Source organism: Macrotis lagotis, chromosome 1, assembly GCF_037893015.1.
Source record: "Macrotis lagotis isolate mMagLag1 chromosome 1, bilby.v1.9.chrom.fasta, whole genome shotgun sequence".
Lineage (NCBI taxonomy): Eukaryota > Metazoa > Chordata > Mammalia > Peramelemorphia > Peramelidae > Macrotis > Macrotis lagotis.
In genome coordinates, this window is record NC_133658.1 from 543,574,303 (window position 1) to 543,862,660 (window position 288,358).

At 36.0% G+C, this 288,358-nt stretch overlaps 3 protein-coding genes across 7 annotated transcripts; 1 reads left to right on the top strand and 2 right to left on the bottom strand.

The window, feature by feature from the left end:
- Positions 1-31,703: 31,703 nt before the first annotated feature.
- LOC141521170 (transcription elongation factor SPT4-A) lies at positions 31,704-32,690 on the bottom strand. Its single transcript, XM_074233425.1, has one exon. It carries the CDS (start codon positions 32,635-32,637, stop codon positions 32,284-32,286), a length of 354 nt encoding a protein of 117 aa, XP_074089526.1. The 5' UTR covers positions 32,638-32,690; the 3' UTR covers positions 31,704-32,283.
- A 31,458-nt stretch (positions 32,691-64,148) lies between these two features.
- On the top strand, positions 64,149-202,728 carry ST3GAL6 (ST3 beta-galactoside alpha-2,3-sialyltransferase 6). 5 transcript variants are annotated; one of them, XM_074214307.1, is made up of 11 exons: positions 64,152-64,347; positions 86,239-86,333; positions 93,619-93,718; positions 101,193-101,267; positions 103,843-103,946; positions 112,121-112,184; positions 125,436-125,531; positions 127,688-127,874; positions 127,997-128,134; positions 132,334-132,486; positions 134,693-152,737. In XM_074214307.1, the coding sequence occupies exons 2-11, from the start codon at positions 86,246-86,248 to the stop codon at positions 134,777-134,779; spliced, it is 1,092 nt and encodes a 363-aa protein (XP_074070408.1). In that variant the 5' UTR covers positions 64,152-64,347; positions 86,239-86,245; the 3' UTR covers positions 134,780-152,737. The 5 variants fall into 5 exon arrangements, with proteins under 5 accessions (XP_074070411.1, XP_074070412.1, XP_074070408.1 ...); XM_074214308.1 differs by lacking the exon at positions 64,152-64,347 and adding an exon at positions 65,128-65,231; XM_074214309.1 differs by lacking the exon at positions 64,152-64,347 and adding an exon at positions 92,706-92,763 and having other exon boundaries at positions 86,315-86,333.
- On the bottom strand, positions 138,306-237,284 carry DCBLD2 (discoidin, CUB and LCCL domain containing 2). Its single transcript, XM_074214306.1, has 16 exons — positions 237,028-237,284; positions 207,708-207,935; positions 188,112-188,249; positions 178,446-178,497; positions 176,194-176,266; positions 174,991-175,124; positions 172,054-172,094; positions 170,641-170,850; positions 167,035-167,159; positions 162,126-162,276; positions 160,711-160,797; positions 160,245-160,370; positions 147,054-147,147; positions 145,911-145,960; positions 143,963-144,100; positions 138,306-142,520 (listed from the first exon to the last, which is right to left on the bottom strand). Exons 1-16 carry the CDS (start codon positions 237,203-237,205, stop codon positions 142,048-142,050), a joined length of 2,298 nt encoding a protein of 765 aa, XP_074070407.1. The 5' UTR covers positions 237,206-237,284; the 3' UTR covers positions 138,306-142,047.
- Positions 237,285-288,358: the final 51,074 nt, after the last annotated feature.

Consider the following 288,358-nt stretch of genomic DNA (forward strand, 5'->3'; position numbering starts at 1 on the left):
CACAGAGACAGAGAGAACTACAAAGTGTCCATTATTGTGTAAAGCACTGGAAATACAATGATACAAAGTTCTCCTTGCCCCCCCCCCAAAAGAGGGAAATGACATGTATATACACAAAAGTCAATGTCATTTTCTGTAAATAATAGTTTATTCAGACTTTTGGAACACACTGCATATTTAACTATACAAAAGAGATACATAGTCACCTTAGAAGAAATGGTATTAGAAGCTAGGGGGAAATCAGGGAAGGTCTCATGTAGAAGCTGAGTTTTTAAGAAAAAAACAAGGATTCTAAGAGGCAGAACTAGAACAGAATTCACTTTAGACATAAGAGATAGTTAATTCAAAAAGCATGAGAAAAGAGACCAAACATTATTTGTGAAAAAAAGGAGAAAAGAGACCAAACATTATTTGTGAAAAAGAGCAAAAAAGGTCAGTTTGCATGGACTAGAATAGTAAATGGAAATCAATAATGCATCATAAGGTAGGAAGAATGGAGTCACTTTAGTGAAAGCTTTAAATACCAAACTGAGGAATTTATAGGTTTCATTAATGGGCAGATCTGTGCATTCTCTCTAGGTCAGTTATAGAAACAGTCTCTCCTTCACACTTTACATCTTGCCTCCTTTGTTCTCCTCATCCTGACCTTAACCATGTCACCTCTCCCTTGGCCACTTCCACTTGAATACTTCTTCCTTGCTTCCCATCAGGAAGCCAAAACCCAGCCACTCCACATCAAGGAGTGAAATCTATTTTTTTTCTATTTCCTTAGCCCTTGACACAGTGTCTGGAACATCCTGGGCACTTAATACATGTCTATAGATTGATTCACTAATTTTACCCATTCCTTCTAATTCTGTTCTCTGGGATCATGCAGAAGTATTTGAATTCTACTCCCTTTCTCATGAAAACCCTTATGATAATTTGAAAACAGTGATCGAATTTTTTTTCTCTAGTATAATGTCCCTATTTTTTTTTTTTTGCAAGGCAATGGGATTAAGTGTCTGAAGTCACATTTGAACTCAGGTACTCCTGACTCCAGGGCTGGTGCTCTATCCACTGTACCACCTAGCTGCCCCATTCCATGGCTCTATCCACTGCATCCCCTAGCCACTCCAAATGACCCTATTTTTAAAATTTATCCTTATTTCTTATTTATAGTCTCCTTTCTATTCTTGTTACCAAGCTCTAAACAGTTTGTCAACAAACTTCCTAAAATGTACCTAAAACTAAACACATTATAGTTTCCTTGTCCTGGGCACTATCTTTCCATTAATACCTGAAATGCTATTAACTCACTAGCTCAGAGGTCAATATCATTGACCTGTTTTGATTTGTAATCCACTAAAATCTTCAAGTCTTTTTGATACAAAATATTGTCTAGGCATGTCTCTCCAACCTATACTTCTCCAGTTTATTTTGTAATCCTAAATATGAGATTTTGCATTTTTCCTACTAAAAATCATTTTATTAGATTTGCCCCATTGTGCCAAGCTCCAGACCAACAACAGGAGTAACCTAATCCCCATTCATCCAACTTCTTGATCAGAGACCACCTGCCATACCATTACTCCTTGAGATCCTCACAACCTTGCTCTCTGTATTTGCTTTAACCTGGCATTTTAACATCTACCATGAAACTGAACTCTCCTTTAGATTCTTTTTTTTTGAGAAAGATTTTATTTATTTTGAATTTTACAATTTTTCCCCAATCTTGCTTCCCTCCCCCTACCCCCATTGAAGGCAGTCTGTTAGTCTTTACATTGTTTCCATGGTATACACTGATCTAAGTTGAATGTGATGAGAGAGAAATCATATCCTTAAGGAAGAAACATAAAGTATAAGAGATAGCAAAATTACATAATAAGAAAAGTTTTTTTTAAATTAAAGATAATAGTCTTTGGTCTTTTTTCAAACTCCACAATTCTTTCTGTGGATACACATGGTATTCTCCATCACAGATACCCCAAAATTGTGCCTGATTGTTGAACTGATGGAATGAGCAAGTCCATTGAGGTTGACCATCACCCCCATGTTGCTGTTAGGGTGTTCAATGTTCTTTTGGTTCTTCTAGTCTCACTCAGCATCAGTTCATGTAAGTCCTTCCAGGCTTCCCTGAATTCAATAGTGTTCTATTACATACATATACCGCAGTTTGTTAATCCATTCCCCAACTGAAGGACATTCACTTAATTTCCAGTTCTTTGCCACCACAAAGTGTTGCTATGAATATCTTTGTACAAGTGGTATTTTTATCCTTTTTCATAATCTCTTCAGTGTATATACCCAGTAGTAGTATTGCTGGATCAAAGGGTATGCATGTTTTTGTTGCCCTTTGGGCATAATTCCAAGTTGCTTTCCAGAAAGGCTGGATGACTTCACAGCTCCACCAGCAATATATTAGTGTCCCAGATTTCCCATATCCCTTCCAACACTGATCATTGTCCTTTCTGGTCATCAGTCTGAGAGGTGTGAGGTAGTACCTCAGAGATGCTTTAATTTGCATTTCTCTAAGAAGTAGTGATTTAGAGTAATCTTTCATGTGACTATGGATCACTTTGATTTCCTCATCTGTAAATTACCTTTGCATATCCTTTGACCATTTGTCAATTGGGAAATTCTCCTTTACATTCTGACTCACACAACTGGAAAGTGAAAGAAGGACTGCCTTTAATCTGGTACAAGGTCAGCACTTAATTGCTGTTTTTCTATCCATTAAAGAACATTCCATTCTAGTGATTATTCTTCTAGTCACTTGAATGTACAACCTTGGAGTTACTCTTCTGGTCCCCATTCACATATTCAATTGGGAAAGCTACTTTAATTGCTCTTTTATACATCTTTTTCCTCTCCTGACTTCTCTGGTTTCCTTTGAGCCCCAATTAAAACCTCATCTTCTTTCAGAAAGCCTTTCCCAGTTCTTAATTCTAGCACCTTCCCTCTGTTAGTTGTTTTCTATTTGTTCTGTATAATGGGCATTTATGTCCATTGACATAAGTGCAAAGTCTGGAGTCTGGAATCAGGAAGTCCCATCTTTTTAATCCCTCATCTTCCTGAATTCAAATCTGCCCTTAGACACTATAGTAGATAAATAAATCCCTTAATCCTATTTGCCTCAGTCTTCTCATCTGTAAAAATGAACTAGAGAAGGGAAATGGCATATCACTTCAGTATCTTTGCCCCCCCCCAAAATCCTAAATAAGATGAAGAAGACTCTGAAATACTCAAAAATGACTGAAAAATTATCCTGTATAAAGTTTGTTTGTACAAACTTGTTTATTTATGCTTACTCTTTTAGCTTGTGAAGTCCTTGAGAGCAGGGACTGTCTTTTGCTTCTTTTTATATCCCAAGCACTTAATACAATGACCAGGACATAGTTGGTGCTGAATAAATGTATATCTGACACAACATGGATCAAGTCCCTCCTCACCTTTTACTTCAACTATTGTTGTGGCCCTCTAATTGATCTCTCAATTTCTAGCCTTTCTCAACATCCTACATATAGTCGAACAAAATGAAATTTAAAAAACCCCATAAAACTGCAGGCCTGAATAAGTCATTCCCTTGCTTAGTGAGTTCCTATTGATCCTCAGGAGAAATTAAAATTTTCTCAATTTGGCATTCAGAGCTCACTTTTTCAAAGTGTCACATCACTTACTTTCATGTGCTCTATGTCCAAGGTTATGTTATTCCTTAAATTCAGCTTTTTAATCTCCCATTTTCATGTCTTTACATAGCCTACTCTGGAATGCACTTCTTCCTCATCTCTGCCAGTTAGAATTGTGAGCATACTTTATTGTTCCTCTCAAGGGTTAACTCTTAAATAAGTGGCTTTCCAATTCATTCCCCAGTAGTGTTCTCTCTCTCTCTCTCTCTCTCTCTCTCTCTCTCTCTCTCTCTCTCTCTCTCTCCTAATTATTTTATAGTTCTTTATTTGTATAAAACTTTAGTAAAATGGAAGCTGCTTATACGCAGAAATTATCTTTCATTTTATCTTTGTATCTTCAAGACCTAGCACAATTCCTTGAGGGGAAAAAAAAGGTGTCCGCTGAATGGTTGTTGAATATAACGGCATTGAATTATAATAGAAAGCTTCAATGATCTGTCTGGCTCTAGAGCTCTGGTGTTATCTGTACCCCAAGCAGAGCAACTAATAATTTCTTGCCTTAATGCTAACATCATCCTTCACAAGGTATAGAAAACAACTAGGAAAAAACTTTTTTTCTAAATTTTGGAAAATAGTGGGAAGATACTAAATTAAGAGAGGCAAATATTAGATGGGATTTTTAGTTACGGACTTAAAAGAAGTCAGGGAAGTCAAGGAGAAAGAACATTCTAAGCACTGAGGACAGTCAGAGGAAATACCTGGAACCTGGAGAAGGCAATATCACTTGATCAAAGAATATGTACAGGTGAGTAAGAGATAAATTGAATGAAAAGCTAGGTGGGGACTAGATTATGAAAGACTTAGAGGCATTTTGTATCAGATCCTCAAAGCAATAGTAAGCTACTGGAGTTTAGTAAATGAGGATGGGAGTGCAGGATGACTTGATCAGATCTACACTTTAGGAAAAGCATTCTAGTAGTTGAAAGGAGGACAGATTGGATTAGGGAAATACTTGAAGCAAGTAGTCTGACCAGCAGGCTATTGCAATAATCCATTCATAAGCTAATCAGAGCCTACACTAGAGTGGAAGTAGTTTTAGAGGAGAGAAGGGGGTATATTGGACAGATGTTCCAAAGATAAAATTGATAGTTCTTGGCAACAGATTCAATTAGGGAAGATTAGCAATAGTGAGAAATTCAGAATGATTCCTAGCCTAAGGGACTGAAAGGATGACCTCAAAATCTTTAGTTATAGGGAAGGTAAAAGGATAAAAAGATTTAGGAGTGGTGGGGGGAGGGAAGTAAGGTTGGGGGGGAATTGTAAAACTCAAATAAAAATTAATTTTAATTAATTAATTAATTAAAAATTAATAAAAATTAATTTAAAAAAGATTTAGGAGGAAAGATAATGAGCTGGATTTTGGATATATTGAATTTAAGATGTGTCAGGATTCAAGACCACTCCTCTCTTTTTTATTCCTTTCTTTTTAAACTATTATGAGACACCTTGTTTTCCAGAGCTAAGGCCCTCTAGATGAATACTGCTGCAACCCATTCACAGTAATAGTCCCTGAGCTCAGACAAGCACCAGCAGGGCCAGACATAAAGCCCTGCTATGAATGAACTTTTTGTCCCTAGGTAACCTCGATTCACTGTTGCCGTTATGTCTCACTACTATTGATACACTATTCTGTTTGATTCTTTGTCTAGCCACAAATATATAAACCAAGGTTTTAGTTAGGGACTTAAGTCAGGGAAGTCAAGGAGAAAGAACATTCTAAGCACTGGGGACAGAGGAAATACCTGGAACCAGGTGAAGGTAATATCACTTGATTGAGGAAATCTTGACACGTTTAATTTCCCTCATTCAATTGTGTAAAGAAAACATTTTGCTTTTGTTTCTGTTCTTTGGAGTTAACAATGATTGCAAACCTCTGTCACTCTTTGATCATTTATTACAGAGTTGACAAATGTCAACTGGACATCTGATTCAAGATGTTTGAAAGGCAATTGGAAATATGAGGCAGGATAGATAGGTTTGAAAAAATCAATATAGAGATGGCAAATGATGAGATCATCAAGTAAAGTGGTATACAGGAAGAAGAAAAGGGAGCCCAAGACAGAATCCATAATTAGAGGGGTGTCATCTGTAAAAGAATTCAGCACTGGAGATAGAGAAAAGTAGTCAGATAAGTAGGAATAAAACCAAGAGACTATAGTGTCCCATAAAATCTTGAGTGAAGAAAGTGTCAATGAGAAGAGAGTGATCAACAACGTTAAAAATAGGAGCAGCTAGGTGGCACAGTGAATAGAGCACTGGCCCTGGAGTCAGGGAGTACCTGAGCTCAAATCCGACCTCAGACACTTAATAATTACCTAGCTGTGTGGCCTTGGGCAAGCCACTTAAACTTCGTTTGCCTTGCAAAAACCTATAAAAAAATGTTAAAAATCACAGAGAGGTCAAGGAGAATGAGGATTGTGAGTCAATGAATTTGACAACCAAGAGACCATTACTAACCTTGCAGAGGCCAGTTTCAGTGGAATAAAGCCAGAAGACCTTGCAGCTGAAACCTCCTATTAATATTGTCTTCCATTAGAAGGTGAGCTCCTTGAGAATAGAGACTGACTTGTTTCCTAGCCCTTAGTACAGTGCTTTGCACATAGCAAACACATTATTTTTTTATTGATTCATTCCCTAAATCTCAACATTCTTTGAATACTAAGGATAGCAAAAGGAAGAGGATTGATTTATAAAGATGAAAAGAGAAATGTATAGATCCTATTGACTAGATTTTTCAAGGTAAGATTTGAAGCTGCATAGACTTTTTCTTTTATAAAATATTGCTAGAAGGGACTTCAGAAATGACCTAATCTAACTCCCTCTCTTTATAGTCTGGGAAGCTGATGCTCAGAGAGGTTAAACAATTGTCAGCTAATTGGTTAATAAATTAGTTGAATAATTGTTAAGTTAGCGGCAGAATAAAAACTAGAACCCAATTCTCATAACATAGGCCTTTATGGAAATGACCCCATTTATCTGCTCCAGCTAAACTGGGTTACTCATTATCATCAGATAATGTTTTGTGATTTTTCTATCCTGATTTTTCCTATACCATTCTGCCGCTCTGTTTATTATTCTCCCATCTTCTTTCAGCTATTTTTAAACATAATTTACCTTCAAGGCTTAGGCCAAATCTGACTTTCTGGTGAAGACTCTTCCAATTAAACTGTAAGGGACATGACTTACTTAATTCCTATTGTGTTAAAGTCTAGTCATTCACACATGCTTTATATACTTTTGTCTTTTTAGTTATAATTTCATATGTCTATTTCTTCCCTTGAAGGAGATTGGAATCTCCTTCAAGACAGAGGTCTATATTACATTCTCCCTCTCAGAGTCTCTCTCTCTCTCTCTCTGTCTCTCTCTCTCTCTCTCTCTCTCTCTCTGTCTCTCTATAGCTTAGACATAAGAAATGTTCAATAAACACTTATTCATAGATGTATTCAGTTCTTTTAGACTTTGCTCTGAAAACAAAGAGAAGAGAAAGGTGGATGGAAATAAAAAAAAAGAATTCAGACAGTTGCTAGACAGCTTTTTGTTAGAAAAAAAGACAGTGGTTGTTTTGGGTTGAAACTCCCAATTAGGGGAGACTAGGTGGTACAGTGGATAGAGCACCGGCCCTGGAGTCAGGAGTACCTGAGTTCAAATCCGGCCTCAGACACTTAATAATTACCTAGTTGTGTGGCCTTGGGCAAGCCACTTAACCTCATTGCCTTGTAAAAAAAAAAACTTAAAAAAAAGAAGCTAGCAATTATAATTAGTGACTAGGATCAAGTTAATATTAATGATTGCTTCTATTTCTCTGTGAGCTTCTGACTTTCTCGAAAAAAAAGAAAAAGAATTTTTTTTCTTGTGACTCATCCACACATCCCAAATAAATCAATCTTTATTTATTTGGGAATTTATATTATATTAATCAGATCATGTTCATACATGGCAGCATTCCTTTGAAATCTAGGGTTCTGGGGTACAGCTCTGCCTGGCTTTGCTCTGCTGACAACAGGAGCTATGGGATAGGGAATTGTCAAATCTTGAGAATACATTTAAGAAAATAGCAAGTAGATTCTTTTAACATCAGGTCAATTCATTAGACATTTATATTGAGTGGGTTGTTTGTTCAGAGAATCCCATATCAACTGAGTTCCCCAGTCTACTAAATGAAGTTAAAATATCAGACCTTAAATGGTTCATTTGTATGTGAAACTCAGTTGAAGATTGGCAGAGACTTCCATCTTGTTCAACATCCCATTCTTGACTTCATGCCTTTTTTTTCCTATTCCATCATTTACATAGACAAGTGAAAGAGACTGAGTTTTTAAATGGGGAAGAGAGGGAACAGACTAATTTTTTTTTAGGTTTTTGCAAGGCAATGGGGTTAAGTGGCTTGCCCAAGGCCACACAACTAGGTAATTATTAAGTGTCTGAGGTCGGATTTGAACTCAGGTACTCCTGACTCCAGGGCTGGTGCTTTATCCACTGTACCACCTAGCCACCCCCAGAACAGACTAATTCTTAACTGTCAGTTGGGTTGAAAACTAGTTTTGGAGGAAGATGAATTCCTGAGGATACTAGCATATTTTGAAGGCTTAATGGTACCTCTGGCAGAGGATAACAAGGGGGAAAATGGACGTTAGTAATAGAATCTTAAAATAGAAGCATAGGAGACATGCACAATCCTACATAAATTCCAAGAATCTGCTTCATGAACTACAACCTTCTGTAAAGAGTCAACAAAAGGGGAGAGAACTTTTATGGAGTGGGCTGGAATTCTGTTATTGGGAGGTGGGCTGGAATTCTGTTATTGGGAGATAGACGACTATGGTAGAGCAGCACTGGAAAGTGTTTCTATGGTTCCAGGTTAAGAATTCTGGCCCCTCCTGAAAGAGACTGGTAGGGTCCTAGCTAAGGATTTAAGCTGTCAGAAGATAGAGGTGGCAGAAATTCTAACCAGCTTTTGAAATATGTGTACTTCAGAGAGTAAGCCCAGTGAACCAAAGTGGCCTGCACTGCTCAGTCTGTCCAGAAGAGTAGCATGATAAGTTAAAAAGCAACCAACCACTCAGGGACATTCCATCAGGGAACTTGAACATTATAGGGTATACGTTTCCCCTTTCTGTGCATTTATGCTTTCTGGCCGAGTATATTCCCTATAATGTGTGCTTCTCTGCACATTACCTCTATGTTCATTCTTTTTTCTGGTTCCAGGTATACTGGTGGAAAAATGAATGGATTTGCAGGTATATTTGCAAGATTTGTTTTGTAGTTTCTTTGCTTACTGTCATTTCAGGAAAGTGTCTTTGCCTTAAGACTACATAAAAGCAAACATTTGGTGGGGATTCAAAGGCTTTAGTTGTAAGAAAGTACACACAGAAAACCTTGAATCTTTGTTGACCATCTTCTTTGAAGCATAATCTGTAAGTACAAGTAGGCAGGGGGTAGTCTAGAGGGTCTCTATAGATGCCTTCTTTGTACAGACTATTGTTCCAGGAACTGATGTGGGTTTGGGGTACTTGAATGATACTCATAAAGTTCAGTTAGCACATGTTTCCTCACCTGATAAAGTTTAGAGTCTATCTGAGAACCATGATCAATACAGAAAAAGCTTAGTAGAGAAATAACAAGGTTTTTCAAACTATCAAAAATATAACACTGTGAAGCAACTATGTAGCATCATGGATAGAGAGCAATGCCTGGAGTCAGGAAGACCTAATTCTAAATTCAATCTCAAACACTTAATAGCTGTATGACCCTGGGCAAGTAACTTAATCCTGTTTAACCTCAGTTTCCATCTGTAAAATGAGCTCAAGTAGAAAATGGCAAGTGTCTCCAGTACCTTTGCCAAGAAAACCTAAAATAGGATCATTGAATAGAGTCAGACACACTTGAAATGACTAAACAACAGCAACAGTATATGGATAGTAAATCAAACAATCAACAATAATTTATTCAAGATACTATGTTCATGATACTACTTTAGATCTTAAGAATATAAGAATAAAAATGAAAAGGAGAGGCAGAAATATGAGCAAGGTGGACAAAGAATGAGGGCCTTACCTCCTTAATTTACCTTTGTTCTGGCTTAATTTCATTTTTGTAGAAGACCTAAGATGAAAATATAAATGCTTTTCATAAGTTAGATAAATGTCTGAAACAGAGATTTATCAGATATGCAAGTCAGAAAAAAAAACAGTGGGGGAGGGTTGGCCTGGAGAGGAATTCATTCTGTCAACATGCTACCTGGATTTTGTCGGTTAGGTAAAATGACTCTGATTAAAAATCTTGTCAGTCATTAATCATTATGCTGTAAAAAACTGGGGCTAATGTGGCCAATGTGTGGTCTTAAAGGGAAAAAAATGAAGTTGATTAAAAGGAGAAACTTCTAGCAAGACTATGGTTCCACAAGTCCCCTGTAAGAACAGAAGAGATGAATGAGTACAAAGAAAACAGAACAGCAATACTCTTCTTAATTAAAGTATATGCCAATAGTCACTATGAAGCCAAGAGCAACCAGCAGAGAATTGAACTACCAAAGCTAGGAGGCAGCAGGTCCCATGAGAACATCTATGATCCAAAGATGTCTATGTTTCCTTTATGCAAATGTCTTGGTTACACATCTTTCCTCATGTGTACGCCCACTTTCCGCATTGATGATATTTGTATTTATGGAAATGCTTCCCAGATTAATGGATAGAATGTTCTATTGTGATTTTTTCCATGTTAAACATCTTTGTGCTCTCTGACTGACTTAAGAAAAAAGTAAACATACTGGTGGGAAAGAAAAATAATTTAGTTTTCAAAGGATATGTTCATTAGAGGACACAGATTTCAAATATGGATAGAGAGAGACAGATAGACAGAAAGACAGAGATGATTTATAAATATATATATATGTGTGTATATTTGTATGTATGTATGTTGATTTGGAACACTATATTCCTTTATATAAATTACCTAAATATAGGGTTTTTTCCCTTAAATTTACATGACTATTTATAGACTTTAATGAGTTGTTTCAAACATAAGAAGATCTAAAAGTCTGAGTTTCAATATTGATAAATAAACCTCTCCTCCTCCATGATTGCATTCCTGTACCATCAACAAGAGCAAAGCCCTTTGAGAGGGCTTTCTTTTTTTTCTGTCTTATTCATGTTTCCCAACTAAGTGTTTTATTGATCTGAAATATTTTGTTCTTTGATGCTTTCTTTCATCCATGATATCATGATACCATGATATCTCTTCACCTAGGTGATGGCAACCCCTTTTGTGTCTTCTCATCCTATGGAATTTTACTCCAAGTTTTCCCCATAAATCTTTCACAAAAGATTTGCTCAATGTGTCAATCTTTCATGTTGTGTTGGGTATCTTGTGGGTACCAGCACAGCATTTGAACTATTTGATATCTCTCCTTGTGACTGTACTACTTCCTTTTCTTGTCATATGTAGTAATAATAATATTAACAATAATAATAATTGCTAGAATTTATATCATGTTTTTTATAAGAGCATATATATGCTCTTTATACAAATTATCTTACTGATACCCACAATAACCCTTTCAGATAGCTGCTCTTATCCATATTTGCAAAGTAATCAGAGACTGAGAGGTTAAATGATTTGATCAAACAACTACACAGCCAAATAAAGTGCTTGTAGCATTGATGATAATTTTCATCCTTCTTTTTGTCTACCATGTGCTTTTCCATTGCAGTTTGGATTATTTGTAATGTTAATTCTTCTTATATTATTCTCCTCATCAGAAGCACACAAGTATTGAAGAGTTGGATTTTTAACAGTATTGAATAATTTGTTATCATTGAAAGCAATTATGAAATTTCTCAAATTTTATCCATCCTGATGTTCTCCTCCTGGGGAGTAGTTTATGTGACTTTACCTAAGAGTACAAACCTCAGTATTCCCAGCTTGTCATGACACCAAATTGTGAGTAGTTAATTTATGAGCAAAAGAATATTTTATTTTGTTTTAGTTATGATTTCAAAAGTCCAAGTTTTTGTATTTTAAAAAATTGGTCTCAGAGTGACTTACCTCACCCTGTAAGTCTTAAGATGGGGCTATTATCTACTGGGTTTATTCCCTGAAGAGATCATGAAAAAGGGTAAAAACATTACTTGTACAAAAATATTCATAGCAGCTCTGTGGTGGCAAAGAATTGGAAACTGAGTGAATGTCCATCAATGGGGAATGGCTAAACAAATTGTGGTATATGTATGTTATGTGATGGAGCACTATTGTTTTATAAGAAATAGTGAGGGATGGGATTTCAGAGAAGCCTGAAAAGACTTGCATGAATTGACGCTGAGGGAGATGAGCAGAGGCAGAAGAACATTATATACCCTTAACAGTAACATGGGGATGATGATCAACCTTAATGGACTTGTTCACTCCATCAGTGCAATAATCAGGGACAATTTTAGGGGATTTGTGTTAGAGAACACCATCTGTATCTAGAGAGAGTATTGTGGAGTTTAAACAAAGACCAAAAATTATTATCTTCAATTTTTAAAAGCTGTCTTATGCACTATATAATTTTGATATCTCTAATATTTTATTTCTTCCTCAAGGATATGCTTTGTCTCTCAATACATTCAGTTTTGATCAATGCTTAGCACAGAAACAATGTAAAGATTATTAGATTGCCTTCTATGTGGGGGCAGGGGGAGGGAAGGAAGGGGGAGAATTGGAAAATTCAAAACCTTACAAAAAAGATAGGTAGAAACTATGATTGTATATAATTGGAAAATAAAATATTTCTTTAATAAAAAATAAAGTTCAAAGGTAAACTCACAAAAAATAAGATTAGGGGCTAATATATTGTAATGGAGATCAATTAGTATAGTCACCATTGTGTATGCTTTGGTACTAGAAGCAATGAAGAACCCAGGATAAAAGGAATATGTAAAAAACAATTTATTGAATTTTTCTGACCTGATCGTCAAAATTGGGACACTATATAGTGTTCACACAAGCAAAACTAGCAGTATTAGAACTCAGGGAAATCTGAGAGACACTTGTGCAAGTGGGAAAGAAGGCATGTAGAACCAGGGATTCTTATAGGGTGAGGTAATCAGGAAGTCTGGGAGCAAGGCAAACCACCTTGACTTACTGTCCAGGATTGAAATGGCAAAGTCAGAGAACATCAGGGTCCATCCAATAAGCCAGAATCAGGTATAAATAAAGGTGAATATTTCAAAGAATATTTAAATTAGCATCCTTGCTGATTCAAATCTAGGAGGAAGTGAGAGAAGGCTGGGCAAATCCTGCCCATACATGGCACTATTGTGAAAGGTAAAAGGAAGTAATCTAAGTAGGCTTCCATAAGACTCTGTCCTTTGATTATATGTAAATATGGATAATGTTAACTAAGCCTGAATCTCTGAGAGTAAATTTTACCTAGCATATAGTTAATACTTAAATACTTTTTCCATTCATTCAAAAATATACTCATATGTGGTCAGATGCTAGGGATGAAATTATGAAGTAGATAGAAAGGAAATATGCATTTAAGTACCCACTTATGAGCCAGGTACTAAGGGAATAGCTTTATAAATATTAACCCACTGGGTCTTTACAACAATCTTATGAGATAGGTGCTGTTATTTCCATTTTACAGATGAGGAAACTGAAAGTTATAGGACTTACCCAGGGTCACACAGCTAATAAGTGTGGATTTGAATTCAAGTCTACCTGACTCCAGGCCCAGAGCTCCATTTACTGCATTATCTAACTGCCAAAGTCAGAATTTGTTTCTGATTTGGAGGTTCCATTTTTAAATTTTTAAAATTTTTAATTTAAATTTTAAATGAAATTTAAAATGATCATTTCCATAAAATGGTATAACATAAAAGATGATTATGTGAAACTACAAATTTAATATGCACAGCTTGCTATTTCTTTAAAATATATAACAAAATTTTCATGTAAATTTCTTTTTTTCTCCCCCACCTAGAGATGAATACTATTAGGCATAAATAGATATATGTATGTATGTATACATATATATGCAAAATTATTGCACAGTACTTTTATTTATAAATTATTTCTCTGGATATAGATAGCATCTTTCTTCATATGTCCTTTATAGCTCATTTAGATATTATTGGTCTTAAAACAATACTACTATTATTGAATAAAATGTTCTCTTGGTTCTACTCATTTTGATCTTTATTATTTCATGCACATCTTTCCATATTTTGCTAAAATCATTAATCTCATAATTTCTTATAGGAGAATAATATTCCATCACAATTGTATACCACAACTTGTTGTTACTTCTCAATTGATAGGCATCTTTGCCATTTCTAGTTCTTTGCCACCACAAAGACAACTGTTATAAACATTTTAGAACATATAGGTTCTTTTCCTTTTTCCTTAATAATCTTTGGAAATAGAACAAGTAGTGATATTGTTGGGTCAGAGGGCATATATAATTTAATAACTCTTTGAGCATAATTCCAGATTGCTCTCCAGGATGGTTAGATTATTTTACAATTCCACCAACAATGAATTAGTGACTTAATTTTTCCACATTCTTTCTAATTGTCCCCCCCCCTTTGACTAATCTCTCTGCTTTTTTTTTTGCTCCCACTCCTTTGGCATAATATTATCTCTAAGAAGCTAACAATGTAAATCCTAGAGACCTTTCGTATATTAAAGTTTAATATTTTATTATTCATTTCCTCCTGACTGACAAGATTAACTAATTTGTGCTAAAGTGTTAATACTATTAGGGGCAGGTGGCACAGTGAATAATAGGTAGGTGGCACAGTGAATAGAGTGCCTGGTCAAGAGTCAGGAAGACTGATCTTCATGAATTCAATTGCAGTCTCAGACACCTATTGACTATATGACCCTGGGCAAGTTACTTAACCTTAGCTGCCTAAGTTTCCTCATGAACTGTAAAATAAACCACTGCAATATCTTTGCCAAGAAAACCTCAAATAGGGTCACAAAGAGTCAGGAATGACTTAAAAAAATAACAACTGAACAACAAAAAATTGTGGGAATATCAAGCACCATTTTCAGATACCAGTTTCAGTGGGGGAGAGAAATTAATGTGGGAAAGGAAGGAACAAGTAGTTCTGTCAGAACCTCTCAAATCTTATAACTGCAGAAAGAGATCCTCTAATGGAAATTCCATATCCTCCTTCCTACATTCTTTTAAATCTCTACCTTCTAGTCCAGTGACTAAGAGGATGGGAGGGTGATGGACTGGAGCTCATGTCTACTTGTTTCCACTACTTCAAGGCTTCATCATGGTATAGAAGTCAATCTGTATAAAAGTCTGAAATTCTGTGATTCTTGAAAGCTATGTCAACAGAGTACAACCTCTGGAAAGCCGTACTAGGATAGAAAGGCATTGCTTATAGGCCAGTGATTTGCTGTATTAGGAAAAATCCAGATAAGTTATGATAGATAAGTCACCAGACTGACCTTAAAGTGATGCTTTGTCACAGCAACTCTCAAAATACGTGTAATGTAATGGACAGATCACTAGTCTGAGTTTGGAAGATGTGGGTCCATGGTCTGTCTCTGAAAGATCTTAGCTGTCTTTTCCTGGGCAAGTCAGTCAATTTCTCAGTGCCTCAGGTAATTTTCTAAAACTATACAGGGGTAAGGGCGGCCAGGTTGCACAGTGGCTAGAGCACTGGCCATGGAGTCAGGAGTACCTGAGTTCAAATCCAACCTCAGACACTTAATAATTACCTAGCTGTGTAGCCTTGGGCAAGTCACTTAACCCCACTGCCTTGCAAAAAAAAAAATTTAAAAAAACACTATACAGGAGCAGACCGATTCCTAATTCCACTAACAAAGGTAGCTTTTCATTAAGAGTTCTGTATATATGTACATTACTTAGACAATACCATAGACATACAGAGAGAGTGAGACAGGCAGTCAGGCAGACAGATAGATGAGATATTTGTAAAGTGCTTAGCACATTTCCTGCACAAAGTAGGCTCTCTATAAAAGCTTACTCCCTTTCCCATGCTACTAAAATTATATATCTGATCTAAAGAATTAAAAAATGTAAAGAATAAAGGAAGTTCTACTACATTACAGGGCCTGGATGAAAGTAAAGTAGAAAAGATCCCCACAAGAATAAAATACAGATACTCTTTTAAAATAAAAATTCTTTTCAATTAACAAATATCTATGTTCTCTCCCTCCCCCTTACAATTGAAAAAGAAAAAGAAAACCTTTTCATCAAATATGCATAGCTATATAAAACAAATTCCTATATTGACCATATCCATAAAGATACTTACTTCATTCTGCATCCTGAGTCCATCACCTCCCTGTTAAGAAGTGGGTAGTATGGGTAGTATATTTCAAGATCAGATTTCTAGAGTCATATTTTGTCATGGCACTGATCAGAGTTGCTATGTCTTTCAAAGTTGTTTATGTCTTTTAATTTAATTTCTTCATGGAATACTTCAACCATAATAGATAACAATATGGAACTATGCCCCAGAAGTTTGAAATGTGCTTATTCTCTGAACCAAAAATAATATTACCAGGTCTATACCCTAAAGAGATCAAAGGAAAAATAAAATGACTATATGTGTAAAAACATTTATAATGGGTCTTTATATCAGTTGGCAAAAAAGAATTTAATGTGAATATTACTAGGTGGGTATGATGATGATGATGATGATGCCTATCCCTTAATCTCAAAGAAGACCATGACATCAGGGAGGTGATACCATGCCACACATATGAACTGCATTTGGGGGGGAGGGGGGGAAACAGGGTTGTGCTAATTCACCAGTTTCTTTTTTTTTTTTAGGTTTCTTTTTTTGCAAGGTAAATGGGGTTAAGTGGCTTGCCCAAGGCCCCACGGCTAGGTAATTATTAAGTGTCCACCTAGCTGCCCCAATTCACCAGTTTCAATTTTTCTTCTAAAACCATCTGGGGGGGCGTGGCTAGGTGGCACAGTGAATAGAGCACCAGCCTTAGAGTCAGGAGGACCTGGGTTCAAATCCGACCTCAGACACTTAATAATTACTTAGCTGTGTGGCCTTGGGCAAGCCACTTAACCCCATTGCCTTGAAAAAAAAAAAGGAAAAATAAATAAAACCATCTGGGTCCAGTGGTCAGATATGAATCAGAACTACTGGAGATAACCCTGGATCCAAGGCAAACAGGGTTAAGTGACTTGCCCAAGGTCACACAACTAGTAAGTTTGCAAGGTCTTCCTGATTTCAGGGCCAGCTTTCTACCTATTGTGACATCCTAGATGACCTTAGGTGATAATAGCATCAATTAATAGTCATGCATTGATCAAAAGTATGTGTAAATTAGTTTTTTTATTTTATAAATTGAGATACTAAGATTCCTTTGTAAAGTAGCAATTCTTTCCAATGATGATTTGAGTTTCACTACTGTTCTACAAGTAGCAGAACATGTTTTTGAGATACTTGATCAGCTGTCATCTACTCAAACCTCTTCCCCTGGTTTCTCTTATGACTAGTGCCATATCCTTACATAACTACCAGAAGAGCTTGAACTGACCACTGACTAGATACTTCCCTATTGGGAAAATAAATTCAACAAAATCATAATTACCTTTGATGTTATTTGCAACTATGAACAAAAAACAGTAATATCTTACAAATTTATATTGTACTTGACAGTTTACAAATTGCTTTAAGGTCTATGTTCATAACTTCTCTGTGAGGAAGATGGGGTAGATATGTTTCTTTTATAGAGTTTTACAGTTGAGACAATAGTATGGTTTCTTCAATTCTCAATTTTTTCTGATTGTATTTGTTGTTTATAGTCAAGATGTACATGTTTTCTTTCTCTGTGAAGCAATAAGGTAGAGCAATGAATAGAAGAGTAGATCTGGAATCAAGAGTTAAGTTTAAATTCAGTCTGAGAAATTAGCTGTGTAACCCTGTACAGTAATTTAATGTCTATCTCAGTTTCTCTAAATATAAAATGGAGATTATAGTAGCACTTACATCCTAGAGTCATTGGGAGGATTAAATAAGATTATATTTCTAGGATATTCCTTCCCTAATAATTTATCTGATTAAATATCAGCCCCTTTAGAAAAGGGATTGTTTCTTTTTTTTTGTCTAGTACATAGTAAGCAATTAATGCTTGACAACTGAACATTTGTTGAAGGGATTACTTTGTCTTTGGGTCACCAGGGTCTAGCAGAGTATGTGGCACATTATATGGGTATAATAAGTATTGATTAATTGATATACTATATTATCATATTCACCCTCTTCTTCCCTGTGCTCTCCTGATCTTTTCTCATACTTTGCTCAGTCTTCTCCTTCTTCAGAGAATAGGAAAAAAAAGGTAACATTTAAAATAGATTCACTTAATATATTCCTAAAACTTGAATCTCTTGTATTCAAGTTTTATCAATAGAAGAGGTAATTTATGAAGGTTCATAATGGCTTTATTAACTTCCCAACTTTGTATGGTTGTTGTGAAGTTCAAATAGCTATGTCTATAAAATGCTTTTGCAACCTGTAAGGCAGGTTATAATTACTACTATATTGCTGACAATTATGATTAACAAATCATAGGGATTTGTTAAACCATGGTAAAATGACCTAGGTTCACATTTCTGGCAAATATTTGTCACCTTGGCAAATCAAGTTTCCTCTTACTTTATTTAAACTGTATTCATTCAAAACTTGGCTCAAATCCCTGTTTCTGGAGCCTCAAAGGACAATTTCTTCATTTGTACAATGAAGGGCAATTAATGCTAGTTGATTGAATGGCTGAAGTAAGGGACTGCATGTAACTGGAGGAAAAATACTTCATATATATATATATATATATACACATATATATGTATATATACATATATATTTTTAAACTGTTTATATTGTTTGACTTCCTAGCCGCGTTGATCTTACTTATGAAGCCTCTCTCTCTTCTCCGTTCTGCATCCCTTCCCTCCTCCTCGCCCCCCTCCCCAGGTACCCAAGTGCCTGAAATTCTACCATTAGAAATTCATTCTTTTGAGTTAAGCACTACCCTCTCCCAGAGTTTCTTTTAAAAATGTATATTGCTAGGAGGAACAGGTGATTTGTTTATGCACTTTTTTTTGATGGAAGAGATATGGGAAAATGTGAGGATATTAGAGATATTGCTAAGGGAGAAAAAAAAGAACCTTGGGCTTTTGTTTCTCATTTTTGTCTCAACTTCTTACTATGCTGTCAGGAACAAAGAGAACAGGAACATGTTTCTAACTGACCAAGAGGCAAGGGTAAATATAACTTGATGCTTTGATCCAAATCTAAAGCACTTTGATCAAATGTTGACTTTGGAGTAAAACAATGAGAAAAGTCCTGTATCCCTGGATGATCTCAAAAGTTGCTTTCTTTGATCCTCTTTTGAAATGCAAATAGCTCTAGAAAGAATAATAGCTTTACTCCCCCTTAATTCTAGTGCTTCTCTTCTGTTGATTATCTCCAATTTATCATATATACATACATGTGTGTGTGTATATACATATACATTTACATATACCCATACATACACACACACACACACACACACACACACACACACACACACACACATATATATATATATACAAGCTCTGGTTTGTTGCCTCCATGACACTATCCATCTCATCCTCTGCCATTCCCTTTCCCTTTCAATCCTTTCCAATGTCAAGGTCTTTTCCAGTGAATATGTAGCCAAAGTATTAAACTTCAGCTTCAGTATTTATCCTTCCAATGAGCAATTTCTTTAATATCAATGATTTGATCTTACTGTCCCAGGGCTCTTGAAATTTGATTCTAAGGGCCTCAAGTTTTCTGTATAGCCCAACTCTTACAACCAAACACAGCTATTGGAAAAACTATCACTCTGATTATATGGACCTTGAACAACACAATGATGTCTCTGCTTTTCATATGCTTCATATTTGCCATAGCTTCTTCCAAGGAGAAAGTGTCCTTTTATTTCATGGTTGCCATCACCATTTGCAGTGATCTTTGAACCCAAGAATATAACATCAGACACTGCTTCCATTGCTTCTCCTTTTTTGCTAAGAACTGATGGGCTTGGTTGCCATAATTTTAGTTGCCGATTTTTTTAATGTTAAGCTTCAAATCAGTTTTTATACTCTCTTCTCTCAATCTCATTAAGAGGTTTCTTAATTCTTCACTTTCTGCCATTAGCTGCCATAAATAATCTGAGATTATTTATATTCCTCCCAGCAACCTTAATTCCAATTTTGGATTCATTCAGATTGGCATTTTGTTTTATTACTCTGCATATAAATAAATAAGGTGAAAATATGCAGCCTGGTTGTACAGCTTTTCCAATACAAAGCAGTCTCTGTGTCCATGTTCAGTTCTAGCTATTGCTCTTTGGCTCACATACAGGTTCCCTGGGAGACAAGTAAACTGATGTTACTTCATAGGATTTTACTCTTATAAAAGTAGACTTGTCTTCTTTCCCAAATTTCACATTTGTAAATACATTAGAGAATATCTCTGAAATTGCATCTTGCTAACTATACAGATTATACAAAATTTTCATAGAATTCTTTGAAGAAATCTAAGCAAGTATAATCAGCACAGTCTCTTTGATTTGATGTCTCTGTTGATCTCCACCTGCCAAGAGCTGCCAAAACTACAGAGAGAATCCTTATGCCTAATGAACTGTTGCTTTAGAGCCCACTGCCTTCTCTTTGCTGGAATGCCTATTGCCATTAAAGTGGGAAAAAAACATATTATGGTTGAAAAGACACCAGACTGGTAATCAAGAGGCTAGAGTTCACCTTTCAGCTCTACCCATTAATTGGGCAACTCTCTCAGACATGCTGGTCCTTGGTTTCTTGTCTGAGGTTATTCTAGATGATTTATAGTGTTTCTTCCTCTTGACATTCTGTAATGGAATCTTGCCAGAGTCAAAAGTGAGCCAAGCAAAGTCCTGTGAGGCTGACTAGAACCCAAGGAGGACACCAGCGGGAGCAGCCATACCAGCATCAATCTCTCCTGCCCTCTTCCTTTCAATCTCCCTTCATATACTCTAGCAACAAATTTCAGACACTTTAGAACCTTTCACTTCAAGGGGCTTAAAATCCGAGATCATTTGAGAGTGAGAAACCCATGGTGCAATTCCTGCCTTCATTGCTTCCCTAGATATATTCCTGGCAATTAACTGCTTTCTAGGTATTAATTTTTTTTTTCAGTCCTTACCCTCCTTTACCACTTTGTTTATTTGCTCTGAATTCTTGTCTATCCCCTCCTTCCTAGGTTTTTGACTGATAAACTGACCAAATTGTTCCATATTTCTTGGAATAATATTTTTAAATATTCTGTCCTATTTACAATTTTAAAAGAATTCTTTGTAAGATTCTGTATCTCAATTTTGTTTTTAAAAATGTTACCATGTCCTATGGGCTTCCTTGAAAGTTAGAAGGGCAGGGTGGCTAGGTGGCATACTGGATAAAGCACTGGCCCTGGAGTCAGTAATACCTGGGTTCAAATTCGGTCTCAGACACTTAATAATTAACCTAGCTGTGTGGCCTTGGGAAAGCCACTTAACCCCATTTGCCTTGCAAAAACCTAAAAAAAAAGAATGTTCTTTAAAAAAAAAAGAAAGTTAGAAGGGCAATCAGGAAGGAATTCTTTTCGACTTAAACATCAGCTTCTATGACTCTTCTGTCATATATCCTTTAAGGAACATAATTGACCACTCCCCCTTTCATTTTCACACTAACTTGGGTGAACTGTCATATCCAGTTATCACTATCTTTTCCTATCTTTTCCCATAGAAAAGGTTGGTTGAGAAAAAAAATCACAATTATTTAAAAGTCCTGCTTCTCTGAACTTGTTTTATATTTTAAAAAAATCAGAGAAGAGAGGTGATAAGGTTTAAATTACTGGAATTAAAAAACAATTGAGCAGGCTGAAGGAGCTCCAACATTAGTGTATGAGTGTGTGTATTTATTATGAGTGTATGTATTTAATCAGTCACATAAATTAGCACCACTAGTAGTAAATATTTTCAATAATCATTATAAAACATTTTATTGTTCATGTTTTTCAAATTTTTCTTTAAAATGAAAAGTTCCATTCCTGCAAAAAAGTTTGAAAATTCAAGTCAAGAAACATTTTTCAAGCAAGACATTGTACTAGGCATTACAAAATTCTAATCTATTATATTTGACCTTATATAGTATAAGGTTGAGAAAGTGTATTTGACATGTACAGAAACAATTGTAAAGAACACAAACAAGTATTATTTGGAATGTGAAAAGAGGAAATAATTATCTTCTGAGGGATCAGAGAAAGGTGAGAAAATATGGGTTTAAATACTGCCATGGTCTTCCTGAGAACTATAAACAGGACTAGAAAAATCTACATATTTCTCAGCTGAGTATGACATTTTCACAAAAGTTGACCCTGCATTAGGGCATTAAAACTTTCACAAAAAAAATGCAGAAGAGTACAAATATTAAATGTAGCATTTACCAGTCATAATGCAATAAAAATTTACATTCTATAAAAGCATTTGGAAAAAAGATTAAAAATTAACTGGGTGCTAAATCCTCAAGAATGGATAGATCAAAAAATAAATTACAGAAACAATGAACAATTTCATTAGAAATAATGACAACAGTGAGAGAATATTTCAAAAATTTGAAGAATGCACACAAAGCAGTACTTAGAGAAAAATTTACTTCTATAAATGATTTTATTAACAAAAAAAAAAGAGAGAGAGGATAATGAATTGGGCATGCAACAAAAAGAAAACATCCTCTAGAAAACTAATAAATTTAAAAACCTAATTAGACTCAAATAAAAATCCTGAAAATCAAAGGAAAGTTTAACAAAATTGAAAACAAAAATCAAAAAATAAGTTTTCTAAAAAAACATTAAGTCATTAACTAACTTGAGTTTTAAAAAGAAAAAAGAAAATCAAGTTATCAGTAGGAAAAAAGGAAAAGGTGAATGCATAGCCAATAAAAAATAAGTGATTAAAAGCTATTTTGCCTATTTGTCAATAAAACTAACATTATCAATGAATAAATGAAAATATACAAAAATATAAATTTCCCAGATTAACAGAACAGGAAATAGAATACCTAAATAATCCTATATTGAGGGAAAAAAACTGAACAAGTCATAAATGAAAACCTACCCCCCAAATCTCTAGGATCAAATTGATTTACAAGTGAATTCTACCAAACAATTAAAGCACAATTAAGTCCAAAACCACAGAAATATTTTAAACAATAGGAAAAGAAGGGGTCCTACAAATTCCTTCTATGATACAAATGTTTTCTTAATACCAAATTCAGGGAGGGTCAAAAGAGGTGGGGGGAATACACAGAACACTATTTCTAATGAATACTGCTGCAAAAAGTTTAAATAAAAAATTATGAAGAAACTACAGCAACATATTATAAAAATTATACATTATGACCAGGCTAGATTTATACTCTGAACGGAGGACTGGGTCAATATTAGGAAGACTATAAACCATAATAAACCACATTAATAACAAAACAAAAATCATGATATCAATAGATGCAGAAAAATCTTTTGACAAGATTCAACATCCATGCCTATTAAACTACACTAGAAGCATAGCAATAAAAAGAGGTTTTCTTCAAATATAAACATTATGTTTCTAAAACCAAGAGATATAATTATCTGTATATTGTATATACTAGAAGCCTTTCTAAAACAATCAAGGATAAAGCAAGGATATCTATTATCATCATTTTATTCAATATAATGATAGAAATGTTAGCTACAGCAATAAGACATAACAGTTCACCAAAAAACTAATTTAAATATTTAACAGTTAAACAAAAATTGTAAGATTATAAAATAAACCTACACAAATTACCAGTATTTCTATATATTACTAACAAAACCTAGCAAAGAGAAATTTCATTAAAAAACTGTAGAGTATAAAATACTTGTCAAGACCCACATAAGATCTATATAAATACAATTACAAGGTATTTTTTTACACAAATAAAAACAGATGTAAATGGGAAAAACAATTGCTCATTAGTAAATTGTGTCTTGAAAATCAAAATTTCAAGAATTCCAAGAGAATTAACGAAAGAAAATTTTGGAAGGAAGGGGACCTGGCAGTACTAGACCTCAAACTATACCACAAAGCCTTATTCATTAAAACAATTTGTTATTGGATAAAGAATAAAGATAGTGGTCTCTATTCAACAGTGGAACAGAGTAGAAACACAAATATACAGAAGCAAAGTAGCACAATACACCAATTTTAGAGAAACCTAAAGATGCCAGCTCTGGAAGCAAAAGTTCACTAATTAAAAAATGTAGGGAAAATTGGAAAGTAGTCTCTTCAGAGATTTTCTCCCTAGTTTCTTGCTTCTCTTCTAATTATAGCTACATCTGTGTTCTTTGTGCAGAACCATTTTATGTTTATACCATCAAAATTGTCCATTTGATCCCCTAGGAAGTACTTTGTTTCTTCATCAAAATGATGCCTCTACCCAAAGATCTAACTGGCAATTTCTTCTATGATCTTCCAATTTATGATGTTACCCATTATGACTAAATCATGTGTCCATATAGAGCTGATGTTTACCAGGTGCAAACATTTGAGAAATGGTCTATATGTAGTTTCTTCCAGACTGCTTTCCAATTTCTGATATAGATCTCATTTCTAAAATATATAGAGAATTGATTTGAATTTTTAATAAGATCCATTCCCCAGTTAATAGATGGTGAAAGGATGTGAATAATCTGCTTCAGAGAAAGAAATCATGTTATCAAAAGCAATGTGGAAAAAATACTCTATCTCACTAACAATGAAATGTAAATTAAAACAACTTTAAGTTACCACTCCATATGCATCTGACTGGCAAAGTTGACAAAAAAAGAAAACGACAAGTGCTGAAGGAGCTTAAGAAAGACAAGTAGCATAATGCATTATTGGTAGAGTCATGAATTCATCAAGTCATTCTAAAAAGCAATTACAAACTCTGGCCAAAAACTATTTATTTGTGTATACCCTTTAATGTAGTAATATCAGTACTATGTCTAATATCCCAAATAGATCCTCCTCCTCCAAGCTAGTAGTGCTGTCTCTCTCCTCAATTTTTCTTAAGAGTCCTTTGTCTCATCTCTCTCTCTTGCAGTCTTCAACCTAAATTTTGAATGATAGAGGTATTTAGAAGCAAAGTAATAGACTCAGAAAAGGCAAATGATGTAGGTGATCTAGAATCAACAGGATATCAATGACTCAGGGTACACCTCAAGTGTGCTGAGTGTTAGCTGCAAGGAAATAGTCTAGATGTTGGGATCTGAAGCAAGAGAGTATACCGATTCTTCTTCCTAGAAAAGTGTCAGAGGCTATGAGGAAAGAAGTACCTAGTATTGGAGAGGGTGGCTAGGACAGTAGTGTGTCTTATCTGGAAGGGCCAGGCTTTGTGAATACCAGATGAAATAATGTGAGATGAATAGAACTTGATTGTTTGTTAACAATAGAATGAAAATTCTAGAGGGCACAATGGAATAGGAGGGAAGAGGAGAATCTAACTGAGGAGGAGTAGGACTGAGGTGGATGGGGATGAAATAATGGGGAATGGTAATGGGGAAAAAGAACTTTGCCTCAGCAAAGACTCTGAATCACAGAGATAAGGGGAACCAAATTGGGAGTTGGCCAGACATAGGTTGGGGGACCCTCTCTAAGATCCTCTGATAACTGGGCATGGTATTGATATGGAGTAAGGTAACTTCTGTGGCTGTTACTCCAAATACTGGGGAACTGATAAGATTTGAGGGAAGTAGGAGGTAATGGATGGACATTTGGCTTACTAAATACCTACCTATCAGGTCCCCCAGGTTGGACTGGCTACACATACAATGTCAACTCTGTAACTTTAGCCCAAGTATCTGAGGCAGGATTTGAACTTAGATCTTCATGATTCCATTCATGATGAATGGCACGTGGTAGGAAACTACAACAGGTAGTTGTAACTAGAGTGATTAGGTATATACAGTGAATGGATGAATTAATGAAAGAACTGCCAGATGTCAATTGTTAAGACACTATGGAGGTAGTTTTGAAATATCTGGGAGAACAAGGGCCATACAAGGATTGAAAAAGGGCAGATGTTTCAATTTCTAAAAAAGAAGAAGAAGGAGGAGAAGGAGGAGGAGGAGGAGGAGGAATAGGAGGAGGAGGAGGAGAAGAAGGAGAAGGAGGAGAAGGAGAAGGACAAGGAGAAAGAGAAGGAGAAGGAGAAGGAGGAGACAAAGGAGATGAAGATGATGAAGACAAAGATGAAGAAGAAAGAAGTTTGAAAACTGAAAACTAAAGAAGGAACTTAACTTTTGCTTCTGGTTAAATTTTAGAAAGGATAATTTGTGAGTATTTAGAAAAGCCAGCACTCAGTTATTGTGACTTCATCCCAAACAAATCATGCAAAACTGACCTCATTTCCTTTTCTCCAAAGGTATTTAGACTATTAAATCAGGGGAAACACTAAAGACATAGTATTACTAGGTTTCAGCAAAGTGTTTCAAAATTTTTCCTTCTATACTCAAGGACAAGATGAAGAAATACAAGCAAGGAGGGTAATGTTATAATAAGTAGGAAGTCCCTACTGGACTTGTGCTGCTCAACATTTTTGTTGTGTTTTGTTGTGTTTTGGAAGAAGACATAGAAGATATGTTTTTCAAGGTGGCAAATGAGACAAAACCAGAAGAGATAACACATTATGTGACTGGATCCAAAAAGATCTTGGCAACCTAAAATAACAAATTGAAAGAAGACAAAATTGAATAGTAACAACATGAAGTTTCACTGAGTTTAATAAACTTGGGTTTATTAAACTGACATCATAAGAACAAGATTAAGCTTGTTCTGAAAAAAAAAAGATCTGATAGTTTAAGTGGACTGCAAGCCCAAGGTGAGGTGGTAGTTCAAATACCTAATGCAAAGATAGTCTGTAGTCAAAATGTTCTTGAGTCTAGACAAAGGAAATGATAACTTTTGCTGTTCTCTGCTCTGGTCAGGTCACGTCTGGAACAATAAGTTTAGTACCAGAAGCACATGGGGGGGGGCGGGGTGGATAAGTTAAAATATGTTCAGAGATAAGTGACCACTTTGGGGAGAACACTGGATGTCATACCATACTAGGGGTCTGACAAAGAGACTGAGTGGAAACCTCAGATGGCTTAAGGGCACTATGAAAGCAAATTTTGAAGCCATTGTTGCCATTTGGAAAAGAGAGCAAACTTGTTTGTATTTGACTCAGAGGGTATAACTGGAATCACTGGGTTGGAATGACTTAAAAACAGATTTTAGGTCTGATGCAATTTTAAAAAGTTTCCTATATTTTTCAGGAGTGGAGAATGTTAAATGTGAAAAACACGGTCAATTATGTGCTAGTTTTATTTTGTGAAACTCTTTTGTTTGATTTTTTTTTATAAGGAGATAAAGCTCTCACTGGGTAGGGGAGATATATATTCATGAATGAAGGTGATGACAAAACTACATTAATTTTTTCCATTTTCCATTTTTTCCATTTTCCATTTTGTTCCATTGTTTAATGTAAAATTTGTAGGTCTCCTCATTCCCAACTCCTAGCTTTTGACCTTTTTACCTAGTCTCAATCACAAGGGTGGAGGGATTTTCCATTTTCCCCCTCCCAGTATCCAGATAATGGGCAAGATTATAAAAACCTGACCTAAATTGCCCTTGTGGCCACCACTGGTCCAGTCAGCTCTCCCTGGGTGTCTCTTTCTCTGTCTCTGTCTCCCAAACCTTTTGTCCCAAACCTCTGTCTCCTAACCTTTTGTTATTCGCTTCTGTCCTCAAAGTGCTTGCTGTTTTTTCTAGGTTTTAAACTGTATACTTTGTAAACCTTCTATAATAAATCCTGAGCAATTTTAAAGCTCAGAGATTACATGAATTCACTCACTTTTCACTAACTCTCAGTCTTCATTTGGAGACCTCATTCTCTCTCAGGCAAGAAAGACTTGTAGGAACTGAAGCTGAGTGAAGTGAGCAGAACCAAGACAACATCTAACACATTAATAGCAACATTGTATGTTGCTCAGCTATGATGGATTTAGCTCCTCTTAGCAGTTCAATGATAAGGACAATTCTAAAAGACTTGTTATAGAAAATGCTATGCACATTCAGTGGAAAAAATTAAGGGAGCCTGAATGTAGACCAAAGCATACTACTTTCACTTTTTAAAATTTCTTATTTTTTTCTTTCCCCTTTAGTTCTGATTCTTCTTTTACAACATGACTAATATGAAACTATGTTTAATGTAGTTATACAAGTATAACATATCAGATTACTCACTGTCATGGGAAGGGGGAGGGGAAGGGAGGGTAGTAGAAAGATGTAGAATTCAAAAGCTTACAAAAAGATGAATGTGGAAAATTAACTTTGCCATGTAATTGGAAAAAAAATAAGATAATAAAAAAACAATTAGAAAGTTCCCAAAGAAAAAGTTTCCTTAGAAGATGGTGAGTTTGAGGAGGCTAGGTGGTGCAGTGGATAGAGCACTGGCCCTGGAGTCAGGAGTACCTGAGTTCATATGTGACCTCAGACACAATAATTACCTAGCTATGTGGCCTTGGGCAAGTCACTTAATCCCATTGCCTTGCAAATGAATGAATGAATAAACAAGCAAACAAATAAACAAATGAATGAATGAATAAGTAAATAAATAAACAAATAAATAGATAAATGAAAAGATAAGATAGTGAGTTCCTTCTCCCAGGAGGTCTTCAGGTAATGGCTGAAAACTGCCTCATGATGACTATCTCATATCTTATGAGTCAGTCAACAAGCATTTATTAAGGACTACTTGCACTTGGTATACAGTGAACATAGGGTATACAAAGAGAAGAAAAGCAGAAAAATATCAAAAACTCAACCACTCATTTCCCTAGGAGCTCACAATCTAATAGAGGAGATAAAATTCAGTTATGGAAATATAAAATACATACATATATATATATATATATTTGCTATATGTAGCAAATATATATTACTTCCAGTTATGACAGAAATACAAAGACACAAAGACAAGGGGAAAAGAGAGGGAAAGTGATAGGGAAGAGAGGTGAAAAGTGTAAATGAGAAATAAACTCAGAGGGAAGGCACTTAGCCCTAAGGTTTACAGGAGAGCAAAAATATTTTGCAGAGATAGTATTTGATCTGATTCTTGAAGAAACCATGGATCCTTGTAAATTGGTACCAGTTGGACTTCAATATTCTCTAAGTTTCCTTTCAACTCCAAGATTCTGTGATTCTGAACAGAACCAAGATTAAGTTGAATATTACATTTGGACCCAACCACAGAAGACTGTAAATGCCTGGAGAAAAGATCCTGGGAGTTTGAATAATGACATGACATAAGAATTGTGGCTAGGAAGATTAATCCAGAAGCAATATGTAGGTTGTATTGGAAGGGGAAAGGATGAAGGTGGGGATAAAGTATGGAAATATTTGACAGAGAGCAAATGGTTAAATTTGATGCTTTTCTATATAGTTTGCTGACATCACTGAGATATCCTCCCTACCAGATCTTGGATTGATAACTATCTTGGTTAGCCTATATCTTGCCAACTAGATAGGACACTTGGCTCTGCCCCTGGGAGGATCTTATAAGAAGTGAGTAAAGGTTAGATACCACAAAGAATATAAAGATAATAGGCTATTACCCAAAATGAATTTTTGTTTACCAAAAATGAGCTAATTATCCTTGAACAGCCTGACACAATCCATTAAACTGTAATTGCACCCCCCCCCCCAATCCTTCCAGCATGTTCACCATGCCCTATTTCCCCATAAAACTCACAGCACATCCTCCATTGGTCGCCTGTCCCTTAACGATTAGCCTAGTTGCAGTATCCCTATAACTATATAATGAAACTTAAATGTCCCTCTGAGTCTTGAGTCTTTCTTGTAAATTCATTTATTATTTGAACCTTAAACCTCATAAGGGAGACAAGTATGAATTGGTTGCAATGGTATGACTAAATAGGATTATATATGTACAACCTTTATAAAATTGCTCTCTACCATGGGAGGGGGAGGGAAGGGAGGGTGGCAGAAAAATGTGGAACTCAAAAGCTTGCCAAAGAATGAATGTTGAATATTATCCTTGCATATAATTGGAAAAAAATTTTAAAATGATTGTAGTGGTTCAGAAATGAGAAAATAAGGAAGCTAAATAATGAATGTGAAATAGGCTGAGTAAGACAGAACCAAAGAGCCTGCTGCTAATTTTTCCTGAGGAAAAAACAGGGTAGAGTTAGTGGTAAGGAAATAGGTAGTAACAGGGCTAGATTTTTGCTTCTCAAGTATGAATCTAATGAAAGCAGACTAAAGACAGGTAATTTACAAACTGAGATAGATAAGCTTAAGATTCAAAGTCAGTCATTAAATATCGGGAGGTTTGCAATGGAAATGGGTATAGATAAGGCATCTTTGGTCCAAGTCATCTCCACCCCCTGATTTTGCAGATGAAGGAAATTAGGCTGCACAAGGTCATATAACTACTAGGTGTCCAAGGCAGTATTTGATTTCAGATCTTCTTGATGCCAAGTTTAGAATCTTTCTCCTGTGCCAAGAGAACTCAGAGAGGCACAGAATCTCAGAATTTGAAAAGGAGTTAAATGGTCATCTAATTCAACCTCATAAATGAAAATATGGGACAACATATTTGACATATTAGACAAATGATTATCTCACTTCCAGTGAAGTGAACTTACTTATTTCCTAAAGTATCATTTTAGATGGTTTAGTGTATGTGCATATATCTATAGACATATATATGAACTATATAACTATATATGTGTACATATACATATATTTCTATATGGAGATATATATATATATATATATATATATATATATATATATATATATATATATATATATATATGTTATAGTGAGCTTAAATCTTCCTAAGAGAGAAAATAAGAGGAGAGTCCATAGTTGGTCAAGTCAGAAAACAATAAAGTAGTACTATGCTCAACATTGGGAGATAATGGTTTAAGACTGTGAGGCAGGTGATCACTTGTCTGATAGTCCTGAGATGTGTGAATATTTAACAAGGTGACAGGATAAAAATGAGTCTTCCCTAATATGGACAAAAATGTCTCTTGTCAGATGATCTCATTTTGCTGGAACTAGGGAGGGTGAGGATGATGCTAATTCCCCTACCTCTCCTGACTTCTTTGTAGGAAGATAGGGCAGATGGGAACAGGAGCAAAAGAGGCTTTCCAGATCTTCACATCATAATCCTTTCTTTATCCTCAGAATTTTTGTTTTCTTATTTGTTGCCTGAAGGACTCCTGGAGGTCCTTGGCACCATTTCTCCCACAAGTGGCTTCTATCAAGCCATGAAAAATTCTGAGTTCCTGGAACACTATCAGTAAAAGATATGCCCTAGTTCAGAAGATGGAGATAAATAGATGGACAGTCTTGGTTCTATAGTCTTTCCTCTCACATCTGGAGATTTTTCCTTCTGTATGCAAATCAGAATGGTCTATACCGCAAATGTTTCTGTCCTTTGAAAATTTCAGGGAGTGTCTGTGGCTATGGTGAGAATTCCAGAGGAAGAGATCTGTTTTGGTGGGAAAGAGAAGGGAATGGTGTAAAAGATATCTAAGGGAGCTGTGATTGGTAAGTCACTTGGATTAGTCATTTTATTTATGGGGAAGAATCTCAAGGAGTTAGTATTCATGTTGAGTAACCTGTAAAAACTGGGTAGATTGTCATAACTTTGTTATTCAAGAGCAATGCTCATTTATTTTACTTGTATAGTACTTTTTAGTTAATTTGAGGTAACTCTTCTAAGTTGGATATGATTTTGACCTCTGTCATAGACAGCAGTCTAAGCCAAGGCTTTTAACCTGGAATCTATGACATTATTTTAAAAAAAAAGTTTGATAACTGTCTTTCTTTTTTTTCAATTAATTTATTCTTTCAGTCTTTTCTTTTTGATCAGTTTCTTTTTCCACAATTAAGACTAATATGGAAATATGTTTTACACATGTACAAACCATAGCAAACTGCCAACTATTTTTCAAAAAATAGGGAGGGGAAAAGAGGAGTAAGAAAAATTGCAAACTCAAAATCTTGTAAAAATTAATTAGTAATTGGGAAGAAAATAAAATATTACTAATTTTAAAAAGCTTGTAATGAGGTAAAACCCAAAATACATTGCAATATGAAGTTTCAAATGGTCAGCAACCATTTAGAGGGCCTTGACAAAAAGAATGTGACCCCTCTTCATAGCTGGGTAAGAGGTGGTCTGAACCAAAGAACTTGAGAAAGAGTGCTTCTGACTAAAACAGTTCACATTTATTATCCTCTTTTCCACACACACACAATCCAACAGCCTCGCTAAAAAATAGAAAGTTCCACAGAACTCTACCTCAACATTTCTATAATCTTATGAATCCAACCCTCTTTCAACAATCCAGAATCCAATGCCCTTGCAGTCGGTCATTATTGCTTCTTTACATCCCTCAAAAGATTGGAGAATGGAGGGTAAGTGGGAAAATGAATAGTATTCTTTCAGTTCAGCAGTGATAGAAGTTCAAGAGGAGAGGCGTTTGGATGTCCTCATGTCTCACTAAGTCTTGATTGCTGTGTCTCTGGATTTGTAGACCACACCTCGGCTCTTCAGCTCCCGAACAATTCCTTGAGGCAGACGGCCAGTGACTGACACTGCATAAACTCCAGGCTTGAAAGTACTAACTCGCTGCCATTTAGAGACCCAGCTGTCCTCCGGACTCATCATTGCAATGATCCCATCAAAAGAAGAACTTGTACAGTCATATACCATCTCTCGGTTACCTTTCATCTGTAGGTATGAGTCGCAGTTATCACAGCCATCATACTCAAATTGGTCAATAGTCTTAACCAAGGAACAGAGAAGACAAGCTCGCAAGTGCCGCAGGTCCTTGGGAACCGTCTCCAACGCCATCGCGGCCGCCGGGCCTCCGCCCCGCGCCGGGCTCCACCAAGAACGTTACACCGCCAAACTCTTCACATACCGCTCCGGAAGTCGATAACTGTCTTTCAAAATGATTGATTTCTTTTGCAATCCTGTCTATTATATACATTTTAAAAATCTTGAAAAATCCATAGTCATCTTCACCATATTACCAAAAGAATCCATGACACAAAAATTGGTTTAAAACCCCTAAAAGAAAACAGACTGTTTCAGACAAATATCAATAGCTAAATCTAAGGCATCACTTCATCATTATCAACTAATTCCATATTGGTGTTCTATGTGCTTCAGGAAATTCATCAGCACAGAGAGAGACAAGTTTGAAAAATCTCAGAGAAACAAACACATAATAGGTCTTTCTGGTAATATTTCCTGAGGGGAAATGTCCTGAGTACAGAAACAAAAGGGAAAGTGCTAGGGCCCCCTAGATTTTTGCAACCCTTCTATCTCATTCAGCAGTGATCCCAGCCCTGTTTCTAATCATTCTCACTTCACATTCACTCTGCATTTGAAAATTATGAGACTGGTTTAAGGCAAACTGCAGCAATATTTTATTGCTCCTCATCTCAAAAACTGGCTAATGTTAGCACTTCCTTCACTAGTGCCTACACCTGCTTCCTTTCTTAGCTAAAGTGGGTCAGCTATACAGCTTGCTTTGTTGTGTTTACAATATTCTCTTCTCCTAAGTGCCCAACTCTTGCTTCCCTTTTCACCCACCTCTGAGAAAAGCACAGGGAGCTTTTTTGGGGAACTAGTGACAAGACAGAGCTGTGAATGTCATTCAATCCCCTGTCCACTTTTGCAGATCATATCCTTCTCTGTTCTTTCAGATTCAACCACTGTCCCATTCTTTTTTTTCAAAATAGAACATCCTATATTTTCTATTCATCTTATGAACACATTCAGAAAGAGCTAGATTTTTTGTTTTAGTTATAAAAATATCAGTGATCTTATATCAGTTCACCCTGATGTAAAGTGAAACATTGGATTCATCTTATGGATTTCCCTGCTCCCTATATCCATCCTCCCTTCCCTCCATCCCCCCCCCCCCCAGGTATCCAGGTTATAAATCTTATTGTAAATGAGTATCAGTCTGGAAAGGCAAAAGCAATTCATCTAGATAAAAGGATCTATAGATCTAGTCTCAAGGCTCAAAAGAGTCATGGGTTCAACTCACTCCTTATATCTCCATCAACTACTCCATTACTGTGACTAAAATTAGACTGGTGTGATTGTCTCCCAGGTGGTAGATGTTTCCTCCTACAACTTATGGTGAGGATTTCTTGCTTATTTCCTGTCCAGCTAAGATATAGGACCAGAAATGGTGACTTCCTAGAGAAGAATGGATGGCTGTGTTTTTGGGTGAGTTACTTTGATTAATTTGCTAGCCCAGTTTGTTGACATATGGGAACCAATTGGTTTGTTCCTTGTTTTTATTGCCCTGTGGAGTGATAGGTGCTTGTGAATAAGAATTGTACACCTAACTCCTTTGTAGTTCTTTCCAAAACTTGACTGTAAACTGTGATCCCAAGTTTGAAACTTTCCCCTCTGAGGACTCAAAGGAGCAAACTGCTTTCTTAAGAAAATGCCAAGATATTCATTGAAGAAACAAATAACCCTCTGGGCAGAAGATGAAAAATCCTGGGGAAAAAATAATCAACTGCCACAGTAAATTATGGTGACATATGAGAATATGAAATCTGTGCCCTTGTGCCCAATGGAGCTATGGTGGAGTAGTGACTGATGTTCTTGTGGTTTTTGTCAGAGTTTCTTAGCCTCCTGATATCTATCAGTCACAGTGTCATATGTGATATGACACACCCACTCTGGACACTAGATGAGCGTCAGTGCTGATTTTCCCATGGCAATACAATGGTATGCCCTTGAATCTGCATTGACTGAATCTTACCACATTTCTCCACCATGCCTACATGTCTTTCTGATGTCAGCATTAGATTTTACTTTCTCCTTTCTTAGGTCTCTTCTGGCTTTAAGCTTTTGGAAAGGACATCCAAAACTGTGTCTTCCAACCCTGGGAAAACACACCATACAGGAAGAAAACAGGGAGAATAGGAGGACCTATTTGTATAGCACCCTAACAGTATGTGAGCATCTTTTAAATAAATTCTTATGCTCTATAATGACTTTTCCCAGATGCTATGCCCTTTCAAGTTACAACCACCAGAATTCCTGCTAGAAACTCCTATTTTTTATAGTTTTATTTCTTTTTATTCACAAGTATATCTGTAGCTAGTATAAGTTAAATAGGTTTCTTTCCTCCACCAAGTACACATTGATAGGGATCTTCATGCTTCCTTTTAGGGTATAAGAAAGAAGTGGTCATCTGCTTACTTTCTGTGTTGAATTCATATCTCACCTTAAAGTCTTCTGCCAAACCAGCTATAGTCCAATACAACTGCTCCAACAGTCAATCAAGCTACAAGTATTTATTAAACACTTATGTGCTGGCTAGCCCCTACTAGGTTTGGAGGAAAAGATGTACAAAGAATGAAACCATCCCCATTTCCAAGGAGCTGACAATAAAATGGGAAAGACAGGTATATATCAAATTATATATAATATATATAATATATATATATATATATATGAAACATCTGTTCAAATTAGTTAAATGTAAGATATTTCAAAGGTAGTTGTAGGGATTAGGACAGCCTACATGCCAAAGATAAGTGCCTAAGCTACATCTTTAGGGAAGAGAGAGAATCTATGAGGCAGAGGCACTTCTTTCCCTAGCCTGGACCATCTTTCTTACCCCTCCTTTCCCCAATTCCCTGAAGGGCAGGGAACTATACTTTCTCGAGGATGGGCCTCTGCTTTCCTGGGATGACCTATACCTACCTTAGTTGAAAGAACTCCTCCTCTGGCTCAATTGGCTCAACTCTAAAGTGTTTCAACTAATGTGAATGATATGTTGTTGTCAGGCAAATAGTCTTTGAAGCTGATTTTTTTCAGCTGATTGTTTTTGCTGCCTCTCACTCCTATTGTAAAAGCCTTAATTTTCATGAGTCACTTGGGTCAGAAACTAAAACAACAGTTACTACACATTATCTTTTCAGACTTAAAAACATCCCACTCTCAACTTTGCATTGATAAATGCCTCCTCCTTTACAAAGGAGAAGAATTCTATTCCATATAAACATCCTGGATCTATCACTCAGAGCCACAATACCTGGTGATGATCAAATTTTGAACTGTCTTCCCTTAAGTTGGGTCCATTACCCTATTTTGGGTTAAGATAAATACCCAAAATAGTACCTGGTATGTGGTTTTAATGTAGGATAGGGTAAAGAAGCAATATCTTTTGTGTTTATAATATGATTTGGCTCCCAACATGAAAAGATGAGAATATTTCTAAACATGTCAGGGTATTGCTAGCAGATAGATGCTAGAACTTTTCATCTGGGCTTTGATCATCTGAATATTTTATTTGTCATTCAATATGCCCATGGTACATACAAGAAGTCATTTCCTACTATCTTCAGCTCTGATTTGAACATTAGACCCACAGAATTCTAACTTGCTTGTCTCCCCAGAGTTCAAGTATATCTACTGCTAGGTGAAATCACCTACAAACACTAGAGGCAGTAGGGACCTGTCAACATCTGAAGGTTGGGCAGCAGACTGAAGAAATCATAGGATCATAGATCAAAGCTGGAAATGACCTTGGAAGTCATTAAGTTCAATGCCTCCATTTTGCAGATAAGGAAACAGTTAAATGACTTTTCCCAGGGGCAAACAGCTAGTAAATGTATGAGGCAGGATATGAATCCAGGTCTTCCCAACTTCAGGTTCAGTCCTCTATCTGCTATACCATGTAGCCTCCAATGCTGGTTTTTTTTTAATGTAGTTGCACAGTTATTGAGCCAACTGAGCAAAATTGAGATTTAAAATCTTTGCATGAACTTAAGCCCATTTGAATTCCTGATTCTTATGTTTACCTGACCCTTGACCATCCTGCTTATTTTGTGCTTTCTATGCCAACATTCTCACACTGTTAATTTGTAATTCTGGACCTTGGATTTATCTTCTGCCATGAGAGCTAAAATCTGAAGTAACTGAGGAAACAAAGGTTGTAGCTTCCAAGTATATTGATATATTAAGCAGTTCATGACAGATGGATAACAAATTGGGACCAGATCTTCTTGACTTGGTGTTAAAATACAGATTCTTATACATTAAAAAAAAAATAGGGGCTGCTAGGTGGTGAAGTGGATAGAGCACTGGCCATGGAGTCAGAAGGACTTGAGTTCAAATTCAGCCTCAAACACTTAATAATTACCCTAGCTGTGGGACCTTAGGCAAATCACTTAACCCTATTGCCTTGCAAAAGCAAAAAAAGAAAACAATTAACAGGATACAAACCAGGATACAAAATTAAGTAATGGGAGTTTTCCAAGTTGGGAGGAAGAGAATAAACAGGTGCAATTTCCTGAAATCAGAAAAAAAAAAAGGTTGTTCTATTCACTCCAATTATCTGTATTCAATCAAAGGAACAAGGAAAACAGAAACTAATTGACTAATGTGACTTGGTTAAGTCTCTCTGTCTCTGTCTGACTTGGTTAAGTCTCTCTGTCTTTGTCTGTCTATGCTTCTATCTCTCTGTGTCTCTGTCTCTGTCTGTGTGTCTGTCTCTCCCTCTCTAGCAATTGGGGTTAAGTGACTTGCCCAGGGTCACACAACTAGTAAGTATATCAAACCAGATTGAGTTCAGGTCCTCCTGGCTTGGAGTCCAGTGCTCTAGCTACTGTGCCACTCAGTTGTCTCCTGTTAAAGGTCTTTAGGCAACAAGTAAAGAGAATGCAGGGCTAGCAAGTAATGCAATGAAGTTTTCTCATGATTCCCTTAACTAGATAAAGTTTTCTTTATCTAGTCCAGAAATTGGACTAGACACATAAACAAATAAAAAAGGAACTGAATAGATCTAGAATTGAACCAAAGGATGGAGTCAGTGGGTTTACTCAATTCCCATAATTCCCTCAATTCCTCCAACCCTTGCTTTCCCTTAAAAAAATACATCTGACCTCATGGTCTTCTATAATACTCTACTTACTTCTAGCCCTTTATCATAAAACTTATTATTATCACTAGAATTCTCAGGGTCCTTTAACAAGTCAGCAAGTCAAAAAACATTTCTTACCTTTTTGCCAATCATTGTGCTAAGGATTCCTGCAGTGGGACTAGAGAGATTCATACATTTGGAAGGGGCTAACAGTTATAGATATTTCATTAAAACCATACAGGTCAGAATAGGGGTATATGTTTCTCCATTTCCTTTCTTAGAAGAGTAGTGTTCCTGTGTTTGCTCAAGGGATAGAATAAGTGGCCAGCCTAATAGCACCCAGATCACCCCCATAAATGGTGAACCCTATCTCATCCCAGAAGAACTCACATGACTCCAGAGTAACTGTCCTAAATGGACTCTAGAATAACAAGGTCAGTGCATCTTAGATGGAGCATGTTTATATGTTGGTCTTCTAGGGTTGGTTGGTTCTTGTCTTGACCTTCATTATCAAAGAAGACCAAAATGGCATCACTATCTTTGAGACAACTGTGGCTGATGAGACCAATATGAGCTCAGAATGCTCTACCACAGGTCAGACACAAATAATCTGTGTGAACACCTGGGGTGCTTACTCTAAATTTATGTATGTCACATTTCTTTTGAACTGCTTCATTTCATCCTTCCTCAAAGAGTACAGCACCCTCTCTGATGAGAGCATGGTATGCTGGGCAGTCTTGTGCCAGTGTCTCCCATGCCACATAATCAATTCTAAAGTTCTTAAGAGAGACCTTCTGGGTGTGCCAGTAGCACTTCTTATGACTTCCTTGTGAGTGCTTGCCCTATGTGAGTAGGGTATTATGAAGTTAAGTGTCATACTTCACAATGGGGAGGAATCTCCATTGATACCAAACATTATACCTATCCTTTCTTCCTCTAGAACACTGATTAAACAACATCTATCCCTTGATATGGAACTATTAAATCTACTACTTATCCCTCTTCCACCTGTTCTTCAGCCAGTGTCCATTTAGAAATAAATTCATTATAAAAGGAACTAATGCCACTATAACCTTGGATGAAGGCACTGACAGTAGAGATTTGCTCTTTTATTGGTTTTTATAGGGAATGTGAAAAGTATCTCATGCTCAACACCACTCATTCTCCTATATTTCCATTTATCCTAAAGATTCCATGATGAATATTACCCAGACATTAGTTGATGATTTTATTGCTCTAAGCCAAGACCTTAGTGTTACATATTTGCAGTTGCTATAATAATTTCATCATTCCCATCATTCAACTCAGAGTGACAAGGAGAAGAGAGCTACCTCCATACTGTTCTGGATCAGTTGTTTTTCAGTTGTGTCTGACTCTCCTTTCTCTTAGCAAAGTTACTAGAGTGTTTTACCATTTCTTTTTACAGCTTATTTTGCAAGTGAGAAATTGAGGAAAACAGAGTTGAATCACTTGCCCAAGTTCACACAGCAATAAATGTTTGAGGCTGGATTTGAATTCAGTTCTCCCTGACTCCAGGACCAACACTTTATCCATTGTGCCATTTAACTGATTTATTGTCAAAAAAAAATTGCCACTGTACATACCCAGACACAGAAATGAATAGACACAGACACACATATTTTATGCCCTTGGTCACTTGGTCCCAATTTGCCCCTTCCTTCCTATATTCTGCACATACTCTTCTCTCTCTCTCTCTCTCTCTCTCTCTCTCTCTCTCACTCTCTCTGTGTGTGTGTGTGTGTGTCTGATTCTGTCTTTGTCTCTGTCTCTGTTACTCTTCGTCTCTGTTTCTGTCTTGCTCTCTCCCCCTTTTCTGTGCCCTCCCCCCATTTGTCTGTCTGTCTGTCTGTCTGTCTCTCTGTTCTCACTGCCTCTCTCTCTCTCTCTCTCTCTCTCTCTCTCTCTCTCTCTCTCTCTCTCTCTCTCTCTCTCTCCTCTCTCTCCCCCCTCTCTCTTCTCTCTCTTCTCTCCCCTCTCTGGTGCCCTCCCCCCCATCTGTCTGCCTATCTGTCTCTGTCTCTCTCTCTCTGGCAATTTAGTGGGCTGTTTTAGGGACATTTAATTAACATAATGGACCAAGAAAGAACAATATGATAATAGAGAATTCAATTTAAAAGATATGATACAGACTATAAGTACTGTAAGAATTCAGACAAATGTGAGCTAGAGGAGCCAGAGAAGGCTTCTGAAAGAAGATTGGGGATGGGGGGAGGAGACATACTGACTTTTTTGACTGGTTAGGATCTGAATTTTCAGTTCAGAGAAGAGGGTGTTCCCTGAGGGATGTTTCTGATTTTTCCAATTAAGTGATCATTATTTGACCATAATATTAATGTATCACTTGATCACTTGCCCCCTCAGTTCTCTCCCAGGCCATCACCCTTGCACTAGCCACTCCCTCCTCTTTTCTCCATCTTGACCCTGTCCTCCTCTCTTGAATTCCTAGTCTCCTTATCATTTTGCTGATTATACCCTCCCAAGCCCCAATCTTGGATCACTCCCATCATTCACCACCTTCTTTTCTACTCATGTGCTGCTAAACAAAGGCAGAGAAAATCATGTAACTGTTCTGAACTAGGTCCTCTACAAATTTATTTTTCACAATTTCAATTGGACCCTCACTGCTGCTGGGAGATCCTATCTATACCTTACTCTCCACAGCATATTTTCCAAATCTTTTCATCCCTCTTCAAATCTCCCATAGTTTTCCCACCACCACTCTCTCAGCTGAGAACTTTGTCTCATATTTTAAAAGCCATTCTTGCTATGAACTTCCTCTTCCCTTCTTTTCCTCATCTTACATCATTAAGATGTCTTCTGCTACTACCTCTTCCTTCACTCCTGTTTCATAAAATGAAGAAGCCTTACTATTTAACAAGGCTAATCTCTCTAACCTGCTCAAGTGAGTCTATTTCTTTCTCCTCCTCTCTACCATCCCACTCTATCCCTTATTTTTAGTCTCTCCCTTTCTATTGACTCATTCCCTACCAGGTTTTCAGGACACCACTTTTCCTGGCACTCTTCCCTACAAGGTTTTCAGGACACCACTTTTCCTGGCACTCTTCCTATATATATATCTGGTTTCTTTTCTAGTCTCCTTTTCTGAATCCTCATCCAGATCATACCCCTCCAGCCATAGGTAACCCTCAAGGTTCTGTCCTGGGCCCTCTTCTATTCTCTCTTCTCCCTTCTTCACTGTCTTGTTTTGTTTTGTTTTTGCAAGGCAAATGGGGTTAAGTGGCTTGCCCAAGGCCACACAGCTAGGTAATTATTAAGTGTCTGAGACTGGATTTGAACCTAGGTACTCCTGACTCCAGGGCTGGTGCTTTATCCACTGCACCACCTAGCTGCCCCTCCCTTCTTCACTTTGTGATCTAATTAGCTACTATGAATTTAATCACCATCCCTATGTTGATGATCCACAAATCTACCTATCCAATTCTGAATTCTATTCTGAACTTTAATCTGTCATCTCCAATGTCTTTCTGATATCTCAATCTGAATATCTAATAAACATCTTAAACTCAGAATGTCTGATAATGAACTTTCCCCTTAAACTTCCCCCCCTCACTCATCCATACCTTCTTTATCACTGTAAAAGAGTATCAACACTCTTCCCATCCATCAAGCATCAAAAATAGGAGTCATTCTAGATTCCCCTTATCCCCCACTTCCCACATTTAATCTATTAGCAAGGACTATCAATTTCACCTTTATCACATCTCTCAAATATGCCCCTTTCTCTTCTCTGACATTGCCATCACTCACTCTCCACAGAATATTTTCCAAATCTTTTCAGGTCAATACCCTCCAATGGTTCCCTGTCACTTCCAGAAAACAATAAAACAATTCTCCATTGGATGTTCAAGAAACCCCTCCTACTTTTCCAGCTTTCTTATATTTTGTTAAATGTCTGAAGGCAGATTTGAACTCAGATCCTTCTGACTCCAACTCTGGTATTCTATCCACTAGCCCCCAACTAGGTTTCCTTTTAAGTACCAACTAAAATTCTATTTTCTACAGGAAGTCTTTACCAGTTCCTTTTAGTTCTAGCACTTTCCCTCTGTTAATTATTTCCTATTCATCCTGTATAAAGCTAGTTTTTGTAAAATGTTTGTTTCCTCTATTAGCTTCTTGAGGGTAGAGAGTGTCTTTACCTCTTTTTGTTTTAAATCTCCACTGTTAGCACAGTGTCTGATACATGGAAGGTGCTCAATAAATGTTTATTAATTAATTTAGGTTCACAAATAAATGAAAGAAGCATTTTTTAGCACTTAGTATTTTTCGCATTTTTATTTCTTAATTATTTTTTAAATTAATGAAAATCCTTTCTTTTTCCTTTTCCCCAATTATCTTTCTTTCTTCCTTTCTCTCACCTCCACCCTATCCTCCATGCCACTGAGAAAGCAAAAAAATTAATAGAAACATGTTCTAATGTTTCATTATGAGATCCATCTTCCCTTCTTTTCCTCATCTCAAATCATTAAGATGTCTTCTGCTAGCACCTCTTCCTTCACTGCTGTTTCATAAGATGAAGAGTCCTTACTATATACCAAAGCTAAAGTCTGAATCTGCGCTCTAAGTCCATCCTAAGTCCTCTGCAATTGTGGTTGGTTCTTACATTGATCAGATTTTGTTTTTCAAAATTATTTGTCTTTGTGGTATTGTTGAATTCTAATCCATCCATAAATCTGGCTGGTATTTTTTTCATCATTCCTCTAATTATTTATGATGTCACATACCTATTTGGAATGTTTTGATTCCAAAGCTGAAAATTAATATTTCTCCAATATTACTTAATATAAAATTTGTTGTTGTATCATATAGTTCCTTTGTGTCTTGGAAAGTACAATCGCAAGTATTTTATATATCTTATATTTTAAATATAATTTCTCTATTTCTTCCTATTGGTAATATCTATAAATTCTATATATTATTTTTTGGAAAATATTCAAAAATACTGATTAATGATGTTTCATTTCAACAACTTTGTTGAAGTTGTTAATTGCTTAAATTAATTTTTAATTCATTCTCTAGGGTTCTCTACTAAGTAGCATATCATCTATAAAAAGTAATCATTGCTTCCTTTTAAACTTATGCTTATTTGCTCAATTTCTTTTCCTTGTTTTATTTCTTTAGTTAGCAATTTTAGTATTTCATTAAATGACAGTGGGAATAATGGAAATTCTTGCTTTAATTCTGATCTTATTAGAAAAGCCTCTTACTATCTCCATTGCAGATAATTCTGGTTCCTGGCTACTACTTATCATAGTATGAAAGGAGCTATTTATTTCTGTTTTCTAGTGTTATAACTTTTTTTAAACTAGAATAAGCAATGTTTCTTGGATAAAAGCTTTTTCTGCATTTATTGATATAATCATATGATTTTTGTTGGTTCTGCTGAAGTTGAAGATCATGCTGTGAAGTCACAGGTTCTGGTGATTTTTGTCTTATTTTACTCCATCTTCTTTTTTCTCTCCCCAAAAGCTGTTATCCTTCCTGTAACTTGATCTTGATTTATAATTTTTACTCTGTATTCTTCCTCAGGGGAATTCTTTTTATAGCCTTCAAACTACCTCCAGGGCTTATTTCAAGTTTTATAATTAGGACCCTTCCTTTTGCCTTTCCTGAAGTTACTTTAAAAGCCTTAGGGCTTACAAAACTTTCTCTTTCCTCCATAGCTAGCCACAAGACTTTCTAACTTATAATCAAGTGAGGGAGATAAGACATAAACACATGAAGAATGAACTAGCAATAGTATATTACAGAGTGTATTTTTGGATGGATAGTTGGGTAGTCCTTATAAAGGGTAGTCATTACAATAATCTGGCATGACCTCACTAAGAACAAATCACATTTCACTAACCTTATTCCTTTTTATCACAAGGTCATTAGAATGACCAAGGACATGAATTACCTATAGTAATCCAGTATTTCAGTAACATTTTTTTAACAATCAATTGTTCAACAAGAATTTATTCAATGCCTGCCAGGACTTGTGCCAGTCCCTGAGGATACAAATAAGGGTGAGACAAACCCTGCCCTCCCACTTAGTGATCATATAGGGGCTACAATACAAAAAGGAAGTTTTGGTCTATGCAAGAACAGAGATTGGGATTAGGACAAGAGATTGCCAAATCCTTTCCAATAACAGTGGAATTTCATTTTTGTTCATAGAGCAAGAGGTAGAAATACACTTGGTACAAGGGCACATGGCAAGATGCTCATGAAAGGTAGGTCCTAGTATCATGAATACTGGGTGGATGGAATATTTGTCAACATTATCAACCCTCAGACCTGAAGACCAGTCTAGAATACGTGCAGTCAGTACTGTAGCTCATCAGGAACATTCTATAGAGATCACACATTCCTAGTGTCTCCTCTATTCTCCATAGCAGCCTGTGATTGTAATAAAGTAGCCCTTAGTGAGAAGATCTCATCTCAACATTCCTTGGACACAATCTCACACTTTTTTTTCCATCAGATCAAGCACAGGTGCCCTCAACATCTAACATTTTTTCCTGCATTCTATATAACAACTCTAGGAGACAGGCTGCCCAAGTATCATGATTCCCAATTTACAAAATGAGAAAATGAAATCTTGAAGCAAGAGAGACTTACTCAACTAATAAATGACAATACAAGGACTCCATTGGGCAAGGCGACAAGGTCTCCTACCAAATTATTCTTAACTGGAAACCTTTTGTAGGGGAAGCATCAGCGCTGTAGGAAAACATTGCCTAGGCTTTAGTGTTAGATATAAGGCAAAAGATCAAAATCAAAGCTCACATATTTTCATTAAGAATTCTTAATATGGGATCCATGTTAATCTACCAATCCTTAAATGAAACTTAGCATTTTCTTTAATTATGAATGTAGACAACATACATTGTTCTGAGAGGGATCCTATCAGCTTCACCAGATTGCCAAAGAGACCCATGACACAGAAAAATTAAGAACTCTTGCATTAATGAATTCCACTAATTAAGATGCATTTGGGTCTGAAGGGAGGTGCTTTTGATAGAAGAAGAAGAATATTCCACCAAAACACTTGATGGAGCTACTTGCTTCAGATAATTCTGTTTTTTTTTACCCTTGTAAAAGAGTAGTTTCTAGGGTAAATCAGTATAAAGTCTGCTTCCCAGGACAATTACTGAGAGCAATAAGCTAAAAACACTGCCAGTGCCAGGGTTGTTGAGTTCAGGATACTGGGTTGTCTCCCACAAGGTTGGAGCAAAGATGATGGTCAAGGAGGTGGTGATGGTTTGACTTGCCTGGCACTTGCTGTCTCCTTTCCCTCCTTCAAGATTCTCCACTGCTTCAACTAGACTGGCTAAAAGCCCGGCGTATGACTAGACCCTTCTCCAAAGTTTCTGCCTCCCTGGATGATGGCTATATGGACTGAATTATAAGCAAGACCAGTGGTCTGAGAAGTGTGGCAACTCCCCAGACTATATGCTAGCTTGTGACAATTGATTCTCTTGATGGATAGGCAAGTCACTTCTGATCCCATGCTACTTCTTGGGGGAGGGTTCTCAAGTGGTAATAACTAGCTTGAAGAGATAACCCTGATAATCTTGTCCTGCTGTCCTGGTAGCCCCTGGGATTGATGCAACAGAAGCCAAAAACAAGAAAACTGGAGAGACTTGGCAGTAGGCTACAGTCTCTCAAGGTTCAGAAAGGCTTTTGTTATTGTTCAGAAACACTGAACTTCTGATCCAGAAGTCCAGGCATCATGACAATCATCTTGTCTAAAGAACAAATTGAGGCACCATTTCCTGTGAATTAGGCTTGCAAGAGATCATTCTTCATTCTCTCTCTCATAACAAAAGACCAAATCTAAGGTCAGCAACTAGACAAAGTCTTAAAATGGGACAAATTTGATCTGTATTTCTATTATCTGACCTGTATGACTATTCTTAACAAAGTCACCAGCTTCTCTCACTTTTGAAGCTTCTTAGAATTAGCAGTGGGAAGCAGAGAGTTCCAGGACATCTGGGTTGACAATCAGGATGGGTTGTTAAGTTGTAGCTAGTTTAGAAATTGGGAATACCCAGGGATCACTCTCCATCTCTGAAATATATTTGCTCATGTGACCCTGGACAAATCACCTAACCACTCCATGCCCCTAAACCATTCTCCAGGGTTAAAAATGCAGAAGAATTACAAATGTTCATTGGGAGAGGGAGTTTTCTCACTGGGAATCCTCTAATTACAGATTCAGTTCAAAGTATGTGTAGATAACTAAATTATAGTGTGTTGATTAAGGGACAAGAAGAAAGGTAAGTGAATCATCATGGAAAAGCAGTATCCCCCAGGGCAAGGGGAGAAGGAAGTCTATCTGCTTTTTTGGGTGACCAACTATTTGAACCTTTTTATCTAACTTACAACCAAAGTCTTCCATGTGTATTATATCCCTCATCAGAATGTGAGCATCTTGAGAAAAGAGACTTCCTTACATTTCTGTTCATATCCTTAGCATAAACACAATGCTTTATGCATAACAAGTCCTCATGTATTTAATGCATTAAAAAATATATCCTGGGAAGGGGTCCAAAAGTGTGCCAGCAGGTTCATAATATAAAACATGTTAATAGCTACTGATCTAAAGGCTCTAGGATCTTTTGAACTCCTCCCTCAGATAGTTTAGTCTATTATCCAATGAGATGAATACAGGTGTCCATTGGCTCCATCAGGTTGATGATTTACTAGACCCTCTTGGAGATTTTCATTCCATATTTCCTTCAATATCCTTATTAGATTGACATCTCTCAGTCTAGAATGGTTCTAAGATATCTGACCTTTATTAAATATTCCAGCAGGGGCTTCATCCCTTGCCTGACACTTAGCTTCAAATCAGTGATATTTCTGTCCTATGAGAGTATCCAAACTTTGCCAAAAATTCTCCTTAAAAATGTAGCAAATTCTGAAAAAATAACTTAATTGTCCTCCATGAAAGGGGTACTCATCACTCAAGTGCAGACCAAGATAGGGTACTTATCTGATAGTCCTCCTTGGATCTATTCAGTTACAAATGTGAATTCCGGTCTTTCCCACTAGGTGACATTGTTCAAAAAATGCTAGGATCTTCCTGTCCCTTTGATAATTAAGTAGCAGAAATGCCAATTGGCTCTTGCAGAAGTGTTGAGACAGGGTGCTTTTGTTGTTACAAGAGTTTAGTAATAAACTTTTGCAGCTGCAGGAGCTGTTTACTCAGGTTCTACACCATTCCCAACACTATATTCAAAAGAAATGGAAGTAATCACTCGCTGTCTTATATACTTCATGACCCCAGATATAAGCTCTATTCAATCCCCATTCCCTCTCCTTACCCATTCCACAAAATAGAATTTAGTAGACTCTCAGAAAACATGATCCAGAATTGTCAAAATCTAATTGAGCAGCCTGTCATTGCTGTTCCCTTCTCTTGCTGGCATCTTTTTAGAATGGTGTGAAGGTGTAGAGGACATTTGAATCCCAGGTCATTACTCATGTCTGCATGAATTCTCTACCAGGTCAGGGCTTCCTTAGAACATAAGCAGAGCTGGAATTATATGGGAGCATATCAAAGGTTTTAAAACTGAGTACAGTCTTAACATTTTTACATTCAATATTGTACTCCAGTAGCCTTCACACTCAAGCTATTTTTGTCCTGTTGTCTATTCTCTTACCTGATAGATAACCCTCACTGCTATTCTATCCAAGAATCCAAGTCAATTCCTTTTTTTGTTTAATTTTTTTGCTACATTTTAAATTACAAATTGTCTTCCTCTGTCCCTCTCCCATCTTCACTAGAGAAGACCATTTGACAAAAAAAAAAAAATGTGTGTGTGTGTGAAACCATACTATGCATACTCTTATTTATCAGTTGTTTCTTGGAGTTGGATAGTATCTTCCTTTGTGGTTGATTTGAGTCTTTATAATGCTCAAAGTAACTTAGTCATTCACAGCTATTCTTTGAACAATATTGCTGTTACTATTTACCTTGTTCTCTTGGGTTCTCTCATTTCACTCTGAATTATTTCCCATGTTTCTCTAAAATAATTGAGTTCATCATTTCTTATAGTTACAGCAGGATTCCCATCACAATCATAGACCACAACTTGTTTGGTCATTTTCAAAATGATCATACTCAATTCAGTTCTCTAGATTTCTCTACTTGTTAGCAGTTTTGTCTTTGTATGGGTAGACTCTAACTCACACCTTTCCTTACCTTTCCAGCTCCCCTTTTCTGTTGTCTTCCCTATTACAAAGCAAGGGATCATTTTATTTGCTTGTGTTTGTCTCCCTATCACTCAACAGTGTCTAAGCCATAAATAGATGCTTTCTTTATCTAACTTCCTCCCTACTTCCTCTCCTAGTCATTTAGTCACTCATCATTTCCATCTATCCAGATTGTTCTTTCACTATATAGGCACTCTCTTCTGCTCTTTCACTCTTTCTCAACTTCCTCATAAAACTTTCCTCTACACTCTCTTGATCAAATCAGATCATCCTCTCAGCAGGTGTGGTCCATCCACATTCATTAATTCATCATTTCAGAGATGTCTCTCTCTACCTTCAGTGAACAATAGCAGTCTGAAATTCCTTCCTTATTTCCTTAAATAAGCTCAATTACTAATTAATAGCTGCTTCCCTCCAAAGCCTAGAGGGATAGGGCGTATACAGGTGTGCCTAAGGTATAGATAGAGATTTTCCTATCACTGCTCAGCTCTTTAGCATCCTGGCTTCTGGCCAAAAAAATAAATAAATAAAATGAAATAAGGGAGGCCATGATGTCACTGTTCTCCAGATCTGATTGTAATTTCCTTAAGGAAAGGGAATGCTTTTCACATAATATTTCTTCAGCTAAGGTCTGGAGGAGTAATTGAATTCCCCTAAGGTTCTTCCAGAGGAGCACATTCTCTGTCAAACTGAACTGTCTTTATTGTGGTCCCAGTAATAGATGTATGTTTGGTATCTGAGGAACAAGTTAGGTTAACTTGTGAAACAAAAGGTCAGCTGCAGCATAATGAATTTTTTCAGGTTCAGCTACTCTGAGAGATTACTAAATCATAGAAGGTATGATATACATCAATCAAGAGAATGGTTATACACAATGGTGTGAACACAGATCCTGGAAGTACTGAAATGAGTGAAATCTCTTCTCTAGTGGCTATCATAATATTAGGCATATAGCAGGTTCCTTTTTTTTAGAAAACTGAAATTTATTTAGCCCTGGTCAGAGCACATCTGGAGTGTTCTGTTCCATTCTAGGTGCTACATTTCAGGGGACCTTTGACAGACTGTGGTAAGAAAAATCAACTAGAGCATTCTAAGGTTGAGAAGGCCTGCCGCCAGGGTCTTCTCTCACCTTCCTGGCTGGCTTGCCAATTATTGTCAAAAATTGCCAATAAAGCAATTTTACAATAACTGAAGAAACAAAATCCAAACTATATAATTTATAAGCAAGGTGTACGGTTGCAGGACAAATTTGGTCCAAGTTTCCTCAGCAGGTATAAGGACTCTGAAGAAAGATTTACAAGGGCTTTTATAGTAAAATAGTTACTATTTTTAGCATTACTATGTTAAAATTTAAGCATTTTCCTCAGTTTAACTGGGGACACTGATTGGTTACATCTCCCAGCTAGTGACACTGTAATAAATAATTCCCATGAATTTATGTGACTTATAGGAAAACCAAACTCAGGAAAATGAGATTTAACTCTAGCTACTGTGCAGTGATGACACAAAATGGAATTGATTTGGTTCCTTCAATTGAAATGCTACTAAACTGGAAGGCACAGGTGCTAATTGTTTTTATAGGCATATCAATCTCCACAAATCTTGCCAAACAAAGCAGTGGTAGCTGCAGAAGGGAGCAATGGATTGAAAATTTGTAGGAATTATTTAAGAGCTTCAGGTAATAGGCACATAATGAATATAAGTGGCAGCAGATGGTAGCTGTGAAGTTGACTGGGCTCCGGGGAGTTTCAGGATATTGGGAATAGAGAACATTTGGAGTAAACTATGCAGTTTGGTTTTTGAAAACGGGGGAAGTTCTGGGAAGGTGAGGAGGTTCCAAAATACTAAGGCCATACTGCTTCCTGCAGATCTTCTCTGTAGTATGTGTGTGTGTGGTTGCTGGTAAACCTTGCTCAGGATTTAGTAGCTTGGTCAGAGTTGAGCATATGAAGAGTTCTGCCCTCAGGATCAGTTAAGCTAAACCTTAGTTTAAATTCAGAGCACATAAAGGTTTTCTATCTGCCTCCTGCAGTAGAGAAAAATGGTTTTACTGTGTTTGCCTGTAAAGGCCTCCAGCAGAGAAAAACTTGACCTCCAGTCCTCAAGGTGTAAGAATGGGATCCAGATCTCTGGAGGGCCTTTAGGGGGTACCTTTTCCAAGCCTCCATAAGTCTGGCCCATGAGTACATGGCTTCTTGGTCAAGGCAACACAGTGTGCCTATGTCCTCTTTCCTTTGCTACAGCGATGGCTTAAAAGGTCAGGAGAGCCACCATGAATCCCAGAACTAGAAACCAGAGAAAAATTTGTTGGCAGCCAAGCTTTGTGTACTGGAAACATAGGAAGAATATTTATTCCAGGAGCCTGTAGCAAGGAAGTAAATCATCCAATATTATTTAAAACTAAACTTGGTGAAGTGAGGGCTAAAAGTAGTTACTTTAAATTTAAGTTCATTGTCCCCAGAAACCAGGATGGTTCAGCAAAGAGTATATCCCAGTTTGGGGGGAAAAGATTTTTTTGTCCTTTGTTTCTCAATATGTCTTCTCAGTAAATATGCTCTTGAAAAATCTAATTGATAGCAATTGGCTAGAAGATATTACAAAATGGGTGGCTAGGAGGTACAGGGAATACAGCAAGGGTGCTGGAGTAAGGAGGGCCTAAGTTCAAATCCAGCCTCAGACACATTTACTAACTGTGCAACCCTGAAGAAGTCACTTAAGCCCATTGCCTCTCAAAAAAAAAAGATAACTGAAATTAAAATGACTACATGATATTTGGGGCACTGATTAATAACATTGGGGAGAACACAATAGGATGGAGACTTGAGCCATAGCAATAGAAAAATCTCTACAGCCCCTCAAGGTTAGCCTTTAAACTCTAAGAAATGTAATTTGCTATGCATTGATGAAATAAGGAGCCCCTTCCTCCCCCCACAGTAAATATGGATTATTAATATATGCAGGGATTACAGATCCCAAATAGAATGTTCCTCCAGGATACAAGGACAATTCGAGGTCAACCTCGGAAACTAGAACTAATAAAAGTTGACATTAACTGAATGAGGTCAGCTATTGGCAGTATTCACTCTAGGAAGTGGCTTATAAATATGTTACTGATTAGATGAGAGTGATTTACAGGTTTAAACAAGGAATAAGGATGTTTCCCCAACTCCAAGAAGATGAAGATAAATTAAACTGTGACCTAATTAATTTGAATATATTTAAGACACTATCCTAATAAAATCTAGAATGAGTAGCAATGTACATGAGAAAGGTTGCCCTGATTATCACTGATTTGAATTCTCTGCCATTTCATTAAAGTGGGGTAGCTTAGGGTCTTTTGAGAGGAATGTGAGACTCAAATGGGTTAAATAGCTTGTCTGGGAGCCATAGAAGAATTATCTATCCTAGAATTAAAATCCAGAACCTGATTCCAAATCCCCTAGTCTTTTCACCATACTAATGGCTTTCAACTCACATCTATTTTTCTTTTCCTCTAATTATATGCTAATTAAACAATATTCTGTTTTGAAATTAGAGCTCCTCTATTGTATTGCTTTGCTTGGAGGTGGGGATGAAAAACTCAAAACCTTGTAAAATAATGATTGGTGGAAACTATCATTGTACGTGGTTGGAAAGACAAGTAAACAAATAATGAAATAAAAGTAAAGTATCAGTAGAAGTTGACCCAACCTAACAATTCTAACTATGGGTTGGGGAGGTAGTTCACACAGGACTACTTATACACACATACACAGGCTCACACAAAGATAGCTAGATATATTCATTATTATATATGTGTATATATATATATATATTTATTCACAATACAACATGTGTGCCCATACACACATATACATATAAATATATGTGTATATATGCCTATATATATATGGCTGCAAATGCACATAGAAAGAAGATTAAGGCCCACCCTCACGTCAGAACAACCTGAGTTCAGGACATAGACAATTGTGTTAACCATATTTTCCTCAGGCTAAAAATGAAATAACAAAAGTTAGTTTTATCCATGAAGTTTTATTCTCTAAGATCTTAACCAAACCCATGGGTGGATGATCTCATTAAAGAGACCAACCCCAATACAAAATTTTTGGAGGCATTTTATACAGAAAGGGCAAAGAATGATAAAACTGAACTAGACAACAATGATATTTCATATAGATGACATAGTCCTACATTACGATCCTCTCATAAATTATAATATTTGCTTCATATTCCTAATGGTGAGAATTTCCTCTTTGGCAGGAGAGGGAATGTTTACAAATAACCAGGATTGCTCCCTCATCATTCATTATCTTGTGATTTGTTAGCTAAGTAAAGGAAGTTATTGATGCTATTACAAAGCTGACCAGGTAGTATTGACACAGGTTAGGTCAACATTTAGATATAGGAGACAGGTCTTGACATGGTAGATTGACATTTTTACACATAGAGACAACATTTATAACTATTAGTTGGAGGCTGAGAAACCAAATTTTTCATTAGAAATATAGAATAAGACTTAGGCAGTTGAACCTTGTATTTGGTCTGTCAATATTGTATTAATTATGTCAATATTTCTTTCAAACATGCTTCTTTATGTACATAATATCTTCTCCAATAGGATGAAAGCCCCTTTAGAATAAGGAACTTTTCATTTTTTGTGCTCAGCTTCAGTACCTCCAAGGGTACCACATACCTACTAGATAATTAATAAATGCTTGTTTTTATTTCTTTGTTTTTTCCAACTACATGTAGTGGTGGTTTTCAACAATCATTTTTTTTTTTTGCATTTTTCTCCCTGACACCCTTCCCTTCCCCATGCCCCTGACAGAAAGCAATGTAGTAAGGGCTCTGCATCTATATCCATGAATAAATGCTTCTTGACTCTGAAGGAGAAAAAAAAAGAAATTAGAGTCTTGTGTGAACACAGAAGTTGGAAATATTTATATTAATTACTTTATAGGTTATTGTCTAGGTCAGTATTTTTTTAAGAAAGATTTTATTTTGAATTTTACAATTTTTCCCCTAATCTTGCTTCCCTCCCCCCCACCCACCAAAGAAGACAGTCTGTTAGTCTTTACATTATTTCCATAGTTTGCACTGATTTAAGTTGAATGTGATGAGAGAGAAGTCATATCCTTAAGGAAGAAACATAAAGTATAAGAGATAGCAAAATCACATAATAAGATAATGAGTTTTTTTTTAATTAAAGGTAATAAGTCTTTGGTCTTTGTTCAAGCTCCACAATTCTTTCTTTGGATACAGATGGTATTCTCCATTGCAGATACCCCAAAATTGTGCCTGATTGTTGCACTGATGGAATGAGCAAGTCCATTGAGGTTGTAGGTCAGTAGTTCTTAATCTTTTTTTGTACCTGGGACACTTCTGATAGGTAAAGCCTTTTGCCTCCAACTACATTACTCTTTCCCTCTGTACTGCCCATACATACCCAAGTAAATGCAACTATGTTTTTGCAAGTATATTTTAGTTTGTTTTGGATCCAAGTAACATTTAGGGAACTTCTGGCATGGAAATTCCAGATAGCAATACAATTATGCATCTGTCATAGAAAGTTGTCTGGGCCACTAAAGGGATAAATGACTCATCTATCCATGGTCACACAGCTATTATGAGGACTTGAACTAGGGCCTTGCTGATTTTGAAGTTGGCTTAAGGTCCATTGGACTATACTGACTACTTCTGTCAGCTCAAATAGAGCAACTCCCCCTGCCCCATCTTTTGTCTCCATGCTTTTTCCTCTCTTGCTGCTATCTTGAATGCTGATTCTTAAAGGGCAGCCTCCTAATTCTCAGTATAAAGTCATAATTCTCCAAATTTCTCCCATCAGATCAATAGTCCTTTGTAATTATATTTGAGTCTATAAATATTTATATGTTTCTCAACATGGTCTTATTTCTATGGTACCCTTGAAATTATTTCTTTTCACTCCCATTTATATTGTATTTTATAGGACATCCCCAAAATTTTGGTTGAGTTTTAAGCTATAAAAATTTTATACAGGGTGTCCCAAAGTGTTACTGCAGTTTCAATCTATCTTTGACCTTAGATTCTTAGGGGGTTTTTTTTAGGTTTTTTTTTTGCAAGGCAAATGGGGTTAAGTGGCTTGCTCAAGGTCACACAACTAGGTAATTATTAACTGTCTGAGACTGGATTTGAACCCAGGTACTCCTGACTCCAGGGCCAGTGCTTTATCCACTGAGCCACCTAGCTGCCCCATGACCTTAGATCTTATCAGTGATTTGATTTTTTAGATTTTTTCACAGTTAACCCTTTCTCTTTTAAATTAGTTTGCGTTAATTTTGTTCATGCAAAAGCTTTTAAATTTCTTATCAAAATTATATAGTTTGTTTTTTATATTTACTTCTATAATTTGTTTGGTTAAGATTTGCTCATTACCCACAACTGTGAAATATTAATTCTTTGTAATATAAGCACATATATGTAAATAATGATACTAATATTCTGCTTTTTAAAAGAAATTTTAATGGCAAGATACTTAATATTCAAATCTAGTATCATTTGAATTTGTGATAAAAGAATAAGATGTTACACTAAACCTGAATGGGATAGTATGTATATATGAATGTATATATACTTGTATTTTTAAAAAATATTTAACTATATTTCAATAGTTTCCTTTATATTCATTTATATTTTGTGTATTTTATCCATTTAAAAACATTATTATAAGAAGGATTCAAAGACTTCATCAGATTGCCAGAATGGTCCATGACACAAAAATGAACCTAATGACTATCCAGTCATTTTTCAGTCTTCCCAACAGTTCTAACCAAATATATAGTTCTCTCCTAGGTAATTTATATTTTCAGGTTTATCAAATACTAGGATATTGAGTTCAGTTATTTATGATTCTTCCTTGTCTATTCTGACCCACTGACTTTCTTTGATATTTTAAAATTAGTACCAAAATGATTTTGCTGATTGCAATACTATAATGTAGTTTGTAATGCAGAAGTGTGATTTCCTCTAAGGACTGCTTTAGTTATATCCCAGAAAATTTGGACATGTTTTCATTATCATCATGGTCAAGATAGTTGTTAATTTTCTGTGATTTAATTCTTTAACCCTATTCTTTCCTGGTTCTGCTCCTTTCCTTCTTTAGTTGTAATGAATCACCTTTTCATAAGATCAGGGAAGAAGAATGCTGTAATAAGTCTGGACAATGTTCCTGAGGTCTTATGGATCTCTAACCGAGATGAAAAGGCCCATCTCAGCTATGTCAGCTTAATTCCCCTTCTCTTTTCAGTTGACCGAGGAAAATCAGTGTAAGGGTAGGAGAGTGGATGGAAGGTATATATGAAATTTTTGCAGGAGTGGAATCCTCATATAGGTTTCATGTCAGTTTGCATGTTCTTGCCAGAAATCTGGAGACTGGTGAGACTGCTTCTTTATGAAAGAAGGAGGTTGAGTTAGGATTTCCCTTTTCCTCTGTCACCCCCCCCCCCCCCCGCCCAAACACACACACTCCAAGTATGAACTATGATCTTATAAATCCTCAGTTTGCTTAAAAAGTTTATGGCTCGGGGGCAGCTAGGTGGCACAGTGAATAGAGCACCAGGCCTGGAGTCAGGAGGACCTAAGTTCAAATCCGGCCTCAGCCATTTAATAATTACCTAGCTGTGTGACCTTGGGCAAGTCACTTAACCCAATTGCCTTGCAAAAATAAAAAAACAAATGAACAAACAAAAAAATTTATGGCTAAAGTTCCACATTTCTACCTACAACCTGAATGATCACCAGCAAGTCCTTAACTGCTTTGGGCATTGTTTCCTATAAAATGAGTGGGTTGGATTAAATTACCCCTAAACAGAAATGTGCTTATAAATGGGAGAGGGGAGGGGGCATTACACTAGACATACTTGTGAGTTTAATCTGCATTATTAACATTTTTCTCTATTACTTTCTTAGATGAGAGCATAAGAAAATAATATTAATAATAAATAATAAGCATAATAATAAATCAAGTCCTGTGGTATAAATGAACAAAATGAAAATTTAACCCTTGGTTCTTACCACCTAAGCCACGGGTGCTGGCTCTGGCAAACTCCTGTATAGGTCCCCCTTTAGCCCTAAAGTCCTATCCAGCTCTTCATTCTAATGTTTGCTTGAATTAGTTGATTGCTATTGTTACTATTTTAAATGCTTTACCTTTGTCATACAAATGTAATTTATAACAGTTTTTAATAATTATAACGTTCTATATTCTCTTTAGTCACTAATGTTTCTTGTTCTTGTATACTTTTGATTAGTTATTTTTATTATATATTCTAATAGAAAGCAATATATGCATAAATTGTGGCCCAGGTTGCATATCCACTGTGTCCTCAGGTCCTCCCAAACTAGTCATTCATCCTGAAAGAAGAGAGGAAAGGGCCAATGGGGGGGCAGCATATGTGACCTACCTCTAAATATTTATGTGACCAAATTGACTTGCCCACTCAATTCACATTGATATTGTGTGTGTGTGTGTGTGTGTGTGTGTGTGTGTGTGTATATATATATATGTATGTATACATGCCACATTTTAGGAAGGACAATGAGTAAAGTAGGTCTAGAGAGAAGTTAACAAGATAAAGATAGAGATAGCATGCCATTAAAAAAACTAGTGATATATAACGAAGAACAGATTTTCTAGTGACTCAGTTTTACAAGATTGGAGTTATTGTTGACTCTTCATTCTCCTTCCCTCAAGCCCCAGTTGTGGTAGGAATAGCCCTCATTTTATGTAGGCATTGATGATTAAGATAAATGTCCATTTGACTCAACCAACAATAGTTGGCAGAGCAGTTATTCTTGTTAACATACTGACTCCTAAGAACTCAATCATTCATAATACATTGACTTAGATTAACTATCATAACTATGAGTTTCTTCCCATCTCCATATGTTTTTTGTCTATGCTTTCCTTCTTGGTGGAGGTGGGAGAAGGCTCTAAGGACCCACTGAGGTGTATAAAAATGACCCTGACTGATGATATTCAGTCTTATCTGTGTGATGCCCCGTCTACCTTCCCAATCTACAGGTCTAGGCATATGTCCTCCAGTCCCATCGTGGTCCTGTAGTTAGAATAGCCCAAGCCTTCAGGTGAAACCCTGACCTTAGGGGACTCATTCCAAGTTCCCCAAGTCTGGATCCAAAGATCTGAGCAATTCCAAATGACTTAAGTAGATGGGGGTTTTCAAGGAAGGACACCCTAAAGTTTGGGTGGAACAAAAGGAACATTACCACCCCAATTTCAGATACCAAGATATAGTTTCATTTAATGCTAAGAGACACACCCCTAACTCTTAGAGAAAAGGATAGCATCATCCTCCACCTACACAACCAGCCCAGTACCTCTTCCTATTACACAGAGATAATCTACTTGTGTGGGCAGCCATGTTCTCCAAGAGAGCTCAATCACCCACACAAATTTCACAGGTTCATCTTCTTAGACCTGTAATGGTGATACAACAGGGGAGACACATTGTTAAAGCTTGATACTACTCAGATGGGTCTTTTAGAAGGCAGGTTCTAATTGCTCCTGATAAATGTTCATAAGTGGAAGCAGGAGGGGCAGCACAAATCCAATTTGCCAAAACCACGTTTTAAGAATTTTATCCCCTCCCCCCAACTTTTTTAAAAACTATATTCCATAGGGAAACCAACTTAAGAGGGAATTCTTTTTGAGGCTAAGGTTATACTGAATTCCACATCTTTGCATATAAAGGAAAGTCTTCATCCAGGGTCTTATTTAACTGATTTTGCAAAAGTAAATCTTCTCCGAGCATCTTAAGAACATGGAACCATGAAGTGCCAGCAGCTGTCATCAGAGCACACTATCATTAACCACTATTGTATTGACTTAGAGGTTGCATTTTAAGTTTCTGCAACCTCCCATGTGAAGTCTTGCCCACTTCTCTGTGATGCAAAAAATATGTGACGAGTCAGGTGGAGTGAGTTGGTAGAGATAATAGCAGAGTAAGTCTGGGAATCTCATAGCCCAAGATATCAGTGGAATTTTAACACATTCTTTAACCCTAAACCTCTGGGCCAAAGGCCATGCTTGATACCTGCCCATTTTTAACCTCCAATCCCAATAGCATTCCCTTTCATTTGTGTGGTTCTTAAATTCATCTAATATCTCTGTCTTCAAGGCAAAATCTTTAATTAAAAAAAAAACTCATTCATACCTCTATCCAATTACTAAAAACACAATTTGTTTTTATTTTTCTTACACTAGCAATCCAGTTTTTCTAAAAAAAAAAAACTTTCATAAAGGCCAGAGGTATTTGCAAAATATTTATTCCTTGTTAAGTTCCTTAACCACCTAATTGTCTAATCTTACCAAGTTAGGAAAGACTTCAGAGGGTTTTTCCAATAAACCTGAAAAGTGCTTTAGCCTCAGGTTACTCCTAATTCTGGTCATTCAATCATCTGAAACTTTTTTCCTTCCCAAATTATTCTTCCCCCAGTTCAATCACAAAATTAACCTTGAATTTACAGAAATTTAATCATAAAACCAAATATTCTAGCCAGGTCCAATTTAAGTCAATCCATTGATTCAGGTTCAGTTTTGGGAAACAAATGATTAAATCTACCCAAAACAGATGCTGTTTCCTTCTGCCTCTGAATTAAAGTTACTCAGAATATCAGTGCTATACCAAAAAGAACTACAGGGTAGTGAGAGCTCTATCAAAGATTAGGAATACCAATTTCCCATGGGTTAAGGTTTTTTTATACTGGAGACCTCCAGATATATCAAATCTCAAAAATAATTTCAGCTTTGGTGTAGGGTTTTAGTTAAGGGAAGGCAAGAAGGAGGAGATAGAAGGGAGGAAAGGGGGAAGGGAAAGGAATACAGGGAAGGATGAAGGATGGATGAAAGGAAGGATGAAGCATGGAGGGAAGAACAAAGGATGAAAGAAAGGATGAAGAATTAAGGGAAGGGAAGAGAAGGGTATAAAATGTACCAAGAAAAAAGTCATTACATAAAATTACTAAAAGGAAACTCAGTATATAGTATGAAGTCTCTCTCTGAAGTCTATTTGACTCCCTTTTGTGGCTTGTTGTTCTGCTACTAATTGTTTCACATAATCTCACCTGGGCCCTCATACTGTATCAAAGCAATTATTTTACATCTCCCTAATTGCATTAGGATCCCACTCATCCCAGCAACTTTTTTTTTAATTTAATATTTTATTTTCCCCCAATTACTTGTAAAAACAGTTTTCAACATTTGTTCTTTAAAATTTGAGTTTCAAATTCTCTCCCTCCCTTACCACCCCCTCATTAAAAAGGCAAGTAAATTGATATAGGTTTTACATGTATTACCATGCAAAACATTTCCATCTTAGGATGTAAAAACAAAACAAAGCATGGATCAAAATAAAGTAAAAAGAGTTTGCTTTGATCTTTATTCAATTCTTTCTCTAGGGATAAATTGCATTTTTTTTCAAAAGTCCTTCAGAATTGTCTTGAATCATATTGCTAGGTCATTCACAGTTGATCATCTTACAATATTGCTGTTTCTGTATATAATGTTCTCTTGATTCTACTTATTTCATTTTGCATCAGTGTATTAACAGGTTTTTCTGAGAGCATCTAGCTCATCATTTCTTATAGCACTATAGTATTGCATCATGGTTTACCACATATAACACAAATTGTTTAGTCTTCCCTTTTGTTTCCACTTTTTTTTAAAGGTTTTTGCAAGGCAATGGGATTAAGTGGCTTGCCCAAGGCCACACAGCTAGATAATTAGTAAGTGTCTGAGTCTGGATTTGAATCCAGGTACTCCTGACTCCAGGGCCAGTGCTCTATCCACTGCACCACCTAGCTGTCCCTCGTTTCCACTTCTTTTCACCAGAAAATATCTGTTATAAATATTTGGTCATATTTTCAAATTGATCTACATTATGGTTGAATCAGTTCACAACTCCAACAATATATTCAGGTCTCAGTTTTCCCAAAACCTTTCCAACCATTTGTCATTCTCTTTTTCCTGTCCTATTAATTAATCTAATAGGTATGAGGTAGTAGCTCAGTATTGTTTCAATTTGCATTTCTTCATTCAATTATAATTTATAGAGTATTTTTCAAATGGTTATTGATAGCTTTACTATTTCATCTGAAAACTGACTGTTCATATTTTTGATCATTTATCAATTGGGGAATAATTCATTTAAATAAATTTGACTCATTTCTCTTAACATTTGAGAAACTTGCTTCAAATTTTTTTTCAGTTTTTTTATTGCTAACTGTATTTTCCTCCATCCTATTTCCTCCATTTATTCTATTCTCTCTCTCTCTCTCCTTTTACCGTATCCCTCCTCAAAAGTGTTTTGCTTCTGATTGTTATCTCCCCCAATACACCTTCCCTTCTATGAGCACCATCTTGTCTTCTCTCATCCCCTTCCCCTCCTACTTTCCTGGTGGGTAAGATAGATTTCTATACTCAGTTGAGTTTTTTTTCCATTTCTGAGACAATTCGAAAGAAAGGCTTCAGCATTCCTCACCACCCTTCTTCCTCTAAACTGTAAATGGAATGCTGGAAAGCTCCCTATTTTATTGATTATCCATTCCCTCCCTCATCTCCCTTTATACTCCCCTAATCTCCCTTATACTCACCTTTGCTGAGTAGGTGATTCTTAGTTGTAATCCTAGCTCCTTTGCCCTCTGGAATATCATGCTCTAAGTCTCCAATCCTTTAATGTGGAACTGCTAAATCTTGTATTATATACTGATTGTGATTCTATGATATTTGAATTCTTTTTTTGATGCTTGCAATATTTTTTCTTTCACCAGTGAGCTCTGGAATTTGACCATAATGTTCTTGGGAGTTTTTAATTTGGGAATCTCTTTAAGGAGGTGATTGGTAGATTCTTTCAATTTCTATTTTACCCTCTGGTTGTAGAATATCAGGGCAGCTCTCCTTGATAATTTCTTCAAATATGATATCTATTTTGATCATGGCTTTCAGGAAGTTCAATAATTTTTTAATTCTTTCCTAAATCTATTTTCCAAGTCAGTTGTTGTTCCCATAAGATATTTGACATTGCTGTCTATTTTTTTCTTTTCTTTTAATTTTGTTTGTTTCTTTTTTTTTTTTTTGACAAGACAATAGGGTTAAAGTGGTTTGCCCAAGGTCACACAGCTAGGTAATTATTAAGTGTCTGAGGCCGAATTTGAACTCAGGTACTCCTGACTCCAGGGCCAGTGCTCTATCAACTGCGCCACCCAGCTGCCCCCCGTCACCCTACTTTTAGAGGATGGTACCACAGTTTTGTGTTTGAGGATCTGGGACGAATTCCAGGTAGTGAGGTGATACTGAAAATCTTTTCTAGGTCGTCCTCGCCCTTGGCCAACACAAACTCAGTCAAGTGGAGTAACTATTACTGGGAAAAATCAACACTCTTAAGTCCATTTCAATCTGATTTAGAATTTTTCCATTTGGCCAATTGTGTTTTTCAAGGCATTCTTCTCACTGGATTTTTTACCATATGACCTGTTCCTGGTTTGTTGGGGCCCAGTCTGTTCTGGAGTGGCCTAGACTGTGCTCTACTTCCATTCTGACGAGGAAGACCTTTCTTGCCAAACTTCTAATTTGTCTAGGGCTTTACTTAGAGGGCTTTGGAGGAATCTGAGGGAAAGCTCAGGTGAGTCCCAGCCTTCTCTCTGCCATTTTGGCTCTGCCTCCCCCAGCCTCCAGTACTTTTTCTAAATTGGTTCATTCTTCAAATTTCCCATATTTGTCCTCTTCCCTTCCCCTCAGAACTTTGCTTCATATTTTGATGAAAAAATTGAGGTCATTCCCTGAGAGATCCCTCTTCTCTCATATCATTCAGATGTATTTTGCAACCATCTCCCCGACTCCATCTCACATGAATGAACAGCCCTTCTCTTTACTAAGACAAACCCACTCGGCATGCACAAGTTCTCCTCTCCCACCTCATTTTCTCTAGTAGTTGCCAGTTTGTCATCCCAGATCCTGTACTGATCTTCAGTATATCTACTAGAAATTTCCTTACTGCTTTCAAAATAACCATGTGTCTCTCATTCACAAAGGGGAATGGAGATATGGGATAAGTACCTGTTAAAATTGACTCATTTCTCTATATATTTGAGAAACTTGCTTCAACATTTTTTTTTCACGGTTTTTGATTGCTAACTGTATTTCCCTCCATCCTATTTTCCCCATTTTAAATCCTCACATATAAATCTAAACCCATTATCTTTTTCATAGAGAAGTGTTTGAGGTCAAGTTTGAACCTGGGTCTTCTTGACTCCAGGCCCAGTATAGTCTGTCTATGTACCATCTCGCTGGTATTCCAACTGTATATTCCTCTAGATTTGAGGTCTCTGCTTTCACTTTAGAGAAAGATTAAAGAAATCTCATCTATTACCAGTCAGGTATTAGAAGAGTAAATGTTTACTTCTAGTGTGTAATTTAAGATTATAAGATAACTATGAAAGGAAGTTAAGTTTTGTATGTAGTAACTACTTGTGAACTTTCTAATTTTAGATTTAGAGTTCCTCACATGAAAAGGGCGGGGGGGGGGGGGGGGGGGGGGGCGCGGCAGGGGGAACCAAGAATTCTTCCTCAAGATGTCACAGCCATGTTTTGGATTTCTAAATCATTAAATGATGCTTAATAAATTTAATTTTTATAATAATAATTATATATGTATGTGTATATAAACACACATATATGGTACTGTAGAGACATGTGTGTGTGTATGTGTGTATACATATGTGGGTGGTGCAGTGGAGAGAGCACTGGGTATAGAGTTAGGAACATTTGAGTTGAAATCTGCTCTCAGACACTTACTGTGTGACCCCAGGCAAATCATTTAAATGTTTGTTTCAGTTTCTTCATTTGTAAATGAGCTGGAGAAGCAAATGGCAAACCACTCCTGTGTTTGCCAAGAGAACACCAAATGTCCATGAGTCAGACATGATTGAACTACTAGCTATTTATACATATATTATACATATATAACATATATTATGTGTGCAAATATATCTAAGATAAACACACACACAACTAAAAGTAAGAAAGAAAATACATTGTTTTCATCAAGCCTTTAACAGTCAGGACCATTGTTTTCCTTTGTTAACTTCTCTTTACTATCAATCAAAATGCTGTATCTGAGATCTTATTATCTCTTCTAAGTAGTGCTCTCTTACTACTCTTGAAATAATAGAATTGTGCAAAATTTGACAAGACAATAGGGTTAAAGTGGTTTGCCCAAGGTCACACAGCTAGGTAATTATTAAGTGTCTGAAAACAATCAAAACCTCTTATCAATAGTAATATTAGCTCATAATGAATGAGTTGTTAGGAACCACAAAAAAGTTTGCTTACACAGTAATAAATGTGTTGTTTTATATCCTTTACCTAAAATATAATAATCAACAGGATACAAGTGGGGGAATCATAAACTGTACATTGCAACAAAATCATACAAGGTTGAGATAAACTATTTCCCAATCAGTATTTCAACATTTGAAGGAGACCTTGGCATGCCACTGTTTAGGGTTTCTAGGCTGTTCTTTACTGGTTTTAAAATAAATCACATAGAGAATGGAATAATGGGTGTGTGCATGTGTGTATGAATAAAATGCATATTTAGGAGGAAAAACGTGGAGATTGACTGAAGAGAGTTGGTTGATATGGAAGTAAAAGAAGTAAGGAGACTCTTGCCTCACTGAAATTGTATCCCTTAACAAATTCATCAGTATAAACATACAAATGTAGACAAAATACACATCATTTTCTAAAGATATTGGCTAAAGTACTGGGTCTAGACTCAAGAAGACCCAAATTCAAATCCAGCTTCAGAGAATGACTGCAACCCTGGTCAAATTACTTAAATTTCTTTATGCCTCGGTTTCCTCACCTGGGATAAATAATATCACCTGCTTTGTCAGGAGGATGACAAACTTGATTTATGATGATTACTTGCCTGCACTTTGTTTCTGAGGCAGCAGGCCTAAGTTCAATTTCCACCTTCTTAATAGGTGTTTGAATTGGGTGGTTCTTTTAAATCTCTGAGTCTAAGCTTTCTCTTGGGTTAAAAGAGAAAATAATAATAGCCTTATCTATTTCATAAGGTTGTGAAATCTTTGGAAATGTAAATGTGGTATACTCACACACAAGTGCGAATTGTGGATTAACACTAAAGGGTAGGGGCCAGTGAGGAAGTGGCTTTGGTCTTCCGGGCAAACGCATACAGTGGGGAAAAGCACTGGCTCTGAGGTCCAGAGGAGTCTGAGGGGGCAGAGTCCGAAAGACTGGTTTTCCCAGCGCCTCCGGGGACCCCGGCGAGTCACTCAGCCCAGTTCCCTCATCTCTAAAACGACCTGCAGCGGGGAAATGGCAAACCACCACCAAGGTAGCCCAGAAGGATGGGATAAAACAGCGTTTACTCTCCGAGAGAGGCGAGCTCCCCTAGCCTCCGGGGTGCACCCCGGGTGCGGGGCATGGCAGCTGGGCATGACTGACCCTGAGTTCCCATTCTGACTGGCCGCCCTAAGCGAGCCTCACAGACACTGCCATCCTACTTTTTCCCTTTTTTTGCGGTTTTTGCAAGGCAATGGGGTTAAGTGGCGCGCTCGGCCCTTGTGCAGTGTCCGAGGCCGGATCTGACCCCGGGTCCCCCCGCCTCCAGGCCCACCCGGCCGCCCCGGTCAGCCCGCTTTTGGAGGGCGCTGCCGTGTCTGAGGCTCCGGGGCGCCTTCCGAGCAGCGAGGTGACCCTGGAGATCTTTTCTGGGTCGGCACGAGCCCCGCCGCGAGTTGCGGCTGCTCCCGGGAGACCCAGCCTCCCAGTCCGCTTCGGCCCGGTTTCGAGCCCGTGCTCCCTCGCCGGGCCTGCGGTGCCCCCGCGCCCTCCTCGCAGGTTGGCCGCCCCCGGCCGGCGGGGCCTGCCCCCTCCAGCTGGTGCAGCTGCGGGCGGGCGGTGCCCACTCCGGCCCAACACGCGCGCACACACGCGCGCTCACACTCACTCACACACCCCTTCTCCCTCCAGGACTGCGAGGAATAACTGGAGCACTGGGCTGCCTCGCGGGGGGCGCGGCCGGACGTGGTCACCCCGGGGCGGGGGGCAGGACTCCGGCCTGCGAGCCCTGGGCCCGGGGCGGGGATGGAATGACTGCCCTGGACGCCGGCCTGGGGCCTCCGCCCGCGGCGGCTGCGCTCTGGGTGCCCTCTGCGGCACGAGCCCCGACAGAGCCCGGCGCGGAGCGCAGGACGGCGGCGGCCCGGGTCAGCCCAGGTAATGGCCGGGCCGGGGCGGGAAGGCTGCCAGGCCCCTCCGGGCGGGGGTCGTCCCCCCCTCCCGGGGTGACTTTTTAGGGGGGGGTGGAGGTGAGATTTCCGAGCTGCGCCCCAGCTTGGAGGGAGAGGTGAGCGGGGTTCCCTCCCCCAGGCCGAGTCCCGGGTTAAACCTGGGAACGGACTGGGGGGCCGCACCGGGGCCCCCGTGCAGAGCGGAGACCTAACGGGCCGGGTGCCCCCCGCCTCGCCCCTGGCCCGGGCGCGCGCGGGCCCCGGGCCTCAGCCTCGGCGCCCGGCGGGGCCGCCTTCGGACAGAGAACTTGTGTTCGTGGGGGTTTCGTTCAGAATCGTCCCCGGGCGCCTGGTCCAGGGCGGGGGCAGCGCGCAGGCCGGCTCCGCACCGGGCAGCTTGGCGGCGGAGGCGGGCCCGGGGACCGCAGGAGAGGGGCACCCCGCAGTGGACGCTCAGAAAACGGACTTGGGGGACTTCAAGCTGTGGGCTAGTTTTGTTTTTTTAATGGGAAATAGACGTTAGAAATCAAAGCCTCGGGCCCCTCATTGAGACATAATTCTTCAGAAAAACTGAACCTAAGCCCAGGATGTTAGACTCCGGAGCCCCCTTTTGTCCTTCTGTCACACGTGCTCGGCCCAAGTTGACCTTTTTAGCAGGATCAGCAGTTTCAAATGATCGCATTGAAAAACCGAGACCCGGGCAGTTAGGTGGCACGCCTCATAGAGCACGGGCCCTGGGTTCAAGTTTGCCTCAGACGCTTAATAATTACCCCACCCGTGTGTCCTTGGGCAAGCCACTTTAACCCCATTACCCTGCCAAAGACCCAAATAAATGAATGAATGAAAGAATGAAAAAAACCAAGACCGACATTTTCTTCTTGTACCTTTTCACCATGAAATGGCTTTTTGGAATTGCACTTAATTCTGAAAGGCCCGCACTAGTTGGAAAAGCTCATATTTTATTTTCAGGAGACTTTGGCTTTCAGTTTGTGCAGCTCTTTCCTTGACTTCACACCAAGGCCAGTAAAAAAAATCAATAGGTACCCCCAGGATAACCCAGTCGAGGGGTTCTTTAGATAATTAAAACTTTCATTTTGTAAATGAATTTTTTGGTAAATGAAATTTTTTGTAAGTGAATCTTTTTTGTAAATGAAATTTTAGAAAAATGTATTGGTGAGGTTCTGAACTCCATGTTTTCTATAAAAATTCTTCTGTAAAACCTTAGATGGAAAAAAAAAATCACTGTCCCTAAATTCTATTGTCTTATTAAAATGAGACTATCACAGAGACAGTCTAATAAGCTTTGTTGACGAGAATAATGCTTGTGCATTAACTGCCCATTAGGAACAAAATTCTGAAGACTCAGGAAAATAGTGAAACATTGACAGAAGAATGCATTTGGAAGTTTAGAAAAATGCACAAGAAAATCAATGATTTGACTGCATAAATTTCCCACCTGTTAATCCTGTTCTTGCATAGCCCTGTCTTTCAGATGTCCATGTTTTGTGTCTCATCCTCAATCTGAGATTTTTAACTACTTTTTCTTTACCATCTTTTAAATGCTTAGTCATCCCTTACTTAGAATATGGCAGTGACTTGGTTCTAAGTAACTTTTCCAGTACCATTTCATTTCTCTTCTTTCTTTTAGCTAAATTGCTAAAACAGATGAGTTTTCTTTATTTTTCTTAACGCTTTTAACCTCTTTAAATCCAAAATGTTAATAATGAAGAATTTAGACTTTTAATGTGTTTAAAAAGTTACATATTTTGTTTATAGATATAGTAACATTTTGGTATTGGGAATTTAATGGTAATCTGCAGAACTGAGATAGTTTTCCTTTGCAATAAAAAAAATTTCATACAAAACAGTATCAAGATTGCCAGAAGAAAACTTTTTACATTTTTAAAAGTACAAACTATTTTTGAGTGCTTTAGAAACTCAAGTATTTATTAAGTAGAGGCTACTCCTGCTTAGACTTTGGGTCTGTTAACAAGTTTCAGTGGTGACCCCTTAGTTTGTGCCACATCTAGAAATTATGTCTCTGTGAATACATTTTTTTTTCCCTAAAGACAAACTCAACTTAGAGTTAGGAAAAGAGCCCAATTTTCCATTTTTGATTGGAGTCACAGGTGATCAAAGAGATTCAAATTCCTCAAAAGACAGATCAAAGACTAGATGTAGTTAAATAGAGGATCCCACCCCTGATACTTTTGCCTGGGAACTGGGAAGCTAAGTCTCAAATCTGGGCTATGAACTATCAAAATCTTTCAGTCTTTAATTCTATATTTCTGATCGAACATTTTCTATCAGCCTCTAATTGAGGTTTGTAAGTCTGAATGTTAGCCTCTGCCCTCCACGAAGCCTGTGTCTCTCCAGGTATAAATCTGAAGGCAAGCTCTGGGAAAACTAGTCTAGAATCTCCTCTAATTGTTTCACAGTTATGTAAACAATGAGTGAGACTATCCTGAGAAGGCAGGAAACTGATCTGATTGTCTCTATAAGAGACTGAATAAATTCTTATACTTAAGACTTTGGAAAGGGAGAAATTCCAATTATTGATATGTCTGTATTATATCTGATAAAAACAAAATGTCAAGTCAGAAGAGGAGATAGTAGTCCTGTTGCTAATTGGTTCTTTGTTAGTTCTGACATAGAACAGACCTTATGAATAGGTTAGAGAATCATAAAGCAATCAATGACACCTTTATGTATTAATGTGTAACCCGATTGGTTAGCTACCAAAATTTTATGATCCTTTGTGAGATTTTGATAAATATTATTTCTTCATTAAACTCTTGCTTGGTATCTTTGATGATATCATCCACCCATGAATTCAGTAAGATCCTAGAAAGTAAAACTTCATGGACATGACTAACTTTGTGTTATTTCATTTAAAATTTTTTGTTGTTTTTGCAAGGCATTGTGGTTATCTTCCCCTTTCAGTCGGGATGAACTGGTTCTAATTTTATCTGCAACACAGACATATACTAACTTTGTGACCATGGACAAGTCACTTCATTTCTCTTACCTATGAAATTCCAGAATGGCTTCAAAGGTCCTTAACTATTTATTAATGTTTAAGATTTTTACTTGGTCTGGTTTAGTGAGGCTGTACTCTGTATGCATGAATAATCTCTGAACTCATCTCTTTGGACTTGGTCTGGATTCAGTCTTCAAAGAATGCATAAGAGCACTGAGCATGTGAATGGTTTTTCCATTTTTTAAAAGCTATTTTCTTAATATCATTTTTAGATGTCATGTTTACTATCATGGCTTGGTTAGTTCCATAGATAGCAATAGCTATTTGAGTTTTGAGTTTTGGGTTTGCTAAATTGGGCAAGTGTGGAAGCCATGCTCAGTTATACTTGATTATAGCAACTAAGAATGAAAATTTAGCATGAATTTTCCTGTTTTTTTTAAATTTTCCCTAGTTTGTTCTTATAGTTGTTTTAAGATTTTTTGAAATTAAAAGTAAATTATCCAGAAACACTCAGTTGAGAGCAAATAGATTTAGACATTTATTTGACATTTTGAATGGGAAGACAAGAATATAATTGCTTTTTACATTACAAAAAAAGATGAATCCTTTAATTTATAATTTGATTTTCACTGGCAGATTACCTAATGCTAGACAGGCTTCTTGTCTCCTTACTTTGAGGATGCAGTTTGTCTTACACTCAGTTCTTATTGCATTTAAGAACCCCAAATGTTTAGTTTATTCCCACATAGCTGCTTTGACTCTTATCATAAGAAATATAATATAATATCATAAAGTTTTCAATTGATAATTTTATTGTTAATATTTTACTATATTCAGTATACTTTGCAATTTCCTAGTCTTACCCCCTCCACATATACTCACACTTTTCTTTTGTTCCAAAATTATTTTGTATCTTCTAACCTGGAACATTTTTTTTAGATTCATAAATATTAATAGCTACCATTGACATAGTTCTTTAAGATTTACAAGTCTTTGCAAATATGTTATTTTTATGCTCACAGCAACTCTAAGAGATAGGTACTCTTACTATTCCAGTTTTACATATGAAGAAATTGAGGTGACCAGATTCCTTCCTATGTCCATTAAAAATCAAATCTGATATCTTAATAGAAGTCTTAGCTGCTTTTAATTTGCTTAATTGGAAGCACTTTTCAATTCCCATAGCACAGAAAAAGAAATGTTTAAAGCATGGCAATCTCCTATTCTTTACTTCTAAGTCTTATATCATAATTTAATTGATTTTTGTAGGAGCAGAGAGTTAAAGTTGAAAGGGATCTTAAAGGGAGTTGACTCCAACTGTTTGAAGCCAGAACTTTATGAGTGTAAGTCTGGCACCTGATCTGCTATCACATGCTGCAATATTATGTTCCCCTCATGTTTCATGTGTAATTTATTTTTAAAAACTCTAATTAGTGTATAGGATAGATTCTCTCTCTCTCTAACTCTATCACTGTCTCTTCCCTCTTCTCCTGTCTTTTCAGCTATTATTCCTTGAAATCCTTTGCACCTAGCAGTTTTGAGAACACAGTAGCTAGCTAGTGGCTGACTGAGACTCTGAGGAAGGAATGAGATCTCTTTCTCTGGGTCAGTGTTATGTATCGTTTTGTAACTTACCTAGAAGCAGCCAGAATTGTATTTGTTTTACTACTTTATGAAACATTTTTTTTCCTCCCTACAAAGCATAATTTTCAGAAAGAGAGAGGCAGGTTGTAAGGCCAAATATCTTCTTTCTTTCTCCTTTTTCTCCAGTCTTTGGGTTTTTTTTCCCAGTAATATCTATATTAATGTCATCTTTCCTAATAATTCTTTGTTGGAGCTAGGAAACTAGACTTACATTTTAGAAACAACATAATAATTCTAATTTAAAACTGAAATTTAAACTTTGATTTTAAAAATCTATGATTTATACACATGTATTGCAATGAGTTGTTTGCTGGTGCTGTTGTTGTTTGTTTTATATTAAGTAATGGTGATTAGAAAGTTGTTGTGAAATTTGAAGCTGTCATCTAATTGTCTCCAAGGCTCAATATGTATTTCTATGGATCCTGAGGATTGGAACCAATCTGTGCCCACTCATCTGTTAGTCTTGTGCTCACCCATAAATATACCATAGAACAAGGTTTCTTAAACTAGGATCTGTGCATATATCTCGGAGGGTCTGTAAACTTGAACGGAAAAAATGCACATCTTTATTTTCGTTGATCTCTAACCAAAATTTTGTATTTCCTTCAATTAATTAAAATCAATATTCTGGAGACAGCTAGGTGTCATAGTGGATAGAGCACTGGCCCTGGAGTCAGGAGGACTGAGTTCAAATCTAGCCTCAGACACTTAATAATTTTCTAGCTGTGTGACTTTGGGCAAGTCATTTAAAATCCCATTGCCTTGCAAAAAATAAAAATTTAAAAATTTAAAAAAAATTATTTTGAAAAAGTTCATATACTTTACTAACTTGCCAAAGGAGTCCCTGACTCAAAAAAAGTTTTAGAACCCCTGGTCTAGAGGATCTACTCAATGATGTACTAGATGTATTTTCTTTAGATCGTTGAATGTTCCACAGTTACCAGCGAGCTCTCCATTTTCCACTTCATGGAGTGTCTTCTTGTTTTCTAATCTGACATTTCCTAGATGCTTGTGTTTTTATGCTCAAGTTGTTATAATATCCAGTAACTTAAATTATGGGCAATTAGATGACTCAGTGGATAGAATACTGGTCCTGGTCTCAGATACTTACTAGCTGTGTGTGACCCTGGGCAAGTCTCTTAACCCTGCTTACCTCAGTTGTTCATCTGTAAAATAAAGTGGAGAAAAAATGGCAAATCACTCCAGTGCTTTTGCTAAGAAAACAACAATTGGAATCACAGAATGTCAGATACAATTGAAAACCACAGAACAGCAACAGCTTAGGTTATAGTGTGTCTCTTTGTTATCCTTTATCTTATTTAAAATATTTATTCTTTGGAACTTGTTGTCAAATAACATTACTGAAAGAAAATACTGATGTTAAAAAGATGGACTCATGTATCAGAAAGAAGTTTGGGATTGTTTATAAGTGCACTGGAGTTTCCCTAAAGAAAGACAGCCTACTTCCTCATATTTAACTCTGGGCTGAATCCATTGTTCATCTGCACATCCAAGATAAATATATGAATGGGCAGCAGTAACAATATGCTTTTTTTTTTTATCTTTTGTGTATTACTGGATTCATCTCTTTTGAATTGTAGTGGATCTTATTAAAAAGGTCCTGTGAATTCTAGGTCTTGATGCAGTCAACACAGTGTTGTCCACAAACAGAAATATTGGAAAATATTGGAAAACATTTCTTTGTATTGAAAATCCCTTTTCCATTTGAACTTTGAACAGGCATGACAGTGGTAAATACTTTGCATTCATAGCTCCTTACTTATGCATTGCTTGAATCATGATAACCAGTTGGTTGCTGAACAAAATTCTTTTTAATCAAGCAATGATAAAAAAGAAATAGGAACATTAGAGAACATGAACCTTCCCAGTATCAAAATAGTTTAGAGCCATTCAAAATAAACTGATATGTCAGCATATTTTTTGAGTGGGAAAGTTGTTAATGTGCATTAATTGTTGGTAATGTGCATAGTTGTAGGTAATTCACATGTGAAGTTCTTCTGACTTTGCTTTAGAGAGAGACAGAGAGAGAGAGAGATCCTCTTATTTCTAGGAGTTTATATATCCAGAGAGGCACTGTTGTATAATAGATATATTCTCAATATTGTGTCATTTTAAACCTGAAAGTTGTAGAACACTTGGCTTGTCTACATTGGTGAAGGGAGCTTCCACATTGGGAATTTAGCATCCTGATTGAAATCACAGGTCCAGAATTAAAAACTAATGATAGAATCTCAGATTTTGGGTAGGGCCAACATAAAAGCAATAGCTTTATGCCTATATTTTTAGTAACTATTATATAGAAGAAGAAGAAGAAGAAGAAGAAAAGAGATCCAAGTTCTGCAGACTTTAGGCATTTAGGAAATAATCCTTTTAACATGTAGGAATATTTATTGTTTAGTACGTCCATGGTATGGGAAATGCCCTTTTGTTGTCTGGTTTTTACCAAGCCTCGTAAGCTTTGCAAAAAGACTTTAAGCTTTATTCATCAAGAATGACTTCACAGGCTGTGGAGGAAGCTTCTTTACTCATGGAATAAATATCTAGTTTCCACGATGAAATTTAATTGAGAAAAATAAGATTTACTTTACAGCCAGCTTTTCTGGGTCTCTTCCACAAGATGGACTATAATCTATACATGATTCTTATATTGTGTGAACTCCCATTTATCTAGAATCCAGATGGACTTTTTATTTTAGCATTATTCCTTAAATAATGACATCCAAATTAAGATGCCTCCTAAATCCTCAGAAAAAGAATAAATTATGTTCATTGTAGGGTTGGTGGTATCAAGAGCATTTTGTGTTATAATTCTTTAAAAATTGATATTCCACGTATGAAATGTAAGCTACTATGATGTGTCATACAGGAACATGATATCATAATTCAGATCATTAGAGATATTACCCCACTAAACTTTTGATAGAGGATCTAGATAATCCAAAAACCATGGGTCACATTATTCCTAGGTGCGTACTTCTTTTCTATGATAATATTTTACACTGGAAAAGAATGAATTTGATGACTCTGTACAACTCATGATATCATTTATCCTCTTTGAAAAGTAAGGATAAAGAACAATAGTTAGGGAAAGAGGACATAGATGATTATGATATGTGTATGTTAGAACACAATGGAAATAGATCTCAGAAGTTACTTAATCCAATGTATAAACAGAAATCTTTTCTATGACATCCCTGACAAGTTATAGTAACTGTATGATTACTACTTTTAGTCTGTCACTTAAAAGGAGAGCAACTGGATATGTAGTTTCCAGTACCAGAATCCCTTAACCAAGGCACCTTTGTAATAATTTTTAATGTTATAAACTTGCCTAAAGGACTGAGTGTTTAAATATATTAAACCAATTCAATAAGCATTTATTAAATGCATATGGCATGCCAAACTTTGTGCTAAGAGCCAGGGATACAATTAATAAAAGGAACGAGGGAGCACCTAGGTGGTGTGGTGGATAGAGCACTGGGTTAGGAGGACCTGAGTTCAAATCAATTCACTTTAACCCCACTGTCTTAAGTAATAAAAATTTTTAAAAATTGGAAGGGAATATAGAATAAATCCACTATCTAGCATTTATTAAACTCCTTCTGTGTGCTTGTCTTTATACAAGGTACTGGAGATAGAAAGAAAGATGTCAAACCCAGACTACCCTCAAAGAGCTTTTTTCACTCTCACACCTTTATAAAGGATATGTTGGGAGTAGTCTCAGAGGGAAGTCATTCACATTAAGGAGGACTGGGAAAGGCTTATTGAACATAGTAGGAGTTGGACTGAGATTTGAAGAAAACCAGGAAGTAGACATGGTGTTCTTGATGACTTTTGCTGCCTACATTAATGAGTACTAATACTATATAATTATTCGAGGACAAGAATCCCTAGAAGAGTAAAGAACTTTTATTTTAACCTGTTGTTAAATTATTTTAACTCTGTTCCAAGTAATTGGATGCCTTTATAATCCTATGTATTATATTTTATTTTATGCATTTAAAGACAGTTTTCTGAGAATAGGGTCATAGGTTTCACCAGCCTACCAAAAAGGGTCTATGACAAAAAAAAAAAGGTTAAGAAGTGCCACATAAGATAGCTTCTGGGTGGTAAAACTGTCATGAACTCTTAGTCACTTAATCTCTCCTAGGTCACAGTTTTATTGTCTATAAAATAAGAGTTAGATTAAATAACTTTTGAATTCCCTTCCACTTTTGAGATTCCACTCTTGTCTCTGGGGAATCTTCTAAGTCTACTGGGCTACGTACTATTCTAGAAAGAGAACAGGAGGAATTCTGATATGTAATATATTCTAGAGCTAGGAAAAGAGCCTGCTTATGGATCAGGAAAGGATAATGGACTTGGATAAAAAATAGCCTTGGTATTTTTATTTGTGAAGTGAGGTAGTTGGGCCAGATGAGTCTTAAGGTCTAGTCCTCATATTCTGTGATTACTTTCCTCCCAGGGAGCATTTTGACATGATTTGTAGTCCCTTCAATACTTGAATCAAAAGTTTCCCTTCATCTTATGCTCCACAGCATGCCAATATAGGTTAAATTTAAGACTTAAGAAAATTTCCCCACAAGTCATAAAGAAATTTTGGAAACTTTTAAAATATGAATTTAGAAAAAATTCATATCTAGTGTCTCAAAACCAGGAGTAGATGACTAGATTGTCTAGTCATCCCTATATCATCCTTGGGGTGGGGTTGGGGGGTAAGGGGGTAGGGGAATGGAACAAGAATTTATCAATTTGCTGTATGCTTTGAAAATATTTTTTCATTTGATACATTTCAAAGAAGTTTATGTTAAAGTGATTTTCTTATTTGTATTTCTTTTTGAATTTCATTTAAAAATTGAAGATGTGGCCCACTAAATAATGACCTAATATCTAGACAGAGAACTAGAGCAAAGCAGCTTTTCCCAGGGTACCATATTTACAGGACATTGATAACCTTGTGTTCTTCAGCAACAGAAAAACAATAGAACTCCTTATTATTAATAATCAAAATAAAAGAGAAAGTGAAGAGCAGTGTGGAAGAAGCTGGTCTCAAGAGTCCCACCTCTGATACACGCACACTCTGTGTAGTAATCCTGGGCAAGTTAACCTCTTAGGGCTGCCTGGCATCTCACTGTACAAACATTTGCAGAGAAGTTGTTGATTTGCATCAAGAGAGGGAGTTCCCTCATGAGGAATTCTGAGCACCAATGAAATCTCATATTTCTATCCAAGAGTACACCTGTGGGTGGTGAACTGGATTAACCCAGATTTCTCTACTCTTCCCCCTCCACCCCTGCTTGTTTGGTGTTTTTTTTTTTTATTTTGCTTTAACAAAGGGCTTTGGATTTTAAGCAGTTTTAAAGTATATGGAAGAAATATATAGAAAGCCTATGCTTGCTCCTAGCATAGCTCCCACTTTTGCCTCAGATAAACTTATCCAGACCACCCAACCCTTCGCTCAGCCTGTCTCCACCTCCTTCCTATTGATTCTCACCCTTTTTTTCCAGCTTTTTGATTCCTTGCACTTTGTCAAGCTTTCTCCTCATACCTCACATTTACACGAGTTCTGTCCTTGCTTCCTCTTGCCCATGGGGTGAATAAAGCTGGGTATTCTTCTTTCTTCTCCCTTTCTCATCTATCTCTCTCTCCCATCCATGCAGCCCCCCTCATCTAGAACTTCAGTCGATCTTCCCCTTGTTCATTCTTTCCTCCTCCTCTTCTCATGACTACTGCTTCTTCAGACCTTCTTGTTTTTACTGCCAAGTTCTTCATGTTTCTATTTATCCTTTTCTATTTTCCTTTAATCATCTTTTTCCTTTTCTACATCTTTCCTCTCCCCACCCCTTATCTGGTCTCCATTTATCTTTCCTTACATTCTCTTTCCAAAATATTGAATTTCTATGTTTATTGTTAGAACACCATTCCTTTTATTTTTATTGAACAGCAGAGGGGGCATTGTAAGTATCAGCTCAGCTCCTCCCCCCAACTGGGCCTTTTGGGATGGAATATAAAAAAAAAACCCTTTTAATTTGGTTTGGTCAGTTTGAGTAAGCTAATTATCTGGTTGAAGATAAGGATGGAGAAAGTGTCTTCCAATATATTTGGTTGTCACTACAGCAAAAAAAAATATCATTTCTTAGAAATTATTTTTAAAATTTTTAGTTGTAAATTTTAAGAAAATAAGTTTAACTTCATTAACTTGATTAATAAAATAATGGCCCTTATGATTTAATAATTAGTAAATATCCAGTATAAAAATGAATTATCTTCATACAAACCCTAACAAAATATGATACATGCTCACATGTCTAGAACAAGAGAAGCCTGCTTTAAGATGTCCTGGCCAGTAGCCTGTGGCCAATGTCCTGGCAACTCTTTCTCTTTTCTAAAACTTTTTTCTCCAATTGCCTACTATTGAATATATCTTTTGTGGGATCTACCCCTAGGTTCTTTTTGGTGCTTGCTCTAGGTGTAAAGACTTCTAGTTATGGTTTGGAAGGAAAGAAGGGACCCCCTCCCATCTTGAAAAATAAAGGGAAAAATATTTCAGTCTGACCTCAGTGCTCATCCTTTCTCTCTGGAGGTGTATAGCTATGTGTCACCATGGGTCTTTTGAAATTGCCTTGGATCGTTGTCTTGATCAGAGCCTCTAAATTTTTCAGAATTGATCGTTGTTACAATATTACTGTTAGTGTGTGTAGTGTTCTTCTGGTCATTTCACTTTGCATCAGTTAGCATATGTCTTCCCAGATTTCTGAAACCATACTGCTCATAATTTTAGAGTACAATAGTATTTCATTAAAATCATGTCTCAACTGGCTGGATCATTCCTCAGTTAATGAGCATTCTTTCCATGTCAAGTTCTCAGATAAGTTCCTTTCCCCTTTTCTTTGTTGTCTTTTGAGATAAAGACTTCTTAGTGATGACTGATGAATTGAAGGATGTGTGTAATCCTAATATCCTTTTGAGTGAATGTTTTCCAAATGTTTTTTGGAATATTGGACCAATTTACAACTCTACCATATATGCATTAATGACCCTATTTTTCCAGCATATCTTTCCCTAATTTACCTGATATTATCCTTTATGTCTAAATCATATGCCCATTTTGCCCTTATCTTGAAATACAGTGTGAGATATTATTCTGTATCTTATTTTCTGCTAAACTTCTTTCTAGTTTTTTCAGCCATTTTTGTCATATGGTAAGTGATCACCAAGGCTTAGATCTTTGGGGTTATCAAACACTATCATTTTCTACTGGGTAGTGTGAACTTAATTTATTCCATTTATCCATCATTCTCTTGCTTAGTACCAGATTGTTTTGGTGATTATTGCTTTATAATATAGTTTGAAATCAGATATTTCTAGGCTGTCATCTTTTTTTTTCCTTTTTTTGATTCTTGATATTCCTGACCTACTTTCTTGCAGATAAACTTTATAATCATTTTTTCTAACTCTATAACGTACTCCTTTGGTAATTTAATTGTGACGCTAAAGAAGTCAATTAATTTAGACAGAATTTTCATTTTTATTGTATTGATTTAAACTACCCATGATCAATTAATATTTTTCATTTGTTTAGATCTTTATTTGCATGAAAAGTGAATTATAATTGTATTTATATAGTGCTGGGGTTTCTCTTGGCAACTAAACTCTGCCCCCCACGCAGTTTTTTTTTGTCTGCAATTATTTTAAATACATTTTCTCTTTTTTATCTCTTTTTGTTAAGTTTTCTTTCTAATACATGGAAATACTAATAATTTACTTGGATTTCTTTTTTATTCTGCAACTTTGCTGAAGTTGTTTATTGTTTCAACTAACTTTTTAGTTGATTCTCTAGGGTTCTCTAATTATACCATTGTTTTGTAATTGTTTTGTTTCCTCATTGCCTATTTTTATTCTTCCAATTTCTTTTTTCTTGTTTTATTTCTATAGCTAGCATTTTTAACATGGGATCTAGCATTTTTAACATGTGATCAATAATAGTGGTAATAATAGATATCTTTGGTTCACTGATCTTACTGGGAAGGCCTCTATCTAATTCCCGCTATCGATAATGCTTTCTCTTGGTTTTAGATAAATACTTTTTATCACTTTGAGAAAGGCTTCTTTTTATTATATTTTCTAGTGATTTTTTTAAATAAGAATGAGTATTATATTCTGTCAAAAACCTTTTCTGTAACTTTTAATGGCATGATTTTTATTGGTTTTGCTATTGATATGGCCAATTATGACTATAGATTCTCTAATATTGAACTAGCCCTGCATTTCTGGTCATATTGTATGATCCTTGTGATTTCTTGCTGTACTCTCCTGCTAATGTTTTATTTAAATTTTTTGCATCAATATTTATTAGAAAAATTGGTCTATAACTTTCTTTATCTTTACTCTCCCTGGTTTAAGCATCAGAACCATATTTTTTGTTATAGATGTTATGGGAGTCAGAAGGAGATTACAGGATCTCTTTGCTATCAGTGCGTCAGGACTCTGTTGCTTTGCCCATACTCTGATCTGGTTCACAGTCCCTGGACAGATCAGAAAGAAGAGGAACAGTAGCATCAGAGAGTTTACTGTCTCAGGGGATAGGGGCAGGGAGAGATAGGACCTGCCCCCCCCCCCCCCCCACGGTTTCAGGGAGAAAGGAGTGATTGTACTCACTCACAGACCACAGCACAAGCCAGGAGCGTAGTTAAAATCTCTCCTTATATCATACCAACTTCAAAGAACTAAAAACTTTCAGGTCCCTAAAAATTTTTCTGAAAACAGCTGCAAAAAATCCCCCAAAACTTGGGACAGTGCACCCTCCAACCCAGAAGCAGGGTCCTACCTTAACAAAGAATTCAAATCAAGTCACAGACTGGGGAAATGAGTAAACAACAGAAGAAAAAAATCCGACCATAGACAGCTGCAATGGGGATAAGGAAGATCAAAATACACAATCAGAAGAAGATAACAGTCAAGACTTCTACATCCAAAGCCTCCAAGAAAAATATTAGTCTCAGACCTTGGAAGAAGAAGATCAAGTAAGGGAGGAAGAGGAAAAGAGAGTGATTTGGGAAAATAATGAAAATTGTCAGCAGCTTAGTGAAGGAGACACAAAAAAAATTCAAGAAAATAACATCTTAAAAATCAGACCGGTCTGAATCTAAAATGTCAATGAGGAGGAGAATGCCTTAAAAAGTGGAATTGGTCAAATGGGAAAGGAGATATAAAAGCTCACTGAAGAAAATAATTCCGTAAAATAGAGAATTGAGCAAAAGGAAGCTGATGACTTTGTGAGATATCAAGAAACAAACAAAAAAATGAGAAACAAGAAGAAAAGATGAAATATCTCATTGGAAAACTACTGACCTGGAAAATAGATCCAGGAGAGATCATTTAGAAATTATTGGATTATCAGAAAACCATAATCAAAAAAAAAAAAAGAGCCTAGACATGATCTCTCAAGAAATTTTCAAGGGAAACTGCCCTGATATTCTAGAAGCAGAGGATAAGGTAGAAATGAAAAGGACACCGATCACTTCACTTTCAGTGAAAACTGCAAGAATATTATAGTCTAATTTCAGAGTTCCCAGATCAAGGATAAAATAGTGCAAGCAATCAGAAAGAAACAATTCAATTATTTTGGAGCCACAGTCAGGATAACACAAGATTTAGCAGCTTCCACATTAAAAGAATGTAGGGCTGGGGCAGCTAGGTGGCACAGTGGATAGAGCACTGGCCCTGTAGTCAGAGCACTGGCCCGGTAGTCAGGAGGACCTGAGTTCAAACTTGGCCTCAGACACTTAAGAATTACCTTGTTGTGTGACCATGGGCACTGCCTTGTAAAAACAAAACACAAATAAATAAAAATAAAAGATAGTAGAGCTTGGAAGACGATATTCTGAAAGGCAAAAGAGCTTGAATTTTACCACCAAGAATCAGCTACTAGCAAAACTGAACATGTTCTTTCAGGAGAAAAGATGAACATTCAGTGAAATAGGGGATTTTCAAACTTTTCTGAATTAAAAAAACCCAGAGCTGAACAGAAAATCTGATCTTCAAATATGAGACTCAATGAAGCATAAAAAGGTAAACAAGAAAGACATATCTTAAGAGATTTGATGATGTTGAGATATTTATATTCCTCCATGGAAAGATGAAACTGATGACTCATATAACTTTCCCATTTATTAGGGCAGTTAGAAGGAGCATGCCTAGAGCAAAAGTGGGAGCTGAATAAAAAGGGATAATATATTTAAAAGATGAAATTAATGGATGAGAGGAATGTACTGAGGGAAGGGGAAAGGGAAAGCAGAATGGGATAAGTGATTTCATTTAAAAGAGCCAAGAAAAAGCTTTAACAGAGGAATGGAAGAGGAAGAAGTTGAGGGGGAGTGAGTAAGCAGAGGAGTGAGTAATTAGAATTAGCTCAGAGAAAGAATAACTTACACATTCCTTCAGATCTGTTTTTGGTCACAGAAATCTATCTTCCTAGAGGAAAGTAGAAGGTCAAGGGGATGGTAGAAAGGGAAAGAGTAATGGAAGGAAGGACAGATTGTGGGAGGGGGTAATCAGAAGCAATTTTTGAGGAGGAACAGGGTGAAAGGAGAGAGAAAATAGAATAAATGGGGGGTAGGAAGAATAGGATGTAAGGAAATGCAGTTAGAGTAGCAACTATGGGGGAAAAGTATTGAAATAAGTTTCCCTAATAAAGACCTCATTTCTCAAATATAGAGAACTGAGTCAAATTTATGAAAAATAAGAGCCATTCCCCAACTGATAAATGATCAAAAGCTATGAATTGTCAGATGAGATTATCAATGCTATCTATGACCTTATTTTTAAAAATGTGTGCCAACTCACTATTGTTTGGAGAAATGCAAATTAGAACAATTCTGAGTTACTACCCTATTCCTATTGGATTGGCTAATAGGAAAGAAAAGGGAAGTGAATGTGTTGAAGGGGGTATTGGAAAAATGAGATATTAATGCACTGTTGGAAGAATTGTGAAATGATGCCCAAAGGGCTAAAAAAAAGTGTATACCACTACAATGCCACTGCTAGTCTATATTCCAGAGGACATGAAAAACAGAAAGGGAAAAAAAAATCTTATGTATAAGGATATTTATAACAATGTTTTTCTGGTGCCAAGGAGTTGTAAACTGAGGTGATGTCCATCAGTTGGGGAATGAAAGAAACTGTGGAATGTGATGGAATGCTAGTCTGCTATTAAAAATTGGTGAACAGGATACTTTCAGTAAATCCTGGACTTATTTGAGCAGATGCAATGGGAAATGAACTGAATAAAATATTGTAGCAATATTGTAGGATGATCAACTCTGAGTGACTTAGCTTTTCTTGGCAGTGCTGTGACCCAAAACAAATCTGAAGAATTTAAAATAAAGAATACTATCCATCCCCAAAGACAGAGCAGTTGGGTGTCTGAATACAGACTGAAGCATACTTTTTTCTTTATATTTCTTGAGGTGTCTTTTTGTGGGGTTTATTTTCACAAGATAACTATTATGGAAATATTTTGCATGACCACACATTTTTAACCTATATCAAATAACTTGCTTTCTCAGTGATGAGAAGGGAGAGAATTTAGCACTTAAAACTTTAAAAATGATTATTAAAGCTTGTTTTTACATATAACTGGGAAAAAATAAAATAAAAAGATGCTTTGGTACAAGTTCCTTCTTCAGGAAGAGTAATGTGGCATTTTCCCCCGTATTATAGCCGAAGCAATGAGATACCCCAAGAGTTTGTGTGATTTGTCTACATTTTGCATTTAGTTAAGTGACAAAAAGGTGTTGAGAAGATAGTTTTAGCATGTATTGTTTCCCTTTTTCAAGATGATCATCCTTTTCTATTCACTTTTGTTACAATGCAAAATATGGACAAATCACACAAACTCTTGGTATCTGTCATTGCTTTGTCTATAACTTGTTTGCAAATCCTGTACATCTTGCAAGAAACATTTTCATCCTGATGTCCCCAACCACTCTCTTATATACTGGCTTTAGACAGGCTTCTAAGTCCAAACACTCCCCTAATAACATCCTCACCCCTGTAAAAAATGGGCTTTTTTTTTTTTTACCTACCCCAATTCCTCCATTTTAGAATCCTTCCCAGCGCTAAGCCACTGTGCTTCAGTATTCAGCCTACTTCTAATCTTCTGGGCTAGAGTCCCTGCCCAGATAGTTTCACCTCAACTTCCTGCATTAAAGCTTCTTTGAGAGAGTCTGAGTTCATGAAATTCTTTCACAAGACGCCTCTTCGGCAGACTCCTATCAGAACCACATCAAATATTAAAAAGAGAAGTTGAATGGTATATTATCATGGAAACTAAGAAAAAAAGAAAATTTTAAAGGGGGGGGGTAATCAGTTAAGGTTATTTTCCCAATGTCCCACACTGAAGTTACTCATCCCCTCTTCCACTATCCTAGATTTCTTTCTTTCTGACTTGGTCTTTTCTTCCTTCCTTTCTTTGTAAGGCAGTGAGGTTATGTGACCTGTCCAAGGTCACACAGCTAGATAATTATTAAGAAGTGTCTGAGGTTGGATTTGAACCCAGGTACTCCTGACTTCAGGGCCGGTGCTTTATCCACTGCGCCACCTAGCCACCCCTCAACTCTTACTCTCTTTTCCTCTTGATTATCTTGAGTCTTTTCCCTGCCAGTGATCAGTCCTAGATTACTCCCACTTTCTGTTGCTTTAACTTCTAAGCACATGCTACAAAGTAAAATTGAAGAAAAGCAAGGAATCATGCTGCCTGGATCCACTACAAATTTATATTATATAATCTTGCAAGTGGGGGTTCAATAAAGCAAGCCAATCTTTTAATCCCTCCCTAATTAACTCATACCACAGCTGCTCTTCTAAACCTTTTTATCCCTTCTCAAATTTCCTATACTCCTCCCTGTCCTGCTCTTTCTTCACCCTCCCTTTATAATCTATTTCATTGAAAAATTGAAGCTATTTCCCCACAATTCACAGATCCCTCTACCTCTGACTCTGCTGCCACCCATCTAACATAGTAAAATGATTTGAATTCTTCATGGAAGTGCAGTGTCTCTTCCTATCTCCCTCTTCCTCTTGGGCATCAGGTCCCTATTAACCATTTCTGTGCTGGAGACACATTGTTTTATTTTTGCAGCTTAAGCACTTAGCACAGCATATTATAGAGCAGTAACAATAATAATCTGTTCAACTAAATTGAAATTTATTTTTCAAATGCTAAAGGGTATTCTCTGTGGCTAAGAAAATGGAAATAAAATATTTGGGCAGCTCTGTCTCATTTTCTGTTACAATGATCCCATTCACCCCATGCAATAGCTCTAGCCCTTCTCTTGATCATCTTCTTCCTTTCAATATTGTTAAATCAACAAACAAAAGTAGTCCTTTCTATCCTCTCAGGCAGTCTCCATTCATTCTGAGCTCCACACCCTTAGCACTCTTCTCACAGAAATGTGCTAAACTTTCTACTCATCTTCTTTGACCTTCCTTTTCTTCTGTTGTCTGGACTCATTTACTTGAGCTCCCATGTTGGTTTCTTTAACAACTCTCCCATTCTCCCTGTCAGGATTATTTCTATGTCTTCAGAATTTCATTCTGGAGAACTTCCCATTTTGACTGACCTGAATTGTTATCAGTCCATCACTTCATAATACCCTTTGAAAATTGCTCTCTGAAAATTCCTGAAAACTATTATCAGATTCCCTCTTTATCACAAATTCTAAGCTGTTAATTCTCACTCACATGCTCACTCTCTCTTTCTTGCACTGTCTCTCTTTCTCTCTCCATAAATTATCCTTCTATACTTAGCACAAGTACTTAATTAGCATGTTACATTTATTTGGGTTGTATTTTTTATTTGTCTTAAAGCACTTTATTAAACTAGATGTACAATTATCAATGGTTAATTTTAAAAGCAAAATTATAAAAAGTCAGTAAAAATGATAGTTAACAAAATCACATTTTCCTCTATAATTTAGTTTCTGATATATTGTCTGAAAAATTAAATAGGTTCTCCAGTGAATTGATCTTAATAACCTTAGTTGCAGTATTTATAGGAAGCTCATTACTTGACAGAGAATCCAAAGCTCATGTTTAGAAGAATAAAAACAAAAATTGACATCCAAATTGAAGGCATTAAAAAGGTTTCTAGCTATTGAAAGGAGTCTGCCGCAGAGGTGTCCTGTGAAAGAATTTCACGAACTCAGACTCTCTCTCAAAGAAGCTTTAATGCAGGAAGTTGAGGTGAAGCTGTCTGGGCAGGGACTCTAGCCCAGGAGATTAGAAGTAGGCTGGATACTGAAGCACAGTGGGTTAGCGCTGGGAAGGATTCTAGAATGGAGGAATTGGGGTAGGTAAAAAAAAAGCCCATATTTTTACAGTGGTGAGGATGTTATTAGGGGAGTGTTTGGACTTAGGAGCCTGTCTAAAGCCAGGATATAAGGGAGTGGTTGGAGACACCTGGACTCTGGACTTTAGAGGGGACATCAGGATGAAAATGTTTGTAAAAAGATGTTTTTCCAAAACATAATGTTAGGGTTCAATGAACTCAGAGTAGAGAGGGTTGTAGTTTCATAGGTTCTAATCTGGTTCTTAGGCTCTAGTCTTGTTCTTTATTAATTCTGTGTTAATACTTTGTGGCATGAATTACATTTAAAGGATACATAAGGACCAGTTACATAAGCTATAAAGTCTCTTATTAGATTTTTTTTTTGCAAGGCAAATGGGGTTAAGTGACTTGCCCAAGGTCACACGGCTGGGTAATTATTAAGTGTCTGAGGCCAGATTTGAACTCAGGTACTCCTGACTCCAGGGCCAGTGCTCTATCCACTGCACCACCTGGCTGCCCCCTTATTAGAGCTTTTAATGATATTTTGTACCATACAAATATTTAGTTCTGCTTTTTTCATTATGTCAATAAAGATGAACAAAAATTAAGCCCATTATACAATGGTTATTAAATGTCACCCCTGTTAAAAAGCAAAATAGATGTGTTAATGCAAAAGAACCGTATCCAATGAAAATCACACAGGAAATAGCATACCCTGTTTTTCTGGTGAATTTTATAAATTTAGGTCATGAAGAACATTGTCAGAGCAGTTTTCTGAATTTCAAAAGTTTCCAGGTTCTACCACCTCAAAAATTTGCTACCTTCACTCTGGAGGTGTGCTTTGGCAACCATAGGAAAGATCTGAATTCAAAGAATATCATAAAGAAACAGCTTCTGTGATACACTCACTTCTATAATTTATACAACTATTTTTAAAAGAAATTACGGCTCCATTAGTCTGAACAATGAACCTAATTTCGAGGGAAAGCTTTAAAAACAACTGCTACATTGGCAAACATGTAATGGTGAAAAAGTATTTATGCTATCTTTTTTCATTTGGGGGTAAAAAGCAAAATAAATACTCTAAAATATGCTGTCAGTTCTTTCTATTTAAAAAAATTTCTTGATAAATGGGTTGCACTTTATTAGAGAAAAGTCTTTCAAAGTTGCATTTTTCTCCACCAAATCAAACACTGCTTTAGAGTAAAAAAAGAAAAAAGCATGTATTCTGTGCACCTTTCCTTTAGTTGTGTGATTTAAAGATGTGGTCTATTGAGGCAGCTAGGTGGCGCAGTGAATAGAGCACCGGCCCTGGAGGATCTCAGTTCAAATTTGACTTCAGATACTTAATAATTACCTAGCTGTGTGACCCCTTAACCTCACCTTAATAATTTACCTAGCTGTGTGATCACTTAACCCCGCCTAGCTAAAAAAAAAAGATGTGGTCTGTTAAAATAAGGTCTGTTATGGATTATCATTTCAAATGCTTGTTTCTTCACTGGGGCAGCTAGAGTGCCAGGCCCAGAGTCAGGAAGACTCATCCTCATGGGTTCAAATTTGGTCTCAGACATTTAGTAGCTGTGTGACCTTAGGTAAGTCACTTAACCCTGTTTGCCTCAGTTTCTTCATTGCAGAATGATCTGGAAAAGAAAATGGCAAACCACTTCTGTTAGTATCCTTTAGGAAATCTTCAATGGGGGGCGGCTAGGTGGCCCAGTGGATAGAGCACCGGCCTTTGAGTCAGGAGTACCTGGGTTCAAATCCGGCCTCAGACATTTAATAATTACCTAGCCGTGTGGCCTTGGGAAAGCCACTTAACCTCATTGCCTTGAAAAAGAAAATGTAAAAAAAAAATCAATGGTTAAAAAAAGAAAGAAAATCTCCAATGGATTCAAAATAGAGTAGAACATTATCTTTTTTTATCCCAAGTACCCTTAATATGGGTATAGATTATCCTGATGAAGATTTTTGTGAAGGTGACCAATTTTTCCCATAATTTATATTTTCTCTACTTTTCAGATATCTTATGACTCCATCTTTCAACACCTTCAAGAGAATATTTTCTTTGAAAGCTGGACTAAGCGAAGTATATGCAGAGGAGGTTCATGCAGGAGGTAACATGTTGAACAAGTTGTCTTCAGTTTTTTCTTTCCAGTCTTGTCTCCTTCCACAAACCCTTTGCTTATGACTATCTAGATTATTCTTCATCTCCTAAACACATCTCCCCCCCACCCCCCCCACCCCCGCCCTGCTTTCAGAGTACAAGGGAAGGAGTAGTTCTGGACAGGAAAAATCATTTTAGAAAGCCAAAACTGGGTTAGCCAGCGTTCAGAATTATATATTATTATATAAGGTCACTCTCAATTCTACAATTTCAAGAACTAATCCCAGGATTCCATGTCTTTAAATTAATTCAACTTTAAAGTTATAAGTGTTCAAACACCCATTTTATAATAGGTATACTGACTTCTGTAAAAAATGATGACTGTTTTTGTGTTGCCATGTACTTTTAAGTGGTCAACCCTACTCTCTGTACAATTTAATTTGGAGCCATGACTGAGAAGATCATGGCTAGCTTTCATTTTTTTTAAAGGCATTTAGCCCTTCTTCTGGGAGCTATCATTTTGGGAACTAGCTGTGATACCAAACATATAGTGTAACTGGGTAGATATATACATTTAGAAATGCATGAATCATAATATGGCCACTCTACAGACAATTTTAATTTATCGATGTATCCTAGAATAGAAGCCATGGCAATATAGCAAAAAATAGCCCTAGATTTAGGTAGAAGACCTGGAATTCCAGAGCTGCTGCTTAGTATCAGTGTGACCTTGGGTAAATCTTTTATTTATCTGGGACTAATTGTCCTCAGTTGTAAAACTAGGAGTTTATACTTGAAGAGAATCTGCTCAAACTACTATGAACTTCCAATTTTCAGATTCAAAAATCATTTATTACAATTCTAAATTTCCTTGAGACTTTACTCTCTGATTCTCTTCCATTCCCTTTTCCTCTCCTTACTGCCACAGGTCATATACACAGTATTCCTAACTTTCCATATATCTGTTATTTTTGTGTAGCATATCAGTAGCTAATTCAGTAATGATGGTATTTATACTCTTGGGAGAAGCAACTAATGAAAGGTCCTTAAGTATTTCCAAAAAAAAGTGTTCCCTTTGTACCTCAGAGAAACCTCTGAGATAGGTGATTGACACTAGCTGAGAAATTCAGTGACTGCCCTGGTTGTTGTTTTTTTTTATTTTTTATTTTTGGCTAGGCAATGGGGTTAAGTGACTTGCCCAAGGCCACATAGCTAGGTAATTATTAGGTGTCTGAGGCTGGATTTGAAGTCAGGTACTCATGACTCCAGGGCTGGTGCTCCACTGCACCACCTACCCGCCCCTTGCCCTGGTTGTTTTTTACTTTGTTTGCAGCACTGTAGAAACAACTTTATTCTTCAAGTCCGGGTGCTAGACTTAAAAGAATAAACTTAAAAGAATTTGGAATCTCATTGATATGGGTGAGTACTTCCCTCTTAAAGGGTCATAGATCTACACCTTATTGATCTAAGGCAGTTAAATGGTACAGAGGTTAGACTTCTGAGCCTGGAGTAGGAAGACCTCAGTTCAGATCTGACCTTGCATATGTGGTACCCTGGGCAAGTTACTGTTTGCCTTAGTTTCCTGAACTGCAAAATGGAGATAATAATGGCTCCTATGTCACAGGATTGCAGTGAGTATAAAGCTGATGATATGGAAATGCCAAGCCAATAGTAGCTGCTATATAAATACTTATTGTTGCTGTTATCATCATCATCAGTATCATGCTTTTCTCTAGGCCCTCTGTGGTGGGTCTTCTTAGTGCCCTAGGGAACCTTCTTCTGTTGTCTTTTGACAGAGGTAGCATATCAGCTCTCCATCGATTATCCCTCACTCTGAACATGACCAGCCCATCTCTTTTTCTAATATATTTTAATTTTTTTGGGATGGGGCTAACCTTGAAATTGCATTAGTGTAGGCAGTCTGCCATGGCAGATTAACAAATATCTTACAACCTTTAGTTGTACAGTAGTTGCCTGGAACAACGAGGAGTTGAGACTTGCCCGGATTCGCAGAGTTAATCTGTGATAGAGGCACTTCTTAAAGTTGGATGTTTCTAACTCTGAGGCTGGTCTTCTCTCCACTCCTTATATAAGCATGTATCTCACCTCCAAAGGTACTATTGATTTCACTGTTTATAGTTATCTTTGGAATGTATCATATGATATTTTGGCAGCACCTTACTATTCTCATTATTTTGTTTGGCAGATGTGAGAGTTAATTTGAATTCTCTGAGCACACACAACCAGATGGTTAGGAAAAGTATTTTGAAGTGTGTTGGGTGATAGAGTAGGAAAGTCAATTTGAATAAAAGCTTAATCCTTGCATCTATTAAAAACAGTTTTTAATGAAAGGAAAATGCAAGGTAGTTCAGGTAAGGTATCTTCTAACTGTATATTCTATTGATTTGTTAATTCTTAGACATATTTTGCATCTTTTAATAGATGTTGCTTATTTGTCTATTATATAATCATTCAATTTTAGAGGCTTTCATCTTTTTTGCTGGTGAACTTTTAACACTGACTCAGAAAAATGAAGTTTTATATATATATATAATGTCACAAATTTAACATAAATTTTACTGAATACCACAAAATGTGCAAATAATAATAAAATACACAAAATTATATAGTATGAATTCCATATAGACCATTGATTCTCACAGAATGTTTTGTTGATTTTTTTTGCCAAACTCTTACTATGCTTGTAACTCAACCTTGCTAAAACAAATGGAATTGTATCCCAGTTGATTAACTTTTCCCCTTATTTATTACCATTAAATCTTAGATGAGATCATTAAAAGGTTTATTACCGGGGGCAGCTAGGTGGCGCAGTTGGATAGAGCACCGGCCCTGGAGTCAGGAGTACCTGAGTTCAAATCCAGCCTCAGACACTTAATAATTACCTAGCTGGGTGGCCTTGGGCAAGCCACTTAACCCCACTGCCTTGTAAAAACCTAAAAAAAAAAATTTATTACCTTGATGTAGAAACTTCTTTCAGACTCATCAATATTAATTGCAGTAGAACTAATTTTTATTGTTTTTTATAGTTGTAGGGATTGAACATTGATTATTATCTATAAAATCTTAAAAATTCATATTAATTTCATGATTTAAAATTTCACTTAAATGATGCAATTTTTTAAAACCAGCTATACATGGTGAAATTAGTTTTTCACAAGGCTAAGAAGATAGTTGTAAACAAAATAATTTTAATTGCTTTATAATAATTTTTATCTGATAAAAGACATAAGTCCATGTTCTTAATTCTCTTTTCTAGAAATATTCTTAGGAAGAACATTGGATTTATTATTTTTATTCAATGGAATATCTTTAAAATTTTTAAATTTAATCAGCTCTTAATCAGATTCATGCTTTGCAGTACCAATATTTAAATTCTCCCAAACTCGCTTGGTGGATTGGATTTTTATTCTTTCTGAATGTTAGCTGATTTTGATTGTAATGCTTCTGACTTCTTTAGGAATGTCAATCATTTAAGGAAAGTATTGCAAGGACTTAATGTTAGCTAATATCTTTTGCCAAACCAGAATAAGAAGATTGAGAAAAATGCATACAGAGTGTGGAACATGCACAAGTTTGCAGGAGTAGCAATCCATAAAGGGCACATCTCGGTACCAGTATTCAACCAATATTAATAATTTCAAGTTCTTTAGATACTGTTTCTCATTTGGCTTGAATTTTTATTAGATTGGCAGAAAAGGGGAAAAAAATTAGCCCAAAGATATTTTTAAATGATGTCAATGTTTATGTCAAATACTGAATTGTTATAATTGATCCTCAACTTTATTTCAAAAAAAAGATAAAAAAATAAAAACAAACCCAAACACATTAATGGAAAGGCTCTTTGAAAAATTGTGTAACAATATAAGGGAAGAGCATAATAACATAGGAGTGCCCAGTGCTCTTTTTTTTCCTATTATTGCGGCACATGCTGACTTTTATTTTCCTAAAATACTTTAAAGGGTATTTGTCCCAACAGAAATTCCTTTGGGATAATTTTTGGGCCCCTAGCATTTTCAAGGACTTACTAGAGGGTTTCTCTATCTAGTACTCTCAATCTTAAATACCCTGGTTTGCAGGGTTCCACTGGAAAAAAAATTAATATTTTTCTCTTATGTTAGATTATAATATATATATCTTTTAAGTGTATTAATTAATTAATATATATTAATATATATATCTTTTAAGTGTATAGGTTCTTTTCCAGTATGTGTCATTATAATTCAGATAAATTCTGAGATAATTTTTTCTTGTTTCAATATTCACATGCTGAAATCTATTGTGTCCATTTGTGAGATTCGCAATTATGGGGCATCATGGAGTCAGGAGACTTGAGTTCAAATATGGCCTCAGACACTGGCTACTTACTACTGTATGACCTTGGGCAAGTCACTTAACCCCATTGCCTTGCAATCCCCCCCAAAAAAAACAGAAAAAAAAAAGAAAGGTCTTACAGTTACTTCATGTCTGAGTTTGTTTTCCTTTTAAGTTAATGTGCTTGTTCTAGTTAAGGGTAAACTTGAAACTCTATTTGTCCTGTTCACTGTTAGGGATTATTTTAGGGACATTTGGGGTGCTTCATGGTGAAGAGGTCCAAATGGACTTTTCCTCTGATTCTGTAAAGATTACTTTATCTTATTAAAAGGATCCTTGGAGAGATTTTGGTGTGCCTTCTATGGAAAAACACATCTGTGTTTTCTCCAGACCTTGAAATTGGCTTACCCTATGTGTTAAAGCTAATTATGAATGAATTTTTATCCGAGATAGTTTGTTTTCTCATTTAAAGGTGAATTAGTGACTTCCAACAGAACTCCAGGCCTCTGATCATTGTGAAGAGTGCTTCAGGTGCTTGGGGATCATGTTTTTCTTAGGAGATAGGAATTTTAATTTTAATTTTTCCTTACCTTTTTTCTTTTTTTTTTCTGTTACTGTTGATTTGGAAGATTTATAAATATAGTCCCTCATAAATATAGTTTTACTTTCGAAAAAAGTTCAAGCTGTAGATCATAACTTTTCAAAATAATGTTATATGGTTTCCGATTTAAAAAGCTCTTCCCTGAAAAAGATAAGGAGGAAATAATAACTTTCTTATTAATTCCTAGTCTGATCTACAGAAGCAGTTATTTTATTTTCAAGAATTGAATATTTTAAATGTGAACAGAGTTAGATCGTATTTGTTGTATATACACATGATACACATGATCTTATGCCTTATGAACCTGAACATTGTATAGATTTAGCTTGTGATAGTGCACTGAAACAAGCATTTGAATATGTGAATCTTTTTTTTCAACTTTTTAATTTTTATTTATTTTAAGATAATGGGGTTAAGTGACTTGCCAAGGTCACAGAGTTAGCAATTATTAAGTGTCTGAGGCTGGATTTGAACTTGGGTCCTCCTGACTTTAGGACCAGTGCTCTATGCACTGTACCACTTAGCTGCCTCTGAACATGTAAATCTTTTTTTTTTTGTAGGAGACACATTTATCAGGATCACTTTATAAAACTCAAATGTAATTCAATTAAAAGTCATTCCACAAAAACAAAACAAAAAATTTTTGATGAGCATGAACATGTAAATCTTAACACAATTTTTTGTGTCCATGTGAATAGAGAGTGGTCTGGTTTATCAAAGTCATATGATTCTTACTACCATTCATGACATCTAGTTTTTGTGAATTGAATTTTTTTTGCTATATCTATTATAAAAGACAAACTATCACTTTCAATTGATTTGTAGTTGAAAAATAACTCTTAAATAGCAATGTCCTGTTTTGAGACACTTTGTTCAACCATCACATTTATTTTATGGTTATCTGTGTGTATATCTTATTGGCATCTGAGCTGAACCTTTTTCTTAGGAAGCAACACTGATTTTACAAATAAGGAAACAGGCTTAGAGTACTGAAATGACTTGATCAAGATTCCTTTAAATATAATAAGAACTGAGAATAGTACCTGAGACCAGATCTTCTTACTCTAAGTCCAGGGCTCTCAGAGTAGATTCTCTTGACCTTTTATTAGAATTTAAGAGCTATACTAACTATATTGTATTTGCCAAACTAAATGTCAACTAATTAATTCACAGTAATTTAATTAGATAGAAAATTAGAGCTTCTAAAATTTCTTGGTTATTTAATAAAATTGAAATCTTAATGGACTGTTTAGTTTTTATTTTTCTATTTTTGTGGAAAAAATTATGGTAATAGGTATATCTGTTGACTAAATGAGATATTTATAAAGTGCTTTGCAAACTTAAAAATAGTATATGAATGTCAGATATTGTCAAGTGTTCCTGCATTTATTGCTTTTACCGTGTTTCATGACAGAAGGAAACAAATATTTATACTTGTTTCTATACTAGACACTGGGCTAAGCTTTTAACAGATATCTCATTTGAACCTTCCAACAACCCTGAGAAGGTAGGTGTTTTTTTTTTTAATACCATCTTAACATTTGTGGAAATAGAAGTAGGCAGAAATTAAATGATTTGCCTAAGATCACACAGTGAAGAGGATTCCAGTCTTCTTGATTCAGGCCCAGCTTTCTAGTTGCCAACATGCCATTATCATCTAAGTAATAGAGACATTTAAAATTATATAGATTTAACTCTAGAAATTAGAAATATTTTCAGTAGTCTCTTTCCTATTGTATTTTAAATTCTTTTAATGATATTTAAGTAGAAATTTATAAAGAAAAATTATAAAATTGGTTTTTTAAAAGAATCATATCAAGCTTATAAATAAGAAAATGCTTTTTTCATTGAAGACTCACTTATTTCCCATTCTGAGAAAGAAAAAGATTTTCTTTTAATTCTTCATGGAAAGGGTTTTTGAATATGAACCACACACTCCCTTAACAATAGATTTGAGGATATTTAGAATGTATCTAATCCAACCCCTCATTTTATAGATGAGAAAGCTGAGATCTAGAGAGGGCCACTCATTTGTCCAAGGTCACACAGCAGAGTCATAACTTTGCTTTCCTCTAGGCTAGAGTTCCCCCTATTATGACCCAATGTTGATTACTTTGAAGGCTTCATTCCAGGAGTTTAGGAAACTATAGGAAGTTTCTATCACAGAATGAAAAATCCATTGATCAGTTTCCTTGACATTTCTGATATGGTTACATCTCTTCCCTGCTATTTTTTCCCTGAACTTTCTCTGTGTTCATCAAAAATGTGTACCTATATTTTTGTAATAATCATGATTCTCTTTTTTTCTTCTTCTCCAACCAATATCCTTAACAAAAATATAATTCCATGTGTTATATTTCAGGTGTTCTAGCAATGAGAGGATACCTGGTGTTCATAATTCTGAGTTGTGTCTTTCTCTATTATGTCCTTCATTGCATTTTGTGGAGAGAAAGTACCAGTTGGTAAGTTTTATTTTTCTGTTGAAAGAAAACACCTTGATTGATTGATTTATTGTAAATATGTGTTGAAATTAAGTTTTTTGTAGAAGTAAATGTTACCAGGTACTTCCTGTATCTCTCCTCATGCTCATGTATATTTTAATTGTAATAAAAATTAACCTGTTTACCTCAGTTTCTTCTCTCTAAAAAATGAACCATAGAAGGAAATAGCAAATCCCTCTAGCATCTTTGACAAGAAAACCCCAAATGATCATAAAGAGTTGGACATGACTGAATATAATCTGTATCATAAAGAGTTGAGGCTACACCCTATTTTATAAACAATAATATATTGTGATAAATATTTACAAAGCATTTTCATAGATATTATGAATTATTACACCATTTGTGATAGTCATTGCAATTAGTATTAAATATCCATTTCACAGAAAAAAAAGTTGAAATTCAGAGATTATCTGCTTATAAGCTACACAAGAAGGCATGCTAAGAAGTGAATCTTGGTCTCCTGATTCTAAATCCTATGCTTTGTCCATGATACTATTACTATTGTGCTATCTATGTGCTATTCATGATACCACACTGATCCTTGCTTTAGAAAAAAAAAAGAAAAAAAAGAAAAGTCTGTTGAAATACAGGACTCTATTGAGTAAATATCTTCAGGTCTCAGTAGTTCTGTTGAGAAATCATCCTTGATTCTTCTTCACTCACATTGACTCAATTGCCTGCCCTTGTCCACTTTATTATCACAAAATTGGTCCCATTTGCTCTACTCATATGACCAGCAGCCTGGTTAAGTAATTCATTTCCTTTTTTCTGGACCACTGTAAAGACTTCTAATTGTTTTTCCACCTTTCAGTCTCTCTTTTCTTTAATATGTTCTTATGTAACTCCCAAAATAATCCTTCTGAGGCTTGAATCCAACCATATTAATCCCTTACTCAGAATCCTTCAGTAACTCTTCATTGCTTGGATAGGATGAAATCCATATTCTTTAGTTTTTGCTAGGCCTTGTCTTCCACAAATCCTCTATCCAGATTTTTCACTGACTGCTCACTCCCATGACCTTACATTCCAGCCAAACTGGGTGACTAGTTTCTGACAGATCCTGAGGTTCTTTCTCCTACCTTTGCATAGATTTCTCCCCAGTCCTACTTATAATGGACTTCCTCCCCATCTTTGCTTCTAAGAATTCCAATCTCTCTTCATGTTGAGCTCAGCTGCCCCCTTCCTCCATGTAGCTCTTTTTTTCCTGGACAAAATTCTTGCCTTATGCTTATTATTTTTTATTATTTTATTTTCCCTATTAAACAAATTTTAACATTTATTTTTAGAACTGTGAGTTCCAAATTCTCTCCCTTCCCATCCCATTCCCTGCATTGAAAAAGCTAGTTATTTGATATCGATTAAAAATATGCAATCATGCAAAACATTTCCATAATAGGCATGCTATGGAAATAAACATAGACCTGCCCCCCCCCAAAGTAGCCTCAAGAAAAATAAAGTTTAAAAAAAAAAGTGTGCTTCAATCTGTATTCAGATACCATCAGCTCTGTCTTTAGGGATAGATAGTATTATTTATTATAAGTCTTTCAGAATTGTCTTGGTTCACAGCATTGCTGAGAAAAGGTAAGTCATTCATAACTGATCATCCATACTATTAGTTTGTATTTAGTACATTTCCCATTGCATTTGCTCATGTAAATCTTTCCAAGTTTTACTGAGAGCATCCTGCTCATCATTTCCATCATAATCATCCACAATTTGATCAACTATTCTCCAACTAATGAGCATCCCCTCAATTTCTAGTTCCTTGCCACTAGAAAAGAATTGCTATAAAAATTTATATATATATATATATATATATATATATGTATATACATGTTTATATATATACATACATGTATGTATGTATATAGGTCCTTTCCCTTCTTGTCTTTCATCTCTTCTGGAATATAAACCTAGTAGTGTTTGCTAGATTAAAAGTTAGGTATGGAGGCAAGCTAGGTGGCGCAGTAGATAGAGCACCAGCTCTGGAGCCAGGAGGACCTGAGTTCAAAATGGACCTTAGACACTTAATAATTCCTTAGCTGTGTGACCTTCGGCAAGTCACTTAACCCCACTGCCTTGCAAAAAAAAAACAACTTAAAAAAGTTAGGCATGTTTATTGGTAGTCCTTTGGGAATAGTTCCAGATTACTCAGCAGAATTGTTGAGTCATTTCAAACTTCCAACCGTGTAATGATGTTTAATTTTCTCTACCTCCCTTCCAGTGTTTGACATTTTCTTTTTGGTTCTTTATTAACCAATCTAATAGGTAAATGTAGTACTTCAGAATTGTTCTAATTTGCTTTTCTCCAATCAATAGTGAATCAGGACAGTTTTTTTTTAATATGGCCATAGATAGTATTAATAACATCATCTGAAAGCTGTTTATATCTTTTGATCAAATGATCAATTGAGAATGGCTCTTATTTTTTATAAATTTGACTCAGTTCTCTGTGTTTGAGAAATGAGGTCTTTAACAGAGAAATTGTCTTCTTACAGTTACTGTTGCCAACTACATTTCTCTCCATTTTATTCCCCTCATCCCCATTTGTACTATTCTTTCTTTCCTTTCACTCTGTCCCTCCTCAAAATTGTTTTGCTTCTGACTAGCCTCTCTCACAATCTTCCTTCCTTTCTATCACCACCTTTCTCTTCTCCCATCTCCTTCCACTCCTACTTTCCTCTAGGGTGAGATAGATTTCTATATCCAATTGATTGTGTATGTTATTTCCTTTCTGAGCCAATTTAGATTAAGGCTCTCTCATTCCACTACAAAATTTTTTTCTTGCCTCTTTTATGTGAAATAAATTACCCCATTCTACCTGCCCTTTTCCTTTTCTCCTAGTATATTCCCCTCTCAAGTCAACTCCATCTTTTTAAATATGTTATCCCTTCATATTCAACTCCCTCCTTTTCTCTGTCTAGGTAATTTTCTTCTAACTGCCTTGATAAATGAGAATGTTCTTTTGAGTTGTCAGTATCATCTTTCATGAAGGAATATAAGCAGTTCAACAACATTTAAGTCCCTTACAATTTGCCTTTCCTGTTTACCTTTTTATACTTTAGTCTCATATTTGATCAGTTCTGATCTTTTAATCAGGAAAGTTTGAAAGTTCCCTATTTCATTGAATGTCCATCTTCTGAAAGAGCATGTTTAATTTTGCTGAGTAATTGATTCATAGTTGTAATCCAAGCTCTTTTACTTTTTAGAATATTATGTTCCAAGCCCTACAATCCCTTAATAAAGAAACTGCTAAATCTTGTTATCCTGACTGTGTTATCCTCACCATGGCTCCACAATTTTCTTCTGGCTGCTTGCAGTATTTTTTCCTTGACCTTGGAACTCTATAATTTGGCTATAATATTCCAGCAGTTTTCATTTGGGGATCTTTTAGGAGGTGATCATTGTATTCTTTCAATTTCTCTTTTATCTTCTTCTTCTAGAATATCAAGGCAGTTTTCCTTGACAATTTTTTGAAAGATGATGTTGGGGTGGCTAGGTAGCACAGTGGCTAAAGCACTCGCCTTGGAATCAGGAGTACCTGGGTTCAAATCCAGTCTCAGACACTTAATAATTACCTAGCTGTGTGGCCTTGGGCAAGCCACTTAACCCAATTGCCTTGCAAAAAAAAAAAAAACTAAAAAAAAAGAAAGATGATGCTGAGGCTCTTTTTTTTTAAAATTATGACTGTCATGCATGTATTCCAGTAATTTTTAAATGATCTCTCCGAGATATATTTTCCAGGTCAGTTGTTTTTACAATAAGATATTTCATATTTTCTTCTAGTTTTTTCATTCTTTTGATTTGTTTGATTGTTCTTGGTTTCTTATAGTCATCAGTTTCCCTTTGCTCAATTTTATATTTTAAGGAATTATTTTCTTCAGTGAGTTTTTGCATCTCCTTTTCCATTTGACCAATTCTGCTTTTTTAAGGCATTCTTCTCTTCATGGGCTTTTTGTACTTCTTTTTTCCATTTGACTTAGTCTGGTTTTTAAGATCTTACTTTCTTCAGTAATTTTTTTTTGTGTCTCCTTCACTAAGCTGACAGTTTCCATGATTTTCCCATATCCCTCTCTTTTCTCTTCCTAATTTTCCCCTTTCTCCCTTACTTGATTTTCTTCATCCATGACCTGAGGCGATTTCATATTTTTTTTGGAAGCTTTGGATGTAGAAGTCTTGATTGTTATCTTCTTCTAAGTTTGTATTTTGATTTTCCTTATCTCCATAGTAGTTGTCTATGGTTAGATTTGTTTTCTTCTGTTGTTTACTCATCCCCCCCCCCCCACATGATTTGAATTCTTTGTTAAGGTAGGACCCTGCTTCTAGGTTGGAGGGTGCACTGTCCCAAGTTTCTGGGGTTTTTTACAGCTGTTTTCAGAGAAACTTTTAGGGACCTGCAAGTTTTTAGTTCTTTGAAGTTGATATGATATTAAGGAGAGATTTGTGCTGTGGTCTGTGGTCTGTGGGTGAGCACAAGCACTCCTTTCTCCCTGGAACTGTGTGTGTATGTGTGGGGGTGGGGAGTGGGGTCCTGTCTCTCCCTGCCCCCATCCCCTGAGACAGTAAACTCTCTGGTGCTACTGTTGCTCCTCATCCTGATGTGTCCAGGGACTGTGAACCAGATCAGAGTATGGTCAAAGCAAAAGAGTCCTGACTCACTGATAGCAAAGAGATCCTGTAATCTCCTTCTGACTCCCATACCATCCTGAGAGTTCTGGAAGCAGCAGATTCATGACACACAAGCCCTGCTTCCAGTCTGCTGTGGCCAGGTCCGCACTGCTGAGGCCTATGCTCCACTCTTACCCTGGTGCGGCACACTTTTCCTGCTGACCTTCCAAGTTGTCCTTGGTAGTCTAGGCTGAAAGGTCTAGAAACCACCACCATTGCCACTGACCCAGTTGCCCAGATGTCTGTTTCTGGATGGTTGGAACCAGTTTTTTCAGCCTGGACCCTGTTGCTCTGAACCTCTGCCACCCTAGTGTAACAGACACTTCCCACTGATATTCTAAGTTGTTTTGGGCTGGAAAATTGTGTCTCTCAGCCTTTTTGTGGGTTCTGCTACTCTAGAATTTGTTTAGGGTCATTATTCATAAATATTTTGACTAGTTTAGGAAAGAGCTCAAGCGAACCCTTGCCTTTATTTTGCCATTTTAGTTCCCTCCTGTCCTCTACTTGCTTTATGCTTATTTTCACGTGTTATGTTCCCTCAGTAGAATGTCAAGTCCTTTGAGGAATGAAACTATTTAATTTTTGTCATCATTGTCTTATATTACTTAACAAAGTACATGGCCCATAGAAAGTCTAATAAATATTAAATGAATAGAACTTACTATGGCATGGTCTCTAAACCTTTCATCATCCTGTGCACTTTAGAACCTAAACAAAGGGCAGCTAGATGGTGCAGTAGATAGAGTGCTGGCCTTGGAGTCAGGAGGATGGGAGTTCAACTCTGGCCTCAGACACAACACTTACTAGCTGTGTGACCCTGGGCGAGTCACCTAACACTGATTGCCTCACATCCAGGCCCATCTCCAGTTGACCTGATTGATATCTGACCACTGGACCCAGATGGCTCTGGCGACATAGAACAACATCCCCTCACTGAAATCCAGTTCACATGCTTGTCATGACATCACCTCCCTGATGTTGTGGTCTTCTTCAAGAACCAAAACAAGTAATTAAAAACCAGTCTTGAGGATTCCAGAAGATAGTCTTCAATACCTTCTTTTTTCTTGTTTCACTCTTCTTGGATCACTTTTTGTTCTTTTTTTTCTGTTTGAAATATACCTCTAAGGATCCAGAGGTACTTCTCAGGAAGTCATGACAGAATCTTTTAATTTTCTTCCTCAGTTTCTATCACAAACAACAACTATTAATTCATTTATGAATTAGACTTTGCAAGACAAATTTTAGTTGAAATGAGTAAAAGGAAAAGATTCCTAGCAAGGAATACTTTCTCAAACTGGACGTTGTAAGATAATGAGTTCCTTACCACAGGATGTCAGTGTGCAGATACTAGATGACCACTCCCCAGGGAATTCATGCTTCTAGTAGGGATGAATGAAGAAAAAACCCCAATAAATATTAAGTACCTCCTGTGTCCCAAGCACTGTGCTAAGAGTCCAAATAAAGAAGACAGTCCCTGTGTCAGTGCTCATGTCTCATTGGGAAAGACAACACATTAAAGTGGGCACACCATGATGGTGGGTGGCAAGACCTGGGAGTCCTTGTGGTACATTAGAGTATCTGCCCTATAAAGCAGAGAGTGGGTGCATGTGGCCCCTCCTATTGGGAGGTTGAAGTGAAATGGAGATCTAGGAGGCCCTCCAGCAGGGACTCGGACAGGAGGTCATTGAATTGGCTAATGAAATCCTTTCCACCTTAAAGACTTGATTAATCTTAAAAAAAATTTCAGTCAAGTTCATGGCACATTTTTGCTTTGAAGGTAGAAACCTCAATTCTGTTCTTAAATGTTAGGTTAGGCAACATGATTTGAGACCAAATGAATGAGATTTATTTTGGATCTCTATACTCCAATTTCCATTATATTGTTGACTTGTCAGCGCCAGGTCTTCAAGTCACTCTTTCTCTGAACTAAAATCCTACCTTCTGCAGGAAGCCTTCCCTAATCCTTCTTAATTCCAGTACTTGCCCTCTTTTAATTATTTCCCATTTTTCTCTTCTATAGCTTGCCTTGTATATTTTCATATGCCTGTTGTCTTCCTCCATTTGATTGTAAGCTCCCGGAAGGCTGCCCTCTGCCCCTTTTAGTGTCCTCCAGTGTACTTAAATCAGTTCCTTCAACAAGATAGACACTTAATAAATGCTTATTGATTTAAATTAAATCACTTTCTACTTGTCCTTAGTTTAGACCATATCTAGGGTAATTCCCTGAGGTGATTAGCTAACCAACTCTCTTTCCTTCTGCTTATGGTAATAAAATGATACATACTACAAATTTTAGATAAGACCCAGAGGATATGTGATATATAATGGGCAGTTTTCATAGAAAAAGAGCTACCAAAAGAGGGCATAGTAGATAGAGTTGACCTCAGATTCAGGAAATGTGTTCAAATCTTGCTTTTTACGTAGAAAGGCCAGTGGTTTCAAACTCAAACAGGGGCTACTAAACTTTACATAATAATCCCTGCTATCTATATATTCATTTAGTCTGAAGTTAACATTATCTTTGTTCAACTGTATTTTTATAGATTTTGTTAAATAATTTCCAATTACATTTTCATCATGTCCCCCAGATGTTTAGAATTACAGTCATCTACACTGATAAGAAACATAATTATTACAACAATGAAATCGAAGGTCTGGGATGAGGGAAATAATTAATTCTAGAAGTTAATGAGATTACAGAAGGATTTGTTTTCTTTTTAGCAGGCCCGCCAATCAATTAATTATTTGCTTTTTTGTCTCATAGGCTACGAGTTATAGAAATGAAAAGGTCACCAATGCTGACTTGTTCATTGAAGCCTGCTTTTGACTCGCTACTGAGGTAAAAATCAAAATGGAAATTTGGGATGTTATTGTTTTGTCTCAAAGCCATGTTTTTCTTGTTTCTCTGTTTTAAGGCAACTGCAAATAATAGTCACATTGTAACACTCTCAATCAGACATATACAAGGAAGAGCCTGAATATCCTGTTGCTTCTTGGCTTTAGAAAGAGAGTTCTATAAATATATTCAGATCCTAAAGAACTTTGAAATTTATGCCTGTTTGGCTGAGTGACATTAGACAGGATTTGTTGATGAAAAGGTCAACTATTTGACAGCTTTTCTTTTTTAAAAAATCAGATTGCCAATTGGTTATTTTTTACTCTTGCTATAGGACTAGTCTTCCTTCTTTTCTGATTCATATCTCCTGAATTAATCTTCTTTTTCTTTGGGATGTTTTTTGTTACTTCCCCCCCGTACAATATTGTAAATCTTTAGCCATAATTTTCAAGCACTCTACTAGATATAATCCCTTAAATCTATTCATCACTTCCACTAAATATTTATAAGGGTTATTTAAGTCATACCTATATGGTCTGATGGGTTTCCCTACTTTTTAAAATTTAAGTCTGAATTTTGTAACATAAAGATCATGATCTGAGTCACTAATGAGCTCTGGGTCTTGTTTTTTTATGTTATTATATTTTATTTTTTCCAATTACATACAAACATAGTTTTCAGCATTCATCTTTTTGTAAGATTTTTGAGTTTTACATTTTTCTATCACTCTTCCTTCCCTCCCACCTCCCCAAGATATCAAGTAATCTGATATAGTTGAGTGTTTAACATATTTCCATATTGCCATGTTGTAAAAAAAAGAATCAGAAATAAAGGAGGGGACAATCATAAGAGAAAGAAAGAAAGAAAGAAAGAAAGAAAGAAAGAAAGAAAGAAAGAAAGAAAATTTTTAAAAAGTGGACATAATATGTTTTACTCTGCATTCAAATGCCTTAGTTTTTTCTTTGGAATGTGAATGATATTTTCCATCACAAGTCTTTCAGAATTGTCCTTGATCACTGAGCTGCTGAGAGGAGCTGAGTCCATCATAGTTGATCATCTCTCAGTGTAATCATTAGTGTGTACATTGTTCTTCTGGGTCTGCTCACTTCATTCAGCTTCAGCTCATGCAAGTCTTCCTAGGCTTTTCTGAAGTTCATCTGCATTTGATTTGTTATAGAACAATAACACTTCATCACATTCATATACCATAATTTGTTGAGTCATTCCCCAATTGATGGATATTTCTTAAATTTCTAATTCCTTGCCACTACAAGAAGAGCTGCTATAAATATTTTTGCCCATTTGGGTCTTTTTCCCCTTTTTTATGATTTTTTTTTTGGGTACAGACCTAGTAGTGATATTACTGGATCAAAGGGTGTGCAAAATTTTATTGCCCTTTTGGCATAGTTTCAGGTCTTGCTTTAACTGACTGTAGAATTCTCCACCTTTGGCTGCACAGTATATAATCAATCTGATTTTTATATTGACCCTTTGTGATATTCATGTATGGAGTTGTAGTCCAGTTCCAATTGGATTAAGGCCAGTAGATTGTTTGAAAAATTATATCAAAATTGTTCTGTTGTTTTGTTTGTTGTCTTTCTCATTCCACCTCTAATATTCTTGATAAGATATCTTTAATTTGATCTCACATCAGATTTTCTTTGAATGATTTACCTTTCAGTTTTTCTTACTTTTTTGAGGCAATGCTGCTTCTAATCTTTCTCATCTATAACATTTTGCAGATGAGTTTTTCATCCACATCTATTACACTTGGCTGTCATGGTTTTTCTGTTTTGTTAGAGTACAATTACTGTACTCTTTTGGTCTCCTTATTGTGCTAGTTGCTTTAAATCCATTAAATCTCCTTAGAAAAATTTGATAATCCTCATCAGTATATTTTTATATCCATTTCCCTAAATTTCACTGACAATGGTTTCTGAGAATAGGCTATGTTGGATATGTCAATGTCTTTATCTTTTCTTTTGATATTTTTTGTTTTTACTATAACACTATCATGGTTTGAATGCATTCTATGTGAATCAGAATTTTTTTTGATTGATTGCATGTTATTCCTAGCATTATTCTCATACTCCCTTTTTGGTAGGAATATTCTAACTTCTTAGCTTAAATGTGTGTGGGTCTCTATATCTATATGTGTATGTATTTGCATAAATATGCAGAAATTTGTACAAAGTATGTGATAAAGTTATTATGTAAGTTGTTCCAAAAGTCTTAATGCTGTTTAGAAATCTTAAGTCTTTATAAAAAATTAAAACTTTTATTATTTCAGTATTTTTAATACTTCAGCATTATATATAATATATATGTTATATATTATATATATTTTATTATTGGTGTTATTTTATAGTATTCATTTTCACTGCCTTGATAACTTAATACCTAAATTATATTTTAATATTAGATTTAAAAATCCAAGCACAGTGCCTAACCCATGGTAAGAACTTCAGAAATGACTTGACTTGTTGACTCAGAAAGTAATACAGTGCTGATATTTTGAGTTGATTAGACTAAGCTATTATGGCATTTTAATAAAATAAAACTTTTTTCACTTCCTTAGTTTTCGTGGAATATATCCTTTCTTGTGTACAAGTGCTTTAAAAACGATAGCTACTCTTCATGAAAATGATAACATTGCACTACCCTACGGGCTAAAGAAATCAGGTTAGTAATTTTCCTTTTATTCGATGTTGTTAGAGTAGAATGGTTTACAAAAACTGAATTTTAATGACATTGACTTATAAATTATTTATCTTCTCTGGTAAGTAAATTTTTATTTTCATGATGGCACAGTACATAGCTTGATAGCCTTGGAGCCAAGAAGACTCATCTTCCTGAGTTCTAATCTGGCCTCAGACACTTGCTAGTTGTGTGACTCTGAGCAAGCTACTTTACCCTATTTGCCTAAGTTTCCTCATCTATAAAATTAGCTGGAGAAGGAAATACTGTAGCATCTCTGCCAATTAAGCCCCAAATTGTGTCAGAAAGCATCAGATACAACTGAAACAACTGACAATAACAATCTTCTAATGTTTCAGAGAAGTTTGAGGTATTAGCATTATTGGAAAGAACACTGTACATGAAATCCAGGAAGTCCTAGATTCAAATCCTAACTCTTGTGATTGGTCATGTTACCCATGACAACTCTTACTAAGCCTTAGTTTCCTCAGCGGAAGAATGGGGATAATAGTTTTGCTTATTCATAAGGCTATTGTGAAAATCATGAGATGATATACACAAAGTTTTTGTTAAATCTTAAAGTTCTATAGAAAAATCAGTTAATAGTTGCTACCACCACCAGCAGCATTAATATTACTGCTACTGCTTTAGGTTAATAATGAACAAAGTTACATATGAAATATTGCTACTACTATAGCAGGACGGTATGAAATAAGAGATTAAAAAGGTCAATTTTAGAGTAGAAGTTTTTGTATTTTTAATATCCTAGTTTGGCCACTCTGTCACTTATCAGTTTAGGTTATTTAATTTTATTCAGCTACAAAATTATAATGATAATTCTTGTTCAAATTATGTATAATATGAACATTTTGACATTTGTTAAATATACTTCTGATGATTCAGTTTGTTGTTGTTGAGTTGTTTCAGTTGTGTCCAGCTCTTCAATGACCCCATTTTGGAGTTTTCTTGGCAAAGATACTAGTGCTTTTCCATTTCCTTCTCCCGCTCATTTTACAGATGAGAAACGGAGGCAAACAGGGTTAAATGATTTGCCTGAGGTCACACAGCTAGTCCAAGAGGTCAGCTAGCTATGTGTTATGATTCAGTAGCTCCTGGGAAACTTTAAGAATGAATTTGGAACTTTCTGGACATGTGTCCTTAAAGTTTATTATTCTATCATTTGTGAAAAAAAATTGTTTACTAAGCAAATCAGTAGTAAAATATATGAAACATATATTTTAGCCAATTGGATCCCTGAAAAAAAATCTGCTTTTAAGTTTAATCTATGTTATTAAAAATTTTTCTATCACTTTAAGTTTAGACAGTCATTACAATAATAAATCAAACCTAAATTTGTGGTACTCACCTATTTCTAATATATAAATATTCTCACTGAAGATTTAACATTCAACTTTCACTAAGCTGGCTCCAGCCTACTCCTAATTTAAGCTACAACTACTTTGGAAATAGGATTTGATCATATACAATGAATATACTAATCACATCATAATTCTTTATTTAATAAAATAATTACAAGGCTAAAGTTTTTGATTCTAGTCAGAAAAAATTACCAAGTTTTCTGAAAAATCAAGTTTTTAAAGTTTAATTGCTTTAAAAAATTTATAATTCCAAATTTTCACTGTCATGTTATCCTAAAATTGCAAAAATGGAAATATTCTTAAAGATGATCTGTTTGGATCCTCTCCTTTTGCAAATGAAGGAAAAAGACCAGAAAAATTAAACAGTTAACCAGAGTTCATTTAGTTGATGGTAGAGCTGTGATTGGAATTTCAATTTCTTTTTTTCCACTCCTCTGCAAATGCTATAAATTTCAACTGGTCCACTGATTTTTAATGTGGGAAGTACAAATTTTTTTTTTAACATGACAACAGGAAAGGTCCTAGAAAAGTCTAGCAAAATTCTAAAAGAAATACCAGAAGTAATAATGATAAGAAAATCATAACTCTGAAGCCCGTTTCAATCTCTAAACCTAAAATCTCATGATCCTATCCAATCGAGAACTTCCCAAGATGACTGCCAGAAATGTGAAGACACAAACTGAAGATAAGCAAAAGGAGAAGTATGCCACAATGCCCTCATAGTTAGCAGGGCAGTAAGAGGAGAGGGTCAGTGCAGTGCTTGAGCAGCACAGACAGTCGGAATCTTAATTCTTGTCAGGGTCATAGCAAAGTCAGAGCCAACTAAATGTTGGAGCTATTTTTCAAGAAGAAAAAGACAAAGTACAGATGGAGGTCACAACCTTCATTGGGATGCCAAGAGACAGAACCCACACCCAGGGCTTCTGGCAGAGGATAAGACCCAGTCCTATGCTCCTTCGAGAATGCCAGGAATATTCTAGAGAAGGGATGGGATCAGAGTCTGCCACCCCGGTATACAAGAGAATGAGAGCATAATCTGGTCCTAGCACAAAAACTTCATCTAGAAATGGAAGCTTAAAGTTATAGATAAACTGAAGAAAATGATGAACACTGGACAGCAATAGGTTGGGGTGAGCAGAAAAAAAAAAACTGCAAGCAGAGCCTCAGATAAAGAAATGGTTTTGTCACAAGGACTCCAGAAGGCTAGAAGAAATGAAACAAGAAAGAAAAATAGGAAATCAGAGCTCCTGAGGAAAAGTGTGGGAAGGAGAATAAATAGGTTAGATTGGAAAGTGGAAAACTGGGGCAGCTAGGTGGTGCAGTGGATAGAGGACCAGCTCTGTAGTCAGGAAGACCTGAGTTCAGATCTGGCCTCAGATACTTGCCTAGCTGTGTGACCTTGGGCAAGCCACTTAATCACATTGCCTTAAATAAATTTTTTAAAAAAGTAGAAAGCATTATCCTCTGAGAAATAGCATTGAGATGTCATGAGAGCACAAGAAATTTTAGCCATATATTAAGTATCTTCCTGGTTAATAAGGGATAAAGGTAATCATGAGGATCAAATGGACAGTTTTGATAATATAAAATTAAAAATGCTTGCACAGAAAAAAAGATTATTATAGTTAGAAAGGAAACCAGTGAACTGGAAAAAAAATCTTTGAAGCAAATTTAATAATAGTTAGCATTTATATAGCACTTTCAGGTTTGCAAATAACTTTACTAATATTCTCATTTTTTCCTCACACTAATAACTCTGAGAGGTAGGTGCTCTCATTATCCCCATTTTATAGATGAGGAAACTAAGGCAGGCAAGTCATATGCCTGGTTTTCGGTTGCACAATCTGAAGCAGGATTTGAACCTTTGTCTTCCTGACCAACTTTCTATAGCTGTACCACTTACCTACCTCTGATGAAGATCTGATAGTAGGGAATCCAATAAGAATCATTTCCCCAATAGATAATAGATATCAACAGGCAATTCTCAAAAGAAAAAAGCCAAGCTATCATTGATCATATAAAAATGTTCCAAATTAATAATCAAATGCAAATGAAAACAAGCTCTTCGATTTTTTCTCATTACCCATAAGTTAGCAAAGATGACAAAAATAAAATACTATAACATTTGTGATAAGAGTCATGAAAGGACAAACACACTGATTGGTTGAACTGAGTTGGCCCAATCATACATTAAAAAAAAAAATTTGCAACTGAGCTTCAAAAGTTGCCACTGAGTTAGTGATAAAACTATTAGGCATATCCCCAAAGAATCACACAGAGAGGAAGGTATCCATGTGTAGAGAAATTTTTATAGCAGTACTTTTTGTGGTAGCAAAAAACTGGAAACAGGGTCCTTATCAATTAGATATAGTTGAAGACAATATGGTCTATGATTGCAATTGATTAGTAATTGCTAAATGAAATGATGAAAAGGACAGATCTAGTGAAATCTGTAAAAACTTGGATGATGCAGAAGAAAGTGAATAGAACCAAATGAAAAATGTATAGTGATTATAATGTATAAGAAAATATGTTTAAAAGAACTAAGAATTCTGATCAAGGCAATGTTGCATTAGGTTTAGAAAAGTATTATGAATAAGAATGATTCCTCTCTCTTTACAGGGAGATGTTGGTGCTTGTGAGACATATTTTTAGGTGGGAACAATATAACACAAATTTATCTTACTTATTTATACTTATTTTGTAGAAGTGAGGGTCTCTCTGGGAATGGTGGCATTTTGGGAGAAAGTAGATATAGTCATGACGTAAAACAAATAGAAAAGAAAGAAAAAGGGATCAACGAAACCATTAAAAACCCAAAAGAAGAGAGCAAAGGAAGTTTAGAAGGGAACAGAGAGAAGTAGGGTAATGGTGATTCCACCAATTTAGATTCAATAAAGAAGAGAGACTATTAATACTATTAATAATGTTTTTAGGTAAAAATTAAAGCTGTTTACAACAAATCCTGGGGATGTCTATATTCATAAGGAAAAATCAAAATGGTTATGCCTCCTTGATTTTAAGGTCATTCAAATAGATAAATATGTGTCTGAGGTCAGATTTGAACCCAGGTCTCCCTGACTCCAGGGCCAGTATTCTATCCTTTGTACCACCTAGCTGCCCCTGGTTATGCCTCTCTGACTCTCTCTTCTCCGCCCTAAAAAAAAGTTAGTTCATTGTGACTCAGGAATTTGGAAAACATAGAAATTGCATTTTCACAATTATTTACATTCTATATTGTGTGTATATATATCTCTTGATTGTAGCATACATTTAAATAAAATTTATTCCTAATCTTATGGGAAGATAACAGGTATCATTAGATATGTGTGTATATGCATAGAAGGGATGTAATATGCTTTTAAAAAAATGAAGTTCATATTTATTTACAATGAAACACATTGTATTTTTCTATTTGATTTATTTTTTTAATATAATTTCATTTTTTTCAATTAACATGAACAAAATTGTCTCTTTCTTCTTCCCTATCCCCTTCCTGCTCCAGTTGGGGAAAAAAGAAAAAGAAAAGCGAAATCTTTGTGACATATACACAGTCAAGTAAAACAAATTCTTGTATAACCTATGTCCAAAAAAAAAAAATTCTCATTCAGAGACTATATCTACTCTTTCAGGAGATGGGTATTATGCTTCATCACTGGCCTCCTAGAATCATGATTGGTCATTGCATTAATTGGCCTTTTCAAGTCTTTTTTTTTTTAGTTTTTTTTTTTTTAGTTTTTGCAAGGTAATGGGGTTAAGTGGCTTGCCCAAGGCCACACAGCTAGGTAATTATTAAGTGTCTGAGGCTGGATTTGAACCCAGATAACTCCTGACTCCAGGGCCAGTGCTCTATCCACTGTGCCACCTAGCTGCCCCTTTTTCAAGTCTTTCAAAGTTAACTATATGTAAAAAGTGAACTTAGTACCTTTTTCCCCTAAATCTTCTATACATCTAATTTCCCTATTACTTCTTAAAGCAACACTATCCTCCAGTTCCTCAGGCTGGCAACCAAGTTATAATCCTTAATTCCTCATCCTTATCCAATCTATTGACAAAGTCTGAAGACTACACTGTTTGTAATATCTGTTTGATACGCCCCCCCTTCTCTCCTCCAAGTACCGCTTGTATTCTGGTACAGACCTTCAACAATTTATGCTTGGACTATTGCAGTAAGCTGCTGCTGGGTTTTCCTACCTCAGGTCTCTCCCCACTCCAATCCATCCTCCATTTAGCCACCAAAGTGCTTTTCCTAAAGCACAAATTGGGTCAATGTTACTCTTCCCTCACAACTCAATAAACTCCAGGGGTTCTTATTCCTTCTTTTCAGAATTAAAAGCAAAATTCTCTGGTATTCAAGTTTCTTCATAAGTCCTTCCCCACCTTTTGAGGTACACCTTACTCCTCACCACATCTTCAGTCTAAGGACACTATACACTGGCCTTCTTGCTATTCCTAGCACAAGACGCCACCCCACCTCTCCTCTTCTGGTATTCTCTCTGGCTATCCTTCCTCCTTAGAATGCTCTCCTTCACATCCCTACCTCTTGCTTTCCTGGTTTCCTTTAAGTTCCAAATAAAACCTCATCTTCTCAACTTCCAGCCCTTGGTCTGGTACTGCCACAGTAACTGTAGGTGGGACTCAAAATTCAATAAATTTAGGAGTGAATTAATAAGCATATTAATTTTTTAATTTAGGAGTCAATTAATTAAATTAAATTAATGAATTATTAAATTAAATTAAAAATTAAATATTGACAAAATATAGCAGGTGAATGATATTATAAATATCTAAATGACCCTTAGCAGAGAAAAGATTCCCCACTCCTATTCTACAGGAAACTTCTCAAAATCCTTCTAAATTCTACTGCTTTCCTTCTGTTATTTCCTATTTGCCAAATACATAATTTTTCTTTACATTTTTGTTTGCTGAGTGCCCCATTAAATTGTGAGCTCCCTGAGGACAAGTGTTGTATTTTGTAGCACAGTGCTTAATAGTAGATGCTTAATAGATGTTTATTGACTGAATGATTGATAGTGTTATGACTTATATTTTTGTTTTGTTTTGTTTTTAGGTTTTTTGCAAGGCAAATGGGGTTAAGTGGCTTGCCCAAGGCCACACAGCTAGGTAATTGTTAAGTGTCTGAGACTGGATTTGAACTCAGGTACTCCTGACTCCAGGGCCAGTGCTTTATCTACTGAGCCACCTAGTTGCCCCCAATGTTATGACTTATGATATAAATTGTTTTTCCTGGTTCTGCTCACTATATTTTGTCTTCAGTTCATATAAGGTCTTCCCAGGTTTCTCTGAATCCATTCCTTTCATTATTTCTCACATCAGTCTTATTCAGCTACATTCATGTATATTCATATACCTGATTTTGTTCAGCCATTCCTCAATTGATGATCACTCCCTTGGTTTCCAATAGTTTGCCATTACAACAATAGCTGTTCTAAATATTTTTGTACATTTGAATACTTTTTTCCTTCTTTGGATTTTTTTAGTTTATAGATCTAATGGTATTGCTAAATCAAAGAGTATGAAATTTTAATTCCAAATTCTTTTACAACTCTACCTGTTTTCTCACATCCTTTTCAGAATTTGTCATTTTCTGCACTTGACAACTTTGTGGCCAATATGATGGGAGTGGATTAGAACATCAGAGTTGCTTTGATTTGCATTTTTCTAATTATTAGAAATTTGGAACTTTTAAAAGAAATGCAACTATCTCCTAGATTAGATTTCATCCTGTGAACTTCCCATTGGTCAATAATATAAGGGAATCACTGAAAAAAATGTGGAGGAATGTGGCTTAGCAGTTTTTGATTTTAAACTATATTATAAAGCAGTAATTTTAAAAAACCATCTGGTGTTAAGAACTAGAGTGCTGATCAGTAGAATAGATTAGGTACACAATTCACAGTAGTAAATGAACACAGAAATTTAATGTTTGATAAACCCAAAGATCCAAGCCTTTGGGCAAGAACTTGCCATTTGACAATTGCTAGGAAAAATGAAAGCAGTTTGGCAGAAACTAGGCATAGACCTACATCTTTTAACTTCAGATTGAAAATGGGTGCATAATTTAGACATAAAGGATATCATAAGCAAATTAGAGGAGCATGGAAAAATTTACCTCAAATTTATGGAAAAGGGAAGAGTTTATGACTAAATCAGAGATAGAGACATTTAGGGGAAGTAAAAAGAATACAAAGAAAGGCAATAAGACCTTAAAGGGCCATTTCTTTTCTGAGTTTAATTTTATTGTATCCTATTACTATGAGTAGACATCTTATCTAAGTTTAACATCTATAGAACACTGGTTAGTATACCAAGAGGTGATAGCTAAACTCCTTGAATATTGAGTGCTATTTTTGGACAGGTTCTTCATCAGAATTACTAGATTGTTATCAAACTGTCACTTGCATTATTGCTCAAGATAAAAATTAGGGGGGAAGCTAGTGTCCTGGGGTCAGGAGGACCTGAGTTCAAATCTGGCCCTACACACTTAATATTTACTAAGCAGTGTGACATTGAGCAAGTCACTTAACCCCACTGCCTTGTGAAAAAAAAAATTAGAAAGGTTGAATTTATTGGATATTTCAAATGGTAAAGTTAACATGTGAGATTAATTCTTCCTATGAACTGGCTCATTGCCTTTTCATATAGATAAAGCATATGAAAACTATAAATAGGTAAAAATACTAAGGGAGGAGGAAGTATCTTGATTCAATATTTTAATTTGTAATCTATTCATTCTTTCCCATTTTTTCTTTTTTAAAGCACATCATTTCTACCTTGCTCTTTCAAGACTTCAGAGTTGTGACCTGTTCCCCGAGTCTGACAAGTGAGTTTGTTTTCTGTTGTTTCTGTCTGACTTAGCTAAGACATAATATAACATTTTAGTTGTACTTAGAGATATCTGATAGTGCTCATGCCTAGAAGTTTCAAATGAGTTTGCACTAAACAAGTGCAATTTTAAGATTTTATGAATTTTAAACTGCACTAAGACTTTTGGGACATGCTATAGATAAGTACTTTACCTAGGTATGCACTTGGAATTAGGAAAACCTGATGAGTCTGAATCCTGCCTCAGATATTTATTAATTGTATGACCCTGAAGTAAGTTGGTTAATCTCCTTCAGATTCAGTTTCTCACATAAATAATGAGGCTAAGAATATGTCACTTACTTCCTAGGGTTGTTGTGAGCTTCAAATAAAAAATGTAAAACACCAAATGGCAACTGCTTAGCAATAGTTAAATAGTTATGGTAGTAGTGGTGGCAGTGGTAATAGTAGTAATAGGGTAGTGGTAATAGTAAGAGTGGCTGTAGTTGTTGTGATGGTGGTTGTGGTAGTAGTGGTAAAAGTAACAGTACTAGTAGTAGTAGTAGTAGTTGTCACTGTTGTCATAATAGTAGACACCACCACTTACGGAACACTCAGCAGGACTGTTTTTCTTACTCCTGGCCCTCTATAATACATAGGACAAAGGATAAATGGGAAAATCTGTGTTATGTTTTTTATATATATATATTACACACACACACACACACACACACACACACTTGTGTGTATATTACACACACTCACACACTTGTGTGTACACATACCCCCTCACACATATGTATGAATGTATGTATATCTGTCCTATCTTTATTCCTCCCATGTTTAGATTCATGCTACTATTGATAATTTCTTCTGGGATATCTATATCATCACACCTAGGATTTTGTCCTAGGTTGACCTATTTTTCTTTACAGTGTTTCACCAGCACCTTTTCTAGAGTTGAAGTTACCCCTTCTAACACTTAAGGAGAAGGTTTAGAGAGCATTTTCTTAGACATTTTTGAGGATATCTCCCCAGTCTCTTTCAAAGAAGCTACTGATTTGAAGGAATTCAAGAAAATATTTCTCTTCCTCAAAATGGCAAAGTGTTTTCCTTAAAGATTTGAGTACAGATCTTTCATAAAATTTAATCCTCATTGATGTACTGTTTTGTTTTGAATGAATTTTCCCCATTATTTTTCTTCTGTTAGTGTTATATCTTTTGTAACTTTTAGTATAACTAAAAGCTCAGTTCTATAATCAGATGCATTGTAATATATTCAACAAACAAGTTACCCATAACATTTGGTTGCTTTTAATATAGCTTCAAGAACTTGTACTCTGAAGAAAGGGATTTTTTGTAAATCATTTTGAAGCATTACAACATGAACATATATATGAAACTTGACCCTAGGGTTTGATTGCCAGTATATTTTCCCCACTCAGTAGTTTTTTTCCCCCCAATTGCATGTAAAGCTAATTTTATTGAAAACTATTCATTTTTGTAAGATTTTGAGTTCCAAATTTTTCTACCTTCTTCCCTTATCATCTCTCCAAAACAGCAAGCAGTCTGATGTAGGTTATACAACTACAATCATGTTAAGCATATTTCTACATTAGTCTCATTATGAAAGAAGAATCAGAACAGAAAGGAAAAAAAAATGAAAATAGTATACTAAAGTGTTCATCCATTTTCCCTAGTTCATTCTTTGGATATGGATAGCATTTTCTATCACAAGTCTTTTGGAATTTTCTTGAATCATTGTAGTGCCGAGAAGAACTAAGTCTTTCATAGTTGATCATTTGTGTAATGTTATAGTGTACAATGTACTCCTAGTTCTGTTTACTGCACTCCAGATTTGTTCCCATAACTCCAGATTTTTCTGAAATCTACCTGTTCATGATTTCTTATAGGACAATAGTACTCTGTTATACTCATATACCACAAATTGTACAGCCATTTCTTAATTGATGTACATCTCCACAATTTTCAATTCTTTGCCACAACAAAAAGAACTGCTATATAAGTATTTTTGTACCTATTATTCCTTTTCCATTTTCTTTGATATTTTTGGGATACAGACCTAGTAGTGGTATTGCTGGATCAAAGGGTATGCCCAGTTTTATAGCTTTTTGGGCATAGTACCAAATTGCTCTCTAGAATGGTTGGATCAATTCACAACCCACATTAGTGTTACACTATATCCCGAAGAGATCATAAAAAAAGGAAAAAGACACACATGTACAAAAATATTTGTAGGAGCTCTTTTGGTACTGGCAAAAAATTGGAAATTGAGGGGATGCCAATCAATTGAAGAATGGCTGAACAAGTTATGGTATCTGAATGTTATGGAATATGATTGTTCTATAAGAAACCATGAGTAATTGCACTTTAGAGAAGTATGGAAAGACCTACATGAACTGATACTGAACGAAGTGGGCAGAACCAAGAAATATATTACACAATAACAACATTGTGAGATGATCAACTGTGATAGATGCTACTCCTCTCAGCAATTCAGAAATCAAGGAAACCCAGAGAGACATGCTATGGACAATGCCATCCACATCAAGAGGAAAAAACTCTGGAATGCATACTATGTTCACTTTTTAAAAATTTTTTAAAAGTTTTTCCTTTCCCATTTTTTCTTTCCTCTTAGTTCTAATTCTTATTACTTTTTTTATTATGTTTTTTTTTTTTTGCAAGGCAATGGGGTCAAGTGGCTTGCCCAAGGCCACACAGCTAGGTAATTATTAAGTGTCTGAGGCCAGATTTGAACTCAGGTACTCCTGACTCCAGGGCCGGTACTCTATCCACTGCACCACCCAGCTGCCCCTAATTCTTCTTTCACAACATGACTAATAGGTAAATACATTAAACACAAATGTACATGTGCAACTTTTACCATAATGTTTGCCACCATGGGATGGGGGGGGGAGGGAGGAGAGAAGGGAGGGTGGTAGAAAAATGTAGAACTGAAATGCTAGCAAAAAAATGAATGTTGAAAACTACCTTTGCATGCAATTGGGGGAAAAAAATATAAAAAAGCAATAACATTGCATTACTGTTCCAATTCTATCACATCTTCTCCAACATTTATCATTTTCTTTTTCTGTCATATTAATCATTGTGATAAGTGTAAGATCACAGAAAATATGTCCTTTAAACCTGAAACAAACAAATTTGTCAAAAAATTAATACCAAATCATTAGCCTTGGAAGGGGCCTTCAAAATTACCCAATTCATTTTTCAGATGAGAAAACTAAACTTGCCTAATATCATATACCTAGTAGTAGTAGAGTTACCCTTGGGGTTTTCTCACACCCAGATATTGTTATTTTCATTGTATTACAGCTATCTCCCTTTTATATTTGAACAAAAATGTATTTGAAAGCAGGAAAGTCATCTTGATGATCTAGAAGATGTTCAATCTTATTTTAGCACCTAAGGTTCTAAGAATGAGGGAATTTTAAAGTTTTGAATTCTTCTACAAGTATTACATGCAATTTTCCTTCATTCACGGGCATACGAACTACCTAGAAAGAGGTTGAAAATTCTCCTTTAATTGATAATCTAGGGGCGGCTAGGTGGCACAGTGGATAAAGCACCAGCCTTGGAGTCAGGAGTACCTGAGTTCAAATCTGGTCTCAGACACTCAGACACACTAGCTGTGTGGCCTTGGGCAAGCCACTTAACCCCATTTGCCTTGCAAAAACAAACAAAAAAATTGATAATCTAATCTGATTTTTAAAATTTTATCTTGCTAATTTCAAATTATGTTCAAACTATAGTTATTGTCATTGTTTGTTGTGACTCAATATGTTTTCCCCTGATTTCTCTTTTCAAAGTTTCCTTTATAAATTCTATGTTTTTTACTAGAAATGTGTGGCAGGCGTTAAAAAGATCAGGATGCTTGGTAAAGGTAGTGAAGAATGACAAATTAGCACATGGCCTTTTCCTCTGGTTAAGCTACTCAAATATTTACAACTCAAATATGTGGTCCTTTGGAGAATACTAGTCTTGATAGCCCAAATAACTTTGTCCCTTTTGAAGTTACCTCATTTAGTGATTGAGTAGTAATCTCAGTAGTATGTCCTAAAGAATAAATATAGATTTGGACCTGATCTTATTGGTCACTTAGCATTCAAAACTTCTTAGGGCCGGGATTATGCTTAGCTGGACTTTCTTAGGCAAGTCTTATAGCCTGACATACCTAAGCTTAGCTAGTTTTGAACATACTAAGTATTTAATAAGTGGTTCTGTTATCTTTCCATAAGAAAATGTACTTTACTCCCTTTTCAGTATCAGCATCAATAGATCTCCTCTTCTCCTTCCCTAACATAGTTTCCTGCTATACTTCATGTCCTTGATTTTAGGGTGTGCCTATAGAAGACAATATAAAGGTATAATAGGTGCTTTTGGGGATTTTTCAGTAAAAGATATCTTTTACAAGAAGAGAGAACTCACTTTGAATACTACTCATTGAGTCAAAAAATATTGATTAAGATTTAGTACATATAATGTTCCATGTTATATACTGGAGAGTTTAAAAATAAATAGAATATAGTCCCAACCTTCAAGGGACTTCTAGCAACTTGACTAGTTGACTGTATCATTGATCCATTGAGGAAGTCAAAACTGGAGAGAAGGGCTTATTGCAAAGGGGGGGGATCTTCTTAGTGATAGGCTAATGTAATGAGGTGTTCCCCTATGGTTAAAAAAAAAGTAGGAGTGGCTAGGCGGTGCAGTGGATAGAGCACTGGCCCTGGAGTCAGGAGTACCTGAGTTCAAATCCGGCCTCAGAACTTAATAATTACCTAGCTGTGTGGCCTTGGGCAAGCCATTTAACCCCATTGCCTTGCAAAAACTTAAAAAAAAAAAAAGTAAAATGTGAAATATTCCATTGACACATGAACATAAATGGATTTTCATTGGGGTCTAGATTTTGTAATAGCAGACATACACAAGTTGTTTCAGAGCCCATAGTCACTCAAAGACATCATGGTGTTGATGAAGTTCCTGGATACTAGGTGTTTTCTTTAAATGATTGAAAGAAGAGGGGAAGAAAAACTAATTCTTACTCTGATAGCATAGGAATCTTTTGGGGGACCTTTTGACTGGGACTAGAAATTTTTCAAGTGGGCTTTTGAAAAAGATTTGAAGATATTTTCTATTATTTCTCTCAATTTGTTTTGCAGGAGGTTAAAACTTCCAGGGACAATAGGCAGGGATCATAACAGGAAGAGGGAATGGAAAGTCTGGGAATGACCTTCCTTGCAAGGAAGGTTCTCCTCCTTTGTAACTGATCTTCTGGATTGAGTAGATTAGATGCATTTCCAACACTCAGTCCCTATACTGTATGTTGCTCATAAGAGTATATTAGAGATATGTAAAAAAAAATGCAAAAATTTCAAAAAAGGATGAAAACACAGAATCTTAGCCTCTCAGGGTTGTTTGTACATCTTTCTGGCTATTTTGTTTTAAAAGATTTTAATATATTGGGGCAGTTAGGTGGTACAGTGGATAGAGTACCAGGCTTGTTGTCAGGAGGACCTGAGTTCAAATGTGACCTCAAACAAACACTTCATAATTGCCTAGCTATGTGACCTTAGGCAAGTCACTTAGCCCCATTGCCTTAAATAAATAAAAAAAAATTTAAATTAAAAAAAGATTTAATATTTTATTTTTACCACTATTGCCATTTAAACAATGAAGAAATGTGTTTTCCTGTCCTTTAGAACTCAGTTTATAGTGAAAAAACTAGATTTAGGACTTTATTGTAAGATACTTCTATTTTGAAAGTGAATTGTTTTCATTAAGACTTTGCTTTACTTTCATTCAGTAAACATTTATGTAGGGTCTGCTGTATGCAAGGCAATGATGATACAGATGAAAATCAATAATTTAAGCTGTGAGATGGTAATCAGGGAAGGCAGCATTATTATTATAGTCCTCTAAGTAAACCTTGACAAGAGAGAGGAGGATTAGTTCAAGTAGAAATGAAGATAAGAGTGTATTCCAGTAGAGAACCAGAACAAAATGCACAGAATTGGGAGGAATTGTCAGTGGATATGAAGAGAAATAATGTGAAATAAATTGGAAAATATGGGTTGGAACTGAATTATGTAAAGTTGTAATTTCTAGGATAGTGAGTCTGTATTTTTATTCTATAGATATTATAGAAGCATTGAAAGGGTTTTTTTTATTAAAGATTTTATTTATTTTGAGTTTTACAATTTTTCCCCCTCATCTTACTTCTCTCCCCCCCCAACAGAAGGCAATTTGACAGTCTTTACATTGTTTCCATGGTATACATTGATCTAAATTGCATGTGATGAGAGAAAAATCATATCCTTAAGGAAGAAACATAAAGTATAAGAGATAACAAGATCAGACAAATAAGATAAGTTTTTTTTCCCCTAAATTAAAGGAAGTAGTCCTTGGACTTTGTTTAAACTCCACAGTTCTTTAATCTGGATACAGATGGTATTCTCCATTGCAGACAGCCCAAAATTGTCCCTGATTGTTGCACTGATGAAATGAGTGAGTCCATCAAGGTTGATCATTGATCACTCCCATGTTGCTGTTAGGGTGTACAGTATTTTTCTGGTTCTGCTCATCTCACTCAGCATCAGTTCATGCAAATCCTTCCAGACTTCCCTAAATTCCTATCCCTCCTGGTTTCTAATAGAACAATTGTATCCCATGACATAAATATACCACAGTTTGCTAAGCCATTCCCCAATTTAAGGACATTTACCTGATTTCCAATTCTTTGCCACCACAAACAGGGCTGCTATGAACATTTTTGTACAAGTGATGTTTTTACCCTTTTTCATCATCTCTTCAGGGTATAGACCCGGTATTGCTGGATCAAAGGGTATGCACATTTTTGTTGCGCTTTGAGCATAGTTCCAAATTTCTCTCCAGAAAGGTTGGATGAGTTCACAGTTCCACCAACAATATGTCCCAGATTTCCCACAACCAAAAGGGTATTTTTTCTAAAATAAAAAATGTATGCATTACAGGGACTAGTCTGGTAGTTTTGTAAAAGAATTGAGGAGAGAGGAATGATAAATTAGGGAGGTCAATTAGAAAACTATTCTGATTGTCTGAGCAAGAGGTGATAAGAGCATAAATTAGGAGATGCTAGAGGAGTAGAAAGAAGGGGATTCCAGGTTTGGAATCAGGAGTACCTGAGTTTAAAATCTAACCTCAGATATTTATTAATTGGGTGATTCTGGGCAAGTCACTCAACCTTTTTTTTTTATCTCTTTTTTATTTTGACTATCAAATAGGAATAAAAATATTACTACCCAGGGCTGCCATGAGAATCAAATGAAATAATAAGCATAAAGCTCTTAGCCTCATGTAGTATGTAAATGTTAGCTGCTGTTATTGTTGTTGCTGTTATGGAGATTAAACCAATAGGACTTGGCAACAAATTGGAAGTGACAGGTAAAGGAAGAGAATAGAGTAAAATATGATTACAGTTTTAAGATGGTGGGTAGGGATCCAATACAAAAGTAGTATTTTTAAATTGCCTGTGACTGGTGATAATAGTTTTTTAATAATATCTATAGTTATAACTCTCTCTATATATCTATACATATAAATCTGTGATATATAGTTGTCATACATGATATAAAGACCAAGTCTCCTGGAAAGAGAAAATGACTGTGCACAGCTTTTATTCATTCATTCATTCATTCATTCAGTTGGAGGCAACTGGGATTAAATTTGTCCAGGATCACACATCTAGTAAGTGGGTGAGATCATATATGAGCTCAGGTCCTCTATCCACTGTACCACCAGCTGCCCTGTTGTGTATTGTTTTGGTTTTTTAATGAAGTCTGATCTTAACAGGGATTGTATTTCAGAGAGCCTGTGATATTTGCATAGGTCTTTGGAATTACCCATAACATAGTTCTCATGTTAGCTAAAGTTCCACTGAACCTTAATATAGAGAAAGAACTGATTAGTATTTTAAATTTCAGTGTTAATAAAACTTTCCTTAATAATACAGAAAAAGTTATTTTGCTCAGTGTCTATCTCCTTCACCACCCATTCCTCCTCACCTGGTAATCTAAATCTATTGCTATATTTAATAGGTATATTTATATTTTATACATTAGGATTTTATTGCCAGTTGGAATGTTTAAGACTCCTATAATATTTCACATGGTAGAAAGTTTTGGTAGGAAGAGAGATCATTTGCACAAGAAAATAATAAGTTCATAGGATGGAGGCTAATAGTGTTCGAGAATGGATAGTGGAACCAGAGGCATAAGATTACAGTGGGATTAATTTCCAGAACTGATTCTAATTTCTCATGTAGGGATCAGCAAGTTTCTTTGGATTAAACAAAAGATGACAGTTCAAGTTACAGACTTTAATTCTAAGACTGGAAAGGGTAGATTTTACCAGGTGAAGATGATTTGAAAGTTTCTTAACAAGGAGAAGCATCTGAGGATGGGGACACAAACATTCAGACAGACTCACATAATAAGACTGCTAAAACTGGAGCCTAGTGATCTTATCCAACCCCCTTCCTCCTACAGAGAGGGAGGGAGGGAGGGAGGGAGGGAGAGAGAGAGAGAGAGAGAGAGAGAGAGAGAGAGAGAGAGAGAGAGAGAGAGAGAGAATGAGAGAGAATATCCCCATTTGTAATTTCTAAACTCTTAGAAGCTGCTGTGAGTTAAAGATTGCAACACATACACCTTTTAAACTGCCTGAAATTCAGAGAAGTTTCTCAGCTCTGTGGGGTCATCAAAGCTCAGGTCCTTCTGCCCTGACCCAACCTTCTTATGTGATGATTAGGAGGACCCAAAGGCACACTTTCACTACTTTACACTTTTATCTCAAGCCAGACATTCTTTTTGCATGGCTCTTCAGATTCTATAGGACAAACTCCCAGGTATAATGGGGCTCACTCAGAGTATGGATTGTCAGTGATGATGCCAACAGGTCTCAGTCTTGGCAACATCTGGGTCAGTATTCCTGGTTCATCCATTGAATAAATGCCCAACTCTTAGGAGAGGAGGATAAGAGTTAGGTCTGCCAAAAGTGCCCAAAATTTGCAGACTTTAGATTAGAAACTATTTCTCAGCTCAGTTTTGTGGAATGGAGGGTGGGAAGGGAGAAAGAGAAAGCTGATTCTAGACCCCTAGACCCCCTGGAAAGATTCTTAACCTAGAGGAAACCAAATGGCTGGACCTCCCTGCTTTTGGGGCAGGACTGCTCAGAACTTGGATTTTCTGGCTAAAAGGTGTTACTTTATTATAGGAGTCAAAGCAAAGTGTATGCTAAGAATCCCTTTGTTTTATGACCCTGAAGCCCTCTTGGATATGAAATATTAGACTGGAATAAGACTTTCCCCTCTCCCTGTCCTACCCCATTGGTCTTATCTATTGGCAGAGTAGAGACCTAATGGGAAGCTATCCTACCAAAAAGGCTTCCCTCACATTGTCTGACATTCTAACAAATAGAGGTGCAGTCAGATTAGCAAACAGGGTTCAGAGAACAGGAGATAGTGATCTTGTCAGTCATACATAGCAAGAATGCAGTGGGGGTAAAGAAGATATTTTTGGAGCATGGACCTCTCTGGGAGATGGTTGGGTGGAGGAAGTTGATAATGAGTGCCCTCATTACCTGAGGGGATGGAGATACATGGGAAGGAGGGTTAAGGAGGTGTCTGCTTTGTAATTTTTCCTAGGGGAAGCCATGATCCCCTTCTCCTAAAGTCAAATGGGAGGAGTATGCTTTCAGCGTAACCCATGGTCTCCCTTCCTGGAAGAATGAGGCAAGGGGGTGGAAGTGGTTAGTTAGCTTCTACATTCCTACTTTTACCTTTCTCCTGGAATAATCATCTTTCTTCTTTCTCCTCCTCTTTCTTCTCCTTCTCTGTTCCTCTTCTTTTCTCTTTCCTCTCTTTCACCCCTTCTCTAAAGATTAACTATGCTAACAAACATAAAGGGTGAGCAAAAGCTTATTCCTAGAGAGAAACAAGGTGTGTGTATGTTTGTACACACACATATATATGCATTTAAAACTGAACACATTACTTTTTCTTGTCTTTTAGAGAAAGAAGTTTTATGCTCAACTGTTTTACCCCACAAAACAGAAGTGAGAATGAAACCAAAAAATAAAGTTGTCAGATCAGTACCTTCTGTATTAATAGAAATGTAACTTTTGGTCATTATTGGGATCAAGACTATGAAGCCAAGTGAAAAGAAAGGAAGAAGGAAAGAAAAAGAAATAGAAAGGAAGAAGAAATAGAGACAGAGAAAAGTATTAAGCACCTGTTATAAGATAGGCCAGTGATGCAAATATAAGCAAAAGACAATTCAAGTAGCTTAACATTATATTGCTTAGATACGAATGTTTCAGTTTCCCAAGGAAAAATAACTTTTTCATAATTCAAATTATTTCAGAAAGGCAAGAGCAGCTTTGTAAATCGCCATTATTAGTTTTAGGAGGGAACTCTGAGATCATAAGCCTAATTCTGTGTCTTTTTTTTTTTCCATTTGACACTTCTGCCCTATGGGTTTAGGCAAACAAGTTGAAGCCTAATTCTGTGTCTTTTTTTTTTCCATTTGACACTTCTGCCCTATGGGTTTAAGCAAACAAATCGAAGCCTCCTTTCTATAACCCTGTGGTAAGAAAGGAAGGGTGCTGCTATGGGGGAAGGGTCTGGATTTGGAGTTTAAAAAAACCTGGGTTCAAATTCTGATTCCTTTCATTCCTGAAGGACCTTGGGCAAATCACTTCATCTCTCTTGGCCTGTTTTCTCACACTGGAAAAAGGAAGGAGTTAGATTGGATGGTCTCTTAAATTCTCAAAGCTCTTAATCTGTGATCTTGGTTAACACTTGAAAATATTTATCATATTTTCAATTTTCTTTGACCAACCCTTTCCCTGGATAAATGTGAGAAGGGACTTGGAAATTTTCAAGGAAGGACTAGGGAGCTACTGGTTAGGGATGTTGTAGAATTTGATAGGAAGTGGTACTACATATAGTAGTATTTTAGTGTCTACAGAATTTTAACATTAGATTATAAGTTAACTAAACTAGGTGGTACAGTGGGTAGAATGCCAAGCCTGGACTCCTCTTCCTGAGTTCAAATCTGGTCTCAGACACTTACTAGCTATGTGATCCTGGGTAAGTCACTTCACCCTGTTGCCTCAGTTTTCTCATCTATAAAATGAGCTAGAGAAGGGAATGGCATTTTGGTTTTTGCTAGGAAAACCTCAAATTGGGTCATGACTAAAAATGACTGAACAACAACAAAAAATCATTAAATTGTATGCTCCTTTTAGACAGGGATTGACTTTGACCTCCTCTTATCTCCCTGGTACTAGAATACATTTTGGTACTTAATAAATATTTACTGGCAGGTTTAGATGCCACCTCAAAGGATCAGGATCAGAGATGACTGAGTGAAGGAGAAAGGGGGAGAACCTTTGGGTGGCAATAGGGAATAAGGAGTATTTCAACCCACTTGCCTCAGCCAGGGAACCCAGCCAAGCCTGTCTTGTATGATTCATCACCTTTGTACCTACACACATGTCCTGCTGGACAAAGGTGGAAACAATCATCAATTATTCTGATTGTCCATTGCAGTTTTGTGATTCCTGGCCTGTATCCTACTCATATATCCACTAGCAACTCTCTATCCCACTCTCCGCAGCAGCTCTTCCAAACCTTCTCATCTCTCTTCAAAATTCCCACAGTTTCTCACTCTCAACTGAGAACCTTGCCCTTTATTTTATAGAAAGAATCTGAAGCCATTTGCAGGGAGCACCTTCTCTCCCCTCATACTCATTTCCTATCACTCAGGTATCCTCTGCTATTTTCTTCCTTCATCTCTGTCTCATAGGGCTAATCCTTCTATTTGTCAAAGTGATCCTATTCCATCTCATATCCACCAAGAGATTTTTCCTCTGTCATCTCTGTTCTTTTCTCCTTTTTTTTTTAATCTCACGGGCTCATTACCTATTGTATACAAACCTGCCAATGTCTCCCCATCCTGTAAAAAAAAAAAATCTCACTCAGTCCTTTTATTCCTATTATCATCCAATCTCTCTTCTGCCCCTTTGTACTAAAGTCCTTGAAAAGGTTGTCTATAGTAAGTGCTGCCACTGTCTTTCCTTTCAGTTTTTCTTAACCCCTTAGCTTATCATTCCTCCCAAACCACTCTCTCCAAAATTACCAATGATTATCTTGGTTGGCAAATCCAGTGCCAGTTTCTTAATCTTCATTCTCCTTGACTGCCTTTATGATCAATCTTTTCCATAGATACTGTCTGGTAACTAAAATACTCCATAACAACAACAGCTGACCTTTAGATGATTCCAAAGCTCCCTCATATAACAGTGATCCACACAGCACTGTGAGCCCTCCTACCTCTGAGGAAGGGAGAGTGAATGTAATTTCAGCCTGAAGGGAGAGTGAATGTAATTTCAGCCTGCTGATGATTCCCTAGGTGAGGACTGAAAGGATAGTCAATGAATTGACTCGATTTCATCCTGAGTATCACATAGCACCTATTTAGACTGTTGTGAAAAGAGATCCCATTTAGTGTCACATTTGAAAGGCCTAACTTAGACTGAGGGCAGCTAGGTGGCAAAGTGCAAAGAATGCTGGGTTTGGAGGCAGGAGACTCATCTTCTTGAGTTCAGATCTGGCCTTGGACCATAATAGCTGTGTCCCCTGAGTAAGTCACTTAACCCTGTTTGCCTCAGTTTCCCCATCTGCCAAGTGAACTTGAGAAAGAAATAGCAATCCAAGAAAACACCAAAGAAGGTCACAGAGATTTGGACATGACTCAAAGGACAGCAACAAACCCAGATTGAAGAATGCTCTAAGTCAATACTTCTGCAGCCAGATCCACATCTCTGCTTGGGCCTGTATTCATTATATTATCATTAAATGCTCAGAATAATGGATACAGTTTGTTTATATATGTGTGTGTATGTGTGGATTTTATTCACATGATTTCTAAAACAAATATATCTTTGTCTCCTCCATCAACACAGAATATATTTATTCTCTGGATAATCTCTTTGTGCCAACATCTTCTTTCTTGCTGGCATACCTGATATACTATTGGTTTCCTGTTTCCGTATATATTATTATTGAAATAGTCTATTGGACTGTTATTTGCTTTGGGTCTTTTAAAAAAAATAATCCCATGCCTGGGTTATGAGTAATTCAATAAAGTAATCTCTAGTATCTAATTCTGTGCTGTCTGTTATGTCTATTTTCAAGAGAGCCCTGTAAAAAATGTGTTGTTGTTGGTAATGGAGCAGTTTTAAAGAATAAGACACTGGGAGAAAAAATCGACTCCTATGATGTGATAATAAGGTAAATACATTTCTTCCTTTCTGTTTTATAACAGCTTAAGAAAAGTAGTTCTTGGGGGCGGCTAGGTGGTGTAGTGGATAAAGCACCGGCCTTGGAGTCAGGAGTACCTGGGTTCAAATCCGGTCTCAGACACTTAATAATTACCTAGCTGTGTGGCCTTGGGCAAGCCACTTAACCCCATTTGCCTTGCAAAAACCTAAAAAAAAAAAAAAAGAAAGAAAAGTAGTTCTTTACTTGTGTATTCTCATAAAAAGTTATCTTTACATTTTAAATACTAACCAGTTCCCATTTATTGTCCCCAAAATTTGCTGTAATTCTTACAGTTTTGCAATTTCTAGAGTGTAAGTCACTTAATCATTTTTGTGGTGAGACTCTTTCCATAGATATCACAAATCATGTGGAAAAGAAATCTTATATAACAGATGATTCAATTACCCCTTTTTCCATTTAGTGGTTAAGGTATTTAGTTAAAACCTGCATCATGCAATCTGTATTTCTTTGACTTTAAAATGTCAGATTTCTTTTAAAATATTAATTTACCCTAAGTGTTATAATGTATAATTTGGGGATTGATGAAATTCCAGGGTTTTTATTGTTGTTCATTTAAGCAGACTTTTTTTTGGTATTTGGCATTTCAGATTTAAGGCTATATAAAGATTTTCAATCACAAAGAAAGAAAAAGCCCTTATCAGATTAACTGGAAATACTAATTTACTAAGCATTTGGGTCAATCAAGATTTATCCTATCTAAATACATTTCATAAGTAAACTCTACCCATTTAAGCATAGTCAATTTACATGTGATATTGGGAGCATTGGCTAAAATAATTGAATCAGTGACTGTAGATTTATCAAAACTAAATTTATCCCTAAATTAAACATACCTCTTACATAAAATGAGGTTGAAATCTAACCTCAAAGATTATCATTGTTACACATGAAAATATATTCATTAAATATTACAAAAACCTGAGTATTTCATTTGTTTTTTTCTAAGTTAAATGATTTTTAACAAAAGAAAAATGGTTTTTGCTTTTCAGTTACAGAGCAGTACTGATACAGAGCAATATCTTTACTAGTTTATACAGTGCCCCTCTGTTTGAATTTGTTTTTAGAGGATGTGAAACTAACTATGACAATCACACTTTATAAAGCCTGAAACAATCCAATCCTCAAGTGCTCACATGTGCCTCATGCATTCTTCCAGGTGAATTATGCATGTTTCAGAGCACAACGATGGAAAGGGAAGAAAACTGAATCAGAAAAGATAAGGGCTCTTTTAGCAAGTCATTTCACCATTCTATTAAATAGGGAGTGTTAGGGAACTGAACTGGATTTAAAGCCCCTTCCTATTAACTATTTTTTGATTATAAAGACAATTCATAAATCATAAAGAAATGGAACATACGGATCTAGAGCCCAACAGCAATTCATTGGTGATCTAACTCATTTTAAAGCCATCTTATCTCTACATCCTAGCTTCCCAGGTTTCCTTCACGTCTCAATTAAAATATCTTCTACAAGAAGCTTTTTCTGATTCTCCTTAATACTAACATCTTCCCACAGTTATTTCCAATATATCTTGTATGTAGGTTTTTCTTTTTGGTAGGGGGAGAATGGGGAGTAAACAACCAGGTGGAATAGTAGATAGAGTGATTGATATGAAGTCAGGAAGACCTGAATCCAAATCCAACCTTAGTCAAGTCACTTAACCCTGTTTACATTGGTTTCCTGATCAGTGAAATGAACTGGAGAAAGAAATAAAGCACCTCAGTATCTCTACCTAGAAACCCAGAGTCGGGCCAAAAAGAGTGTAGCATGATTGAAAAACAACTGAACAACAAATTTGTTTTTATCCAATTGTTTGTCTTTCAGATTCGACTGTGCTTCTTGGGAAACAGGACTGTCTTACCTTTCTTTGTATCCTCAGAACTTAGTATAGTCCTTGTCACATAGTGGTGTTTAATTAATATTCATTAACTCACTGACCAAGGACCTAGGGAGGCCTAGGGAGGTTGCTAATGGCTTAGCCCAGAAGTGGGATGACCTAGGGTGATTTGCCTATGGTTTTTTAAAAATTCTGTCACTAGGAAATTTCTTCACACTGTGGTAATAGACAAAAGTAGATTTACAGTGACATTAAATTTCCTTTACAGAATAAATGATGGACCTGTCAGAGGACATGAAGAGGATGTTGGGACAAGAACAACTTTCCGAATTTTTTATCCAGAATCTGTCTTTACAAACCCAGAGGACAATGACCCTAACTCTGTTGCTGTCCTTACAGTCTTCAAATCCTATGACTTGAAATGGCTATGGGAACTGCTGGCTGGCATCACACCAGTGAGTTGATCTAAAGGGTTTGAGTTTTTTTGGTTTTAGGTTTTTTAAAATTTTTTTAAACATTTGATTTTTTTAAAAAAGTTTTTAAAGGCCAATTTTAACCAATTTGTTCTTTGTTTTAGGAGATTAATCATTTTTGGAAGAAGCCAGCTTTAAATCTGATCTATAAACCTGAACAAATCAGAATCCTAGATCCTATTATTACAAGGATAGCTGCTTTCAACATGCTTCAGTTTCCTACAACTTTTCCCAAAAAAGAGGTTTGTGCTTTTTCATCAATTATTTATCAATTAAAAAAAAAGGCATTTTTTAAGAGACAAAAAAGAAGGGCTTTGGGCAAAAGAGTTTATAAACCAGAGAGGAAGTGGTGTCTCAACTGGGATTATTCTGAGATGTATGTAAGGAGTAAGAACACTCACATTGAATATATTTGCATGTTTTTAATGTGTATATATAGGTAGATATGTACATGTCTATATGTACATATATGTATGCATGTACACAGAAATACAGATTTCTGTGAATATAAAAATACATGTGCACAGATCAATTAAGTCCCACTTTGATGCTGAATCACTTCACAGTGTGAAAATCACCTTGCATTCTCAAAGACAGACTTTGGACCTATTGTTTAAAATTGAAGATGTTTTGATTATGTCCTGGGGATGGGTTGTGTACTTCTTGGCTGAGGATGAGCTAAGCTGAGCCCAGCTAAGCAGGGTGAAGTCCATGACTGAAGGTTGGCCACTAAGAAGTGAATTTTGAGGGGTTATAGTAATTTATAAAAACTAAGCCTTGGGCAGGGGCAGGGGGCATAAACAACCCCCATAAATGGAAGGAATGCTTACACTGATAAAAGTGATAGAGTTTTTGTAGTTTTGAAATGTTTGGTATAATCTATTCTCACACAATTGACAGGTTTGGTTTTTTTTTTGTAAATTTTTTTGTAATTTTTCTTCCTGTTTGTTTTGGTTTTTGTTGCCTGTCATAGAGTAAGCTAAATTAGAAGAACGGACAGCCAGAATTTTTAGGGTTATCCAGAACCACATTCATGGATCACCAAACTAGAGCTGGAAGGGAATTCAGAAATGTCTGCCCCAGACCCCTCATTTTGCAGATGGGGAAACTGAGGAAGGGACATTAAGATATGCTAGGGGAAGGGGTATGATATCAATCCAGGTCTTTAGGAATTAAGATCTAGTGCCCTATACAACCCACCACTCTGCTGCTCATATTCTATAGGCAGCTAAGTGACTCATTAAATAGAGAGCTGTCAGATGTGACCTCAGATACTTACTAGTTCTATGATCCTGGGAAAGTCACTTGATTCCTATTTGCTTCAGTTTCATGAACCGTAAAAATGAGGGTAGCACCTACATCCTAGAATTCTTGTGAGGATCAAATGAGGTAATATTTGTAAAGTATCGGTGCTAAAGCAATGCTCTCATTATTACTAACATTATTATCATATTATTATTGTTTTGAGTTGTGCTACAGAAAACTGTTTTAGTAGCCAGAGTAACATTAGCTCTTTAAAGACTGGGGTATTATTTTAAAACATATCTTGGTGACTATGTACTATTCAGATCTATTTGTTAAGAGTATAAATATCCATATGGTTTGATTTTTTTTTTTATTGGTTGAAATTTAAAAGCAGAAAAAAAGGAAGTGGATTTGACTCTTAATTATTAAGAATAAGGAATCTATCAAATGGGTTTCCCCCATTGTTCAGTTTGTCTTCCTCATTGCCAGTATACCTTCTTTCCTCCTATCCCTTGAGCCTCTCCAGGAAAAGCTTTTAAGTGACTGGGAAATTGTCTTTGGGTTTCTTTCCCTTTAGGGTCTCATGTCTTGAGGTCCAAAGTCTCTCCTTATGATTCTACATACTTGCTGGACATATATTTCCTCATCTGTAAAATGAGGATGCTGGATTGCATGGCTTCATATTTCTTCTAAAACTTATGGATGGAGAAATAATACATAAAAATAATAATATAAATATATTAACAATGTTATGTTTGATACATTTTACATATACATAATATTAAATATAACATTTTATATTACATATATTATGTTTATGTGTATGCAAATATACCCATGGAATATTGGGGAGAAGGCAAAGAAAGGGCACCTAATATTGAACTTAATTGGCATTGAATTACTCTAGATCATTAATCTTCAAAAGTGGGGCCTGTGGTCTGACCCTAAGAGATATGTGATCATTCAGTGGAGAGTAGGAAAATGGATCATGTCATACTATCTTAATACAACATGTCATATTATCTTAATACAACCACATTTAGCTTTATCTTCTAACAGTATCCTACTCCACCATACACACACCTCCACACACTCTGTAGTTACCTGTCTCTCCTGGGTAAGTAAGTTTTGACTCTGGGGCAGTGATAAAGTCTTGGAAAAGCCTTTTTCATTTTGTATGGGATAGGATGAGCAGGCAGTGGATGATTTAAAATATTGATCCATCACACCTCCATATTGTTCACTTTTTTTATCTGCATTCTAGTAAAGGGAAAAAACTTTACATTTGAAACTTAGTTATTTACAATTAAAGTAACATTTCCACTCTGTAATTTGGGTAAGCAGTTTAAAAATTGGATGCCTATTTATAAGTAACATTGAGGGCAAAGAACAATTACTAAAGGTGTGCCTCCTCTCAGCTTCCCTAAATCTCTTTATCATCTTCACAAGTTGGCCTCCTTGGTGATGTCTTTGACTCACATACCCCAGCCCTCACATATCTAACAAGTGACCACTCCTTGTCATTTCTCTCCACAACATTTCTTTTGTCACTCCTGTTCTACCCACTAACACAGTCACCACATCTTAGTCCACACCTTCATCACCTGCATGGTATAATAATTTAGCTGTCATGGTGATTTTCCCAAAGTGCAGGTCTAACTACATTATTCTCCTATTCAATAAACTTACTAGGATCACATAATGCATCTTTATTTCATTCTTTTTAAATTTATATCCTTGTGTAGGTTGTCTATATAATTTATAAAGGATGTGTATATGACTTATAAATAGGTAAATATATTAGCATATATTTAAATACATATACGTATATATATGAATAGTGATCAGTTTTTTCCCCTACTGATTAGAATGAATCATCAGGGGCAGCTAGGTGGCACAGTGGATAGAGCACTGGCTCTGGAGTTAGGAGGACCTGAGTTCTGGCTTCAGACACTTAATAACTACCTAGCTGTGTGGCCTTGGGCAAGTCACTTAACCCCATTGCCTTGTAAAAACAAAAAATAAAATTTTTAAAAAAGAATGAATTATCAAAAAAAGTTTGAGTGTGCTAATAATTGTTAATTAATAAGATTCAGTAATAGTGTCTAGGTTAAATTCTTTCTGTCATATATAATTAAACTTCCTTAAATGTTACAACTACATCAGAGGATCTTCTAAAATAACAACCAGGTTCCCTTAGGTTATTATGATGGCATGCTAGCAGAAAGGAAACTCCTTAGTTCATTATAAAAGAAGCATATAATACTTAACAAAAACATATTCATGTACTATATTCCACCTTGGAATGCCATGACAGAGAAGTTAATACATTGAAATATAAAAATCACTTGGTAAAATAAACTTTGAAAGGCAAGACTATATCCCTTCAAACAGGATCTATTGGAGAAATTCTCTGAAATTTAATTTAAAAGAGTATTTTCTTAAAATATTAGCTTATTGTTTTTGTGATATTGGTAACTTTATATAATTTTCTGCCTTTCAAATTGTTTTGACTGCAGAGACTCCTAGAAACCATGTATGTTTGTAGAACTGGTATAGAATTTTTAATTCCCCTTAATGAGTGCCATCAAGGCAGAAATATTTGCATATTTTAAATATTTAATTTTCAAAAAAGTGTGGTTTTAAATTTCACAAGTTTTTGAAAACAAAATGAAAAATAGCTTCACAAACTAGATAAACAATTTACCATGGGAACACAGATACACTTGCTAGCTACCCATTCATCACTACCAGGATATGGTGGCACAAATTCATGCTGATATCTCTAACCCAAGAAAGTATCTTAATAATTTTTTTAAAATAAATTCTGTGGGGGCAGCTAGGTGGCACAGTGGATAGAGCACCAGTCCTGGAGTCAGGAGTACAATCTGGTCTCAGACATTTAATAATTACTTAGCTGTGCGGCCTTGGGCAAGCCACTTCACCCCATTGCCTTGCAAAAAACCTAAAAAAAAAAAACCCATATAAATTCTTTGGGATTTGAATTATTCTAGTTAAGTATAGTAATTGTATGTAGTGCTCTTCACTGTTTGGGATGAATTGAGCTCCTTTGGGTAAACAACTGTTGTTGTCATTGAAGATAAGAGTCTTCAATTCCAATATGCCTTTAGAACTATATGCTGTTGTTTTAGACTTTCCATCTAAGTTACAAGCCTTTGTGTCTCATTGCTTCTAGAAACCCAAACACCCAACAACAGGGATCATCGCCATCACATTAGCATTTTATATATGCCATGAAGTTCACTTAGCAGGTTTTAAGTACAATTTTACAGATAAAAATGGACTGTTGCACTATTATGGGAACTCAACCATGTCTATGATGAGTAAGGTAAGGAAGGCATGCCTACTTGTAGATCTCTTGGGGGATGGTTTAGGAGAGAGGGATGTGCTCAGTGAGAGCAGGTCTTTTGCCTAACATTTGGATGAATTTTCTGAAGCTTTTTAAGTTTGGATTCTGGGTTGCCCCATTGTCTTAGTTCTGGAATTTCCCTTACACAGCATTCTCAGGGTTATGTTTACAGATTTGTGCCAGTTGTGTAGATGAGGACAGCCTCATTATTTACAACTACTCTTAAATCCAGGGGTTATTTTGCCACATTCTAAAGTTGAAATTTGTCTAGATTTAATTCCCTTATTGCTAGTTTTATTTGTTCTTCTGAAGAATGAGGTAACACAAACTGTCATGATCATCAGAGAGTCTCAGAGGCTCAACAAAAAGTCATACTTTAATTGAGCCCACTATAAACCTCTTATTTTCCTATATTTAAAAATATCATTAACCAGGGAATATTTCGAAGTGACTTACAACTGTTAGGTCCAATGTAACCCACTAACAACATGGATTGTTTACAAATGAAATGAAGTTCCTCAAATCATTCTAAATTAATCTAAACCCAAGAGGCTGGAACCTTATTTTGATTAAATCTGACTACTTAGTTTTAGGACAGTGAATAGAGGACTGGGCCTAGAGTCAAGAAGACTCATCTTCTGAGTTTAAATTTGACCTCAGAAACTTATTAGCTATGTGACCCTGGGTAAGTCATTTAACCCTGTTTGCCTCAGTTTCCTTATCTTTAAAGTGAACTGGAGAAGGAAATGGCAAACCATTCTAGTATCTTAGTAAAAAAACCACAAGTAGGGTCATGAAGAATTGGACACAACTGAAACAATAATAAAAAGATTTAGAACATACTACCTTCTGGTGACTTCCTATGAAATAAATTAACCTTTAATGCTGGCTGAGGTTATATGTAGTATTATTTTAATAAAACAAAAACACGGGATTTAGAATCAAAAGACCTGTCTATCAGCAGCTACTTGAACTTGGACAAGTTATTAAACTTTAATTTCCTCATTAGTGAAATGAAAAGAATGGAATGCCCTCCAAGGCCCTCTTCTCAATCTAAATCCTGTGAACTTAGGTCACCTAACTACAAAGCCAAAATTCTTTCTGCTGTACTATAGCTATACCTTCATCCCACAGAACCCTTCCATCTTCCTTCCTTCCTTCCTTCCTCCCTCCCTCCTCTTCTGAGTTCAAATTTGACCTTAGACACTCAATAGTTGTGTGACCCTGAGCAAATCACTTAAATTTTAACAAAAACATATCTAAATGGGAAGTCATCTCAGAAAGGATGCTTCTTTTTATCTTGTTTGTCCATAATTACTTGCATGTAAGTTCCTTGAAGATAGAATTCTTGTATGTCTTATATCCCAGTGCTTAGCATAATGACTGGTACATAGAAACTGCCTTCAACTTTGCTCAGGAAGCAGCACAGCACAGTAAATATGTAGACAAAGGACCTGGGTTCAAATCCTGACTAATTGTCACCCATGTGACCCAGAGGAAGTTAATTACTTTGGGTCTAAGGTCTTCATCTATAAAATGATATGGGGATGGATTGGACTAGATGGCTTTAAAGTCTCTTCTAGCTCTTTTGAGTATATAATTTTTTTTTCCATTTTAATTAAAAACCTACACTATTTTCCCAGCCTGGCCAATTTTTTTCTCCAGGGAAAATAGGAGCAAGTCATTTGGCAATGCAGTAGTTTTTCAGTCATCTGACTCTTCATTTTGGAAATTTTCTTGGCAAAGATACTGAATCAGTTTGCCATTTCCTTCTCTAGTTTACTTTACAAATGAGGAAACTGAGGCAAACGGTTTTGTCTTGACCGGGATCAGTACATTGTCTTGAGCTCTGATTTGAACTCAGGAAGATGAAGCTTTCTGATTTCAGGCCCAGTGCTTTATCCACTCTGCCACCCAGGTGCCTTCAGATGGGCTGAATTAAGTCCTATCAAATTAAATAAGTGATTTTTTTTCATGGGATGAATGGAAATGATTAAGTTTGAGAAATGCCAAAATGAAAAGATATAGTAAATATATTGTTTTAGAAAAACTGAGGGTTTTTTAAATTATTTTTTGATACATATATATATAAATTTATTTAAAGACTTTTCCCATATTCTTAGACATCTAAGTTTTGTTTTTTAATGACATTTTATAATTTTGCTTTTTTGTTCTTTGTCTTTAGAATGAATACCACAACATAACTGCAGAACAGAATTTCTTAAAGAACTTAATAGAAAAAAACTTCATTATTAATTTGACGAAAGATTGACCCTAAAGACTCTCAAGATATTGATAGTTCATCAGTGTTTTATTTTTTTATAAAATTTGAGTTTATTTTTTAAAATATCAAGTTAACTTCTATATAGCATGTTCTTCAATTTTTGTATAATGTTAGGAAGTGTTCAAGGACTGAGTCTGTTATTTTCTCCTGGTCTAGATTTAACAGAAGTTAATAACATATTTAATTATGAAAACAAATTAATTAAGATATCAGGGCAGATAGATGTTAAGAGTATTCTGAAAATTCAGTTTTTTAAAAGATGCTTAATTTCTCATTTAAAAGTCTAAATTTCTAAGAATGAAGAAAAGTGGGTGGCTTGACAGTTGACACTCCAGTCAAATAATAATTATGTTTTGAAAGTTAGAATATCTACATAGAGTTGATCCAGAATGAGATAGGCCTATAAAGGTCAGAGCAAAAAAATGGTAATGTTGTCTCTATGGAATTATCAGTTTTTATCTGAATCAACAGTTTGAAATCTTTGGATCTCTGACTTTGCAAGCTGTGTTTTGGCCAAAATTAACTGAATAGCCTTAATTTTCTTTCTGTTTAAATGCTTGTTTTTCTCCTCTAAGCCAACCTTGATAATAGAAGGCCATGGGAGTGTATTTCTGCCTCTGGTGAAATTCATTTCAGTTTACAGTGGTAATGGCTTTAGAATTCTTTCTGAGTTTTCAAAATTTGCCAAATTAAATTATAAAAATACTTGAATGAAAACTGAGTATAGATCTTTTTGTTCTTGAAAATGTTACAAAAGCCATCCTATAGCTCTGTAGTCATATAGATGTTTTTTGGGGGGACTACCTTTTTTGCAGCAGGTTGTCCGATCTAGATGTTTTTCCTGCCCTTTCTTACCTCCTAATCGATGTTCTTGAGTCTTCAATGCCTGAAAATTTCTGAGCTGTCAATGTCCAGGCCAATGTTGTCTTCGGCTAGACTTGAAAAAAATCTTTGATTTCTCACTACCTGTGATATCATTGATAGAAAGTCAGGTAAATGCACTCGAAAAAAACCTCTATACCTTCCCATATAACCCCTGGTTTTTATTTGTATCACTGAGCTGCTCTGATCTATAGACAAACTAGTCATATCCATTTGACTTTGGCATAACGGGATGGGTTAGTTTTGGACCTTCCGTCCCCTTCTTTCTCTGACTGTAAGCTTGAAAAATCATCTTGTCAGTGATTTTCTGTACTTTTTCCAGTTGTATACTTAACGGTCCCCAATTTTATTTCTTAAGCTTTCCCTTGTAGCAATTAAAAATGCATCTGTAATAAAGACCCACTGCTTTCAGCACCCTAGTTGGTCTATCTCAGTGTCCCCCCCCTCCCAAAATGCTACAACACATGAAGACAATCTAATTATTCACATAATTTACCTACCTTGAAGTTCCTGAATCTCTCACATAATTTTTTACCCTTATTCTTTCTCTAACCCACAGCCTACTCATTTTCAAAATCCTGCCCACTTCCTTACCACAATTACCTCTTGTACCCTACTTTTTAAACAACTACCTCTTAATTGCTTTTGGTCACTGTAGTCCATTATAATTACTCTTCCTAAAGCACTGTTATTCATTTGTTATTCTCTACTCCAAAACCCTTCAGTGATTTTTCCATTGGGTTTCAGAATGAATTTGTAATTTATATCAAGGCATTTCCCCATAATATTTCTTTACTATGTTCTGCCCTAAAATGTCCTTCCCATGACATCAGTTCTACATACTTAAATTTTCATGCTTTTTCTCCATGATTGCTCCCAAAGCTTCCACCCTAAAATTTCCTCTATTTACACAGCACCCCAACAAATCTTTTTGTAACCTTGTATTTCTATTTTATGTAAATGTCATTCCTTTTATTAGATTGTAAACATTTTGAGGCAGGACCAAGTCCTTTTAATGTTTCCTCAGAGTGATTTGCACATAGTAGCTGCTTAATAAAAGCTTATTTAAATAAATAATAGTGTTAAATACATTTTACCTCATATAAGATTTAACTATTCTCTAGGGTATCAATGTGTTCAATTTCTTTTAACATCAATTCACATTTCTACAAAACAGGTCTGCAGTTAAGAAATTTTACCAGATTAGATCATAAATCTCTAGAGGAAACATTTATATACCATCCTTCTTTTAGGTCACTAAGGATGAGGATGGAAAATACAAAAGAAAAATTAAGCTACAATTCTCCATTTTATCAGCATTACATGGAGTTTCCTGTAGTCCTCTCTTCTAACTTTCTTAAATATTTTGGTAGTGAGAAACTAATGCTTGTGTTATCTTGACAAGCTGTTTATAGTTTAAACCTCTAGGTTCTACTTTAGGCTGTTTTGAGAAAAGGAGAGTAAAATCAAGAATTATATAATAAATAATGGGGTTTGAAGGAGGAGAGTTGTAGAATAAAGAAGTTTGGAAAAATCACATGACAGTTTGATATATAAAAAAGGATTCTAGAACTAAATTATGATACCCAGAAGTCCCATGAGGAAAAAAAAGTATTTCATCTACTTAAAACAAGTTTAATAGCAGCAATGTATATAATGTAAATATATTTCATATCCACACATATCACTTCAATAGTCAATACTCGGCAACCTTGTCAGCATCTCAGGAGTGCACACCAGTAGAATTCATGAAAAAAATTTAAAGGTAATTCATCGATTAAAAGAATGGGGATAACAAAGAAGAGTACAGAATACCCTTATCATGACTCTCATTGCTCACCCAATCCCAATATTACTTACAGAAAAGAGAGAAGTTTTAAATTAAAAAACAAATGTATGGGGGCAGCTAGGTGGTGTAGTGGATAAAGCACTGGCCTTGGAGTCAGGAGTACCTGGGTTCAAATCTGGTCTCAGACACTTAATAATTACCTAGCTGTGTGGCCTTGGGCAAGCCACTTAACCCTATTTGCCTTGCAAAAAACCTAAAAACACAAAAAAAACCCCAAATGTATGATGAATGCAGTACCAGCTTCTCCCAGTACTTCAACAAATATGAAATCTCTTTGATTTGAAATAATACATCAATTCATAGGTGGTTGGGTTTTTGTTGCAAGTCTAAATCCAGCTTTGGTGAGATGTACCAATTACTTGGGAAAATTTTGTTTTAAGTGTCGAAGTGCAACATTAGCTAAGCATCTTTTTTTCCTGTGAAATCCTTTAATTCATGGAAAAACAGTTATCGCTACACATACACAAAAACCCTTCCTGACTTTTAGAGTTTGAACAACTAGGTAACATAATAGAGTACTGGGCCTTGGAGTCAGGAAAACTTAACTTCCTGAATGCAAATCCTATTTCAGACACTTCCTGTGTGACCTTGGGCAAGCCTTCCTCAGTTTCCTCATCAGTAAAATGAGCTGCAGAAGGAAATGGCAAACTGCTCCAGGTTCTTTGCCAAGAAAACCCAAATGGGGGTCCCACAGAGTCAGGCACAACTGAAATAACTGAACAGCAGATTTTTGATGCGTCAGGATACAGTTTCTCAACATTACCTTAACAAATGACTAGGGTATAGTATGTAACATAATTTATTAAAAACAACATGAACACATAGAATTCTATTTATACAATCTAAATTCTAGCAACATATACAAATACAAAGTGACTACAAGTCCATGCTGAGGTAAGAAAAGTACATTCTGGGAGAATTTTCATCACTGAAACTCAAACCATTCTCATTCCCCCAAAAATATTTCAATGACTATTTTGCTTCTACTTTTTCCCAGTGTCAAAAGAGAAAACATAATTTGGCACAAATGAAAAATAATAAAAAATGGTGCCAAAGCTGGCCTAAAAATTATGCCACCTAAACAGTGATATATAATTCTTAGGCTGTTGCAGTTTAAGACTTCATATTAAATCCAGAATAAAAACAAGAGCAGAACAATCTAGCTTGGTGTGTTTTTATGTATTGCTTCAGTGAATTAATTCATTGTCTCACAAATTTTCTCAATTTAGTCCAATGGTGACCATTTATAGAATACCCCATCTCCCTTCTAAACAACTGTTTAGAACTGGATGTTCAGGCAAGGCAATGGAGTTTAATTTTTAATCAAATGAGTTCTTTCATCTCCATCAGAAAAACCAAAGCATTAACACATCCTGATCTTGAACTTTTTGCTTCTGTCACAAATCCTTACTGGAAGATTTTCTTCACCAATTAATTAACTCATTTTTAAATGAAAAGTGCAAATAATGAAATGAGGACTTAACTGGATTAAACCCTGCATAAAGAATAAGATCCATGTGGATTTATAATATAAATAACAATTAACAAAATTTTGACTTTTGCTATGCTGGTTCTCAAAAGATCAAATAATAGATGTCAACATGGTTAAGTCAAAGATGAACATTTACTATTCTAGTAGTTGCTAGACTCTAGGCCTATAATCAAATTCACACAGTCTTGGTCTCCTATGGAAATGAAACATTCAAACAAAACAACATTAGGTATTTAAAACTTAAAAATAAACGTACTGGGGGTGGCTAGGTGGCCCAGTGGATAGAGCACCAGCCCTTGAGTCAGGAATACCTGAGTTCAAATCATCTAGCTGTGTGGCCTTGGGCAAGCCACTTAACCCCATTGCTTTGCAAAAAAACTTCCAAAAGGTATCTGGCTAAAAAATAGTTGCCATTTGATTGTCTCAAAGCCATATATAGATGTAGATATAACACACGCTATAAGGTTGGGAAAATCCCATCATGAAATTACCTAAATGGATTATCTAAAAGAAAATTTATACCCTCCCCTTTCTCCCCACCCACACCGCCACTGAAGTTTTAGATCATTCCAACTCAGTTCTTGAAATAACAACCCAAACACAATGTTAAAAGTGTTTCTCCACAAATTAAGGAGACAGATAATAATATTAGTTATTTTGAGGATAGCAAACTGGCAAATAGGAATCAAATCATTAAAAAATCTTCAGTATAAAAGTCCAGTCTTAAAATTTATATAAAAAACAGTTCATTTCCCTGTAACCTTTTAAAGAAAATAAAACAATATTTTTAAAAATGAGGTGAGTATCCCATTACAATGAGGAAAAAAATAACCCACAAAAATCAATGACAAATTTTACAGTTCAAAATGTCTCCCTAAAAGGTTTTATTATGTGCAGTTCCAGAACTGAATCTCTCCTCCTTATCCATGACAGAAAGGACTAAGTAGTGATACATTCATCATTTCTTATTGAAAAGAGTTGACAATTCAGTTATTTTTAGCCACATTCATATTTATATTTACCAAGATCTGTACTTTCTATTCTAAATAATGTCCAAGCTGTATTTTGGTACCTCAAAATAAAAATAAATAAATTTTGTCTCATGTTTTTTATTATAATAACTTAAAAAATGAAAATAATACTAACACAGGAAAGTAAACTTAATTATAAGACAAGTGAAATTATATTTGGTCTGGGCCTATGATTTCACCTGTAGAAGCAGGGAATATGTGTGGTAAGGAAAATCTCAGGGCCAATGAGACAGAAACTCTTTTGTACCTTAGTAATGTCATAGCACTGGCTGCAGTCAGGGAGTTGTAACTTAACAAAAATGTTAAGTGAGTTAGGGTCACACAGCTAATGTCAGAGACAGAACTGAAAACTGATCCTTCCCGATTTCAAGGAATCACTAGTCACTGTCCACTATGCCATACTCCCTTAAAAACAAAATCTGTGGTAACCATAATACTGCTGCTTAAATATTTGGAAGCATACCAAAAAATACTGTGCAACTTCATTAGTCAGCTAGTGTTAGAAGTATATGAGGACTCAGATGAGGTGAAACCAACATCTTTTAAATTCAAAAGCTTAATCACAGAAATGGGTTCAGAAGACGGAGAGAGATGGTGCTTTTTTTTTCCACTTCTACCAAGTCATTCAGCTGGTCAAAAGAATAAAAACTTTGGAAAGTTTCTCTTCATCTAGTCTAGAACAAAATGTAAAGATGACTTCTGTTTTTCCCCAGTGTAAGCCTTGGTTTCAAGGAAAGTAAATGTACTACAATGGGAGAAATACTGTCAGTAAATATCAATTTATATAAAATTTCATTTGATTAGATGTGACAAGCATATCAACTGATATACAGAGTGTCCTAAAGATCTGAGTTGTAGATAAGCACAGCACTCAAACTTTGGGACACCCCATCTTCCTTTCAACATTGCAGCAGGACAAAGAGACTGGGAAAAAAATGTTGCATTTGTTCTCTACTACAGAATGTCATATTCTACCATTTAAAAAATGAAGTTCAGAATATTGATCAAACTGGGAAAAAATGCTATTAGAGAACTGACTGACATGCCAAAGCCTAAAGAATTCATATATTTATACAACTTAAAATATATTATTTCGGAGTTGTGGTCTGTATTGAAGTATTTCATTCTGTTGACGGACATCAATTGCGGTCCCATTAACTTTCTCTTCACAACCTTTTACTCTTTTCCCAACAAATCTCACAGGTTCATTTACAAACAATATTGCAAATATAAGTGGGGGAAACACCCTGCTGTGTAACTTTCCTCAGCTGTAAAGTGGTTGTTGAGTCAGAGAGGATCTATATTCATTAGGCTGCCCAAGCAGAACTCACTAAGAACCAAACCCAGAAGCATGGACAGCAATGGCTTTTGGTCAAATGAAGAGACTGTGTGTGTGCTTTGGAAGAAGTCAGCAAGAGTGATAACATCATCTGCCATCGAAAGCTTTTAAAGCCGTAGATTTCTTATCTCACTAAAGATTGAGATCTACAGGACAATTACTAAGATTACAGTATTATAAACTTAGAAAAAAAATAAACACATGTGATAACATGGGAATCAAAGGGGATAATCATGACAGTTTCCACCTTTGCGTGTAGATCTTAAGAACTTCAAGCCATTCACTATAACAGTACCATTAGCAATTATTGCTAGTAAGGCTTACTGAGCCATTACTTTTAAGTTCATTAATATACCTGCAGCATCAGTAATAAATATCTCATCTCAGTGATTTTAAAAATTCTTTGAAGTGCATCTGAGGAGCTCTCTTATGACTTAAAGAATATCGAATTTTACAGTAGTAACAAAACAGGATATTACATCATGAACAGGGAAGCAAAACGGCCAGATAAGAAGTTTCCTGTACCTCAGAAAATTTCACCTCAATCATTTCAGTAATAGATATTGAGAGACTTTTTCGTATATCGCCATGTCTAGTACAAAAAATTCAATGTGCTTTAAAAATGATGCTTGGAAAAAGTGGCATCACCTTCAAAGGATTTCTTTAAAAAACATCATCTTCTTCTCTCCCTAGTCCGGATACTTCTCCTTTACTTCCGGTTGTGTGGACTGTGCCCTGGGGTACCTGGTACATCATTTCATCTGGGGCACTTGGTCCTGGTTTTGCTCCTTTTGGAGTATCATACTCTGCACATGGTGGAGGGCAGCTGTCAGTCCGAGAGAGTTTATTGTAAGTTCCCACCAAAGGAGGGGCTTTATTCCCTGCTGCCTTGAAGGTGGATGTCGAAGGTGCTCCGCCTGAGGCCGAGGGATGTCCTGACATATCCATGATTATTGGGGTTGCATATTCTGGCCCAGTAATAGGCAGTGGTTCAGCATATGCATGATAAACTTCTTGCACTGGAGAATTATAAGGGTCAAGGTCAGCATAGCCTGCTTCTTTTCCTTCTTCTGGTTTAAAGGTTGATCTCTGATGCAGCGTACCAACAATTCCTCCCACCAAAGGCTGAGCATACTCTGTGTGATAACAAACAGAAAGGAAGACTTATACAGCTATTATTCAGAAAGCAAATGATTTGTGCTGTCAAAGAGCTGCCACTGAAAACAACTAATGCTCTAAACCTTTTCTGCTTGTCATCTCCAAAGCAGTGAAACCTTTCCAAAAAAAGCATCATATGTTTTGTGAGAGGAATTCTTGGAAGTACATGATGATGCAGTGGAAATATAATGTCCTTTAAAAATATAGTACATAAAAATGTTTGTATTGAGCATTCTTAAAACTAGCTTTGGCAATAATGCAGTTTTCTGACCCATACAATGAACAGATTGATCTAGTAGACCTCTAAAAGTTGTAGCAGTATAGCAGTGTAAAGTTTATAGACATGATAACTAGCATTTCTTGGGTCATGTTACTTCTCTTTAATTTCAGTTTCCTAATCTGTAATATGAAGCTGCTTTGGTCCCTCCCAATTCTACATTTCTATACTTCTATGATGCTTAACTATAACAAGATTAACTTCCATCAAGAAGTCATAATTTGTTTTTCTTTACTTTTTGGAATACTTAACATTTCAAATGATGTAGGTCTGATATTTTAAAAACCATAAAAACTCTGGAAGAAAAAAAGAGAAATCCTAGGTCATATAGCCCAACCCCTCTTTTTACATATGAATAAAGTGAGGCACAGAAATATTAAGTAAATTATCCAAGGTCACAGGGGAACACAAGGTATCAATCACAGTTTGAAACTAAGTCCTCTGACTTCAAATTCAGTGTTCTTTCAACTGAGTCTAAGCTATCTCCACTATCTTAAGGGGATCCTTCTTTCATGGATGAAGTAATTTAAGTCACAAAAGTAACTTAAGATCATTTATGTCAAAGACAAAGGTAGGATTCCAAATGAAGACCCCTTTGTCTTCTTCAACTCAAGTCCCCTGAATAAAAGGAACACAAAAAAATTCAGATGTACTTATGTAAGATTAAAAATTTATTATAGGGGCAGCTAGGTGGTGCAGTGGATAGAGCACTGGCCCTGGAGTCAGGAGAATCTGAGTTCAATCCCGGCCTTAGACACTTAATAATTACCTAGCTGTGTGGCCTTGGGCAAGCCCCTTAACCCCATTGCCTTGCAAAATATAAAAAAATCTTATTATGCTCTAAATTTGATCTGTTAAACAAAAATGGCCTAATTCCCATTATTATACAATTAATGATATACTATGTAGTGTGCTCCAAAACTACAGCAATACTCCAATAAACACTAGTTCCTGGAAAATATGATCTTGGGTAAAACTGGAGGAGAAAAGTTGGTATCACAATGCTAAATGTGGGCAATTAAGTTGCCAGATAACACTATAGCAAAGACTTCCAGTATTACAGTTAGATCTTGTTTAAAGTATCAATTATTTTATTGTGAAATGTTACACAGTGTATTCCTGTACATTGTTCCAAATGGTTACCTGCAGTTTCAGTCTGTAACACAGATGTAACTTCTCTTGGTCTCAAGTGACTAACTTCACTGCTGCTGTAACGAACTGGAGTTTCCTCATGTTCCAGTGATTTGGCTGGGAAAAACTGCTTCATTCCTTTCCACCAACCTTCATTAGGGTTTCAAGCAAGAAGGCACATTATGCAAAAATGTCTCCAATATAAATGGCTTAAATATTATTAGGAAACTCTTCACATTAGTTCCATGATAATGCTTTTCAAGGCCTAGCTGATGGCTTACTAAGAGTAATACTATAAAATTAAAGCAACAATTCAGACAGGCACTACAATTTCATGGTTACCACGGTTGCCATGATTATACTTGAAACTTTCTTTTAAAGTACTCCAAATTGAGGATGGGCATTTTTCTTAGTAACTAAAGCACATTAAAATACAAAGTTTTAAGTCAGGAGAGTCTACACAAGTATTCTAAAAACTTAAGGTAGGAAATACACACCCACATGCATGTGTGTCTAGGGAGAGGGATAAAAATATCTGAAGGTAAGTTTTATCTTCATGAAATTTTTCGCCAGACTAAAATGACCTAACATCTGACAACTAAGCAGTGAAAAATGACATGGGAATGGTTTGAAAAAAATAACACATACAGTGGAAAGATCCTTAGATGGAGTTGTGGGGACTCCCTAAAAGAGCACTGGATTAGAGCTCAGGGCAAGGACTGGAATCCTGGTCCTTCCATTGATAACACAATCCTGAGCTTCTAAGGAGTGACCATTCCAGACCTCAGTTTGCATATCAGTAAAATGAGGGGGGGTGGACCACATGGGGCCTGAAAAACTCACCAACACTACCACAATAAAATATATTTGGGATTGCTTAACAAAAAAAATAAAAATACAACTTAAATAGGAGTAACTTGGGAGTTTTCTAAGTAAATACATAATGACAAAGACCCATCTCTCTGAGTCTGATACCACTGGACCAGAAAATCCCAAGGTTACTTTCAACTCTAAACCCAATGAAGATGATTCTAACTTAAGCAAGGATTTGGTCATAGCTCTACTTTTTACTTTTTTTCCCCTTATTTAAGGAAATGGGGTTATGTGACTTTCCCAAGGTCACCCCAGCTAGCCAATAATTAAGTGTCTGAGGCCAGATTTGAACTCAGGTCCTCCTGACTCCAGAGTTGGTACTCTATCCACTGTGCCACATGGCTGCTCCTCTACCTCTTACTCTTAATATATATTCAACTATGGGAAAGTCACTTATTCTCTCTTACTGTTTATTAATAAAATATTTAACTGGATTATTCCATTTATTAAATGCTAGGAACTCTGCATATAAATATAATTTGGGGAGAGAAACTAAAGACTGAGGTATCAGGAAAGACCTCATGTAGGAGACACTGCAGATGAGTACCAAAAGGTTTATAGAAGGGAAAGCATTCCAGACATTAATAGCAGCCTATGCAAATACATGGAGGTGAAAGATGGGATAGTGGATAAAAGGAACAAGTGGAACAACTTGGATGGAACTTGTGTATGAAAGGGAAGTAGAATAAATCTGGAAAGTTAAGTTGAATTCAGATTTTGAAGAGCATTAATAAAAGGTAAATGGAGAAATTTGTATTTGTACTAGAAAGAGCTTCAGAGCAGGGAAATGATATAGTCAGACCTTTGTTTTAGGAATATCATTTTCAAACCTTGTAGAACAGACTGAAGAAGATAAAATAAATACTTGTATTTATAAATATAATTATTTATACATAAAGTAGGCAGACCAAATAAGAGACTATTGTGACAATCTAGGTGAAAGATGATAAACACTGAACTAGGTATCAGCTAAAGGAAAACATGGGAGAGAACTGAAATCAAAGGTTTGTCCTTAGGCAAAGATCAGAGGATATGTATATTTTATGCTAATTATCTGAGAACTGCAAGTAAAGCCTTTATTATTTACCTGCACGGTCCCAATAAGGTAAGTCATATGTTCCTTCTGTTTTTTTCTTTCTGGAAAGACAACACACACACACACACACACACACACACACACGCACAGAAAACCCAGAAATTAACACGATTAAATTTATTCCTAAGACACTTCTGAAACTGCAGCACAAATACAAAAAAGTTAATTATTAAGCCTATAAAATTCCACTTGGAATATTGCCTAGGTGAGCTTCATGCTATGATGTTAGCTAAACTGAATTTTGGAATCTCAAGAAAAATTAAAGCCTTCAAAGAAAGATGCAGTGTGCCTCCTATTGGTCTCCTCTCTCTAAATCCTACTTTTCTTTCCTAGAACTACTGACCTAAAAAGGATAAAGGAATGAAAATTAGCAAATAAGAGGCAAAGAAAATTAGGAAGAAAATAAAAACAGCTCTTTCCCTCGTTATCTTTTAATAGCTTAGAAAGGTTAGAGAAAAGTGTTTGCATTTGTTTTTTTTTCTTAGAAAATGGGGAAAGCAAGTATTTATTAAGTCATAAAATTGTGTCACAAAAATAGTATTAGTCTATTTCTTTTGCTTCTGATTTTTCTTTGCCTGGTTCAATTTGACAAATGCTTTTTAACTGCCTAATGCTCTAGAAAATAGTGTCAATCAGTCTAATATGTTTTAATTAGGAATTACATGGTCTTAATTTCTAATTTTACATGTGGTCCCCTCTCTTTGTAAGAGTAGGAAGAAAGATTATATTTTATTTTTACAAACAAAGTAACAGAAATGGTGTTACTTTTTCAAAATCCAGGTGTGATAGTTCCTCTAATATATAATCTAGGAAGATGTAAACTTCCTATTTCTAATATTACCATCCTTACTAAGTCTGTATTTATTTAAAGTTGGTTTCAAACCAAGACTATCATAAATAATACACTAGACTAAGTGGTAGATGATGTGACTAACCAATAATTTAGTGAAGGTATAACAAAATGTCACAAGCTGTCATCTACCACTGAATAAACTTGTTTTTCCCATAGCATTTATGACTAGAACAAATCTTGGCAATATAATGGGAGGAGTGCTAGACTTGTAGTGAGAAGTTCTGCGTTAAATGATCAGTGTCTATACTTATATCTGTGAAACAAATACATAATTATATTACCTGTTTCTCCAATGCCAACCACAAACTAAGATCAGAATAAAGGTAGTCAGAACCATGACCAGAACAGGAACTAGGACAGCAGCCAATGCTACATCTGATTTAAAAAGACAGAGTGAGAGAGTGAGAGAATACTAGTAACAATTTACACAGAAACCAAACATTATATTTGTTAACATTTCTCCATACAAGCCACTGTATTTTTGTATTTTTTTATACAAGATCATTGTTTAATCTAATATTTATTCTAGTACTTGTTCTAATCAGGTAAATTTTATTTCATCCTCAGCACATGGTTGTATTTGATTCTATAGAATTTTCTGCCCACAAAACCCAATTTAAATAATATAAAAAATAGTACTAGATTTCACTTCCTTACATGGAAAATGGGGGTCTACTCCAAAGGTGATTGTAAGAATCATGTCAGATAATCAATATAAAGCATTTTGTAAACCCCAACATTCTATTTACAGTGTGAGCTGCTATCACTATGGAGTGACTTAAAAATTTTTACTCCTATTGAAAGCAACTACACCAAAAAGTGAGGTAAAAGTTTTGAGTATTTCCTTCTCAATTTTTATCAAAAGTTGTTTTTTAACTTCTTAACATTACTAACCTATGTATATGGCCTGAACAATCATTTGGTTCCTCAGTTTCCTCATTCATTCTATGCCAACTACTGTTCAGGGTTGCTTTGATAAGCAAATAAAAATTAATTATGGAAAATTTTATATATACATAAACATATACATGTATGTGTTTGAATGTCTGTGTGTATAAATAAATGTTCACTATTATCAGCTATTCCTGAGGCCCTTTGTAGCTAGTAATTCTTTTACAAAGAACGAATGCTAACATTTCCTTTAAAAAAATTAATTTCTACAAACATCAGAAATGTGGAATATAGCTTTCATATTATGTTAAGAAAATAAATGAAGAGCAATATGACAGAAAATAAAAAATGAGATCTAGAGAGAGAGACCTTAGAACCTGCTTCTTTTTTTCAGGGTAAGATATGGGTTATTTTTCTTTAATAAATTTTTTTTAATATATTTCCCCTATTTTTCTCAATGTATCCTTCCTTCCATCCTCATCCATGGAGTCATTCCTTATAACAAAGAATAAAAGAGAAGGTAAAACACATCAACAAAACTAACCAATACATCAAAAATTCTGAGATTATGAAGTGTGCCACCATTTCATAGTTTTTTCTCCTATTTTCACCATATTAGCAAAGAGGGTGGGTTGGTACCTGCTCATATCTCATCTTTGAGGCCAAGATTGGCTATTATAATTTCAAAGCATTGGTTTATTTGCTCTTGTTTCTCTTTCCATTCACATGGAAGGCTGGCCAGTCAACAAGCATTCTGGAGGCACCAAGCAATGTGCAAGATGATGAGGATACAAGTTCAAATGATGAAATAGCCTAGACTTGCAAAGATCTGTAGTTTTTGGCTATTGTTTTCCTGTGTCTGCTGACTTTGCTTTACATCAACTCATATAAGCCTCCCCAGACCAGGGTTATTTTAAGGGGAATTAAGGATCATCATTATTTCTACTAGTACAAACTAAGAAAGCCGCAGTATCCTAAGCAGAGAATGAAGATCTGAACTAGTTATGTCAATGGGAGAGAGAGGAAGAAGGAACTTTACCTTATAAAGTCTTTTTTTTAAATTAAGTTGTGAATAAAATGTTTAAGATACTTTATAGTAAGAGCTCAATATAATTTAAGAGTACAATGAAGTAGCCAAAAAAAATCTAATGTATTTTAGGAGGTTATCAATGAAAGAACACTGTATAGATTGAATTAGTTTTAATAATCACATGACTACTGATCTCACAAAAGAATGATAAGGTACCTAACAAATGTATGCTTATATTTTCAGTTGGGCTCTAAATGTTGCAAAACAATGCTGCAAAACAATGCTGCAACATCTCCCTGAATAGGCTCTATGCTGTTGACCATGATGGTGATCCCCAATCTTCGTGCCCCTCTTCAAATCTCCCAAAGAAGACCTTTTCCACTTCTGCCATTTTACCTACTTCACCTCATACTCCACCTTTCCTTTAAAATTAAGTTCATTTGCTGAAAGCTCTTTCTTCTACCCTTGGCCCTTCTCATCTTAAAATCTCTCTAAAATCATATGCCCCCCCATCCATCATCACCTTCTTTACTTCAGTCTCCAGTGAAGAGGTGGCCCTTCTTACCAGGTTGACTCCTCTCCATGAACTCTTAAATTCCATCCTTTCTTTTATTTTTTTAAGGTTTTTTTTTTGTAAGGCAAACAGGGTTAAGTGGCTTGCCCAAGGCCACACAGCTAGGTAATTATTAAGTGTCTGAGACCGGATTTGAACCCAGGTACTCCTGACTCCAGGGCTGGTGCTTTATCCACTACAACACCTAGCTGCCCAATTCCATCCTTTCTAAGTATTTTTAGAAGGCTGGCTCCACTTTTTATCTAGTACATCATCCTTACTTGCCTATAAAACTACACAAACAATTTAAAGCCCCTAATAGATACATCATGCTTCTCTACAACCTGTGGTCCTATCCCCCCCCCTTTGTGGCTCCCTAAATTTACTTCCTTTTTAGTTCCTCTCCCATCACTCTCTAATGAATAACTCTCTGCAGTAGGACTTTCAACCTCATCATTCAAAGGAAATTGCTTTCTACAAATTTATCAATTACTTCTTAATTGCCAAATCTAATGCTCCTTTCTTAATCTTTCTACTTCTTGTCCTCTCAGTGACCACATTCTCCTCTTGGATATTCTTTTCTCTTCATTTTGGTGACACTGCTATCTTAGTTCCCTTTCTACTTGTCTGGCTATTCCTTGTCTGTCCCTTTGGTTGGATCCACATACAGGTCAGACCCACTAAATGTGGTAGGGCTTCAAGGCTCTATTCTGAGCCTTCTTCTCTACAGTATCCCATTGATGCAAGTTCCCATAGAGGTGTTCTTATTTTTCTGAAGATCATGGTATCCAAATTGATACATATCCACATACTTCTGGTATCTCTTATGAGCTCAAGTCCTTCATCAAAAATTGTCTTTTGAATATTTTGAACTGAATGTTCAAAACTCAACATATTGGGGGTAGCTAGGTGGCATGGTGGATAGAGTAAGGGTCCTGGAGTCAGGAGGACCTGAGTTCAAATCCAGCCTCAAGACAGTTAATAATTGCTTAGCTGTGTGACCTTGGGCAAGTCACTTAATCCCCCTGCCTTAAATAAAACTTTAAAAATTCAATATGTCATAAAATAGCTCATTATTATTATTGCCACTAAACACAATTTTAAAAATTCTCTCTTTCTCTCTGAAATTGATCAGTAGAAAGATTAGATGCACAATACATAGAAGCAAATGAGCATAGTACAAAAATTTCTAGGCAAAGTGGAAAGAAGACTGGCGGAAACCATGCACAGACCAACATAGTAAGTTAAGTTCAAAATGGGTACTTGATTTAAATATAAAGAGTGATAACATAAGAAAATTAATGAAACAAGGAAGTTAACTGTCAGATCCCCGGACAGAGGGAAAGTTTATGATCAAACAAGAGATAGTGAAGTTTGCAGGAACTAAAATGAATCATATTGATTACATAAAATTAAAAAGATTTTGTACAAATAAAATCAATGTGCATAAAATCAGAAGAAAAATAGGAACCTGGAGAAAAAAACTTTGCAGCACATTTGATATTGGTCTCATTTCTAAAATGTATGGGAAATATGAGTCAAATTTATGAGAATGAGATATATACTCCAAATGGTAAATGATGAAAGAATTTTGGTAGTTTTCAGAGGAATAAATCAAAACTATCAAGAGTCATGAAAAAATAATTTAAATAATTAATATAGTATAGCAAATTAAAACAACTGAGATATGCTAAGAAGATAAAAGAGAAAATAACAAAATGGAAGATAATAGGTAAAATAATGCACTGTTGGTTGAACTGTGAATTAATCCAGCAATCCTGAAAAAGCAATTTAGGATTATGCCCCCAGAGTTATTAAATTGTACACAGCCTTTGACACAAAGATATTACATCTGTACCTCAAAGAGAACAACAAAAAGTAAAAAATATTTATAGACACTCTTTTTAGGGTAGCAAAGAATTGGAAAGTGAAGGGATGTCCATCAACTGGGGAATGACTGAACAAGTTTTGATACATGAATTCAATGGAATACTATTGTGGTATAATCATCAAAACAATCTGGTACTGGATAAGAGAAAGATGTTGATCAGTGGAATAGGTTAGGAATACAATATACAGCAGCAAAGAAACAAAGATGCTCACTTGTTTAATGAACTGAAAGAACCCAGCTATTGGGGCAAGAACTAATCATTAAACAAAAACTGTTGGGAAAACTGGAAAGCAGTCTAATTGAAATTAGCCAGAGATCAACATCCCATATTATTTATCAAGAGGAGTTCTACGTGAGTATCTGACCTGGATAAAGTTTGATACCACAAATGATAGATGCAGAAAAAGAAATTACTTGTCAGACCTATGGAAAGGGGGAACAATTTATGACCTAATAAGAGATAGAAAGGTTCCCAGAAGGAAAATAGACAATTTTGATTACGTAAATCTAAAAAATGTATACTCAAGCAAAATCAATTCAGTTAAAATTAGAAAAGCAACAGGAATCTGTGAAAAATCTTTGCAGGAAGTTTCACTGATAAAGGTTTCATTTCTAAGTCATTTAGACCTATTAATTATTTTTTGGTTAGATTTGAGGCTAAGAGTGGTAAATTGAGGACCCCACTAGTATAGTCTTACTGTCTATTTCCTCCTTTGATTCATTTAACTTTTCTTTAAGAATTTGGATACTATACCATTGGTGCATATATTGCATTACTGATGTTAATTCACTATGTTGTAAAATGTAGTTCCCCTGATTAACTTTTTTAAATAGTTTATTTTTGCTTTGGTTTTGTCTGAAATCATGATCACTACCCTAAGCTTTTTACTTTGGCTAAAGCATAACGGATTTTGCTTCAGGTTCTTACTTTAATTGTGCATCCTGTTCTAAAGTGTTTCTTGTAAACAATATATTGCTGAATTCTGGTTTCTAAGCCATTTGTCTATCATATTCCACATACAGTATGACTGGCAACTGTACTGCCTTCTACTCTGTTCTTTATATTTATATCACACTACTCCTTCCAAGAGTTTGCTTTGCTTTTGAACACTACCTCCTTTAATCTATTCTCTCTTATTCACATTTTTCCCCCTCACTTTTCCCTTCATCCCTTTCCCTCCTTCCTCCCTGTTGGGTAAAATGAATATGTGTACCCAACAATGTGTGTGTGTGTATATGTATGTATATGTATATTCTTCCCTCCTTGACCCAATTCATGAAAATGAAATTCAAACGTTGCCTGCTCCCCTCCCCTGCCATCTGTCCCTCTAAGTTCCTCCTGATATACCCCACTTATGTGGTAAAATTTTCCACATTCTTCCCTCTTATCCTCTTTTTCCAGTACATCCCTCTTTCTCACTCTTTCATTCCTCTTCTGAGATCATATCAATATGATTCATATCCATACTCTCTGTATAAGTAAACTCCCTTTAACCGCCCTAGTGATAATAAAATTACATGTATTATCTTTCAATACAGGAATGGAAAACAATTTAATTTGTTTATTCCCTCATGATTTCTCACATTTCTTACATTTTTTACTTCTCCTAAGTCTTTTGTTTGAACAGCAAATTTTCTATTCCACTCTTTTCATCATGAAATCTTCTATTTCATTAAATGCTCACATTTTTTTCTCGATTGGATTATATTCAGTTTCTCTGCACAGGTTATTCTTGATTGTCATCCTTTAAGTCCTTTGCCTTCCAAAATATATTCCAAGTCCTTTACTCCTTTATCATGGTAGTGGCTAAATCTTGTGTGTTCCTTCGTGGAATTGAATTAGTTCTTTCTGGCTGTCTTTAGTATTTTCTTCATGACCTGGGAGCTCTGGATTTTGGCTATAATATTCTCATTTAGGTATTTCTTTTGGGAGGAAACTGGTGGATGTTTTTCAGTTTCTACTTTTCCTGTTTCTAAAATAGCTAGGTAATTTTTCTTCATAATTTTATGAAATATGAAGTCCAGGTTCTTCTTTGATCATGGCTTTCAGGTACTCCAATAATTATTAAATTATCTCTGCTTAATCTATTTTCCAGGTCAGTTTTTTTTCCTATGAGATAGTCTTTTTTTTAACTTTTGACCTTTTTTATTGTTTCTTGATGTCTCAGTCATTAGCTGATTAATCCAATCCTAATTTTAAGAAATTATTTTCTTCATTATTTTGGTTCCTTTTTTTACCAAGCTGTTAATTTGCTTCTTTTTTTTTTTTTTTTAGGTTTTTGCAAGGCAAATGGGGTTAAGTGGCTTGCCCAAGGCCACACAGCTAGGTAATTATTAAGTGTCTCAGACTGGATTTGAACCCAGGTACTCCTGACTCCAGGGCCGGTGCTTTATCCATTACGCCACCTAGCTGCCTCTGTTAATTTGCTTTTAATAATTCTCTTACAAAATTCTTATTTCTTTTTTCAATTTTTTCCTCTATTTCTCTTATTTGGTTTCAAATTTTTTTCTTTTGATTCTTTTTTTAAATCTTTCTCTAATTGTTCTAAGAATTCTTATTGGACTTCTGTTCAATCTGCATGTTTTTTTTTTGTTGGAGGCAGTGCTTGTGGATGTTTTCAAGTCATTTTCTTCATCCAAGTTTGTATCTTTTTTTTTTTAGGTTTCTGCAGGGCAAATGGGGTTAAGTGGCTTGCCCAAGGCCACACAGCTAGCTAATTATTAAGTGTCTGAGACTGGATTTGAACCTAGGTACTCTTGACTCCAGGGCTGGTGCTTTAGCCACTGTGCCACCTAGCCGCCCTCCAAGTTTGTATCTTGATCTTCTATGTCACCAGAATAACTTCTTAGGGTCAGATCCTTTTGCTGTTGCTTGCTTATTTTTTCCAGCCTATTTCTTGACTTTGCACTTTATGTTGTATTAGGTTCTGTTCACCTCAGGGTGGGGAGTGGGGGGGAAGCTATGTCTGGCCTAAGCTTCTTTTATGTCCTGCTGCTGCTTTCTTAGTTCAATCTGGGGGGCCTGGAAAACTTTATTGCTTCCAAAGCAGTACAATCTAATAGGGATAGTCACTGTCCTATTAATCTGTCCTCTGGTCCTTACCTAGGTGGGGTTACTTCTTCTTGACTCTGACCACTCCTTTTCACCCTGGAACTGTGACCCAGGTCTGGGTAATGGATGACAGAGCTGCTCCCAATGCTAGTTCTTTTTTTATATATATATATATTTTATATTTATTTATTCTCATTTTGTATAATTTTTTTATACATTAATGAAATATTCTTGTTTAAGAATAAACAAAATAACCCCCCAAAATATAGACTCGCTTGAGGGATAAAAGGGGAGAGAGAAAAAATTAAAATAAAAAAATAATAGTAATAATTGTAGGTATGGCCAGGTGGCGCAATGGATGGAGCACCGGCCCTGGAGCCATGAGCACCTGAGCCCAAATCTGGCCCTGTACACCCAACAATCACCCAGCTGACATGCAAGCCACCCCAACCCCACTGCCCTGCAAAAACCAAAAAAAAAAAAAAAGCAAAAAAAAAGACCCAGAATAAAATAAAATAATAGTAGGGGTGGCTAGGTGGCGGACAGAACACTGGCCCTTGAGCCTGGAGCACCTGGGTCCAAATCCAACCTCAGATGCCCAACGATCACCCTGCTATGAGGCCCCAGGCAGGCCACCCAGCCCCATTTGCCCTGCCCCACCAAAATAATAATAATAAAAAATGTGCTTCAGTCTGTGTTCCAACACCAATAACTCTGTCACAGGTGGATCACATTCTTTATAAGTCCATCACAAAAGTTACTTCCATATTTTTCCACCATTGCCACTGCTGATCACAACTCCCTCCTTTCTTATTTCTCCACTACCATGTACTATATTTTCTCTCTCCTTTCACTCTGACTCTGCTGTAGGGTAGCTGAGTGGCGCAGCAGACAGATCCCTGGTCCTGGGGCCAAGAAGCCCTGAGCCCCTCTACCACCCCTTAGGCCCAGCATCCACCTGGCCCTATGGTCCCAGACAGGCCTTCAAATCCCAGCCCCTTGGAAGAAGTAAAAAAGAAAATGTGTTATATCTGACCACTCTCTCCCCATGGTCCATCCTCAACTCTATCACTCACATCACCCCCCCTTCCCCCTGTCCCCCCTCTCCTTCTTACTCCAGATGCCTATACCCCATTGAGTATATATGCTGTTTCCTCTCCTAGCCACCTCTGATGAGAGTGAAGATTCCCTCATTTCCCCCTTGCCTTCCCCCCTTCCGTATCATTGCAATAGCTCATTGTAATAAAGAAAAATCTTATTATATGAAATATCTTGGCCTATTCCCCCTCTCCTTTGTCTTTCTCCCATTACATTTCCCTTTTTCTATTGACTCCATTTTTACACCATATTTTATCTTCAAATTCAGCTTTCTCCTGTGCTTCATCTATAAAAGTTCCTTCTACCTGCTCTATTGAGAAGGTTCATATGAGTATTATCAGTGTCATTTTTCTATGCAGGAATACATGCAGTTCATCATCATTAAGTCCCTCATAGTTTCCCCTTCTCCTCCAATCTCTATGCTTCACCTGAGTCCTGTATTTGAAGATCAAACTTTCTGTTCAGCTCTGGCCATTCTAATAGGAACATCTGAAATTCCCCTGGTTCATTGAAGGTCCATCTTTTTCCCTGGAAGAGGACATTCAATTTTGCGGGGTAGTTGATTCTCGGTTGTATTCTAAGCTCTTTTTGCCTTCCGGTATATTATATTCCAAGCCCTATGAGCTTTTAATGTAGTTGCTGCTAAGTCCTATGCGATCCTGACTGCAGCTCCACGATATTTGAATTGTGTCTTTCTGGTTGCTTGTAATATTTTCTCTTTGACGGGAGTTCTGGAACTTGGCTATAATATTCCTAGGGGTTGGTTTTTTGGGATCTCTTTCTCGGGGGGATTGGTGGATTCTCTCCATTTCTATTTTGCACTCTGCTTCTAGGATATCAGGGCAATTTTCCTGTAGTAATTCTTTGAAAATGATGTCAAGGCTCTTTTCCTAATCATGACTTTCAGGTATTCCAATAATTTTTAAGTTATCTTTCCTAAATCTGTTTTCCATATCAGTCATTTTTTCAATGAGATGTTTCACATTTTCTTCTAATTTTTCATTTTTTTGGTTTTGAAGTAATGAGTCCTGATTTCTCGTAAATTCATCAATCTCCCTGAATTCTATTCTTTGAAGGATTTGTTTTCCTCAGAGAGTTTTCTTTTTTTTTCTATCTGGTCAATTTTGCTTTTTAAAGCATTCTTCTCCTCAGTAACTTTTTGAACTGTTTTATCCATTTGACCTAATCTGGTTTTTAGCATGCTGTTTTCTTCAGCATTTTTTTTTGGATTTCCTTGACTAGGCTGCTGACTTCATTTTCATGTTTTTCCTGCATCTCTCTCATTTCTTCTCCCAGTTTTTCTTCTAACTCCCTCATTTGATTTTCAAAGTCTTTTTTGAGCTCTGTCATAGCCTGAACTGTTTTTTCTTGGAGTCTTTAGATGCAGGAGCTTGTGCTTCTTCATCTTCAGACTGACTATTTTGATCCTTCTTGGGCTCATATGAAAAATATTTCTCAATAGTGTTCCTCTTTTTTCTCTGCTTGCTCATTTTTTCCCAACCTAAGCCTGTTTTGGGGGGTGCTTCCTGAGCTTTTAGGACACACCCACAAGGATCTCAGTGTGTGAGGCTCTGTCCTCCCTCCTGATCTGTGAACGACCATATGCGCCCCGCTCTGCCACAGGGCTGAGGTGGGGGTGGCTATACTGCGATCAGGATCTGAATGTGGTCAGAACCCCAGAGTCTTGTTCCAGGGGCAGAGGACAGAGCTCCCAATGCTAGTTCAAGAGATCTGTCTAGTTTTTTGGGACCCTCGCTATTCCTGGGCACTGGGCTGCTCACTGTCATTGCCCTCTACAATCTGATGCTGCTTCCACTGCCACACTCCCAGCTGAACTGGACTCCCCATTATCTGCAGATCTTTATTTTCCCAAGCTGCTCTGGGCTGGAAAAATTATTTAATATGATTTTTTTCTTGACATTCTCTCTCAGATTGTTTGGTAAGTATTATGTCATTGTGAAAGATGTTTTAGGGAAGGTAAAAAGCAGCTACCTCTCACTCTGCCATCTTAACTCCATCCCTCCTCCATTATGACCTAGACAGTCTTTCCTCTCTGGCTTTTCATTTCTTCATGGTTCTCTCTTCCCAGATGTCTCAGAACTTTTTCTTTCTCTTTTGCATGCCCATATCCCACTTACTAACTTGAATATATCTCAAGGTTCTATTCTGGCCCTCTTTTTTTCTGTACAGTCAGTGACCCCCTACAGCTTCCATGGGAATAATTATTATCTCTATGTAGATGATTCCCAGATCTCTGCAATTCTAATTCTCTCTCTGAAGTCTAGGACCAGGACATTAACTACCTTACAGACAATTTGAACTGGATGTCCTGGAGACGTCTAAAACTCAACATGTCCAAAACTTTAAACTTTTTGCACTCTGTGAAGGGTACACACACCATGCTTCCAATCATCAAGATTCACAACATCCCCAATTCCTCCTCTCTTAACTATCCAGTTAATTGCTAAGTCTTGCCAACCTTATTTTCACAATATTTCTTTCACATATTCTGTCCTTTCCACAAAAAGACCATTGCCAGTAATCCACTATTTTCCCTGCTCTGAGTCTCTTTTTTAAATCAAGTTAATCATCACAATCTGCCAAAATAACCATTCTAAGCACTAGAATGTGGCCATTTCATTCTCCTGTTCAGGATTCTAGGAGAGCTCCCTCTGAAGTGAGACACTATTCTCTGAAATTACTGTGTGACCTTGTGGATTTCACTTAAAACTTATTGGGACTCCCATTTCCTCATCTATAATGAAGGATCAGGATTGATGGCCTCTCTGGTCCCTTCCAACATGACATCATTACCCTATTATCCTATGTCTAGGATAAGGTACCAACTTCTTTGTTGGGCATTTGAATCCTTTGCTATCTGACTCCATCCTATCTTTCCTGACTTAAATTGCCTTATACTAATTTGCATTATGCTAAATTAGGGCTAGTCAGTGTAGTTGTGGGAATGTAGGCTATATGTATGAATTTTAACAAGTTTTAAATGAGGAGATTTGATCAGTTTCTCCTATCCATTTAGACTTCTATATTTGTGGACAAATGCCTCTTATCAAGTGAGTGTGATATCCCAGTATCTGCAATTCAGGGGAAAAAGAAAAAAGCCCACACATAAGACTTCTGGGCCCAAAATAAATTTATTACAGGCTACTCTTTGCAACAGTTTAAGACAGGAGGAGAGCACTGCAATCCTACAAGTAGATACCCAATCTGAATTGATATGATAGTGTGATAGATAGCTCATACTCAAATGTCTTCCAAGCTAACCCCCCCCCCCCCTTTTATTTTGGGTTTTTTGCAAGGCAAATGGGGTTAAGTGGCTTGCCCAAGGCCACACAGCTAGGTAATTATTAAGTGTCTGAAGCTGGATTTGAACTCAGGTATTCCTGACTCCAGGGCCGGTGCTTTATCCACTGTACCACCTAGCCTCCCCAAGCTTTCCCTTTTTGAAAAAAGATGAAGGAATGTTAGGAATGTTCCTTTCATCTTGGATAAGGGCAGCTAGGAGGTGCAGTGGACAGAGCACTGACCTTGGAGACAGGAAGAAAGGAATTCAAATCCAGTCTCAAATATTTGACTCTTACTAAATCCCTTAATCCTGATTGCTTTGCAACCAGGGTCACCATTAGGCATTCTGATTCACATAAGGCCACTGGACCCAGATGACTCTGGAGGAGAAAGTGAGGCTGGTGACTTAACAAAGGCCCCCCTTCCACTCAAGTCCAATTCAGATTGTCTTGGCATCACCTCCTTGATAGTGTGGTCTTCTTCAAAAATGTAGGACAAAAATATTATTCTTTTTGGGTGTTCCAGAATGTTGATTTATAAGGAATAGTATTTGCTGTTTTTATTTAAGCTGAACAGTTTTGGAACTTGGTAGAGAGAAAGCATGTTATAGGACTAAAATATTTCTCAATTTACTCAGGCTTGGCTAAAAAAGCAAATAATAAGTAATTTATCAAGGATCTTAGGTGCTATGGGGTTGTTTGAATACTTAACTATGAAGTATTAAATGAGGAAATAGGATACCTTTTCAAATGGTTTTAGAGGTTAAAGAAAAAAAGTCATTAGCAATGAAATCTGCATAATTAGCCTATTAATATGGACATGATCTTTCCAGGGCCTTCTACATCAAAAGTGAGTCTCATTCTCCAAATGAGAAAAGTTCATGCCCCACTCCTCAATTATTTTGTAAATACATAATGCCTCCTAATATGGATATATAATGGGTATTTTTGTCTTGAATCCCCATCATCAAGGACAGCAGTTTGCATTTATAAATAGTTGCTGAACTGAATTGAGAGTATAATCCTTGAAGAATTTCAAAGGGTTAGGATCCAGAAAATAGAGGTGGAAGAGAGAGAGAGGGAGGTTTCTTCTAGGGCACAAGTAAGAAGCAAAAAAGTAGCAGTTTAAAGTATAAAATGAGATCAACCACTGAAAGAATAGCTTGTAAAATGAAAAAGGAGGGGGAGAGATAGGTGGCACAGTGAATAGAGCACCAGACCTGGAGTCAGGAGGACCTGAGTTCAAATCTGGCCTCAGACACTTAATAATTACCTAGCTGTATGACCTTGGGCAAGTCACTTAACCCCACTGCCCTTCAAAAAAAAAAGAAAAAGGAGGGAGAAAATAAGGACTCAGGGGCAGCTAGGTGGTGCAGTGGATAGAGCACCAGCCCTGGAGTCAGGAGTACCTGAGTTCAAATCCAGCCTCAGACATTGATAATTACCTAGCTGTGTGGCCTTGGGCAAGCCACTTAACCCCCACTGCCTTGAAAAATCTAAAAAAAAAAAAAAAATAAGGACTCAAGTTTAGAATGTACCTGAAATATTCCTGAATATTCTGACTTTTAGAAAACAGTCCTATAATATTGTTTTTCATCTATACAGTTTTGAAAAAATCATTTATGGTGATCTTCAATGGCATATAGAACATATACCTTTGGTTAAATTTGGAGTTACTGTAGTGTTTTTGATATCTGGAGTTACTGTTGTTTGATCAGTCTGCAGAGGGAAGTTAATGCCATGCCGAGCTGGAGGTGGTCGGTTGAATTTTGGAGCACGACCTGAGGAAAAATAATCTTTTAGAGTTTATTTCTTTTATTACATAGCTACAAATGAAAAAAAATTACAGTCAACTTGGAATGGCTTAAACTTTTTTATAATCGGGGCAGCTAGATGGCGCAGTAGATAAAGCACCAACCCTGGAGTTAGGAGGACCTGAGTTCAAATCTAGTCTCAGACATTTAATAATTGCTTGGCTGTGTAACCTTGGCCAAGTCACTTAATTCCACTGCCTTAATTAAAAAAAAAAGATCAAATGAGACTATAAATTTTTTTTTTACAATCTAATATTCTTATTTTAGGACCATGTTTGAATAAAAGAAACTGCTCAGATATACATACCTTTGGCTACATGTGAAGTGACTGTTGTATTTCTTATGTCATTGTTGCTTCGGGAAAATGGTGGCTGAGTTAGTTTTGGAGAACGACCTTGAAACAAATTTTTAAAAAAATTAGCTTTAAAAAGGTTAAAAATAAGAATTTAGAAAGTCCTTAAAGTGTTTTAGGAGACTAATTCTAAATTCCAAATTTCTAAACAGAGAAACATTATCTGGAGAGAAGTATCTTAGTGCTACATATAACAAAACAGAAAAGTCCATCAAGCAATTAAATACTCTGGATCTTATGATTTTATTGCAGATGAAATCTAAAATGTAGATTCCAACTTATTCCTAAGCAAGTTGCCTATTTTCTCTTCCAATGTCTTCAGAGAGTTCCCTGTGGTGATGAGAAGTCAAGTGATTTCCTTAGATCATAAAGCCAGGGTGTATCAAAGGCAAGATTTGAATCCATGTCTTCCTGACTTTAAAATTAACTCTTTCTCCACTGCAGTACAGTTCCTCAGTTATTACAATTTGAAAATAAAATTAACTTCCTAGGGGTTTCACATATTAACTGTAAAACCTTTTTGAAACTTCATTTTAACTTCTAAGTTGGCTGTCTGTCTTTCTCCTATAAGGAGAATATGTTATTAGAATAACCAAGGTAGAAAAAGAGTTTCCTCATCTTTAAAAATGCAGGTCTCTCTACTCTGTCCACTAATAGATAAGATATTTCTCATAACGAAGTTTTTAAGTTTAATAAAAATTTAATGGGTATTTTGGTCAAGAAAACTTTCTCTGGGAGCAGCTAGTTGGCACAATGGATAGAGCACTGGCGCTGGAGTCAGGAGGACCTGAGTTCAGATCCAGATTCAGACGCTTAATAATTGCCTAGCTGTGTGACTATGGACAAGTCACTTAACCCCACTGCCTTGCAAAAACTTAAAAAAAACCTTTCTCTGTACCAGACCATCAAAATCACAGGTGTCAATGATAATGATACATGGAAAAAGTGTTTTAGTATTTTCAAAACACATGCATCAAATATTGCCTTCTTTTGGGAACTTCAGCATCATAGACTGAAACAAATTCCAAATATATATATATATATAATATATATATATATATATATATATATATATATATATATGTATATATTTATATAGTATAACTAAAAACAGAGAATGATCTAAACTATATACAAACATCAATTTCACCTCCCACTTTATTCTTGGTCACTTAGGACTATATTTGAAAACTAGATATCTTGCCAAATGAACTGGAAACCCACAGGACTAAACATCTGTTTAAAGTAATGTAATCATAATGCCTCAAAACACAAACTTTATTCCCTCCACTCCTTGACAGAATTGATCAAAACAAACAAGCAAAGTCATTTAAAATTTACACACATTATAACTACATACTGATCTTTACCTATAGGAATAAATTGACATCCAAGCAATTCCACTTTCATTGCAATTTTCTGCTGCCACTGTATGGGATTAATTCTAACAAAACGTGCTATAATGGGTGGGATGAAATTATTGCGTACATCCTGGTGGTAATCTGTATTTCCTTGAAATATCTAAGAGAAAGACAAAAATACCAACAAGAACCAAATGGATTCCAAAAACCTGGTTTAATATACCTTAATGACAGTTAACTGACAACTATGACAATAAACATAACTTTAAAAATATACAGAGAATCAAAATATTCATAATGACACTTTTTCTAACAGTAAAGAATTGGAAACCAAGAAGTTGTCCATTGACAGAGGAGGTTAGTTAAACCTATATAACACAAAAACACTGGGATATTACAGATCCTTCACAGATGATGAATAGGATTAATTTGGAGAACAAGAAAACATTCATATGAATTAAGGAAGAAGACATAGAACTAGAAAATTAATCCTGAGATTCCAACAACATAAATTAAAAGATCAAAACCAAAACAACGTTGACTGGGCAATTGTAATAATCAATGTTGATCCCCCCAAAAAGATTAAAAAATGATCTTTCCTCCTTTCTCTGCAGAGATGCAGATCATGGCTGGGGAATATTGCTTTTAATATCAGACTAATTTAATATACTGGTTAATTCTGTTGAACTGCTTCCCCTCTCCCCCCTTTTTTACTGTTACAAAGAACACTTCACTGGGTAGGAAAAGAGAAATGTCTAAGTTCAAAACTGAAAGTGATACAAAACAAACACTCTGAATGAAAATATATTACTTTGGGGACAGCTAGGTGGTGTAGTGGATAGAGCACCAGCCTTGGAGTCAGGAGGACCCGAGTTCAAATTCAGGTTCAAATACTTAATAATTGCCTAGCTGTGTGACCTTGGTAGTCATTTAATCCCATTGCCTTGCAAAAAAAAATCAAAAGAAAATATATTAGTGTTATTGGAAAATAAGCAAGATACTTGATAATTTATTTTTTCAATATGGAATATGCATATATCTTCAAATAACAAAAAAATTAATGAAACTTTTAGACTGGCAGCTTAAAGGGTACTAATTAGAGTAAATGTGCTTACAACAACAATTTACAATGACATAAACATTCATTTTAACTCTAAGGAATAGTTTATATAGAGTCCAAGTCATGGGCAGGGAGATATTTGCTTACATACTTGTTTAAATAATTCTGCAGTATGAATTAAAAGAACTAAAGATGAGAATTCTCTCACATATATTAGAAATATGTCTCCCCACAGGAAAATGAAAATCAAGATATTTTCCTAGTCTAGAGGAGAAAAATTTATTTCAGTATTAAAAATGACAAAGAACATATATCATATTGATCTAAGTGACTAATATATATATTTCACTAGCAGAAAGGCTTTTTTGACAAACACAAATCCATTTACGTGAAAAACACTAGCAATATGAGTTATCAAATCTAGTGATTTATATCTCTTCAACCTGTCCCACATTATCTTTCTTTTAACTCAATTCACTTATGAATAAACTGATATTCATGAGACCAAAAAATAGTTCATATACAGTGCCTACTATTACTGTATATGATTTCAGAATAATTCTGCATAATAGGTGGTATTATCACTTCCATTTTGCAAATAAGGAAACTGAGGCCAAGAAAGGTGAAGTGACTTGCCCAGGGTCACAAAGCTAACATATATCTGATGCTGAACTTGCACTCCACCTGGATGGTATTATTTGGTAATCTAAGAACCAGTATTTTATAGCAAAGGCAGATTACAAGTAACCTCAAGGAAAATTAGCTATCCAGGTGAGAATAAAGTTCTAATTATAACTACACTTCTCAAAACTCTCACATTCAATAGATACAGAATACTAAAATATCTGTAACTACAGATTTCACAAAGTTGAATAACCAGTTCATAACACTTAGATTTCTTGAGATGATAAACAAAGAAGCTTGAACAGCAGCCTAAAATTGGTATGAACATCCTTTGAAAAAAAGACACTTTTGAGCTATAGAACAGAGGGTGACAAATAACATAATAAAGGGCTCTATATTATGTCATGAAAATTGAATTGGGGATGCTTAATTTGTAGAAGAGAGGATGTAAGAAGGATGTGACAGCTGTGCAAAGAATCTGAAAGACCATAATATTTAAGGAGTCTAACATTATTTGGCTTGGCTATGGAGGTAAGAAAAACTTCCTAACATCTGTCTCAAAGTAGAATGTAATGCCTCACAACAGATTTTCCAGCAAAAGCTAGAAAATGAATTCTTGTGTATGTTGTATTATCTTATTTAGACATAGGATAGCCAACATCAAATCAATCAATAAATCAACTAGCACTTATTAAACATCAACTAGCCTCCAAGTATAGTGTTAGGTGCTAGAGATAGAAATGCAAAAGAAATACAGCCTCTCCCTTTAAGAAACTTACAATTGAAGAGGAAAAACCATCTGCACAAAGAGTTGTATTTAAAACATTATTAAAAAAATTATTAAAACAGAAAGGAAACTTAAGGAGGGAAGTTAAGTCATGTATCACATATACACATGCAGACATAAGAAAAAAATATTCTCAGATTCAAATTTTAAAAATCCCAAAGAATCTTAGTAATCAACTGATGGGGAAATCTTAAACTAGAATTACTTAGTCAACACAATTGAATAATTCAAAGTGAGGTGATATAGTCTATGAGTTTATAGAAACAGACTAAAAATGCAATAAATGAGAAACCTGAAGAAAGAGTTCAACAGAAAATATTAGAATGGGCATCAGATGTCAGTAAGAGTTACCAAGAAAAGAGGCAAAAATATCTTAAGATAATAATATTAATATAAGCTGGACAATCATTCAGTTTTGTCTATCTTACATAGGCAGCAGGGTGGCAGCAGTGGCTAGAGAGTTGGTTGGAAGTCAAGAAGAACTGAGTTCAAATTCTTACAAGTTGCATGATTCTGGGCTTAAATAATCTAACTCCACTCAAACCTTTTCTTGTCTGCATCAGTTTAATCATAAAATGGAGATAACCACCTACCTCTACTGGGGTTATAAGGATGAAATGAAATAATATTACATATTGAGCAGCTATTTAGACATCCCAAATTGTCTGTCTCACAGCTAAGCTAAGTGTCATCTAGGACTCCTTATATCTAATCATTTGCCAAGTTCTATCAGTTCTTAACATTTCTAATATATGCTCCTTTCTTTACTCTTGATCTCCATACCTCTACTCTCTCCCCACTTCAATCTGTTCTTAACTGTCAAACTGATCTTTCTATAGTACAGGTCTGATCATGTTACCTCTTCACCCTGATTTAACTTCAATGACTTTTTAAAAATTATTTTATTTAGTTAAGGCAACAGGGTTAAGTGACTTGCCCAAGGTCACTAGGTAATTGTTAGGTGTCTGAGATCCATTTGAACTACTGACTCCAGAGCCAGTGCTCTATCCACAGTGCCACCTAGCTACCCATTCAGTGGCTCTTTATTACCTCTAGGGTCAAACAGAAAATCCTGTGCTTGGCATTTAAAGCCCTTCATAACCTGGCCTGTTCCTTCCTTTTCAGAATTGTGCCTTCTTCTCCTCCATCTACTTTTCTACAAGTAGTGCTATTCTCTGATCAGGATACTCTAATCCAAATCAAAGCATTTTCAAGAGTTGACCTCCAAAGCCTGGAATCTTCTTATTCTTCATCACAATGTGCTGGTTTCTAAGGCTTCCTTCAAGTTTCAGCTAAAGTCTCACCTTTAGCTAGATGTCTTTACCCAGGTCTCTCTTTAACATCAGTCCTGCCTTCTCTCTAGGATTACTTCTGAATTTATGCTATGGATATCTTGTTTGCACACATAGGACTCCCCCATTAACCTGAGAGCTCCCTGAGAGCAGGGACTGATTTTTATATTCCCAATACTCAGAACAATATCTGACACACAAAGGAGATGATTAGTAAATGCTTTTATTTCTGTAAATGGGCTTCAATTTAGATTACCCTAAAAGACCTGTAAATGAATTAAACATAAAATCATATTAATTTTTCAATGGAGTTAAACAACTTAACAATTCTATCTTCTAATGATGAGAAATATAATGGAGTCTTTTTTTTAATACTTCTCTAACCTACAGAACTAATCTTAGAATGATAAAGCAAAAGGCCAATGAATTTCAACAGATAACTATAGATGGAAAAGGAATTATGGAAATGGAATTATCTAAGAATTGAGTTTAAATACTAGCCCTCCCACATAACACTGTGAGCCAGAAAAGTATGGTCTCAATTAGTCTTGTTTTTTTCTAAAAAAAATATAATTATAAAAGCTTATTCTATGATAAACAACTTATATTTGATTGATTATTTTTAAACCTTGATAAGAAAAATTAGAAAATTCATATACATAAACACATAGATGTATCAAAAAAATTTAAATTTAAGACTTTGATTATTACAACTTTTGTCTTTAGTCTACAGAATGGATTTACAAATCCTAATGTACCACCATTAAACATTTTTTTATATAAGTCTACATGAATTTTTATTTCATCCTGTATTAGACAATTATGTAGCCCAAAGAAAATAAACATTACTTAACTTCAGTGTATCTCATATGCTAAGACCAAGGATTACTACTTTACCCAAAATAACCAGAAGAGGGAGCTATGAGACAACATTCTCTTTAATCTCCTATGACTTTTTAATTGTGTATGTGCATTACACTGATTTACATTTTTATTTGTACTAACTTACTGGAAAAACATTCCTGAAAAGGAATAAAAAATTAATCTAACATGTCATTTAGAAAAAGTCCCTAGATTCTCAAAAATGTTCCATTTCTGAACACTATTTACTTTGCAAACATGACTATAAAACAGAGTAAATCATTGCAATTTTACCTTATCCTGTTCAATACCAGGTTCTCTGTACACTGTCCATTTCTGTGCATCATCACTATATAGAATTCTATAGGCAGACACGTAGTAATTGTGCTCTATCATGGTGGATCCAGTGGTTATAATGCCTGTGAACATTAAGGTTTATTTTCATAAATGTCCAAACTTCCAATGATTGAAGCATCTAAGCATTAACAAATGATCAGTCCTCTCCAACTTCTTATTTTTTGTAAATGTTTGGATCTGAGATAAATAATGAGTAATTTTAATATAACAACTTTAATATCCTTGAATTCCTTTCTTCCAAAGAGCCATGAAAAATTCGGACCTGGTAACAAGTTTGGAGTTGTGCACATGCATGAATGTGCAAATGTGTATGTGTGTGTATATGTGTGTGTGTATGTTTTTTACAAGGGAAGAAAGAGGGTTCTTTTGGCATTTGATTTAAGAATGAAGAATATTTAAATTATGTTACTATTTAAGAAGTAATAAAATTTAACAGATACAATCATTCAATTGATTTATTGGTAGCCTTAAGCATCAAACCAAAAATCAACCCATTTCTCCTAGCTAAATTTTCTTGAACTAGTCCAATTCAATTATTTCTGACTGTGAAGCTTTACAAAGCAATGATATTTACTGACAATACTTTAAAAGTTATTTTCCATTCCTCCAACATATACTTTCCTTAACAGTTTAAAATACTGTCATTTTTAAGGGGGCAGCTAAGTGGCACAGTGGATGGAACACCAGCCCTAGAGTCAGGAGCACCTAAGTTCAAATCTGGCCTCAGACACTTAATAATTACCCAGCTATGTGACCTTGGGCCAAGTCACTTAACCCTATCGCCTTGAAAAAAGCAAAAAATAAACTAAAATAAAATATTGTCATTTTAGAGATTTGTACCAAAATATAGGATCATAAAGCACGTTAAGTTACTTCAAAAAGAAATGAACAGTAAAACAATATCAACTCTACTATTCTTTAATAAAATTCTAAGAATTTTAATGTTGGCTGAGGAAAAGTTAAAACCAATCACTTAAGAGAGCCAGAACCACAATCTGATATTTGGAAGAGACTTTAAGAGAAACTTATAGCTGTGTGGCCTTGGGCAAGCCACTTAACCCCATTTGCCTTGCAGAAACCTAAAAAAAAAAAAAAAAAAAAAAAGAGAGAAACTTAATGTTTAAATCCTGTATCCATTTGGATTTTATCTTATCTTGGTATAGGGTGTGAGGTATTGGTCTGATCCAAATTTCTGCCATACTAACTTCCAATTTTCCCAACAGTTTTTAGGGAAGAGAGTTTTTATCCCCAAAGCTGGGTTCTTTGGGTTTATCAAACAGCAGATTATTATAATCACTTCCTGCTACTGCACCTAGTCTATTCCAATGATCCACCACTCTATTTCTTAGCCAATGCCAGACAGTTTTGATGACTGATGCTTTATAATTTTAGGTCAGGTAGGGCTAAGCCATCTTCTTTTGCACTTTTTTCATTAAATTCCTGGACATTTAAGAGAAACTTAATGTAATTTTACCTTTACCTATTTTTTATAGAAGGCAGAAGTAGAAAGAGACCTTGATTTGAGATCAGAAGACCTGGGCATAAATTCCAGATCTACTGCTTCCTGGCTGATCTTGGATAAGCAACTTTGCTTAGACCGGGGGATTTTATCTATTTTGTGTCAAGAACCCCTTCAGGAGTTTGGGGAATCTTCTTAAATGAATACAGTAAAACATGTGAGATTCAAAAAGAAATCAAATATTAAAAACAATAAGTTTTCATCTTCAGATCCTAGATTAAAAACCCAGGACTAGAGAAACATTAAGATTCTCTCCGCTCAAAATCTGCCCAATATATAATGCTAGCACAGTAGGCAATCAAGAAATTCTTGTTGCCTTATCAATCTAAATCATTGCTTGAATATTTCCAATGATGGAAAAGCCACTTTACCCTACAGATGGTAGCCCATTCCATGTGAAGAGCTCTGCTAGAAGTGGTTTAAAAAACAAAGTTTAAAAATCCCATTTCCCTTCGACACTATCCATTGACCTTATCCTCTAGAACAACTCTCCTCTTCTCCATAGCAGTCATTCAATGAGATGATGATAAATTGATTGATAAATCATGTTCTCTCTACAACAATGGTTCTCTTTTTTCTAGCTAAACATTTCCTCTTATGGGTTTGACTATCTTGGAAACCATTTTGGAACAATGTCCAACATACTTCACTGAACCGTATATATCCTTTGATCTGGTGGTATACCAGAAGGTCTATTCACTAAAAAAGTAAAAGAGAAGACTGCAAATAGGAGCTTTTTTAAAAAATACCAAAACATGGGGGGTGCCTATACCTTGAGGAACAGCTGAACAAATTATGGTTCATGAATAAAATGAATTTATTCTATAATTAATATGGGCTATAAGAAATGATGAAGGGGATGATACAATTTCAAAGAAACCTGTAAAACTTTTATGAGCTGCTAATTGTGGAGTGAGCTGAACCAGGAAATTAATTTATATAAGAATACAATAATAATAATAATAATAATATCATAACGACAAATAACTTTGAAAGATTTAAGAACTCTGATTAGACCAATCTTGATTCCAGTGTACTATCTTGTATACCACTGATGAAGCATGCTACCTTTCTCCTGACATACAGGTGATGGATTAAGGGTGCAGAATGAGGAAAATACTTTTTGGACATGATCAATGAAAGGATTTGTTTTTGCATGACTATGTAGATTTGTTATAACAGTGTTCTTTTTTTCCCCCAAATGGATCAGGAGATAAGGAGAGAAAATTAATTTTTATTTAATTTGTAATATATATATATATATATATATATATACACATATATATACATACATATATATATTTTTAAAAATCACATCATCCACAATAAAGATGAATGGCTTGACATATAATCAATTTTTTCTGTTGTTCTATCTATGTAATGTTTGTGATTACTGATTTTTATTACATTAATATTTTTTATACAGAAAAACAAATACTGGCTCTTTATTGTACATATAAATGGTTTCTTGACACTTCATCAATCTAGTTGCCTCTCCAGATATTCTCCAATTTGTCAATAATATTCAATACATATACTCCAGTTTTCTTGATGTCCACTAATAAAGGCTAAGATTGAATTAGCAATTTTGGCAGACCCTCAACTCTTGATTCATATACATCTTGAAAGCAATTAAAATTATTTTTTCACAGGATAATTAATGTTAGGCCAAGACTCTCTAGTTTATAATTAAACAATCATTAATTTTAATTAATTAATTAAAATTTTGGACTTAAGATTAAGATATTTTAAAGTTATCTCCCTTAAATTTCATAGTATATTTTGGCCCATCACCTCTGGCTTATTGAGATCTTTTGAATTCCGTTCTGTCATCAATATTCTTATTATCCTTCTAGTTTTGTGTTGATCCAAAACTTTAATCATGTTTACTAGGTCTTCAAGTCATTCATCAAAATGCCAAATAATGAGGTCAAAGAGAAAATTATAGTATATCATTCAACTCTTCCTTTAAGTTAATTAATATTACTATCACAACTTATTCTTAAATAAGAGGTGTCACTCACCTGTAATTTTCTTTTCTTTATTCATATCTATCTGTAACCACTGATATTTATTATTGTCACTAGCAGCCCAAGGGGGTCCAGGTTTTTTCAGTCTAGCCTTTTCAGGTTTCCAACTATTCTGCTCTCCTGTGTAGTCAGTCCACACAGATGATGCTGTTATCTGAAAATCAGGGATAACTCCAGATTCCATTCCCAGTGTTCCATAACAGCCTCAAATTAAAAAAAAGAAAAAGAGCTAGACTTTCAAATTGATATTGTACTACTGCCAGAATTTGAATTTTGACTTATACATATTTGAATACATACATTTCAAACCTACAAATTCTAAAAGGTAACAATCAAATTTTCTATCCTATAAGGAATCAAGGGAAAAAGTGAAAGAGCATAAAGACCAAAAGGAGGCATATAGCCTATGGGTAGATCCCAGTGGAATATTCACTGAGAAGAATAACACTCAAGATTGGTAAATTGTACTAGTGAGATTACAATCATTAATGATATTATGGATCCAACAAAGTACATATTTTAATTCTAATTTGTTAATCAGAATATTTTATCTCTCTTGCCTTAATTCCCTAACTTGCTTAATTTTCATTTACAAAAATTCATATACTTTATGTTCTGTTAAGTGTTCTAATTGTAGCAACAAAAGTAATGGGTTCCTGATTCCCTACAAATTTCTCCCAATTAATTTTTATCTCTCAGTCCCCAGCTACTAAATCTACCTTTTTTTTCAGTGATAGAAGCAGAAACAGTAAACTTCATAGGAGTATAAACTGCTTCATTCTTAGTATTTGTTATCCCCAGTGACAAGCATAGTGGCTGACACAATACCATATACTTAATATTTTCTGAATGATCATAAAGGTTCAAAAACTATCACTATTGGTCTCTTGGGAATGGTGAGGGAAGATCTCCAGGAGAGATCTGTGACCACCAGATTAAGGATGGTTCCCTGGCTGCTGCTATCTCCATGATGGGTTTGGATTGGGGACTGGAGGGAGGTTCAGGGATCTGCTATACTTTTAAAATTTTTAGTATTTTTTTTCCAGCATTTTTACAGTATATGACAGTATAGTAGACTTCCTTTAGACCATTACATGTATGTATAGATTTTTGGTTTTTTTAGTTATTTCATTTTTGCATATTTTAGTTGCCCATTTAGGAAAGAGTGCTTGCCTTAAATTTCTTTTATATTCTCCCTTTCAGCTTTGTGCAGTGGCAGTATTGTAGCCAGTGAGGTTTATATTCTCCCTTTCAGTTACTCCTTGGTATTCAAACAGCAATCTCTGTATAAGTGCTTGGTCAGTTCAATTATAAATCATGGCAAATGAATGTACGATTCCCAATTTGTTAAGATTTTTTTAATTTTACTAATTTCTAAATAAATGTTGAAGTCAATAACAAACTTACCACTAGTTTTAAAGGTAAACAGACTTGCAGATAACTGTCCCCTATAGAAAATAAAAGACAGATTTCACTGACTCATCTAACGAACTCATCCAAATCAATCTCTATAAAATCTAGACTTTCCTTAGCATTGTTTACAAACGTAAAGCTTCTTTAATATAGTAACATTAAATTATTTTTACACTGGAAAAAAAGTGTAAACCCTTTTAAAAATTTCCCCTGTATTTTTTACTTCTAATGAATAAAGTATTAGCCTTAGGAACTGAAAAAGATTAAATGTCCATGACAATTCAGTTTATTCAGTGAAAAACATGGGTGTGAGTTGGGGGGGAGGTCCACCACAAAATAAACTGTGTTTATTTTTTTTAATTTGAAATTGACCAAAAATCAATTTATAGACAGCAGCGTACTCACTATTTGCTGGTACAGGTATATCAAAACCTGGCTTTTGATATAACCATCTTAATACTGAGAATATATCCATATAATTGTGAACCAAAAAGAAGTTTTGGGTTTTTTTTTTGAAATTCAATACTGGCTCTGGAATCAGTAACAGATGCAGATCACTAAGATAAATCTAGGCAAAGGAAAATATACTGATTATCTCACAATGTGGAAGCATCATAGAACCAGAAAGAACACTGAGGTGTCATCTAATATTTGCCCCTTTCTGGAGTAATGCATTCAAACCACCCTTGAGAACTTAGGTCCTATCCTTCCTATAATCCTCCAGAGGATATGGTTTGAAAGTATCTATCTATAGCAGGAGTGGAAAACCTTTTTTCTGCAAAGGGTCATTTGGATATTTATAACATCTTTAGCAGCCCATATAAAATAATCAACCTAAAAATTAGCCTGCTATATTTGATCAAACATTTAATTAATTCAGCCCTAAAAACTCCTAAATTTATTGAATTTTGAGCCCTGCCTGTGGTTGCCATGGCAATGCCTCATACATCCCATGGGCCTGACAGTCTCTGCCCCTAGGCTATAGAACAGAAAAAAGAGGGCTAAAATAAATTTGTATTATAAGTCTAGAGGAAACAGAAAAGGGAAAGTAGACTAAATGCAAATGAGATTCAGTATAATGTGCCAATGTTTCAAATAAAAAAATTGGTTTGGTGACTTTGATAAGGGATTTATTTCATAAGCCTTAAGCACATTTTAGCCAAGTATTCTTTATATGACAATACATAGACAAGACATGATTTATATAGGGAAATTTTCCTGCCATACTAATGTTTTGTGGTTTGGAATACTTCAAGGATACCTATTTCTCTATTTGGTAGATAACCAAGGAACTGTACATATTATACAAATGCACAAAAAAAGAGGATGGTAGAGAATAAAATATTTAGAGTCAAAAGTCCCAAGTTCAAGTCCTTTAGCAAATCTTAAATCTGTCATCTATAAAAGAATTATATTCTATAATAACTACTACCTCTCTACTAGCATTGCTACTTGTTCTAAAATATTATAATCCTAACATTCTATGAATTAAAAAAATCTTCAATGGTCTTGCCCTGTATAACAAAAAAAAATCCAAATGCCTGTCTCTCAAGACCCTCAATCTGGCCTACTAAAGGTGATAAAACTGAGTCTAACCTACCTTTTCCAGTCTAATTTCACCATACTCCCTCCTCCATTTGAATTGTAAAATATATGACTTCTTTTAATAATTTTCTGCCTTAATATGATTATTCTCTCAACACATTCGATTTTGATCAATGTATTGCATGGAAACAATGTAAAGACTACCAGACTGCCTTCTGGGGGAGGAACTGTAAAATTTTAAAAAATGGAAAATGAAAAAAATGAAAAAATAATAATAATTTTCTGCCTTAGTTCATGGTGTTTTCTGATTTTGGTATGCCTTCTTTCTCTATATCTAGGTTACAAAGTCCAGCTCAATACTTCCTCCATGAAGCTTTTTCTGATTTCACCAAATCAGTATGGGTCACATCCTTGAATAATTTAATAACATTGTAAGAACATGCTATCAAATCCTGATTCTGCTATTTACTATCTGCCACCTTGAATAACTTATAAGGGCTTTAGTTTCTTCACATAAAAAATAAGGAGTTGTCCTGGATGAACTCTAGTTATAAATCTGTTAGTGTTTCCTTAGCTTATTCACCTGCTAAATGGAGTAGTAACGTCATCTATATCACAGGGTTGTGAGAATTCAGTGAGTTAATAAATGTAAAGCAATTTGCAAACTTTAAGGTGCTATATAAATGGATGATGATGGACCATAAAACTCTGGAAGACAAAACCAATATCTTACATATACTGGATGTCCCCTACTACTTTGCAAAGGTCCTTGCAGGGAGTTGTGGCTTAATAAATGCTAAAGGGGGTTTTAACTTAGCCTAAAACATTCCCCAAGTATTATTATTTACTGATGAGAAATAGGTACAAAACATTTACGCAATTACTTTGGATCATAGAGCACACATATCTTGATTCTCATTGATGCTACTTTCATAAAAATGTTGAGGAGAAGTTTGGAAATACCATGCTAGAATAGTGATCCCATTTTTTTCTCTACATATATTAGGAGTTCTTAACCTGAGCTCCCCAAAGCCTCCCAAAGGAATCCACAGATAAACTATCAGAGGGGGCTATGAACTTGGAGAAGAAAAAAAATTACTTCATTTTTCATTAATCTAACTGAAATTCGGTACATTCTTCAATTCTGATTTTTCAAATGCAAAAATATTATTCAAAGAATGGATCTACAGGTTTAACCAGACTGCCAAAAGGATCCAGGACATAAAAAGAAACTTTGATTTACATAGATATAAAATATGTAAAAAGTATCTTGAAATTCCTTGAATATTCATTTTATGAGCATTTGGTAAATATGACTTTTGTTATTAGTTATAAAGTCTACCCACCACTCCTAATAAAAACCCACAATACATCAAGAATACTTACACTACAGATGTGACGTTATTAGCCAAAGAACTTTCATAGTACGGTATACCTTTGCTGATTACAACACTGATGTGGCCCCCTAAATTATTTGACACAACTCCTGCATGTATACCAGCCATGCAAAGTGAAGATGACTTGGGGAAAAGGAAAATATTCAAGATTAGTTTTCTTTTAATTACTCCTGTTTCAAACAGTATATTTAGTCTACTATAACTGTTTAGACTATAGCTTGTAAAATTTGATGTTTTCTCAGTACTGTGAATAATATATATATATACATACACCAGTTGGAATCAATTAAGAATTTATTAAATGCTTGCTACAAGGCACTGTCCCAGGAACAAGGTGGAGTGGGGGGTAAAAAAAAAAAGGGGGAGATATGCTCTGCTCTCCATGGGCTTAGATTCCAATGGGGAGATACAACATGTTCGGACAGGTAAACACAGGATACATACAAAATGAAAACAGTAATTGGGGTCATGAGGAACACTAACATCTAGGGGAAATAGGCAGAAAATCTTGAAGGAGGTGGCTACCAGGGGTGAAACTTTTAAGGTACTAAAAATTCCAACAGCTAGTAAGCAGAGCATTCCAAGCAGGCAGGGCAGCCTGTAGCAAGACATTACTATAGAATGTAAAACATCTTATACAGGGACCAGCAACTAGAAAAATAATATTTAATCGGTTTCAAATATAGGGTGGAGCTGGAATCCAAAAGACTAGGTGCCAAGAGCTATACTTTGGAGAACCAATGAAACTTCTTGAGAAAGAAGGTGATGGGCAGACCCCCACTTTAGGAATCTCAACCTGGCAGTCATTGGCAGATGGGATGGAAAAGAGGGAAAGGAATGAGGTGGGAGGCTACAGCAAAAGGCCAGACAAAAGAAGGGGAGATCCCACTAGAGGTGATGAACAGAAGTGACAAATCCAAGGAAGTTTCAGCAAGTAGAATTGAGAAGGTAGGGCAAGTGATTAGATATGCAAAAGTAAGCAAAAAGTCAAGGATAAAGAGTAGGTTGAAATTTTGGTGACTGGAAGAATGATGCTACTAACAGAAACAAGGAAATTAAAAACACTAAGGCACCAATCCTAATAACAAGGATTCTTATAAAGGTTAAAAAAAATGTACACCTATCTTTCTGAATCTTAAATAAAATATATTATAAAGTAGAACTTTTAAAATATACTCTATTTCCAACTTACATCTCTATATCCATGAGGAATAGTTCCAGAAATCTCAGCAAAAGGAATGAGGCAACCAGCTGGACAGTACTTACTGAAAGATGAAAACAGTTGAAAAAGTGTATGCTGTTATGCCTTCAGTCAAAAACATTAAATCAGATTAATTCAGATTCAAGATCTAAACTGTAACAGAATTCAATGTCTAGTAGTTGTGTTTTCTCCACAGTCACTAGTCACCTATGAAATTCATGTTATGAGATTCAGTCAACACATTTCTTAAAAAATATGTCGAGAAGGCAATGAATTTGAGGCCCAGAGTGAAGTGCACATTCTCAGACATGCCTATGGATGAATTTGTTTTGTTTGACTCTATTTATTACAAGGAACAGTTTTTATTATACTGGGAGGAGTAATTGTGGAGCTGAGTGAGTAAACAGTGATGGGTGAAAGAAAATATCAATGAAACATTTAAAAAAATACACACGGGGCGGCTAGGTGGCACAGTGGATAGAGCACTGGCTTGGAGTCAGGAGAACCTGGGTTCAAATCTGGCCTCAGACACTTAATAATTACCTAGCTATGTGGCCTTGCGCAAGCCACTTAACCCCATTTGCCTTCCAAAAAAAAAAATCTAAAAAAAAAATACACAGGAGAACAGGAGTTCACGTTGGACACTGCTGGTGCTATAAAGTGAAATTTAATGTAAGCTTAGAGGAAACTAAGTGGTATATAAGATTTATACTTTCATTATATGATATTCTTTTATTATGTTTTTAATAAGAAAATGATCATGTTTATTGATGTTGGTTAAGTTCATTAAAAAAAGAAAATGTTTTAAAAAGGAAAAAAGAAAAGTACTGCTGATAAAAATAAAAAGGGATTTTATCTGACTTTAAAATAGAAACCCAGAGTAATCAGAATGATCTACCAAAAGAAATAAATCAGGACAGTATGATATGACTGGTTCCTATTCATGCTCTAATACTACTAATAATATATTTACATTTATATAACTATGTATGTACTAAATTTACTACATTTATGCCAGATACTGTGCTAAACATTATGCAATTATTATCTCATTTGATGCTCATAACATCCCTGGGAAGTAAAATTACTATCCCAATTTTATAGAAGAGAAAACTGAGGCAAACAGGAATTAAGTCATTTGTCCAGTCACACAGCTAGTACTAGCTAGCAGAACTTTCTGACTATCTGCTGACTCTACTATTGTTGAAGAACTCTGAAAATAGTAACTTGCTCAATCTGTAGATAGAATCGACTAGAACTTAAAAGTCCTTTCTGATCATAAAATATTATGATTTAACCCACTGTGGTAAGCTTTTTACCCACTTAAAAAATTGACTATCATTATTCCTGCACTTTGGAAATCAGAAGTTTTAAATGGCTAGATCATAACTATTAAAATCTGGAAATACTTAAAACTAACTGAAATGTCAACAAACTTTCAAAAAGGGCAATCAAGTATATAAAATGGTAACCTGAAAAAAAATCCTAATATAACTAATCTGTTTAGAAGATAGTAGAACCAATTCCAGGTTAAGCAAAATTTTTAAATATCACTAATTAAAGTACAATTAAAGAGGGCTAATAGTTCATAATGCACTATGTTACTCCGAATTTGGATGTAGTGGGTAGATCTTTTGTGGATAGGCATATTTCCTAGTAAAATAAAAGGCACACACTATTACACTGAGTTACATATGACATTATGGAGGGGAAAGGGCAGAAAAAGAAAGCTAAGTTGCAATGAAAAATAAGGAGTGTCAAAGATTCAATGCAAATTCAAAAATAGTGTGTTATATATTTTTATAACATACGTAAATGTATTTTACCCATTAAAATTATTTCTCTACCTTCCTCTTATCTATAAGTGGTTTTCTAAAGCTCTGAAGAAATAATTCTCCTGATTTTAAATTTATGTCATCCATTTTCTCAGTCTATTCATCTATAAAACGGGGATAAAAACTACACCTGCATTGCCCATCTCAGATGACTGTTATAAATGAATAAGGCAATATTATTTTAAGATTAAAATGTCAATTCCTATTGGAGAAGGATTGAAAATATAATGAAGGTAGACTCTGGAAACTTTTTTTTGAAATATGACAAGAACACTGTTACATATGTTCATAAGAGTCTTGGAAAAATAACGATATCATGTAATGTATCTATCAATAAAATAATATCTGGATCAAAATGGTAATGAATAACAAAAACAAAATAAAGCAAAGTGTGAAATTTGGTCATACCTGAATTCAGGCTCCAAAAAATTAGTTGCAGTATCTAAACAAGTAATTAGATCTAGAAAAACAAAATTTTTAAAATGTTACATTAATAAGATAGAGAGCAGTCCTGCAAAAAATTTATAATTCTCAGGAACCCTCAATTATTAAAAGAAAACCTCAAGAAAACATTTCATGATTTAAACATTTATATTTCAAGTTTCAGGATAATGGGAAAAATATTTAGCTCCATATGTCCCAAATATTTTATGCAATGACCAACCAGTACCATAATGTATACATTGTTTATTAATGTAGATGAATATTTAATAAAAGCTAAAGGTGAAATTTCTATTAAAATTTCAAATTTAAGTAAGAAATATTTCTTAGATAACAGTACTTATATGCAACAAAAATAGCATTAGGTGCTTGAATATAACCAACAGAGACAAAAATGATAGTGGTAATTATCTTGATACTGTAGAGGATTCACTTTTTAAAATTAAAAATGCCCATATTAAAGAACTACACACCAGAACAAAGGCCAACGAGGGTTTTTAAAACCAGACAGCTAGGTGACAAAAAATGTCAAATGAACCTCTTTGGGCATCGTTTTCCTCATCTGTAAAATGAGGTTAGAGTAGTTGTGGCTAAGATTCCTTCCACTTTAAAGTTCTATCCTTTAGGCCATATGCTCCTAACTTCACAGTTCTATTGTCATAGCCTCATGGCTGTTCCACCATCTCTTGGCTCTGGACATTTTCTTTGGCTATTTTCCCATACCTGGAACAACCTCCCTCCTCACTTCTACCTATGAACTTTCCTGGTTTTCTACAAATCCCAGTACAAACCTATCTTCTACAGGAAAACTTTTTCAACCCCTCTGAATTCTAGGCTTTCTCTCTATCATAAGACATCTAGAGGTGAGAGTTGAGAAACCTATTAAGTTTTTAGAATGCATGAGTAAGACAATCACTCATTAGAAAATGTATCAAGTTTTAATGCTTAGACACAAAGTTTACAACTATGAGGCGAGAAAAATCATAAATATAAATACTCATCTAAATGGAACTGGCAATCTAGGGTATTCATAGGGGCCTCCCAGTCACCATTACATTCAAAAGCATCCAAAAGCGATCCCAAAATAGACTTACTATATTTACTACACATCATACCCGATTATCATGGCACCTTATTACAAAAACTCCAAATGTGATCCTTGTTATCCATTTCTATCAGAAGAGAATTTCCCAGAGGAAGTAATCATTTTACAGAATTTTGACAGCCTGAATAGGAAGCTATTCTTGGCACAAGAAAAGGCTTAATCATGATCTGTTACCAATTCTCCTCTCTGGAATCCCCACCCTTGCTGATCATTTTGTTTGCTGATCATAATGCCCTGCTCAGTATCAGCTTTGGATCACTCCCTCCATTCATTGCCTTAAATCTTAAACATATCATGCTAAAGGTAGGTGGAGAAAATCATACAACTATTCTGACTGGGTCCACCATAGATTAATGTTACACAATTTCACCTGAGCTCTCAATGCTGAAAAGCAATCTTTCTATAGCTGCCTTACCAACTCATTCTGCTCTCCATCGTGCATGGTTCATCTTTTTGCCCTCCTCAAACCTTCTACAGCTCCCAATTCCCCCACTCTCTCAGCTGATTGCCATGAGCTCCCTCTTTCATCACTCAGGGGTCCTCTGCCAGTTTCCCCTCCTCACCCTTGCCTCACACCTTTCCAAGGCCACTTTAGCATTCCATCTGTCTCTTCCAACAGACTGCTTCCTGTCATTCCCACTCCATCACTCATTTCCCTCTCTCTTTATCTGCATGCTCATTTCCTACTACCCACAAATATCCTGTGGCTCCCACACACTGGAAAAAAAAAGCCCTCATCTGATTCTTTTATCCCTACTTTCATCCCCTCCCATCCTTTGTGATTAAACTCCTCAAAAAGGCCATTTATACTAGATGCCTTCATTTTCTCTTCTTAGTCCCTTACAATTCAGCCTCTGACTTTATCATTCTACCAAAACCTCTCTCCAAAGTTACTAAGTTGCCAAATCTAAAGTCCTTTTCTCAATCTTTGTTCCCCTTGACCTCTCCACAGCCTCAGACACTGATGATCACTCTTTATCACCGATACTCTCTCCTCTCTTGGTTTTCAGGGAATAAACTCTTTCCTGATTTTCCTCCAAATTTTTCTGACCACTCCTTAATCTAGTCTTTATGGATCCTCACCCAGATCATGACTTTTAATAGAAGATGTCCCTCAGGAAGCCTGGAAGGATTTGCACGAACTGATGCTGAGCAAGATGAGTACAGAAGCAGCAAAACATTGTACACCCTAACAGCAACATGGGGATGATGATCAACCTTGATGGACTTGCTCATTCCATTAGTGGAACAATTAGGCACAATTTTGGGGTATCGAAGGAGAATACCATCTGTATCCAGAGAAAGAATTGTGGAGTTTGAACAAAGACCAAAGAATATTACCTTTAATTAAAAAAAAACCATTATATTATTATGTAATTTTGCTATCTCTTATACTTTATTTTTTTCCTTAAGGATATGATTTCTCTTATCACATTCAATTTAGATCAATGTATATCATGGAAACAATGTAAAGACCACAGACTGACTTCTGTGGGGGTGGGGGGAGGGAAGCAAGAATAGGGGAAAAATTGTAAAACTCAAAATAAATAAAATCTTACTTTAAAAAAAAAGACTAGGGGGAAAAAAAAGATGTCCCTCAGGTTCCTATCCTGGGCCCTCTTCTCTTCTCCCTCTCTACTACATCACTTGATCTCATCCATTCCCATGAATTTAATTACCATCTCTAGGCTGATGATTATCAAATCTAGCTTTCCTGTCCCAGTCTCTCTACTAACACCCAATCTCACATATCCAGCTGTCATATATCTCATCTGAATAGCCAATAGACATCTTAAACTCAACATGTTCAAAAGAACTTACTATTGTTCTCCCTAAAATTCCCCCCCCCACACCTTCCTGCCCTATTACTCTAGTAGGCAACACCATTCTCCTGGTCCACAGGCTTGCCCACCCTGGAGTCATCCTGAATTCCTCACTACTCATTAGCCAGATCTAAGCTGTTGCCAAGGACTATGGATCTCATGCTTATAACATGTCTCACATAAGCTTTCTTCTCTCCTGACACTGCCACTACTCCAGTGCAGCTCTTTATCACTTCAAGCCTGGATTACTGAAATAGTCTACTGATGGGTCTGTCTACCCCAAGATCTCCCCACTCTAATCCATTCTCAATTTAACTACTAAAGTAACTTGCAGTGACCAAGTCACTGCCCTACATAATAAACCCCAGTGTCTCCCTGTGGTCTCCAAGATCAAATAAAAAACCTCTGCTTGTATTACAAGTCCTTCATGACCTACCTACCTCCTACCTTTCTAGTCTTCTTATACCTACTCCCCATCATATCCTCTTTTATCCAGTGACTCTGGCCTCATGGTTGTTCCACCATCCCTTGGCTCTGGGTGTTTTCTCTAGCTATTTTACCATACCTGGAACAATCTCCCTTCTCACTTCTACCTACGAACTTTATAACCCATCTTCTATAGGAAACCTTTCTCAATCCCTCTTAATTCTAGGCCCTCTCTCTATTAATTACTTCTCAAAGATCATGTATGTACATTGTTTAGTATGTTTGTCTTTATATTGTCTTCCCCGTTAGATTATAAACTCCCTGAGGGCAGGGATGATTTTTGCTTCTTTAAGTATCCCTATCATCTAGCAAAGTGCCTGGCACATAGAAGGTAGGTGCTCAATGTTTACTGACTGACTGGCATGAAAATCAACATTATTTATTAATTAAAATTTTAATTTTTAAAGAATAGGGTAAAAACAAGTTAGAGTGCAAATATCTATGTTGACTACATAACCATGAAATTGATAACTTGATTTTTTCACAATCAACTTGACTAGTTTTACATTCACAATTAAGAAATTCTTATATTAGGTCAACTGAGTCAATCAGATTTTTCTGAAAAGGCCCTCTACTTGGAAAGCAATATTCTTAATAATGCTGATAAATATCCAAGACTTTAAGTAAAACTGTAAAGTCTTAAGTAGAAGAAAATAAAAAAGCTGGAAATTTAATTGATTCTTTCACGAAAAAAATTGTTTATAAGCTTAGTTTAATTTAAATTCTTGAGTATCATAAGATGAAAACTAACAAATCAATTTAAAGAGAATATTATTGCTGCATAAAAGTCTCATATACCTGTTTTTTAAAAGTAGCCAAGAGACAGCATGCTAGCTATCTGAAGTGATTACATAATCAAAACATAGGTAAAATTTTTGTACTAACTATTCTGCTTTTTATATGTGCAATTTAGCTATTTTATAAAGCTGGAGAGACTGAACATTTTTCACTAATTTATATTCCTCCAAAGGATGAAAAGTCTGAATCTATATTTCCTTCCCACTTTAAGACAAATTTAATATGGTAAAGCTTCTATAATTAATAAACAGAAGACAGACCAGGAAAATAATTTTTCATACAAAATATAATTTGATTCTTTATTCACTAATTAATAGTTTACAGATTCCTTTATAAGACATAGCATAGGGGGCAGTTAGGTGGATAGAGCATGGGCCCTGGAGTCAGAAGGACCTGAGTTCAAATCCTACTTCAAATACTTAATAATTATCTAGCTGTGTAACCTTGGACAATTCACTTAACCCCACTGCCTTGAAAAAAACAAACAAACAAAAAAGAAGACATAGCACAGTGGTCTCTCTTGTTCTCATGACTTCTATCTACAGTCAACTCAGACTATGTCAATGTCTAGAGTGGAGTTATCTACTGTGGATCATATCATTGCTTAAATTACCCCAGTCGCAAGATTCTTTACTCCAAAATTTCACTCTTGCCAGCACCATCTCTTCTCCTTTGGTACTTGTCTTCATTCTCATTTACCTACTGATTCCTTGATACTTCTCTTTTTTCCTTCCAGTTCTAGTTTCATATCCCTTCTATCACAATATTAAACCATAGTAAATCATTGAAATAACTCTCCCCATTGGAATGTACTTGGCTCTAATCCAATCACATCTAGAGTGTTGTGTTCAATTCTGGGCACCATATTTAGGAAGCAGAGATAATCTTGAGGGTGTTCAGAGATGGCAGTCTAGATGGTGAGGGGCCTCAACTTTACAAGTGACCTGACTGAAAGATGACAATGTTTAACCTGGAGAACAAAAGACTCGGCAGGGGCTGGGGGTAAGGACTGTGATGACAATCTTAAAGTATTGAAAAAACTACCATAGGGAAGTCTGAAGAGACTAGTTCTTGGTGGTTCCAGAAGAGAGGAGAGAGCCAGGAGCAGTGAGTAAAAGTTACAAAAACAAAACAATTATATTGGAAGTCAAGAAAAATTTCAGAACAACTAAAACTGATCAAAAATAGAATGAATCTATCAGGAGGTCTGATGATAATTTGTTGGTTAAGAATATGTTGAACAAGAGGCTACTATGGTCCCTGCAAACTCTCAGATTCTGGGATACTGAGAATGCTTTACTCTCATGTTAACTGAGGTTGGTAATTAATGAAGTAAGAACAAGGAATGAGATTCTACCCTTCAATGCTCTCTATCTTTCTGAGTTGCTAAGTACAAGTTAGGAAGCACAGTACAAAGAACACTGGCTCTAATGATTGGAATACTGGTGTTCACCACTAGCTGTGCAACCCTAGGCAAGTCATGTGTCTTATTTTTGCCTGAGTTTCACCTCAACTATAAAAAGGGAATGATAATACCTACCTCCCCCAGCTGTTTTTGAAGATCAAATGAGATAATATTTATAAAGAGTTATTCACAGTGTTGGTACATAAATATTAATTCTCTTCTCTTCCCTTACTGGAAGAATTTTTTCAAGAAAGATTAACAGGGCACACTTACAGTTTACACTAACTAAACTCAATTGAATCTCCAAAAAAATGAAAGAAATGCTTTTAATCCTAATTGTCTCCTGATTAGACTACTTTAAACCTCCTTCCTCTCCCCAAAACACTAAGACTCCAATCCTTCCAAACTCTTTTCTGTTAACAAATAATTTCACTTCTTATTCTATTGAGATTCATGTTAATCAAAATGAAATTCTTCAACTTTTCATTTCTATTCTTTTGTTTAGAAGAATATATGTTCTCTCCTTTCTACGTGATCCTAATCCCAGTTCCCAATTTCTTTTATTTGAACTATTTATAACAGCCTTCTAACTAGATCTCTTTCCTCTCCACACCAAATCTTTCCCAAATATTACCATCGGTGGCTTTTTATTCCCACATCACAAAATAATAACTAACATTTATATAGCTCTTTACAGTTTACAAAGAGACACTATCTCATATAATGGACTTTCCTAACATTCAAATCCCTCCAAAATCTGGGCCAAATCTACCTTTTCAAGCATATCTCACATTCTTCTCCTTTGTCTATAATGTCTCTCTCCTGGTCAAATTAATCCAAGAAGAATTCCCTAACTTTTTGCCCTTCCATAACTGTGTATCTGCATAAGCTATTTCCCATGACTGAAACAAACTCCTTCCATATCTCTATCTGTTGAAATTCTTCTCTTCATTCAGTTATAAAACTCCTCATTAGTCTTTTCCTGAATCCCTTAGCTAGAAGAGACCACTCCTTAATTTGACTTCTCCTAGGCTGTTAATCACTTTCAAATTTGTATTACAGTAATTTGTGTACATATCTTATTATAACCTAGATTATAATACTTAGATTATATTCTACTAAATTGTAAACTTCTAGATCCCAGGAAGTTTTTTGTTTGTTTGTTTAATTTTTCTATTGATCTTCAATGCTACTTAATGAATATTTGTTGAATTGAAGGGATAACTCTTTCCACAATTCAGTCCTGAATTAGATTTCTTCTATAAGAATCACAAGCCTGATCCCTTAAAGAGATTTATTTTGATTATCTGTGGGAACAATGGAATAAAAGGAGAGACTAGGAGCAGAAAAATAAAATCAGAAGTAATTAATATTCAGTAAAAAATAAAGAAGTGAACTGAGACAGCTAGGTGGCGCAGTGGATAGAGCACCGGTTCTGGAGTCAGGAGGACCTGAGTTCAAATTTGAACTTAATAATTACCTAGCTGTATGACTTTGGGCAAGTCACTTAACCCCATTGTCTTGCAAAAACTTAGACAAAAAAAGAAGTGAATTAAGGTAAAGATGAAAGGTCAGAAAATTATGACCACAAACAAAATTTGAGTTAAAAATAATGGAAGAGAATGGTTTTGGGTGATACTAAAGTCCTGATAAGAAAAGGTCCTGGGAATTGAGATGTTGTACACCAGGATGTTTGAGGAACAAATGGAAAAAACTTCTTGACTATAAGAGTAATGAAATAATGAAAGAGTCTACCAAAAAAGATTGTAAAAGTGGCACCCCTAGATTTTTTTTATTCATAGCAGCACTTTTTATAACAGCAAAGAAACTAGGAACAAAATAGATGCCCACTGTGGTAAATAGCTAACAAAGCAATAAATAAATATAATGTAGTTACATTGTAAAAAAATGAAAATGAAGAACATTAAAGAGGTGGGTAAAGACTTACATAAACTTATGAAAGTAAAGGAAGCAGAGTCAGAAAAAAGACACAATTACAACAATGTAAATTGTAAAACTAGCAATAGAGCAATTCAAACTGACTACTGTGAAATTAATAATGACCCAGGATGGCCTTTAAAGAAGAGATATTTTTGCAGAAAATGGGATCTATGGGTATTGAGTACTATGTATATAGTAGGACTTAGTTGATATACTAGTTTGTTTTATGAAACTTTTTTCCTATTTTATTTTTTGTTAAAGGTATAGATTTCTAATGGGTAGAGAGAAGGAAAACACTGAAATAGAGATGATATAAACAAAAGAACAATTTTTAAAATACTGAATTTAATCTACTCAGAACAGGAAAGGTGTGGGGAGAAATAGGGAAGGTTTTATGGAATAGGTACAATTCTAAAAACTTTATTCTAAGCAACCGGGAATCACAGAGTTACTTGATAGGGGGTGTCACTGACAGACCTATGCTTTGGGAATGGCAATTTAATATCTGGGTGGTAGATAGATTGAAGATAGAAAGTTAGCAGTGGGTAGACCAATAGGAAAACTACTGTAATGATCCACTTAAGAACTCAGAAAGGCCTGAGCTAGAAGAGTAAGGACAAAAGCAATTTGGTAATGAGAAAATGTTCAAGACTTGGCAATTGTTCTTAGCATCTAGGGCTCCCCCCCCCCCAGCCCACCTTTTGCAAGGCAATGGAATTAGGTGACTTGCCCAAGGTCACATAACTAAGTAATTACTAAGTATCAGGCTAGATTTGAATTCAGGTCCTCCTGACTCCAGGGACAGTGCTCTATCCACCTCACCACCTAGCTGCCTCTGCATCTACAATTCTTAATCCTCCCTCCTGGACCTTCACACCAACCCTGTTCACCACTTTCCTATATTCTTACATATAACTTCCTTAGGATTTCTTGATCTATTCTACAAATACCCCCTCATCATTCTCAAAGTTATTTTTAGCTCCTGGAATCCTCTTTCTCTTGTATAAGCAACTACTCTTCATCTTAAACTTTTTGTCAAGTATATCCTCTTTTTTTGTGTAATGGAATCCCGGTTCTCCACTAAGGTTAACACATCTCTTTTATCTTTCTCTAAAGGAGGATTGATCTTCCCAGTTTACCTTAGAGAGGTTCAGGGGAGGGATCATTATACTTTTTATCCCCTACTAGCACTTCTAGATCATTATTTTACTCAAAAATCTTTCCTATTTCAAAATTCTAAAATGTCACTGTCCCTCCATTTTTGGTGTTACAATATACCAATCTCAAGGCTCTCTCTCTCTCTCTCTTTGCTCTGTCTGTCCCTCCCTCCCATTTAACTTCCTCCCTCCCAGAATCTGCCATTATCTTTGACCTCAATATTCATAGTGATTTTTCTAATATTACATCTAAACTGCTCCACAAACCCTTGAAAATTGTCTTCCATTCATAAAAGGCCATCTCCTACTAGCTAATATCAATAGCATTTTCTCAGACTTTTCATCACCCCCTGTGTCCCTGATATTTTTTATCCTCTCCTCCCAAGGCTTCTAAGATACATTTTCTTGATTCCCTTGGTACCTTTATTTTCTTCACTTGATAGTCCTACCTGACCCATAAAGATGAGTGGCAGTCCCCACTTCCTGACTTCCAATTAAACATGATATTAACAAACATTACATATATCACTAGTCTAAAATAAAGAGAAAATTATTTGCTTGAAAATAAATATAACGTAATTCTATTTTTATAAAAATCTAAGTATATATTTTGTGATAAAAAAATTTCACTCTTCTACTATAGTCAAACAGATCTGAAGTGGTATGTTTACATCTGAATGATAGAAGTTTTACATTTATATTATGTTAAAATATTTTCTAAATATGATTTTTCATGAGATTGAAATGAAAAAACATGCTATTCTTCCAATAAGGAAAGGATTTTATGGGATAGCATGCAACATTTTAAATCTTCTAATCAAGTCTGGAAGAGGCTTACTGTTTTTACCAACAATTTATGAACTATTTAGTAAAGTTTTAATTGGCAATATGTGAATAAGTATGAAAAACAAAAATTACCTGGTTTATCTGTAATAGAATAGGAGGCCAAGAATCCTCGTCCAGAAACATGCGTTCCACTCATGAATAGCACTGTCATTTCATTGCTTTTTGATTCAATTGAATGGTTCAGTTGCAAACCCAGACCACAGTATTTTCCTAAGAAATTTTTAAAAGTACATTAGTTTTACATACTCATCAAGCAAAACATAGCAGAATACTGAAAGTTATGAAATAGTAACTAAACATTACTTAAGAAAAATTAAAAATAACATTCAAAGAAAAGGCAGTGAAGGCAGTAAATCTCAAGTTCTCTACTTATTAGTACTACATTTTATTAATTTGTAGCATACAGATGCCACACAGATGAACTTTAAGTAAGTTTGCTTTTTCATATGCTCAGTTGAGACTTTCTTCCTGGCTTTTATTTCCGGTCAGTCCCAGAGTCCCTTTCCCCGGTGTTGCAGTTCACATAGAGATCTTCTCCCGGGGATCCTCAGAGTGCTGGCTCAAAGAAGGAGAGTTGGGGGCAAGGAGGAGGTGGCAAGTGAGAACTAAATATTGAAGCAGGAAAAAATAGAGGTCAGGGAGCTACAGAGTATCTGATACACAGTGCCTAACCCTTAGTAAAGACGAAATCAATATTTGTGCTTGACTAAATAATATGTGACTGGGAAACTGGCTCTAAAGGCAATTCTAAAAAAGTGAGCTCCAAAATGTTTAAAACAACAGTAGTATCATCTGAATTGAGTGAACAGACTACTAAGGAAAACATTTTAATGAGCATACTTCTTTCTTGGCATAAATCCAAAAAGCTCAATAATTTATTTCAACAAGAACCTAACATGCCAGTTCCTATATTTGACACCAGAAATAAAGACAAAAATGAAAGAGTCCCTGATCAAAAAACTGCAAGTGCACAGATATACAAATATTTCCAAAGTAATGGGTTCATATGAACAGAGTTCATATACTTGGCAGCATAGTTCCCTAGCAGCATGCTCAGGGGACCACTGGCCCTTGCTCCCCTCAACAGCCACCCAACTGTGGGAGCTGACCTTGGCCCTGACCAGCTCACTCTACCTTTATCATTCCCCAGTGAACCATATCCACTTATCATTCCATTTTTCTCTATACCTCACCCCCACCTAAATCTGTTCCAAATGACTGAATTTTCTAATCCTTTTACCTCTCAAAACTTCTATCTACTACTACTCATTAGTTACTGAGAAGTTAGAGGAAAGATCAATTGCAGTGACTAGATAGCATTATAAGTTTGTATTATCTGATCTCAATTGGACAATCACTGTAGCAAAGAATTCTTTTTATTTTCTAATTAATTCCCTATTTCCCCTAAGAAACATGGTAATACTTCCCCTCTACTCTCCCAAAGCTGAGGTCATTTCATCAGAGCTCTTTCTTTTGCCATTCTTATCTCAAAACTGCTTGTTATCTCCCATTCTTTCCTCCTTTTCCCCCTAGGCTGTGATAAAAGGTATGACCCTGCTCCTTGAGAAGATCAACACTTCTAGGTGTACATTTAATCTCTTTTCCTGTTTTCTCTAGCAGATTACATAATCATCTCCATACCTCTACTTTTCTGAAATTTTCAACTCCTTATCAACTAGTTCCTGCCCTACTCCTTTCAAATATGCCCATGACTTCCCCATATTTAAAAAAAATCACTAGCCCATATCATTCCATCAAGATATCATTTCTCTTCCCTTTTCCAATCAAATTCAATCAAATTCTACTTCCTCTTCTCTCAGTGAAACCTCAATCCATTACAAGCTTGTGTCAAAATATATGCAAGAGAACTATCTTCTCCAAAGATACCAATGATTTTTTAACTGCTAAATCTGGCAGTATCTTCTCAGTCTTAGTTATTCTTCACATATCTCCTACATTTGACATTACTTAGCACAATGTCTGGAAGATAATAGGTGATTAATAAAACCTAATATTGTCTTTGATACTGTAAAGCATCCTCTCCTAGATAACTCTGCCCTTTCCAGGTTCTTGTCCTACCTTTCTAGCCATTCCTCACTCTTCTTGATGTCATCCTTATCATTCATGTCTCCTACCTATCGGTGTGTTCCTCTAGGATTTTGTCCTGGGCTCTTTCCTCTTCTCCCTTAATGCTCTTCTGAGTAACTTTATCAGCTCCTGTAGGTTTAACTATCATGGCTATGCAAATGGTTTCTAAAACTATCTATCCAGTTCCGCTCTCTCTTGAACTTCAGTTCTGCATTATCAACTGCCAATTTGACAATTCAAGCTAAATGTCTTGGAGATACTTTAAACTAAGGGTGTCAAAAAAAGAACTATCTTCCCCTTCCCTCCTACCTGTATTATCTGCCTCATCTTCTCTACTCCAATCTATCCTCCATACAACTACCTAAAGGATTTCTCTTAAAGGCAGATGTGACTCAAAATACTCAACTAACTCTAGGGGCATCCAAATACCTCTGCTAAAAAATATAAACTCTTCTACTTTGCTCTGAATCTAGACCCAGTCTATTTCCAGCCTCGCTGAACATTATACCCCTTTCCAAACTGAACTTGTCAAACTGGCATTTTGTTTAAATGATGATAAAATTAGATAATGTTTGTTATGAATTCTTTAAATGATGATAAAATGAGATAATTTTTGCTATGAATCTTGGCAGTGGTAAATATATGCTTGCTGCCCTCTCCCCAATACTTCTTTCTCTCACCTACAAAACTTGATCTCTTGTCTCTATTGCTTTGGCTGCTCCATGGGCTGGAATGCACTCTTTCCTGACCTCAACCTCTCTCTTCCTTTAAGATGAAATTAAAGAACCATCTTCTGCATGAAATTTTTGTTCCATACATCTGCTCATACCCTTCTTCCCAAATGATCTTATAATTAACTACTTTAAATGTATTTGTATTTATTAACTTCATACTCATGCAGTATCGATTATTCTATATATTTGTTTCTCTCAGAATGAAAAACCCTTAAGGAGTCGGGATTGTCTCATTTTTTTATACTTGCATCCCCAGCCCTGAGCATAGTGACTGGCACAAAAGAGGGTACTTAAAGAATTTTTGATTGATTGATATTCAACAAGTCACCTAACTTCTCCCAGTCTCAGTTTCTTTAGTTTGCATTTGAGAGGATAGGGCTTCATGTTCTCTAAGGTCTTATTCAGATCTAAATTTAGAGGTGGCAATAGAAAGAAAGAATGCTAACAACTGAGAGGATCCAGAAAGGCTTCCTACAGAAGGTGGCACTTGAGTTGAGTCTAGAATAGAACCCAAGATTTCAAAAACCAGAGATGAGGCAGGAGAAGATTCCAGGATTCCAGCAATGGTTGGAGGAGGACTCTAGAGGGGTGGGTGAGAGGAATGACAGCCTGTAGAAAGGCACTGAAGTAGAATAAGGAATAGCAAGTAATACAGTATGGAAGTAATCATCATAATTGTTAATAATAATGATGATAATGTGAATTAAGTCAGGAAAAATAAACTGAAACCAGATTGTGAAAGCCTTCAACTCCAGAGGCATCTGTATTTTATCCTAAGAGACAAGATAGTCATTTTATTTTCTTGATCAGAGGAGTGACAGGGTCAGATCTATATTTCTGGAATATCAATTCTGCAGCTGTCTGTGAGACAGACTGGAGAAAGGAATGGAAAAGAATTAGAGAGAGCAATTAAAAGACTAATACAGCAGTCTAGTTCCAACCCAGTTTCCCTATTTCTGTCAAGGGGAATTATCATCCTTCCAGTCACATTCTCAGAATAATCACTGACCCTTCCTTTATTCCTACCCTCCCACATCAAATAGTCACAAATCTTGTCAGTTTGATATCTACAAAATGTCTTTTATCTATTCCCTTCTTTTCTCATTGAGTTACCAGATCATAACTTTTCCTGTCTAAAACTGGACAAAGATGTCAGAATGTCTGCATTCCTAATATGGAATATCATAAAACATGCAAGCAAAATCAAAGTACAATGTTGCATCAGCTTTTTATGGGATGCAAATAATGAGAAAGAATAGAAGTGTTACAGGGTAGAAAGTGAAAAGTGTTTAGCTATAGAAATTGAAGATCACAAAAAACCCTGCTCTTAGCAGAGCAGTCTTCAGCCAAAAGATCCAAATTTCTTTAAGGTTGGGAAAGAAAGTGAGAATGAAGTGAAGAAACTTTTATTGCAAGCCATGGCTAGTTCAATTACTTTCAAAATTGAGTTCAACTACATAGTGTAAGCTTGTCCAGATGAAGACTTGGCAGGGAACTATAACATGATGTTTAGAAAAAGATAACCAAAGGAGAAGAATACATTTATAAAAAAACATTATCAATCTGGATAAAATGAACCTCTTCTGGGAAAGGCTGACTTTTAGAACTTATATTTCTAAGAAAAAACTCAATTTGCTTTAAAATTGTGTAATTTTTAAATGAAAAGAAATACTTATTTATCAGTCTCGAAATTCCTATGCTCCCACAACCTATTGATTGCTTTCCAGGTCTTTAGTGGTCAAATAAGAAAGCATAGAAGATTAAAGTTATTTTCAAAGAATGATTTTCAAGATATTTTAACCTAGCAATTGAAAAATATTACAAAGCCAACAATACTGAATTGAAAGCATTAGTTACTTTAGAAAATCCCCCAGACCATCCAATTACACTTGATACAATGTGTAAGAATGTGAAAGCATGCTAATCTCTGAAATATGAGGACAGTGTGTGTGTGTGTGTGTGTGTGTGTGTGTATATATATATGAATTAAAGAAAAGACATCTCAGTTCACACTACTCACAAAATCCTCAACATTTTTGTTATATAATTGTATAATTTATATTTGATATTTTTTATTTTTAAATATTTAAAATGTTTGCATTCTATAGCAATTACTCTGTAATAAATTTGATTCTGAAAAACAATTTTCTTATCCTTTGCTGTCATTACTTAAAAATAGATTAAAGCTTATTTTTAAAAATTTTCATTGGATTAGAAACAAGGATCATAATTTACATATAATAACTTCAACTAATACAAATTCAAATAATGTGACCACTTCTGAACTGCTCTTGAAAATTAATCTAATCATAATTTCATTGTAAATCATATTTCTGTACTATACTTTACTGTTTTTCTATTTATTTTCATCTTGATCAGACACATCACTCTATTTCCTGACCTACACAAGAAGATAATGCTGTGACCTTCTCAGAGATCAGAATATTCATGTTCCTTGTTTCATCAGCTCAAAGGGAATACACTATTGTGCAATGAAAATTCCCAAAAGAGAGTAGGGCTAATTATTATAGAAGGTTAAAAGGAAAAAAACAGACAACCCTCATCACTATGCCAGTAACTTTGTCATTTTATGAGATACCATTCTGGTAGATAATCATTGAGTGCAAAACTAAATAAGTTATCTTCCAGACAACCCTCATCACTATGCCAGTAACTTTGTCATTTTATGAGACACCATTCTGGTAGATAATCATTGAGTGCAAACCTAAATAAGTTATCTTCTTTAAGCATAGATTTTGATGTAATACACACATACCCAGCAAACACTACACAAACAAAAAAAAATCAAGCAATAGTAATCACATCTTTCACATTTTTAATCCACAAGAAAAAAAAGTGAGGAAATTTTAAGGCTTGGAGTTCCTAAATACTTAATAACTAGTAAAAAAAATTCTGGGGAAGAAAGGACTGATACTAAAAATAAAAATCTTTTTAAAACAGGAACACAGAAGTATTTCATACTCCTTCCAACCAACACCCAAACAAAGTATTATAGTATACTATGACTTCAATTTTTGGCTTTATTAGCTGTTCTATAATTTGTTAGTTGCAAAGCAAGTTAAACCCAATACTGCCCGGCATATTAAAATTTCAAACCACTGGAAATAGCTAAAAAGTAAGATAAGTCATATCAAGCAAAAAAAATTTACTTAAGCCAGTTGATTCTTACTAAAGTTTCAACCACATTCATTAGTACTGAATGTTCTTTGCCATATAAGGATCTGAATTAAAAGGTGAGTAAAAAAAGATACATTCAAATAAAAAAACATAAGAGGAACTGTGACTGCAAAGACATATATATCATCCCTACTGTCAAGTTTGTATGACACTAGCTCAGTGGAAATATTAATTTTTCTCATACTTCTAGGTAACAATAAAAAAATGGAAAAATGCTTTTTAAGTTAACCAAGTCACACAAAGTGAACCTCAATCAACTGAAATTATACCATGCATACCAGTACTAGAGAAAAGCTACTTACTTAAGAGTTTAGTGCTATGTGTACTACAATTTTTCACTTTAAAAATGAAACATATAGGAAGAAAAGTAACAATCCCACTTCACACACAAGGGGCCTTGTAACCTGGGATAAATTACTAAACCTCTCTTAACCTCGGTTTCCAATACTGTAAAATCAATGAGCTTTAAGGTCCCTTCCAGCTCTGGATCTACAGTCTTTTGAACAAAAATTTCTTGCATACAGTTAGCAAAAAGCAAATCACAAATGAAAAAATGATGTCCAAACTGTAAATTTAAAAGAAATTCAAAATTTCTGACAATAGTGTTATCTAAAATACAGAGGTCTATCAGAATTCAGAACATAGTTCTTATACCCAAAGGGTTCTACTCTTTGACCCAGCAATACCACTGCTAAGTCTATATTCGAAAGACATATCCAAAAAAAGGGAAAAGGACCTATTTGTACAAAAACATTTTTAGCAGCTTTTTGTGGTGGCTAAGGATTGGAAAATCAAAGGGATATACATCAATTGGAGAAGGACTAAACAAACTGTGGTATATGATTGCAAGGGGATTATTATTGTGCTATAAGAAATGACAAGTAGAATGATTTCAGAAAAACCCAGAAAGACTTACATGAAATAATATATGGTGAAGTGAACAGAACCAGGAGAACATTGTACATAGTCACAAGAATACTGTTTAATAAAGAATTATAAGTGACTTAGCTATTCTCAGAAATACCATTGTATTACTATCCAAGATAATTCCAAAGAACATCGGAAGGATAAAGCATACTATTCACCTCCAGAAAAAAGAACTAATAATTGTTTGAATACAGACTGAAGTAAGCTACTTTTCACTTTCATTTTTTTCTTAGTTAGTCTTCTTGTACAAAATGACTAATATGGAAATGTTTTACATAACTGCACATGCATAACCTATATCTGATTGCTTACTGTCTCAAGAAGGGGAAGTGGTGGGGAAAACCAACATAGTTCTATCTTACAATTACTTAAGAGTTTTCTGGAATTTTAAAATTTGTATCAAAGCATGCAGAAATAACAGCAAGTCTTTTCAGTTGCAATTTAGAGATGCCCAAGAAGGTTCTAAAAATCTTATCATACAAAGATCCTATCATACAATTCAGAAGTAATGATGGAATATCTCCGAATACACAGTTTTCTACCGAGTATCTTTCAATGATGTATTTTTATTACTATTGCTTTTCAGATATGTCTAACTGTATAACCCCATTTGGGGTTAACTTGACAAAAATACTAAAGTGGTTTGCTATTTCCTTCTCTAGCTCATTTTACATATGAAGAAACTAGACAAAGAGGATGAATGACTTGCCCAGGGTAACAGTTTCTAAGTATTTGAGGCTAGATTTGAACTCAGGTCATCCTGGTCCAGGTCAAGTTCTCTATCTACTGCACCACCTAGTTGTATGAATAATGTACAGGCAAAATCAATTTAAATATTATGTATTATGTGGTTTGAATCAAACATCAAAGAACAGGATTTTTATTACCCTAGTAAGATAGCAATAGGCAAGTAATGAAGTATCTCACTTTTGTGCAATAGAGAAGTTTAATAAAGATGAGTTTCACAGAATTTTACAGTTGCTGAATGTAAACTGATTTTTCTGGGAGCAGTAAAAATGAATCATGTGTTAAATGAAGAGTAGTAGCATAGTGGAATTAGCCATTTAACAACTGATCTCATGCTGTTAGTCCAACATTTCCATCTCTGAAGAACAGCGGAATGTCCTTATGTAAACAAAGTCGATCAGGAGAATTTCCCAACTAAATAGGAGTTTTCTTAAACCATCCAATAACAAAGTATAAAGGATTTTCTGAACGGCCTAACATAAAAGACTGGACCACTATAGCAACAACTATGAACAAACTCAATTCCTCAATCAAGCTAATGGGACTAGAGAGTATTAATTATTCCATAAAAGCAATGGAGACTATCTAAAGAACAGGTAGCTACACAAGTGCAATGGATAGAGGGCTGGGCCTGGAGTCAGGGAGACTTGAGTCCAATTCAGACACCATACATTTAGTTGTGTGACCCCTGGAAAATCACTTCACTGGTCTGCCTCAGTTTCCTCTGGGGATAATTATAACCACTATACCTCCCAGGGTTTTTGTAAGGATCAAATGAGATCATTATGGTAAAGTGCCTGTCACATAGTAAATCCTATATAAATGTTAGATGATGATGATGATGATGATGATGATGATGATGATGATGATTACTCTAACAGCTGGCGCAGAAGATTGACCATGCCCCTCATGACCTGGATCAAAAGCAAATTGGTTCAAGTCTGAGACACTTAGGAAGACTGTGAGTTCAAAAGAGCCTCCTCCCAAGTCCAGCAAGAAGGAACAAGGAACCTCTCTCTGCTCCTTCCTCCTCAGCAAAAAAGGAGTTACTTCTAGAAGGTAGCACCTGTCAGGCAAGTCAAAGCATCATTACCACCCTGACCATTATTTCTCCACAGATAGAACAGAAGTGTCCTTTTTCCATCTTGGCCTCCATAACCATGACAAAGCTTCAAGTCTAATATCCTTGTCACTGTCAACACAAAACAATGAACAGCTGCCCAGAAAGCCCAAGATCCCCTATATTAGCAGAGACTTCCAGAACATAGGACCTGCTTCCATGTAGTCAGCCTTCAGGATAACAAAGCTCATGGAGATGAGACCTGGTAACTTCTTCTGCAGGCACTACAGTCTCTACCTCTTCATCAGCCCCATCTAAGGGAGACCTGGAAAACCAAGTTCTCCTCCGTGAAGTTGTTTACTCTACAAAATAGTTCAACATCAGAAAGGTATACGGTTTTATTTATTATGTCAAGGGGAATGGTACTAAAGATAATGCATTTCCATCTGCTTTGCCATTGCACTCTAAGGACCATAGTGCATCTTTAATCTGATTTGTAGTTTTCAGCTAACAGCATGTAAGATCCTTGAGAATTCGCTTTTCCATTTATCTCTCTAGCTTGCATGTAGCCTGGAATGGGAATCTAAAGTCACTGATTTCTGAACTTAAGTCAATACATATGGAGAATGTTAAAAGTTTGGAAGGAGAGAGCTTGATACCTTAAATAGGGATTCTATTGCTCAGAATTCTAGAGACCTAAGAGAAAGGTCATGAGGAGGCAGGACTAGGAAGGCTTCCTCCTAGCATAAAGGTTCTGGTCCTTTCCAAAATATCTTGGCAGTGTCTTACAAAAGGATTTCAACTTTGCCAAAAGCTGTAGACTAATGTTGTCAAATACAAATGGGGAAATCAAGAGGTATATTGATAGTTTTTAAGAAGTGAAGTTGTCTATATTTTAGATTATTTTTACTTATTTTGTCAACAAAAATTCCTAATTACATTTCACTTCAGTTCAGGTGGCCCTCTGGTATGTGTTTGACATCTCTGCTGTAGAGATGTCACCCAGTCACACAGTTAAGCAACAGGTCTTATAGAAAGCAGGTCACTAAGTCCTGCGGAGCAACATGTCCTGCAAAGAATAGGCCTAGTGAACCTAGAGGGGCAACCAAATATCACACACAGCAAGGAATTCTGCAGGGACAATATAAGAAAACACTAGTGATCTGCTTCATTTAAAGTGGGAATTACTCATGTAAGCAAGTTCTTCATATGCAATCTCTATATATGCAGAATCTATATATGTTGGTTGGAGGGAGTGCTCCAAGTATAAGGAATAAAGTCTTTTGTAAATCATCTTACTATTCTATTCCAAGAAATGCCTTTTGCTTTGAGCTGTGTCTTATGGCTATTACTGAAAGAAAGGTTAACCACATCACTAGGGGCTTGTTTTGGGACTATAGACTCACAGAATACTAAACCTATCCTGTGAATTGGTCAGAGAGGAATGCCCCAAAGGATATTACATTTATATCAAGTTTGTTTAAAATAGCTATAAGCATATCTAAGAGATACAGAGAATGAACACAAATATATAAGACCAAAATCAGTTACCCAATGGTTAAGTGGTCAAAGGATATGAAAAAATAATTATCTATAGAATTGAAAAATATTAGCAAAGATATGAAAGATTGCTCAAAATCATTAATAGTAAGTAAAATACAAAAAAACAATAAAATATTGAGGAGGAATGGGAAACCATTTGGAATTAAGTTTTTTAAAATGCCCACACCCTTTGTTCAAAGATCCCACAATTAAGAATGTAACCCAATGAGAACAAAAGGTTGCCTATATACCAAAAAAAAAAAATCTGTAACAGCACTTTTTGTGGCAATGAAGACATAGCAAAATAGACTCCTCTTCACTGGGGAATGGCCACAAATTATAGTACCTGGATATAGCCAAGATATACAGTGGTTTAGAAATCTGGAATTGGAGAATGGGACGTGAATCTGGATCTGACTCCTAACTCAGTGTTATTTCCACCAAATCCAACTGACTTCTTAAGAAGTAAATATTCACTAAGTTACCAAATATGGTGGTTTTAGTAATATCAGTCTTCACCCCTATATAGTCTTGCCACAATGCCCCATATACATGCCCAACTCTGATTTTATGAAAAATTCTTTGTGTTTTGATTCCTTTCTACCCCCTACAAAATGGTAATACTACTTGCTCCTTGACAAAGAAGCTGATAAAGGTCAAACTAAGTCCCTTGAATAAAGCAGGGAGTCCCAAATTTAGGAACAGGTAGCATTCTGAAAGTTTACAAAAAGTCAAGGTAAAGCATTTCCCCAGAGAAACAATGTGAACCAAAGATATTAGGTTCCCAAGACATTCCATAAAAGTCTTAGCCCTAAGTAAACCAGAAATATATTGTGAAATTATATTATGAAACCCAGTACTACCATGTGAAATAACAGCTGTATGGAAAATGTTTTCAGAAGTCCAACCTGGGATACTGAGAACTTATTTCTGAAAGAAATGGATTCATAACAAACTGAAGACAGATTCAAAATAAGGATCCTAAAGTTGTCTTTGGTCCTGACCCATTCAATATTTTCATCATGATTTGGAAGTTACAGAAGGAATGTCACCATATCTGTGGATGAGACAATCCTGGGGGACAGAGTTCTCCATAGCAAAATCAAGATTCAAACAGATCATAACAAGTTCGAGCATTGATAATATGAAATTGAATATGGATAAAGTTTAGAGCTAGAAAGAGCTTAGAGATCACAAAAATTTCTAAACATTACGTGTCAAAAATAAATTGCATGAAAGCCAAGGCAAACTGGCTTGAAAGAGCTGGGTTGCACCTCTGAGTCACACTGACTATATGACCCTGGGCAAGTTATTTAGCCTCTCTGTTCCCAGACAACTCTCAAATATCTAAATTGAAGCAGAGCTAATATAAACCTTTCCTTACCACATATTCTGTACTGAATTAACAGAGGAAATTTGATCTATCAGACTATATGAAGGTGTGAGGTTTTAATTAAATGAAAGATTATTAATATGATTGCCACACTCCTGATGATGGCTTTCTCCTGGAGACCTCAGAATTATTCCATGTCACATAACTTACAGCAATTATCACCTTACTTTACAAAGAAAACTAGAGTTAGCATGACTTTACTCATGCCTCCTGCTACATACCTATATTTCAAATGCTTTCCCTTCTCTTCTGAGCCTTCTAGAACACCTAGCTTCATTAGCAGCTCAGCTCAGGGCCACTTCTTATACAAAGTCTTTCCTAATCCTATGGTTGTCAGCATTCTCTCTATCATCATACCATCATATACTTACCTGCATATTCCCAGTGAACTACAAGTTCTTAAAGATAAGAAATACTTCAATTTTTGCCTTTCTATCAACCAGTGCCTAGAAAATGCCTTGAACAAAGAAGGATTTCATGTATATTTGTTGAATTCCTTGAGGGATCAGATGTCCCCTAGAAGACAGAATGTGATTAGTTCAGCTTTCCTTCAATGTTGGTTCTTCAATATATTTATGAGAATTAAAGATTGGGTTTAAATGTGGAGGTCACTTCCCCATAGCTACAGTCTAGTTTAAAAGAGAAAGCATTCTCATAAAGATGGGGAACATATCTTCTATACCTAACTGATTTGTTAAACTGTGGGACAGAGGAAGTTAAAAGCTTTTGTTCTGTACTTCAATTTCTCAATGTGAAATAGAAGCAGTTATACAAACCTTTTCCACAAAGGTGTCAAGAAAGATCATCAATTTTGGAATTGTTATAAAAATTCTTAATAAGGGAAGCTATTTTTAACAACTACATAAATTAGAAAAAAAATTGTGAAACTAAGGCCATGGCCAGTTAAGAAGACTGTTTTTGACACCCCGGGGGAACACAGGGCACAACTTGGAGGATCAGCAGGGGACCTCTGCCAGAGGGAGCACGTAAAGCCCAGGCCCTCAGAGCAACTGCAGCAGTCAGCATGGTCAGCAAAGTGGCAGTGGCCACAGCAGCCCAGATCCAGGAAATGGAAAAAGGCGTGGAGTCAGCAAGCAGGAGCCTCTAGGCAACTGAGACCTGAGTGCTCAGTCCACCAAAGGTAGGGGAGACCTCCGATGTTTGTCCTCTGGAACAGTACTCTGGGCCTCTGACCACATTAAGATCTTGATCGCAGTCTAGGTCCCCCATAGAACAGGGCACCCCCCCCCACCTCAGCCCTGTGGCAGAGGGGTGAGCTTGCGGTCATTCACAGACCAGGAGGGAGGACAGAGCCTCACATATTGAGGTCCTGCTGGGGGTATCCCAATAAAACTCAAAAGCTCAGGAAGCATCCCAAAGCAGGCACAGGCTGGGGAAATATGTAGCAGAAAAAAAAGGAACCTAACCATTGACAAATACTTTGTCTATGATCCCAAGGAGAATCAAAATACACAATCTGAAGATGAGGAAGTCCAAGTTCCTGCATCTAAAGACTCTAAGAAAAATAGAAGTTGGGCTCAGGCTATAATGACAGAGCTCAAAAAAGATTCTGAAAGTCAAGTAAGGGAGATAGAAGAAAAATTGGGGAAAGAAATGAGATACAGGAAAAACATGAAAATGAAGTCAGCAGCTTAGTCAAAGAGATCCAAAAAAATGCTGAAGAAAATAACATGTTAAAAATCAGCTTAGGTCAAATGGATAAAACAGTTCAAAAAGTTATTGAGGGGGCAGCTATGTGGCACAGTGGATAGAGCACCGGCCCTGGAGTCAGGAGTACCTGAGTTCAAATCCAGTCTCAGACACTTAATAATTACCTAGCTGTGTGGCCTTGGACAAGCCACTTAACCCCACTGCCTTGCAAAAACTAAAAAAAAAAAAAAGTTATTGAGGAGAAGAATGATTTCAAAAGCAGAATTGGTCAGATGGAAAAAGGAGATAAGAAAGTTCTCTGAGGAAAACAAATCCCTTAGATGTAGAATGGAGATAAAGGAAGCTGATGACTTTATGAAAAATCAAGACACAATAATTCAACAACAAAAGAATTAAAAATTAGAAGAAAATGTGAAACATCCCATTGAAAAAACAACTGATCTGGAAAACAAATTCAGTTAAGATAATTTAAAAATTACTGGGATACCTGAAAATCATGATCAGGAAAAGAGCCCTGACCTCATTTTTAAAGAATTCCTTCAGGAAAATTGCCCTGATATCCTAGAAGCAGAGGACAAAATAGAAATTGAGAGAATCCACTGATCTCCCCAGGAAAGAGATCCAAAAAACCACCCAAAAAACAACCCCCAGGAATATTATAGCCAAGTTCCAGAACTCCCAAGTCAAAGAGAAAATATTACAAACAGCCAGAAGGACACAGTTCAAATACTGTGGAGCTGCAGTCAGGATCACACAGGACTTAGCAGCAACTACAGTAAGGGCTCATAGGGCTTGGAATATAAGATTCTGGAAAGCAAAAGAGCTTGGAATGCAATGGAAAACCAACTACCGAGCAAAACTGAACATCCTCTTCCAGGGGAAAAGATGTACTTTCAATGAACCAGGGTAATTTCAATTGTTCCTATTGAAAGAACCAGAAGTGAACAGAAAGTTTGACCTTCAAATACAGGACTCAGGTGAAGCATAGAGTGGAGAAGGGTAAAATATGAGGGACTTAAATGATGAACTGCATGTATTCCTGCATAGAAAAATGGCACTGATAATACTCATATGAACCTTCTCATTTAATAGAGCAGGTAGAAGGAACTTTTATAGATGAAGCACAGGAGAGAGTTGAATTTGAAGATATAATATATTGTAAAAATGGAGTCAATGGCTAAAAGGGAAATGTAATGGGAGTAAGAGAAAGGAGAGGTAGAATAGGCTAAGATATTTTATATAAAAAATTTTTTTTTATTGCAATGATATGGAAGGGGAAGGCGAGGGGGAATGAGGGAACCTTTGCTCTCATCAGAGACGGCTCAGAGAGGAAACAGCATATACACTCAATGGAGTATAGACATCTAGAGTAAAAAAAGAGAGAAGGGGGACAGGGGGAAGGGGGGGGATGTAAGTGATGGAGGAGAGGGTGGACTGTGGGAGAGAGTGGTCAGATATAACACATTTTTTTTTACTTCTTGTAAGAGGCTGGGATTGGGTGGGCTGTCTGGTACCACAGTACTGGGTGGTTGCTGGGTCTCAAGGGTGGTATGTGGACTTGGGGTCTCTTGGCCCCAGGGCTGGTGATCAGTCCGATGAGCCACTCAGCTACCCTACAGCACATTAGAAGAGGGACAGTGTGAAAGGAGAGAGAAAATATAGTATATGGTAGTGGGGAGGTATGGATGGAGGAAGTTACGATGAGCAGCAGCAATGGTGGAAAAATATGGAAGTAGCTTTTGTGATTCACTTATCACAAAGGTGATCTACCTGAGACAGAACTGGTGGTGTCAGAACACAGACTGAAGCACTCCTTTTTCTCTTTCTTTTACTTTATTTCTCATGATAGTTTATATTTTTTGGGGGGAGGGAGTATTATCTTTATGCTTAAACAGGAATATTTTAGTAATGTATAAAAAAATCACTTGTATAAAAATAAAAATTAAAAAAAGAGAGACTATTCTCTAGTAAGGAGGTAATTGAGGCTTCTTTACTTACTTTGAGACTTCTTAACTGTCCTTTTAACAATCACATATGTAAAGTTAACTTGCCCACAGGAGACACCCAATGAACTGTAGTAACCTTGTTAATAAAAGATACCCAATGAATGAATAATTCATTCATTTTCCAATAAATGAAAAGCTCTTTAGAAAATATAGTGATTTTAGCATTTTTCACTTTTATTCAGTTGATAAGCTGATATGCCAAATAATTGAATCTTATTTTTTAATATTTATTTATTCTTATTTTGTACAAATGTTTTTTATACATTAACAAAATATTCTTGTTTAAGACTAAACAAAATACCCCCTTCCCCCCAAAAAAATACTCATTTGAGCAATAAAAAGGGAGAGAAAAAAATTAAAATTAAAAAATAATTAAAATAATTAATAATAAATTAAATTAAAAATAATTAAAAAATAATTGTAGGTATGGCCAGGTGGCGCAGTGGACAGAGCACTAGCCCTGGAGTGATGAGCACCCAAGCCCACATTGGGCCCCGTACACCCAACAATCATCCAGCTGTGTGACATGCAACCCCACTGCCCTGCAAAAACCAAAAAAAAAGAAAAAAAAAACAAAATAAAATAATAATAATAGGGGGTGGCTAGGTGGCAGACACAGCACTGGTCCTTGAGCCAGGAGCACCTGGGTCCAAATCTGGCCTTAGACATCCAACGATCACCCCGCTGTGCAGCCCCAGGTGGGCCAACCAGCCCCATTTGCCCTGCATCCCCCCAAGAATAATAATAATAAAAAATGTGCTTGAGTCTTTGTTCCAACACCAACAACTCTGCTACGAGTGAGTCACATTCTTTATGATAGGTCCATGGCAAAAGTTACTTCCATATTTTTCCACCATTGCCATTGCTGATCACAACTCCCTCCTTTCGTATTTCTCCACTACCATGTACTATATTTTTCTCTCTCCTTTCACTCTGACTCTGCTGTAAGGTTGCTGAGTGGCATAGCTGACAGATCCCTGGCCCTGGGGCCAAGAGGCCCAGAATCCACCTGGCCCTATGGTCCCAGACAGGCCATCCAATCCCAGCCCCTTGCAAGAAGTAAAAAAGAAAATGTGTTATATCTGACCACTCTCCCCCCATGGTCCATCCTCTCCTCCATCACTCACATCACCCCCCTTCCCCTGTCCCCTCCTTCTTACTCCAGATGCCTATACCCCATTGAGTATATATGCTGTTTCCTCTCCTAGCCACCTCTGATGAGAGTGAAGATTCCCTTATTCCCCCTTGCCTCCCCCCCTTCCATATCACTGCAGTAGCTCATTGTAATAAAGAAAAATCTTATTTTATGAAATATCTTGGCCTATTCCCCCTCTCCTTTTTCTTTCTCCCATTACATTTCCATTTTTTCTATTGACTCCTTTTTACTCCATATTTTATCTTTGAATTCAGCTTTCTCCTGTGCTTCAACTATAAAAGTTCCCTCTACCTGCTCTATTAACTGAGAAGGTTCATATGAGTATTATCAGTGTCATTTTTCTATACAGGAATACATGCAGTTCATCATCATTAAGTCCCTCATATTTCCCCCCCTCTCCTCCAATCTCCATGCTTCACCTGAGTCCTGTTATCTGAAGATCAAACCTTCTGTTCAGCTCTGGCCATTCCAACAGGAACATTTGAAATTCCCCTGGTTCATTGAAAGTCCATCTTTTTCCCTGGAAGAGGACATTCATTTTTGCTGTGTAGTTGATTCTTGGCTGCATTCTAAGCTCTTTTGCCTTCTGGTATATTATATTCCAAGCCCTATGAGCTTTTAATGTAGTTGCTACTAAGTCCTGTGTGATCCTGACTGCAGCTCCATGATATTTGAACTGTGCCCTTCTGGCTGCTTGTAATATTTTCTCTTTGACTTGGGAGTTCTGGAATGTGGCTATAATATTCCTAGGGGTTGGTTTTTTAGGATCTCTTTCTTAGGGGGATTGGTGGATTCTCTCCATTTCTATTTTGCCCTCTGCTTCTAGGATATCAGGGCAATTTTCCTGTAGTAATTCTTTGAAAATGATATCAAGGCTCTTTTCCTGATCATGACTTTCAGGTATTCCAATAATTTTTAAATTATCTTTCCTAAGTCTGTTTTCCATATCAGTTGTTTTTTCAATGAGATATTTCACATTTTCTTCTAATTTTTCATTCTTTTGGTTTTGAAGTATTGATCCCTGATTTCTGGTAAATTCATCAATCTCCCTGATTTCTATTCTTTGTCTGAAGGATTTGTTCTCCTCAGAGAGTTTTCTTATCTCTTTTTCCATCTGGTCACTTTTGCTTTTTAAAGCATTCTTCTCCTCAATAACTTTTTGAACTGTTTTATCCATTTGACCTAAGCTGGTTTTTAGCATACTATTTTCTTCAGCATTTTTTTTGGATTTCCTTGACTAGGCTGCTGACTTCATTTTCATGCTTTTCCTGCATCTCTCTCCTTTCTTTTCCCAGTTTTTCTTCTAACTCCCTCATTTGATTTTCAAAGTCTTTTTTGAGCTCTGTCATAGCCTGAGCCCAATTTCTGTTTTTCTTGGAGTCTTTAGATGCAGGAGCTTGTGCTTCCTCATCTTCAGACTGAGTACTTTGATCCCTCCTGGGTTCATAGATAATGTATTTCTCAATGGTGTTTCTCTTGTTTTTTGCTTGCTCATTTTCTCAGTCTAAGCCTGGTTTGGGGGTGCTTCCTGAGCTTTTGGGACACTCCCACAAGGGTCTCAGTGTGTGAGGCTCTGTCCTCCCTCCTGGTCTGTAAATGACCACAAGCTCCCCCACTCTGCCAAGGGGCTCAGGTCGGGGGGTGGCCCTGCTGTTCTATGGGGAGGCCTGGACTGCGATCAGGATCTGAATGTGGTAAGAGCCCCAAAGTCCTGTTCCAGGGCAGAAGACAGAGCTCCCCAGTCTCTCTCTCTTTACTACCCCTCCCTAGGTTGGATGGGCTCATGCACTGGGGGCTCCTGCTTACCAGCTCCACCTGCTTCTGTTTCCTGGATCTGGAATGCAGTGGCCAAGCAGCTTGCTGTGTGCCCTGAAGGCTGGGCTTCATGTGCGCTGGCAGAGGTTCCCCGCTGTTCCCCCACTTTGTGCCCGGTGCTCCTGGAGCGTAGGTCAGGAAACTCCCCTGCTGCTGTGAGCTGCGGCTCCCAGCACCCTGGGGCTGCCTCCGGGAGGCTGAAGTTCTTTCCCTCTGGCAGGCCACCCCTCTGGCAGGCCACCTCTCTGACCCCAGGGAGCAGAGCCTTTCTGCTCTTTTCCAGGTTACCTTGAGTAGGAGAACTGCCTCATTGGGCCCCTCTGTGGGTTGTGTCTCGCAAAAATTTAGAGTCCTTAGTTTCAAAGATTTATGAGAGCGTTTCTAGGACTTGATCTACTCTTGTTGCCATCTTGGCTCCACCCCCAACCTTATTTTTTAAAAAAACTAATAATTCTTGGCTGATTTTGATCTTGGCTCTTTATTTCTTAAAATATAATTAATAATATTCCTTCTTTCTATTATCTTTATAAAACCAATGAACCTCTGGGAATAAATTATACTTATATTCTAAGTACAAATACAATTAACTGTCAAGAAATCTTATGATTAGATGATTAATTTTGAACCTTTTAACAGCTAAAGGACAGTTGTACTGTGAAAAAGCACAAAGGAAAACAGTACAATTATCAATAAATGAGTTAGTAAAACCATTCTATTAAGCACTTTCAATTACTAAAGCACTGTCTGTCCTAAGCACTAGAAGAAAAGTAAGATAGTTCCTGCTCTCAAAGGATGATGAAAAACTAATAGAAAAATAATATATTTTCTCTTAATATTCACACCCTCATATCAAATAACTCCTGAAGAACAACTTCAAAACAAAGTATGAACAATTAAAAATTAAGACATTTTGGGGGCGGCTAGGTGGCGCAGTGGATAGAGCACTGGCCCTGGAGTCAGGAGTACCTGAGTTCAAATCTGACCTCAGACATTTAATAATTACCTAGCTGTGTGGCCTTGGGCAAGTCACTTAACCCCATTGCCTTGCAAGAACTAAAAAAAAAATTAAGCCATTTAAAGGTCAAAATTTATTATTTTTAACACTAGAAGAAGCTGTAAGTGAATTGATGTAAAAAATTTATTACAATTTATTTCAAAATAAAAATTTTTTACCTATCTCTTATTTTTCTGTCTTATGGATAAAAACTAATCCTCTGTGTCAAATGATACATGATACCATAAGTATTCTTAAATTCTTGTCTTTCCCATTTTAAGTCAAGTAATTAAAACATTACAATACATTTAGAGGAAAAAAAATTTAAGACTCCTACCTATCTCAGTCCTGCTGAGTCCAATTCCATTGTAAACTCTCAAATAATTAAAGTGACAAGAAGCTGAATCTTCTATGTCAAAGTCACCAAATTTGATGTGCACTCTCTCCCCTGCTTTCACACGGATCTCCCACTCACAAACTGTGCTGTTCGGATAGGTATGAGGGTAGTTTATTGATGTAAGAGTTCCACTTTCAGGACCTAATACAGTGTGTCCACATCCATCACCTAAAAGATAAACAAAAAACAAAAAATTCTTTCAATTCAATTACACTTTTATATTTCTTAGATTAAAAATCTATAAATTGTGAGGCATAAGGGTTTGTGAATTTTCGTTTGTTGTTGTTTGCATAAAATGTTTTAAATATCTCTTAAAATTCTAAGAGACAAAAGTAAGGCCTTTGGAGAATTTGTAACATGGAAAATCATCGCTAAAGTTGAAAACACATGGATGGATCGTGATTTGTTCTGCTGGAGATTACTCACCAATAAAATTAAAGGGAAGAGGTTTTAAATAAAATGAAAAATTTAGAATGCTAGTATAGTAAGATTTATTTACGCTAGAAAACTACAAATGGATAGTACCAATAATAGTGCATTCACGGTATTGAACAGAGATTCCGATTTAAAATGAATTCATTTATTCAGAGCCTTTTAAGTTTTTCCAAATTTAAATAATATTTTATAACTGTCTACAAAAGTTTTAAATACATTAATATTATCATTAAACAATTTTTTTCCCTAACAACACTGTGAGGGTGATAGCTCGAGTATTATTCTCATTTTATAAAGGTCCAAAGAAGACAGAAAATTTGACCTAAGTCCCAAGGCTAGGCTGAACTCTGGTTTCCTGATTCAATGTCTAATGCTGTTTCTACTCTACCACATAGGCTCCAAAATTAATAATTTAGACACAAATGTATGAATATTATCATTAGACTTAATCATTTTAGTGATTTAAAAAATTGAGAAAGTGAAAGAGCAAAATATACATTCAAAAGGATACCATTAACAATAATTTATTCATATATGAAATTCCTCCTAAAAATCTTTATTAAGTCTGGACACTTCCCAAAAAATATCCAAAAGATATTCATTCACATATATAAATATATGTATGTGAATATGCATACAAGCATTTAGATATGTAGTATTGTCACCAATGATAGTATCACTTCTTTAATAAAACTTGAACTTTATCTGACTCACCTAAAAGGCAAAAAATTTGAGTTAACTCAAAATTCCCAGCTGCTGCAGCTATAAGGTACTGTAACATTCCATAAGGAAAGAACCAATTAAATACTTTTCCAACAGAACTCTGAAAATATTATTTTAAAATGCTCTTTGATTACCAAATTCTGCTGGATTTTTAATTCAATATACAGATATAACTTCAGTAGCTTTTTTTCTCTCATTGTTTTAATAGCAGTGATTCTTTTTTTATTTCTTAATTGTAAAAATATGGAAGGGAAAAGAAGTACTATAAAAATCTTAAGATTTAGGCTAGTCTCTTAAAGTAATGATAAAAATATATTATACTTAAACATTAAATTCTAGTAGCAAAAAAATGCAATAATTGTATACAATTTCCATAACTTTGACTGTTCAATATAGTCTGGAAAATATCAGTTGTTATATAGACTTTGAACTTCCAAAAATTTTTAAAATCCTAACTTTCCTCTTATCTAAAACTTGACCTTAATATCACTGATTTAGGGGTGGCTAGGTGGCACAGTGAACAGAGCACCAGCCCTGCCTCAGACATTTAGTAATTACCTAGCTGTGTGACCTTGGGCAAGCCACTTAATCCCATTGCCTTGCAAAAACTAAATATATATCACTGATTTAACACTGTCTTATTTTAGGTTCTCCTAACACAGACTTGGGTTTTAATTTTTTAAATGAATTATGTAAAGATTAAAAGATTCAGACTTTTTTTTAAACACTGGGGAAGTAAAATTTACAATTTCAAAAAAACTGTGCTGATCAAAATAACTGTTGAATATCATAATCATTCCTTTCTGTATGGCTAGTTCATATTCTCTTCTGGCCACATAGACCCTACTGATATACTTTAAACTGCTTCTGTAAGAAGGACCTGGCAACTTTCCTTTGCATTTGGAATCACATGCAATTTGGAATTTGGGGGGAGTACAGTTTTCATTTGTCATTGACGAGAGCAATTCCTATGAAGAATGGGCCCATCTTTTTCTCCATCACCAACACCAACTACTGACCAAACAGAGAAGTCATACTGAAGGTCAAAGCCTGTCCAAAATAAAAAGTAATTGAGAATGTTTAACAAAAAAAAAATGCAACATAATGTTAATTTGTGGTGTTTTAAAGTCAATTTATAGTTTTTTTTAAGCCTGGCGGGGGGGGATCCATTTGTAGGCATCAGTCTGATTTGCCCAGTGCCCTGCTTAAAGAAACTTTGATTGTGACCCTATAAGCACTTTCTGCAGGTGTTCCAAACATACCTGCTGAAGACCTAGAAAAGAAACTCCCACAACCAAAGTCCTTGGTGCTGCCAAATGGTTCGGCATGAGAACATGATATAATTTTACTAGAATCTGCATTATGAATGGATGTGCCACTAAAATCTAAGTAAATGGACCTTTATATTTGGTGTGCTAGTGAAAATATTTGTATCCAACAGAACGTGATCTCCTGAGAGCAAGGACTGTCTTCCTTTCCTATTTCTATTTCCACTATTCCCATTTTATTTGGCATTTCGTAAATGTTTTCTAGTCACCTTTAGTCATGTCTGACTATCTTTGACCCTTCGGGAAATTTTTTGGCAAATATAAGAAGTGCTATTTCCTTCTCCAGTTCACTTTACTAATGAAGAAACTGAGGCAGAGGCAAAGAAGGATTAAATGACTTACCCATGGTCACCCAACAAAGAAGTGCCTGAGCTTGGATGGGAACTTGTCTTGCCAACTCCAGAGCCAATACCATCCACTGCACCACCTAGTGGTCTATTTAATGTTTTATCATTCATTCATTCATTCAATCAAACAAGTCATAACCATATAGGAAATCAGAAGAAGAATAATGTTTAAAAATAGGCCTGAACGCATGCAACAAGTCTAGGATATTAAAAAATGCACTATCAATTCCTCAAAGTGATGCTGCTGGTCATTCTTTATTTTTCAAAGACCACCAATGACACTATGAGCTGATATTCTGACTTGTAGTTGAACTCAATGGAAGTGAGACAGAGTTGTGCAATATCATCAGTAACTCTGTCTTCAAACAGTCTTCAAAGTCTAGTGTCAAGACCAAAAGAGTCAAGATGACTGGTGATGATCCGGATGAAGTGGATGACCTTGGCATCTCTGAGGTCTGACCAAGCCTCTGGCACAAATTTCTTCAGTACATATGAGGTTTGATCCTTCATTTTTTTTTTTTTAGGTTTTTGCAAGGCAATGGGGTTAAGTGACTTGCCAAAGGCCACACAGCTAGGTAATTATTAAGTGTCTGAGGCTGGAATTGAACTCAGGTACTCCTGACTCAAGGGCTGGTGCTCTATCCACTGCGTCACCTAGCCGCCCTTGTCCTTTATTTTCAAAGAAGACCACTACATCAGGGAGGTGATGCCATGACAAGTACATGAATTGGATTTGAGTGAGGAGTGCTATACTAGGTAACAGCCTCACTTTCTCTTCCTGAGTCATCTGGATCCAGTGGCCAGATATGAATCAGGGCAACTGGGGATGGCCCTGGATACGAGTCAGTCAGGATTAAGTGACTTGCCCAAGATCACACAGCTAGTAAGTGGCAAGTATCTGAGGCCAAATTTGAACTCCCATCCTCCTGACTCCAAGGCCAGTGCTCTATCTACTGTGCCATCTAGCTGCCCCTCTTCAGTACATACTTGACAATGGTAGACAGTGACAGAATTAGAGTTAGGAAAAGGGGTTCAAATTAATTTCTGACATTTGCTAGCTCGGTGGGCCTTGACAGGTCATTTGAATGCTAAGGATTAGTGCCTGAGCATTAAAGTCAAATCTTCATTTACAAAATCACAGATGCTTTATATAATACTCTATATTTGGGCAACTCTAGGCACCCTGCCTCTTAAGCACCCCTCTCTTCAGTATCCACCTGTTTCCTTGTTGAGTTAATATATTTCTATACCAAAAATGGTATATATGTGCGTGTGTGTGTGTGTGTTGTTCAACCACTGCTGTCTGGTTCATTTAAACATGAAGGTCATTAGATGCATTTCCTCACCCTTTTCTCCATATTTGTTTCTTTTACAATCATTATTATGAAAAATCTTCCCTAGTATAGTTCTTATTTCCCCCCTTTCTATCTTAAAACCCACAAAACAGAACAAAATCATCCCTATTTACCCTCAGTTTACCCTCAATGCCCTTTGTGACTGACTTCTACAGAAAGTGAGTTCTGAAGGAATGCTTCTTTTCCTCATTTCAGTTGTAGACAGACAGCTATCATTTAGTTCATTTGCTGTATCTACCTATCTAGGTTCCTCATACTTTCTACATGTTTGCTTCAAATATTTTATTGAACTTTGGTATTTCAATGTGCATAGTTAAGAGTTCACTATTCCATTAAAGACTGATTTCCCCCCCCCCCCCCCCCCCGTAGGATTAAATCTTCTTGCCTTGTTTATAAGCCATTATCTTTTTGCCCTTGGAATAGTACATTAAAAATTTATCTCCTTTATTGTAGTTTCTATCAAGTTTTATGTGACCTATGCTGCAGTTACTTGGTACTTATAAATTTTCTTTCTAGCTGTTTGCAGTACTTTTTCTTTGACCTGTAAGCTCTAAATTTTCATTATGACATTCCTGGAAGTTCTCAATTTAGTGTTTCTTTCAAGAGGCAACAGGTGGCTTCTATTTTCTATTTGTCCTTAAGTTCAAATAAATTTGTGCAGTTTTCTTTCATTATGTCTTAAAATATTTAGGTTTTTGTTTAGACAATAATTTCTTGCTGACTTGATAATAATTTAAATTTTCTTTTTTTTTCAATTTTTTGATGTTGATCTTTTTTATTATCTCCTGAAGCCAATGAATTCTGTTTACCCAATTCTGATTTTCAGGGAGTTCCATAAATGAATAAACTTTTCTACTTTCTGTCCTGGGCTTTCTCCCACAACCCTCATTTCATTTCTAATTTCATTTTTAAACATCTCTTATTTTTATTCCTTCTAGCTACTCTTTAAATCCTTCAAGTCAAGTCATTTCACCTCTTCTACCTCTTATTCTACCTATATTTGTTGTGGTGTTATATCATTCTTCTAGGTTTATATGTGGGTCTCTTCATCCATTGAGTTTTTTTTACTGTGTCCAGTCTTCTATTTACTCTTAACTCTAGTCTCAGTTCCTACGTTGGGACTTTGGGCTTTCTCTTGAAATTTCAGATGGGATGGTCAAGCCCTGCAGAGTATTCCAAATTTCCTAGGCTCCTGACAACTGCTTTCAAACTCCAGTGTTTTGTCTCATACTAAGTATTCTGACAGGGATAATTCAAAGGTAGGCATCAAACTGTAAGCCCCCTAGAGAAATGGCATCAAACCTTGCTGGCAACATTCAAGACTGCAAGGATCTGTTTCTAGTTGAATTTGACACCACTACCTTAGAGCATCCACAATCACAACATCAAGGAGTCCTGGAGCCTATGGGAGTATCTTTGACTCAAGGCCACAGACTTGAAGCTGACCTGGAATTTCCACGATTACTATATGACAAGATTCTGGTCCCCAAAAGGGTCCAAGTCAGAGGGCTATGGGCTCCAGGTTCCAATGCAGCATTCCCTGTCAGAGAGCTGCCAGGCTATCAATTTGTTTACCTGGGTTCTTGCTGATTGTCCAGGAAGATCTGTTTTCCCAAATAGACACACCTCTGTCTTTTTATACAGTTTGGGATAGATGAAAAAGCTAATTCATTATTTTTTTTAGGTTTTTTAATCATCATTTGATCTGATGTCCTATGTAAATCTTTGCCAAAGTATATAGCTGGGCACCTCTATGACCTTTTACTTCATTACCTTAATGAGTTGTCTTAACAGACTTAGTTTCTCCTCAGATGTTTTTTAATAGTTTTTGAAATGACTGTACCTTGGTGCTGACTGGTAATTCCTCTTGGCTTCTTTTCTCTCCAATTCATTAAAAAACCAAGTGTTTTCCACATAAGGCAGTTTCTAGGCTTTTTTGGACCCCTTGTTGGGAAACTATTTTAGATTAGTTAAACCTCTAAAAATGAAAATAAGTCATTTTCTTATTTTTGTCTATTTTCTATTTTTAAAATCCAGAGATTATTTAAAAGTTAGAGTTGAGATGATGTAATTCCATAAAATGCCCTAAGTCCATCCTTATCTTTTCATTTCATTTTGTATTTCGACCTCTAATGTAAGAGTCAATGATCTTAGTAGACACACAAAAATTGATTCTAGGCTGCAGTTATTTGATTCTAAAAATGATTTCCATATATGTAATTAGTTTTTTCTCATCTATTAAGACATGCAGACAATTTCATTTATTTGTTTGATATTATTCAGTGCTAGTCATATAGTTAGAAGTTTATCTTAGGTTCTAAAGTCAACTCAAAAAGAAAAAAAATCCTTCAAAATCAAAATGATCCTTGGAAAATCTTTTAAGTCATTCATAATACCTTTAAATGGCTGGAGCTGGAAATGGTTTGCTGGTTCTTTTTTTTTTTTTAAGGTAGCAGATGGATTTGAGATAAGTGTTTTGGAAACCACAGGATGTAAACAGACCGAGTTATTGATTACCAGATGAGAAGAAGGATTTTAGTCAAACAGAAGCAAATAAAAACAGATTAAAGATTTAAGCTGACAGTAAGCTGATGTTTAGAGAAAGTTCCTCTTAAAAGGTTGTCATTCATAGCCAGAAATATAATGCCATCACAAAACAGTCACTTCTCCCTGCTTTACAAAAGCAATCCAAAGAGAACACAGTAGGTGTCTTCTTTCCAATAGTATTAACAAGATCGACTAAACTGTCCCTCGAAAAGGACAATTAATGTCCTAAGCAAAATTAATAAATCAGTAGCTATTATGAAGAAAGGATTCTAGAACTGTACTTAATGTGGTAGGTGGTTATACTGCATAGTTTGAGGTGAAAAGCAGAATCTGATCTCTCACTCTTTGGGCCATTGGCTAACTGGTTGGTTGGTCTAAGTGGTCTATCTCTTACAGGTGTAAAGTTTTTTTAGTCTGTGAGCAATTGACCCCTTTCATTTCCTTATCCTTGTTTTTTTCTAATATTTTGACTGACCTCTCCCTTTGCACACTTTCACATTAACAGTTTATTAAATTTGTCACATTCATTACAGAATTTGTCCAACTCAAGGAGTCCCACAAAAGTAGTTTGGAAGGAATGGTTCAAGCTCTTGAGGAAAAGAGGAAAGTCATTAAGTACACAGTGTACTTGAGTTGCAACTTTTAAAAAATGTTTCTAAAAATATTTTATTATCAATTTTAAATTTTCTTCCTCCACCTACTCTTCCCCCACCTATTGAGAAGGCAAAAAATGATACCCACTGTACTTATGAACCATGCAAAACATTTTCAGATTTGCAAAGTTGTAAAGAAAAAAGACATGAAGACTTATGCTTCAACTTGCACTCAGTTCATCAGTTCTCTCTGTGAAGGTGGATAGCATTTTTCATCAAGAGTCCTTTCTGGAGGCGGCTAGGTGGCACAGTGGATAGAACACCAGCCCTGGAGTCAGGAGTACCTGAGTTCAAATCTGGCCTCAGATACTTAATAATTACCTAGCTGTGTGGCCTTGGGCAAACCACTTAACCCTATTGCCTTGTAAAAACCTTTAAAAAAAAAAAGAATCCTTTGTGGGGCAGCTGACCCTGGAATCAGGAGGACCTGAGTTCAAATTGGCCTCAGACACTTAATTACCTAGCTATGTGACCTTGGGCAAGTCACTTAACCCCACTGCCTTGCAAAAACAAAAACACAAAAAGGGTCCTTTGAACACTAATGCATTGCTGGTGGAATTGTGAACTGATCCAACCTTTCTGGAGAGCAATTTGGAATTATGCCCCATGAACAATAAAAATGTGGCATACCTTTTGATCCAGCAATACCTCTACTGGGTCTATACCCTGAAGAGATCATGAAAAAGGGGAAAAGTCCCTCAGGTACACAAATATTCATAACAGCTCTTTTTGTAGTGGCAAAGAATTGGAAATTGAAAAGATGCCCATCAACTGGGGAATGGCTGAATAAGTTGTGGAATATATATATGATGGAACAATACTGTTCTATAAAAAAAGTAATAAGGGGGTAGAGCCAAGATGGTGGCAGGAGAAGAGCCTCTCCTAGGTGCTCTCTCCAAAAATATTTCAAAAATCTTAAAATTATGACTCTAACTAAATTTTCAAGAGACAGAACCTACAGAAAGATCCAGTGAGGCAATTCTCCAGACCAAGGTAACCTGGAAAATAGTGGGAAAACTCTGTTTCCTAGGGTTAAGAGGGGCAGCCCACAGCAGAAGCAGTTTCCTAACCTGCACCCCAGGGAGAACCAAGCACAACTTGGAAGATCAGCAGGGAGACCTCTACCAGAACAAGCGCAGCAAAGTCCAGGCCCTGAGTGTGGTCACGGCACTGAGGCAGGCAGCACAGATCCAGGAAATGGAAGCAGGCCTGGGGAAATGTAAAGCAAGAGCCTCTAGGAAGCTGCACCCTGAGTGCTCAGCCTATGAAAGGTAAGGAAGTGGAGGGAGACTTTGAGGTCTGTCCTCTGTCCCTGGAACAGCACTCTGGGGCTCTGACCACATTCAGATCCTGATTGCAGCCTAGGCCCCCCTATAGAACAGGGACCCACCCCCGGCCCCATGGCAAAGGGGTGCACTTGTGGTCATTCACAGACCAGGAGAGCAGTCAGAGCCTCACACGCTGAGGTCCTTGTGGGAGTGTCTCAATAAAACTCATAAGTTCAGGAAGCACCTCAAAACCAGGCAATGGCTGGGAAAATGAGTAACAGGGATAAAAAAGGAACCTGACCATTGACAAATACTTTGTCTATGATCCCAAGGAGGATCAAAATGCACAATCTGAAGATGAGGAAGTCCAAGCTCCTGCACCTAAAGAACTCCAAGAAAAATAGAAGTTGGGACAGGTTATGACAGAACTCAAAAAAGATTTTGAAAATCAAATAAGGGAGATAGAAGAAAAATTGGGAAAAGAAATGAGAGAGATGCAGGAAAAACATGAAAATGAAGTCAGCAGCTTAGTCAAGGAGATCTAAAAAAATGCTTAAGAAAAGAACATATTAAAAACCAGCTTAGGTCAAATGGATAAAACAGTTCAAAAAGTTATTGAGGAGAAGAATGCTTTAAAAAGCAGAATTGGCCAGATGGAAAAGGAGATAAGAAAGCTCTCTGAGAAAAACAAATTCTTCAGATGTAGAATAGAGCTAAAGGAAGCTGATCACTTTACAAGAAATCAAGATACAATACTTCAACAACAAAAGAATGAAAAATTAGAAGAAAATGTGAAATGTCACATTGAAAAAAACAACTGATCTGGAAAACAGATTCAGTTAAGATAATTTAAAAATTATTGGGAAACCTGAAAGTCAAGATCAGGAAAAGAGCCTTGAGCTCATTTTTAAAGAATTCCTACAAGAAAACTGCCCAGATATCCTAGAAGCAGAGGGCAAAATAGAAATGGAGAGAATCCACTGATCTCCCCAGGAAAGAGATCCAAAAAACCCCAACCCCCAGGAATATTACAGAAAAGTTCCAGAACTCCCAAGTCAAAAAGAAAATATTACAAGCAGCCAGAAGGACACAATTCAAATGTTGTGGAGCTGCAGTCAGGATCACACAAGAATTAGCAGCAACTACAGTAAGGGCTCGTAGGGCTTGGAATATAATATTCCAGAAGGCAAAAAGCTTGGGACGTAATGGAAAATCAACTACCCAGCAAAACTGAACATCCTCTTCCAGGAGAAAAGATGGACTTTCAACAAACTAGGGGAATTTCAATTGTTCCTGTTGAAACAACCAGAGCTGAACAGAAAGTTTGACCTTCAAATACAGGACTCAGGTGAAGCATAGAGTGGAGAAGGGTAAAATATGAGGGACTTAATGATGATGAACTGCATGTATTCCTGCATAGAAAAATGATACTCATAATACTCATATGAACCTTCTCATTTAATAGAGCAAGTAGAAGATTTTATAGATGAAGCACAGGAGAGAGCTGAATTTGAAGAGATATATATTGTAAAAATGGAGTCAATGGATGAAAGGGAAATGTACTGGGAGTAAGAGAAAGAAGAGGTAGAATAGGCTAAGATATTTCATGTAAAAGATATTTCATGTAGCTTTTGCAATGGTATGGAAGGAGGGGTAAGGCAAGGGGTGGGGATGAGGGATCCTTCATTCTCATCAGAGATGTCTCAGAGAGGAAACAGCATACACACTCTAATAGAGTAGAGACATCTAGAAGAAAAAAGGAGAGAAAGGGGAAGGGGAGTGGGGAATGTGGGAAATAGAGGAGAGAATAGATCATAGGGGAGGACAGTCAGATATAACACATCTTCTTTTTTACTTTTTGCAAGGTGCTGGGATTGGGTGGTATGTCTGGGACCAAGGGACCAGGCGGTTGTTGGATCTCTGGAATGGGATGTGGGTCTCAGGCCTCTTGGCTCCAGGGCTGGCACTCTATCAGCTGTGCCACTCAGCTGCCCCACAGCACATTTTTGAAGAGGGACAGAGTGAAAGAAGAGAGAAAATATAATAGATGGTAGTGGGGAGGAATGGATGGAGGGAATTACAATCAGCAACAGCAACTGTGGAAAAATATGGAAGTAACTTCTAAGATACTCTTATGATTAAAAATGTGATCCACCTGAGACAGAGCTGATGGTATCAGAACACTGACTAAAACACATTTTTTTCCTCTTTATTTTACTTTATTTCTCATGAGGTTCTATATTTTTATGGAGGAGGGGGTATTAAGTTTACTCTTAAACAAGAAAATTTTAGTAAGTATAAATAAAGTCATATTAACCAAAAGAAAGAAAGAAACAAACAAACAAACAAACCAGGAGGGATGGGAATTCAGGGAAGCCTGGAAGGATATGCATGAACTGATGCTGAGCGAGATGAGCAGAACAGAAAAACATTGTACTCCCTAACAGCAACATGGGGATGATGATCAACCTTAATGGACTTGCTCATTCCTTCTGTGCAACAACCAGGGACAACTTTGGGTCATCTGAAATGGAGAATACCATCTGTATACAGTGAAAGAATTGTGGAGTTTGAACAAAGACCAAAGATTATTACCTTCAATTTAGGAAAAAAGACTTGTTATCTTATTATATAATTTTGCTATCTCTTATACTTTATTTTTCTTCCTTAAGGATATGATTTCTTTCTGATCACATTCAACTTAGATCAATACATACCATGGAAACATTGTAAAGACCAATAGACTACCTTCTGTGGGGGGTGGGGGAAGGGAAGGCAAGAATAGGCATAAATTTGTAAAACTCAAAATAAATAAAATCTTTCATTGAAAAAATAATATCTGGATGGAACAGAAAAAAATAAAGGATGGGATTTCAGAGAAGCTTGGAAAGATTTGCATGAATTGACACTGAGCGATGAGCAGAACCAGAAAAACATTGTATACCATACAACAACATGGGGTTGATGATCAACCTTAATGGACTTGCTCAGTCCATCAGTGCAATAATTAGAGAGAATTTTAGGGTATCTTCAATGGAGAATACCCAGAGAAAGAACTGTGGAGTTTAAACAAAGACCAAAAATTAGTACCTTCAATTTTTTTTAAAAAAGTTGTCTTATGTACTACATAATTTTGCTATCTCTAATATTTTATTTCTTCTTCAAGAATATGTTTTTTCCATCAACAAATTCAGTTTTGATCAATGCATAGCATAGAAACAATGTAAAGATTATCAGATTGCCTTCTGTGGGGGGGGAAGGGGGGAAACTGTAAAATTCAAAGCCTTACAAAAAAATAAGAGGTAGAAACTACTATTGTATATAATTGGAAAACAAAATATTTATAAAATAAAGGGTCTTGTGGATCATGGTATTGATCAGAGCATCAAAGTCTTTCAGAGTTTATTATCAATACAATACTGCTAATAAGCCATTCTTCTGGATCTATTTATCTCCTTTTGCATCAGTTCATATAAGTCCTTTCAGGTTTTTCTGAAATTATCATTTCTTATAATAGTATGCCATCACAAACCATAACTCATTCAGTCATTCCCCAATTATTGAACATTCCCCTAATTTCCAATTCTTTGCCACTACAAAAAACCTACTATAAATATTTTGGTATATACAGATTCTTTTCTTTTCCTTTGATCTCTTTGGGATACTGACTCAGTAGCTGGGTCAAAGGTTTCATAGTCTTATGCTAGAACTTATAGTTCCCAAGGGTAACCCACCTTATGTCCAATAATTTCCAATGACTCAATTTTTGGAGGTGCTAAGGGCCTAGGATATGAGTTATTTTCCCCAGGCCCAACCTGGAACCAGGAGGTCCTCAGAGAAATGGAGTGCTCAGAGGAGATAGCTCTGTCTTCTATGGTAACTGTCAATAATGTCTCTTGATCTTTCAAATGGCTCTAAATTAGTCATTTCCTTTTTTTAGTCTAGCAGGCTCCTCAAGTTTTCTTTCTTTTTCCTCAAGGTTAAACAGACTGGACTTTCTTTTTGTTTGCTTCCATATATCAGAGAATGTAAGTTTATCTGTCGAGTTTGGATTACTCCTTTTAGGTGGACTAATTGCTGTAATTCAAAGGAGTCTTTCTCAGGGAACTGCAGGATCACCCCTGATATAAAAATGCCACTTTGAAATATATTTCAGAGTGTTCAGGCTATAAAGCTAAAATGTCTTAAGAGCTAGACTGGCTCACTACAAAAAGAATCCTCAGATAGTATCAAAGGTAGACTAGGACAAGGAATTCCCTAGCAAACTCATAAGGGGAATAAAAAGAGGAAGAAAGAAGAATCCTAATCTTTGTGGCTCAGGAGTTTGGCCTGAAAGCACCTGGTCTTGGTCAACAACTCATTAGACTAATTATACTTCACATTTCCCCTCATAATTTTGAGGTTGTCCTAAGTGAATGAATGTAGTCCTACATTGGACAAGATGTCAAAATGACTCAATCAATTAAAGGGATATCAGGATTAGACAAGACACAAATATCTAATAAAAGAGTCCCTCCCAGTGGGTCATGACCTTGCATTTGAGACTGAGATCATGATGCCATGCTTATCAGTTTATTAGTTTGGTTACCAACCAGTATATAATCTCATTCTGATTTATAATTTATTAGTCAAGGGTTAAGGGAGGAGGGGCAGAGACAGGGAGACAGAAAGAGAGCTATATCTCTTGGAGAATTAGCCAAATATGACAGATTGCAATGCTACCACAACTCTCAGGTGACTAGAGAGGACTTGTGGATAAGGCCTGCCTAGTTCTAACCTGACACAAGAAGCAGCCAAATCAAGGAATCATATAGACCCCCAAGTTTTCTAGTCACTAGAATCCCCAGTTATGAAACCTATTCTAGAGCCAGGGAAACCTGATTGTGTTGCTCCTGAACCCTAAGACTCACTGAATACCAATCCATCAGGTAAAGATCATTCCAACCTTCCCTGGTCCCAGAAACTCACTCAATGTAAAGAGTCTTGGAGGGTTACTTGGAGCAACTCTTAGGGATCCCACCTCGGACACCAAATTGTCAGCTGAGAACTGACTGTAAGGAAACAGGCTTTGAGAATAGTCATTAAGGAAAAATAAAATTATTAAGCTTCTGGAAGAAGGGAGAGCTCCTTAGCCTCTATGAGTTTCATCTTTATAGGGTCTGAGTTCAGGCTACAGGGAAGAAAGGGAAATGAAGCTGACAGACCCCCAACATTTGAAAAGAAAGCTATTCTCCTAAAAAGGCACACAATCTCTATGTGGAAGGAAGACATTCTGACCATTAGACCTAGAAAGTCTCTGAGATCAGTAAGCTGAACATGTCCTGGCTTAGACATTAAGCTGGGTTAAGCAATAAACAGGTCAGTCCTTTGCTGGCAAGACAAGGTTGTGATTTTCATGATTTTCCCATAAAGTTACTGGAGTTTACTGAATAAGCAAGTGAATACTCACTATAAACTGAGGTAGTTATAACTGCTTATCAGTTTTTTTTTTGCTTTATTCCCTAAAACTAGACCAAAAAACTTCACTTTCTCTTTCCTCCTCCAATTAAACTTCATTCACTGATGTGTCCACCTAAGTCCAAATGGCCCCAGAGCAACTGTAATCACATAAAGAGTTATCTCAAAAGTTTTCATGTACTTTTAGGCTATTAAACTTTAAATGGTTAAATTACTAAAACTTAAAACTGCACCAAGACTTTTGGGATTTCCTGTATAAGAACTTCCATATCCCTTTTGTTAGCAGTCCAATCCCATTTTCTGATATACCTTAAATCTGCTATGTCCAGCCTATCTGTTAGTGGTTATGCTTGCTAAGTAGTATGGGGTGTATTGTATTTATGAACATATGTTAAATTCTGTATGCAGCCCTTGAGAAGTTTTTGTTGGGCTATTATTTAGCCCACAAGAGCTAAAAATTTGGATTGCCTTAAATTGCTACTACTTTCAAGGATACCAAAGCAAAGATCCCATAATAGAAGGACCACATTTCCTCCCAAGTAACAAACTGGGTCCCCAGAAAAGGAAGGTGAATCTCTGATACATCAGAGATGGGATTTTTGCTAAACAAAAGGGAAAAGCGGGGAGTTCACTTTGAGATGATCTGAAACTACATCCCGGGGGTGGCTAGGTGGTACAGTGGATAGAGCACTAGCCTTGGAGTCAGGAGTACCTGAGTTCAAATCCGGCCTCAGACACTTAATAATTACCTAGCTGTGTGGCCTTGGGCAAGCCACTTAACCCCATTTGCCTTGCAAAAACAAACAAACAAAAAAAAACAAGTCAACTCAGCTGAAGTCTCCTAAGTGAGACTTCTCCAGATTCCTCTAGTTGCTAATGTCTAGATCTCCAACAAAATAACTTTGAATTTACCATATAGTTTATACTTTTATGTTGTTTCTTTAGGACAAAGACTTCTTTTAGTCCAGTCTTCCTGTTTCTGTAGATACTAAAATAAATGCTTATTGAATGAATATGTAATATTTAATTCTTTCCTAACCCTTTTCTCTAATAAAATGTATTTGCTTAACAAAATATTGACAAAATAGTTGGAAATAGGGTCTTTTTACATGCATGATAATGAAAAAATAATTAAACTATATAGGAGGGTGTGAATAGTCCATAAGTAATGTCAAGAATGTACTGAAGTACGTGATGGAGTTCAGTCCTCCCTGATTGATAAGCAGTAGAAAACTGAATTAAAAACAAAGTTTCAAATTTGCTACTCTGAACAAGTTAAAATATTCTCACCCTCATTTTTTTTTTTAGGTTTTTGCAAGGCAAACGGGGTTGAGTGGCTTGCCCAAGGCCACACAGCTAGGTAATTATTAAGTGTCTGAGGCCGGATTTGAACCCAAATACTCCTGACTTCAGGGCCGGTGCTTTATCCACTGTGCCACCTAGCTGCCCGTCTCACCCTCATTTTTAAAAGTTTTCTGTGAAGTAAAATTAACCAGATAACAGTTTAAGTGACAGTTAACTGCTTGGGTCTATTATCTGAATTTTCAAGTAAACCCAAATGAATTGGGATGAATAAATATTTATTTAAAAGCATATTTTTATGTTCAAAGCAATATCTATCCTACTGTGGAATTCTCTTTGTTTCTTCTACAAATCATTATTAAACATATCTGTTTGTAATCCTTAATGTATATATAATCCTTAAATATGCTTTACAATATAAGACACTCTAGAACAGCAGAAGATACTTATAAGTGAAACAAAATAATGCACTCTTTAACACGATGGGTTCGAATTAAGGACTGGAAGCCTCAGGCTTAAAGTAACTAATTCAGCTTCTAGTTTGATTTTATCAAGCCCTCAGGATAATATTATTTTGGTTACTGCTACTATAGGACACAGAATAATTTTACCCAAGGGGATTGGCTGTTATACAGAGTAAAATTTAATGCTTCTTGTTCTTAATTCTAAAAGTGAGTAAAAAGTGTTATATTTCTCTAAGGGGATAGAAAAACCATCAATTAAATGTTTTTCTAGTGGTTCATAATTTTTACCTTTTCTGTGAGACAAGCCTTCTCACCCAAACCTAGGTTTCAGTGGAGCCAAGTTCATAAATTTAGGTCCTTAATCTGAGAGAAGCTTTTAATCCAGAAAAATCTAGTACAACAAAACCTCAAAATGGATCATTAATACAACCTTCACCAAGTACTTACAACACATTGGCATCATAGCTGAGTCAAATTCTCATGCCTCTCTCAAGGGATTAAACTAGATGTCCCCTGAGATCCTTCCAGTTCTAAATCTATGATCTCCATTACAGAATAAAAATAATAGAAACACAGTCAAAAGTTCCCCAAATGGTCAAAGGACATGAAATGGCAATTCTCAGATAAAGAAAATAAAGCTATCTATCATTAGTCCTATGAAAAATTGTTCTAAATCATTACTGATTAGAGAAATGCAAATTAAGGCACCACCTCACACCTCTCAGACTGGCCAATATGACCAGAAAGGACAATGATCAATATTGGAGGGGATGTGGAAAAATTGGGACACTAATGCATTGTTGGCAGAGTTATGAACTGATCTAATCATTCTGGAGAGCAATTTGGAATTACGCCCAAAGGGCAATAAAACTGTATATCCTTTGATCCAGCAATATTACTCCTAGGTCTTAATCCCAAAGAAATGACAAAAAAAGGATAAAAAAAAAGCCACATTACAAAAATATTTATAGCAGCTCTCTTCATAGTGGCAAAGAATTGGAAATTGAGGGGGATGCTCATCAATTGGGGAATGTTGGAACAAAGTGTGGCATGGGAATGTGATGAAACTATTGTTCTATAAGAAAATCATGAGGGGCAGGACTTCAGAGTAGCCTGAAAAAACTTGGCATGAATTGATGCAGAGTGAAGTGAGCAGAACCAGAAGAGCATCATACACGATAATAGTGACATTGTGTGATGATCAACTCTAATGGACTTGCTCGTTTCAACAATACAATAATCAAAGACAACTCTAAAAAACTTGTGATAAAAAATACCAATCATATCCAGAGAAGGAACTATGGAGTTTAAATGTAAACCAAAGCTTACTATCTTCAATTTTTTAAAAGCAGTCTTATGAATTATATTTTTCCTTTTTTCCATTTGATTCTTCTTTTACAACATGATTAATATGGATATATGTTTAACATGGGGGAGGGGGACAAGAGAAGAGAAGGGAAGGAGAAAAATGTGAAAATAAAAACCCTACCAAAAATGATTACTTAAAACTATCTTTGTATGTAGTTGTAAAAAATAATAAAATATTGAAAAAATTCTCCAACAGACTATTTTTATTTAGTTATTAACTATAGCGGGAGGCAGCAAGGTTGAGTAGGTCCAGAGCTCAAATCCTGCTCTTTACTAATTTATATGAGCCCTTAGAGAAGTCTTTTAAAATATCTGAGCCTCTGGTTTCTCATCTGTAAAATAAGGAGTTTAGACTAAATAAACTCAAAGGTCTCTTACATTTCTAATTCTATGAAGCCTATGGTTACTGCTTTATAGATGTACATTTTTGCATTTTAAGTGATTTTATAGAAAAAGAAGCAGATTTACTCTTGCTATTTGCTTCTTTTATTAGATAATTATAGAAAATAAATCTCATTCATCAAAAACTACTTCAAAATAGTGAAAAAACTTTGACTTAGTTCCAATGAATAATAGACTATAAGTATATTCTATACCTACAAGAATTTGAAAATTTTTACTGTGCTTACTTGATGAAGAATTAATTCCTACTGCTTTTTCCATCATACAAATATATTTTTGCTTCTATAATGACCATCCTAGAGAGATTCTGAAACCAGAATTCCTTAGAAATGCAGCATTAGACATCTACCCCCAGGGAACTCAAAGACTGACAGAAAAGTCCATGTGCATGCACATGAGGGTGCACACAAACAAATCATAGTTAGCACTTTTTGTAGTGAAATAAGAGATATTAATCAATTGAAGAATGGTGAAACAAACTGAGGTATATGGATGTAATGGAAGATTACTGTTTTAAAAAAAGTTGAGTTTTAAAAAAGATGAATATGAAGGAGCTTGTGGTTGAAGAAATTTCCTTTACTAATAATGAAGATTGGCAACTGTTCCATAATTTATAATATTAAAAGAGTTGGTTGGGGAGTACTGAAAAGTTAAGCGATTTGTCTACGGTCATTCACTGGCAGTGAGCTGAAGGAGAAATGTCTAAGACTCAATTCACTACAACAACAGCCTCTCAAAAAACAGTCAAAAATATCCGATATCAACAATTTTTTTTTAATTTTGAAGAAGAGAGTAAAGCAAAAGGTAACTCTCCAAAAATTTATATGGAGCTTTGAATCCAAATCTCCAAGCCTCTAAGAATATCTCCTTAATTGTAAAGTTCAAAACCTCACAAAAATGATAAGTAGAAAACTACTACTGTATATAATTGGAAAAAATAAAATATTTGTTAAAAAAAAAGATAATGAAAGCTGGAAAAAAGAACATTTTCTTTAGTATTAATAAAGGTTCTTTAAATTCTATGTACTAGTTTTGTGGTTCTTTAAATTAGAAATTCTGCTGACTTCTGTAAATATTATATTACTTAACATTATTCTTCCCAGTCACCAAGATTCATCTCATAGTCATCCTTCAACTGCCTAATACAGGATGAGTACTACTAGAATGTTGTTGGCAATATTCCTCAGGTACTTTATTTATTATCCCCAGCTTCTATAAAAATGTTGATTTATTTGGGGAGTTATGGCAAAAGTGATGCTAATTTAGAATAATTTGTTTCAATGATCAAACTGAAGTGATTTCAAAGTAAAAATGTTTCCTGTAGTGTCCTATTTCAAATTCAATAAATAAATTCTCAATTCATTGGGAAAGAATAAAACAATCATGTTTCATAATATGTTACTCAACAAACATTAGGCATTAGGTAAATTTTTAAAAAAGCACTTAGGTGGAGAGAAGGGAATAATGCAAGACAAACTGAGGAGACAAAGTAAATAAGACAAGATGACTAACTGGATTTGAAAGGTAAGGGGGGGGGAGTCAATGATGTCCTTTTTCTTTTCTTTTCTTTTTAAATTTTACTTATTAAAGGCAATGAGGTTAAGAGTGATTTGCCCAAGGTCACACTACTAAGCAATTTTTATTAAGTGTCTGAGGTAGAATTTGAACTCAGCCCTGACTCCAGGGCTGGTGTTCTATCCACTGTGCCTCCTAGCTGCCCCAATGATGTCCTATAGGTTGCAATTTAGAAGGCAAACAGCAGCTCTGGCCCAGTATTATTATTATTATTATAGGGATTAAATGAGTTATTTGCAAAATGCTTAGCACAATACCTGAGATGGCTTTGGTGATTGGTCAAGCTTTGTTTCCTTCCTCTTCCTTACCTTCTTCTCTCCCAGTCCTGCCTTCTTTCTAGGGGACCTCTTAAGTTAGTTATACTGATGGTCCCTTTAATATCTCTACTTCTCAGTTCCTCAATCTACTCAACTCCCACAACCTATTCCTGCCTCAGTTGTACAGTCATTTCTTTAATTTTGCCAGGACCTCAAAGTATCCCACTTCCAAGCTCATCATAAAAAGATATTTTATCTTTTTAACTCTCTTGATGCCTATCTCTAACCTATTTTTTACCCTACTACTATTCTTTCAGGATTTAAGGGGACTGTGCTGACCACACAAAGTGAATGATGGTGTTAAGTGGCAAAATTATGTTTCTTACAGTGAGGCATCCTTCTCACCTGCCTTTATCGAACATGGCCTGATTAATAGGACTATTGGAGATGATACAGCTACTGTGAAAGTCTCTTGGCCTTAGATTGGTTTTTGCTCCCTATTTTTAGCAAGGAGTCATCAACACTGGGCAAACACCAGTATGTAATATTAGGTGACAGGATAAATCCTAGTGTGCCTCTCAAAAGGACTAATCATCAGTATGGACTTTCCTCTCAGACCTTCCTTCACCTTTGAGCTACTCACCAGTATGACTCATCTGGACCTTACTAAACCATCCGATCTCAAGCAGCAACTGGTGTACAAGGGGTTTTGTCCGGGGTGACGATGTTTGTCCTTTGTTCTCAAAGAGCATGACATCAAGGAGGTGAAGTCACGACAAACACATGAATTGGATCTGAGTGAGGGGATGCAGTGCTAAGTCACCAGCCTCACTTTCTGCTCCAGAGTCAACTGGGTCCAGTGGCCAGATATGAATCAGGACGACTGGAGGTGACCCTGGTTGCGAGGCAATCAGGGTTAAGTGACTTGCCCAAGGTCACACAACTAGTAAGTGGCAAGTGTCTGTGGTCAGATTCAAACTCCTGTCCTCCTGACTCCAAGGCCAGTACTCTCTATCCACTACACCACCTAGCTACCTCCAATTCTGATCTTTCCTCTCTAGTCTCACTCTTAATGACTTCCTCAACTCCCACAAATTGAGTTAAGATCTATATACTGATGAACCCCAGTCTCTCTCTTGAACTTCAGTCTTGTATCGTCTGCCTTTTAGACATTTTAAATAGATGTACTGGAAATATAGCATGTTCAAAACAGAACCTATTATCTTTCCCCAAAATTTCTCTCCTTTATGAAAATTTACTATTTCTTTTTAAACAGCACTATTCTTCAGGTATCCCAGGCTCATGTTTTTGGCATCATCCTTGATTTCCTCTGACTCACTAATATGAAATCTAAGCAATTGCCAAATCTTGCTATTTCTTTTCAATGTATCACATAACCTACCCTTTCCACTCACTAAAATCCAAGCTTTAATTACTTCTTGCCAATAAGCTAATTGGTCTTCTTGTCTCAATTCTCTGCTTATTTTGATTTATATGCCTTAAGATCAAATCATATCACTCTCATACTTAATAAATTCCAATAACTTTCTTGCCTCTAGGAAAATAAATTCCAAAGATTAGCTTTCAAACTCTTTCACAACCAGATCCTAACCAACCTTTCAGCTATATTATATAGTAGTTCCCCTCCCAAACTCTTAAGATGTAGCCAAATGGGGCTTTTGTACCAGCTGTCTTCCAAGCTTGAAATATACTCTCCTTTCACTTCCACTTTATAGAATCCCTCTCTTTAAGAATTCAAGCAATACTTTCTACATGAAACCTTTTCTACTTCATGAAATGCTTAGTGATCTACCAAATGCCCTGTATTTAACTTTTACATTCATTCTCTTAATATTTATTCTAGATATCCTTAAATATGTTATCTCTATTAGAAACTCTCTAAGAAATGGCATGATTTCATTTTTTTTTTGTAATGGTATCTCCAGAGCTCAGCATAGGACCTGAAACAAAACAGGCATTTAATTAATGGATATTCTTTTTGTACCTGTCAGATCACTAATATTCATTTTCTAGTTGGAGTTTTGTCATATCCATTAACTCTAAGTATTCCCCAAGGCACTGTCCTGGGCTCTTTACTCTTTTCTCTCAACATCAGCTCATTTGATATCTTCATCAGTTCCCAAGGGTTCAATTATCATATCATATTTATCTATCTATCTATCTATATGTATATAGTAGTACCCTAGATGGGTAATATCAAAGTCAAATCGGGCTGGAAAACTACAACTTAACGTTATCAATGTTAAATGTTAAGTGTGTGCGTGTGTACACACATATATACTTTATATATGTTAATAGTTCCCAAAACTACATATACAGAACTAATCTCTTTCCTGTTTCACATTACAAACTGTCTATTAGATCTTAGAAATCTATGTCCCACAGATATCAAAAATTCAACATATCCAAAACAGAACTTGGTATCTTTTCCTCAAAAACAACCCTCTTCTGAACTTCCCTTTGTTTGTCTAGGGCAGAGATATCAGATTTGCAGCCCCCAAATTCCCCAATCCAAGTAGATTAAAATGTTATTATGAAATGCTTAGCAAAATAAATAAAAATATATGATGGAATTTGTGGTTTTTCCATTTCTACTTGAATTTGGCAACACTAGTCTAAGACAGAGTTGTTAAACTAAAGGGTCTCAAAACTCCTCAGTGCAGTCTGACCCAGAATAAAATATAACTGGGAAATGTTTCACATGAAAAAAAATTCAACATTGATAATGTTAAGCTGTAGTTTTCCATTCCTTTCTATTTGACTTTGACAAACATGTACCACCATCTTTCCATTTACTCAAATTTACAACATTTGCTGTCACTTGTGATTCCTTACCTTATTCTCCAAACAAATCCAATCAATTGCCAAATCTTGCTGTTTCTATCTCCCTGCCATCTCTTATATAGTCCCAGTCTCTTCACTCACAAGCATTTTTGCTCAGGTTTGGTTCTTTGAAATTATGCAAACAGTATGCCACAGAATTTAAAAGGACAATTCATCACCTCTCACCAAGACCGTTACAACAGTCTTCTAATTGGTCTCCAAGCTTCAAGTCTCTTCCTCCTCTAGTCCATCTTCCACTGCCAAAGTGATTTTCCAAAGGCTTAAGTCAGATCATGACACTCCCCTTCTCAAATTCCAGTGGCTTCATCTTACTTCTGCTTGGTATTTAAAATCCTTTACAACCTGTCTCCTTCTTTCTTCCCTGGGGTCCTGATACCTTGCTCCCATTTACAGTGTGTAGACCCGCCATCCTGGACTACCTGCTGGTCCTCACCCAAAGTCCATCTCCATCTTTAGCCTGGGCATTGGCTGTCTTCCATTCTTAGAATGCTCTCCCTCTCAAAACAAAGATGATGTCTGAAAAGCATTTAGTGCCCAATGAATACTTTTCCCTTTTTCCTGCCTCTTGGAATCCCTGGATTCCTTCAAGACTCAATTTAAAGATCAACTTTAGAAGGTGCCTTTCCAGTTACTTCAGCTGTTTAGTGCATTCTCATAAAAGAAGACTTTCCATTCATCTGTCAGTATCTTTATGTCCATATTTATATTTATTTAAATATTTTCTTCCCTATTAAAATGTAAACTTTATAAGTGTAAAGATTTCTGTTCTCTTTTTCTTTGCATCCCCACTGCTTAGTATACTGTCTGGCACAGAATAAATAATCAAATTCATTTTTATTGATTATGATAAAGCAAGTAAAAATAATAATAGTAAAAATGAATATGTGATAAATTCTCTGAAAGGCACAAACAGTAAGTGAGGATAATTCATTTCTAAATGAGATGATAAGAGAAGATTTCATGGAGAGACTGGCATATGAGCTGGGCTCTAAAAAATAACATTTTTGAAGATGGAGATTAGGGAGAAGACACATTCTATGCAAAAAGCATGTAGATTAGAAGAGGGTAGAAAAACTGAGTATGATCATGAAGCATCTCCCAAATCTATCCCTCCTAAATTTTCCATTTCAATGAAAGATACCGTTATCCTTTTAGTCACTCAGGTTCACAATTCTGGAGTCAGAAGGGACTCTTCCTTTTTCCAAAGTCAGTCAGTTATCTCCTCTTTAGTCTACCTCTATATTTCACACCATAATACAAGCTCTTTTCTCCTCTCAGTTGGAGAAATGCAATAGACTAATCGGTCTACCTTTCATCTTTCATCTCTCAATCCACCCTCCTCCACCAAGCAGTAAAGGTAATCTTTCTAAAACACAGATTTGACCTGAACACAGAACTGACCACATCAAATCCCTTCTCAAGAAATTCCATTCACCTCTAAGATAATTCTTTTGTTTGACATCTAAAGCTTTTCATAATCTGGCTCTAGCCTACCTTTCCAGACTTATTTCACATTACACCCTCTCATAAAATATTCCAGTTAAAATAACCTATACTTGCATTCCATCTCCTCTCTTCTTGACTCTACAAAGGCTAATGCTCTTTCCCTCTGCTTCTTTCAATTCCTAAGTTTCTTCAGACCTCATGTTGGATGCAGTCTATAGAAGCCCTCTCCCAATCCCATAAATCAACTCTTATCTCACACCACCAACATCTTGTTGTATTTACTTGACGTATACTTTGTTCTAACTTATTCGTGTATGTTTTATAACCTACTCATAACAGGTAAGATTCTTGAAGTCAGAAAATTTGATATTTTATATTCCTGGCATCTAGCAGTGAGTTGCACCTATCAGGCTGAGACCTGGAGTGAACCGAGATCCATTTAAACTGCTCTAATCTCTAGAGGTCCCTGAAGGGAGAGAAAGTCCTTGGGAAGAAGCTGTTGTGTAGAGGAGGAGGCAATCTCTATCCTGACCATCTCCCCAGCTACTACACTAGAGGCTTCAAGGAATTTTCCCTCAAGTAAGATCTGGGACTCTTGGGTGAATGGAATTACTTCACACCCAACAGAACTCATTTACTGTGTACTGTGTCTCATAAGTATACTTTCTTTGATTTCTGTTTTGCTTTCCACTTGGATAAAAGGATCTATTGAGTGTTGCAGAATTGACATCTGCTAGGAAGGGGTCAAATCTTGGATATATAGCTAGGGAGTGCTCCTTTCACATTAAGGGTTTAATAATCAAGAATGTAGTTTGAACTTAACAATTACTTCCCCTAGATTAGCAATATTTGATGGAGCAGATAGAAATAATTCCAGCCCAGGACTCCCTCTCTCTGAGGAGAGAAGAGTGGCCAGCTTTGGTACCAAATCTTCTTTGGTACCAATTTCCTTCTTGGCTGGAATTAATGTATAAAGAAATGTATAAAGAAAGGAGATTGAGAAGTTCTCTATTCTTGCTTCTTTGCCAAACATCTAGACAGACCTCTGCGTACACAAATAACCTACATGAACAAAACCAAAACAGAACCTATACAAACCTTACAAATGGAAATGTGTTCACTGTTCCCTTTGACTAATAACCCTCAAACTTTTAGTATGTGTGTGTGTGTGTGTGTTTGTATATATCTGTTCCACCACCATCTGCAATACCAACTTTCTTGATGTTTTTTTCCTAAGTTTCTAAACCCTCAACTTTTTTTTATAAATTATAAATGTAAAATATAAGCTCCTTGAGGGCAAGAATTTTCATTTTAAATTTCCTAAGAGCAGAGTATCTCAAATATATTATGCATATAAATACCAAATCCGAATCTGCAGCTTTCACACACTAATTGAAAAGACATAATGATTTGCCCTCAACTTCATGCTACTCAAAATCATGACTCCAGCTGCTATTGTACAATGTAAGTGGTTCATATTTATTTTTTTATATAAATTGTATTTCCCCCCAAATAAATGTGGTTCATATAAAGCATAAGTACAAACTATAATCAGTTTCTTTTTTCAGTAACATTTTTTTTCCTTTCAAAAGCATTTCATTGTTGGGGTATGATTCAGACCAAGACAATATTAAAATCTATGTACTACTGATAGGTTTTGTTTATATTTTTTTCCTTGTTTCATTCACTCCAGTATAATAAATACTTAATGGAATTCAATGAGAGCATGAAACAACAATGCATCGTAGAAAAAGTACTACTTGTGAAATCAAAAAAAAAATCAAATTCTAGCTCTGCAACTTATTGTCTATGACCATGGGCAAATTATTTAAACTTTCTAGATTTGTTTCCTCATTTGTAAAATGGGAGATGGGGGAAAGTATTTCGGGAGGGTTGGAGATAGATGATCTCTAGGATATTTTTGAGCCCTTAATTTACAGTAAGACATCCAAACAAAAACTAAAGGAATATTATAAAGGGAAGTTTCCAATTCTCTTAAAGTCATTCCTTTTTCTCACCCTAGTAAATTATTTCAGTTTTCTCAACTATCTATTTGAATTAAATAACTTCTAAGGTCCCATCCAGCTCTCAGTTTTAAAATAGTGACAATGACATTTAAAAATAAGGTCAACATTCCTGAAAAATGAACCAGTTTGAGAAGAGATGACCTTGAAGGTACCAAATTCACTCAGCATGTTTTACCTGTACTTGATCTCATATATCATCTATTGATTATAATCCAGGAAAATGTCATCACAAATTAGAATACTTTTCCTCCTTTTCAGTCTCTTGCATGCATCCAACCTTTTTTGATCAAGTTATATTCTATTTTCATTTTCTCTTATCCAAAATGAAATCAGAAAGCATTTATAATGTTCCCACTATGTGATAGGCACTATAAATATGAAGGAAAAAATGGAAAGAGTTCTTGCATTCAAGAAGCTTATATTCCAAAGGTGAACTTACACATCTAAAAGTACTTACAGAATACAGACAGAATGAATACAAAATAAATACAAGGTAGTTAAATAAAAGTAATCATATGTTGCAGAGGTAAGGAAGAATTCACTTGAGGCATGGGGGACCACTAATGCAAAGGTACAGACATAATATCTGGAATTACTATGTACATCAGGAAAGAGAATCTAAGTCTGGTTGGATCATGGAGCACAAAAGGAGAATAATATAAGAGCATGGAAAGACAAGATCAAATTGTGAAGAATTTTAAAAGTCAAATTTCCTCCTATAGGAAAATTGAATAGGGAAATAGCCTAGTCAGACCTGCACTTAAGGAAAAATCACTTTATCAGCTGTGTAGAGAATGGATGTGTAGAGGTGAGAGGTGATGGAATACCTAATTAAGTTTGTGTCAACTCAGGATGGGTCAATTCAGGATAGGTCAGTGCAGGAGACACTATGGAGGAAGAAACAAGATTGACTGCATAGGCCATCCACTCAATTTAAAAAGCAATGACAATTCATGTCATTGCTTCAATATTTCTCATTTGTCTACTCTGAGAAGCATTTCTGGAAAGATCATCAGAGAGTTAAATAAAACACAGTTCCTTATTGTGGGGGGAGGGGAGAAGTAGTTTGCAATATACTTAAATAAGGAAATCTAAAACTGTTATATATTGTCATTCCTATTAATATGGCAGTGATCTAGTTAATTTTGAAGAGAATATTAGGGCTGGAAGCAAACTTAGAGAGGATCCTGTCCATCCACTTCATTTTTTCACATATCATGAAAAAGTCCCAAGGAGGCTAAATGATTGGTCAAAGGTTAGAAATATTCCTCAGACTTTCTATCTGTATGCTCCACGGTGCATACAGATAGAAAACCAGACCTGGAGCAAGAAAGACCTGAGTTCAAATCCAGATTTAAACACTAACTAGCTTTGTGACCCCCTGGGCAACTCACCTCATCTAATTTGCCTCAGTTTTTTCAACTACAACATGAGCTGGAGAAGGAAATGACAAACCATTCTAGTATCCTTGCCAAGAAAATCCCAAATGGGATCAGGAAGACTGATAGGATAGGACTGAAATGACTTAACATCAAGTTTCACAAAATTAGATATAAAAATGCCTATAGTAGATCTCTAGGAGCAGTGATATATTATTAAAAATACATTTTTTTCTTAGATCATAGACTCATAATGTCCTAAGCCTCAGCTTTTCACCTATAAAATGAAAAGACTGAACTAGTCCACCTCTGATATATCTTCCAGCTCTAGGTCCTATGGACATTTGATACAATGAAAAGAGGATCTGTAGAAGGTCCAAGAGATTAAATCCAATTTCTATCTGTGACCTTGGGAAAGTCATACTTTGTAGCACTCACCCTCTCTGCCTCAGTTTCCTCATCTATAAAATAAGGGAGCTGAACAAGACTTTTCTGAGATTCTCTTGAGCTCTCTATGATTTCATGATAGTCAAGATCTCACCATCTCCACAAAAACCTGTTTATGGTCATTCTTGCCTATATCACAAGTAGGAGCAACATTTAAATGACAGCTGGCCTCAACCATGGAGCTCAATACCAAAAAAATCTTATACACATTTCAATGAAACAGGAAATCCAGTAAAGAAGTATATTTTACAACTAATATAAAAAAATCCAAAAAGTAAGACAAAATATGGTATTGTTTCACTTTAACTGGATAAATATTATTAGCCTTTACTTTTCTTTTATATTTTAATTCCTCCCTCAAACTTTTATGCAGGTTTTTCATTACACAATTTTGATTACTTCCGAAATAGGTTTCTTGAGGATTTAAGCAGAAATGTTTTGCTGCTTGGGGGGGAAATTTAGCCTGTTAATGTGGAAAATAACTTTATTAGAGCAATATAGCCCTGTAACTTGGATTAAAACCAGCATATGACCAAAGTAATCTTGATCACCATTCTGAATAATAGTTTGGGCAGGAAATATCACCTTTTTAACTGAAAACTTCCCCTTTTGGTCCGTTTGACTTGGGAATACAGAACAGATAGCCTTAGATTTTGGAAGCTGAACTTTTAAACGTTGCCATGATTTGAGTTTTACCAGTTAAAAGTCGATATTCATTCTTTTTTTCTCAATGGACTTCCCCTCTCCATCTCCACATCCATGCCTTTTGAAGCCTTTTAAGTTTTCTATTCAAAAGAAAAAGATTTGTAGAACTCCATCCTTCTCTTCCCAAATTAATAATTAACCAGCCTTTATCATAAGCGAAATTTAAACTTTAAAAACTCTCCATCGGCTACCACCCACCTCGTAACAGAGGAGTGGTGGACTCAAGATAAAGAGTGAGACACCTAGTTTTGGGTGTCCCCCCCCCAATGTGGGAATCTGTAGTTACTTGACTATGCTTATTCACTGAAAGGTATTTTTTCCTTTTTTTCCCCCCAGTGGATTCGAGAGGTCATAAATGCTTGTTGACTTTAAAAGAAATGAAAAAATAAGCGGATCCCACAGCCGTACACGGGCACCACCGGACACACTCCCGCCTCAACACTTCCCAAATCGGGGACACTAACCCAAGGCCGGGGAACTTGCTTCTTTGAATCATTCGGATGTGTATTTTAATTTTAATATGACCGACCTCCTTTAGAATGCTCTAGTCTCTATTTTTACGCATTTTAGAACATTATTCGATGAAGACTTCACAAGACTGCTGCCAAGGAAAGGTCAGGCATCCCGGCCCCGGCCGGCCCCCCCCCCCCCCCCCCGCCCCGATGGATGCGGAGCAGCGCACGTCCGCCCGCCGGCCCCGGCCCCCGGGCCCCGGGCCCCGGCCCCCGGCCCCCGGCCCCCGCCCCCCCCCGGCCCCCGGCCCCCGGCCCCCGGCCCCGGCCCCCGGCCCCGGCCCCGGCCCCCGGCCCCCGGCCCCCGGCCCCGGCCCCCGGCCCCGGCCCCGGCCCCGGCCCCCGGCCCCCGGCCCCGGCCCCGGCCCCCACCCGGCCAGGCCGCCCCGCCAGCTCACCTAGTTGGGCTCCGGAGTCCTCCAGCAGCAGCAGAAGTGCCAGGAGGAGGAAGAGGGGGGCGGGCAGAGAGGCGGAGGGGGCGAGGGCGAGGGAGAGGGCGGCCGCCTGGGCCGGGACGCGGAGCGCGGGACGCGGCGGCGCGCTGCGCCGGGCTCTCACCGACCCCCGGCTCTCCATCCCGGCCTGCAGTCCGCATGCATAGTGCGGGCGGCGGCGCGGAGCTGGCGGAGCCCCGGACCCGCGGCGGCGGGGGGCGGGGGTGGAGCGCGCGGCCCGCTGGCGCCCCGGCTCCCTCCTCCTCCTCCTCCTCCTGCCCCCTCCCCCGCTTCTCTCTTCCTCCTCCTCCTCCTCCTCCGGCCCGGCCTTCCCGCCCCGCAGCCAACGGCGCAGCAGCCGGGGGCGAGGGGGCGCCCCAAGCCCGGCGCTCGGCCCTGGCTCCCCGAGGCGAAGGGGCGGGGAGAGGGGCGCCGGAGCCCCGGCCCACCGCTGCCCCCGCCCCTCGGCGCTCCCGGCCCCCAATCGGAGCGCGCTCTCCCCCGGCCGACCCGCAAGCCCGCCCTCCGCCCCGCCCCCTCCTCTCCCCGGGTCCTCGCGCGCGTCCCGCCGCCGCCCCCCGGGCCGCCCGCGGGCCTCCTCCCCGGGCTCTGCCCGGCCCGAGCCCTGGCCGCCGCTGGTCCAGCTTACTAGTCCCGCTTCGTGCCTGGGCGGCGGAGCCCGGAGACCTGGACCCACCCCGCCGCCGCTCGCGGTCCAGGGACCGGGGCCGCCAGTCGGGAAAACGGCGCTTCTTTTCTTTTAAGAAAAATCTTTTGCAAAACAAAAAAACCTAAAAAAAATGTACTGTACTTGTACTGCAGAGGCACAAGGAAAATATCGCTTTGCTGCAGTTCTGAGTCAACGGCCATAAACAAGGACCGAGCCTGTGGTTTCATCAGTATTTTTACATTAAATTACATCTTTTTTTCAAATAACATGCTTCGTTTTCCTCCCGTCTCGCCTCCCTCCAAAGAAAACTCTAACAAATGTGCATCGTAAAGCCAATTCCTACGTTGATCAAGTCCCCAGAATATGTCCCTTCTCTACGTCTTCAGGAGTCCCAGGCAGGGTGCAGCTTGTGGTCTCGGAGAGACGCCCCAGGTCACCGAGAAACCCGAGTGTCTGGCAGAGGCTTGAGCTCCAGTCTGCCTGACAGTGCCAGGAGGAAGCAAACATTTTTTTTTAGGTTTTTTGCAAGGTCGATAGGGTTAAGGCTATACAGCTCGGTAATTATGAAGTGTCTGAGGTCGAATTTGAACCCAGGTCCTCCTGACTTAAGGGCCGGTGCTCTAGTCACAGCGCCACCACAAAGCAAACTAAATTTAATGGAGAAGTCTCAGGCACCTAATGTGAGGTCATTCCTTGATTGAGTGGAGAATGAATGATATAAACAGTTATAACATGATGTAGTGCCTGCCCTCCGGGTTCTTACAAGCTGGAATATAAGTAAGGAATCTAATATACCTCACAACTGATCTTCCAGCCTCCACTCACAGAAAGCCCCCATCTTATGAGGAAGACCTTTCTACTGTGGAACAGCTGGAATTAATAGGGAGCTTTTCCTTACACTGGGCATTTAATATGCTTTCCTCCTGCAATTTCTTTCCACCCGTTTTATACTTCAGTATCAGAAACTGATATGATTTTATCCTTAAAAATGATATTACATCAGTGCAACAATCAGGGACAATTTGGGGTTGTCTGCAATGGAGAATACCATCTGTATCCAGATAAAGAACTGTGGAGTTTGAACAAAGACCAAGGACTATTACCTTTCATTTAGGGGGGAAAAAACCCTGATATCTTATTGTCTGATCTTGCTATCTCTTATACTTTGTTTCTTCCTTAGGGATATGCTTTCTCTCTCTCATCACATTCAATTTGGATCAATATATACCATGGAAGCAATGTAAAGACTGGCAAATTGCCTTCTGTGAGGGGTGGGGGGAGAGAAGTAAGATTAGGTGAAAAATTGTGAAACTCAAAATAAACAAAATCTTTAAAAGAAAAAAATGATATTAAAAATGAGGCATTACCAACTATTCCCCCAGAAGCCTAAAGAATTTGAAACCTTTCCAACACATTTTACACATCTCATTTGTTCTTTTTGACAGTTTAATAAAGTTGGTATAATTATTATTGTTGTCTTCTGGATTAGAATGTGAATTCCTTGAAAGCAGGAAGTGTTTTACTTTCCTATTTGTAAACCCAGAGATGAACCTAGTGCTTTGAACATGGTAAATAATAAATGCTTTATTCATTCATTAATTCATCCAACCAGAATTTATCAATCATTCTCTCCTCTCTCCAGCATGGGGGGGGGTATGAATGAGTCAAATAAAATCAAGAAGCATTTATAAATGTGCTAAATGCCGAGAATTGAAAAGAAAATCGAGACAGACCCTCTCTCAAGGAGCTACCTCATAGTCTAATGGGGAAATATCATACAAACAACTGTGTTCAGGTAAGAAATAGGATAAATTGGAGATACTCAAGAGAGAAGGCACAAATAATAAGGGCAATCAGGAAAGGCTTTTTGCAGAAGATGGGGTTTTTAGTTGAGTCTTGAAGGAGGTCAAGGTAACCTGGAAGCTGAAGTAAGAAGGGAGAGAATTCCACACTGGGGGAACAGACAAAAGGAACAAGAGAGAGAATTATGTTCAAGAAATAGCAAGATCACTTGATCATAGAGTACATGGCGGGGAGTAAATGATAAGACTAGAAAGGTGTGGGGAAGGGCAAGTTATGAAGGGGTTTTGAAAGACAAATAGAATTTTTGACCAAGGCAGTGATAGAGCCCAGTGAAGTTTATTGAATAGGGGAGTGACAGGAGTTCTTAAATTCTAATTCAAGGCTCTTTCCATTATATTGTACAACCTTAGTGATTCTTACTTCAAAAGATGGAAATAGTACGACTAGCTGGAAGATTCATAAATTATGAAATCCTTGAAAGCAGAGATCAGGTCTTTTTTTTTTCCTGTTTCCTTAATACCAAATACATAGCCTTGCATACAGAAACTGTTCAGTAAATATTTGTTGATAGAACCAATGAATGAATGAATGAATGTTTCATGGAAGAGGAGGGACTGAGATGAAGTCACCCTTTGATATTATATCACAGAAGAGTATAGATTTCATAATATTATACAAAAGGAATAGAATGAATACTTTTTCTATTTTAAATGTTTATTAGAAGTAGAAATTAGAAAGCTAGCATAGTGTGATGACTAGAGTAATAGATGGGATGACCAAGTTATGATAAACGGTCCTTAATAACATTATTTTCCTCACTGACTCAGTTTCACTTTATGAAAATATATATATCTTTCACTATAGATGGCACTAGACCATTTGAGAATATGTCACTTTGAAGCAGAGAATATTAAGAAGGAAATAGTAATCACAACAAAAGCATTAATAATAGCTTACCTTTATATGGCTCTTTAAAGCCTACAACACATTTTACCCATCTCATTTGTTCCTTATGACATAAAGTTGGTTGAATTAGTATTCCAATTTTAGAAATGAGGTATTTGGGACAGGCAGAGAATAAGTGACTTGCCTAGTCACACAGCTAGTAAATTGTTGAGAAGGGATTTGAGCCCAGATCTTCCAGACTTTAACCACTATGATATGTGATACTTTAGTTGCATGAGATGACTAGAAATAGGTGTTATTTGAGTTTGAAGAATCCTGACTGCCAAGCTAATGAACTTGATCTTCATCTTCCTTATTTGAAAAATAAAGGTGGTATATAACATGATCCCTAAGATTCCTTTCAGTTCTGATACTCTTTTTTCTTAGGAAGCTAGTTGGTGCACCAGCCCTGGAGTCAGAAGGGCCCAAGTTCAAATCTGATGTCAGATTCTTGACACTAGCTGTGTGACCCTGAGCAAGTCCCTTAATCTTGATTGCCTGGCATCAAGGGCCATCTCCAGTTGTCCAGATGCAAAAGCAAAACAAAACAAAACAAAAACAAAAGACAAAAGACAATAACAGCTCTTATCAATGAATTCTACTCCCAGGAAATAGATAACCATTGAAGCCAAAGTATGATTAGATGTACAAGTGGGGATAAGGAGCTTTTGCAACTTTGGCAGCAGAAACCAATGTAGTGATCTTCCTTCATCAATTTCTTTTTTTTTTTTAGGTTTTTGCAAGGCAAATGGGGTTAAGTGGCTTGCCCAAGGCCACACAGCTAGGTAATTATTGTCTGAGCCGCATTTGAACCCAGGTACTCCTGACTCCAAGGCTGGTGCTTTATCCACTGCGCCACCTAGCCGCCCCTCTTCATCAATTTCTTATGGAAGGTCTCAGAGATACTACCTCCTTGACCTCTGGCTCTTGATCCCCAACCATGCTATTGGAAGAATTGTGGGATCACAGATTTCTTTTTTTAAGGCAAAGGTTGTTGTCGGTGAGCATGGGTCTCCCTATTTTAACCAGGCTAGAAATATAGCAGGCACTCATGGACCTGAAGATGGACTTTAAAGATCCTGAAGGATAGAGTGGAACATACAGACTTTAAACAGATCTGCCTCACTTAAATCCAATTCACAAGCAAGTCAAGACATCTCCCTGGGGTTGTTGTTGGTCCTCTTCAAAAAAAGAAGGAACAATATACATTCCCACTGCCAATCAGTACAAAAGGCTCACCCTATTAGTGAGTGCTAGATGCTCATTCAATAACTTTTAGCCCAGTTGAATTCATGAGGTCAAATGGTTCACCACCCTTAGCCTCTCCAGGAACAGGAATTACAGGTGAGTAAGAGTATAAACTTAGAGCTGTAAGCAAGCATGGTTTCTGCAGATGAAGAGAGCAAGGAGAGTAATCAAATGACCTGTTAAGTGGCAGAAAATGAATGGGATCCAAGGTCCTCTGATTCCCCAACCAGCATTAATCCCACAACACCGTAATGCCTTGCCTCTTTTTCTTTTCAGTTGTGGATCTGTGCCAAGGTCCTCAACTCTATTCAGGTCATCCTCCTAGGCTTTGTTCAGCGTTTATTGTTGCTTTCTCCTTGGCTTCCTCATTTCTTTGTCCCTTCATCAACTTTAACATGCTTAATAAAGGTAAAATCATCATTTTTCTCTCTTAGAGGAAGTAACAGTCTTGGGGTTTCAGCAGCTGGACCAAAAGCAACTATGTGCTGCTTATCTTCCTTTGGGCTGTGTTACCTCTCAAGCTCATAGCAAAAGTATGTCTCTCTCGGAGAGCCAGGGCCACGTCAAAGCTATTAGACCTAATTAGAGTGAACCTCAGGGTAAGGGTGGAGTGACTAGTTTAAATCATCTGTGCAGGACAAAGGACCCCTGGGAAGCTGGAACAGTTGCAGACTCAGTAAGGATTACTTACTTCCCTAAGGGCTGCCTTGGTTTGGATTCAAATCCCCAGAGAAGCCTAAAGAGACTCTAATGAACTGGAGCTCTAGGTGCCGTTTCCCCTGGGAACACATTAAGCTGTACAGCTTCTCTGTAGCTCAATGGATCAAATAATCATTGACATGAAATCTCCCGTCTATAATATGCATTCATTAAATATTCATTGATTAATTGATTAAGATCGAAGCCCAATTCTCCCCACCTTCCAATGGAAGAGAGCAAAGAATACAACTATATGGTAACAACAAATAAAAAACCTAGAAACAAAATGTGAATTTGATGATTGTACTCCAAGTTTAAGCTCCACCCTTTCCATGGATTTTTCTCTATGTGTCATGAGAAATTTTTAAAAAATATAATAATAATAATAATAACAGCTGGCATTTATATAAGGCTTTATGGTTTGCAAAATGCTTTACAAATATGATCTCATGTTTTCTTCACAACAACCCTAGAAGGTGGTGTTATGGTACAAACCGAGGCTGACAGAGGTTAAATGAATTGCCCAAAGTCATATGACTGTTAAGTGCTTGAGCCACCCAGAGGAGTAGTTGAACTCTTAAACTTAGGTCTTTCTGACTCCAAGTTTAACATTGTACCTACCCATTGCAATCTCCATGCAATCTGGCTTCAGCAGAGAACTTTAGAATCACCATTTCCTTAGTTCTGGAGAAGGTGGTTCTCAATGAAGCTAAGATCTCTTTCATCTTTTTAGGATAGCATATTACACAATTGTCTCATATAAGCATAAAACCCACTAAAACCTCCATTTTTTTTCAAACATCTATCATGAATCATATATGATTGCCTTTCCCTGGTCACTACTCCATTTTTGCTATCTCTCTTTTTCTCTTTAAATATAAACATCTTGAGGACAGAGACTTTGTTTTTATATATGTATTCCTCATGTTTAGTTCTTATTAAATCCTAGATCAGTAATGTGCTGGTCATTGTTTAACAACTGGTTCCTAGGAACAAACAAACCTATAATTAATATAGCCCTTTTAATCTGCATTATTTACATTTTCTCCATCATTTTCTCAAGTCTAGAAACAATCAACCCTGATTTGTAGCATTTTCTGGTTTCTGAGATATAAATGCTCACAATGAAAATGTAATAATTTGACTGGTTTATGCTGACTCCAGCATATCCTGCCTAAAAATAAGATGAACAGAAACCAATGAAGCAAGAGAGATTTTGAGCCTATGCTGACCTGGAGGCACAAAGAGTGAAGCATAAGCATATATGGTCAGGAGCACCTCATCCATACCCCTAGATATGGGACAGCAACTGGAAGAAGGTTTAAATCCTCTGGTCAGATACCTCTGCACAGGAATGCTTGATTTATTTCCTTTTCACTGTAAACTCAATGTAATATGGCAATAATAATAATTAACAAATAACATAATGTTTTCAAATTTTGAGCAATATTCCAATTCTTCTAAATAAATTGTGGACCTTTAAATCCCAAAATCCAACTAATTTGAAAGACTGCTATTACATTGGTATAATTGTTGGAGGGTTGGGAGGGAGTGAAGCCTAAAGTTACTGTTGAATATTCCTTGGTGGCTAATAGGGATACTGTAGCCTCTTGGGAAAGTTATGCTACTGAAGTTCCATAGAGAAACTGGTGATTCAAATAGAATATCATTTGGTGAACAATTTAAATATCATACTCCCTTGCTGATAATTAATATGGTGAGACTCTTTAAGCTTAAGAAAGGCAGCATTCAAGTCTTATAGCCCAAGGGCCTCAAGTAGAAGAACAGTTACAGAACTATCACATTTAGTCTTAAAGGTGTTTTTTGGATTCTGACTTTGTATTAACTTTCTTTCACAATCATTTACTGTATTAGCTCTCCTTCCCAACTTTGTGATTTGAACATTTCATACACTGTCATCTGTGCCTTTATCCAAGACACTAATAAATATATTAAATGTTCTAAGTCCAAGAACAGACTCTTAGGACATTCTTTCATATGCCATCCTCCAAACTGACACTGAATGATTAATGATGACTCTTTGAGTGTGGTAATCTAACCAGTTGCAATCAATCAATCATCAGGATTTATTAAGGTCTACTGTGCCCGAGGTTCTAAGAATACAAAAAAAAAGTAACCTGAAATGTCATTATGAAGGGTTGATTCATTAAGAAAGGTGATGAATATTTATCCTCTCAATGAAAAGTGGAGGAGCTCCCAAATCATGCCTGTCTCCTCTTGCTGGGTTTGTTATAAGGGTACAACCTTCCCTTTGGTCATTGCCCTCTCTTCCCTACCCTTTCCTCTTTATGTTGGAGGCTGAAGTCTGCTTTATGTAGTAGCTATGTTTAAAGTAACTGAGCCTGGCTACAAAGAGGAGATCTTTTTTTTTTTTAGGGTCAATTCCTTCAGGTCCATATAAATCCCTTCCATTGCTATTTTAGAGAGTCATAAAATCATAATAGCTCTAGGACTCCAAATTAGAGGGTTTCCCTAACTTCTGGACTGAGGTGTATAGCAGTCTGTCTTAGTTAACTTGTATTCAACCTAACTACTGGCATCTTCATTTGTAATACAACTAAAGATACATGTTTAAAGATAAACATAAAATCAATTAAAATGATCTTATCTTATTCAAATAGTCCATTAAAGTTTTGGTGAAAACAAAAAAAAAGAAACATCTTAAAAGAAACAGAATTTAGGATATGATCAATCCATTCTTTGAAACAGAATTGATGTAGAGAGGGTAGGTAAAGAAAGGGGATACTTTCTCAGCTTCCTGGATTCTTAACTAAGTTAAATTCATTAGTGATCAAGTATGGTCCACTGTCTGGTCACCATTGTCCTAACTGTCCCAAAAAGGATCCCTTAACATTCTTGATGGGCCTTGTGTACATTCAATAATTCTCATCCTTTGCCATTTACTCTTCTTTATGCCATTGCTTCTGTCTCTGTCTCTCTTTCCCCAACCAACAATTTAACATTTCCCATTCTGATCGAAACTCTTCCAGTTTACAATCTGCCATAGATTCTCAGTTTTCTTGAAATAAAAATCACAGAGTCCAAAATTATTTCCTCTGTCTTGTGGAGAATTAGTCTAAAACTTTTCTATAGACTATAGGACAAAGAATTAAACAATCCCTACTCTCAAAGAGTTATATATCCTAATATAGACATAATAAATGTATATGTTTGTGTGTCTGTGTGTGTGTGTGTGTAATTACAGAACAAATAAACAATTAAAAATACAAATAAACACAAGGTGGAACACTACAAGGTAGTCAAAGATAGAGGCCACTAGCATTTGAGGGAAATCAAGAAAAGCCTCATATAGAATGTATTGTGAGGTTCAAAAGATAATTATGAAATGCAACACACTACATAGTAAGTATAATATAAATGTTAGTTATTATTTTTGACATTTTAATAGTTTTGAGCAATATTCCATTTCAACTCCTAAATAAATTGTGGACCTAATGAGAGATGTTTAGTACAAGTAAATTCCAATTTAGAATTGACAGTAGTCAATTCTATTCAATGACTGGTCGAATGACTGGAGGATTAAGAGTTGGGTTTAATCTAAATTGTTACTGATTTAAGTTACATCTTGAGGATAGAGGAGATTCTATGAAGCACAGGTAAAGAAGGAGTACATTCTCTAGTATGGAGTCCATTCAGTGCAAAAGATTAGAGATGCCATATCATGTGTGATGGAGAGAGAGAAGGCCAGTTTGCCTAGATATGTGGAAGAGGGAATAATATACAATGAGACCAAAGTAAGTTCTAAAGGGTTTTAAAAGCTCAACAGAAGTGTTTCTATTTTAACCTAGAGGCAATAGAAAACCACTAGAGTTTATTGAGTAAGGGAATGACATGATGAAATCTGCACTTTAGGAAAATCCCTTGGTTAGTTGAGTGGAAGATAGATTAGAGCAGGGAGAGACTTGAAACAGATAGAGCAGTTAGGAAGTTAGTGTAAAAATCTAGTTGCAAAATCATGGTTCTACTTTTGTCTAATTCGCATGGTTCCATTCTGTCCACCAGAAGAAGGGTAAGAGAGGCTTTGTCATATGCTTTGGTGAAATCCATGTAAACTACATCTCCAACATAACTCTGATTTTCCAGGCTAGTGACACTGTCAAAATAGGAAATGAGGTCAATCTGGCATGACTTGTTTTAAATGGAGCTATGCTGGCACTTTGTGACCATAATTTCCTTTCCTATATGTGCACACACTATCCCTCTAAGAAGTCCCAGAATTTAGCCTAAAATAGAAGTCACTGGCTTATAAATTAATGATCCTCTTCTTTTTGTTTTGTTTTTTAAATTTTGGAATACTTGCCTTTCTCTAGTCCTATTCTATTTACCTTCAGCTTTCAAAGATCACTGGAATCAGCTTAGCAATCACATCTGGGGAACAGAGTTGATCTGATGAAAGGAAAGGCAATTAAGTGTAAAGCATGTATACATCTTCCTGTTGTTCTAAAAGCTTAGCCAATACTTCTTGCTGGTGGGAGAGTGTCCATGAAAGAAGAGACCTGGAAATTTTGTTTCTTATTGTATAGCAATGTCTTAGTTTTAACAGTATGTTAGATAAAGCATTATTGACATCATCAATTGCTATTTATTACCTGCAATCAATTAATAAAATGGACATAAATCTTTTTCAAATGTCATTTATATTGGAAGCACCAGACTACATTTCGCTTAATGAATCATTGATTGACTCTATCAGTGCTTGGCTCTCCTTGATAGGATAAAAGAGAGTGGAAACAAAAGGGAATTTGCTTTTGAAATCTTCCCATCTGGAGGAAAAAAGAATGTGGCAGTTCCAGGGAAGCATTTCCAACTTCAAAGACCACGACTCTAAGATCTTGTTACTGTTCCCACAGGAAACTTTTAATTGTCCTGTTGTCTCTATGGACAAATGTTTGTAGCCAGGCTCAATGGAGAAGTTTCTGAATTGTGAGGAGACAATTCTTTCAGTATATTGAGATGATTTGGGTATAATATCCCAATTGGTACATTGATTGTTCCAATCAGTTGTTATTCATTTCAGATAAAATTTGACATCCAAAGTTGTATGTTTGCCATTCAATGATCTAGAAGTTACCTCCTCTCTATTTAGGGTTTGTGAATGTTTTTTTTATTTAAAAAAAATTTATTTACATATTTTGTTTCTCACCACTTTTATTTCCAAATATATCCCTTTCCTATACAGTGAACCATACTCTGTAAAGAAGAAGAATATGGCATTATTTTATTTTTTTTAAATAGTCATTTCAAACAAGGCAATTTGGAACTTAATTTTTTATTTATTAAATTATCTATGTCTTTAAATATGTGATTTTGGGCACCTTTATGTATTTCTATTTCAGGAATAGAGCAGCATTGAAATATTTCATTAAAATATATAGCTTTAGATAATATCCCACCTTACTAGAGAAGAGAGAAAAAAAAGAGAAACAATTCAGTTTTTCTTGGGTCAGAACAACAATATATGTAGTCCAGAATTGTGTCTCTGAAAGAGACAATGAGAAATGAGGCAATGAGAAATTTTGACGTGAATGAAAATTACCTTCTTTTCTCCTTAACAAACACATTTAAAGAGGAACATGTCATTGTAACCAGCACTGTTCTCCTGCTATGATGTATATTATTTGCTTAATAATAGTAGTAACTAGCATTTATATATAACACTTTGAGGTTTGCAAAGCAGTTTACAAATATCGCCTTTAAACATCACAACAACCCTGGAAGGAAGATGCTTTATTATCCCCATTTTACAAATAATGAAATTGAGTTAGTATGAGATTAAATAACTTGTCCAGGATCTTACAGCACTTCTGAGGCCATATTTAGGTTCAGTTTTCTGTTCATTGCATCACCTTTATGGTAAAGATACCTGAATATTTTAAGTAATAAATAATATAAACTTTTAAAAAGAGAGCAGAGACTTCCTTTTTTACAATCTTATCTTCTCTGGAGCCAGGTTTATGTTGCTGTTTCAACAGAGGAAGGAATGTAGTCAGTTAAATTATTATCTGGCTTTTTCATTGTATGTATACATGAAAGACTGTCATGGTTCTGCTTCCATGTTTTCACCACACTGTTCTCCATTTCTTGGTTGTCTTCAGGAATTCCCCATCTAAAACCAATTTTCTTAATTGCCATAAACACTGCCAAAAAAGAGTTAAGCTTCATTTCTAGATAAGATAACTAAAGAATTAATAAGTAGGGACTAAGATACCTGATTTCCAAATTTCCTGGTTCCTTTACTTTTTTTTTTAAGAAATCTTTTCCTTCAGATATAGCTTTTGATGACTTTTGGGAAGGCTTTACTTTTGATAATAACCTAAATTGAGATTTCATATTTTCAAGACAAAGAAAACTATAATCTGCTTCAGGCTTATTACATAAATACTGGCTTATATTAGTCTGTCCTTTAACATAACAAGACACAAATGAAATACAGAATATATTATCCATTTTCATTTGAGCAACCCTTTCGTTTTTGACATTGTATCAAGCATCATTTGTGAAAAAGACAGATTCAAGACTAAAAGAAAATAATATATAATTCAGATTGACTTGACTGTCCATAAGGTTCTGAATTAATAATCAAGTTTCAATACAAGTAAAAGTGAGAATTTACATTTTTGACTGACATCCACTATCATTTTATTCATTTTGAACTCACTGCACAAAAGGGAAGACATGAGAGATTTACTGAAGGGTTGATTGCAGACCTAGATATTTCCTAAACCAGAAACAAAAGATAATATAATTTTCCTAATCCAGTGACTTTTTAATTCAAAAGAAATGTACAGGTCCCCTGCTTATAAAATGTTAGGTAAATAGGATTTTATGCACTTCATATCAAGTTATTATTTAGTAGAGTTGTTTCCACACTAGTGCCTTATTCCAATCACAAAATTCATTTTGGGAACATAAATCACTATTTTTGAATAAATAGGATTCTAAGTTTTACTTTCAACTTGAAGTGGCATTTAAACATTGCCTGACTATAATATTAAATTGTAGAAACCCTTATATGTCTAAGTTTCCTATGCCTTTAGCCCATAATAAGCACAAAAACATTATTGACACAGACCCTGTAGTACAGTAGGGGAAGGGAAAGGAATAAGCACTTACTAAGTACCTAGTATAAACTAGGCATATGCTAAATGCTTTTAAAAATACAGTATATAGCTGTCAATTTATGAGACATGCCATTTTTAAAAAAGAAGCTGTAATTTTTGGGGGGTGGCTAGGTGGCACAGTGAATAGAGTGCCAGTCCTGGAATCAGGAGTATTTGAGTTTAAATCTGACCTCAGACACTTAATAATTACCTAAGCCACTTAACCCCATTGCCTTGCAAAAAAAAAAACCCTAAATAAAAAAATAAAAATAAAAAATAAAAAAGAAGCTATACACACACACACACATACACAAAAACTCAGTCAACAGAGTTACAACTTGTCATTTAGTTATAATGGTGATGATAAATTATAATGAAAAAACCACCATATTTGAAGTCAGACAACCTGGGTTAAAATCGTGACTCTGTTTTATTGCTGCTTTCATAATCTTGGGTAAGTAAACCCTCTTCCCTCTTGGGACCTCACTTTCTTTATCTATAAAATGAGAAAATTGGACTAGTTAGCCTCTAAAGTGCTTTCCTCTGAGCTCTATATTCTAGAATCCTATGAATGCTTCACATAAGCATTGTACTATAATCACTAGCTCTACATATTCAGTGACCTTCAAAGCATTATTTCCTTCACATATGTGTATATATATATGCATATATATATATAAACATTTCCAATTCTTATTTCACTGTTGCTAGTGAATAATTAAATTGGAAAGTTTTCTAAAGGAACAGACTTATATGACTATTATTTCTACTGATGGCAGTCATATTCGGAAAAATATGTGTTAATATCTTTTATTTTTACATCATTTACATTTCCCAATATATTCTTTCTCCTTCCCTCACCATGAAAAGGAAGAAAAGTCACTCAGCAAACTAACAACACATCAACAATTTGTATTAAATTTGTATTAATATATTTTTAAACCCCTCAGTATAAATTATCCCCATCTTTTGACATTTTTGCCAATTTTCTGGATGAAGTAAAAACCTCAGTGCTGTTTTGATGTACATTTCTCTTATTATTCATAACTCTGAACAGTCATTTACATAATTGTTTATAGTTCTTAATTTTTTTTTAATATTTTATTTGTTTTAATGTAAAGACTAACAGACTGCCCTCTGTGGAGGGTAGGGGGAGGGAAGCAAGATTAGGGGGGAAATCGTAAAATTCCAAATAAATAAATAAATTAAAAAAAAAAGAATGATCACCTTTAAATGCAAAAAAAATTATTTGTTTTCCAATTATATATATAATAGTAGTTTCTGCCTATCATTCTTTGTAAGGTTTTGAATTTTACAATTTTTCCCCCACCCTCCCTTCCCTCCCCCCACCCCCCCACAGAAGGCAGTCTGATAATCTTTACATTGTCTTAATTCTTTTGAGAACTATTTGCTCCAAACTCTCAGAAATCTCATCTATTGGAAAATAAGTTTTTGGTCTTGGACTATGTAGGAAACTATACATACAGAGACTGTTAATGATGAAAATTTCAACAGAAGTGTTCATTAATGAAAAAAAAAACCAAGACCAAATTTGAACTTATGTTAAAATGGCATGAAAAATGCTATCTATACATTTTTGTGTGCATGTGTATATATCTGGACTAGAATCTCTAGAATCTCTAGAATCTCTGAGCTCCCCTATCAAGTTGATAATCTTACATGCCACAACCTTTTGTTTGGAGAAACTTTAGGGTGATCTTAATGTGAATTTTAGCATGCCCACTATTGCAGTACTAAATAGGTTCTAGAAACTGGGGCTTCTTTATAACTAGTTGACTGTGAATCAGTTGCCACTCATTAAGGTCTATAAAAGTGAATTGATTGGTCTTTTGTAGTTCTTAAAGATTTTTTCTTTGCTTTTCACAATAGTGCCTTCTTCTAGAGTGCAGCATCAGGGTGAGGAGAAGAATGGGAGGAGAGGGAAGAAATTCTCTTCACCTAGGGGCAGCTAGGTGACACAGTGGATAGAGCACTGGCCCTGGAGTCAGGAGTACCTCAGTTCAAATCTGGCCTCAGACACTTAATAATTACCTAGTTGTGTGGCTTTGGGCAAGCCACTTAACTCCATTTCCCTGCAAAAAACCTAAAAAAAATTCTCTTCACCTCCAAATGCTGCACAGGGGCAATTGATAGTCATTTGCAGCAAAAACATAAGGCTGTGTTAAATATATTCTTGCATGCAACCTGAGAGAAGCAATCTTGAGAATAAGCTTTTCCATTTTAATAGAGATGATAACAATTAGAAACTGAAAGGTTTCTTTTAGAAGCACATTGAAGAATCAGACATTTAAGTTTCTCTTAGACCAAGAGAGGTCCAAGCTTTGAGAGTAGCCTTATGGGTAACCTCAAATCTGACCATTCTTGAATGAGACAGAGAGATGGATGGATGGATGGATGGATGGATGGATGGATGGATGGATGGATGGATGGATGGATGGAAAAAATATATAAGTATTTAATATGTATCAATCACTGCTAAGGAAATACAAAAAACAGTCTGAGTTTACACTTTCAAGGAGGAAAGAGGAAAGACACACAGGAATACTTTGAACTGGAAAGTAATGAATGGGGATAAGATCCTTGGGACTTGGGACTTAAGAAATATAATTAGGAAGAACTTGTAATGGTTTGCCAGTTCCTGAATAGGTGAGAGATATTCACATGAGAGGGACACCTAGTCCTTGGTATTTGAAGGAGAAAAGACATTAAAATTTGTATTTACTTTATCTGAATCTGGTATTGGTGATCAAAACTTCCTTGAAAATAGAGAGTGATAGGATTCTGATTCCTGGCCAAGCTTTTAGGAGTTAAGAGTAATGCAAAAGGAAATAGCCTAAATGAGAGTCAGTCCCTAACTTCATCATTCCTATGTCAGTCAGAACTCACTGGTAGGAAGCTATGCAATGTCTCTGTATAACTGTTCAATTTGTTGCCGCTGAGATATATAGAAGGTAGAAGATCTAAGATCACTGAAAAGCAAAAGAATTAAAGTACTCCCTTTGGGATTTTAAAACTGCTGAGGATTTTATTACAAATATAGTAAACAGGTTAAAAACTTTTCCTCCTGAAGGGTCAACAAACACTTTAGGACAGGGTGGATAACAAAAGGCTAGGCTCCATTACTTGGAAGAAGGAGGCTGAGACAGAGAAAGGGATATAAAGAGAGGCAAGGGGAAAGACAGTCAGAAAGAGCTGACTGGACCAGAGAGAGAGAGAGAGAGAGAGAGAGTGAGAGGACTGCACCAAGTGGAGGTTCAGCCCAGGTTTTATAGACTTGCTCCTTATCTGGGCACTGAGAGCAGCAAAAGGGGAAGATCCCTCACCTTTATGCTACCAAAACCAGGTAGATTGTTGAAGGCTAGGGATTGGAAATGAGGAGCCAGGATACAAATTTTACATTCAATTTACATCTCAAGAGCAAAGATCTTTCCATACTCTTAACAAGATTCCCAGATTTAATAGCATTAAAAATATAGAACTGGTTTCTGATTAGATTCTGTAGAAACTCTATTTCTACATTCATAATTCTCATATAATTCTCTGCATCAAATTCAATTAAAAATATCTATTATGTGCTTCTGATATTCCAGGTTCTATGCTAATATGGAAATACAAATCAAAACCAAACCAAAACAAAAACATTTCCTACACTTGAGGAACTAACAATCATTTAATTCACAAAAGGAAGCTGTCATGTGGTGGTGGTGGTGGTGGTGGAGAATCCAACAAGATGTATGATGTTCCACAGTCAAAATTAAACTGAGCTGTTGATGAAAAATGGAATTACTTGAAAAGTTCAGATATCAAAACTCTATTAAGGAAGGCCTTGAAGGGATTTTAGTGCTCTGATTCTCCAATCAGAGAGAAGAAAAAGCTCAATGGCTTTGAGAAGGTGTTAAATATCAAAAACTGCCTCATTTAGAGATTCTAGTTAATCAGCTTATCTGGAGTGGGGCACGATGTTCCCTGGAATTGAAAGCAAGCAGAAATGTTGTTGGGGGGTAAGAGAATTATGAAGTTCTTTAGAGAGCTCTTTACCTAGAAATTTATATGAGTTTCCTCTTTTCTTGTGACAAAATTGTAACAGGGATAGGAATAAAGATTGAACCTGGGATGTCGTTGGCATGGCAAACTCTTTTTACCTATGTAGGTTGGCAACTTCTCTGAAACTTTATCAAGGGTTGCCTAGAACACTGAAATGGTACCCATGGCCACATAGTCTGTAAACATCAGAGGTAAGACTGAACCCAGGTTTCAAGGACAGTTCTCTATGTCCTTTAGGGAGCTGGATGTTGCAGTAGATAGAATGCCAGGTCTGAAGTCAGGAAGATACATCTTACTGAGTTCAAATCTGGCTTCAGACACATACTAGCAGTGTGAACTCTGGGCAAATCACTTAACCCTATTTGCCCCAGTCTCCTCATCTATAAAATTACCTGGGGAAGGAAATGGCAAATCACTACAGTATCTTTGTTGGGAAAACCTCAAAGAATAGGACACAACTGAAAAGATTGAACAACAATAAACTGTGTTCTTTGACACAGAGCCTAGAGATAGATCCTGCTGTCTATTTAGAAGTTTACTATTCTGATCAGATTAGATAATGTCTAAATTATACAGAGACCTCAGTACACAATGAATTTCCAAGTACTGTTTGTTGACTATTGTTATTACTAATTTTCAATTTTCTTTTTTTATTACTGAACTTTTTGTACAAAATCATTTGATTTCAAATAAACATTTACTGAAAAAACAAAAGTCAATTTCAACTACTGAACTTTCTCCTCATTTTTAAAACATATCCACTGTACTGTTCAAATGCTGCCTACTTTTATGTAATTTTTTCAAAATCTCTTTTAAGTGTTATAATTTAATTTTGGTGGGAATGATAAATTGTATAGAAATGCTACATTGCTGATTGGTTTGGTTCTTAACTGTTAGAGGAAAATAAGATGAAGGATATTGGATTTTGTTATTTCTTGTTTTTGAAATTCAATAACTTTGAAAGAACAAAAATGATGAATTCAAAATCTAGTTTCCCCTTCCTTCCAAGGATCTTATTTTCCATCCAGCTATACAACTGATGATCTATCTCTTCCTGAGTGCTTGCTATGCTGATTTCAATAAATATTATTTTAATGATTTGAAGACAGTGGCAAATGCAATCTGTTTAAATAATCCTGCCTGATGTATAATGTGATAGAGCCGGTTACTCTTCTTAATTGCACTCCTTGTCAATAAAAGGATATTAGGCAGGGGAAAAGAGAATTATGAAGTTCTTTAGAGAGCTCTTTAGCTGATGTTGCTACTCAGTGTCTGCCACTTTAACAGTCATAACTGCAGGATATGATAACTGTCAAAGATAAAATTGTCCTTATGAATCTCTAGTCCCCCATTCTATGCCACATATATTGTGAGGTAACCTCTATAAATCAAAATTGATATTATTCAGCTAAGTATACCCGACAAATTATCAAGGATTTGGATTGGTTGGGTTCAAGGAGGGAGAGAGTTGATTTTAGCTAATGCTTTAGAGTTACAGTTGGTGAATTCCAGCAAGTGATTCCAGAAAGAGAACTTAGTCCTTATTTATTTTTATTATATTTTTAATTAAAAAAACCTCTACCTTCTCTTCCTCCCAATAAATATAAACACATACATATTCATTGAGAAAGAAAAACAAAACCCTGTTGTAAACATGCATAGTAAAGCAAAACAAATTGCTACATTGTCCATGTTTCAATCTGTATTGAATCTGTCACTCTTCTATTGGGAAGTGGTTAGAATGTTTTTATATGAACTTTCTGGCAACATGGTTGGTCATTTTATTGATTAGAATTTCTCATTCTTTCAAAGCAGTTTTATTCATTCATTTATTTATTTATTTATTCATTCATTCATTCATTTATTTATTTATTTTTGGTTTTTGCAAGGCAAATGGGGTTAAGTGGCTTGCCCAAGGCCACACAGCTATTATTATTGTCTGAGACCGGATTTGAACCCAGGTACTCCTGACTCCAGGGCTGGTGCTTTATCCACTGTGTCACCTAGCCACCCTGCAGTTTGTCTTTATAATATTGTCTTTAAAATATTATATAAATTGTTGTGCTGGTCCCACTCACTTTGGACATCAGCATTTCTTACAAGTCTTCCTAGGTTTCTCTGATACCATCCCCCCCATAATTTATTATAACACAATAGTGTACATCCTTAGAGTTTGTTTTGCATAGGATTGCTCCCTCTTTATTCCACTTCTCTCCCTTCTCCTTTTCCTCAGTAGAGTAAAATATATTTTTCTACTTGTGTATGTATTTTTTCTTCTTTTGACAAGCTCAGATGAATTTCACCTTCTTTCTCCTTGTTTGTACAGACTTCTATTTGTTCATGCCAATTATGTGAGATAATTTCCCCTATTCTTCCTCTTCTTTTCCCTCCTTAGTGTATTCCTCTTTATCTTCTTTTCCATTTGTTTTTTAAAATCATCAAAACACAAAACATCAAAGAAACTACCAGGCTCTTTGTCTAACAAGATTTTCTATCCTTTGATGATGAGAGTTCTGAAGGGACCCTAACATTATCTTGCAGATGATAGAATGTAAACACTTTATTCTTGATTAGTTGGCTATGATTGCTAGTTTATCTTTACCTTTTTGTGTTTCTTTTGACACTTGTATTTGTACTTCAAGGTTTCTCTGCAACTCCTGTCTTTTTGCTGGGAATGCTTAGAAGTTTTCTAGTCATTAAAGGGCTATTCTCCCACTTCCCCATAAGATTATATTCAGTCTTGCAGGGTAGGTTATTCTTGTTTGTAATCCTTTATCCTTTGACTCATTTAGAATGGTCGTTGCTAAATCTTGTGTGATTCTGACTATGGTTGCTTGCTACTTAATTTCTTTCTTTCTGACAGCTTGAAGTATTTATTCTTTGACCTCATCCTGAGAATTTTCATTTAGTTATTTATTTCAGGAAGTGACAGAGCCTTTCAAATTCTACTCTGCCCTCTGGTTTTAAGAGATCTGGGCAATTTCAATTTATGATTTCTTGAAATATAATATATGGGTTTTTTCTTTTTTTTGGTATACTTTCAGGTTTACAATGCTCTTTAGATTATCTCCACTTAATCTTTTTAAATTCAATTATTTTCATGATGAGATACCTAGCATTTTCTTCTATATTTTAGTCTTTTGACTTTGTTTTCATGTTCCCTATTTTCTATTTGATCTATTATACTTTTTCAGGAAGTCAGTTCCTTGGGTAAGGTTTTGTATTTTTTTGTGTCAAGCTGTTAATGCTTTTCAAATTATTTCTTTGCTTTCATTTATTTTTCAGTTTTTCTTCAGTACTCTCATTATATATATAAACTTAACAAAAACTCCTGCTTCAGTTTTCTAGATTCTATTTGCACTTGTGTCTAAAGTCTTCCTTTCTCTCTTCTTCTCTCCCTCTCTTCTGTTTTTCTCTTTCCTGAAATCTTTCCTTTCTCTTTGCTTACAGATGTTTTGAATTCATCCTCCTCACCTGCATAATTCAGTGTCCCTGTCACTAGCTTTTTAAAATGGGATTCTTTTTTTTGTTTGTTTATTCATTCTTTCAGTCTTCTTCCTGACTTCAGACTTGATATTAGGGCTAAACTTCCTAATTCTTTCTCAGGGTATTGAGTTATTCCAGGATCTCAGGGACAGTTCAGACTCAGGAATATGTCCGTTTTCACTTTCTAAAATGTTGTCTGATGAAGGGAAAACTATAATTTCTGCCCTCCTGTCCTCTGTAAGTTTCTGAGTTTCCTTCTTCATGATATCTTTGGTAAATTCAGTATTTTTCTTTTATATTCCCCTATTGCTCACTTTTTGATTTCTTCTTTTATGACTGTTTTCCTGAGGACTGGACCTCAAAATTTTTTCATTCTCCAATGCAATGTGTATTTTACTGGCCTCAGTTTCTGCCCTAAGTATCATTGTGGAGAATGTAACTGATTCCAGATGGATGCTAAGCCTTCTTCCTCAAGCTTAGTAGAGAATCACATAGTCTGAAACATGCATTCTGCCCCACTTCTCTGTTCCTCTAGCTGAGCTCTGTTGTAGCACAGAACATTCTTCTGTCCAAAACCAATTAAGCTTTTGCCCTTTGATTATCTATGTCATGAGTGTTTGGGGTATATGTGTGTGTGTGTTTGTGTGTGTGTGTGTGTGTGTGTGTGTAGAGTACAATAGAATTCTGTTGCAAGCCTATAGATTGGCCTATGTAACCCTTCCAGACTGTGGTGAGAAAGGAGATGCTGAATGAGGTCATCAGAGGCTTGAGATTAGAGTTCTTAGTGTCCTAGACTGTGAAAAAAAGAGAAATTACTTTACCTCTTGTGTCAATAGAGATTTGAGAGGTTATAAGGATCAGAGAAAGTGTCTAGTCTTCCATCTTGTTAATGTGATCCAGAAGTCTGTTCCATCGATTCCTGACTTTAGATCTGAGCAATTCATCTAGGCTTGCCCCTGTAGTTCCACTAGACTGTTGTGAGACTCAACCAGGATCACCCATCCAGAAAGCTCTGTGAATAGAACTATAGTCTCCTCTTTAGTCTGGGATTCCTGTTTAGGATTCAGACTAGGCTTAGAGGATGGACCTGAGAAATATTCTGCTCTTTGGGTCAATACCATGCAGATGCTATTTGTTTCTAACTTGCTTATTACTCAGTACAACACCTAGTGCCTATAAGCAACTTCTCATTTTGAAACACTAGGTTCAGGTTCTCTCCTTGTTATTCTTGTAACTATATCTGAAATTGGGAAGTGAACAGCAAAGCTCTCACTTGGCATCTACTCTTATACCCTCCACAAGACTGGGTCTCTTCTTTGATGGATTTGTAACCTTTTATTTAAAGCTTTTATTTACCTGGTACATAGACTCTCTTGGTGCATTGTGCTAAAAATCTCTTCATGGTTGTGCTTGGTTAGATGTCCATAGATCTCTTTTCCTATCCTCCAATGTTGACCTGAGCTAAGAAAATTACTCAGTGTGATTTTTTTTCTTGGATTTCCGAATCAGGACTTTGGTATGTTTTCTATCTATTTGGAAGTGTTGTGGAAGAGTTCAATTGTACTTCTTCCAGCTACTCAGATATTTTTGTGAGGCTTAGTCCTTTCTTATTGCAACATACAATGATTGTACTATATTGCATCCTGATAGTATGGTGGAAGGTTGAGGTTCAGAAGGAAAATTGAAAAAGGATTAGGTAAGAAGTTAAAGAAAGATCCAGAAAATGATTTCAGAGAATGTTAAATCTAAGAGGAATGCAGATGATGCTATCTATGTACCTTGACTATCTCAAAGCAGAAATCAAAATTTAGAGGTACTAAAATTAAGAGCTACTCCAAAGCTGAAGAGACAAAGAAATAAAAACAAAACTTCATATCTGAACATAAAATTTATTAGTCACCTCAGGGACAAATCAACAAGGTAGGGATAGTTAGGTAGTACAGTAGATAGAGTACTGGCCCTGGAATCAGGAAGACCTGAGTTCAAATGGGGCCTCAAACATGTAATACTTAGCTGTGTGACCTTGGACAAGTTACTTGATTATTTCATATTTACATGAATACAATTAACATTATGAATATTTCATATTTACAAGCATGCTCCCCAAAATGTAACAGGGTTACACAGATATCTTACCTCATTTATTGGTCCTCCCTCAATCTACTACTTGACTTATTCCCATATTTAATCTTATCATCTCAAGCTTTGTGGCAGGGACTCTTAGCTTTTGTGTAGATGTCATTGATCCCTTTGGCAGGCCAGTGAAGCCAATGAATTCCTTCTCAGAATGTTTTAAAATGCATAAAATAAAATGCATGGGTTACAAAGGAAATAAATTATATTGAAATAATGTTATAAAAATAGTAAGAACACAGGTTTCCAGATTCCAAGTTAAGAACTCTTGCTCTAGAGTTGTCCAGGAGTGTGTTTATATATTTCTTCATACCTATCCATTTATTTAATGCTTCTCTTCTTCTCCTAAGCAGTTGCTTCTCTATCTCTGTTTCTGCCTCTTTTCTCTCTTCCTTTGTTTATATGTAAATATATGTGTGTGTGCATACATAAACATGTAACACCCTTTAATATTCTAAACTTCAATGTAAAGTTATTGGCTATATGTTTTTAAAAGTACAATAAACAATATATGCAGATATATAAGTGAGTTGTGTGTTCCAATATCTGAGTTGTGAGAAAGATCACAAACTAACCATCACTGTAACTGCAGAGGACTTTTCCTTGCTTCTAGAAACATTGTTTCGTCCTTCAGCTAACTGAAGATACTGAAGTCTCTTATCAAGAATTCTTTTCTTCCTTTTTGTAATAGAATAAAACAATCTAATCAAGAAAGAATGCTTCTATATCTTCTTTCTTCTTAAATTTCTCCTATCATGAAAGTAAAATCACCTCTTCAACATTTTTCAAGCTATCATTCATAACAATCTCTCTCTAGGCTCATGATTCATAAAATTGTCTCTAAAAAAGTTACTTCATGAAATAATAGTTGGCATTCCTAAAAAAAAAGATTTTCTTCTTTTTTCTCTATGTCTTCCCCATAGTTTCTCTCAGATCTTCTCATAGATTTTCTTTTTTGTTTGTTTCTTTTGTGGTTTTTGTAAGGCAATGAGGTTAAGTGACTTACCCTAGGTCACACAACTAGGTAATTATTAAATGTCTGAGTTCACATTTGAACTCAGGTCCTTCTGACTCCAGAGCCACTGCTCTATCCACTGAACCACCTTGCTGCCCCTGTGAACAGATATTCTAGTATGAATATCATGAACTAAGTAGGTAAGGGAGAGGGAAATCAGAGAGTAATAAGATTTAGAGTTGGAAGGAACCTCCAAAATCTAGTCTAGTCATTTCATTTTTGCAGATAAAGACACTGAAGCTCAGCTAGGTTAAATAATTTGTCAAAGGCTGATCAGTCAGGAAACAAGTCCCAGCCACAGAACTATTATCTGTATCCAGGTTCTCTGACTCCAAATCCATTGCTTTTCCTATTATTCCGTGCTGCCTAAAGAAAGTCAAAGCTGGGATATATGGGATGGTAGATAGAAGGTCTTGAATTTTTAAGAACATATTTTTGAGAACAGATTTAATAATCTGTTTTAAGAAAGAAAAAGAGATAGAGAATTCCCTTATACATTCATATAGGATACCAGAAATAGTAAATATTTATTGTCTTGAGGTAACTGGGTGGTCTGGTGGATAGAGAGCTAGGCCTAGAATCAGGAAGACCTGACTTCAAATCCAGCCTCAAATTCTGACTAGCTCAGGAACTTTGATCAAGTCACTTAACCTCTCTTTGGTCCAGTTTCTTCCAGTGTAGTGTGGGGACAATAATAAAACATCTACCTCTCTGTGTTAAAGTAAGGATCAAATGAGATCATATTTATAAAATGGTTAATATTTAGAATAGTTTCTGCTACATAATCCCAAAGTAAAAAGGCAGGATTAAGAAAAGAAGGGATAGAGAAAAGTATAATCAGAGAAGCTAGTATGCAATAATCCAGAGGGGAATGGAAACAAAGAACTTTGAAGTAGAACTTTCTTGGTAGAAACAAGACATAAACCCAGGACACAAAGAGAGAAGACTACTTTTCCAGAAACCAAAAAATGCTTTAGTCTGGTTGTGAAGCACAAGGGAACTGTTGCCCTGAGGATCAGATCTAAAGGAAATATTGGTGGATTCTAATGAGAGTGACCACAAGGAAGGTCCTGTTTGATGTGTCAGACTGAGTAACCCACATAGGGTCTTATCTTGAGTCCAGGGTTAGAGCATGTACCACAAATTCCCTTTCATTTAGTCATAATTAGTCAAATTCTGGATATGTGCTAGTCTGAAGAAAATAAGATAGAAAAAAGGAAATATGGTGAGAGGTAGCAGGATCTAGAGAAAGGCAGTGAGTTCAGGAGCAGGATAGGGGGATCTGATGTCATATCCTGAGAGGTAACCACCTGGTGGATCAAGAAATAATATCATGTAGTCAGATCCAGGGCACTGTAGAGGGAGATATAAGAATGTTGTGAGAGACAACATGGTATAGTGAGAGATGACAATCAGGCTATGGAGGGGATACCATGGAATGAAGATGATGAACTTAATGTGATGTAGTGACACACAATGGGATATGTTGAGGCAAATAGTGAAGGGAAAGGTAGCCCATTGGAGTGAGAGATTCACAGGCAGTTAGAGTCAGTAAGGAATTGTATCATTAGTGTTTGTGAAAGAGAAGAAAGGTTCTTTGTACCCCAGTTTTTTGGAAGACTGACTTCAAAAGATGAAGAGAAAGTACAGGTATTATCTTATGGCCTAAAATTCTTCAGGGGAAGAAAATAATCTAGGGAGGCACAGAAAGACCTCAAAAATGCTATTGGGATAATTTTGAATTATCATAGTCTTCCCAATTATCAGGCATGAACTATCCTAATGAGGAGGAAAAGGAGTGATGATTTAAAGATAACAATATGTCTGTATAGGTTACTCAATTACAAATGAGATTTTTACAAGGTGTTTATAGAAGATGAATTTTAAAGTAACACATGGTCTTTTAAGATTAGTGTCATCATAGTTGAAGTTTACAAATGAGCTGAGATTGAAGATGATATTAATAAAGCTCCTAGTAGGATTGGAGATCAAGAAAAAAGAGGACTCTTAAAAAGGGCATGTGACAGCAGGTCTCTAATGTCAGGCAAGGTCAGCAACAACAGTAGCCCCATTTATTTCAATACTACTACTAATAATGTTTGTCCTTCATTTTATTTTATTTTATTAGGTTTTTGCAAGGATTTATTAAGTGTTGAACTCAGGTACTCCTGACTCCAGGGCTGGTGCTCTATCCACTGCGCCACCTAGCCGCCCCTGTCCTTCATTTTAAAAGAACAACACAACATCAGAGAGGTGATGCCATGACAAGCATTTGATTTGGATTTGAGTGAGGGGGTGCTTTGCAAAGTCACCAGCCTTACTTTCTCTTCCACAGTCATCTGGGTCCAGTAGCCAGATATGAATCAGGATGACTGGAGATGACCCTGAATGCCAGGCAATCAGGGTTATTGACTTGCCAAAGAGTTAAGTGACTTGCCCAAGGTCACACAGAGGCTGGATTTGAACTTCTAACCTCTTGTTTCCAAGGCCAGTGCTCTATCCACTGTGCTAGCTAGTTGTCAGTGCTAAAATGTCCTTAGAAAAAACTTCACTGTCTGCATCCTTTCCTCACAAATACCATGAAGTTAACAGGTTCATTCTTCTAAGTCTCTCTGTCTCTTTCTTTCTCTATCTTTGTGTTTTTCTCTCTATGTCTCTAGGTCTGTGTGTGCCTTTCTCTGTCTGTCTGTGTTTTGTCTCTCATCCTCTCAGCTTGCAAGGCAAAGATATGGGATAAGTACTTGGTAAGATTATTAAGGTAGGTTGTACTGTAGATAGAGTGCTGAGGCTGAAGTCATAATAAAGATAAATCTTCCTGAGTTCACATCTGGTTTCAGACACCTACTAGCTGTGTGACCCTGGGTAAGTCATTTAATCCTATTTACATCATTTTTTCTCATCTCTAAAATGAACCTGGAAAAGAAATGGCAAAGCACTCCTTTATCTTTGCTAAGAAAACACAAAATGGGGTCATAAAGGGTTAGACACAACTGAATAACAATAACAAGATTATTATAATAATAGACTTTCCTTTCTCATTGTTTTTCTATTGCTTCAGCACAGAGAGAAGTCTCTTCTACCTAGCTAATTGTTTCCTCTTTGTTATTCTGTGCATTCATAGTCAGAGAAACTCATAGTAAGTAGCCATATAATTTTAGTAGTAACTTCATATAAAACATGGTATCATGGATAAATAATAAAAGAAAAAAAGGTTCCAAATATTAGCTGCATCTAGGAAGCAATGAATTTCTTACCACCACCCCTGAGCATCTGAAGTTTCTTCAAGTTCAAAATCTATGATTTTATAAAATGTTTAAGCAGAGACTATGTAAGAATATACAAAGGATGTTTGGAAATAGGATTTCTTTCTTAGGTGGTTGTTAATCACTTGTTTCAGTTGTGTTTTATTCCCTATGACTTTAGTTTGGGGTTTTTCGGGCAAAGATACTTGAATGGTTTGACATTTACTTCTTCAACTCATTTTATAGATGAGGAAAACAGGGTTAAGTGACTTGCCCAGGGTCACACAGCTAATGTGTTATTTGAACTCAGGAAGACTTTATCTTCCTGATTCCAAGCCCAGTGTTCTTCCAGTGCCTTTTGTGTTGTGACAACCTGATCTGGGTGGCCACTAAGGTCCCTTCCAACTCCAATATGGTTTGGTTTTGTGGATCTGGTTTTCAAGTTCTCTCTCTTTCAGTCTGTCTCTGATTCTGTCTCTAATTGTTGAAGCATTTTGAAACAAATTATTGAGTTGTGCTTGTGATGGAGAAAAAGAACAAAAGAAAGAAAATTCATCAATAAAATGTGAAAAAAAAAGAGTATAAGGAAGTTCCTAAGGGGACAGAGACAAGGATGACAATTTTGTTATCATCATATTAAATTTAATATATTTTGAAAAAAATATACATAATAAAAGTTTATAGCCTTGCAGACAATCCTCTTTTCTATTACTCTTTGAATGAAGTATTCCTATTGTTATATTTGTCAAATATTAAAACATTTAAACTAGCAATAGATAGGTAAGTGATCATAGATTCAAATTTGGAATACTACAAATTAAATTAGAAAAGAATGACACTTGAGCTAAAACCTTCTGAAGTGCTCATCAGTTGATTTTCAAAATGAAAAAAAAGCTCAATTTTAAATCACAGTTTTCCTGCTGCTTTAGTGTTTTGAATTACTCTCTCTGAGGAAATGATGCTGTAAATGAATGTCTGGAAGTTAAATGACTATACATTCCACCAAGGTGCCCTCTGTATGTGTCATTATGTGTTGAGTGGGAAAGGGAGAGAGGGTTAGAATAATTAGTGAAATGAATTCTGAACAACATGGAAAAACATGACTTCTGAGTCATCTATGTACACATTCCTTTGAACTTCATTCATCCTATGGCAGATGAAGCAATTACACAGACATAATGACATCTCCTTTCTCTACAACACAGCCTTCATTCCCCAATCCATTCATCATCATTAGTGATATTTGTGTTCAGTGCTGTCATGCCAAGCTAACTGCCAACAAATATTAAAAAAGAATTCTTTTTTAGAATTAAAAATAAAGAGCTTATGCATTTAGGAGACAAAGCAAAACCAATTTTCACAATGTGTACTATAGAGATGTCAATCCATTAAAGGAAACAAAAGATTGCTAAGGAGCTTCTCAGTAATACTTTTGCATCACAGTCTATCTCTAGAGACCCTAAGAAGTAAATGAAGTGATTATCTATGTCTCTTTCTATTTCTCTTCTCTGGAGAAAAATCTACAACTTCTGTGGCTCAGCAGCACAATGATTTTCTCCTCTCTTTTTGCCCTTCATTTCACCTTTCCTCTTATTCACCACATTTGCATGTATCTTTTGCTGCTTTCCCCCCCTTTATTTTTTTTAAAAGATTTATCTCATTTAAATAAATGATTTTGAGGTCCTATACAGGAGAAAATTTATTTTTTAAAAAAGGACTCTGAATTCTCCCTTCATTTTTTTTTATCTTATACTCTTTCCTTCCTTAAAATCTTTTCTCACATATACTTTTGTGAGGAGTTCTAGATCAGGGATCTTGTGATGTCTTTTGTCTTTTCCTGTCCATAATTTAAACCTCTAAATGCTAAGACCCCTTGTAACCAAGCAGGTAACATTAAATGGGCCAAACAGTATACAAGCTTAGTATATAGTCAAATAGAGTCTTAGTTTGTCTTTAATTCAATTCAATTCAATTCTCATTAATTAAGTGTTTCTATATAAAAGGCAATAAATTAAGTTAGGGAGGGTGGGATACAAAGACAAAGAAAAAGACTCACCTTTAAGGAACTTACTTTCTGCCAGAGGGATATAGTATATACTTTTTTTTAGGTTTTTTTTTTTGCAAGGGAAATGGGGTTAAGTGGCTTACCCAAGGCCACAAAGCTAGGTAATTATTAAGTGTCTGAGACCGGATTTGAACCCAGATACTCCTGAATCCAGGGCCCATGCTTTATCCACTATGCCACCTAGCCACCCCCAGTATATACTTTAATAAGTAAAGACTAAGTTATTTGAGGATAACAGTCATGGAAGTCATGAAAGTCAGGGAAGAGGTTTAAGAGTTGATCTTGAAAGTTGATAAGGGTAGTAAGAAGCAATTATGAAGTGAGAGTATTGGCAAAAATTTGGCACCTAATTATATTGTATTTATACACACACATACACACACACACACACACACACACACACACAATTAGGGAAAGGAAACTCTTAGGTTTACTCCAAAGTCATGAATCTGGGAGACTGGTAATGTCTTCAATAAACACAAGAAATTTTGGAAGATGGTTGAATTTAGGAGAGAAGAGTATGAAATCAATTTTGGACATATTTAATCTGAGTTGTTGATAGAACAACAGAGAAATTTGTATTTTGCACTGTTAGAAATATGAGATTGATCTACAAGACAGAGACTAGGTGTATCTTCCTGTTGGTACCTTTGTTTGCTGACTCTCTTACCCCCTAGATCTCACACTTTTCCCCTTTATTGATTGAATTCTCTGAATCTCTCTCTTTGCTAGACTTAGGTCTCCCATTGTTGCCTCTCCTCTGTATGACACTCCTCCCCTCCTCTGTATATATATTTATTAAAATAATAGTAAACATACTTCAGGACATGTGTGATTTCAGCAATAGAAATATTCGCCATCACTGATTGTGCTCCATTGCATCTTTTTTGATTTGTTTTTATAAAAGAAAAATTTTATTTATTTTGAGTTTTACAATTTTTCCCCTAATCTTGCTTCCCTCCCATGTTCCTCCACAGTTAGTCTTTACATTGTTTCCATGGTATACATTGATTTAAGTTGAATGTGATGAGAGAGAAATCATATCCTTAAGGAAGAAACATGAAGTATAAGAGATAGCAAAATTACATAATAAGATAACAGGTTTTTTTTTTATTAAAGGTAATAGTCTTTGGTCTTTGTTCAAACTCCACAATTCTTTCTCTCATTTGTACCTTTTTATCCCATTTAATCCCAATATCCCAGGTAATACCATTTCTAGATCCTCTGTAGAGAATCCATCTAAAAGGGCTTTCTCTTTGTTATTTGTATATTACCAATACCAATGATACTCTTGGATTGTAGATTTATTATTCTTCCAACCCCTTTCCCTGATCTCACCTTTTTTTTTAAATAGGGCCTGTCATCTTAGTGTAGGGAAGTTCCAATGAAGAAACTCATACTGTGTAGGAGCTGCTGATGTACATTGTAACCCCTTGTTGTTCAACATAAAATCTAACAACTAAGTTTTTTAACCTTTTTTTGTGTAAGGGATCTTTTTGTCAGTTGAGTGAAGCCTAATGATTTTTTTCTCCAAATAATATTTTTAAATAAATGAGGGAAATGCTAAATTTCAATGAGAAGTTAGTAAAAGTAAATATATAAATTTTTTCTCATCTAAATTTATAGGTATCAAAAATTCACTCTCCTTAGAGGATTCTTGGTCCCAAGTTAAGAAACTTCCCTTAGAACATTACCTAGGGCACAGAAATGTTATTTGTTCAGGGTTACATGTCCAATATGTTTTGGTTAGGGCTTATTGGAACTGAAGACTTATTCCTAAACTCTCTCTAAACATAACAACAGATTACAATCTGTTAACTCTTACTTTCCCTCTGAACTACCATCTCCTTTACCAATAATATTTTACCTAAATCTCTAATCCCTCTTCTTGAGCAAAGGCCATTATTGGCAATTTGCCAATATATAAATATATTGGCAATATGTCAATGTATAAATTTCAGTCATCAGCAACTCTGATTCTTTAGAGATTCTGGTATTCCAAAATTTAAAACCACAAAACATCACTGGTAGAACACTTATATTTAAAAAGTGAGCTTTTGTGTTGCTGAATTGCTTGGGATCATTCAAAGTCCTGTGAAATTTTCCAAAAGCATTCCAGACCACTCTCTTAGTTATATTCAGTTCTATGTCTAATTCATTGTCTCTTTGTGATGCTAATCCAAGAAATATTTACTCATGGTTTTACATAGTAAGTATTTAATCAATGCTTGTTGAATGATTCATCCAAGGGATAGTCTGATCAATCATTATTTTCTTCAGTCTAGTAAGGATTATTAGACTAATATTGTTGGGTGTAACCAACTCAAGTAGAGATTTTGCTAAATTTAGGAAATAGGCCAATAGGTGGGAATTTATTGATGTCCTCTCTATTGTCTTTGAAAAGTAGTAATATTCACCATGATTTTTTTCCTATTCTTTCCTTTCCTTCCTTGATATAGCTCATTAAATAATCCCCTTATGTTTTATAGCATCATGCTTCCTCCAACACAGATTTCCTCAGTTATGCCTTTGGTCTGCTCCCAACATTCCTTCTAACTTAATATTTTAAAGTATCATTTCTACCTCCTCACATAATACTTAGAAGAATAGCAATATAGTCCACATTTATGTAACAAAGCATTTATACATAATAGAGCCATTTATAAAAGGAGAGCTGCCTAGCTAGGATATAAATTTTATATAACAATACTTTTAATTTCTTGAGTTTATGTAAAAATTAATGTTCTTCTATTTGATTAATTTTGAACATAAGGGCAATCCTTATTTTAACATTTCAAAAAGATTTTTAATTTCATCAGTAGGATGAAATTCACATGTTTCATGGACCCTTTTTGCCTTAAGAGGAGTCTTTGGTGAATTATCATAGCCAGGGAAACTGAAATTTAAACAATTGGATCTGTCTCCAGCACAGCTTTGATATGGATGATCTTTGGTAATATGACTCCCTGAAATTAGTTAGGCTCTCATTCTATGATTTTATTTGAATTCTTCCCTGTTTGAGCTGTCAGAATTTATGTTCTATTAACATAGAACTAGATATTATTCTATTAACATAGAATTCTAAACAATGATGAGGTATCAGGAAGGATTCTGACATCAGAAAATAGATATGGCTATAATTTTTTGTTTGTAAAGTTTATCATCTATGAATCATATAAAAGCACAACTAACAATAGCTAGCATTTGTACTATGAGGATAATAGCTTACATCTATCTTGTGAGGTAGATGCTATTTTTATCTACATATTACAGAGGTAGAAACTTAAGAGAGAGGGGTTAAGTGACTTGCCTTGGGCACATAGGATTTAATTTTAGGTCTTAACTTTAAACCAGTGTTCTATTGGTTGTGTCCCTAGCTAACTAAAGTTAATTCATGAAAACACCAGAGAATTAAATACTCTCTATAAATATGGATATACTTAGGGCTGTGCCCTAACAGTTTTACTTAGAAGTATTGTAAACTATTTTTTTCTAAATTTACATAAAGTTAAAACACCCATTCAAAAAGAGAGTCATTATATTATATCTATAATATATTGTTTTGTCCTCAGAAGCCTCCCTTACCCTACCCCCTCAATAAGACAAATAATAATTATACTTAGTCCATGTAATTTTCTTTTAATGTATTTTTTGGTCAGTGCCAATAAAAACAAAACCATTTCTGCCTTGACCTCCTTTTTCTTTTTATTATCAAATTCTGCTTGGTTATTTTTCCTTTGTACTGGGAGCTTTCTTAATAACAAGCTCTTTATTCCTTCTATTTTCTTTTCTCCATTCTGGAATTTATCCTTAGGGAAGCAAGAACTTCCTTGTACCCCAAATTCATATCCATATACTTAGTCATAATTTGGTAGGAGACTTCACTCTGATGAAGCAATCTTGAATTACACAGTTACTCCTGTGCAACGAACAGCAACTATCTCTTTCCTTTGTGACTATTTCAGTTTGACTGAGTCTTTAACTTAAAAAGTGCTTGCTTTATTTTATATATATATATATATATATATATATATATATATATATATATATGATTTTGATGTGGTATAATAAAAAATAGAATAGTTGGAATCATTTTGCAAATTTTCAAAGCAATCTGAGAAAGATAAATAACTTTCCTTTCTTCCCTTCAACTATGTCTTAACCATTACACAGTGCCTTTGTTGATTCTGCCAGTCAACTTCTTACCTGTTTATTAACATTTGATACTCTGTCTGCATATATTCTTTGTTTATCTCATACCTTGCCTACTCATTCACTTGATTTGTATGCACTTGAGCCCAGACTAGAGTTGGGTATCACTTGAGAGACCTGTACTAAATGTGGTATTTATGTTATTGACCAGCTCTGGAAGTTCATTCAGAATATGCTATGTTTAGAATACAATCTATAATTTTGACATAGTGGAAAGGAGGAAAGCATTTGAGTCATGAAGTCTTGGATTCAAGTCCTACTTTTGAAACATACTGTTGACCATGGGCAAGTTACTTAACTTCTCAGTGTGCCAGACAACTCCACAAGACTAACCAGCTACAGATAAGTTGCTGATTTGAGTTGGTGGAGAGATTTCTCAAACTGGAATTTCCCTATAATGATGAAAACCCAGGACAAGATCCCCTTCCCCTCCTCTCTCATTCTTCAATGTAGGCTATTTGTATATTCCTAAATTCTTTACTTAGGTGAATCAAGCAATTATAATTTAGTATCCCTAGGGCTATTTTTATGCTAATGATAATTATCACTAAGAGCTTAATGTAATCAGCATGAGCTCTTAAAGTGTTATGCAAATATAGGCTATGAGATTTTGTTATTTTTTTATCATTAGGATACCAAAAAATGTTTTCTTAACTGTGTTCAATCTGAGCATTCTGACCAAATATATCTATTAGTAGGTTTCTTTGTTTCAAGTCATTATTGAAAGGACTTGATTTTGAGGCATAATAATCTTGAGGTGAATGATGTGGAAAGGGGGACCTGCTTTCTTTCTAGGATGACAGTCTCCTTTATCTTGCTCCTTTCCATTCAGACTTAGATACCAGGCAGTGAGACTGCCTCTAAGTCACTTTCCCTGGGCTACTTTTCTCCTTAATACCACCAGAGAAAATTCTGGACTCTCTCTGCCAGAATAATGATATCTCAAATCACATTAGAATATGAGCTCTTTGAGGACAGAGACTATCTTTTTCTTCTTTTTGTATCATCAAAACATAACAAATGTGGTGGTATAATAATAAAGTATATAATATTGATGCAGGGGAAAAATGAAGAGAATTGTGAATGAAGAAATTGGGTGAAGATGTAAACTGACTACCACCTACTCTTGAGATATAAATTGACTACCATGGAAAAGATATAAAGAAGAAATATGATTGTAACCGAAGCAAAATTTTTTATCTTAAAGGCTGAGAATCTTGTCAAATTGGGTGGAGATGCCCATTCTTCATGTAAATCTTCTACCATTGATTCATTGTTTAATGTAAAATTTGATCTCCTTAGGCTTCCCCTTGTACCTAATTCTGGGTCCAGTAAAGGAAAAGGGAGTTCACCTTTTGCCCTCTGGATGAAAAGCAAGACAAAAAAACTGACTTGTTGGTCTAGTCAAGTTCAGCTTGACTGTTCTTTTATCCTTGTCTTTCTTTACCTACCATTTTCTTTTGTGTTGTTCTTTGCCCACCATTTTCTTTCTACCCTTGCTTTCCCGAATTTGAATAATGATTCCTCATAGGAATATCCGAACTCATGTAGCCAGTGGCAACATTAGCAAAAGCAATTTTTAAGCCATAATTGTTAATATCCTAATTTAATTCTACTAAACAATTACATAGTGTCTTTCTAAAATGTTAAAAAAAAAGGTGTTAAAATAAATGGAAAAAGCTTGTGAGAACAACTTTAGTATTAAGTGTGTTTTGTTTTTTTTATGCTGTAGTTACTTCCCCTTAAGTTTCTGCTCACCATGGAACCTTTCCCTTAATCAAATAAACATTTGTGCAAAGTCAACTGACCCAGAACACATTTGGCAAGAGAAACAACTTTTTTAAGTCATATATTGCTTTCCATATCCAATAGTGCCCACTACTCTCCTGAAAAGACAGAAGTGGCTCATTATTACTTCTCAATTACAACAATTGTTTATTAATAGTTATTAGAATTTAACTGCTTGTTATTGTTTATATGATTGTAGCTGCTATATTTATTATACTTTTAGTTCTACTTTTCTCATTTTGACATTTTATATGTCTTCTCATTTTTCTTTTAATTTCTCATCTTTATTGTTTCTTATGGTGCAATAAGATTCCTTTGATTCATACGCTGTAATTTGTTTGGACATTTTCATATTGATGGGGTTCACTGTGTTTCTAGTTATTTTGTTTCTGGGGGGGAGTAATTACAAAGAGTAATGTAATAAATATTTTGTTATATAATGGGCTTTTCCCCCCTGACCTTGAACTCCTGGGACCTAAGGATATGAGTAGTTTAATCATTTATCTCACAGAATCCCCACCCCCCAATTTTATAAATAATTGAACCAAACCATAGCTCTATTTACAGTATGTCAGTGTTTCTTTCTTCCCAAAGCAAAAATTAAAAATTAAAAAAAATGGGTAATTTCCTTTTTTACACATCAACTTTCTACCTAGCTGTGTGACCTTGGGCAAGTCACTTAACCCCATTGCCTTAAATTAAAAAAAATTAAATTTTCTAATTGGATAGTTTTGAAATGAAATCTGAGTTGTTTTAATTTATTTCTCTTTTTATTAGTGATTTGGAGTATTTTTACATGGTTATTTGCCTCTCTTAGTTGTCCCTATCCTTTGATGAGATGTAGACATAAGTTCTCTTACAAGGGAGGTGAGTGCTAAAGACAAAACAGAAATGCATATGTATATGTAGCTTTTATCCTTTTAAACCTCTTTAATATCTTGCATTATTCTTAAGTTAATTATTTCCAGACTTTTACTTGCTTTTAGGTTTTTTCATCTTTAAAAAGATAATTTTATACTATTATTCACCTGATGTTTTTGAAAAAAGGCAAAGCCAAAGCAAACTACTGGCTCTGATTATAATAAGAATTTCTCAAGGTGCATTAATGTCTTTGTGATTGAGCATAATGAATGACAATGAGTACAATTAGTAATATCAGCAGAAACATTCATTTGCAAGATTCAGACCAGGAAGTTTTTAGAAAAAAAATTTTAAATGAAAGACTTCCTATTTTTTTTTAACTCCACATAGGCTGAAAGGATTATTCATTTGGTATATTTGTGGTTTTCTGAGTGATCCTTAATTTTTAAACAATCATATTTTATTAAAGACTACTCAAAAACATTTTGGGTCACAGACTTCAAACCAACCTTCTCATTTTAGAGTTGAAGAAACTGAGGATTAAAAAGATTCAATGGTTTATAAAGTCATAGTTTTAAGAGTGGGAACTTGAACCAGTGTTTCTCTCCCTGACTATTCCTATTGACTTGGGACTAATATGAGTGTATGGACATAATGCCAAAACATCTGTTGTATATTCAGACTTCTGATTCTATCAAGCAACCATTTTGTATAGTAAAACAAACAAATACAGTTCAGTCTAAAACAATGTTTTGTAATTGATGTTTTGTAAAAGAAAAACTAATAGGAGTTTTTAATCTGGGGTTCATAAACTTGTTTAAATTTTTTTGATAATTGTATTTCAATATATTTGATTTCCTTTGTAAATCTATGTATTTTATTTTATGCACTTAAAGAACATTATTCTGAGAAGTGATTCATAGACTTCACCAGACTGCCAAAGGGACTATAATACATATAAAAAGGAGTCCCTGAACTAATTGATTGATTGAATTTTTGTTCATCATCATCATCATCATCATCATCACAATAACAACAACAATAACAACAATAATAATATAACAGGAATACTTAGCATTTATAAAGCAATTTAGGGTTTGGAAAGGATTTTACCAATTTTATTCTATAAATTTTATCCTTACCACAATTCTGGAAGATCCTTGCAATGATCATCCCATTTTAATAGATTAAAAGAGTCAAAAAGAAGGTTAAGTGACTTGCCTAGAGTCACATATCTAGGAAGAGTCTGAGGGAGAATGACTACCATGTCCTACTGACTCCAGGGTCAGTGTTCTATTCAAAATAAAGAACTGAAGTGAAAGAAATCATTCATTGAGATTTGTTTATGCTATATTTCATCCATTTGCATTATACCTTAGAGGATAGACTCTTGGACATGGACTCAGGAAGCCTAGGTTAAAAACCACTTCTGACACTTGGGCTAATACTTCTAGAATTTTCTTACCACTCAACTTGGAATCACAGATCTTTTCTGTGATTCTGTATTAACTTTATAAAATCCAGACAGCCATGTGGTTCAGTGGTTCAGACTCCAGGACCTGGAGTCAGAAAAACTCAACTTCCTAAGTTCAAATCTGGCCTCAGAGACTTACTTGCTGTGTTATACTGGGCAAGTCATTTAACCTCAGTTTCTGTAAAAATGTAAAAACTATAAAATGAGCTGGAGAAGGAAATGGCCATATCTTTGCCAAGAAAACCCCAAATGAGGTCATGAAGAGTCAGACATGACTAAAATAGCTGAACAAGAGAAATAAAAGTTTTGCTCAACTGAATTTGGTGACTTGAACTTAGATTTTTGGGTGGGCAAAGGGTATACCCCAGGAACACTGGAAAAGCCTGTTTTCAGTCTCATCTTATTTGGTTATGTTCCTTTGACTTCTGTGATTGGGAATCTATCAGACATGAACTTCAGTTATAAGGGAATTCGTATTTATTAAGCACTTGGACTCTGTGCTGAGCTTTGCAAAGTATTATTTCATTCAATCCTTATACCATCCTGGGAGGTAGGTACTGGTTTTATCTGTAATCTACCTCAGGAAACTGAGACTGGCAGGAGGTAAGTGACTTGCCCAAGGTCACACAGCTAGTAAGTGTTTGAGAATGAATTTGAACTCATACATTTCTAACTCCTGATCCAGTCTGGAAAAATGTATTTCAGAGGGTTACTCATTCCTACCCTATTCATAACTGGGGAAAAATTAGGGTCATTATATTTAGACTGTTTTAGACCATGATAAATCAGTGAATAACAACTTTGTCTGGGGCAGATAAAAAACTTGGTCAGAGCCTGGATATTCTTCATATTTAATTTTTATACTATTATCATGAAGTGTTTAGGGCTGATGCTTAAGTACAATGCTGATTCAGGAGTTCAAATGGCTTCAAGAAAGAAATATGAAAACAATATGTAGCAATCAAAATCATGGACACTGGGGAAAAAAGGAGAAATGTAGTGGATGCTTTAAGTTTTTACCTTGTCTGGTTTTATGTATCACTAAGAGCAAAAAGAAGTAAAAATGTTATGGTTTGGTGTCTGAGAATCAAAAGACTAGAGTCTATCTCAGCATTCTGTAAACTCTTTCCTTTTTTTCATCTCTTTCAGACCCCATCCTTCTTTCCTTCTCTTTTTCCAGAAAACCATTTTTTGTTTTCCACATGTTCATTCATTCATTCAATCACTCACTTCAAGAGGGTTCAGCAGGAATAGGCATTGCAGGAAACCCTTCTCCTATTTTTTTTGTTTATTATTATTATTTTTGTTAATGTCATTTTTCCTTTTCTTCTTCTTCTTAGATAGACATTGAATGGTTCCCATCAACTCCCACCTCCTTCCTCCAACTCCTTACTCCTATCTGTGAAAACCCAAAGTGCCTACTATACTCCAATCTTCAGACCCCCTTCTCAGGGAAATGGGCCAGTTCTCCCTTCCTACCAGACTTTTTCCCTCTACCTGCCCCATATAGACACATTTATTGGGCAAACAAAATTGCTTATATCACTTGGATGAATGAGGAGTCACCAACACAGTTCTGCTAATAAAATAGAAGACCACCACCAGACAATCAGGTATTGCCACATGACCTGCTAATATATTATAAAGCCTCCTGGTTCTTTCCATCTATCCCACAGTTACATCCTTGAGACAACAAAGGTAGAGGTTTTTAATTTCTTTTCTGTAACTGACTCCTTTGGCAATGTGACAAAACTTATGTTATCTCTTCTCCAAATAATGTTTTTAAATGTGTTTTTACATTATTATGAATTATATTGAAATATAGAGATCAGGGGGTGGCTAGGGGTCACAGTGAATAGGGCATTGGCTTTGGAGTCAGGAGTACCTGAGTTCAAATCCGACCTCAGACACTTAATAATTACCTAGCTGTATGGCCCTGGGCAAGCCACTTAACTCCATTTGCCTTTCAAAAACCTTAAAAAAAAAGAAAAGAAAAGAAAAGATAGTGATCAAAATTTTAAATTTTTAAAAGTGAATTTATCTTGTTTACCCAATTAGAATGTGAGCTCCTTGGAAACAGGAACTATCTCACTTTGTATAAGGTTCCTTGCATGCAAGAAGAATACATTGATTTTTTATTCATTAATTTTCCATTTATTTATTCAACCAATATTTACTACATGCCCTACTGTGTCAGTATTATGCTGAAAAGAGAGGGAAAAATCTAAGATATAATTTTTTTTAAACTCATTTTAGGTCAATAAGCATTTCTAAAGAGCTTCTTATGTACCAAGCACTGTGATAACAAAGACAAAAATAAAACCTCATCTTCCTGCTCTCAAATAGTGGAGTTCCAGTATTAAAGGAAGACTAAATAACCTACTAAAATATGCAAACTTTTTTTGATTTTATTAAAATTCCTCTAAAGAATAAAGGTTTGATATAGAGAAATATTCCTATTCCTTTTAAACCACATTCAAATCTAAAAATTAAGATTAAAAAATAAAGTAACCAACTTCTTGGGTTCATCATTGCATTTCAAAGATACTATGAACGATGAAGATCTCATATTTAATAACTAATTATTACATTAGGACCAAGTTTTTCCCCTTTTTCTACTCCTTCATCCAGAAACCAACCAGTGCGTAATATCTTTCTTAAAAGATTTATCTGGGAAAAAAAAACATTAAAAAAAAAGATTTACCTAGGTCAGGATCTAATCAGACAGTAAAAGAAATTCTAAATTTAGGCTAATGTGCATTCCTGCTCATTGTGTTTGCTCAGAGAGGCCTGGGGAAAGGTTGATTTTTCCCTATTATCAAGACAGGGGATCTGGAAATTGATGTCTCTTTGACAAGTTTTGAGTAACCCAAATCACATACTCCAGGGCCTTCATTTTGATATAACCTATCCCCACCCCCAGCCTTCATGTTAACCAATTTGAGTTGATTGCCACACTTCTAGAATACCTCCTCTTTAAAGAGCATATAAACTGTGACCCCACTATCATTAGGGATCTTGGTTTGAGACAAAATGACCATCCTTTTATTAATAATGTGCTGGCTTTATTAATAAAATGATTAAATTACCCAGAAACTATGTCTCTCAAATCTTTTTAAACATCACAATACAATGCAGAACAAAAGTATAATAAATTGTTAAAATATAATCTCAAATTGATGAAAGAGATTATTGTAATTCAGTATGTTATATGTGGTGTGTGATTTATCTCTAACCCAGTTAACAGAACATTGCAAGTTTGGTGTGGAATTTTCCAATTAAACGTTCCAGAGGAGCACTAAACCTCTCTGATCTCTTAGAATTATTGGGATCACAGAATTGGAATTTATGAAATGAAACTTTCAAATCAATACCTTAATATCAGGAAATACAATTCTATGACAAAAGGAAGTCATGCTCATAGATCTGGGTATAGAGGAGGCTTTAGAGATCATCTAGCTTAGCTCCTTAATTTTATAGTTGAAAAAACTGAGGCCTTGAGTGATTAAGTGACTTTCTTAAGGTCTCATAGATATATGTCAGTAGAATTTGAAGCTTGATCTTTTGACTCAGAACCAATATTCTTTACTCTATCATGATGTTTCCTACTTGATCAGGTATAGTTCTGTGCAGATTAAGGAATAGTTTGAACTACTGAAAAATAGATATGATACCCAGAGAGATATATATAATCAGCAATTCTGGTGTCCAGGGCAAGCATATTAGAAGGACAGGGAGAATGGGGGAATCAGGAAATCTAAGTATAGGGGCATTCTGGTAAAGGTTTAACCAGACTCTGGGAAGAGGGGAGAAGGAAGTCATACACATTTCAAAGCATTAATAAACTGCATTATTAAAACTTTATAAGGTCCAGACAATAACATTAAATCAAACTCTAATTTGTAGCATTTGTTCATTTCTGAGATATAAATATTCATACTGAAAATCTAATATTTGAAAGAAGCTGGTTCCTTGCTTGGGTTCCTTGACCCTTGCTGCTAACTAGCTATATGACTTTGGATAAATCAATGAACTTTTCTGGGCCTAGTTTCCTCAGATATAAAATGAGTAATTTGGGTTAGATGTAATTTTAAGTTCTTACTTACCTTTAAGAGTTATACTTCCTAAATATGCACAAAGTACAGTAAATATGTGCATACCCTTTGATCCAGCAATACCAGTCCTGGGTCTATATCTCAAAGAGATCATAAAAATGGGAGAAAGACCCACATGCACAAAAATATTCATAGCAGCTCTTTTTGTAGTGGCAAAGAATTAGAAATTTAGGGAATGCCCATCAATTGGGGAATGACTGAACTGGTTATGATATACGATTGTTATGTAATACTATAGTTCTGTGAGAAATCATGAACAGCTGGACTTTAGAAAAACCTAGTAAGATTTGCATGAACTGATGCTGAGTGAAGTTAGCAGAACGAGGAGAACATTGTAAACATTAACAGCAATATTGTGAAATGATCAACTATGATAAATGCAACTCCACTAAACAGTTCAGTGGTCAAAGACAACCCTGAGGGACCTGTTATGGAAAATGACATTCACATTCAGAAAAAAAAAAACAAAATTAAAAAAAATGGCGTCTGAATGCAGAGCAAAACATACTATTAGTGTCTACTTTTAAAAAATTTATTTTATGTTTTTTTTTCTCATGGTTCCCTCCTTAGTTCTTTTTTTTTTGTTGTTAGGTTTTTGCAAGGCAAATGGGGTTAAGTGGCTTGCCCAAGGCCACACAGCTAGGTAATTATTAAGTGTCTGAGGTCGGATTTGAACTCAGGTACTCCTGACTCCAGGGGTGGCGCTCTATCCACTGTGCCACCTAGCAGCCACCTAGCCACCCCCCCCCCCCCACTTAGTTCTAACTCCTTTTTTACAACATGACTAATGTGGAAATATGATAAGCATGATTGAATATGTATAACTTTTATCAGATTATTAGTTGTCATAGCAGAGGGGAAGGAAGAGAGGGTGGTAGAAAAATGTGGAACTCTTAAACTTGCAAATGGATGAATGCTAAAAATTACCTTTGCATGCAATTGGGAAAAAATAAAATTTAAATTAAAAAAAGTTATCCTTCTAATCTTTTCCCCACTCTCCACCCCTACATGTTTTTTGCCTTGTAGGATAATGTATGGTTTTCAAGGTAAATTATTTTTGGTTGTAAGCCTTTATCTTTCACCTTTTACAATATCATAATATTTTTTCTTCTTTATAATAGTTGTTGCCATATTTTATGTGATTTCTGTTGTGATTCACTGTATATGAACTTTGACTTTGTGACTGCTTATATCATGTATTTATTTATTTTGGCCTGGAAGCTTGAGATTTTCATTTTGAAATCCTTGAGAACTTTTGGATAGATGAGACATTCCTTCTATTTTGACTTCATCTTCTAGTTTTAATAGATATATGCATTTTTATGAATATATGAAATATGGTATCCATACATTTCAGGGAGTTCATTGATTCTTAAATTATTTTTCTTTGACTTATTTTTCAGACCAGTTGTTTTTAAGTGGAAGATACCTTAATTTCCTTGTTTTTTTTCAATCATTTCAATTTTTTTCCTCAATATTTCTTCATGTCTCCTGAGTCATAGAGATTTTTTTTGCTCTGTTTTAATTTTCAGGGAGTCCACTAACAGGCAAGATTTAGCACCTTATGTTTAAAGCAATGTATTCTCCTTCTAATTCTTTACTTCAGAGTTCCCTTTTCATTTATAAGTTATATTTTTATCTTATAACCTATATATAACCTTATAACCTATATGTAACCTTATAACCTATCTTTATAACCTATTCTGTATACTCTTGGGATCCTTCTAGACCAAGTCATTTTGTCCCCTTTCACTCTGCTTGTCCTTATTGTGGAATTATTTTTTTCCTGGGCATTCTTCTTAGGGATCATCACCCAGAGAATTTCTTCATTGTAAAAAAGTATCTCCTATTTACTTATTATCTCCAACCTCAGTTTTGGGTTGGGAATTCTGTGACAGGACATGACTCCATGGTTTCTTGCATACTTAGGCTAAATGATCAGGCCCTATTTGGTCCTGACCTCAATTTTCTGAGTTTTTGTCCCTGTATTTCATCTTCTCTGATGGTTGGTTCTCAGAATATTGTTAATTTCAGGTGCCCCTAGATTAGAAGTTTTTAACTTGGGGTCTATGTACCCCCAAGGCTATCTAGATTTTATATGGATGGGGAAAAATTATATCTTTATTTTTTGGTTTCCCTTTGCAATCTTATATATTTTACATCTTTATTTTCACTTATTGTTGATTCCTTTTGTTGTCCCATTTATTTTTATTTTATGCATTTAAATGCATTTTTTTGGAGAAGGGATTCATAGGTATCACTAACTTGCCAAAAGAATCTGACACAAAAAGAAAAATATCAGTCAATCTATCAATAAATCTATAGTACTATGCTAGAAACTGTGTTAAGCACTGTAAACCTTGCCCTGGATCACCTGGGGTCAGAGTGCTGCAGTGTTCATTCAGGTCATCCCAGTGAGAGCACAAGGGGCTTCTATTACCTAGAACATTTCAGGTGACTGCATTGTAGGCTTCAGGTATCCCTGAAGCATCTTCAGTCAGGGCACTGGCACACATTGGTTTCCTTGGTGGGATCCCTTTCCTAAATCCTGAAGGTTTCTCTTAAGTTCCTTAGTTGCAGGCATTATGTCTTGTTGGAGTAAGTGCTTAATAAATATCTACCAATGTAGATCATGGAATTGTGGCCCTTTAAAATGGTTAATTTTTTTCTTTTTTGCATTTCTAGACCTTTGTTCATGATTTATTTTCTATTATTACAATAATGAGTAAACATAAACCCCTCCCCACCCAAGAAGATGAGAAACCTCAAAAATAGTGAGAGAGGGGAAAAAATGTACTTCAGACTGTGTTCAGATCCCAATGGCTCTATCTCTGGGGTGAGTTCCTTTCTTTATCATAAGTCCACCAAAGAAGTTGTTTCAATATTTTTCCCACAGTCGCTATTACTAGCTGTATTTCCCTCTACTCTATTCCTCCCGGCTCTCATTTATTCTAATCTCTCTCTCCTTTCATCCTGGCCCTGTCCAAAATTGTGTTGTATCTGAGTACCCTCTCCCACAACCTTCCCTCCCTTCATTCCTCCTTATCCCATCCCTTTATTCTCATTTTTTTCCTAGGGTAAGATAGATTTCTATGTCCTATTAAGTGTGTATGTTATTTCCTCTCTAAGTCATTTCTGATGAGAATGAAGGCTCACTCATTCCCCCTTGTCTTTCCCCCATTCCACTCCATTGAAAAAGTTTTTTCTTTACTGTTATGTTAAATTTCTTAGCTTCTTCTTCATCATCTCCTTTCCCTTCCTCCCAGTACTTTCCTTTATCACCCTTTGACTCCATCTTTTTACTATATTATATCATTATAGTCCACTCCTTCCTGTGCTCTGTCTACATATGTTCCTTCTAACAGCTCTTATTAATGAGGAAGTTCATATGAGTTATCAATATCTTTTTCCCATGCAGGAATACAAACAGTTCAATATCATTAAGTTCCTCATAATTAATCTTTCTTATCCACCCCCTCTGTGGTTCACCAGAGTCCTGTACTTGGAGATCAAACTTTCTTTTCAGCTCTGGTTGTTTCAATAGGAAAATTTGAAAGTTCCCTGTTTCATTGAAAATCCATCTTTTCCCCTGAAAAAGGATGTTCAGTTTTGCTGGGTAGTTGATTCTCAGTTGTAAAACATGATCTTTTACCTTCCGGAATATCATATTTCAATCCCCATGAGCCATTAATGTAGATGCTTGCAGATCCTGTGTAATCCTGACTATGGAGCCTCAGTAGTTGAATTGTTCATTTCTGGCAGCTTTTAGAATTTTCTCTTTGATTTGGGAGTTTTGGAATTTGGCTATAATATTCCTGGAAGTTTTTATTTTGGGATCTCTTTCAGGAGGTGACAGACGAATTCCCTCAATTTCTATTTTACCCTCTGTTTCTAGGATCTCAGGGCAATTTTGCTGTATTATTTCTTGAAAAATTAAGTCTAGGCTCTTTTTTCTGGTCATGACTTTCAGGTAGCCCCATAATTTTCAAATTATTTCTTCTGGATCTGTTTTCAAAGTTGTTTTTTTTTCCAATGAGATATTTCACATTTTCTGCTAATTTTTGACTTTTGGGGAAGTTTTATTTCTTCCTGACTTCTCACAAAGTCATCAGCTTCCTTTAGTTCCATTCTGTATTTGAAGGAGTTATTTTCTTCAGAGAGCTTTTTTATCTCCTTTTCCAGCTGGCCAATTCTGCTTTTTAAGACATTCTTCTCCTCATTTGCCTTTTGTTTTGCTTTTTCCCTTAGACCTAAACTGGTTTTTAACATATTATTTTCTTCAGGTTTTTTTTGTATTTCTTTCACCAAACTGTTGATTTGGTTTGCATGATTTTTCTGCATTGCTCTCATTTCTCTTCCCATTTTTTCCTCCATCTCCCTTAATTGCTTTTTTTTTAGGTTTTTTTTTTTGCAAGGCAAATGGGGTTAAGTGGCTTGCCTAAGGCCACACAGCTAGGTAATTATTAAGTGTCTGAGACTGGATTTGAACCCAGGTACTCCTGACTCCAGGGCCGGTGCTTTATCCACTGTGCCACCTAGCTGCCCCTCTTAATTGCTATTCAAAGTCTTTTTTGAGCTCATCCATAGTTTGAGCACATTTTCTATTTCTTTTGGAGGTTTTGGATATGGAAGCTTTGATTTTATCATCATCTGAATATGTGTTTTGATCTTCTATGGTACTAAAGTATTTCTCTGTGGTCAGATTCTTCTTTTTCTGTTGTTTACTCATTTCCTCTGCCCAAGACTAATTTACAGTACTTCCAAGACTTTGGGTTTTTTTGGGGGGGGATACCCCACTGGGACCTTTATTCCTCCAAGGTCTTATGCTCCCTTGCCTGTGCTTTGATACATAGATGACCCCAGCACTCTCCTCTGCCCTGGAGCTGTAAGGGGGAGCCCTGCTCAGCTATCTTAGTATGGAAGCCCAAACTGCAACCTGGATCTGATTATGGGCAAATAGCAGAGTCCTGCCCCCAGGGAGAGCAGAGATATTTCTGCTTTCTCCCCTGGTCCCCTTACTGTCTGTGGGCTGTGCTCTAGAGGTGCAGGCTGGTTTCTCCCAATTCTTGCTGCAGGTTCTCCAGCCAGTGTTCTTCACTACATACTCATTTTGATCTAGATGCATTCTCTCCCCACCCCTTCAAGCTGTTCCCAGACTGCGTTGCAACCGGGGTTTTTTCGATCTTCCAGTCCTGGTGAAACACACCTTTCCCACAGAACTTCTAAGTTCTCTTGGACTGGGAAAATGTATCACTCAGTCTTTCTGTGGGTTCTGCCCCTCTAAATTTTGGCTAGAGGCATAATCTGATGGCTTTTGGAGTTCCCTGGGGAAGGAGTTCCTGGGAAATACTGCCTTCACGCTGCCACCTTGGCTCTGCCTCCAACAATCTAAAATGGTTAGTTTTTACAGAAAGTTAAAAACATAACTATTAAATTATCTGGACCAAAGTCAGCCTGGCACTGTTGATAGATAGTCTATCTAATAGACATCTCTAAATCTAGATAAAAAGTGAAAAAAATGTAATCAATTTACCAGGTATTTTGTCACTCCCAAACCAAACATCTGGATGATAGAATTATTCACTCTTGATCTCCATGCTTGGCATGATTGGGAACAAAAGATTCTGTCTTTTCAGACTCTTCAGATCTCTATTCATGTGACTAAGAACTGACCAATAGCTTCGGTTTTTTTTATAGCCTTAAAGGTAATGAAGGTCAAAAGTACTGAGATGTCTTGAGCCAAGAAACTGTGACTCCAGGTGTGGGGGTGGAATGAGTGCAGCTGTGAAATGTTTTGGCTGTGAAGGCAACACCTAGGAGCTATCCCCTTACCCCAAAGTATGAATGTTTTGTCCTTCCCACTTCAAATAAACTTAGAAACATTATGGCTAGAAACATTTCTGATATGTTGATATGTTTTTATCAAGGGAGTGATAGAGAAAAGAAATGAAACTCTGAAATGAAATCATCCTATCCTTTATGAAGAATTTTCTCTTTTTTGATCATATTTTTGACCCTATCATTTTATTTTTTAAAAATAATTTTTATTGTTTTAGCATTTTCTCTATTTCTTATTGTGCCCCTGCCCACTACCTTCACCAAGGGACTATTCTTTGTAAGAAAAAATAAAAAAGGGAAGGGGGGGAAAAACACAGTTCAGCCAAGCCAATTAACTCATCAGCCATGTATGTAATATTATAACAATATAATAATGGAATATTGTATGGTTATGATCCTCCACCTCTGCAAAGAAATGAGGTGCTCTTTTTCTCTGTTCTTCCCTAGAGTAGCTTCTAATGTAAAAAGCATTTTTTTCTTAGCCAAATGGAGCCTCAGCGCCTGAGCATTGCTTCTAAACATAGTTTTTAAAATCTTGGAATGAGAATTATCACAAACCTTGTGCTGCAGATGCATCCACAGGGATAGAAAGATATTACAGTCTAAGCAACAGACTTACAGGGAATCTGGAATCCAGTCCTATTTCCCCTCAATTTAATACACAAAACAAACAAACCACAAACCATTCAGTTTCCTTGGGAGAAGGAATTCCCTGTTTGCAAAAGAGTCAAGTATACCATCTTGTTCTTATTACAATTTAAGCCAAATGATAAAGTGTGAAAAGAAAGTTACATTCCAGTGGGTCCTGTCCTCCCACTAAACAACTTTGGTAGAAACAGCCTCAAATGGGAAGGAGGAATTCTTTGTTTAAAGTTCAAATTCCTATAACACCTTTGGAATGAACCAACTCTGGCTTTAATACTCTAAACTGATGCAGTTGTCTCTTGAATGGCCTGCTATCTCACTTCAAAGGCCCAAAACATATTAAACATACCTGTTTGATAACAATACATTTGTAAATGATGATTTTATAAAAGCTTGTATTCCAATAGTGTAGGGAACTCCTGGTGAGAACACTTCCTCCACCTATTAGTATTTGAGCTCTTTTGAAAGCCAGAACTGAATTTTCCTCTTTCTTTAGATAGCTGGGTGACTGGAAACTAATTATTGAATACTGTTCAGGTCAATTTAGATTAGTTCCACATTTTGTATTCTTAGGTTAGTGCCTGGGTTAATATTAAAATGTTTTACATGATTGCATATATATCCCATATTAGATTATTTACTGGAGCAGGGGAGGGATAGAATTTGGAACTCTAAATTTTAAAAAAGATGTAAAACATTGGTTTTAGCATATAATTGTGGGAAATAAAAATTATTAAAAAATAAAAATAAATGGGGGGGAAGATTAGTTGTCTGGGCCCTGAGAAATTAAATGACTTGAATATATTAGAGATAAGATTTGAATTTATTCCTGATTGAGGATAACTTGTTATCTATTAAATGGCTCATAGTAGAGTTCATTTATGTAAGTAATAACTTGTTAACATTTTCAATAATTTTTCTTTGATTTGGGAAAAATATCATCAATTCAATAGTACTGAGTGCATGGTTAGAAAATAAATATAAATCAAATTCATTGACTTGTATGGTATGTTCCTAAAAGGATGAATAGTGGGAATTTTTAATATACTGGTGACAATATACCTCATGAATTTATATCAGATTTTGCATTAAACATACAGTATATGCATGTAATTTTTCAGATTTGATGGATTATGTTAATCCTTTGCTTTAGTGTTAATATATGAAACAGCATGACTGCAATAAAGTCAAGTTTAAATGCTTCACACCCTCAGGAATAGCTAAGTGAGACCTTATCACTCCTGCTGTACTTATTAAAAAGAATGTCAAAAAAAAATCTAAAAATCCCATCCAATACTCTAAGGAGAGAACCAGCTTGCAGTCACTATATTCTATCCTTTTAAATTATGCTTTTGAATCTGTAAGCTTAGACCATATTTTCCCAGGACAAAACAGGACTATGGACTCTACTTAGCACCATTGGAAAGGATGGTGAAACTAGACCAGTTGCTCTTGCTGCTGTCAGTTCTGAGCTTGCTTGTACAGGGACAATACCTATAAGACTACCCATGCTACATAGTGGGTGGGCAGGTGACCCAAGATCTTTCCTTGTCAAAAACATCTCCTTTATCTTTGCCATGAGCTGCTATTCTTACCTTTCTAGTCTAAAACTCTCAATATTAGAATTAGTTTTTTTTCCTCAAAAGTCTAATAGCAGGGGGTGGCTAGGTGGCACAGTGGATAAAGCACTGGCTCTGGAGTCAGGAGTACCTGGGTTCAAATCCGGGCTCAGACACTTAATAATTACCGAGCTGTGTGGCCTTGGGCAAGCCACTTAACCCCATTTGCCTTGAAAAATCCTAAAAAATAAACTCTAATAGCTTTTTTTGTTCTATCACTATTGTCCCCTTGTCCTTTTTCTTCTCCTCCTCCCATCCTAGACTTCCTTAAGATTATATATCATAACACTATTGTTCTATTAGAAACCAGGAGGGACAGGAATTCAAGGAAGCCTGGAAGGATTTGCATGAACTGATACTGAGCAAGATGAGCAGAATCAGAAAAACATTGTACAGCCTAACAGCAACATGGGGGTGATGGTCAACCTTGATGGACTTGATCATCCCTTCAGTGCAATAACCAGGGACAATTCTGGGCTGTCTGCAATGGAGAATACCATCTCTATCTGGAGAAAGAATTATGGACTTTGAACAAAGACCAAGGACTATTATATTATATTATTATTTAATTTTACTATCTCATACTTTATTTTTCTTCCTTAAGGATATGATTTCTCTGTCATCACATTCAACTGAGATCAATGTATAACACGGAACCAATGTAAAGACTATTAGAAGGACTTCTGTTGGGGGTGGGGGGAGGGAAGCAAGCATGGAGGAAAATTTGTAAAACTCAAAATAAATAAAATCTTTCTTAAAAGAAAGATTATGTATCATAGGGGGGCAGGGACCTCACAGGTCACATAATTCAATTTCCTCATTTCAAAGATATGAAAAATTGAATTCCAGTGTTTAACACATTTTCTAACAAAGAAAAAATTAATTAAAAAACCCCAAATCTGTCACAGTAACAACTTCTGTTATTACATATCTAATATCTACCACCTTTCTTTTGTTCTTTAATTTGAATACTAACTAATGAAGGTCAAGTATTTGGAGCATGATGAATTTACCCTTCCTAACAGTTTTTTTGTTGACCAGTTTTCAGTTTCATTCCAGTTTGTTTTCATATGTGTATGACTCTTTGTGACCCTCTTTGGGGTTTACTTAAGCAAAATTATTAATGATTTTCCATTTCCTTCTCCAGAGCATTTTATAGATGAGAAAACTGAGGCAAACATGGTTAAATGACTTGTCCAGGGATACAATGTTAATAAGTATCTGAAGTCAAACTTGAACTCAGGAAGATGAATCTTCCAGACTCCAGGTCTGGCCCTAGTATCCAATCCTACAAAAGGATGCTTGAGGAATCTACTTCTGGCCATGAGTAACTCAGGCATGGTGAAATGAAGAGGAGGTTTATTGTTGACTGAGGGACTGGAAGGATTGACTGGCCTTGGGAGGTCCAAAGCCAGAATTAAGCTTTCATACCAAAGATCAACATGCCCCTCCTTCAGTCCTTCCCTTTTTGTTTTCTTTCCAGGCTGTTGTTTGTCCTTTGTTCTCAAAAGTAACAAATAAAGCAAGGACATGTGAGTTGTGGGGTGGAGGAAAGGGTAGTTGATCATTAATTTATCCCCTCTTGGCTACAATTTCTCTGAGTATGTGATGTCTGCCTAGTAGTAGTAGTAGTAGTAAATGGTGCCCTATGAGTAGGTAGTCTAGTTGAGCAAAGGAATGGCACTGCTAATGCCATACCCATAAATGGACTTATTGGAGGATCCACAAAAGGAGAAAAGGACTCCAAAGACTAAGAGTTGCAAGGTACCTCTCTTCTTTATACATGTGCTATCTTTCTTTGCATTTCAAGTTTGAGTTCATTTTATCCCGGGATGTCTATGTATAAAAGGAGAAAATGTTATTTGGGGAACACCTCTCTTTTATATTGCTTTGTAAAAGCTAATCAACATCAACTGACTGATGGGGGGGGGGAAGAAGGGGATGAGGGAAAATTAATGAGTGACAGGATCAGAAAACCCCACCTCCCTCAGGGTTGTTCAATGGAAGAGCCCTGGGGAGAGAAGTAGTATTATCTCCTCTTAGAACCCAAGCTGCTAGCCCAATTTGAGTTGAAAAAATGAATCCAGAGGGGTTGTTGCACTGCTTTCTACTTTTAAAAATTGATTCCGCTTGTTTTTATGTCACATTCATTTTGGAATAGATACCTATTCTGTCTCCTACCGAAAAGACTACCCTATGCAAAGATTTTTTAAAAAGAGTAAAAAAACAA

Bases quoted from the DNA above. Each gene is read 5' to 3' on its own strand.
- LOC141521170 (XM_074233425.1), bottom strand. From the start codon at position 32,637: ATGGCGTTGGAGACGGTTCCCAAGGACCTGCGGCACTTGCGAGCTTGT.
- ST3GAL6 (XM_074214307.1), top strand. From the start codon at position 86,246: ATGACTCCATCTTTCAACACCTTCAAGAGAATATTTTCTTTGAAAGCT. The intron at 125,532-127,687 runs GTAAATACATTT...TTTCCTTTACAG, and splicing joins TCCTATGATGTGATAATAAG to AATAAATGATGGACCTGTCA. The intron at 132,487-134,692 runs GTAAGGAAGGCA...CTTTGTCTTTAG, and splicing joins CCATGTCTATGATGAGTAAG to AATGAATACCACAACATAAC.
- DCBLD2 (XM_074214306.1), bottom strand. From the start codon at position 237,205: ATGGAGAGCCGGGGGTCGGTGAGAGCCCGGCGCAGCGCGCCGCCGCGT. The intron at 167,160-170,640 runs GTGAGTGACACC...TAATGTTCACAG, and splicing joins TAAAGAAAAGAAAATTACAG to GCATTATAACCACTGGATCC. The intron at 142,521-143,962 runs GTAACCATTTGG...GTTATCACACAG, and splicing joins GTTACAGACTGAAACTGCAG to AGTATGCTCAGCCTTTGGTG.